At 45.2% G+C, this 253,083-nt stretch overlaps 4 protein-coding genes and 2 pseudogenes across 15 annotated transcripts; 3 read left to right on the forward strand and 3 right to left on the reverse strand.

The window, feature by feature from the left end:
• Positions 1 to 12,412: 12,412 nt before the first annotated feature.
• On the reverse strand, positions 12,413 to 39,957 carry ADAMTS15 (ADAM metallopeptidase with thrombospondin type 1 motif 15). The gene is made up of 8 exons (XM_010356521.2): positions 38,647 to 39,957; positions 27,092 to 27,224; positions 26,457 to 26,624; positions 25,962 to 26,245; positions 19,538 to 19,715; positions 17,956 to 18,137; positions 17,674 to 17,849; positions 12,413 to 16,007 (listed from the first exon to the last, which is right to left on the reverse strand). The coding sequence occupies exons 1-8, from the start codon at positions 39,601 to 39,603 to the stop codon at positions 15,233 to 15,235; spliced, it is 2,853 nt and encodes a 950-aa protein (XP_010354823.1). The 5' UTR covers positions 39,604 to 39,957; the 3' UTR covers positions 12,413 to 15,232.
• A 19,998-nt stretch (positions 39,958 to 59,955) lies between these two features.
• Positions 59,956 to 83,128, forward strand: ADAMTS8 (ADAM metallopeptidase with thrombospondin type 1 motif 8). Its single transcript, XM_030917699.1, has 9 exons — positions 59,956 to 61,376; positions 69,292 to 69,531; positions 71,475 to 71,610; positions 72,196 to 72,363; positions 73,796 to 74,097; positions 76,529 to 76,712; positions 79,133 to 79,305; positions 79,427 to 79,602; positions 81,933 to 83,128. The coding sequence occupies exons 1-9, from the start codon at positions 60,660 to 60,662 to the stop codon at positions 82,501 to 82,503; spliced, it is 2,667 nt and encodes an 888-aa protein (XP_030773559.1). The 5' UTR covers positions 59,956 to 60,659; the 3' UTR covers positions 82,504 to 83,128.
• On the reverse strand, positions 83,125 to 166,479 carry LOC104656835. The gene is made up of 6 exons (XM_030918634.1): positions 166,407 to 166,479; positions 165,982 to 166,304; positions 121,554 to 121,678; positions 87,367 to 87,444; positions 84,347 to 84,434; positions 83,125 to 83,489 (listed from the first exon to the last, which is right to left on the reverse strand). Exons 1-6 carry the CDS (start codon positions 166,477 to 166,479, stop codon positions 83,400 to 83,402), a joined length of 777 nt encoding a protein of 258 aa, XP_030774494.1. The 3' UTR covers positions 83,125 to 83,399.
• On the forward strand, positions 165,667 to 236,585 carry ZBTB44 (zinc finger and BTB domain containing 44). Of its 12 annotated transcripts, none has more exons than XM_030917707.1 (8): positions 165,667 to 166,220; positions 207,072 to 208,145; positions 221,022 to 221,106; positions 223,735 to 223,898; positions 225,604 to 225,904; positions 228,685 to 228,802; positions 229,571 to 229,645; positions 234,891 to 236,585. In XM_030917707.1, the coding sequence occupies exons 2-7, from the start codon at positions 207,128 to 207,130 to the stop codon at positions 229,595 to 229,597; spliced, it is 1,713 nt and encodes a 570-aa protein (XP_030773567.1). In that variant the 5' UTR covers positions 165,667 to 166,220; positions 207,072 to 207,127; the 3' UTR covers positions 229,598 to 229,645; positions 234,891 to 236,585. The 12 variants fall into 12 exon arrangements, 10 of the variants coding, with proteins under 10 accessions (XP_030773567.1, XP_030773566.1, XP_030773561.1 ...); XM_030917701.1 differs by having other exon boundaries at positions 165,712 to 166,220; positions 228,685 to 228,963; XM_030917706.1 differs by lacking the exon at positions 234,891 to 236,585 and having other exon boundaries at positions 229,571 to 230,849.
• Positions 175,829 to 175,906, forward strand: LOC115893817 (annotated as a pseudogene).
• Positions 184,601 to 186,609, reverse strand: LOC104656828 (annotated as a pseudogene).
• Positions 236,586 to 253,083: the final 16,498 nt, after the last annotated feature.

Here is a 253,083-nt window from a genome sequence, read left to right on the forward strand (position 1 = left end):
AAACACAATCGTGTTCATAGTTCTTATTGTTAGAAAAAGAGATTATACCAGTTATCAAAAAACACACACCCTACCCCGGAGCTGCCTTCCAGAAGGAATTATGGTGTCATTCCTGCAGAAAAGCCAGTGAATGTCACTTTGGGCAACATCCCCTGCTGCACCATCACAGAATCAGTGAGGCTTGAAGAGTTTCTCCTTTAGGGGAGCCCTGCTTCTGGTAGAGGGTCAGAGAGGACTTGCAGTAAAGAGCCAGGCCCCAGCCAACACCTGGCACAAAGCAGCTGCAGAACCTGGCCAGTCACATCATTATTTAATGTTGGCTGATTAGATGTAGGAACATGCCTGCCTAAAACAGCAATTTTCAATCTGGCATGAAGTGGGGCTGTTCTGAGAAGACTTCGCCATTGGACTGAGGTCTTTCCTAAAACAGATTGCGACTCCTGAGGGCAAAGCATAGGCCACGATAAAACATAACAGCATAAGTTTACTGTTTACTGTGGCAGAGGGCATGTGATACATTCACCTAAAAGGTCATCAACTGTCTTCAAGTTCAAAAAGGAGAGCATTATGCAGGGAAGGGGCATGACGCTGAGGAAACAGCAACAGCAGTAAGTGGGATGCGTGCCTGGGCCTTGGTTGTTCAATTCTCTCCGTTTTGCGTCTTTGAGTGTCATCATAAAAATGTTTTAAAACATTTCTCCTGCAGCTTCTGAGGAAAGTGATTTGGGCCCTGTGAAGCACGAGCCAGGGGTTACTGACTGCTCATGGCTGCCAGCGAGACTCCATGAGCCCCCACGTGGCTTTCCCGAGTTCACACATAGGCCTTGTCCTCCAGTCCTGGCTGAGGGCGCCCAGTGATCCATGGATTTTGAATGATCCCAGAAGCATCTCCAACAATAAGTCCATTGTTCCCATTCCAGTGCCTGGGCTTAGCTCCCTCCATGCCTGCACCAAGAAACCTTGACCCTCAGTGGAGGTGGGAGCTAGAGGAAGATCAGGAGCTCTGGCCCTCCCTGGAGTTGGGGAGGCAGAATGGGGTGCTGGCCCTAGGGACTGGTGGGTCTGGAATGGGAAGAAGGAAAGAGAAGGAGCAGGAACAGGAGGAAAGGAGGAAACCAGAGACCTAGGGAAGCCAAGGCCTCTCGCCTGCAGACAGGCAAGTTAGCTTTGCAGAGGGAGCTGCAGACACTATGGCATGAAGAGGTAGCCCAGCCAGAAGGAGCCTGCGGCTGCGGAGTCTGGGGAGGAGAAGGGGTTTCAGTGTGCTGGAGATGAAGGGTTGTGACCTGGGAGTAAGGGAGTCATGGGGCAGGGCGGGGGTGAACTCTCCCCCAAGATGCTGCCGGCTGCAGAGCCCTGAACTTGAGTATGCTTAATTCCATAGAGACCGGCCCAAGAAAGGGGTATGCCGGGATCAGAGGCTAAAGAGAGAGTGCAGACCTGACCCTGAGGTAGGCAGCCCCTGACCGGGGCAGCAGCCGGCTTTGCTCTTTCCTGCCTTGGAAGAAAGCAGAAAGAGAACATGCTTTGATTGTCCTCAAACAAACACTGTGTTGAGTAAAGAGATAAGCCCAGCGTGGGTTGGCTCAGGCGTCCCCCGGCAAGGGAAGTCACACTTCATATTTCTAACATGAAAGTCCCAGATGGGCCGGGCCTCCAACCTGGCAGAAGCTGAGAGGCTCGGGCCTGTGCCCTGCAGGGAGAGGCCCAGCACGCGAGGGGTGATCTGCTGTGACCCGTGACAGCTACAACTGAGGCCCTTTTCTCTGCCAGCTGGGCCTGCATGTCCAGAGCATATAAGATCCAACCCAGAAAGAGCCAGGTCCCCTCCGAAGGGACACTGGTGGCTGATGCTCAAGGAGGTGCCACCTCCCCAGCCAGGGGCGTTGGAAAAGTGACCTTGCTGGAAGGAACATTGTTCTCTAAGAAGCTGCCTGAGTAACACAAGACGTGAGAGGCAGGAAGGGAGAAGGCTTGGGAGGTGCAGGAGGACCTCCTTTCCCATGCCCACATGCCCTGTCTGCTGCTACCCTCACCTGCACTGCACGCCTGGGTAACAAAGACACCGGGAACTTGGTGCTCTGCATGCCCTCCGCAAGCCTGCCAGCCAGGTACTGCTATTACCTCCCTTTACAGATAAGGAGGCCAAAGCACCAGCAGCAGTGACTGTCACTGGAGGTCACGCATAGTTCACAGAGCCTGGAACTGGGGTTTGGACCCGGATCCTTGAGCTGGTTCTCTGTACCTCAACCTCTCTTCCCAGATGCCCACCACCCCCTGACCGCACACCCCTGCAAGTGGGACGCTGCCCTCGAGGCTCTCCCTGTGCTTGTTTGCCCCAGTGGGGTCCACCCCAGACCCAGGAGCCCCTCCCTCAGTCCCTACTCCTCGTGGCCCTTCTTGTGACCCTTTCCCCAGACTCCTCCCACCTCCCCACCTCTGGCACAAAGCCTGCAAGTATATATTCCTCTCTCCTCATCTCTCTCACTGAGAAAGTCAATCCCACAAGATATCCCCCAAAGGAAAGAATGAAAAGAAGAAATAAAATAGTCCCTCATGTCTAGCCCAAATATTCTTTTTAATTTTTTGTCAAGTTGGGCTTGCCAAGTCAGTTTCTTTCGATGAAGCAGAGGACTCGGGTGCAGCCACGGCCCACACAGGCTCTGAGGTGCAAGCCGCGAGCAGATGCCATCAGGGTGGACATGCACCATGGACACACAGACGGGGACCCGGCCCACGCATGAGACCAAGAGTGCAGAGCCCAGAACGGGCCAGCACCGTCACTACTCATGTAGTGGCCACAGTGTCCCTGACCAAGCGTCAATGTGGGTTACCAGGGACCCACAAAGAAAACTGTATTGCAAGACCCAGGGAAAAGGGACAAGAATCTACAGGTGCCTTTCAGAAATAATCCATGCCACAGGGAAGCAAGTGCCAAAAAGAAGCCAATCTCTTGGGTGGAGACAATAACCTAAGAAGCTGTCACTTGTCTCTGTGGTGAAGCTATAAAGAAGCTCTTGGTCACCAAAAGGGAATAGTGAGGACAAAACCTGTCAGATTCCCACCTGGTGTTGCAGACAACACCCAGCCATGACAGGTATTCCTGTCTGCTTCTAGAGACGTCTAGAATGAGCCAGTCTCTGCATTACTTGATGACACTTCCCTTAAGTAATTCTTCCTATATCTGTAGTTCCTGAGCTGCCTTCCAAATTTAATTTTCCAGGTAGGTTTTATTACAAAAGAGAGGCGACTATAACAACAAAACATTGCTGTGTGTTGAATTCTTACCAATATCTGCTTTACAGACATTTCTTCATTAAGCAGTCGAAACAGCCCTCTGAGTTAGGGTTATTTTATACATGAAGCTGTATCTGCCTATTGTTAAGTTATTTACAAGTAAACGTTGGTCTAACTACTCTTATTCCTCATTCCTCTCTGCACGTTTCAGTGCAGTGCCTTGCATAAATGGCAGACTCTCAATTATTCGTTCAATTAAATTGAACAAGATTTAACAATACACTCTAGGATTAAGAACACATACTTCTTAACATAAATTGCATGTAGGAACTTTTTTCCTTTTCTGTTACCTTTCCATGGTAATAAAAATAGCTAATATTCATCAGTCTTACTAGGTGCCAAGCACTGTGCCAATGAATGCATTCCATTCACTTTCTGATGTGACTATCATAAAAATCTTACTATTTTCTCCACTATGAATGCAGAAACAGAGATCTAGAGAAGCTGTTACAATGTGGCAAAGTCAGGATCTGAGCCTGTGCTCAAATTTAGAGTCAAACAATCTGACTCTAGGTGTGTGCTCTTCATCACTAAGCTAACACCAAAAATAAAGCATAAAACAAAAGAAATTCATACAATAAAGAAATGGAGGGAAATCACCAGAGTTCATTCCTATACCGCCACATCCGTATCACCAGCATGGCCCCCACTTTCTCAAAATTTTCACTGTTAAACATTCAGCATACAGCTTTCCACATGTTTTTTGGTATACCTATATACATATAGGTTACATATATACTCTTTGTTTTCAAAATGGTATCATACTTATTATACTGATCTGCAATTTATTTATCTTTAAAAATTCTAGGCATCTTTCTATATGAGTATATTTAGCTTGTTATGAGCTTAATTGTGACCTCCCCAAAATTCATATGTTGAAGTACTAACCCCCAACACCTTAGAATGTAACTGTATTGAGAGACAGGCTTTAAAGAGTTAATTAAGTTAAAATGAGATCATTACGGTGGACCCTAATCCAATATGACTGGTGTCCTTATAAGAAAAAGTGACTAAGACACAGACACACACAGAGGGAAGACCATGTGAAAACACAAGGGAATACAGCCATCTACAAGCCAAGGAGAGGCCTCAAGAGAAACCAACCCTGCTGACACCTTAATCTTAGACTTCCAGCCTGCGGAATTGAGAAAACCTATTTCTGCTATGTGAGCCCTCCAGTCTGTGACACTTGTTATGGCAGTCCTGGCCAACTAGTACATAGCTCTGCCACGTTTCTTTTTAACTGCTGCAGAGAATTCTATTTTATAAATGTACTATAACTGATTTAAATAGCTCTCTTTTTGGTAGCTTCCTAAATCCTTTCTCTCGTGCCTTCTCTCTTCCTTTCTTTCTACCTTCCTCTCTTCCTTCCTCCCTTTCGTTTTTCTTTCTTCTCTCATCCTTTTCCATTATAAACAATGCTGGGCTGAACATTCCTACAGGTTTAATCTTGCATATTTATGAATGAGTGTTTTCGGAGGTTAGATTCATCATAGAGCTCTCATGTCAAATACAAAGCATATCTTATAAGTCAGTATAAGTCATGTTGCCCGAGAGCTTTGAGTTTTCCAAGCATAGAGTTTGTTAAATAATTCATCATGGTTCTTTCCCTGTACTAAACTGGCTTCCTGCTCTCCCTTTTACGTTTCCTGTCTGTTTGTTTGTTTTTTTATTATTGAAGTTGACCTTTTTCAGAGCAAAAAAGAAAGAAGAAGAAGAAAGAAGAAGAAGAAGAAGAAGAAGAAGAAGAAGAAGAAGAAGAAGAAGAAGAAGAAGAAGAAGAAGAAGAAGAAGAAGAAGAGGAGGAGGAGGAGGAGGAGGAGGAGGAGGAGGAGGAGGAGGAGGAGGAGGAGGAGGAGGAGGAGGAGAAGAAGAAGAAGAAGAAAGAGTCATTCACATAGCTGACTCTAGAAAATGACATAACTCTCAACTCCAGAGAAGTCAAGGATCCTGTTTTGTCTCTACTTTCAGTTTAGGACTCATTATCTCTTGAGTTCCCTGATTCCTTAAACTTGTAGAGACCAACCTAGAAAGTCACATGGCTGTCATTGCTCCATATGTCATTGTTGTCATTGCTAAATCCCTCTAAGAATAGTTCTGGGTGGAGACGGGCAGTGGCATGGCAGTGTTGCAGAGTTCACCATAGTTAGCTTCAAAGAGCTCAACCCATTAATGCAGAGACGTGTTTCTGGCACTTGTGTATAAATCTATATTCCTCTCTCCTCTCCTCATTTCTCTTACCTAAAAAAGTCAATACCACAGAATTTCAGAATACTATTCCCTTGTTTAGAAACCAAACTCTCCATTGCCAAGGCTTAACATGAAGCCCCAACTTTCTGGGCAGAACTCAAGCTCCCTCACCAGTCTGATTCCACACCCTCTCCCCCACCACACCTCTCAGGCACCGTGCTGCTGCTCCAAGCTGGCTTCTTCCTCCCCTGCAGAGAGGCGTCAGTTGTCCCTGCCAAGTGCCTTTGTTCAAATCAGCTGTACCATGTCAACATGAGACTGTGACCTCTCAGAGTGCACATCCTTTGTCTCATATTCCATTATTTCTGGAATATACTGAGAAAATAATAATAAAATATCAAAAAGAAAGAAGGAAAAGAAAAAGAACAGGGAAAGACAGATTTGCATCAAGGGGAGGACTCCCCTGAGTTTCTCTGCACCATCTCATGGCTCTCTTCTCCACCCTCCAACTCTGCCCTGTGCTTTCCCTGCCTGTTTCAACTCCTCATCTTCCATAACTCCTCTTTTTGGACTACTCTATACTCTTTGTTTACCTCCCAAGTGCATGCACAGTCCCCTGACCTGGACTATAGGCCCTTCAAGGATATGGCTGATGCTTTGGGTTTCTTTCTTAGTACTCCAAGCACACACTGCAGTCAGTAGTTATTGGACCAAACTGAAAATACCATCCACCATCCAACCCGCTCTTCTCTGACAGTTGAGATAGAAACTTGGCTATTGAGAATCTCTGTGAGATCAGAGGCCCAGGAGTAACCATTCTTACCGTTTCTAGCACTAAACCTATCAAGCCACTTGTCAAGTACCAACTTCTATAAACATCAGTTTTCTAATCTGCAAAACAGGGATAATAATAGAATGTACTTCATCAAGTTCCTATGAGGACACATAACTTACATAAACACTTACAACCTATGCATACATATGACACACACAGCATACCATCCCTTCAGAGTGCCTGACTATTGAGAACTCTCCCTAAAAAGAACTCGCCAGCCTTCTTTTTATCCCACCTTCCACTAGGAACTGAGGTCTCTTTCCCTAAGACCCAGTACAAAGAAAATGCAGTGAATAGAGCTACCCACTGGGCAGCAGTGCAGAGTTCAAAACGGATTTTATTTGCTAGGTATAGGCATGACAAGTACAGGGAAGAAATAGAAATATTTAAGTATAAGTTTCCTGGTCGCTGACATCTAAAACTACTTTAAAAGTCAAGAGGAGCTAAGGAAATTTCAGAAGCTAATCTATATACTGAGATTTTGCAAACGTTTATTTCCCTTTGGAGGGCTCCCTACCAATGGAAGAGCAGGTAGACACGCCCTGGGTGAGGAACTTCCAAATATGAGAGGAGAAGCATGGAAATGTTTGAAGTATACAGCCAAAAGATACCTCTCCTTTTGTTTCACATAAAGTGGCAGACAAATTTTTTTTAATCCCCTTGGAGCTGAGGTTTTCAATTTATGGAATCGATGTGTCTTATAGCTTGAAAGGGAATGTGTAATTTACAATCAAGTTCAATGCCTCATCTAACAAACAGGGAAATGAATACCCAGAGGATGACCTTGTGCAAATGGCCCAGTGCTAGCAGAGTCTAGACAGAAGCTTGGTTCTCCTGTCTCCCCGGGCTGTCGTTGTCCAGGGCACCAGGGCCATGTCTAAATAGGTGACTTTTGAAGAAAGAAGACTAAAGTGAACTTACCAAGACATAGTGCCCTGGACTTATGGGAACTAGGAGAAACTTTCCCATTCAGCAGTTAGGTATTTATCTAATCATCTCAAAGGCAATCTATATGTGCAAACTTGCCTAGGATGTTAGGGAAAAAAAGAGCAGTGACCTAAACCATTCCAATCTCCATTTCAGATAGAGATTAGGCAACAAGGAGATTTAGCCAGATTGCTTCAGGAAGGTTTTTTGCCCAGATATAATACATAAAATAAACCTCTCATTCAGAAGATCTTCAATTTTTGTCAACCTAAGTCCAATCCACTTGCCAATCCAGTCCACAGTGTGTTACACATTAAAGCCACAGGCTTCCTTATGGGTAACATATGTTGCTGAGACATGTGGAGCCATAATATCTCGTAACCCAGTGATACTGTCCCTAGAGTTAATATAACTCCACTAACATATGTTTCTGCTATTCCCATCCTGAGATACCAGTATTGAAATATATTATGTACAATGTACATTTAATTGAAAGATACAGGGGGTATATTAAAAAATAAATCTGTTTCTACGACCTCTGCTAAAGCACATTTGAAATACCATATCGTTACTTTCACGCTAGTGCATGTGAACTATCTCTGTTGTTTCTTCTGGTCTCTATTTTTTCCTTTCACTCGCCCATGTCTTCTTGGTGCCATGCTAACCACACAACACTAAGGCCAGAGGTTGGGGGATGTGATGCCAGCAACTAAGGCAGTGAGTAAGGAGGCATGGTTGGAAGTGAGAGCAACAGGAGAACTCATCTGTCATCTCATCCCTCTGAATCCTGGCAGTACCATATTTTAGAAACTTAATCCTAAGAGGAAGTCAAGTATATCTGCCTTTCCCCTGCCCTTGTTGCATAGTCATATCCATGTGTCAAGGAACGGCCTAATTGTATACTCCTTTCGTAAAGCAGGAAGTCATTGAGATGGAAAACACGAATCTGCATTTCCTCTGACACTTCTTTTATTGTCATACCCTACACACGGTTAGCGCTCAAGACCAGCTCATGCTTCTCCTAGATATTTCTAGAATTTATGTCATCCTCTCCAATCCACTTACACTGCCAGGCTTTCATGGTCTTAAATCTGGATTATTGCAGGAGCCTCTTACTTGGTCTTCCTGCCAACAGTCTTTTCCTATCCCAGTCCATACTTACTACCAGCTCACTGGAGTGGTGAGCTAATTACAGTCTGATTTAAAATATTTCCATGGCTCTCTGCTGCCTGTCAAACAAAGCAAAAACTCCCTAATGCAACATAGAAGGCCCTCCATGATCAGACCCCAGCCCACTCCAGGCTTCAAGCTCACCACTCTCTCCCATGCATTCTACAGTCCAGCCATATCAAGTTGCTTTCATTCCTGACCTCCATGCCATTGTACGTGCTGGCCACACTTTCAGGAATCTCCTTATCTGCCCAACAAATTCTATTCATTCCTCAAAACCCAGCTCAAGAGCATCATTTCCTCTGACTCCTTCCCAGGTCCACTCAAAGTGATTCCCGCAGTTGCTTCTTGTATAATTCCCATAGATGTATAAGCATACTTCTGTCAGAGCACTTCTCATGTTCCATCATAATCATTTTCTCACATCCATCTCTCCCCAAAAAAGTGTGTCTCAAGGAGTAGACTAAGTGGTTCATTCTGCAACGTATTCAGTAAATACAGGGCTCAGAATCCTGATGCTGCCATTTACAAGTTGGGGGAACATCTAAAGGTCCCTAACATCTTTGATCCTCGGCTTCCTGATACACAAGGAGGGACAGTAATAGAATATAATTCATAATGTTGTTATGAACAATAAATACAATAAGAGAAGTAAAGCCCTTAACATAATGCTCATATATATGCTGGGTGATGGCTATTACCATTATATGATTACTGTGTGCCAAGCACTTAGTGCAAAGACAATTAAAGTCTGCCTTTGAGGTCTTTAGGGTATAGCTAAAGAGACAGACAAGCAATAAGCTCAACGTCAGAAGACGCAGAGGGTGCCATGAGAGCTCAAGATGGGGCACGTGTTGTCGCTAAATGTCACATCTGCTGGAAAGATTGAAAGCGGAAGAATCTGAAACAAAGGAAAACAGGTGCAGACTATGGACACACTCCAGTGAGACATGATGCTGGCCTGCACGACAGCAGCAGCAGTGGGCGGTAAGAAAGGAACCGAGTTTGAAGATATCCTGGAGGCGGATCAAGTCATGTGACTGGATGAATAATGAGACATGTGGGGTGGTCCGTGTGGGGTGGGTGGGGAGTCTGGGTGAACACAGGTGGGTGGGAGGGTTATGTATGCAGACACAGGATCCATTGATGTGTTGGTTTTAACTGAGCAGTGAGAGAGCATGTGAGCCCCAAGGAAAGGGTATGAAATGCACGAGCCAAGCAGAGGGCTGCAAGGCGCAGCAGCACTCGGGAGGTGGTGAGGATCAAACAGGACCATGTACACAGACAGACGGTGCCCGCACTGAGAAGTGTCCCCATAGTTCCACCAAAGACAGGCTCCTTCATCCCTCTTGGTTTGGTGCCTGCTCCCAAGGAAACCTCTGCATCACAAATACTCATTGACCACTGACTGTGTCCCAGGCCCTGGGCTCTGGGTGCTGTGTGTAACTACAGCTACGGAACCAGGTTCCCACGCACTGCAGACTCAGCCCAGGGAGGGTTCTTACAGAGGTCATGTCATCCTCCTAAACACATTTCCAGAGCACTCTCAAAGGCTCTTTTCTCAAAATCCTCAACAACAACGAAACCACATCAGGAGTATCTGCTCAACTCCCCATGGCAGAGGCCGGGGGTGCTCCCTGCTGAGGCCAGAATCCCAGTCCCCTGAGGTCATCTGAACTGTTGGTCAGAAGTCTGGGACAGCAGTGGCTTAAGCCCCTGGACACTGTCTGGGACTGTGGCCAGGTACAGGAACAGGGAATGATATGAAGGCGATTGCTCCTAACAGCCTAGGAGTGCAGCTAAAATCTCATCAAATTCCAGCCATTCCCCACGACAATATTTTCACCCTTTTCCCAAATTCAGTTTTTCACAAGGAGATTCCCTCCTCTCTTCATCTCCCTCTATCTTACCCTTTCTGCCAAAATTGTTCTCCTTTGGAAACAAATAGTTCTGTTTCTTCTTTGGAATGCCTCGGGAGGTCAGGAACTCTTATCTCCTCCTTCACAACATTCTGGTCACTGCTTGGAATGTGACTTACGTTACTGACCACAGCTTAGGAGAGCAAAACAAAGGCAGGGCTGCCCAGCTGAGCACGAACGGGTGGGCCTGGAGGGAGGGGAAGGTGAGGGCTGAGTTTCTGGCTGCCCTCTCCCTGCCCAGTTTCATGCTTCGGACTAGCAAACATTTCATTGCAGCCTTCTCACAGCGGCCCAGGGCTGAGGGGTGACACCGTGGCAGTGATGTCTGAAGAGCCTGAAGGGGGATGTTCTCCTTTTCTGGGATTTGTTGCTGGGATTGCAGGCTTCAGCGCTGACTCACCCACGAGGGCTGGACACAAGCCAAGGAGCAAAGGAACGACACTTGGGTCACACGCGCTGCCCTTGGCCACGCCAGCTCGGCCTGCTGGGGGCTGGCCAGGGTTCACTGGGCAGGCTGAGCACGACCCAGGGGTCGGCACCTTTTTGCAATTATCAAGGTTTTTTCCTCACTGGGGCAAGAACACATTCCTCTCCAGAGGATGGATTACAAAGCAAATCATTCCTGCCTCTCTTCAAAGGCCAGCAAATTTAGGAAACTGCTCCTTCCTTCTCCAGAAACTTTAAAATGCAGGCAGGTTTGTTGCCCTCCACACACCCCATTGCCTTACCTGGAGCTCTCCTGAACCTCCAGACCCCGCTGTAGTTGGGACCCAGCCTCCTCTGCTTCCTCTTTAATTGGCTGATCCCCAAAGCAGCCCAGAGGACCTTTTCCTTAGAAAGGTTTTACTGGCAATTGCTTCAATGGAAAACAGAAAGGATTACAAAAATAACCCCAGGAATATGACATTTTGAGCAGTTTTACAAAGGTCTTACAATTGCTGACTTTCGGCTCAGACATTAACCCAGACCCCTGCGGGTCCCTTCTGGGCTCTCTGCTAGCTCCTAGACTGATGCAGGATCTTCTGGCTAGTTCTTCTTTCTTCCAGAAACTTGTATCAAGCGCTGAAACTTTGTCCAACCTCCCCACATCCTTCACCCACATGCCTGAAGGGGCAGCTCTCCCAGTTCATGAGGAAGTCATTCCCCATGGCCTTGCCCTGCTGGAAAGTCAACAGGAGAAACTCCATCTCTGAACCCCAAACTGAACACAAACCATCAGCTAGCAAAATCTAAACCATAACTGCCTATAAACCCGGACTGCTAAAGCTGGAAGTGCCCTCACAGAACACTGGATCTACCCTTCTCACTTTGCAGGTAGGAAATGAGGATTCCAAGAGAGGATCTCAGACCTGCGACCGACACGAGTTTCTAGATGTTCCTTACAGTGCGTCACACCTCTCCCACGCCTGTATATTTGCCAGCATTTCCAGACCAAAACAAAACTAGGAAGAGAGAAACATTCTCCAGAGAATGAACCTTTCCCTCGGGACACTCGGGGTTTCCTCCTAAGGCAGGAGACTGGAAGCCCACAGGATGGGGCCCCTCTGGCCTCTCCCGTGCCTTGCGCCTCACCCACGCACAGCCCCAGAGCTTCTCTCAAGCCCTCCTCACACCCTGCCCCAGCGGCCCCCAGGACTGGGCCTTCTGTTTGTCTGCTACAAGGCCCCTGTCCCCTTCTAACAGGGCTGCTGTCTCATCCTTCAATCTTGTTTCATTATCCCTTCCTCTGAGGGGCTTTCCCTGATCACTCTCCCACACCCAAGCTCTTTTTTCTTCCTTTCTTGTTTTAGCTTCTTTTCTCTGAAAAAAGGTCAAATCCAATCAAACACCCACACCCAAGCTCCCACTCTCAGCATCAGTTGGTGTCGCCTTCACTTGTAGGATGATCTGTCACAACTCTGTGCTTGCTGACTTGAGCTCTGCCTCCTCCGCGAACCTGGGAGCCACGCAGGACCAGGACTATGCCTGTCAAGGTCACTGCTGTCTCCATAGCTCCTAGCACCGTGGCTGGGCGTTCCATGGATGTGAGGAATGCACGCATGAATGAGAAGCAATCACAGAGGCAGGACACAGGTTTTAAATACTTACAGCTTTATTAGGAGAAGGCTGTGGTCACCTCAGCAGCCAGCTCCCCTGTATACACAGTATACACAGCCCAGCCAGCCCCCAGGTCCTTCCAGCCTTCTGCAGTACACGGAATGCAAAAGAACCAAACAGAACGGCGGGGAGGGAGGGTCTACCAATGAGTGTCAGTGTCGAGTGCTTCCGGGAGCCAACTGCCAGGCCAGGGACACTCAAGTCCCTCAAACTGTCATCAGCTCCTGCCAGACCCCACTCCAGCATGACGAGGTCCATATGAGAGTGTCTGGGCCAGACTCCTCCAATCAGTGCATGCAATGGGCAGAGGAGGCTAGGGAATCCTGAGCCCAAAGCCATATTGGTCCATCCCCCTGAAGAAGTTGTTGGAGCTTTCAGAATGTTCTTCTTGTGTAGACATGAGACACCGCTGTAACTTTACTCCATCCCCAGAAACCTGTGCCTTCAGTCTAGTCTCTGCGCAGCCCTCGAGGGCATGGTTGGATTAAGGAAATAGTCAAAGGCAAGCAAGACAAACTCCCTAGGTTGTCTTGGTCATGCGTCTTTCAAAAGGGGAAAGAAGAAAAAAGAAAAAAACACCACAACAGATAAAAGCACTGAGGCCTGGCTTGTGTCAGGAGCCAGAGTGGTTGTCCTTCCTTGAAATGGTTTGTAAGTACTGATGGCAAAAGCTGCTCTGCTCTACTGGAGGCCAGCCTCCTACCGATGGCACCTCTCTTCCCACCCACCCACTCCCCCTGCCATCCCGCACAGCCCCCATGCCACCCTCTCCTCCTCAAGGAGGGAGTGCACCAAGCACAGGGCGCAGTGCTGTCGTCAGCTAGCAAGGATCTGCTTCTGCCTGGTACCCTGGTCCCTTTTGTCCCTGTAGCTCCACAGTGGTCACTGGCACAGAGGGTTTCCTCTTCACTTAGTCCTTCAGGGGTGACTGCAGCCCTGCCTCAGAGACTGGCACACCCTCTGCCCCTGCATGAACTCCGTCCAAGGGCTCCAGCCCAGCGTTAGACCCGGGTGAGAACATCATCACAGAGGCTTGGCTGGGAGTTGGTTTGTGGATTCTGACTATTAGGGAAACCCACAGAAAAGAACTGAACTCTTCTGTCCCAGGAAGACACATGCTTTGATCTTAGCTCAATACAATTCTCCACTGAGGTCCTGGATTCATCACCTACACTCAGAAGCAGAATATCCCGTGTACACAGTGGGGCATCTGAACCTTCAAGAAACACCCTGCTTAGCCAAAGAAGCTCTAACCCCAAAATACCTCCCCACTTGGAGCTATAGAAAATGCCTGTTTCTATTTTCCTGACCTGTCTATAAGACAGACAGGTCTCCAGCAGTTCCTACTAGTGGCTGCCAGGCCCCCTGGGTCAGTCATCGATTCTTGGTGCCTCCTGAAACCTACTCCCAAGGAGTCTGAAGAAAGAGGCCCTGTCTTTGGCTTTGGAGCCCAGCAGGGGGCTGGGCTGTGGGGAGCAGGAAGCCACACACCACACCCTCATTTCTGTGGCTGGAAGCTCAGTCTCCGAAGACTGAGTGTGGTGGTAGGATCAGGTCACCACTGTCCTAGGGGAGGGATACGGCTGGGTTCCTAGAGGGCATAATCTGAGGTAGCAAACAGTGGAGAAGGTAAGGCCTGGGATACAATGTGACGTACCCAGGGCAGACAGCAGTAGCTGTTGGAATGAAGACGAGTTTATAGGCACACAGATGTTCAGCACCTAGCCCTCATAGGCACGCCCCACCCCCTCACAATGGGTGCAGGCCCGTGGCCACTGTCAGGGCTGTCTGAGGTGACACAGACCCTCCGACATCAGCCTGCATATATGTGCCTCTCTGGAGGAGGAAGCCATCAGAACTGCAGCCTCCTCCTCCCTATCCCAGGGTGACATCCCCCAAAGCCAGGCCCAGAGCTCAGCACCAGCCCCAGTCCAGTGACAGCAGAACCCTCCAGAACTTTCAGAAAACTCCCTGCATCGGCCACAGACTCCATCGCCCCTAGCTAATGTCAACATCTTTCTGTAATGGCCGGTTCCATCTTGAAGAAGACAGCAGGCTCCCTACTGACTTTCCCCCCTCCCTGCAGAGCCTCAGAGAATGCTTCCATGGCAGCCCCCCCACCAGCCCTACACCCTGCACCTCAGAGGAAGGAGAGGCTGCTGCTTTAAGGGAGGGCCAAGAGTGCAGGACGAGAAACCTCAGGACTCCCTGTGCACATCCACGTCTTCCAAGGTGGAGTGCCAGGCTCCAGGGGCCCTAATCTCATTCTCCCCATGGCTTCTGCCCAGCCCCAGCCAGCTTGTATTGCTTAGTCCATGTCAGTTCAAAAAAGAAGGTGGGCTAAAAGCACCGTGAAAACCCTGCCTAATTCAGACACGGCTCAGAGCCCATGGGGCCACCTGAGGGTGCCAAGCTGCTGAGACATGGCTCTTCCAGCAGCCTGTGGCCTCCCTTCCGGGGGCCGGGGTCCCTGAAGTTCTGCCTGGAAGGTGCCCATCCTCCAAGTCCCTTGGAAACTGGGCCTCAGCACCTTCTGCCCTGCACCTCAAAGCCTCTTCCCGCAACCGCCCCAAGGAGCGGGGCCTGAGGTAGACTGTGCAGGAATTCCTGGACTTCCCTCTGCCCAGTCCAGGGAGGAGGAGGGAACCTCTCGCCCCAGCCCATGGTCCTTGTCCCTGGATGTGGGTGACATCGTGGCATGAGCCCCTGGCCACCGTCCTCTGCCCACTACTCCAGCTGGCAGAATGCTGGCACATCAGTGGGGTGGAGAGTGAGGGGGAGAAAGGGATGACCCCACTCAGCACGGCCTCAAGACGCAGAAGTCCAGCTCCTGGGGCTTGCGGCGCAGGTTGCACTGGTCCCGGGCCAGCAGCCGGCCTCCGTGGCCCACGCACTTGAGCTGGCGCCTCTTAAACCCCCGGCCGCAGCTCTTGGAGCAGGGTGACCAGGCGCTGAGCTCCCAGGTGGGGCAGGGCTCCCCACAGGCTTGTGTCTCCACGGGCCGATGGGCTGCATCACACGCAGGGACCGTGCGCTGCCCCGGGGAGCCCCGGCAGTCCACTACCCGCTTCTGCAGGCCGCTGCCGCAGCTCACAGAGCACGGCCCCCAGCTGCCTGCCACCCAGCGTGCAGCGGGCCTGTCGTCCGGCTGCTCCACCTGGTTGGAGAGGCTGAGGACGCTGTTGTGCAGGACAGAAGGGCCCCGGGGGTCCTTGGGATGGGAGGACTTGTCCTCCCGAGGCTCTTTGGGCAGATAGAAGGAGTAGCGGACCCGGGGCGGTGTCATCTTCCCCACGGAGAGGACCTCCACGGTCAGCGGCTCCAGGATGGGCCGGGAGGCCTGCAGGCTCTCCACCGCTGTGCCCGTGCCGCTGTACCGCAACAGGCTGCCCTTCACCACCAGGTCCCGCTCCACTGCCGACACCACGAAGTGCCCGTTGAGCAGGTACTCGCCTTGGCTGTTCTTCAGAGCCAGGTAGTTGTCATCCCCAATCAGCCCCTTGTAGCCGCGCTGGCGGATGTCGATGCTTGAGGCGCCTGCGGGGATGGCCACCACGAAATTGTAGCCATGCCTGGGGTGGGAAATGGGGGTTGTGCATTAGACAGAAGCCTGGACCTAAGGACCTCACCGCTCCAGAATCTGTTTCCTCAGTAAACCTAGCTTTTGGTGAATTCTGGCATGCGAGGGAAAGCACAGGTTTGGGAGTCAGAGAGGTCCCTGCCCCTTGGCGACTGGTGCTGGGTAAGGTGCTGAGTTTCTCTAAGCCTCCGTGTCCTCACCTGTAAAGTGGAGCTCAGAATTCCACACACCTCACTGAACTGCAGGGAGGACTGAGTCCACCAAAGCATATAAAGCATGTAGCATGCTGCCTGGCACACATCAAGGATGTGTAGACATCTGCCATGAGGACGAGGAGGAGGAGGATGACGAGGGTTGAGGCGGGGGAATAAGTCCACCATCCTGGAGCCTGAGCCTAGGATCTCAACGCAGTGAGAGGACACTGGCCCTAGAGGCAGGGACGCAGATCCAGCCTGGCTCACACGCCAACTCCTGGCAATTTTAAGCAAGCCAGTGTCTCTGGGTTCTGGTGTCCTCATCTGCATAATGAGTGGGTTAAGCTGAATGATTTCTAAGGCTCCTTCCAGCTCCAACAGGCTGTGAAAAGAACATCTGCCACTTAACCAGTGAAGCGAGCCTGGGGTATGTGCCTCCTCCTCCCCATGTGGCCTCCCCACCACAGGTCCCTGCGAAGCACAGCCTGGAATGCCATCTGTCCCTGGTGCCGAGCTCCCAGAGGCGGGGTTGGGCATCCTCCCTGCACATCCCCACCCAAGGGCTCAGGAGAGGGTGTTGTGTCCAGGAGCACAGTCAAGGCTCCAGGACAGCCATCTAGGCCTTTCCATCACCAGCACCTGGACTCCCAAATTTTCCGGGCCAACCATAGCCCCCACTCCCAACTGGGACCTCAGGTGCCCTGCCTGCCCTCTTTTCTTCCAGAACGTGGATCAGGACTTTCCAAGGAGCATGCGTTTGACCTCAGGAAGCTCAAGCTGGGGGCCCCAGATTCTGGAGCTAGGACTAGATGCCCAGGGTTGTCCAAGACGTGAAGCCTCCTTCAGTCCCAGCCACTCACTTGCTGTCTCTTGGCAGTTTATTGCCATTCTCACCTCAATCTGATCCCCAAGGTCAGGGCCTCAAGTCCAGGGAGAGGCTGGCAGCTGTCACATTCGGCCTCATCAAGGTGAAGGAGTATTGGGCATTTATTATGCACCAGGTACGATGCTAACTGTTACTTGGACTAACTCCCTTATTCCTCACAAGAGCACACATGAAATATATTAGTATTATACCCACTTTACAAGTGGGGACATCTAGAGACCTGGAGATTGAGTTCCCTTGCCCAGGGTCATCCAGAAAATGGGTAACTGTGATCTGAATCAGGTCGGTCTTACTCTAGAACATTATACAGACCCTAACAACTCTGCCCACCTTCCTGAATACCATCTCCTGTTAAGTGGGTCTTCCCCCAGCATTCATCTTTGTTTGTTGAAAGAATGAATGAATGAGTGAATGAATGAGTGAGTGAAGGACAAGCAGCCCTAGATGGGTGGCCTCTGCAGCAAGGGTACTGGCTGGATCTGACATTTACCCCAATCTAACCCAAGCTTCCAATGCCCTGGGGAATTCCACCTCCCTCCCTTTGCTCCCTGGCAGCACCTTCCAGGACCCCAACTCACATGGGCTTGGTGAAGAGTCCTGTCACCTTCTTGCAGCTCTTATTGTCTCCCCCACACACCCCACACTTGTCGAACCTCTTCTTGGAGCCCAGGTTCCCATCACAGCCAGCCTTGATGCACTTGCCTTGGACACAGACGGAGGTGGAGTCGGGAGAGCACAGCGTGCCGTCCACCACCTGCAGTGCCCCAGAAGGGGAAAAAGAAGGAAGAGCGGGGCAGCTCAGCCGATGCTCCCCCAAACACCTGGTCCCTGCTTTGTTCTCAGGCCCCAGGTTCACTCACCTTGGGTGCCAGCACATAGAAGTAGCCAGTGCCATTGGCTCGGCAGATGAGCTTGCACTTGTCCCGAGGAGACACGCCTGAGTACTTGGGCACCCATGCCACAGCCAGAGTGAGCCGGTTGGTGCTGTGGTTATAGCCATTGAAAGCCTCACACTGCTCCTCCCGGAAGCTCTTTCCGGAGGCTAGGGAGGGAGAAGCATAAGAAAGAAGTTGAAGGGAAGGGCTGAGGCCGGTGCAAAGGACAAGCCTCTCTCCCAGCCTGCCATGGCTCTCTTAGCCCTTCCCACCCTTGTCACCAAAGCTGCAACCTTCCCCCATCTCACAGCACTAAAGCAGGCTGGGCCCAAAGGACCCAGGGCGCAGATGAAAACACATCCCCTGAGCTATGCACCACCTTCTCCAGTAACCCAGCCTCAAACTCCCCCTAGGTTGCAAACTATTTTCAGAATAATGTAACTCAGTGCATAAAGTAAATTACACAGATTAACGACAACACCAGTTACATTTGCTACACAACTATCGATATATTTTGAAACAAGTCTGTGATATATGTGCTTTTTTGTTAATGCATTAAATATGATTCAGGGCCGAGCACAGTGGCTCACGCCTGTAATCCCAGCACTTTGGGAGGCCGAGGTGGGCAGATCTCCAGAGGTCAGGGGTTCAAGACCAGCTTCATGAACATGGTGAAACCCCATCTGTACTAAAAATACAAAAATTAGCCAAGCATGTTGGTAGGCGCCTGCAATCCCAGCTGCTCAAGAGGCTGAGGCGGGAGAATCGCTTGAACCTGGGAGGTGAAGGTTGCAGTGAGCCGAGATCACGCCACTGCACTCCAGCCTGGGCAACAGAGTGAGTGAGACTCTGTCTCAAAAAAATAAATATACATATATATGATTCAGTAATGAACCTGATAACTACTGTAATTTTGAAGTAAGGATGAGCTTAAACAGCATTTTGAAAATGCTGCAACAACCAAAATGTCATGTCATCAAATATCCATGATTCCTATTGGTGACAAAGTCACAGGTACTTCTACTACTATTATAGTTTTGTTGCCTAACTGAAAGAAATACTAAATTTCAGATAGAAAGGTAAATTAGTTTTAAAAAATACTAATTTCTCTCTGAAAGAAATACTAAATGTTAGATTGAGACATTAATAAAAATAGAGATGTCATTCTTTTTCCCCACCAAGTTATTGGGCTCTGGACTCCTGCTTACGAAGATGGGCTGGGCAGGCCTCAGGTAAGAGGACTTCTAGTGTCTCATTCCCATGATCCATTTAGTCTCCCAGGCTAAGCATCCAGAAGGAAACACCCTTGCCAAAGGTGAGTGGAAAGAGGAATGATCCCAAGAAGAATCTGCACCTCTCCACTTCCAGGCATTGTCCTGAAGGTTAGAATCTTGACTGCAGTCCCTTCGTCATCAGTAGGAATCCATGATAGAAATACTAGGCTACCTGAATTACCTGTATACCCAATTACCTGGAGGCCTTGCATTACACGGAGTAGGGGTGGGGTAGGGGTGACCTCCAGCCTCGCCTCCCCGGGCCCAGGCCACCACTGCTCTCCCCGCCTCACCTGAGCTGCGGCAGGGTTCCAGCTTGCAGGATCGGTATTTTACCCTCACTCCCTCGCAGTACTTGCCCCCGCTGGCAGGAGTGGGGTTGGTGCACTGCCTCCTGGCCAGCTGCACGCCCCCGCCACATGTGCGCGAGCAGGGGCCATAGGGCTCCCATTTGGCCCACGAACCGTCCACCTGTGAGGAAGAGCCTGTTATACTCCTTGGCAGACCCAGGTGTCACACCCAGCCCCTTAGCCCATAGAAAAGCTGCACTGTACAGCCTTCAAGTTCTCATCCCACCTTCCCGGAATGAAATTCATGTTGCATCATGAAGAAAAAGACAATAAGCAAATGGCCAGTGTACACCGATCCCACCTAACGTTCCAACCAACTAAATAGCAAACAGCAACTGCCCCCAGATGCACAGGAGGGTGCAAAAGAGAGGCCTCGCTGGGTGCTGGAGTGACACAGATGTGTTTCCTTTTTTTTTTTTTTTTTTTTGAGGCAGAGTCTCCTTCTTTTGCCGAGGCTGGAGTGCAATGGTGCAATATTGGCTCACTGCAACCTCCACCTCCCAGGTTCAAGTGATTCTCCAGCCTCAGCCTCCCGAGTAGCTGGGATTACAGCTGCCTGCTACCATGCCCAGCTAATTATTTTGTATTTTTAATAGAGACGGGGTTTCCCCATGTTGGCCAGGCTGGTCTCAAACTCCTGACCTCAAGTGATTCGCCCATCTCAGCCTCCCAAAGTGCTGGGATTACAGGCGTGAGCCACCGCACCCAGTCAGAGGTGTTTTCAATAGACTCCACCCATACCACACCACCCTAGTGGGCCTGAGCAGTGGCAAATCCTCCTTAGCCTTCCAGTGCTTCATTTGCAAAAATGGGGTGGATAATACTAATAATATCCGGGCCTGATATCAGGTGGATGATAGAAGTGACCTAATGCGCATGAAAATTCCCAGCACCACGCTGGCCCTGGCAGAAGTTCAGAGATTCCTCTAATCTCACAGCTTGCCGGGAATAAAAGAAAAAAACAAAAAACGTTCCCTTTATTTGTTGTCAGTGCATTCACAGGCATCTCTAAGGCATGGCCAGCCCCCAGCCTTGCGGATAAAAAATGTCACCATAGATATGTGAATGTTTTTATTCCTTAGTGTTCGATAATTCAGACTCGACGCCAGACCAAACTGATCTTAACCTCGATCAGGGGCTGTATTTGAGAAAGTTTCACCATGAACCATTCTAATGTTTCTTTTAAGAAGAGATAAAGATAAGACACTATTAAGCAATCCTAAAACTCGACTTGGCTTCGGGGTGAATTGTGCAGTGTTTTGGAGGGCTTTTTTTTTTTCTTTAAGTTTTTTTTAACAAGGTAGGAAGAGAATAAAATTTACAGTGTCCATGATGTTTTCCTTAGAATGACAGTGAAATGAGTGTGGATCCTCTGAACACACTCAGTTGAGCAATAGAGGAAGCAGCCCAGCTGCTGTACTCGCCTGGAATTAAAACTCTGCCACCGACCGTCCACACAGTGCCTAACTCACATGGAACTAAGCAGGAACTGGCTGCACGTAATAGAAACACTTTAACCTGTGTACATATCCAGCATATTTATTCAATCTACCCTTTTGTCAGATAGTTCTTGTTTCATTACGTCAACATCTGTTTGATCCTATAAAAAACAACCACCACCACCCTCCTTCAACCCTGCTTTGGCCTCAAACTACTCAAAACTAGTGCCTCACCTCATTCCATCCTTTCACTCCCTGAGAGTGTCACCCACATTGGCTCTTTCCTCATACTCACTCCCCAGAGCCTGGCACTGTGGGTTTTGTCCCCATCACACCCCGGAAGCTGCCCTCTCAAAAGCCACAATGGCCATGTGAAGACTAAAAGAGTGTGCCTAGGCCTCGTGATCTCCAATTCTTCTTCAGCATGTAGCACTGTTCCTGCAGCACTGTTCCTGCAGACAATGCTACCTGGTTTTTATTTGGTATCACTGCTTCCTATTCGTACAAAAAACATTCACTGCGCTCCCGCCCTGTGCCATTCACCCATTCCTTCACCAAACACTTGTGGAAGTCCCTGCCCTCAGAGCAATGACTCCCTGCTGGGGAGACAGACAATAAAAATGAATCCGTGAACGCAGAGTGAAGGGTGGGCTTCCCAGCAGGTGGGAGGGAGGAGTTGGGAAGGGCTGCTCTGGATTACGGGGGATTCTCTTGTGCCTGAAGGATGTACAGGTGGCATAAGCCATGCAGACATCAGAGAAAGGGCATTCCAAGCAGAGGGAGCAAGTGCACAGGCCCTGAGGGGCGGGGGATGAGCCTGAAGTGCGCCAGTGTCACTAGGGCCAATAAGGCAGCGAGAAATGGGACCCCTCATTCTGAGCCACGGCAAAGCCCCTAAACGGCGCCGAGCAGAGAAGTGGCATAACCTAAGGTGCATTTCAACAGAGCTGCCATGGCGGGAACCATCTGTAAAGAGTAAGAGCAGAAGCAGGGAGACCAGTTAGAGGTAACTGCATTAATCCAGGGGACAGGGGGTGGTGGCTGGGGCCAGGGTGAGAGCAGATGAAGTGGTGAGAAATGATCCTGGATCTGCCTTGAAGATAGCCCCACAGGGACATGGAGATACAGGGTGTGAAGCATATGAGAGAAATAGAGTTTCAGCTTGAGCAACCGGAACATGGAGTTGCCAGCGCAGCTTCAGGGGAGATGGCCAGGAGCTCAGTCTCACCGACGCATGCATAAGACGCTAATCAGGTGTCCAATGGACACGTCCAGATTCCCTTACAGATGCAAGTCTGCAGGTCAGGAGCGAGGCCTGGGCTGAAGATGCAAATTTGGGAGTCTTCAAGCTCTAGATGGTATTTAAAGCCATGGTCTGGATGAATCAGCGAAGAGACTGAGCATGGATGGTGAAGAGGGAAAGGACTGAGTGCCGAAGCACTCTACACTTTAGAAAAGGAGAGTACAGGCCGGGCGCGGTGGCTCACGCCTGTAATCCCAACACTTTTGGAGGCCAAGGCCGGCAGATCACCTGAGGTCAGGAGTTCAAGACCAGCCTGGCCAACATGGTGAAACCCCGTTTCTACCAAAAATACAAAAATTAGCCGGGAGTGGTGGCGGGCACCTGTAATCCCACCTACTCAGGTGGCTGAGGCAGGAGAATCGCTTGAACCCGGGAGGTGGAGGCTGCAGTAAGCCGAGATCACGCCACTGTACTCCAGCCTAGGCAACAAGAGCGAAACTCCATCTCAAAAAAAGAAAAGAAAACAAAATGAGAGCATAAGGAAGAAGCAGTAAAGGTAATGAGAAGGGGAGGAGGACAACCGAGAGGCAGTGGAGACCCTGTTCCAGGGGCCAGAGCTCTGGGCTGCCACAAATGCTGCTGGCCTGCTGGGCGATGGGAGGAAAGGTAACAGTCACAGCAGGCCATTTGGTAGCCTTAATAAGAGTTGTTTTGGAGAAATGATGGCAGTCAAAGCCTATTTGGAATGGGCAGCAGAGAAAAGTGGGGAGATGGAACTGGAGACAGCAAGCTTGTACAACTCCTTCCGGGAACTTGCTGTGAAGGGAGTCAGAGAAACAGACCACCAAGGAAGTGGGATCGTAAGAAGTTTTGCTTCAGATGGGAGAAATTGCAACAGATTTGTATTCTAAAAGGCATGATTCAGCTCAAGATTGGGAAATACTGGCACTGCAGGAGACGGAGAACTGATCAGCAATGTCCTTAACAAGCGAGAGGGGATGGGGTTCCTGCGCAAAGCACACAGCATGGCCTCAGATCAGAGCAGGGACAATTCAGCCACTGTAAAGGGGACAGTGAACAGGCGCAGAAGCAGGTCGGGGGGTGGGTGGAAGTTCCCTTCTGATTACTTGATTTTTTTTTCTCCTTTGGGAAATGAGAAGAAAGGTCATCGGTGAAAGTTGAAAAGGAGGAAGAAAGAGTTGGTAATGGGAGGAGACAGGTGATGGTGGGTGTGAACTAATGGTTCAGGAGGTTGGGAGAGTAACCAACTGGGGAAATGAAATAATGTGACTCCTGGAGAGGATTATGGGCCCACCTAAATTTCTGGGTCATCAATTTATTTTACTTTTTTCTTACTTTTTCTTTTTTTTTTTTTTTTCTTTGAGATGGGATCTCACTCTGTCACCTAGGCTGGAGTGCAGTGGTGTGATCATGGCTCAGTGCAACCTCTGCCTCCCATGTTCAAGCAATCCTTCTGCCTCAGCCTCCTGAGTAGCTGGAACCTACAAGCATCTGCCACTACGTCCCACTAATTTTTGTATTTTTTGTAGAGAGGGGGTTTTGCCATGTTGATCAGGCTAGACTCAAGGGATCCTCCTGCCTCAGCCTCCCAAAGTGCTGAGACTACAAGTGTGAGCCACTGTGCCCAGCTCAGATCACGAATTTAAACTGAGACCAGTGAGCACAACTGCATGTTTTTCTCCAACCACAGTCACCTGTGTAAGCACAATTGAATGGGTGAGTGAGTTGGAGTCAACCCAGATGGTGGCTTATCCAAGTGAGTTTGATGCAAACAGACAGGGGCAAGGGAGTCAAGAGTGTACGCAAGGGAGTGATCTCAAAAATGGACTGTGGAATTTCAGCTCACGAAGGAGGAGGTGAGGGCACAAGAAGGGTGAGGCATGATGGCAAGGTTGTTGCAGCAATGGATTGTAGGCCCAGATGGGATTGAGGAATTGTTGGAATCCAAATCCCAGAGGGAGTCATCTGGGAAGACAGGGCCTTGGTGGTCAGAATGGGATTCCTGAAACAGATCTGCGGGAGCTGCAGTGATTTGTAAGACATGCTTTACGATCTGACCTCGGCCAATGAGGGCAGTGACTTCCATGAAGGTTTCCTGGAAAGTTTCAGTTAAAACAGGGTGACCAAGGGATTTTAAGAGGTGGAGGAGATAGATCTTGCCTAATCATAGACTGAGAATTCCAGAAAGTGTGGAAAGATGGTGCTTCTCAGACCGCATTTTCTCTATCCAGTATTATCTTAACTTGTCTCTGCATCCTCCAGCCTCATCTTCCCAGAAGGAGGCACTGACCACATACTGCCTGTCCTCAGGACCTTCTAACGCCTGGCAATCAAGATGGCTGCCGTCTGGCCCCAAACAACCTTCCCGAAGGCAGTTCCCATAGAGCCTTCATCTACGAAGCCCTGCAGCTCACTCCGACTCGCCCAGGACCTCCCTGCCTTGCTCTATTTCTGCCTACAGGGACCTACTTATCCCTCAGGCTCTCTTCAAATCTAACCTCCTTCTCCAAGTTTTCTCCATCCCCTCTCATCATCATTAATCTCTTGACCCCTGTTCTCCTGTGACATGTTTTCATTCTTCTGTCCTTCTGCATAACACGTGCCTCTCTGCGTCTTGTATCACAGCTACACTTCAAGCTTCCCCACCTGACTATGAGCTCTCCGAGGCATGGCCTGTGTGTTCTTTTTCTGACCACCACAGTATCTCACCTAGTTCCCTGAACATAGTGGGTTGTTGCCTAGCAAACGGTTGAAGGTTTAATTAGATATGTATCCCCAGCACACAGAAAAATATTTTAAATAATTCTGTGCCATACTCATCTCAGGGCAATTGATAATGTGCTGGTGGATGCTTTTTTGTGACATTGACTCTGTGCCCAGAGGCAAGTCCTCCCTGAGCTGAGAACAGGGATGGGAAGGGACAGTCAGCTCCAGGATCCAGGAGGAGGACAGACCTCTTTTTCCTGCCCAGAAAAGTACAAATTCCTCTCCTACCCCCAAAACAAGACCTGAAGAAGATAGAGTTATTACATTCAGAGAATATTTGGGATTCTGAATGTTCTTGTTTGGTTGCTATTTCCGTTTATCAGGAGGGAAAACAAGGGTTGTTCAACTATGTTTCTGCTAAAGAAAAACAGCAATTGCAACAGAAATGGAAGCTTGGTTCAGAACACAGCCCGTTCCTGAGGCTTGCCCAGGGCTTTGCTTCACTGCAGTTCTAAGCCCCGTTCCTGCTGCATGGTCCCCAGCTCCCTGGGTGTGGAACACGCTGGGAAAGAGTGGATGTAGGAAGGAAGGGAGGAGCCAGCGAGTGAGCTGCTTCTAACACTAGGTGTTCAACTTTGAGCCCAGAGCTCCTCCCCAGGTAGGACGAGGCCCGGAGCTCAGGGCTGAGACCCCACCTCCTGTTGAAGGCTTTTCCCCATGTGTCTGAGGCCTCTCCAAGTCCTCTGACCTGCCATAGTTTCTCTCTCCAGTTTTAGAGTCAAGAAGGGGACAGGACTATATAGAGGGCAGTGCAGGCACAGCTCAGCAATGCAACAGTGATGGTCCCATGGCCAGTCTGTGCTAGGCAGCTTCCTGGTGAAGACCAAGGGCAGGGGAGGCCCCCAGGTCTCCGTCCCTCCTCCCAGCAGTCCCGAGCACAGCTCCAGAATTCACTCACCCTGTGCTTGTTGAGGTTGTGTCTCTCCACGCAGGCCCCTTTGAGGCAGAACTTGCCCTCGCCACAGCTGGTGCCATCGGCCCAGGGGAAGTGGCGGGTCTGGCACACCATCTGTCCCTTGGCCTTCCCAGTGCACCACAGCTTGGTGCAGTACTGCATGTAAGGACAGGGCTTGGAGCCCACGCCAAAGGCCAGCTCGCACTGCTGGCTCAGGGTGTAGCTGGCACCTGGCAGATCCTCGGGCAGGGAGATGGGCTTGCTGGGTTGGTCCAGGAGGCAGTCACCTGCAGAGAGCCGAGGGCGTTCGTTAGGATGAGCTGGGAAGATGAGGTTCGGCTAGCCCAGGGCAACAGGAATGCACTCATGTCAGAGCCCAGCTCCAAGGGGGCACACACACCTAATGTACAGAGGACGGAGAAGTGAGCACCTCCACCAGGGGCAGCAGCAAAGCCTCCTCCGAGGTGGCCTCACTGCCCTCCCGCCGTCCTGGCTTACCGTGCCCGCTGTCCAGGAAGTCGGTGATGATGGCAGCACTGCAGGCTGACCAGGGGTTGGCGCGGTCAATCTGGATGAGCGTCGGGGACATCATGTGGTTGGCTCGGAGCTTCCCAAACACCTCCTCACAGACTTTCACATTGTCATGGGGCATGTTGAACACGTGGCCTGTGGGGTGAGGCAAGAGGACTGAGAGGGCAGGAGAAGGACATGGGGGTTGGAGGGAGGAATGGGGCAGGGGAACTAGAAAGCATATGTCAGCGGTTTTCAGGCTGGTCATTGCCACCTATCAATAGACTGCTTTCAAATGTCCTCAAGATCATGTTCTTGTGTTTTCTGTCCCCTGCATCGGGCTGTGGGCTCCCCAACAACAGAATGCACGCCCTTGTCGTTAACATGGTGTCCCCACAGTGCCTAAGTGCTGAGACACTCTACTGAGGGGCTCAAACCCCGTCGCCGGCCAGTGGGGCTGGAGCGATCGGAAAAAGTACAACAAAGCTGCTGCTAAGGCTCACTGTGCCCTGAGAAGGGGTCCTAAGGCTTCAGAGCACAAGGGGCAAAGACACGTGTCTCCCACCCTCCAGGGTGTCCCAGGCAAACCTAGAAGACCCCAGGAGGAGCTTATCCAGCCTTACCCAGCTCGTGGGCAGTGGTGAAGGCGGATGGAAGCCCATCGTCCTCAATGACAGAGCAGCTTCTCTTGGGGTCGCACATGGTGCCCACATCAGCCATGCCCAGGGTGTCACAGGTGGTGGCTCCACACAGGTCCTGCCGGGTGGGGGAGAAGCAGAAGCCAGCCCAAAGTTAGAGACAGTGACAGAAGGGACCTGAAGGGAAGAAAGGGCATCCTATGGGACATTCCAGCTCATCTCATTCCAACCTCACCAGGCCCAGCACCTTCCAGCCGGGCCCTTCTTCCTAGGAGGTTGTGGGGCTGTTCACAGAATGAACCCAGGCTGAGGGAGGAAACTTAGGAAGGACTCTGTGGCTCACCAAAAGACTTTGCCTAAACCCTATGCAGGGAGGTCCTCTGGGAGGAAGTTAGGAGGTACCAAATTAACTACAAGGGCCACTACTTTACAGAGAGACAGCCCTCCAGATCAGAAAAGCGGTGACTCCCATAGCCAGGGGAGGCTCGCTGAGGCAACAGGGAGGAAGCCAGTCTCATTCCCACCCAGAGGCAGCTTCGAGCAGCCTCAGTCTTTGCTGGGCTGCCTTTTGGCCAACCACGAATTAAGTGCAGATTCCCAGCCAGAGGGCTGTTGGCCAAGGAACCACCCATGCCAGCAATTTGGCTGCCTTAGACTGGGAGGAAGCAGTGAGGTGAACCCAAGTCCCCATCCAGACACAGTTTCATTGGCTACAGAAGCACAAGGGGACACAGGCTCCGTGGCTGCTAGGAAGAAAGATACATGAAATAGAGGGATGGCCACCTAAGCAGGAAGGTCCCTCGTTTTGTACTGAAGCTTAACTTGGCTGCAGAACCTAGGGCCTCCAGCAGCAAACCCTGACAGGAAGTATTCCCAGGGGACACAGAAAGGCAGGATAGGGCCTCCGAGGTGAATCTCTCAAAGAACTTACTGAGTGTCGTTGGCCAGAAACACTGCCAGATACCTTAAAAACCCAAGAGTTGGAAATAGGATGAGACACTTGTGTACATTCTGCTCCTCTTAAGAAGACATGTGTTGGGTCAGGCACCGTGGCCCACACCTGTAACCCCAGCACTTTGGGAGGCCGAGGCAGGTGAATCACCTGAAGTCAGGAGTTCGAGACCAGCCTGGCCAACATGGTGAAACCCTGTCTCTACTAAAAATACAAAAATTAGCCAAGCATGGTGATGGGTGCCTGTAATACCAGCTACTAGGGAGTCTGAGGCAGGAGAATCACTTGAACCTGGGAGGCAGAGGTTGCAGTGAGCCAAGATCGCACCATTGCACTCCAGCCTGGGCGACAAGAGCAAAACTCCAACTCAAAACAAAAAGAAGAAGAAGAAGAAGACGTGTGTTGAATCAGTGATGCTGGTTCTCTCTTCATTACATCACTGCCTTCAATGCATAAGGCATTCTGCATTTCACAGGAAGCTACTACGTGTGTCACCTCATTTAATCCTCACAATAGGCTTATGATGCAGATATATTATTATATCTATTTGTCAGAGGTGGGAACTAGGTGCATGCCCATAGTTCATCATGGCCATGATGTGTTAAATGCTGACACTGTGTATGCACTTTGCACGAATGGCCCTATTTAATCCTCACAACATCCCGTTGAAATAACGACTATTACTACCACCTTCCACAGGCAAAGAAGCACACGTCTGCATGCATGTGCATGTATATGCGAGGTCGCATGTACATCTGTGTACGTGCTGGCAAGGGGCGAAGGTGGGCAGCAGCACAGCGCAGGGAGCCGGGAGCCAGGGGGCATGGGAGGAAGAGCGGTCAGAGTACAGAAAATCAGCAAAATTTAATCCAAAGCACTCAGAGGTTTACCACCTGAGCAGTCAAACTTGGCTTCCCACGGTCAGGTGATAGTCACGCCTCCTAATGAGTAACAGTTATTTCGAGGGTGACCAGCCTGAACCCGGGTGCACCAGAGGCAATGACGTGTGCCCTGCACACCCAGCCAGGTCTGCCGCCTGTGCTTGCTGGAAGCATTTCTTCCACTTCTAGGAGCCCCACGGAGGACTTCAAATGCCCTTCTCTTCCCATATTCTTTCGTCTTCAAAGACTCACTCTCCCAGAAAGCTTTCCTTCCCAAGAGCTCTGAAACCTAGAAAACAACCACTGTCAAAACTTGGGAGGGGCCTGGGCACAGTGGCTCATGCCTGTAATCCCAGCACTTTGGGAGGCCAAGGAGGCAGATCGCTTGAGTCCAGGAGTTCAAGCCCAGCCTGGGAAACATAGTGAGACTCCATCTCTACAAAATATAAACAAAATTAGCCAGGCATGATGGTGCATACCTGTAATCCCAGCTACTCAGGAGGCTGAGGTGGGAGGATCACTTGAGCCTGGGAGGGTAATGCTACAGTGACCCGTGATCACGCCACTGCATTTCCATCTGGGTGACAGAGCAAGACTCTGTCTCAAAAAACAAAAAACAAAAACAAAAAAAAATTGGGAAGAGACCTTCACCTGATCAGCAGTTTAGGGAATGTGACAGCTGAGGAACATGGATCAGCATGTGAACTACGGAGAAGGGAGCCAAGATGAGGAGGGCAGGGATGAAGGCTCTTGCAAGGGCATAGTGAAGGATGTAGGTGTAGGATGGGTGTAGTGTAACACCCAGCAAGGCTGGGGCTCTGGACATTCTAGCCCAGCAGTTGCAGCCTGTGGGGGCAGGCACCTACGCTTGCCTCTGGGCTGCCCTGCATGCTCAGTGCTCCCTGTGTAAGAGGGAGAGGGTGTGGAAATAAGAATCAAGAAGTCTAGATTCTGGTCCCGGCCCCATCACTAAGTAGATGTGTGACTTTATCCAAGTCCTCTCTCTCTCTCTCTCTGGGGCCTTGGTTTCCTGCTCTGGGGAAGGGCCAGCTTTCAACTAGAGCCTGAATCAACCAGCGCTTTCCGCCTCTGCTCCTTCCCCAGTCCTAGAGCATGCAGCCCCTTCTGGCCCTGTAGGCTATGAAAGGAACCCACAGAATGACATGTTTCAGAACCCCAAGGAACATCTTGTCTACTGACCCAAGTCATGTAGTTGACAGCACTCACTCTCAGAAAAGTGGAAGTCACCCACGTGGAGATTCAGAGTCCTGTTCCCCAGCCCCGCTCTTCACAAATGCCTAGACCAGGCAGGACACAGTGGCTGGGGCCTGGAATCCTAGCACGTTGGGAGGCCAAGGCGGGAGGAGGACTTGAGGCCAGGAGGTCAAGACCAGCCTGGGCAGCATAACAAGACCCCATCTCTAGAAAAAATAAAATGTTAAAAAGAAAGAAAGAAACTGCTAGACCAGATTGAATGCTCAGACTGGGATCTAGAGGGCGTCTGGAACTCAGCCACCCTGCAGCCGCCTCTGTGGCTGGGAAGTCCTTACGGCCAAAAGCCTCCTTCCTCCTAGGGAGGGTGGATTTTCTCTGGAGCAAAGACATGCAGCTGCAGGCCCTGCTTGGCCAGGCGCAACCTGTTCTTTCCATCAGGAAGTCCCGGTTTCCCTGGATCAAACAAGAGGAACAAGGAAAGAGCCGGCAAATTTCCTGAGGGTAAGAGTGGCTCTGGAAGCAGCCGTCTTGCAGTAACCAGCGTCTTCACTGTGGGAAGACACAGCTGTGTGGGGTCAGAAGCTCTGCCTGTCCTCCTGCCACCCCTGCAGGGGACTCAGTGAGGAACCCTGGGCCTTTGCACTTTGAACGCCTACATGTGCTTTTACGGGGGCCCAGCAGTGCCTCATCTGTGCCATCAAAAATCTCCACCCTTCTGGAATGAACTCAGAGGCACTAAAACTGCCTTAACCTCTTCAGCTCAAGTGCTTGCCTCCAAAAAACAGAAGCTGTTCTGCCTTCTTCCTCCTAGAAGGTGTAGGTATTCCTAACCCAGCCCCTACCTGACTTACGATTCCCAGCAATTGGCTGTTTCTCTTTGTAGCTGCAGCTGCTTTTCCAGATGATCCTGGAATCATCTTGGCCAGGAACCGAATCCTCCTGGACTGTTATTTTCTAACTGTCCCTTCTTATAAAATAATTTAGGATTGGAGCCACAACTTAAAAAAATAAACAAGGATAACACCTGGCAGTGGCTTGTTTACCAACGTCCCTGCATACACGCCTCCAGCGCGATTCCCACCAGCTGCCCCCTCTGAGAACCTCCTTCTTACCTCCTCTCATTTCCCAGGCATGTACCAAGATGCTCAATGTTTTCCAGCAACACAAAGAGAGAGGGATACACAAAAATCAAGCAAATTAACATTTTTTTGAGACTGGGTCTCGCTCTATTGCCCAAGCTGGAGTACAGTAGTGTGATCTTGACTCACTGCAACCTCTGCCTCCCGGGTTCAAGCATCTCGTGCCTCAGCCTCCCAAGCAGCTGGGATTACAGGCATGCGCCACCACGCCTGGCTAATTTTTGCATTTTTAGTAGAGACTGGGTTTCACCATGTTGGCCAGGCTGGTCTCAAACTCCTGGCCTCAAGTGATCCACCTGCCCCAGCCTCCCAAAGTGCTGGGATTACAGGTGCGAGCTACTGCACCTGGCTGCACATTAACATTTTTAATGTGGCAGAAGACTTCTGCATTCTCATGTAGCCAACTTCCTGCTTCCATTGAAGTTCTAGGCAGCAGAGCCAGAGCTCATCTTCATGGCTACATCACAGCACCCAGGTATTATACTCACGGGACTTTAGGGCTGTCCTCTCATGTTGCAGATGAGGAAACTGAGGCTCAGTGACTTGAGATTACACACCCCAGTCCCTATGGCTATTGAGCGAAGAATGAGATCCCAAATCCAAAGCTATGTTCTTTGGTCTAAATCATGCAGCACTAGTTAGGAGACCGTAATTACTGGTGAAAAGCACCCTGCGCTAGTATTACTACTGTGCCTTTAACTTGTTTCCCATCTGAACCTCTGCCATGCGTCACTGTATTTCCTTGTCCAGCCCAAAATCCATGTCTGTTTGTAATCCCCAAGGATGGGAGGGCCTTGCTTTGCTAGAAGAAATAAAATCTAGCAATTCAGTGCCTTGGCAATGTGACGAAGAATGTTAGTTACTTCTACTGGCAGATTCTATTTCACTGGCATATAAATCCCTCCAGATGTACAAAATGGTATTACTGCAAGAGAGTGAGGTAACCAAAACAACAACAATTACCTCAATGAAGAAGAAGAGGAACCCCAAGCTTGCAAGAAGACTAAATCTTCTATTTAAAAAAAAAAAATCGCCCCTGCAAGAGAGGGTGCCTACAAATACAGTGATAATAGCTAACATTTATTGACTGGCTACTGTGTGCCAGACTATCACGAGAGCTTTACCTGCCTTCATTCATTTAATCCTCACAGCTTTAGGAAGAAGACACCATTTTCAGCCTCCATCGCACAGAAGAGAACCAGAGAAGGTAAGTAACTAGCCCAGGGTCACACAGTAAGCCCAAGGTTAGACAGAGAGGAAGGGGGCAGAGTGAGGATTGAAGTCCAGGCAGCGCAGCAGCAGGGTTGAGCTCTCACCATGACTTCCTGCTGACTCTGGTGCATATCACCCCAAGAATGGAAGGCCCCACCCTATATCTCCAGCAACTGCTGATTGACACTGAGTGGGAAGAGTCCTGGGGAGAGGGAGAGGCAGGATTAAGTGCTAAGAGTTCTCTGAGAGCACTGTCTGCACCCCCTCGCTGGTTGAACAAGCCCCTGGCTCCTTGCCCCACACCTGCATTGACACACTGACCCCAGCCCTGCCCTGTCATGCACCCTGTCTGCTGACTCCAAGGTGGATTAAACACACACCTCACTGGAGCCCCTCCTTTCTTCAGGGCAAAACCTCGTGGCAAAGAGCCAAGATGAAATGCCAGAAGAATCTAAGACTCCCTCTCCCAACCCTGCAGCCTGACAGCCTCAAAAGCTGGATGAATGATCCCCAGGAAGGGAGGTGAGCTACCTAAGCACCCAGGGCTACAGGCAGCCCTTGCACTTCTGTCTGCACCTTCCTTCCAAAATCACCTACTGAACAGCCAACTTGCAGGGATCCAGGGATCCATGCAGGGGCCTATAAAGACTAAAGAGGTTCCTGCCTAAAAGGAGTTTACAGATCAGTGAGATTAGCAAATGCTGATGTCCATAGCTTCCATACAACAACAGGAACAAGTGTTAAGCATACTTGCAAGGGCAATGGGGCAGAATGCTTTAAATCAGGGCTATCCCAAACTTGAGTCTGGCAAGGGATCCATAGCTAGTCATTCAACAAGAAGCATGTACTAAGTGACTACTAAGGTAGTGATAATAACTACCATAACTGGGGGTCTATTCTGGACCACTCAGTAACACTTATCTTTGCAACAGCCCCGTAAGTGAGGTATCATGTCATCATCATTATCCTCATTCTAAGAATGAGGCAAGTAAAGTGCACATAGCTGACTCATGCAATGTCCATTGCTAGAGAGTTCAAGCCCCCTGATTCATACTCAGCTCTGCCTGACTCCAAACCTGTATTCTTTCCATCATGCCACGTGATCAAGTCAAGGTGTCAAGGAAAGGTTGGGAGGAAATTCCAGGGGTGAGAGGGGACGCAAACAACTACAGAGAAGTTCAAAGGCAGAAGGAGAGTGAGACCTAAAGAAAGAGAAAAACTCACTTGCCTTTCTGACTAGACCAGCAGTTAAAAATAAAAGAAAAAGATTCCCTCCAACCTTCCTCCCCCATCTGCTGACATTAATATCAGGCAAACTCATTTGATGTAACTAAAGAGAGAGAGCACTCATCCTGCAAGACAGGGAACCAACATATCCACTCCTCCCTCTCTCTTCCCACTCCTTCCCTCCTCCCTCCCAGAAGGCATGGTGTTGCATTTCCAGTTGGTGGCCAAGAATAACAAATTATTAAATACTAAATCTACCAATGACCTCTGTCTCCTAATATCTTCCAAAGCCCGACTTCAAGAAAGATCCTAATGAAATCATGATCCTTTTCTATTGTATAGGGAGATATGTATAACGTATGTATTATCACTTCATTATTAACTATTTTTATCTGAACAGTAAATCTCACTGCCCTATGACAAGTGCTTTATCACCAAAAGAACTGGCGTCTGTTTCACATGAGGTTCTAGAATGCTGCTGCAGCTCTGCGCAGTGTAGGGTATCCCCGGGGAAACACGGTACTGCTCAAGGTCAAAACAAGAAGACAGCACCAAGCTCGGGGTTGTGAGAGGGGAAAAGTCAGAGTACAAATAAAGAGAATAAGGGGGAAGAGAAAGACTGTAAAGATCCTGCCTGGAGAGTCCAAAAAGAGGAAGGTGAGAGCATGGAAGAAGAGCGAGAGGAGAGGGAACAGAGGTGGCGTCAAATGATACGAAGAAGCAACAGGAAAAAAACAAACAAAACAGACCAGGCGCAGTGGCTCAGGCCTGTAATCTCAGCACTTTGGGAGGCCAAGGTGAGCAAATTGCTTGAGCCCAGGAGTTTGAGACCAGCCTGGGCAATATAGCAAGACCTCAGTCTCCAAAAAAAGACATTTTTTTTATTTAGTCAGGCATAGTAGCACATGCCTGTAGTCCCAGCTACAGGCTGGGTGAGACTGAGAGACTGAGGTGGGAAAGATAGTAGACAATATTATAAGCAACTTTTTGTCAATGAATTCACAACTCAAATGATATGGAAAAATTTCTTGAAAAATATAAATGACCAAAGTTCACTCAAGAAAAACAACTTGAATATATATGTTTTTAAAATGAAATTTGTAGTTAAAAGTCTTCTCACAAAGAATATTACAGAGCCCAGACATGGTGGCTCACACCTGTAATCCCAAAATATTGGGAGGCTGAGGCAGGAGGATCTCTTGAGGCCAGGAGTTCAGGATCAGCCTGGTTAACATAGTGAGACCCTGTCTCTACAAAAATAAATTAGCTGGTCACGGTAGTGCAGGCCTGTAGTCCAGCTACTCAGGAAGCTGAGGTGGGAGGATCGCTTGAGCCCAGGAGTTAAAAGGCTGCAGTGAGTTGACAGCACCACTGCACCCCAGCCTGGGTGACAGAATGAGACCCTGTCTCTAAAAAATAAAGAAATAAATGAAGAAGCAGACAGAATAACCATAAAATACAAGTCCTAAAAAAAAGAAATAAATGAAGAAGCGGACAGAATAACCATAAAATACAAGTCCTTAAAAAAAAAAGAAAGAAATCAAGAAACAGACAGTAAAACCACAAACTACAAATTCTTAAAAAAAAAAAAAAAAAAAAAAAATCAGTCCAAAGGAGAAAAGGTCACAGATAGCAAAGCAGGCAGTGGAATGGAGGAGACGGCATCTGATGACACAGAAAACAAGCTCCCCTCCCCAGCCCCCACTCCACAGCCAGTACCCTTTCTGCTCCCATCCCTTGGAGCGCTTCCTTAGCTCCAGCATTCAGGAGAACGCCCCTCCTCCCCAGCGGGGCTGGTCTGGCACTTAGCACATCCTGTTGAAATTAGCTGTTGTCTTGTAAGCTCCTCATCACATTGTGAATTCCTGGGGACCTGAGACCACTTTTTTTTTTTTTTTTTTTGTGACAGAGTGTCACTCTGTCGCCAGGCTGGAGTGCAGTGGCACGATCTCGGCTCACTGCAACCTCTGCCTCCTGGGTTCAAGCGATTCTCCTGCCTCAGCCTCCTGAGTAGCTGGGACTACAGGCGCCCGCCACCATGCCCAGCTAATTTTTGTATATTTAGTAGAGACGAGGTTTCACCATGTTTGCCAGGATGGTCTCGATCTCTTGACCTCATGATCCGCCCGTCTTGGCCTCCCAAGAGGTGAGCCATTACGCCCGGCCAAGACCACATTTTATTACTACGTGTAGCTCCACAGCCCAGGGTAGTACCTAGAAATAATAATAAATAATGCTCAACAAGTATTAAAAGAGTGTACGAATAAATGAATGAAAGCCATTCTACCACAAAGGGTTACCCAAACGGCAGCGTTATTGGACCTAAAGACAGAGAGGTCTCAGGGAATAGGGGCCTACAAAGTCTCAGCATTAAATACCTGGCTCCTGCCGCCCACTGCAACAAGAAGCCAAAGAAACTTTTCTCCTCACAGAAATAAATGAGAAACACTCTGGCTCTAGTTCTTCGCAGATCCTGGTTCCAGTCCTGTGCTGACCTCACCCTGCTGTTATGAGCCTGGAGACCGATCACTTTGCAAAATCAAATGTGCACTTTTCTCCATGAACTTATTCTGAATCTTTAAGTAAACTCCTCAAATTGTCAAAATACTTGTTGTATAACCACTATATTCTCGTTTCCGGGCAGTTAAGGCTCCTGGAGACCGCATCTGCTTTAATCTCAGAAAGGGCAGCTACTCGTTCCTGTTCTCATGGAATACTGTACCTTCCCCCCAGAGAGGTCAGAAGTGAGAAGATCCTGAGACTCTCAGAATGCAGAAGGCCCTGAAGTCCGAGCTGGTGAGGAGGTGGGGGAGAGGTGTTTACTCTGAAGCATGAAGGTACATACCTTGATGGCAGCCCTGAAAACACAGAAGCCCCACTCTCTGGCTTTGCTCTCTGGGCACCTAAGGGGAAGGCAGCTTCTCAAAGTCACATCTTGCACATCACTGCTTCTGATCCAGTGGTCATGCATCTTGTACCCATTATGCATGGACAACACAGCCCCTGGGGGGTTGAACACACACTACTGAGGAATAGAAGCTGTCATGCTGTTTGATTGATTCTTCTTCAAAAGGGAGCCTCCTTCTGACGGCATGATCCTATGCCCAGCAGGAGTTCTCTTCCTAGGGCTGACTCCAGAAGCCAGCCTTCACCACCAGGCTGCAGAGGCTGAGGTCTTTTATTTTGGAGTCAGTGAGTGACCTTCAATGGGGCAGCCCAGGTAGCAAATGGGGCAACAGCTGCTTTGCCCATTAAGATATCCTGTTCTTGGCCTTTGCTTTTTTTCAAGCCCCAGCAATCTAACTGCCAAGCTGGTCTGTGTGCAGAGGTCAAAGCCACCTCCTTTGCAGCTTCCCCATGACTCAGGCAATGCTTGCAGAGGCTGGGCAGTGGCAGCTCAACAGACCTCAGTTGGAAGAATGAGCACAAGGAAACAGGACTCAGGCCAAAGACCTCCCTAGAGAAACCAGGTGGTGGGAGGAGAAGAAGGCTGGGAAAAGAGGAAGTTCGACTCTAGGAAGGGACTAGCTGTGCCAAATGGGTTACTGTGGAAGACTCCAGCTCCAGCCTGTGTGCGCCAGTCCAACTTTGAGTGACCATTTGGAAAGAGTGGAGAGTTAGAGCCCCAGTGGTAACCAAGGATTCCATACCATCCCCAGAATGCTGTGGTTATGATAATAACAAAAAAAAAGAGAGCACGGCACAGATTCAAGTCACAGTCCCCCAAATCGGAAGAAGGAGCTCACTTGGATGGCTCTTTTCCTCCCAGCCTCCTGTATCTGAGAAACTTCAAGAATCCAAATACTCCACAGTGCCCAATCACTCCAACACCTGTGAATCTAAATGTTCACAGATTCATAGCTTCTTTGACATAGAATATCAGGTAAGGCCTTGCAAAAGGCAGGGCTGCTTCCTGGGCTGGGTCCATCTTTCTAATCCCAATACTCAGTTTCCTTCTAACTCTACGACTGGAATGTCCAAATACTCTTGACTAAGCTCACACCACTTCCACCCCAGCAAGGGCAGAAGCTAGAGCCCTGAAGTCAAGTGTAGTCGTAGGAATTATAGTGACTTGGGAGCAGGAGCAAGCGTGCCAGCTCTGCTCTGTAGTATACATCTGGGCAAACGGGTCACCCTCTGACAGCAAGGATACAGGAAAATTGGAAAAGATTTTCCCAACTCAGCTCCAAGTGAAACTCCACTTGAAACTCCAAGTGAAACAGTCTCAGCTCCAAACAGGTGCCCTAACTACACTGCCTGCTCAGAATGGTCTAGAAGCCTCTTGGACCATGCCAGCAGAGAAGGCTGTAGGAGAAGCGGCAGTGAAGGAGGGATGCTCGCAGGACTTGAGTCTGGCCTGTCACTGCAACTCACAAAATCTCTCAATGATTCCCTCCACCCAAATCCAGGCTTTCCAGGCCCAGTACAGAGAGGGGACAACATGTTACCCGAGAGAAATGTAGCAGGCGCTGACCTTGGATCACCTTCAGTTCTACAACCCTTGAAAGGAGACCTCAGGAGGTGTCCGAGAAGTCTCAGCCGCCCATACAATAGGGGCGGGCCGTTCCCGCCCAATCCAACACCATCCTCATAGCGTCTCCTATCGGTCTTGGACACAAACTGCGGCTCCGGGGCGGCAACTTCCTGGGTTCCGGCCCCTCGGCGCCTGATCCAGGAGGCGCTGATTGGCCGCGCCAGGCCAACACCTTCGGAAAGCGCAGGCTCTCCTCCAATGGCCCAGATGCACGTGAGCCGCCGAGAGGGCTCTCCAGAGAACTACAGCTGGAGTCGGAAGAAGTTAACGAAGTTTAAACTCGGAGGCATTGCACGATACAAAGGGGATTTGGAGCGCTAGGGCAGGTGACCCTAAAGAACGGGACTCTATGGGTGCAAAATGACAGCAGATCAACTCACCTGCCTGGTGAAGAGGATGGCGGTGTCCCAGTACTCGGGGTGCTTGTCACTCACTTTGTTCAGCTTCTTCTGCCAGGCACAGAAGTTGCGCAGGGTCAGGGCCGCGTTGCCGGTGACCTTGGGCCCGGAGTCACGATCTCTAAGAAGCAGCACCTTGACCACAACGATGTTGATGGGGTTGAGGATGCTGGGATGGCGGTAGAGTCGCGCCGCCGTTGCCAGCAACGTCAGCAGATAATGCTCCAGGTCCGCGCCGTGGAACTTGACCATTGACTCGTCCGCGACCACCAGCGTCTCCACGTACCGCGGGATAGACACGAAACGCTTGGCGCGCCCGGACCTGCGCCGGCTGCGACTCTCCCCCAAGCCCGCCCGCCGCGGCCTGTAAGGGTCCAGGGCCCGCAGGATGGCGGGGTTCCAGCCCGAGGCCACCCCGCAGCGAGAGGTGGGGTCTCCGGAAGGCCCGCCCGGAACACCGCGGCGCTGGAGAAGGTGTGCGCCCTGGCTGTTGCGCTGCGCGGCCGGCGCGCTGGCGTTGGGCAACGGGCTGATGACATACTCGGCGCCTCGATAGCCAAAGGCTCCGCGGAGCCCCCCGCACAAGCTCACAGCTGCGAACGAGTCCGGCTCGGCGTTCACGTCCCCAGAGTAGAAGCAGCGTCGCAGGTCTGAAGAGCCCCCGGTGAACCCCTGGAGGGGGACGCCCAGATGCTCAGTGGCGAAGGCGGGCGCCAAGAACTGAGCATCCGGCGTCAGGTGTAGGTAAAAGTCTTCCTGAAATGCTGTGATCTGAAAAATGAGTCCCTGATCCCCGGAGTCCTCGGGACCCCGCCAGTAGTAGCGGCGGCCGTTGATGTCCGGGTCCAGTCGGATGGGAACGACTACCTCCCGCTCTGGCTCAGAGCCTCCAGCGGTTCGTCCGGCGAAAGCCAGGGTTAAGATGCCCAGCAGAAGCATGGCGCCGGGCAGCGCACCGCCGCGCTCTGGGAAGGGGCTGGGCCGGGCTCTCCGGCCGCGGACGCGGTCTCAGCGCAGCCCGCACTCCGGTGCCGCCAATGCTCCGGGACGGCCAGCAGCTCCCTGAGAGGAGAGCCAAGGGAGGGAGGCTCCTCCCAGAGCAGCGAGCGTGCACCCGGCAGCCGGCGCTTCCTACCTGTGCCTTTCCAAGCAAAGCGCGCCTGGGAGCTTAAGTACAATCGCTGTCAAGTGCAAGGACGAAGATTTGCAGCCGAGAACTAGCGGAAGGTGCCGGGCGGCTTCTCGCAACCGCAGCCACTCGCAGCGCAGCAAGCCAGGCGCTGGGCGAGCCTATTAAAGGCCCCCTCCTCTTTGGACTGCCCAGTCAGCGCCCCTCCCCTCACTCCCCTCCCAGCCTCCCAGAGCTCGCAGCCCGAGCCTCCAGGGGCCACCGGAGAACTCGGTCCCGCCTCCAGAGCAGAGAGCCACTTGGCGGGGAGGGAGTGGCGTTGAGCTGAGGCAGGAGGCGTGGGCTGGCGGGAGAAACCGGCGCTGAAGCCTAGGTTCACGTTTTGCTCTCGGTTATGCCCCACTGTCCCGACGCCTCAGTCGCTTCTGCCCCTGTGGACATCGTCCACTCTCAGGGTCTTAGCCTTTATCTCAAGGCAGACCAGGTCAGCAGCTAGGAATGAAGGCCCTTCACTGACCCCTCCTCAGGCCCACCTCATCCCTGCTGTTGCAACATCTCTGCTGTTTCTTAATCACAGAGTCCCCTAAAAGACCCAGAATCAAGAACTTCCCCCTTGTAAATGTCCTGTTGCCAGAAGGGCAGTAGGACAGCGGCATGGGAGCCCTCTGGAACCCAGGACTGCCTAGCCCCAAGGTCTGCCCTGGGCGGACGGTGTGCTGGATAGGCTGGGGCAAAACTGTTCAGTACTCAGGAATCTTGCCAGCCAGCTGTTAATCACAGACATTATTTAAAATTAAACTAAACACACTTACAATTAAACAAATTGTGTGTGTGTGTATATATATATATACGTATATATATATATACGTATATATATATATATATATATTTTTTTTTTTTTTTGAAACGTAGTTTTGCTCGTTGCCCAGGCTGGAGTGCAATGGCGCAATCTCGGCTCACTGCAACCTCCGCCTTCCAGGTTCAAGTCATTCTCCTGCCTCAGCCTCCCAGGTAGCTGGAATTACAGGCATGCACCACCACGCCCAGCTAATTTTGTATTTTTAGTAAAGACAGGGTTTCTCCATGTTGGTCAGGCTGGTCTCGAACTCCCGACCTCAGGTGATCCTCCTACCTGGGTCTCCTACCTCCAACCTCAGTCTCCTGAGAAACTGCAACCACAGACACACGACACCACGCCAGGGCAATTGTGTGTGTGTGTGTGTGTATTTTTGGTAGAGACTGGCTTTCGCCATGTTGCCCAGGCTGGTCTTGAACTCCTGAGCTCAAGCAATCCACCCACCTCACCCTCCCTGTGCTGGGACTATAGGCGTGAGCCACCATGCCTAGCCACAAAGTACATTTTTAAAAGGTAATAAATACTCAAAACCCATCACTTCCTAAGTATTTGATAATTACCTATGGTCTTGAGCCACCAGAACCACCAACCCTCTGAGACAGCCAGCAACTCCCAGAAAAGAGAGCAGAGTGGGGTGAAAATGTGAGGGAAATATTAAATGGCATGCTGCCCTGCATCTCCCCAGTCAGGGACATCACAGTGGCTCGAAATAGGTCCTGGTAGAAGTATTTACACCACCTGAATAAGCAAATCAGAGCTGGGGTTGGGGGCAGGGAGATGAGCCCTTGTTACACCTGCCTGGCAGGGATGTGGAGATCAGGTGCTGGGGCTGCAGGTACAAGAGGAAGAGGCTGTCTTCCAGCAGACAGTAGAAAAATTGGGCCAGGCTTCCTCCATGAAATTATTTCATTTGACCCTTGACCAAACCCTGGACTGGGGACAGGCATAGGAGGCCGAGTGGGTATCAGGTGAAGATACAATCACACCTTATGTTACCTTCCAGTTTGGAGAACAGCCCCAGAAGCCTTTCAGGCTCTAGACCTCAAGATCCTTCTTACCTCTCCGCAGAATCGACTTCTTTCTCTGACAAGGAAGAAAGGCAAGGAGAGGAGGGAGGCTTTGCTAGTCTCTCCTGATACCTAGAAAATCTTTCTGGAGCCAAAGGGCTCTGAGTTGAGTTTGCAAGAGGGGAGGACAAAGAAGGGAGTGTGTGATGATTTCAAGCATAAAGGGGATGATGTGGGAGAATTTTGGAATTTTTTTAGGGAAGTGGCTGTTCAAGTAAACAACTCTATTGTCCAAGGAGAGAAAAGGCTGGGACTAGTCCATCAGTGAAGAGCACTTTTTGCCCATTATCTTCTGCCCATAAAGGATCCACTCTTGGAAGCGCCCCCTGGGGCCTTGGAACATGAAGATGGCTCCGATGCCCATAATTCTAGTGAGGCCTCTCCTTGATTGGGACACAAGGAGCTGAAATTCATTATGTGAATGAGTGAGAGATGGGTGTTTACACTCTGTAAATGAAAGGGAGTGTATGTGTATGGGAGGAATGTGTGTGAGAGAGGGAGTTCAAGTTTACAAAGGCCCTGTGTGTTTGAGCGTTCAAAGAGGGCCTATAATTAAAGAGAAACGCAGACAACCAACAGCAAGGATAAGTCATTTATTTGGGGCAAGCAATTGTTTTACTATACCCAGCAGTTTTAATGGTGGATTGCAAGGTTTCCAACGACATTTTACTTTCATTCTGACCCATGGATTTTGGCAAGGGCTGCAGCATGTCAGTCAAGATGGCAGGCCTGGAGAGAGGAAGCCCCTCCTCACCTATTGCTCCTCCTGCCCCAATCACAGCCCAGCTGTTCTCACCCCTGAGCACAGAAACTGGCCATGTGGATTTGTTCAAAGGCATGAGCATGTATTGCAGGCTTAGTATGTGCTAAACATTGCACCAAGAGTTATATGTGCATTCTCGTATTTAATGCTTGACTGTCCCCTCTTGGAAGTCTGTGGTTCCATCCAATCACTTTTGCCAGGGAATTGAGGATCTAGGGATATGTTGAGCACTTGAGTAGAGGGGAGACTCAGGATTGGCACTCCACTTCTATCACTGATCTGATTCTCTGACTCATCTGTCAAAAGAGAAGTGGTTATCCTAGCTCAGAGGTCTTCAGCCAGAGGACTGCATCCGAAATCTGTGGTCTAGATAATACCTGAGATAACAACCAGGTCAAATATTACAGGACTGATTGAGGCCTGTGGAAGGGAACATAGCACAGTGGTTAAGAGCCCATGGTCAGAGGCCTTGTGTGCATGCCTCCACCAGATCTTAGCTGTGCAGTCTTGGGTCAATTGCTCTACCTCCCTAAGCCTCACTTTTCTCATTATTAAAATGGGGATATGAATTCTACCCACCTCCTGGACTAAATGAGTTAATATTATACTTCCAAAGTATTTGGCAATGGTTGGTATATTTTAAAAGTACCTTAAATATTATCTAATAGTACTGCTAATATTCTTATGTGCTATTATTATTACTCCTCCTAGCGCTACCAGTCTCTGCTAGGCCCCCAAGCTGATTGCTGTCATCACCTTCTGAAGTTTTCTGGGGCATGTCCTCTCCCGGTTCTGCTCGGGAATTTCCACATTGGCTCCAAGTCCCACTTCCATAGTAGGACTCCACAACTGGCATGGAGTTCTCACTTCTCCTGCCCTCCGTGATCTTAAGATCCTCAGGAAATAAAAAGCAACTGCCTGTCAAGGTATGAAAATGAAAAGAAAAAAAAAAAGCAGCTCTTCCCCCAGAGAACGACTGGGGGCCTGGCCCATCTGTCAGATCTAAGACCCTCAACTTGGCCTTTCTGTCCGTCACCAACTAGGCTGGCCTCTTCACAGCCTCCAGGTCTCAGCCCAAGTACAGACCCCTTCTTCATCTGAAAGCCTGGCCCTAGCTAAATTCATTAGCTTGAGTGCTCCTGATCAGAAGTTGTTCTTCCAGCATGCATATTTATGTGAGCCTTTCCTCCCATACAGAATGCCCTCTCAGCCTCATCCATGCCTGTCTATATAACCCTCACCTCCAATAGGAAGCCCCTTGATTTAACTCACACGGCTCTGGTTGCTCTTTTATTGTTAGTTCCTCTGGCATATACGCATTCCATTTCCAGCATAGGCAGAGTCCATTTGAACTTGCTTGCCCTTTGCTAATTGTGTGTTCATCCCTTTTCCCGAGACTGGGCTGCAGCCACACTTGCCTGGAAACTCATCAAAAGCAGGGCTTCCTTTCCTATTATACCAGTCTCCACGACAGTCCCCAGAGGAAGTGTTAACTTCCTGGTCGAGCCAGCTGGATGCAGCAGGTTCCAGGCAGAAGATCAGCCCAAAAAGGTAACTCACTGAGGCCAGAAGGAGGCAGCCACAAGGATTAGGTTTGGATTTCACTTCTTTTTTTTTTTTTTTTTTGAGATGGAGTCTTGCTCTGTGACCCAGGCTAGAGTGCAGTGGCGCGATCTCGGCTCACTGCAACCTCCGCCTCCCAGGTTCAAGCGATTCTTCTGCCTCAGCCTCTCAAGTAGCTGGGATTACAGGTGCCCATCACCATGCCCATCTAATTTCTGTATTTTTAGTAGAGACGGGGTTTTACCATCTTGGCCAGGCAGGTCTCGAACTCCTAACCTTGTGATCCACCCACCTTGGCCTCCCAAAGTGCTGGGATTACAGGCCTGAGCCATCATGCACGGTGGATTTCACTTCTTCCAGATCCTGATTATCCACCATCATCTGGACCAAGGATCACTTCTGCCTACCTGTGAAATTGGGCATCCTGGAGGATCTCTTCAAAACAGGAGAAAATAATTAAGGAGAAAAACGGGGTGGAAGGACAAGCACTATGATCTAGGCAAGATTTTACTGGGCAGGGAAATGACTTAGCAGAGTCTCCCAATTCTCCTGATTAGCTATTCTAAATCATTGGCCTACCATGTTAGGACTTAAATCGGGTTTTACACAGCAGCATGAAAACAGATGTACAAATTTATCATGTTTTGAGCTTTAGGACTTAATCATTCTTTACCAAAGATCCCTAAAAATCCCAGATGTGTTTAATCTGCTCCTCTTGGAATCTGTGCCACAGAGGTGGGCAAAGCAGGCAAAGTATAGAAAGGCACCGGCTTCAGGAAGCCCCCTGGAAGGCCCAGTGAGTGTTAAATGACTGAGCTGCCATCATCCACTGGCTCCCACAACTGCTGGAGCTCTTGGCTGGTCTTCTCCCAGATGCAGAGACGGCTGAAGCAGCTGGAGATTCATCTAAGGCCCCATGAATTATAGCTCTGGCCTGGGTTCATTCTTCATTACTCAGAGGAAATATTTAACTCTGTTTTTTCCCTCTCAGCCACCCACTCTGTTTTTGACTCTGGGGCTAAGCGTTTAAGTAGAAGTCTCTCTGGTGCTAACTCCTGTATTTGTTCCCTTAGATGCTAGGAAATTAGAGCAAAGAGTCTTGATTTGGCTTGGACAAACTCAACAAACAATAGTTCCAGGCTGCCTCCTTTCACCCTGAATCCCCCTTAGGCAGTCTTAAATAACAGCCACCGCCCCTCCTCAAATCTCAGGCTCCCTGATTCAATCATTTATTGTATCGATTTACACACACGCCCCAGTGCAAATTACTCGGGAACTCTTGGCTATTCTGTGTATAGCTGCACCTTTAGCCTTTAGGCTGGTTGAAGGAGAATGCCTAAAATGGAGATGAGATGGATGCTAAATCCTCAACTCCTGTCTAGGGATTTAGAAAGCAATTAGTTTTTCCTGCCAAAAAGCTTCTATCTCCTCTACTCTTCCTAGTATGCCCCTTTTCCCACCACCATCAACGAAGAGTAGCTTCAAGATTGAGCCTGACCTTGAGCCTCAGGCCCCCGCCCCATCTCCAGCAAAGGACCACCTCCAGGCTCCTGCATGCCAGACGAGGTCCCAATACGAAATTCATTGCTCTCCCAGGTAGCATGGTTTCTTCCATTAGCTCATCCTCCCTCCTAATAAAAATACTTGACATATACAAAATACCATATGATTAGTAAATAAGTTGATATATATTATCATTCCATCCTTACAAAACTACTTGCAGAGGGGAGCGATGGGACAGGAGTTATTAACATCTCCTTTTTGAGTAAGAAGAACTAAGACTCAGAGTTTGAGTGACTCGACAAAGATCACCTCATCACTGAGCAGCAGATGTATGACTGAAACACTCCTCCCCTGTTAAATTCCAGCCCTGTTGACTCCTCTGACCTCAGCTGCCTTTCTTCTGGTAAGACCATCCTTTTTCCATTTTCATTTTCCCATTCTGACTCATACCATGGGTGCACCCCAGTATCATACACTTCCAGCCACACTCAGCTCTTCCCCATTTTCCTCCCATACACATGCTCCTCACACTCTTCGAACACATGCTCATAAGCTAGTTGAAATAGAATTCATGAGAATCCAATGAATTGCCTTTAAGCTGAGCCTACTGTGGGTCAACAGTTAGCTTAATGGCCCTAAAGTGACTTGACCCACTGTCTTTGGAGCATCAATAAGAAGCCACAGAAAACACCAATGGAGCATTTTTCCCACTGCATTCATTTTTGCTTTGCTGCCTGTGCACTAGGGCATGGATATGGTTTGGATCTGTGTCCCCACCCAAATCTCACGTCAAATTGTAATTCCCAATGTTGCAGGTGGGGCCTGGCAGGAGGTGATTGAACCATGCGGGCGGATTTCCCAGGTGATGCTGATCTTGTGATAGTGAGTGAGTTCCTGTGAGATCTGGTTGTTTAAAAGTGCCTGGCACCTCCCTCTTCTCTCTCTCTTGCTCCTGCTCTGGCCACATGATGTATGTGCTTCCCTTTCACATTCCACCATGAGTGTAAGTTTTCTGAGGCCTCCCCAGAAGCGAAGCAGATGCCAGCATCATACTTCCTGTATGTTCTGTGGAGCCATGAGCCAATTAAACCTCTTTTTCTTTATAAATTACCCAGTCTCAGGTATTTCTTTATAGCAATGAGAGAACAGACTAATACAGACACTAAAGGAACTCAACTCACTGGATATCAACATAGATCACATGGGCTCTAATGCAGCAATCCTTAACCATCTGGGTCCTTGGAGAATGCCATAAACATTGTGAAACCTCATCCCTGACAAACACCCAGGCACATGTACATATGAAATTCTGCCCACAATTTTGGGAGATTTGCAGCCTCTCGGAATTTTGTTCTTTAACTCCTAGAAGCTTAGAAAGACCTGCCCATCAACAAAAGCCAAAATTGACAAATGGGATCTAATTAAACTGAAAGAGCTTCTACACAGCAAAAGAAACTACCATCAGAGTGAACAGGCAACCTACAGAATGGGAGAAAATTTTTGCAATCTACTCATCTGACAAAGGGCTAATATCCAGAACCTACAAAGAACTCAAACAAATTTACGAGAAAAAAACAAACAACCCCATCAGAAAGTGGGCAAAGGATATGAACAAACATTTCTCAAAAGAAGACATGCATACAGGAAAAACAGACACATGAAAAAATGCTCGTCATCACTGGCCATCAGAGAAATGCAAATCAAAACCACAATGAGATACCATCTCACACCAGTTAGAACGGCAATCATTAAAAAATCAGGAAACAACAGGTGTTGGAGAGGATGTGGAGAAATAGGAACACTTTTATACTGTTGGTGGGATTGTAAACTGGTTCAACCATTGTGGAAAACAGTATGGCAATTCCTCAAGGATCTAGAACTAGAAATACCATATGACCCAGCCATCCCATTACTGGGTATATACCCAAAGGATTATAAATCATGCTGCTATAAAGACACATGCACATGTATGTTTATTGTGGCACTATTCACAATAGCAAAGACTTGGAATCAACCCAAATGTCCATCAGTGACAGACTGGATTAAGAAAATGTGGCACATATACATCATGGAATACTATGCAGCCATAAAAAAGGATGAGTTCATGTTCTTTGTAGGGACATGGATGCAGCTGGAAACCATCATTCTCAGCAAACTATTGCAAACACCACATGTTCTCACTCATAGGTGGGAATTGAACAATGAGATCACTTGGACTCCAGAAGGGGAACATCACACACCGGGGCCCATTATGGGGAGGGATGGCATTGGGAGTTATACCTGATGTAAATGATGAGTCGATGGGTGCTGACGAGTTGATGAGTGCAGCACACCAACATGGCACAAGTATACATATGTAACAAATCTGCACGTTGGACACATGTACCCTAGAACTTAAAGTATAATATAAAAAAGAAAGAAAGAAAGACCTGCCCATGCCCAAAGAGGAGGAAAAGTTTATTCTCCCACTAGAAGTAAGTTGTGAAAATGCCTGAAAATGAAAAAGACCATGCCAGGACCTGAGCCTAACATACCAGCCCTTATATGACTGAGAGGTCAAGAGCAAGGATCAGTCTAACTCACTGCCAGAATTGCAGGTCAGCAAACCAGGGCCCAGTCCCAGCCCTATTTGAGGTTGCTTTATTTTGGGGTGCTGGTTAGAGTTCTGAATCCCCTACTCACAGAAGAGACAGAATAGTCTCATTATCATTAGTAATGACACATCAAGCCCACAGAGTGAATAACATTATTTAGGACTCTTGTAATCAGAAAGTATGATACAGTTCCTATTGCAGGAGCCTGCAATTTATTTGATTTGTTCCGCCAAGAAAAACTGAGGGGAGCTGCAGACTCTTACTTTCTTCATCTAGGTGAATTTAGGGGGTAGGCAAGTAGCCTGTGGAAACCCAGAGGCAGCAGCCCCTTGTGGTTTACACCCTACTGTCAATTCTCTCCCCCAGCACGCCCCTCTCCCCTGTACCCTCTCCAGTCCCTGTCTGGCCTCCCTGATGCCATGCTTTCTGCTGCTCTCTCTAATTCTTCTCATGCATCCTCACTCCCATCTCTCAAAATTTGCTACCAGTGTCTTCATTTATCCTAAGGTGAAAGAAGCTGATAAAAAGTGCATGCACAGCAATGGATTTCGTGTACTTACCCTGCTCTCATCCACCAGTCTTCTTTCTGAGCCCAACAGAGCCAGGATGGGAGAACTTCCATTTAGCAAGCTCTCAACCTCAAATGTTTCATCTGGCATCTCATTTAGAAATGTTGTGTGGGGCCGGGTGCGGTGGCTCACGCCTGTAATCCCAACACTTTGGGAGGCTGAGGCAGGCAGATCACAAGGTCAGGAGATCGAGACCATCCTGGCTAACACGGTGAAACCCTGTGTCTACTAAAAATACAAAAAATTAGCCAGACGTGGTGGTGGGCACCTGTAGTCCCAGCTACTCAAGAGGCTGAGGCAGGAAAATGGCATGAACCTGGGAGGCGGAGCTTGCAGTGAGCCAAGATCCGGCCACTGCACTCCAGCCTGGGCGACAGAGCGAGACTCCATCTCAAAAAAAAAAAAGTGTTGTGTGGAACGCTTAGCTCATCTGGTCCTCTCTTTTACTAATGGTCAATGCACATCATCTCACTTCAGATGGAATGTGTTTCACTCTAGAAGTGGGAGGTGAGTAGGCAATGGGAGTGAGCATCACGGACAGTCAACGAGACAGCATGGGCCCAAGAGGCAGGTACAATTTACAACTGAGCCTCCAGGAACCTGATATGCACGAGGCTTATAGATGTGAGTTTTCTCTGATCCTCAAGGACATTGGAAATTAAAGGGCAGACAACTCTGGTATTTAACTAAAGAAGAACATAAAACTAGTGTTTGAGCCTGGCCAGTCATAGAAGAAAAGCTGCTTCCGGCTGCCCTGGCTCAGGCCCACCTCCCACCTGCACACAGTTCCCAGAGCAGAGCCTGAGGCGCCCAGCAGACCCTACTGTTCTCCCACCATGGGTTCCCCAGTGCTCCACTGAGGAAACAGATATTGTCTCCTCCATAAAGGCCTTCCACATCATGCTTCCCCTCACTCTCTCCTCTCTGCACCTCTGTGCAGCCTCTCTTGTCATCGTTGAGAGCCAAGAGGTGATAGGATCCAGTAATGTCACTTCTTAGCCAAGCTGGCAAGAGCGGCCCAGCAACTTGCCCAATGCTTTCAAGCTGTGGTTGGTGAGACTCCAAAAGTCAAGTCACTCCAAGTGAAGATTCCCCCCTCCCTCTCCTTTTTCTCCCTGAACTAGCCAGGAACCGCCTCCTTCACATCGGTACCTCCCACCTTGACACTTTGAATCAGCCAGCAGGCCAACTGGAAGACACTTGACCACAGAACCCAACTGGGTAAAAGTCACTGCAATCAGCAAAGGAAAACCAGGAGTGCTTCCTGCTTCTGGAAAGGCCCCAGCTGTGGAGGGAGAGGAGACAGCAAGAAGGGTAACTGACAGGCAGATGTCACCTGTGCTCTAGGAAATGTGGAAAAGAAGAGAAATGGAGGAATGGGGGAAAATTCTGTTTCAGGCTAGGTAAGGACCCTCTGGATATCAAGGTGGCAATACATATGTGTGATGAAGCTCAGGCAGTGATGGGGGCCAGAAAGGCAGATTTGGGAGTCAGGTGCAGACGTGTGCAGTTGAAGTGGAAGTGAAAGCACATTGCTCGGCCAGATGTGGTGACTCACCCCTATAATCCCAGCACTTTGGGAGGCCAAGGCAGGTGGATCACTTGAGGTCAGGGATCCAAGACCAGCCTGGCCAACATGCTGAAACCCTGTAGCTACTAAAAATATAAAATTTAGCTGGGCGTGGTGGCACAGACCTGTAGTCCCAGTTACTCGGGAAGCTGAGGCAGGAGAATTGCTTGAACTCGGGAGGCAGAGGTTGCAGTGAGTCAAGATCACACCACTGCACTTCAGCCTGGCGACGGAGTGAGACTCCGTCAAAAAAAAGAAAGAAAAAGAAGGAAGGAAGGAAGGAAGGAAGGAAGGAAGGAAGGAAGGAAGGAAGGAAGGAAGGAAGGAAAGAAAGAAAGGGAAAGAAAGAGAAAGAAAAGAAAAAAAGAAAGGCAGGCACATAGCTGTATGAATATTTGTGAAATTTGGGATTGTCTTTGTTTCCCTCTTTCAAAATTGTACCCAGACTTCTTCCTCCCCCACACACACACCCAAAGCAATGCACATATCCACCTACACCTCTTCCCCGCTGTTTTCCCAGCTAGGCCAGTGGAATCTCTCTTCACCTCAGGCCTCCACTAGGCAGACTCACCTCTCTCTCCATGGCCCCCACGCTCCTCCCTGCCGCCACTTCTTAACTCAGGCTCCCACCATCTCCTGAAGTCATGTCCTGACAGGTCTCCATTATCCAATCTCTCCACTAATGCAATCCTCACTCTACATAATTGCTAGAGCTGTCTTTCCAAAGACAAATACAGTCAGGTCACTTCCCTGAGTACAAGGCTTCAGTGAATCTGCATTGCCCTCTGGGAGAAAGCCCGAAGTCCCCACGGTGATGAATACACTCCTTCACATACTGGCCCTGCTCACTGTTCCAGCTCCAAGTCCTGCCGTGCCTCAGCGGCCGCTTACACTGCAGACTCAGGGAACTCCTCACTTTCTCAAACATGGCAGACTCTTTAATGTCTTTGTGTGTGTTTGTGTGTCTGTGTGTGTGTGTCTGTGTGTGTGTGTCTGTGTGTGTGTGTGTGTGTGTATTTTCTCCCTCCAATGCCTGGTGAACTCCTACTCATTCATTAAAGTCCAACAAAAATGTCACTCAAATGGAATCTTTCCCAACTTGCTGCCTGCCCATCAAAACACAACTATCACTACTTTCTCTGGGTTTTCATAATGTATTACTTCCAACAATAGATGTCTACTGAACTACTACTCTGTGTACCACGTTTTGTGGCCATAGCTTTATTCTTGTGCTTGCAGCATTGCATTATATTTATTTGGCTATTTAACTTTTTCTTTTGCCAGACAGGGAGCTGTCTTGATGAAAGAGGTGATCAGAACACGGGAACTACCTTTTGCATTTCTTTGCCTCTGGTGTGTAGCACCATTTGTGGCATAGAGTAGGTTAATGGAATTACTTACTGAAAGTGAAGATACAGGGAATGGGGAGCTGAGGAAGGAAAGGAGGAAAGAAGAAAATCTGGTAAAGTCCAAGGAGAAGAGTAGGATGGGAGCCCAGAGATGGCAGCAAAAGAGGAAAAATGAGAAAGAGGAGAAACAGAAAGGTGTACCACTTCTCCCAGCACCACCAAAATACGTGTGTGTGCACATGTGTGTAGGTGGGTGGGCAGGTTTGGATGTGAGTTGGTGTCCATACATACACACGAGGCAAGCTGTGAAAAAAAAAGCTTTCAACATCTGAAGCTTCAATGCTCATTAAAATGCTTTCCATGTAAGTGCACAAGGCAACATCTATCCCCACCCTCTCCCTCTTCCTCTCCCATCACGTGGCTGCTCTAAACCTCACTCTCTTCCTAAGTCCTCAGGCCTTCTTACTTTCAACATCATCTTTTGAGGGAATCAGAGGATACCTTCACATGCTTAAATAGTTTTACACAGGGTAAAACACTCCTTTGTAAGTCACTAAATATGGCTAAATTATAGACATTTTGAATTCCTCCAGAATAGAAGGCTGTTTTCGTGAAGAAAAAAAAAACCAAACATCCCAAAAGAGAGCAGTCTGAATGAAGATAACATGGTCCACTGGGTTAGGGAGGATGCTGAACTGTATCAGCACGTCCCACCCCGCTCCATGGACCCAGATTGAACTGTCAGCCCTGCCTCCAGACAACCCCAGGACTTGGTCATGTCGTGCCCAGATCCTGCTCTTCAGGAGACAGTGGCATTCGATGTGACATAAAGAGAACAGTACATTCTGCCCCTGAATCTCCTGCCAACCAGCTGTGTGACTTTGGTCAAATGACATTTGACCAAATAGGTCTCAGTTTCCCCATCAGAAAAGAAAGAGGTTAGAGACAGGGATCTCCTAAGTTCCATTCCCTTCTACTAGTCTATGTCTCTCTTTAAAGTTCTCCAATGCCAATGAGCATGAGGAGACTCCAGACAGAGCGGCCTGCCAGAGAGAATGTTCTGACAAAAAGAAAGAACTCCTATAACTTCAGGAAGTGGGATCAACAGCTGCACAATTTGCACTGGGCGTAGATATCTAAAAGTCAAAACAAAAACAAAACTCTGTGTTTCTTACCCAGAATCCAAATAATCTTCCATTGCTCAAGACTATTTGAAAATTAGGCCCAGCAAGGTGGCATGTGCCTGTAGTCCCAGCTACTCCCAGTGTCTGTAGGCTGAGGCAGGAGGATCACTTGAGCCCAGGAAGTCAAGACCAGCCAGAGCAACACAGCAAGACCTTTTCTTTAAATCAAGAAAAAATTTTAATATATTTTTAAATTTTAAAGAATATTTTTAAATTAGAAGGGATGGGTCCTTCAAGGTCCTATAACCTCCTGCCCAGTCCAGGAATTCTCTTTTATCACCCTGCAGGCACGCATGTCATTGCTTCAACACTTCCAGGAATGGGAAATACCTCCCTGTGCAAAGTTCTGCAGCCATGCAAGCAGGGACGGGTAGCATAGTTACTTTGGGGCCCTGGCATGTGTCACTGGCCCCCATATTGCTCCCTCAGGCTAGAGCCACAGTGTCTGAAATTCTACTATTAGTCGTTTATTTATTTTGCTTCCCTTTCCTCGGGTCTCTTAAAATTCAAACTTTTCTAGTAGTATTTGCTATCAAAACAAAGTGTTCATGGCTTATTGGCTCCCCCCTGTTCATGAGAACAGAAGGTCAGAGGAGAGCCCTAGGTGATTTTAAAACAAGAGACCCTGAGGATGAGGGGAAAGGTGACAAGATACATTTTAAATATTTTACCACTATTCCGCCAGACCAGATGGGAATATATATGATGAGGATAGGATGATGATGACAGAAAAAAATAAACATGCCTACTGCCTGCCAAGTAGGCTTCTCAGCACTTCAACTCTAAAGCATTGTAAGCACATTTATAAGAACTGGGTGGTTTTTCCAAGTCCCTCGTAAAAGGGACTTGTTACAATGGGACTTATATTGGGACTTGTTACAATGACTTTCAATAAGCAGCTTAGCTGCTCGGAGAAATCACCGCAGATCCTGAAGATCCTGGCTTCTTTCCTGCATTTCTCTTTCCTTTCCTTCTGAAACAAAGATAAACGGGTGTAGTTTTGCAAGTTTGCATAATACATTTACACATATTACATATATATATATATAAACTGAGAAGCGGTGAAGTAGCTAGTGAGATCCATTGTTGAGGGAGTTTTCAGACCCTCTTCTTATGGGACTTATAAAAGGTAAATATGCCAAGACTCCCACCTGGTGGCTAGAATCAATAGTGAGGATTTGGGAGAAATGTACGTTTGCATTAATTAATTGGGGTGTACAGAAACCAAGCAGTCCTTATGATTAAGGTGGTCCCCGGCCCTGGAGACATCTCAGCTTTGTCAGCTCTCCCAGCCTGTGAAATAATTAGAGTCACTGGTGTCATGAAGAGCAGAAATCAAAGTGAAGAAAGAAGAATAGGAAGGAAAGACGCACGACTCACGGTCAACAAAGGAACAGGACAGCGCCTCCTTCAACTGGCTCCGGTGACTGGCTATGAGAAATTGCTGTGTGCTTAGATTTTCTGAACAATGTTGAAGGACTGTTGTTCTAGACTGGCATGACACCGTAGTGATGCCTAATTTTTTAGAAAGTTGCGAGACAGAGACCGAGCGAGCGAGCGAGCGACAGAAAGTTCCAACAGTGCCACCTTCTGGCCGTAATGTGGTGAGACAGGCATGACCTATGTCTCGGTTCTCACGGTGGCAATTGTTACTGCATATAATATTAAAATGTGCAAGTAACTCTTACTGGCCAGGTACTATAGTAACCACAGATTATAATCATGGACGCATCACACATGGAATCTTTGGCAACCTTTTACGAGTGTCTTGCTAGACTCCTCCACAAGACTGTATCTTGGGAGAACAGGGACTATCTCTTCTGCAACTTTGGGAACCCAGTACTTGGCAGTTAGTCACTAAAAATACAAATGGCAGGAACAGAAAGGATTGTTTGTGAATTTGTTTCTCGGTGTATTAAAATCAATTAAAATCTTATTAGCAAGCAAGACAATGTCAATATTGCAGTAGAGTTTCTGCTAGATCTGGTTTACCCTGATATAGATCACAGAATCGGGAGCATGTCCATTGAGGCTGTGAACACCAGATGATGGCAGGAAAAATAATCAGAGTGGCTAGCACTTTACAGGAGACTGAACTTAAAGTGGCCTCAGGGATATGATTTAATGATTTCCAGCCAGGCATGGTGGCTGACTCACATCTGTAATCCTAGCACTTTGGGAGGCCGAGGGCAGGAGTTCAAGACCAGCCTGGTCAACATGGTGAAACTCCATCTCAACTAAAATTACAAAAATTAGCCAGGCATAGTGGTGGGTGCCTATAATCCCAGCTACTCAGGAGGCTGAGGCAGGAGAACTGCTTGAACCTGGGAGGCGGAGATTGCAGTGAGCCAAGACCATGCCATTGCACTCCAGCCTCGGTGACAGAGTGAGACTCTGTCTCAAAAAAAAGAAAAAAATTATAAATACTGAAAAACTTTAAAGTTTCCAAAAAGAGAGACTATCTAGGACTAAGGAAGAATTAAGAGCACAGAACGCTTCCATACATGCAGGTGGCAATCACAGAAACCTGAATGCCAAAGGGAATACAAGGCAACTGTCAGCACAAAAGTGATGCCAAGAATCAGACATTGCCTGCCTGGGACGTGTGCTCAGTGATATGATGGATGAGGACAAGGAAATCCTTTATTACAGGCAATGTGGAGTCACAGCCATTGCACAATAGCCAAACTTACAGAAAATTGACATGAATTGTAGCAAAAATGGTATTACTTGATTTAGAAAGAAAGAACTCTGTTTTTATTTAAGTGCTAGCACAGGCTTTTGAGAGAAGCTGTTTATTCCCTTCTTTGAGATTTTTAAAGCAGTGCCATTCTCCCAAGATCTCCAACAACAGGCCCAATGAACACCTGGAGTCTCTTCCAGCTTTGTAATATAACGATTCAATCTTTGGTTCTACTCAAAGGAACACTAATTCGGTGCACCGCAGTCTCACCAGAAAACTGTTATATTTAATTCCCAGTTTATGAATTCCACCTTGGTTAAGAATCCTGTCTCTGCTGCTTATTAGCATAAGCAAGTTCTCTAACCTCTCAAACCTATTTCTTTACCTGTCTGTAAGATGTCTTTTTCAGAGGATTGGCATGATGATTAAATGAGCTGCTCAGCACAGTGCCTAGTGCACGGCAAGCACTCAAAAGATGGAAGCTATTATTACTGAGGATTGAATGAAAAGTAAATTAAATTAAAATAAGTGCGGCCAGGTGCAGTGGCTCACGCCTGTAACCCCAGCACTTTGGGAGGCTGAGGTGGGCAGATCACAAGGTCAAGAGATTGAGACCATCCTGGCCAATATGGTGAAACCCCGTCTTTACTAAAAATACAAAAATTAGCTGGCCATGGTGATGCATGCCTGTAGTCCCAGCTACTCGGGAGGCTGAGGCAGGAGAATCACTTGAACCCGGGAGGCAGAGGTTGCAGTGAACCGAGATCGCACCATTGCACTCCAGCCTGGCAACAGAGGGAGACTCCGTCTCAAAAAAAAAAAAAAAAATCCTCAGAACAATGCCCAGGCCCATAGTAAACACTAAACTTTAATGAAAATGTACGAATTGCAAATGAAGTTCTAAAGCAAAACAATTTTTTAATCTTCATGTAGGGGATACGAGAGTAATTTGGAAAAAACAATTCATCACTAGTTATGTCATTTTGGGTAAGTCACTGAAACTTCTGAATTTCTGTTTCTTCTCTGCAAAATGTGAGTGGCAGTGGATTAGATGATCACCAATGTTTCTTCCCATTTTAAGGAGTCTGGAATTCTAAAGAATACTGGAACTTATATACACTAAAAATGTATCATATATACCATATAAAACTCTAGTTATAAACTAAGAAATAACCAGTCACTAATAATGTAAGTTGACTGAAAACATGAGAACCACAATAGGCCTACAGTATAAGACTCCATAAACATAAAAATATTTTAATTATTTAAGGATGAATTAAATAACAAGTAACTACTAGATACAGAATTAAAGACAAAACAAAGATGTTTTCATTTTTTATATAATTTCCTTTTCATATCCAGAGCAAGAAATTATTTTGAGCTTCTTATTCCGTAAGAATGGTATATAGTGAGCTTAAGTAATCCCAGATTCCAAATTTGAGGAATCCAAATTGATGCTATTTTACATTCAGGAGTCAGCAAACTTTTCTGCAAAGAGCCAGATAGTAAATATTTTAGGCTTACTCAACCCTTCCCTCGCAGCTCGAGAGCAAAGAATGCGTACATGAACGGCTGTGGCTGGCTGTGGCTGCATTCCAATAAACTTTATGGACACAAATTTGAACTTCATACCATTTTCAAGTGTCAAGAAATTTTAATATTCTTTCTAATTTTTTTAATTTACCACTTAAAAATATAAAAACTATTCTTAGCTTGTAGAGTACAAAAAAAAACAAGCAGTGTGCAGCAATTAGCCCACGGGCCGTAGTTTGGCAACCCTGCTGTAATTATATATTTTGGGAAATAAAGTAGTAATGTAAGAAATCCGGAATTGGCAGAATGCCGTTGTGGGATTTTCACGGGTTGATTTGTGGATGTTTGTTTTGCTGTACTGTTTTCATCTGCCATTCCTCTAAGAGCTTCCACTACAAACTCCCCACCCTTTCTCTCCCTGTGGCAAGGGTCCTGGGTTTAACATAGCCAAGGTAAGCCTGACACCTTGTGGTTGCATTGCGAACGGCAGGAGCTACCTTGGAAGTCAGCAGCACTGCACATCTGCGGAAGGGGAAATTCAGGAGGGAGAGCGGGCTGCCCAGCCAGTCAATCAACCAGTCAGCAGGGGGTGGTGGTGGTGGTGGCGGTGGTGGCGGTGGTGGTGGTGATGGTGGTGGTGGCGGCGGCGGCGGGTGGTGGCGGTGTTGGTGATGTCGTTGTTGTTAAAATGAGGAAGGATAAAATCCAGAACTCACTGACTTCTCTCTCCATAGAGAACTTCCAAAATGCTACCCATGGGGGCACTTCATCCTATTTAAAAAAATGAAGCAGCAGTGGCTGGGCTCGGTGACTCACGCCTGTAATCCCAGTACTTTGGGAGGCCGAGGTGGGCAAATCACCTGCGGTCAGGAGTTCAAGACCAGCCTGACCAACATGGTGAAACCCCGTCTCTACCAAAAAAACAAACATCAGCAGGGCATGGTGGTGGGAGCCTGTAATCCCAGCTACTTGGGAGGCTGAGGCAAAAGAATCACTTGAACCCGGGAGGCGGAGGTTCCAGTGAGCCAAGATCTCGCCATTGCACTCCAGCCTGGGCAACAAGAGTGAAACGCCATCTCAAGAAAATTTAAAAATAAAATAAAAATTAAGCAGCAACTTCCAGAGCCTTCACAACTGAAGGCTCCATGGATACTCAGGACTTTCCTTGGTCCAGTTAAATCTCCCACTTCTGGCCCTTAGCATCCAGGCAGGAGAAAGGGAAACGGGGCATGCTCCTCAATCCCACTCCTCCCAGGTGCTTACACTCGAGAAAGAAGGAAAACCTACAGGACCTAACTGCTACTGAAAATCAGGAGTTAGCTGGCGCAGTAGCTCACACCTATAATCCCAGCACTTTGGGAGGCTGAGGCGGGCAGATCACCTGAGGTCAGGAGTTGGAGACTAGCCTGTCCAAAATGGCGAAACCCTGTCTCTACTAATAATACAAAAGTTAGCCAGGTGTGGTGGTGCCCGCCTGTAGTCTCAGCTACTTGGGAGGCTGAGGCAGGATAATCTCTTGAACCTGAGAGGCAGAAGTTGCTATGAGCCAAGATCGCACCATTGCACTCCAGCCTGGGCAACAAAGTGAGACTCAAAAAAAAAAAATCAGGAGTTGTACTCTGGCAAATAGCAAATAAGGGGCTTCAAGGAGGTAAAAACTAGTCCTTGAACTGTTACAACAGCCCTGAGGCAACACAGAATTGTATTCATTGCTTGCCCAGGTCAGACTGTCCCAAGCACTGTACAGGATGTCCCGAGCACTGTGCACTGTGCTAGGATGAAGCGTTTTGCTTGTTTTGAGAAAAGGGTTGACGAGACCATTCTTTCCATTCTCCTGCACCTAGAAGTGTTTCCCCAAAACATTCTAGACTCAAGTCCTTCCTATCCTATATGTTATGCAGGAAAGGAGGTTCTGCACATGCTAGGGTGGGAAGTTCATCATTTCATCTAATTCACAGCTGTCCCTCTGTGTTTCTGAGAAAGCAAAGAGAGGGGGGATACTTAGAGGGAACTTGGCAGCACTTTCCCCAGGGCAAGAGCCTCCTCTTTGGAGGTAACAAGCCCTGAGAGTCTCAGATGCATGCTGAACCACCACAGCTGCAGAAAGGGGTCAGATGGGCTGAAAACAAGCAGCGATAACCTCGACTGTCAACATCCCCAGCATAAGCACAGAGCTGGGTACCTGGGGGCAGGTGAATTGGCAAAGGATTTAAAGACCCTGATCCCAGTGGTTCCTGATGCATCACCCACATTGACAACTCAGAGAAAGACACAGTTGGTGGTTGAGTCTAGAGTTTGTGGGCAGAGAACAGGACCCTCCACCCAATCCAGACCTGTGTCATTGAGACTGGGGTTGGATGGAGTTTTGTGGTCTTGAGACCAGGTCATCCCTCTCTTCCTGAGTACTACCCCCTTCCCCAGGGGGCAGCGGTGACATGTGACAGAATGAATTCACCTCTTACACATTTGTACCTGGGGCTGTGGGCAATGCAGTGAAAGGACCTTACATGAAGTCCCGGGCAACTAGCAGTATCCAGTAGAGAAGACCGTTTTCAGGGACTGGAGGTCTGTTTCCCGCCTGGGGAAATGCTGACTTCCCAACCTCACTGCTGGTAACCTACCACTGTGCTGGCCTCTGCCCCACTTGCCCTCTAACATGGCGTGAGAGTCCCTCTTAGGGTAACCCAGGTGGGTTGTTTTTTGCTTCGTGTTTGTTTTCCCGATCTTTAGTTTGGAGTAAAAGTTAGGAAGGCTGTGCAGTAGTGATGAGAGGAGGACATGATTTTAGCATGAACTTTTCCCCCTCTCTCTGTTGTGCTTTACAATGAAAAGGTCTGGAACCTTCTCCCCACACAGTCGGATCTCCGGAGGGATCTTCAGGGATCCGAACAGAGTGGGGCTCTGCAGTCGGACTCTGCAGGGATCCGAACAGGGTCGCTGAGACCAGTGCACGAGCCTCTTCGGAGGATGCATCCCGGACTCTTGGCCGCAGAGGAGGAAGCGGTTGGGGTCTCCCAAGGACTCTTTCTAAAGGGTCAGTCCAGCACGGTAGGGGTTAACGTGGGTCGGCGCGTAAAGGGAAGGAAAGAAGTTGGAGTTGACACTTCAAGGGGGAGGGTGGCGGACGGGTCTCGCTGCCTGATTGGTTTTGCATTTCATCCCAATTTTTTTTTCTCCGCTCTCTCCCTCTTTTCAGTTTCTCTCTCTGATCCCAGGGGAGGGGAAACGGGAATAGTGAGAGATCAAAAATAAACCTCTTATGTCAAGCCGGGAAGGAAGTATAAATAAGAAGGGCTCGGCAGCCCACTCGGTGCTTCCCGGGGCGGGGAGGAGGCAGGAGGCGGCTGCGCGGGGCTGGCGCGGGCAGGGGCGGAGGACGGGCGCACGCGGGCCGGGGCCAGCTGCTCGCGCTCGGCTCGGGGGCGGCGGCTCGGGAGGAGCGGGCTGCGCCAGCCAGAGGGGCCGCCGGGGGAGCGCTCCCGCCGCCGGGCCCTGCGGGCCGAGTCGGCCTTGCATCTGACTGATTCCGCTTTTCCTGGAGAGAGCGGCCGGGCCGCGCTCGGCCAGCCAGCACCTGCCCGCGCCGGGCGGGCTTCTTCCCTCTCCTGCGCGCAGTCACCGCCGCAGCCCCCATGCTCCCCGCCCCCGCCGCCCCCCGGTGGCCTCCGCTCCTGCTGCTGCTGCTGCTGCCGCCGCTGGCCCGCGGCGCCCCGGCCCGGCCCGCAGCTGGGGGGCAGGCCTCGGAGCTGGTGGTGCCCACGCGGTTGCCCGGCAGCGCGGGCGAGCTCGCGCTCCACCTGTCCGCCTTCGGCAAGGGCTTCGTGCTGCGCCTGGCGCCCGACGACAGCTTCCTGGCGCCCGAGTTCAAGATCGAGCGCCTCGGGGGCTCGGGCCGGTCTACCGGGGGCGAGCGGGGGCTGCGCGGCTGCTTCTTCTCCGGCACCGTGAATGGGGAGCCCGAGTCGCTGGCGGCGGTCAGCCTGTGCCGCGGGCTGAGCGGCTCCTTCCTGCTGGACGGCGAGGAGTTCACCATCCAGCCGCAGGGCGCGGGGGGCTCCCTGGGTCAGCCGCACCGCCTGCAGCGCTGGGGTCCCGCCGGAGCCCGCCCCCTCCCGCGAGGACCCGAGTGGGCGGTGGAGACGGGAGCGGGTCAGAGGCAGGAGAGAGGAGACAACGAGGAGCACAGCGAGGAGGAGAGCCAAGAAGAGGAGGCAGAAGGCGCTAGCGAGCTGCCACCGCCCCTGGGGGCCACGAGTAGGACCAAGCGGTTTGTGTCGGAGGCGCGCTTCGTGGAGACGCTGCTGGTGGCCGATGCGTCCATGGCTGCCTTCTACGGGGCCGACCTGCAGGTAGGACTGAGAGCCTCCTCCAGCCGCAGTGCCCGGAGGCCCCCCAGACGCCTCCCAGCGTCTCTAAAATCTCCCCTTCCAAAAAACCCTTCCCGCTCATCATTTCCAGCCTGACCCCAAACGAGACTCTCTCCTTTCTGAGAAAGAGCAGTAACTCTTTTCTGAACTTCTGCCACCCTAGCTCCCTGCGCCCCCACCCCCGGGTCCCTTCCAGTTTAGAGGGGGCTGCAGACGCTCATCCCTCTCATCCGAATCTCCCGCGGCACGTGGCACACTGACCCGAAAGTGGGTATCAACGCACTCCCCTGCACCTGCCTCTCCCAGCAGACGAAAATTGAGCGTTTAGGAATAGCTCCCACTCCCACCTCTCAGTCCTCTACTGCCTCAGATCTGAGAGGCTCCCAGGGAAAGGCAGATGGGATGGAAAGAGATGGCTGTCCGATTCCCTTGGGTATGGAGGTCGCCATAAGCAAAAGACATTGTTTGAAAGGAGCTGAACCTGGAGAGGGGCTGCCCAACTTCTGTGCAGCCAGCTGGTTGTGATCAATGGGGCATGAACTACCTTGCCAACCTGGCACTCAGCCTCAGCAGAACTTGGCAGTGCCAGCAGCCAGCACAAGAGGGAGGGGCAGAGAACTCCTGCCCAGGGGCTCAGCCCAGGAACTGAAGCTTTGGTGGAAACGCGAGGGGAGCAGGGGCTGGGAGGAGCTCGTTGGGTGAGTGTCTCTGGTAAAGCCAGACCCACACTTGGTCCACCCAGCTGCCCTTTGCCCAGACACAGCTCTTACCTAAACAGGGGAGAAAAACAGAGTCCAGGGAAGGGATACCTAACCAGACCCTTTCTAACTAGATGCAAAGATGGTGCTGACTCAGCAAGAGGTGTCTATGTTGTCCTAAACCCCAGTTTCTCCCCTAAAGACCAAGTGAAGGCTTTTTCAAGAGGAAAGGAGGGTAAGGTTTCCAGGAGAGGGGTGCTCTTGGCCCCTAAGGAGCACAAAACCAGAGATGTGCCAGGGAAGGAAGAACTGACCTGCCTAGGTCATAGTTCCCTGAAACAGGGATCCTGGCAATGCGGCAGCTAAGCTGACACTTTGTGGTGATGGCTTTCTTGGCCTGGACCCCATACTAGGCTCAGCCTGTGCCTGACTGCTGGGGGCCCCAAGGGCATAGGCATCGCCTGTACAGAATAGTCCAGACAAGGAGGCCTTCTGTTTCTCACCCCCATCTTTCCCACCCTCTATCACTGGGAAAGGCAGGGTAGGAAAGACCCAGGGAGAAACAGACGCATAGGATGGGAAGGGCTGTGGGTGAGAGTCCACATGGCTGCTCCTCTGGCTACTGCAGGTGCTGATTACACCCCAGACAGGCGCCCATGCAAGCCCTTGTGGTATTTGCTTCCCGCAAAGCACAGCAGAGCAGCTCCGGCCCGCCAAGGCAGTCTGCCTCATGAGCTTTGGGTCACGCTGATTTAATATCTGTTTCCCTGCCTGCCCTGAGAGCAGGGAGCAGTGGGAGCACCAGCCCTCTCCTCTGACTCCTTTCTTTAAGCAAGTACTAGAGAGTGTGGCAGGAGAGGGGCAAGAAGAGGGCTTCTTCCATCTCTTTAGGACCCCCACACCTGACTCCTAGCGGGCTCCACCAGAAAGAAGCTAAGATGCACCCACTGCAAACCCAGAGTGGGGTGCTGTGCCCCTCTATTTCCACACACGGAACAGATTCTGACATTTGCCTGAGAACCAAAACATAGGAAAGCCAACAAGAACTCTGCCAGCAGAGAAAGTCCATTTTTCAGCCTTCAGGGCCAGACTGTCTCACTCTCTGAGCTGATCACCTGGATGCTGGAGATAACTGAGTATTTGCCTCAGGGACATACTCACATCTCCAGACATTCTAGCTATCTAGAGGCAGACATGGTCTGAGGCCCGGCCCCAGGATGCCCCGGCTGCTGAAGCAGGACACTCTGCTGGGGTTTGCACCCGGTTTTGTTCCCTTCATCTTAAAGTCCAGGTTTGCTGCCCCAGACAAGTCGGCTTTCCCTGTGTCGGAGACACCCAGGCATTGCCATCCTCATGAGACTCCTGACCGGGCGATCTGGCCCCTGCTTGACCCGCTCCCCATGCCCCACAAACATACATTTCTGGACCTTTCCCAGCTGCACATTGGCACCTGCACACCCAGCCAGCCCACCTGGACCAGGACAGCACAGCAAACCAGGCATCAGGTGCCTCTGAAGACCAAACTCCTCTCCGTAGGGGGTTGACTTCTGAGTCCCACCTGGAAGGAAAGTCTTCCCTCAGGGAGACCAGCCCCGCCACCTCCACCTTGGGTCTCATGTCCCAGCCCACCTGCACTCCTGCTGCCACCGTGGCGGGTGGGGGAGGGACTGAGGTACAGCTGTGTCCAGGACCACCCTCGGGCCCCTCCGCTGTGATGAGCTGAGCAGCCTCGGAGATGCTGCAGGACAGGTGTGCCTGTCTCAGCTCAGTCCCCTGGGCTTCTGAAAACAGGTCCATGAGCCCAGCTGAGAGAAAGAATGAAAATCAAGTTCCCGTGCCTCAAGACCTTGCCTGCCCACACCCACCTACTGCAAATGGAAGCCAGTCCTTTATGTAGAGACCTCATTCACACAGAGGGAAGGCACTCTGGGGTATCTTGGTAATCAGGGGTGTGTGAGGATGAGAAGAGCCTTTACCCCTCTAGGGCTTAGAGTTCCTCATCTGTGAAGCAAGACACCTGGACTAGGTGACCAATCCCGGTCTCAGCGCCTGTGTGGCTGCTTCATGATGAGCTAGTCTTCTGGAAGGTTTAGCCACTCTCTGAGCATGTTCAATTCACAGTGTGACTGCACACACGTCACCTCCATGAAAATACCTGTGACCGGGGCAGAGGGAGACTGCACGGCCCACAGGGGACATGTGGCTTCCTCAGGATCAGACAGCACTGATCAGGATCAGGAGGTGGCAGGGCTGGGCCTGCAGCCCATCTCCCAAAGCTGATTCCTGAGCACTCTTATCCCACCAGGCAGCCTCTTTCTCAGGACGAGGGTGTTGTGGGAGTGGGTCCTTAAATCCAGCAGTTCAAAGCCGTCCAGGCCCGCTGTGAGGTCCTATCCCGCGGAGAAACCACCATGGAGGCTGAGAGAAAGAATGCACCATTGCCGAGGCTGGTCTCACTGTTAAGCGACAATGAAGTTTTCCAGAACTCTGTCAATTGAGTTCACTTAATCCCAGGACAAAAGGGGCCCCGGCCTCCCACCTTCTTATCTGGTTTCAGAGTTAAGGAGCTCAGACAGAGGGGCCTTTCTGAAAGGAGGGACCACCTGGGAAGACTCCATTAGCTCCGTCTACATCCGGCTGCTGCTCACTGTCCCCTGTGTGAACCCGGGGTGGGATGGAGGGGCAGCGTGGCAGTACCCACTCTCACCAGCCTGGAACGACTGTCCCGTCAGTGCTTCTGTAGTGAGCAGAGTTTTTGAGCCCTCTTCTTAGCAGAGAGGGTCTGAAAAGTGGCGCTCATCTTCCCAAAGGCCCAGCAGAACACTCGCAGGAGGTCAGATTCTGGGAACTGACTTCAGGGTCCCCAGAATGTCACAGCCATCTCCATGCCCCCTTATCTGCGTGCTCTGGGGAAAATGTCTTCCACAAGACACTAGATACTAAAGTGGGCATGGAGCCCAGGTTGTCCAGCAGCGTCCCAGTTTCTACCTGTTCTGGCATCATTACTAATCCTACCGTCTTTCCCTCTCAAGGGTATCCTGGTTTGGATGACAACAGAGACAGATTCATGTCCCCACACCCTCCGCTCTGTAGCTACCAGGGAGAAAGACAAGTGTTACATGTGCGTTTTCCTTTCCCATTGGCAAAAGAATGCATCTTTTCCATCCCTTATGTCTGCTGTAGTCAGAATGATCAAAGATATGGAGTATTTCCCAAAGAAAATGTTTCAGTGTCCAAAGATCGCCCCTCCCCATCCCCCAGGAGGTGGGGTGTGCATAGGCAATGACAGGCGGACTTGCTGCTTGCAAGCCTTGGGTTTGCTTTGGCTAGGCTGCAGTTTTCCTTACAGCAGCAAAGATGGGTGGCAGTCAGTGCAGAGACTAAGAACATAGACTTTGGAACGAAATAGAAATAACGTAGTGTCCTTGAGCAAGTCACCTATTTCTCTGTACCTCGATTATTTCAGGTAGGAGCAGTTATACCAACATCCTAGCCTTGTCTTGGGGATGAAACAAAATATGGACTGCACCTGACCTGCTGCCTGGTTTAGAGGAGATACTCAGCAAGGTGTGGCTATTGCTAGCGTTGCCTTCAGTGATGGAAACCATTTGTTAAAGTGGGGAGGATGGGCTAACCCATGACATCAGAGTGCCGGCCACCACTGTTTCAGCTTTGCTGTTCCACATGGCAGAGGAATCTTCTCTTTCAGTTTGCCCAGGCTCAGCAGTGAAGGCTGACTTATAGTTCAGCATGTGTGCTTTGAAGAGGCGACATTGCCCTTTGCTGTTTGGAGAACAAGAGGAGATGAAGGATATGGTGCAGGTCATTCTTTTCTCCTCTCACTTCTTTCCTCTCCCTTTGCTTCTTCATCTCCATACCCCCAGCTCAGTCTCAGGCCCTAGAGACGTCAGGAAGGAAGAGGCATTGCACCAGATGCTGACGCAAGGGCTTCCCAGGGCCACTTTTCCTCTCCTGGCCTCCCACTGGGCGTGCCACAAGAGAAAGCAGTGGAGCTGCAGGTGAAGCGCAAACCGGCTCGGTGTAATGACAACATCGGGCGAGAGGAGGCCGGCCTGTCCCCATCACCCACCGCAGCTGGCCTCGGCTACCATGGGAGCTCTGAGGAAGGAATCTCCTTGTTCGTATCTCAAATAACCAAAAGGTGCTCTGGCCCACCCAACAGGCCAGGGTGTTATTACTATTATTTTTTTAAATCCATTTTTTTTTTTTTTAACAGAGACAGGATCTCACTGTGTTTCCCAGGCTGGTCTCAAGTGATTCTCCCACTTTGGCCTTCCAAAGTACTGGGGTTACAGACATGAGCCACCCTGACTGGCCTGATGTTCATCTCTATTCCAGGCCCTGGGGTCACTCATGCAGGAGCAGACTCCCTAAAAAACGCCGCCTCTCCTTAACAAAAGTTAAGAGTATGGGATCCCCAAGTCATTCAAGCGCAGATCATTTGACACCCTGGCCGGGCTGACTGTGGGCTCCCACCGACCTGTCATGGTTTTGGGGCGTTGTATGCTGTGCTGAGGCCTCTCCTCCTCAGGGGGGCCAGGACCCCGTTCACATTTTTCACACGCAGCCTGCACTGGTGTGGGGAGCAGGGAGGTATAAATCGGCACCAGGAGGTGGAGCAAGGCATCTGACTTCCTCCTTGACCAGCCGCAGGCCTGATCCCCACGGGACTCTAAGTCAGGCCTGTCCTTTGAGCCTAGGGGATCGGGGCAGAACCAAAGGCTCACAGCCCTGAGGTCACCCACCTCACCCAGCCTCAGTGGTCCTTCTCCCTAGGGAACTGTGAGACGCACCGCATATGTGAGGCGTTCCTGTGGTCATTTATCAGAAGAGCGGACTGGGAGGGGAAAATCAAAAAGTCAGTAGAACAAGAGATAAGGAGAGGTCGGTGGGATCGGGAGCTGGGATTTGGAAGGGAACCCTGGGTCATGGAATCCTCCTAGCCTTCTTGAAAATGAAAAGTATCTTCTGAGACAACGGCCAGAAGGACCTTCAGACGTCCTCAAGTCCAGCCCACCCCTTGAAGCTAAATGGCTCTGAAGCCGGCCCTGCCTGACAGCTAGGCACCGTCTGGAGAAGACAATGATATGAGCAACCTGAGCTGCAGAGAAGGAGCTCTCTGGGGACCTGAGGGCCAGGAAGCTCCTTGTGCTGTCTGGCCCTGATCTTCAAGCAGTGGTTTATCCTGCAGGAAGATCAGGGGTTAACCCTTGCCTTCCTCCGGTCTTCACTGAGGACGTGAGCACTGCCTCGTCTCTCACTCAGCCTCCCTCCAATCTGCTCAACGTGGGCACACAGACTTGCCCCAACCTCCCATCTTTAGCTCCTGGTACTGAGCTGTCTCAGTCCCAAAGCTTAGCAGCTGGTGTTCCTTAGCTTCACACCTTCCTTGTACGACCTCATCTCCCCCAATTTGAGATTGTGAAACTGGACTCAATGGGAAGAAATCTTGTGATGATGGTCGCAGTTTGCCTCAGAAGAAATTCCAGGGGTTGGTCCCTGGCCCATCAGACCCTGGTCCTTCTTCGAGAGATCAGGATACTGTTGGCCTCCTGGAAACAGCAAAGACCCAGCCAGGAGTTCGTCTCGGCAAGCTACCATTCCTCAGTGCTCACCCCCAGTTGCATAATGATGTGATTGCTTTTTTTCCCTCCAGAATCCAACTCCAGGAGCAAGTGCCAAGTTTCAGCCTTGTTGATAAGATGTTTACATCAGCCTAAACACTGCTGGAGTGCTTGACACACCAAGTAACCTGCCAACCCCTGCTTGTAGGGCTAACAAAATACCTGGCTCATTGCCTGCGAGGTGAACAGACAGATCCCATTCACAAATAATGGGATTCATCAGGAACGCCCACACATGGCCTCACCCAATGGAATGTCCCTCTCTACCCTTTCCTTCCTCCTCCTTCCACTCCCACCTTCCAGACCACAGGAGAAGCGGAAGAGGGGCTCCCGAGAGGTGGTGATCTAGGGATCAGAGAGGCAGGGCAAGCAGGTGCTGCCCAGCTGACCACACTCCAGGCTCAAGGAACACCCACCTCTGCCCCTGTGTCTCCCCTTCCACAAAATGCTCAAAGAGGGCCACTTCAAGGGGTCACCGAGGCAGGAGAGCGAGTTCCCATCTGGCCTCTTCTCCAAGCCTTGGAATCCAGTGGGGGAGCAGTTGGCAGCCCAGGGACAAGACAGAGGCCAAGCAGTGATGTACGTTCTGTTGGCCAGCCTGGGTGGAAGGGAGAGCAGGTGAGATCCTAAGCACGTGGGTCCGCTGAGGCCCACGGGAGCCTCTCAAGCCCCAGTCAGGAGGGAATGAACCCTTCGGGGCTGTCCAGGCAGACACCAGGAAGCCAAGCCCTGGGAAACCTGATGAGAGTGCGGTGGACCTCAGAGACAGGCACACCTGGGCTGGCCTCCTGGTTTCAATAGCTGTGCGACCTTCGACGAGCTAATTTGCATGACTTTCCTCATTCGGGAAATGGAATTGCAGCACCTTCTTCATGAAGTGACTGTGAGAATTCTTTGAGGTAATGTGGCAGAGTAACTGTTGTTAGGAGTGATTATCACAACAAAGTTTTCAGTGTTAACAATTCCCACCCTGAAGAGTAGAGTTACCCCAACGGCAGCATGAAAATGCTCAGCTGGATTCTAAGAGGGAACTCTACTAAGCTTGAGCGCTCAGAACTTTGTTTCTGGGCTGAGGCCAGGGATGGGTGGGGGTGGTTGGCAGGGAGACAGTGTCAGGATTCAGGCAGAATAAGCCATGCCGTCCAGTAGAACTTTCTATCTGCACATTCCAGTACAGTAGCCACGAGCCATATATGACTATTGACGCACTTGAAATGCACTATAAATTTCGGGTTTTGGGTTTTAATGAATTTGGATGTAGGTCATCCCATGAAGCTGGTCTGAATGTTAGACGCACAGGTTCGGAGCGAGGCAGGTCTGGGGTTCAAAGGCTGCTGTTCATGCATCAGCTTTGTGACCTTGGGCAGGTTCTTGAGCCTGTTTTCTCACATGCAAAATGAAGGGAGTAACGCGGAGGCCTCGGGGGTATTGTGAGGCTTTGGTAAGAATCTGATGCTCAGCCGCATAAAAAGAGGTGATGGCAGCGGACAGGCCAGGCCGAGGGCCCTGAGACTTAACCCTTCACTCTGCCTCTTGTCTCCTCCCTCCTGACAGAACCACATCCTCACATTAATGTCTGTGGCAGCCCGAATCTACAAGCACCCCAGCATCAAGAATTCCATCAACCTGATGGTGGTAAAAGTGCTGATTGTAGAAGATGAAAAAGGGGGCCCAGAGGTGTCCGACAACGGGGGGCTTACACTGCGCAACTTCTGCAACTGGCAGCGGCGTTTCAACCAGCCCAGCGACCGCCACCCGGAGCACTACGACACGGCCATCCTGCTCACCAGACAGGTCCGTGCCTGGCTCCGGAAGCCCTGGGGAGGAAGGGAGACGGGATGGGCAGATCAAAGGGAGGACCACGAGGCCTGCCCAAACATGGGAAACGTCTCCCTGCTGGCCCCAGCTGGACGCCAGAGCCTCATGCCCGGAATGATGAGGAGGAGGTCATGAGGACAAGTGTGAGGTATTTGCAAGGGAAGGAGAAGAATCTTGTAAGGGCTGTCTTCCAAAAGTTTGTGACCAGCTGTCTCCTGAGGTCACACATAACAAGAAGAAATGGGCTCGAGCTGCCGAGTGAGAGATCTGGGTTTAGAATGAAGGGAGTAGTTCTAGCTGCAGTGGTTGTAAAACATGGGGCAGGTAGCCAGGGGGTCCCCTCAAGATTTGCCCACAGCGGGAGGGCTGCCCACCTACATGGCATGATTTAAACAGACAGCTTCCTGAAAGCAAGAGAGTGATCATGTGTGCCAGGCCCCGTCTGCTCCTTCAGTCTCATAATGGTCCCACCGGGCCGGTCCTGGTGTTATCCCCATTTTGTAACAGAAGAAACTGAGGTGCAGAGTGGCCACACACCTCTCTTGCCACATAGTGGCAGTGCCCATAGGCCAGCCAAGACAGTGCTGCTATAGGGTCATGTTCTGAACGACTATGCTGTCCTGTCACCACAAAAAGCCTCTGAAGTCCCAGCCAGCCTCAGGATGCAGCCAGCTTAGAACACAGAACAGGCTCCCTTACATGAGTGGCTGATGTGAAGACAGATGGAGATTTCCTGATCTTGTCACTCAGAAATCCATCTTGATAGCCTCTGTATTTCATATTCTTTTTTGTTTTTAATTTTGTTTTGTTTTGTTTTGTTTGAGACGAGGTCTCGCTCTGTCACGCAGGCTGGAGTGCAGTGGCACAATCACAGCTCGCTGCAGCCTCTGCCTGCTAGGTCCAAATGATCCTTCCACCTCAGCCTCCTGAGTAGCTGGGACCACAAGCACAAGCCACCTCACCCAACTAATTTTTTTTTTTTTTTTTTTTTTTTTTTTTTACTTTTTGTAGAGACAGGTTCTCACTATATTGCCCAGGCTTGTCTCCAACTCCTGGACTCAAGCAATCCACCTGCCTTGGCCTCTCAAAATGCAAAGATTATAGGCTGTTTTTATTTTTTAACAAAACAAAATTTCACAGGTTACTCTCCAATTTAGAAAGATGGGGGGGTGAACTGTCTTGACCATAAACACAAAAAGAACCAATAAAGCAAGGCCACTAGGTGGGATATCCAGACACGTTGAACCTGCTGTTGCTTCGCCCTCCTTAAAAAAGTTCAGCCGGGCACATGGCAAGCACCTGTAGTCCCAGCTACTTGGGAGGCTGAGGTGAGAGAATCACTGGTGCCCAGGAGTTTGAGGCTAAGTGAGCTACAATTACTCCTGTGAATAGCCACTGCATTCCAGCCTGGGCAACATAGCCAGACCTCGTCTCTAAAATTTAATTTAGGCTGGGCGTGGTGGCTCACGCCTATAATCCCAGCACTTTGGGAGGCCAGAGGCCAGATTGCCTGAGGTCAGGAGTTTGAGACTAGCCTGGACAACATGGTGAAACCCCATCACTACTAAAAATACAAAAATTAGCCAGGTGTGATGGTGCACGCCTGTAGTCCCAGCTACTCGGGAGGCTAAGGTAAGAGAATAGCCTCAACCCTGGAAGCAGAGGTTGCAGTGAGCTGAGATCATGCCACTGCACTTCAGCCTGGGCAACAGAGCAAGACTCCATCTCAAAAAATAATAATAATAATTTCATTAATTTAAAAGCTCAATAAACACAGGTGATGCACAGGCCAGCAAGCATGTTATGGGATGCTCGGTGGTCCACTCCCACGTGCACACTGGCCACCCCTGTCCCCGGAGGCCTGCAGCACACCACACACACACACTGATGCACTCTCTTGCTCTCTCCCCACCAAGCAGAACTTCTGTGGGCAGGAGGGGCTGTGTGACACCCTGGGTGTGGCAGACATCGGGACCATTTGTGACCCCAACAAAAGCTGCTCCGTGATCGAGGATGAGGGGCTCCAGGCAGCCCACACCCTGGCCCATGAACTAGGTAAGAGTTGCCTTGCCAAAGCCCACTTCACCACATCAGCAGGAACTGTACTTCCAGAGCCAAGGTCGCGTAGCTCCTAAGGAGTATGTGGCCCTCGCTTAGGAATGGCTCCTCGTGATTTTGACAGGGTGGCTGTATACAAACAGATACCGCGCTTGACGGTGCTGAACAAACTCCACTCCCACCCCGAGCACATGGCCAAAATACATGATGATCACAGGTCACCCGATGAATGCCAGGACACCAGACGGGTGCTGGGGTGGAGGCGCGGCGCTGTGCACAAGCTAAGCCATAGGATCTGGGGGAAGAACAATGGTCCAGGGACTGTCATGTAAGAGAGCAAATAATAGAGCTAGATCCAAATTTAGGACAGGCTGAGGCAGAAAATAAAGGGGTATCCGTGTTTCTCAGTCATCTGAGAAGGCGTCCTGGAAGAGCAAAGCGCAGGGGAAAGCCCAACGCAGAAATCTTCTGAGGGTGAGGGGGTGGCTACTACCCTGAGGAGCTCCATCTCTGTCCCTAACTGGGCCGGGTGAGGCGCCCTCAGACAGGACAGGGCAGAGTGGACCAGGCCTCTCTTCCCAGGGCACGTCCTCAGCATGCCGCACGACGACTCCAAGCCCTGCACGCGGCTCTTCGGGCCCATGGGCAAGCACCACATGATGGCGCCGCTGTTCGTCCACCTGAACCAGACGCTGCCCTGGTCCCCCTGCAGCGCCATGTACCTCACGGAGCTCCTGGACGGCGGGCACGGTAGGCACTGGCAACCCCGCCCCGCTTGTCCCCGTGGGCCTCCTTCCACTGCTGCTGGCGCAGGGACCCCTCCAGCAGTGCTTCCTCACAGGGCCCTTGGAGCTGAGTCCCAGCCAGCCTCCCATGCTGGGGCATTCACACCACCCCCGAAGTCTGCTCTTCCCGGCCATGCCATCTTCCAGCAGCAGTTCTGGGCTAATTTAGATGAGTCACAAAGCAGGGGGAAGTCATCTGAGAAGGTTGTCTGAAGGAGGAGGGTTTGAGCAGCGCTTGAAGGAATAGAAGCACATAGCACAGAGGAGAGACGAACCTACAACAGCTCAGGCATGGCAGAGGCAATGACTGCGTCCTGTGAGAGCAAGAGGGCGGGGGGCTGGTTCAAAGGATTGGAGCCAGGCGTGGGGCGTGCACTTGTGGTCCCAGATACTCGGGAGGCTGAGGCTGAGGCAGGAGGATCACTTGAGCCTAGGAGATCAAGGCTGCCAGTAAGCCGTGATCACGCCACTGACTCCAGCCTGGGTGACCAAAAGAGACGACGGAAGGAAGGAAGGAAGGAAGGGAGGGAGGGAGGGAGGGAGGGAGGGAGGGAGGGAGGGAGGAAGGAAGGAAGGAAGGAAGGAAGGAAGGAAGGAAGGAAGGAAGGAAGGAAGGAAGGAAGGAAGCCGGGTGCAGTGGCTCACGCCTGTAATCCCAGCACTTTGGGAGGCTGAGGCAGGTGAATCACAAGGTCAGGAGTTCAAGACCAGCCTGCCCAACATGGTGAAACCCCGTCTCTACCAAAAATACAAAAAATTAGCCAGGCGTGGTGGCACATGCCTGTAGTCTCAGCTACTCAGAAGGCTGAGGCAGAAGAATCACTTGAACCCAGGAGGCGGAGGGTGCAGTGAGCCAAGGTCGAGCCACTGCACTCCAGCCTGGGCAACAGAGCTAGACTTTGTCTCAAAAAAAAAAAAAAAATTGCTTCTCAGAAGAGGGGATTAAAGAAAAAACAATTTTAATTGGTTGGAGTTGTTGGTAAAGCCATGAAATATTCTAAATTCTTCTTACTAAGGGAGACAGGGACATGTATGATGCAAAAATAAGATTATCCAGGCAGCATTAGTTGGTCTTCATTTGCATATTGTGACTTTGAGGAGCACGGTTAGATTGTGATGTGGGTGAATATTGCGTTAGCTGGTATTCACTGGATATACACTGAATGTCGGGAGCAATGCTTCCTACATGTTCAGGACAGCAAAAGAAAGTCGGTCCTGAAAAACCTTTGCAACCGATAGGCATGCTCTCACGAGATCATCGAGTGGTGACAGCTTTTAGTGGCAGGTCAAGAAGTCGTGACGCCTAGACCTTCAGTGCCATCCATCGCAGGCCATGAAGAGCTGAGAGAGTGGCGCCCCTGCGTGCGTTCTTATGCCCCTGCTTCCTCTTTTCCCAGGAGACTGTCTCCTGGACGCCCCTGCCGCGGCCCTGCCCCTCCCCACAGGCCTTCCGGGCCGCATGGCCCTGTACCAGCTGGACCAGCAGTGCAGGCAGATCTTTGGGCCGGATTTCCACCACTGCCCCAACACTTCTGCTCAGGACGTCTGCGCCCAGCTTTGGTGCCACACTGATGGGGCCGAGCCCCTGTGCCACACGAAGAATGGCAGCCTGCCCTGGGCTGACGGCACGCCGTGCGGGCCTGGGCACCTCTGCTCAGAAGGCAGCTGTCTACCTGAGGAGGAAGTGGAGAGGCCCAAGGTGAGGGACAGCCCCTGAGGATACTGGGAAGGAGAAAGGAGAAACAAAAGGAAATGGGGAGGACTGAGGGCTGTTCTCGAGGGGGGACCACACTTGAGAGTCATGAACCGAGAGACAGCCAGGCAGAGCGGCTCACACCAGAATCCCAGCACTTTGGGAAGTTGAGGCAGAAGGATCACTTGAACCGAGACCAGCCTGGGCAACATAGTGAGATCCTGTCTCTACAAAAAATTAAAAAATAAGCCAGGCCTGGTGACTCACACTTGTAGTCCCAGCTACTCGGGAGACTGAGGCAGGGGATCACTTGATCTCAGGAGTTTGAGGCTGCAGTGAGCCATGATCATGCCACTGCACTCTAGCCTGGGCAGCAGAGGGAGACCCTGTCTCCAAAAAAACAAACTTTGGGCCAGGCTGCAACACAGGACTTCTAGGTAAAATCACTCATTTTTTAACAAACAAACCAAGTATATTTATCCTCACAGTGAGGAGCCCGTGGAGGCTCACCCTCACTCAGTGGGTTGACACTGCCATGGCTCCAGACATTAGGGAGCTGCTTTGGGACTGACTCAGGGCTGGTGCAGATGCAGATTGGTGAGAGGTGTGGAAACAGGAAGGTGGGCACACAACAGACTGGAGCCACTGTCGATTCCATCATGAACACAGAGAGACACGTGGAATAAATTCCATCAAGAATTGAGTGAAAAGTGTTCACAGCCTGCCTGTGCTTGAACTGAATGCATAATTAGAGGTTGGGAGAATGAGAGCAGTTGTGGGAATTCCGTACTCAAAGAGGAGGAGAGGAGAGAGAATCAGAGCTGCCTCTGGCCAGGCAGAAAAAAAACTTGGCCCAGGATAGAGTAAACTCACAAGAAAAACCAAGGCAGTGCCAGTGAGGGTTTTTAAATGATTCACTTCTTTGCCCTGCTCTTAATACATCCAAACCGTGAGGCTGATCACATTTCTCTTACGGTGAGTCATGGAGCCATCACTATGAAACAGCATCCACTGGGTTTCACAGCCCGGTCCCTGCCAGCGCTGAATTGCCGGGGTAGTCCAAGCACTCCTCAGTACATGTCTTTTGCACCGAGCCTTCTGAGGCTTCTGAGCCTTCTGAGCCTGCCTGCACCAGGTAAGCTCCATACTCTTGTCCTAAGCCTCAACTGGCACAGGATTCATGGATTGATCCTCAGCCACGTCCCATTCACCCTGTTCCTTCTCATCACATGTTATTGAGGAGAAGGATCTGCCACCGACCCCCAGAGGCAGAGCCGAACTAAGTGCAGGGAGAGGTTGACGTGAAATGATCATGGAATGATGTGCGGCCTCTATTTTTAAGAACAGTCAGATCAGAACATACATATTCATAGAATCAGCCCTGGCACAGTGGCTCATGCCTGTAATCCCAGCACTTTGGGAGGCTGAGATGGGTCGATCACCTGAGGTCAGGAGTTCGAGACCAGCTTCACCAACATAGTGAAACCCTGTCTCTACTAAAAGCACAAAAATTAGCCAAGTGTGGTGGTGGGCGCCTGTAATCCCAGCTACTCAGAAGGCTGAGGCAGGAGAATCACTTGAACCCAGGAGGCAGCAGTTGCAGTGAGCCAAGATCACACCACTGCACTCCGGCCTACTAAAAATACAAAATTTACCCAGGCATGGTGGTGTGTGCCTGTAATCCCAGCTATTCAAGAGGCCGAGGCACAAGAATCACTTGAACCCGGGAGGCAGAGGTTGCACTGAGCCGAATTCACACCATTGCACTCCAGCCTGGGTGACAGAGCAAAACTCTGTCTCAAAAAAACAAACAAAAAAAAAGCAATTCTGTTTCTTTCCCAGGCATTATCCTATCACTGGAACCAGTGGCTGGTAGACTCTGGCAACACCTCCCAGGGCTGCTTCCTTTAGACCAGAGTTCCTCTACCTTGGCACTAGGGACACTTGGGGCAGGATAATTGTTACTGTGGGGCCTGTGCATTGCTGGATGTTGAGCAGCATCCCTGGCCTCTACCTACTAAATGCGGTAACATACACCTTCCCCAGCTGTAGCCACCGGAATATCTCCAGACATTGCCAAATGTCCTCTGGAGGGCAAAATTCGCCCCAATGGAGAACCACTGCATTATATGCAACCTTATTCCCATAAAAGAGTGTCATTCATTCATTCAGCAGTCTACTGAGCACCTTACTAAACATAAAGCACTGTTTAAGACACTGGGGAGTCAGTAGTGAATGAGTCCAGCCTCGTCTCTGTGCTCACAAAGCCATGAAGGCCACACAGTCCTTAAACAAATGATTGAGGCAGTTTACAGTGCTCCATACACCAAGATGAGAATGACTAGATGAGGAAGCCAGGGCTTTGGCCACCCGGTGGCACAGACACTGAAGCCTCCTGGCCTTTGCTCCTCATTCAGTGTGCCATTGTATGTTGCAGCCCGTGGTAGATGGAGGCTGGGCACCGTGGGGACCCTGGGGAGAATGTTCTCGGACCTGTGGAGGAGGAGTGCAGTTTTCACACCGTGAGTGCGAGGACCCCGAGCCTCAGAATGGAGGAAGATACTGCCTGGGTCGGAGAGCCAAGTACCAGTCATGCCACACGGAGGAATGCCCCCCTGACGGTAATTGCCACTCAGGGCCGCCCCTGCCAGAGCAGCTACTATCATCGCTGTGACACATCCCCAGAGGATGTGTAAAGTGGGAGTAAAGTGGGTGTCCTGGAATATAGAGTTTTGCCTGTGATCTGCACCTAAATGGGCTCTGCAAGGCTCCAAGCCCAGGGGCAGCTCTCAGGGACCCGGGACAGCTCTCATAGTGTTTAGAGAGCCTGGCAAAGTCAACGAGAGAAATTACCCTCATCTTCCAAGATGTGGAGAGGAGGACATCACTCCCAACCAAACTTATTGGGGAGGAGCCTCTGGAGAGGGGCTGGTGTCTAGGAAACTAATCCTCCTGGAGGCATCAGAACCCTCATCTGTGTGCAGAATGGAAGCATTTTCCAAAGCAAGTGTCACAGCCAAACCTCCAAGGTCTTTCTAGCCAAAATTCAGCCCAGGGCAGAGGGAGGATTTCTGAATCTGATTCCCGCTCACATTCCATCTTCCCTTGGGGCCATGGCAACTGTTTGACAGAACCTTCCCAGGAAGCAATACTACCTCTCCCTCCCCTTGGCATATTCCTATCCCCAGTACCTGCTAGAAACCACACACATTAACTCAGAGGCAGTAAAGGGGCAGCAGCAAACTCATGAGAGGGAAATCATTACGAGGTTTTTCCCCACCATCCCATCCAGCTGCCCAGTGTGCGGCTCCAGGAAGGACTGGCAGGCATGAAAAATCAGGCAGAGCCTTAGGAGAGATCCAGCCACGGGAAAGGGCACTGGCACCGGGTTGATGTCTCATAGGAGAATCTGTAGGCTTTGCAGTTTCACAAGACAAGAAGGATCCCCAATGGCTTGAGGCTCTAGAAACTTTGTGCTGGAATTGTGTGAGAGTTTGCCTGGCATACGGGTGAGACATTGCCGGGAAAGGGGGAGGACAGGAATGAATATAGGGTGCAAGGTAGGCATGGATGAAAAATGATGTCATGATTTCAGACGCACCAAAGTCTGCCATTACTGTCGAGTATTTTTTAGTACTTTTTGTGTGTCTAGGACTATAAAAATGTATGAAAATGTAAAAGGCATGGTCTCCGTCCTTAAGGAGCTTGCAGTCCAATTAGAGACCCAAATCCCTTTAACACAGCCATTAAGTTTCAATGGATGAGTCACAGACCCTAGGTTGGTGAGAGGCTCAGAGAAAGGAAAGGCTGGGTGAGCAGAAGCTTTGAAGGGAGTTAGGACTGAGCAGAGTCTGGAGGACTGAGATGGGGTGAGGTGTGAGGGGACCTGCCAGGATGGGGAAAGGTGTGAGAAGGGCCCTCATTCGCTTAGGTGGAATCAAGCAAAGCACACCACTATGTCAAGGCCAGACCACAGAGGTCCTCGAAGGCTGACACAGTATCTGGGGGTTATCTGTGCCACCTGTCCCATCAAGTCACCTGGAAGCTCCTGCAGACACAGCCCAGACCCCCTCAGCTGTACTGACTCAGAGTCTCAGGCGTGCAGTGTGGCATCTGCCTTGGCAAAGTCTCCCCAGGCATTCAGATGCACAGTTTGGGCGGGGAACCTTGGCAGGAAAAACAGCTTTAATTTTAGGATTTGGGGGTGGAAAGCAACCCACGTCTAACTTCAGATGGATTGGTCCGGCAGCGGCGCACGGCAGGACGGAGAGGAGGCAGGCACAGGTCCCCATGAAGCCAGCAGCCCTGGGCTTGCAGTGGTGAGGGTGGGATGCCATTGTTTGAAATCACAGACTGTCCTGAATATAGTGTAGGTCTCTGTGACCGTTTGGAAATAGCAAATAGAGATGCTCAAATGTTCGGGAGATACCAGGATGCCAGTCTCAGACTTGAGCGTGGTAAGACCAGCAAATGAAAATCAAACAGTTTGTGGAAGGACCCTCGGGAGCTTGGCCATGCTGAGTTGAAGGTAATCATAGTACATATAAACAGAGCTCCCCAGAGACAGCCAGCATTGCAGAATATGGGTGTAGGGGCAAGATCGGAGCTAGACGTGTAGATTTAGGAGTCTTTGGAGTCATGTCCAGTGTCACTGAGGAAATCGACACTGCACAATTAGCAGTGTCCTGAGAATATAGCTCCACGTGCCATTCTGTGCCTTCCAGGCTTACTGAATTGTTCCCTGTTGCTCCCTGAGTTCATTCATCTGTAAAGTACAATGAATCTCTTTCCCTAATGGAAAGGGCATTTATCCTAGAAAGCCCAGCATGAGGCTGGAGGGCTCCTTTCCTTGCCCTTTTGAGTAAGGGTCACACATGGGTCTAGGAATGCTGTGCCCAGAAGACACTGGCCCTGCCTGGGTCCCTGGGTTGAGTCCAAAACCAAAAGAAAGAAGAAAAATGCTGTGAATTCGGGATTTCTCCACCGGGACCTCCTGCTTGCGCATGGGTGTCACCTCCATGCCGTTTCTTCCTCTTTCTAGGGAAAAGCTTCAGGGAACAGCAGTGTGAGAAGTATAATGCCTACAATTACACTGACATGGATGGGAATCTCCTGCAGTGGGTCCCCAAGTATGCCGGGGTGTCCCCCCGGGACCGCTGCAAGTTGTTCTGCCGAGCCCGGGGGAGGAGTGAGTTCAAAGTGTTCGAGGCCAAGGTGAGAATCACCCTGGGACTCAGATCCAGAGATGGGGAGGAAGGTCGCCTGTCCCCACCCCTCCCACAGGCTGCTTCTGTGCTCAACACGCCCTCCCGCACCTTCCCTTTCCCTGTTGCAGGTGATTGATGGCACCCTGTGTGGGCCAGAGACGCTGGCCATCTGTGTCCGTGGCCAGTGTGTCAAGGCCGGCTGTGACCATGTGGTGGACTCGCCCCGGAAGCTGGACAAATGCGGGGTGTGTGGGGGCAAAGGCAACTCCTGCAGGAAGGTCTCCGGGTCCCTCACCCCCACCAGGTGAGTCTCCCCAGGAGTTCTGGACCTTGCCTGGGAGACGAGCATAACGGGCTTTGCGCTCTGATAGGCCCAAATTTGAATTGTGGCTGCTACTTAATAGCTATGAGGGTTGGCCGAGTTATTTAAACTCTCCGAGCTTCAGTTTCTTTACAAAATGTCAGCAGTATCTCTATCTCAGAGTCGCCGTAAGGATTTCCTGGGATGGGATGTGCACTTGGCAGTGTCAAGCTCATAGAAAAGACAGAACACAGGACAGCCGTGACTTTTACAAGGGCTGGAGGCCATGTGGATAGGGAGCTGTCATCTCTGAGTCAGTCGAGCCACACTGAGTAACCTGGACCTCTGCCAGAAAGCAGCTCTCCCAGGCCTGTTTTGGGAAGGACGTCTCACCCTAAGCCTGGCAAGCCCTGCCTTTTCTGCAGAGGGATCTTCAGAGAAGGGGGTTACCAAAAAGGGGCCCTGGCAGCCCCAGGGCTTTCATGAATCTGGGAACTCAAGACACTTTGTTCACATCCTAATGCCCCACATTCATAAAACTCCAAGGATTTTCCAAAGCGCTTTCATTTCCATGGTCTTGTTTGATTTGTAAAATAAATCCATGAGGTGAGCAAGGCCAATACTATTCTTCGTTTTGCAGAGGAAGAAATTAAGACACAAAAAGATTAAATGACTTTTTAAGGTCACATTGATAGTTAATGACAGCCAGAAGAGAATGTAGTTTTCCTAAGTCCTGGATGACTTTTGTCTCCCATTCCATGTACTTCCTGGAGAGTAAGGGCAAGGTCAGGTGTTTTATATGGACCACACTCTGCCTCTCTGCCTCCAGTACATCAATGTATCCTTCTGGGGGTTACGTGAGCATCCTCTGTCCAACCACTTCCCCCACTCACGGTCTCAGAATTTTTGAGAAGTGTTCACTGTATTGTATTCTACTTAGTGAAGCTTGCAAACCCTGTCCCATTCTGTGTGTGTGTGTGTGTGTGTATCTATCTCTACATCTCTCATCTCATCAGTCTGAGAGAACAGAATCAGCCTATAGCAGGCAACTTGGGACTGTTTTCATTTTTTTAAATTTATTTTTATTTTTTTGAGACAGAGTCTCACTCTGTCGCCCAGGCTGGAGTGCAGTGGCACGACCTTGGCTCACTGCAACCTCTGCTTCCCAGGTTCAAGCAATTCTCCTGCCTCAGCTTCCCAAGTATCTGGAATTACAGGCGTGCACCACCACACCCAGCTAATTTTTGTATTTTTAGTAGAGACGGGCTTTTATCACGTTGGCCAGGCTGGTCTTGAACTGTTGGCCTCAAGTGATCCACCCGCCTTGGCCTCCCAAAGTGCTGTGATTATGGGTATGAGCCACTGCGCCCTGCCTTGGAACTCTTTTTACATTTAAGCTCAAAGGACGTAGAAAAAAAGAAGCAGACGCTATTCAGATACTGGGGCCCTTGGCCACTTTCCCTCAGGCTTTAGACAGATGGGCCTGTGGACACTCTCAGAGTCTGAGACTAAGCAGCTAGCCCCAGCTGGACATATGGCAAGAAGAGCAAAGAGCCCGCCTGACCATTTGCCTCACTTTCTCCCCAGCCTATGGAACTCAGATTTCCAGAAAAGAACAAACAACTAATCTTTCTTCATCCTACCTAAAGCCCTAAGCCTATAACGGACTGGAAACAGTTTCCCAAAACAGCATTCTGTCATTCCAGAAGCACAGTGCTCATGGTGCCTGGGCACTCCCAGAAGGTGGCTTCAAAGAAGCAGGCTTGAACCCCCAACTCCCAACCCCACCCTGATCCCACCCTAGGGCCATATTCATCAAATACTAGGAGCCGACTGACTCAAAGAGGCGGTGTGAAATTTCCTCCTGTTCACGTCCTGGAAGGGGTGTGCAGAACAGTTTTTTTCCATGTGGGTTTGAGCTCTGGGTATGGAGGTGGCCAAGCAAAGTTGTATACCAGTGCAAGGAACTAGAGGTATTCGAGATCTCATTTGACAGGTGCCAGGTTTGGCTACACCAGTGCAGCTTTCCAAATCCTTCTGGGTTCACCTCCTCTCTATGCTGTTCTCAAGACCCACATACCTCAACTCCTCAACCACGCATTTGAAATAGAGTTGCCAGATGAAGCAAAAACCCTTGAAAAATCCCAATGTACAAGACATTTCTGTCTGCCTGAACAGCTAATTTATTGAGAACTTTGAGGCAACTTGCTTAATACTTGCTTTGGTTTTTCTTGTCTGCCACCTGGGGTGCCCACACTTCAGTCTCCAAGGCATCATTGTGACCAGGGCTGGGCAGCCACTGGTCTGAGGGTGTCTTTCTGTTTCTATCATAGTTATGGCTACAATGACATTGTCACCATCCCAGCTGGTGCCACTAATATTGACGTGAAGCAGCGGAGCCACCCAGGTGTGCAAAACGATGGGAACTACCTGGCGCTGAAGACGGCTGACGGGCAGTACCTGTTAAATGGCCACCTGGCCATCTCTGCCGTAGAGCAGGACATCTTGGTGAAGGGGACCATCCTGAAGTACAGTGGCTCCATCGCCACCCTGGAGCGCCTGCAGAGCTTCCGGCCCTTGCCAGAGCCTCTGACAGTGCAGCTCCTTACAGTCCCTGGCGAGGTCTTCCCCCCGAAAGTCAAATACACCTTCTTTGTTCCTAATGACGTGGACTTCAGCATGCAGAGCAGCAAAGAGAGAGCAACAACCAACATCATCCAGCCACTGCTCCATGCACAGTGGGTGCTGGGGGACTGGTCTGAGTGCTCCAGCACCTGCGGGCCCGGCTGGCAGCGGCGAACTGTAGAGTGCAGGGACCCCTCCGGCCAGGCCTCTGCCACCTGCAACAAGGCTCTGAAACCCGAGGATGCCAAGCCCTGTGAAAGCCAGCTGTGCCCCCTGTGATTCGGGGGGAAGGCGTCAGTCTCATGCTCCTAGACTTGGGGTACTGAGGTGCAGACAAGGATCTCCACTGTGGTGACTCTATATATCAAGGCAGCATGGCCCACCCAGGCCTCCCATTGCTGCAACCCCTCCAGTACTGCACGAATTCCTAAGGGGGAAGAGGAGAGGGGATGGGGCAACAGACCCTATCATCAACTGTCCAGTGGACTGGACCTTGCTCGGGTTCAAGTAGAGGGCATAGGTTAAAAAGTAAAAGTGCACTTATTGACTCAGACAGGACACTCAGCGTCAGTCTGTTTGCAAAGGACTAGCAAAGTTAAATGAAAAAAAAATTCTATCTGGTTTCCCCGATAAATAATCTACCTCAGAGGGGAAACCATTAGTACAAGAGAGGCGTGGGGCAGGGAGTCAATGGTGAATGTCAAAGCAGGCTCCAAAGCTGCACCCCAGGCTGTCTTCAAGAATGACCACGACTGTCTTCAGTGTTAAAATCCATCACCTAAAGGGCCGCAGTGTCACAGGGTTGTGGAGAGCCACATGTTCTCAGGCTGCCACCTGCAGGGGTGGATCCATTTCAAGTATTTATGCAAATGTGTCTCTGAACTAAAGTGTGATCTTATGCCAATGCAGTGGTCTGGTCTGGTTCATTGTTTCTTTGGAAAGGGCAGGGACCTAGAACCCAGGGATGGAGGCTGAAACCAGGTCAGCTCATCTTGAACTCGTGCTGGGCAGCTGGCTCCCTGCCTGCTCTGGGTCCTCACAAGACTGCAGAATCCAACTCATTCAGGCAACTTTCATTTGCACGATCTAGACCAGTGGTTCTCAAGCTTTCATTATGATCATCTAGAGGGCTGGTAAAAACAGACTGTGAGGTTGGGCACGGTGGCTCACACCTGTCATCCCAGCATTTTGGGAGGCCGAGGCAGGAGGATTGCTTGAGCCCAGGAGTTCAAGACGAGCCGCGACAACATGGCAAGACCCTGTTTCTACAAAAAATAAAAAAAATAGAATCAGTCGGACATGGTAATGCAGGCCTATAGTCCCAGCTACTCAGGAGGCTGAGGTGGGAGGGTCACTTGAGCCCAGGAGGTTGAGGCTGCAGTGAGCCATTTTTGTGCCACTGCACTCCAGCCTGGATGACAGAGTGAGACCCTGTCGAAAAAAAGAGAGAGAGAGAGAAGAAAGAAAAAGAGAGAGAGAGAGAAAAAAAGAGAGAGAGAGAGAGAAAGAAAGAGGAAGGAAGGAAGGAAGGAAGGAAGGAAGGAAGGAAGGAAGGAAGGAAGGAAGGAAGGGAGGAGGGAGGGAGGGAGGGAGGGAGGGAGGGAGGGAGAGAGGGAGGGAGAGAGAGAGAGAGAAGGAAAGACAAGACAGACTGTGGGGCCCCATCCCTAGAGTTTCTGATCTCATGGTTGGGATGGCCTGAGAATCTGCGTTTCTAACAAGTTCCCAGTGACTGACATGGAGGCTGCTGGTTTGGGAACCACACTGTGGACGCCTGTGCTAGAGGAAACTTCCAGCTGGGAGATCACAATTGTTATGCGATGCCTTTGGGCTCATCATTCTTGAGAAAGAATATCCCCTTCCTCTCTGAGCCACCCCATCATCCTCTTACACGCTGCCTGCCCCCTTTTAGTTTACCTGGGGCACCAGATTCTCTTAGGCTCGCAGGAATTCTAAACCTGCATCTAAGTACCATCGTCCCAATGACCTCAGCACCTGTCTCCACCCCCACCCACACCAAATCTCATCCGCATCTCACAATTCCTTTGGCCGGAGCAACTTGCAACTGTCCCAGTGAACCCTTTTATCCACAGTATCATTCCTGCCAAGCATCTGAAATCACCTGAGAGCTGCCAAAAGCCCCTACTCCGCTCCATGGCTCATCATCTCTCCCGTGGCTCAGAGGACTCTGGCTCGGTCTTCCACCTGGTCTGGTGCAGAGGGAACTTACTCAGTCCTTGATCACAAATGAGTGACAAGAAACGGACATCAAGAAATGACATTCTAGCAAAAGAAGGAAAATACCCAAATGTGCATCTTGGTTTTTTTCACCACCTGTGCCCCCTTTGTCCTCCCATTCAGATATCTGGCACCATGGGCAGAGAGGATGCTGTAGCGGCACTAGGCGAGGCCATGGGATTCCAGCCCCACTGTTCCCCTTAGCTGCTCTCTACACGATGATGGCTGACACAGAGTTGGTCACGCCTTCCTGTCTGCCTACTCTTTTCAGCGAGTGGGAGGCTGGGCTTACCTAAGCATAAACAGGCACACACACAGGCATGTTGTTGATGACTAGCAAAACCAGATTGTTTCCCTGCTGTGCACCAGTTTTGTGGAGGCTGATGTATGTTTCCACATCTCTTCATGGCCTTCCATTTCTCGCTCTCCCCCAAATAAGGCCAAGTGTGTCCCCCTTAATGGCCTAGGCCAGGCCAGCTGTGCCATCCCTGCTGCCTGCATCATTACCAGGCACAGCTTTTGCCCTGGAGTTCAGCTGGCAGCAGAGCTGCTGATGTGCAAAGCAGAATGGAATCCAGCTTGGCTCTCCCGGCTGTGTGGGCTCGGCGAGGCTCTCAGAATGCATACTTGTTTGTGTCTGGAAATTCAACAGCTGCAGCCCAGGGACTCAGAAAACAGATCCGCAGAGGAAGACCACACCATTATCTGCCCCAGCCAACCACGACCACTCTGTTAACCCAGAGAAGGAAAGAAGACTGTATGTCCTCTGCTGAAAGATTGTATTTTCCGGCTAGTGCTCCTAATGGAAACTGGTACTCCCTTCTAATGGGAGGCCCTGACTCGGCAGGTAATTTGGTGATTAATCTGAATCCTTCAGGCACCTGCCAGAAATACTTCAAAGGTGGTACAGTATCATAAAGTTAATTTCCAACCTTTCATTTTTAAGATAAGTGAATCTTTGTCTGGGGTTTATTCTCTGCCCTTTATTCCTCTGTTGCTGACCAGAGGGTTTTGTGAATTTACGAAAGTATACAGTATTACCATTCCCAGCCCACTGTAGCAGACCAGCCCCTCTCCCAGGAACATATTCCAGGGGTGGCAGGACCCCTCTCACTAGATCTGCATCTTGTTCTCTGATTATATCCACCTGGTTCTATATCCTTTGTGCTTGAACTTTTTAACCAAGTGACCGTCTTCATGAGGACTCTTCCTCTTTTCAGGTGTCCAAACATGTCACCCTTCCTGCTTTCCTCTGGAGTGCACTTCGGAGTTGTTTCAAACCACCCCTCCCTCCCCACACCCCCCAAAACACAAAACTACAAATGACAAGAACAATTGGAAAGTTCTTAAGGGATGTTGGCTTTTGCTTTGTCTTGATCTTTTCCACTTGTGGTCCAGGGCAGATAAAGAGGGAGGCCTTGTCAGCCCTGCACTGTGGAGTCTGCAGTGGTGAGCAGCTGTATGTACTGGGCTTTCCCGCATGGTGCAGACTCCCCTGCCCAGGTGCCCCTGGTCCCGGGAGGGGAGGCCCGTGAACCCCGCAGCAATCTTGACTCCGTGTGCTCTGCCCCAGATCACCAGGTCCCTCCAGGAACCTGCAGCATTTCCTTTGCTGTTTGGGAATTCAAAATGGTTTCTCGAAAAGTGTGAACAGGAAGGCAGAATTTACCAAAGAGGACTAGATGTAGCATGACCCTTGGATTCCCAGATTTCTGCTGCCACAGACTCATCACTTCCTTTTGCCCCTATGATGAGTTGAAGATACATTTCGGAATACATGGCCCCCAAAAACAGGAGACAGGGTGAACATCATGAGGACAGTGATGACGTCTTCTGTAAGCCTAGAAATGTCCTGGCCCTGAGACATGTCCTCTGCCCTCCTCCACTCCCACTCTGCCCTGTGCGATATGGGAGGGAATTCCCCAGGGGAAGACAGGCTCGTCCCTGCCCAGAATTTCCCATCCGTAGCTGCACTGTCGGTTAGGTACCCAGCTTCCCCAGGCCCCACGTATGCACCATCAGTAAGTACCGGAGCAGGAAGCAGAGGAAGGGAAGGATGCAGCCGCATTCAGTCCCGGAGAACAGCAGGCCCAGGTTGCTCCTCTTTGGTGGCCGGGGCTGAAGGACAGTCTGTCTTATGGGGAAAACTCTCCTCCCGCATAGCATGTTTTTCTGGGGGCCTCCGCTGAGCTCACCGTCTTGGGAGAGCTGCATGTGGAATGTGCAAAAGAAGTCACCCATCTAAGCCGATGTCTTCATTGGCTCAATGTCGTTGATCACTAATGCAACAATACTGTGGTTGTACTGACTGTATGTATGACAACATTCTCAACAGTACAGGATAACACAAAGAGCAACAGTAAAAGCTGGAGTGTCCCGCGAACGGAGTGGGTGGGCTGTGACTCCCACACTTTCCCTGCCCCTCACCAGCCCCTCCTTAGCCCCTGTGTGCTCTCCAGGTTAACACTGCAGAATGACCTGGCCAGACGTAGCCAATAGGTGTGCTCCTAAACAGCTGGTACCACACCTCCCTGGCTCGTTCTTCTTCAGGTGAGGAGCTTCTCTGACCTTCCACTTTGGAAAGAGCAGGCCTTGCTTGAAACTGAGTGCCGGCCAGCCCACATCCCCCGAAATAGATCAAGGGACTCGTCACAGCCACTGCTCAAGTATTGGGAAGAGACATGACACCAGTGCACAAGTGCATTCTGAACCATAATGACAAGCAGGGAGCAAGAAAGCCACCTGTCTCTTTAGAACATACTTTCCCTCAGGCCTAGGGCTCAGTGGAAAGAGACAGGAAGGTTCCGGCTGTCCTTCTAGCCCCTGGAGCTGCCCAGCCCAGCCCTGGCAGATGTGAATCGCCCCAGGAAAGGAGAGAGGAAAGAAGCCTTCCCCAGACCTCACCGTTCCTCATTCCAAACATCTTGTAAGTCCCAGGGGCACTGAAATAGTTTGTCCGTAGCCAAACACAACTTCCTGTTTCTAAGAAAGGGAAGAAAAAAAAAATAGTTGAAAGCGTTTTTGGACACTGGAGATTTCAAGTTTCTGTAAACGAGAATGAATCAGACACATGTGGAATGAATTTCTCCGGAAGTAAGAAAAGATGCTGTGAGTTCCTCTTGCTGGACCAGAAAATAGGAAAAGCGTAGCTAGGAGGGGAGGTGCCTCAGAGGCTGCAAGGAGAGAGGCTGTGTGGACATGGGATGGAAGAGAGGGTCCCATTGGTGACAAGGCTCAATGAGGTTGCCCTGAGGCCACATCCTGAAGCTGCTCATTACTGAGAACTGCTCCACCTCTGAAGACCTGCATCAAATCTCCTCCTCCCCAACCACAACCTCCCATCTTCCCAGATCTTTCCCATAAGAGCATCCTTCCCCATGCCCTGACCCCCCCCCCACACATGTCCTTCCCCATCGTCTTTCCTGCTCCTCTGTCTCCAGCTTTTTCCCTGAGCTGCTTGGACTCCACGCTCAGCGCCTCCACCTCAATCTTGCCAGCGTTCTCAGTGCCCTTGCCCCACCGATTCTCTGTGCTGCTCAGCAGGCAGAGCTTCACATGGCACCCATTCCCCTCTCCACACCTCTCATGTCATCCTGCTAGCAAGCAGATCCACACCCCAGGGGAATCCCAGCCCTGAGCACACTGGTGCCACCATAAAGTTACAGCGCTTGATGGAAACTGTCCAGCAACCCAAGCAGACTCCCTTCTCAGCTTTACCACTGGTCGCCCACAGAACTATTCTGTGCTTCCCACGCTCCTCCAGGTCGTCACCCTGCTACACTTCACTGTGAGTAAACAAATTCACCTCCACTGCTAAGTGGAGCCCAGTACCGTATCCCTTATCATGGAAGGGAGAGGGGACACCAGCTCACTGTTAACAGGCCACGTATAGACACGAATCTAGAGGAATATAACTCTCCCTCATTTTGGATTCAACAGGCATGTTCCAATCTCTGCCAAATCCATAGGAGAGTGAAGACTCAGAAGATAACCCCTCCCCCTGATTAAATTAATCCTCCAGCTCTCTGAAGGGTACAGTGCATCATCAGGTTTAAACACCTAGGTCTAAAAAAAAAAAAAAATGCCAGGCGCAGTGACTCATGCCTGGAATCCCAGCATTTGGGGAGGCTGAGGCAGGCAAATAACTTAAGGCCAAGAGTTCGAGACCAGCCTGGACAACATGGTGAGACCTCGTTTCTACAAAAAATATAAAAAACTTAGCCAGGGCTGTTCCAGCTACCCAGGAGGCTGAGGTAGGTGGATCACCTGAGCCTGGGGAGGCCGAGGCTGCAGTGAGCCGTGATCCTACCACTGCACTTCAGCCTGGGCGACAGAGCCAGACCCCTTCTCAAAAGTAAATAAATAAATAAATACGTGCCCAGGCTCCCTCATGGCCCGGCTTCTCTACCTCATCCTCCTTGTCGGCCCCTCAGTTTCCACTACTGCTCGGAGTCCTGCGCATGGCCCTGACATGGTCTGTCATTCCCTCAGTTCTTTCTAGCTCCACTGTTAGATGGAGATGGCTCTTCAGATCCCAAAGGTGGGTGAGGGGAAGAGGGGAAAGCCCTCACAGGGACAGGACCAAGGACAGTATACCTAAGAGAGTAGGCTTTGCACAGTGCTAACTGTGGCCTGCTAGCCTGTCTCTGGTGTGTAAGGATGTGAAAAAATGTCTCCCTCTTCTCCATCTGGAGTTACATTACCAAAAGCCTAGCCTACAAATGTGCCAGATCTCAGGAAGCAGGACAGGGTGAGGAAAAAAAAAAAACCCACAAGAAAATGAAATCATCATTTAAAAAACCCTGTTCATTTCTCATCACCAATCCTGAAGTCTTGCTTGTAGCTACAGATGCGCCTTAATTTGTGCAGAATTACATCCCCGATAAACCCATCGTACGTCGAAAATATCATAAGAATAAAATGCGTTTAATATCCCAATAAATCCATTGTAAAGTCAAAAATGTGTAAGTTGAATCGTCCTGAGCCCAGACACTCCTCCACTTACAATCAGGTTACATTGGGATAAACCCATCAAACAGTCAAACAATTGATTGTAAACTGAACCATCATAAATTGAGAACCATCTGTATATCCATCCTTTTTAAAATCTATCCTTTCTCCTTCTGTTTCTGTTACATAATGAGGTATTTTCCCACTGTCAAAACTAATCCCTTCTCAATACTGCAGCCCTCCACCCTCTCAAGGCACTCAGCCCCTCCACAATCCCTCCCTTCCCAAAGACTCAGCCCCTCCCTCTCTGCTGACAGCTCCCCATCAGTGTTCGCAGGTGCTGCGTCTTCTCACTCCCGCATTTCACAGCCATGTCTCTCCGCTCTCCCCTCGCTCCCTGAGTTCCTGCTGCTCTTCCAAAGCACACAGCTTCTCTCTCCAAACATCACATATACTCTTTCCTCTTCTGAAAATGTTCCTTTTCCTCTTTCTTCTCTCCCCACTTTAACACACTCCTACTTATTCTTCAGGTCACAGATTAAAGGTCATGCCCTCAAAGAAACCCTCAAAGTCCAACAGACCTGCCTCAATCCTGTGCCTGCATCCCGGCCTCCTCTGCATGCCCTCTCCCTCTGGTTATCCCTACCTAAGTTGTTGAGTTCCTCTGGGTTCTGTTCACTCTTCCTGGCTGATCCCATCCACCCCCATGGTTTCCATTTTTTCCTATCTGCTGATTACTCCCAAATTTAAATCCGGAGGCTGTGTGTCAGGGGCCCCCATGCCCACCTCATGTTTGGAGGTTCTCTGGAAGGGCTCCTGGGACTCAGCACATAGCTGGGCCCATGGTGAGGCTTTATCCTTTTGCTGTGGTGGGGACACATGGCTGGATCATAAGGGGTCAAGGCACAGGCAGGGTCTAGAGGAACCCATGTGAGACTTTCCTTATGCTCTTTCCGTCCCACCAGGGTCCCACAGAGCCCACTGTCCCTCCACAAAAATGCAGCAACACACGTGTGACATTTCTGTGCGGGGAAGCCCAGTAGAGACTTAGTGCCCAAAGGTCTTAACTGGGGGCTGGTCACATTGGTACTCTCTGCCTAGCAAAATTCTAGACTCTCAGATAAAAAGTAGGTGTTTGGCATAAATTATGTTGTCTGCACAGACAGTCTAGCCATGGGGAACCACCTGATCAGTTAACTGTTAACTAGGGATGCTCTGAGAGCCAAGTTCCCAGACGCCAGCCAAGGGCCAACCTTGCAGACAGGTGTTTCTATGAACAACAGTGTCAGGCCTGCTGTGATAACTCCTTTCTGCACAGGCTATGTTTCCAACTTCCCACCTGACTCAATTTGCTCAAAGTCAAACTCACTCTCTTCCTCCCAGCTGTTACACCTATAACCTATCTTTTTGTTGTTGTTGTTGTTGTTGTTGTTTTTAGAGACAGAGTCTTTGCTCTGTCACCTAGGCTGAAGTGTGGTGGTGCAATCATAGCTCACTGCAACTCCTAGGCTCAAGTGATGCTCCTGCCTCAGCCTTCCAAAGTGCTAGGATTTCAGCCATGAGCCACTGTGCCTGGCCAGGACCTGTCTTCTGTTTCCCCCTCTTCTCCACCCCTCCTATCCACTGGCCCTCAAATGCAAACTCCTCCCTCCATCTCCATTGCTGCTGTTTCCGTGGGGACCCTCCATCCCCTTACCTAGCATGGCTTCAACAGCCCTCTCCCATTTCACTTCACATTCCCTCTAATCCCATCCTCATATTACTCAGTGATCTTTTAAACATGAAAATTGGGGCCAGGCGTGGTGGCTCACGCCTGTAATCCCAGCACTTTGGGAAGCCGAGGCAGGCAGATTACCTGAGGTCGGGAGTTCGAGACCAGACTGGCCAACATGGTAAAACCCCATCTCTACTAAAAATACAAAAATTAGCCAGGCATGGTGGCGCACGCCTGTAATCACAGCTACTTGGGAGGCTGAGGCAGGAGAATTGCTAGAGCCAGGGAGGCGGAGGTTGCGGTGAGCTGGGATCATGCCACTGCACTCCAGCCTGGCTGACAGAGTGAGACTCTGTCTCAAAAAAAAAAAAAGAAAAGAAAATTGGATCATTTCACTTCTCCATTGAAAACCCTTTGAAACCCTTTAATGGTTTCCAAATGCACTAAGAATTTTTTTAAAAACTCCAAACCTCTAAACAAGTCCTACAAGTTCCTCTGTGGACTGCCACCTACTAGCTCCCAGTCATTTTACGTCACTCTATCCCTCTGGTGACACTTTTTCTTTTGTCACTTGCTCACCAAGCCCCTTCTCACTTAGCAGATTCCCACATGCCAGTCCCAAGCCTATGATGCTCTCTCCCCTGCTTCCCCCAGTTTTCCCAACTCATCCTTAGGGTCTCAGGTTGACGGTCTCAGGCTAAGAAAGTCCTCTCCTATCTCCTCCAATCTAAATGAGGTCCCTTTAACTCTCATAATTAACAATTCTATGTATCTCACGTCGACTGTTCTGTTTGTTTGTTTGTTTGTTTGTTTGTTTGTTTGTTTGTTTTGAGATAGAGTTTTGTTCTTGTTACCCAGGCTAGAGTGCAATGATGCAGCCTTGGCTCACTACAACCTGTGTCTCCCGGGTTCAAGTGATTCTCCTGCCTCAGCCTCCCGTGTAGCTGGGATTACAGGCATGTGCCAGCACCCCTGGCTAATTTTTGTATTTTTAGTAGGGACAGGGTTTCGCCATGTTGGCCAAGCTGGTCTCAAACTCCTGACCTCAGATGATGCGCCCGCCTCGTCCTCCCAGAGTGTTGGGATTACTACTGTTCATTTAATGCTTCCCCCTGCACCCCACCAGACTGCTAGCTCCATAAGGGCAAGGACTCTTTGTTCACTGCTGGATATTTGGAGCCAACCTAGTGTTGGCCATGTGGTAATGCATTGTCTCAGTTAGCTTGGGCTGCTGTAACAAAATGCCACCGACTGCATGGCCTAAACAACAGAAATGTATTTTCACAGTTCTGGGGGCTGGAAGTTTGAGCTCAGGGAGTCTGTATGGCTGAGTTCTGGTGAGCGCTCTCTTCCTGGACTGCCGATGGCCACCTTCTCACCGTGTGCTCACACGGCCTTTCCTCCATGCATGTGTGTGGACAAGAGATAGGGAGCTCTCTATAGTTTCTTCTTATAAGGGCACTAATCCCATCCCAAGGGCCCCACCCTCAGGATCTCATTAAACCTAATTATCTCCCAAAGGCCCCAGCTGCAAATACTGTCACATTGGGAGTCAGGGCTTCAACATATGAATTTTGAGGAGACACAAATCAGTCCATAGCTAATGATCTCAGTGTTCCAAGAAAAAAATGAGTGAATCACTGACAAAGAAGTGTTTCTAAAATGTATGTCTAAACTTGTCACTTCTTTCCTCAAGGGTTTTCAATAATTCCCACTGCCTGTAGAAGAAGTTCTAAAGTCCTCAGCTCAGCATCTGGGCCTGTGATAACCCAGCCCCGGGCTACCCTGGGGTTACTCAGCAGTGCCCCTGGAAAGGATGGCTTTCTCTTTCAGGAGCGTGCCCAGAGTTCATGCCTGTTCAATAGCCTCTGCCTCCCAGGGGTCTGCTCTGCTGTCTGCAGCACTGGCACCACTGAACCTCGTCCACAGCTCCCTCGAAGCACGCTCTCTGCAGCCTGAGTAGTACATCCAAGCATCAGAGTGAACAGATGCAGAAAACTGCCAGAAACATGTGCTCCCAGAGCTGAGAAGCTGCAGAAAAGAAACCTCGTTCTGACAAAGGGCAGAGCCACACACACACGGAGCTAGACCTGAGTCTCTGGAGAGAAGAGGCTGCTCTGAGATGAGCCCGGAACCTATCCCTCAGCACTGGGCATCACCACTTACGAAGCCCCTTGCCCACCCTCGAGAATGTCCCCCATCTGCTGAGCAGAGCAGCACAAGACCTGTTGTGAACCGGCACAGCCTTGGCCTACCTCTGTGAGTGTCCTTCCCAAGTTCTGGGAGTGATTAATGGGTCAGCACGGCCCATAGTGGACTCTGTAAATGTGCATTCCTTTCCTCTCTCCCTGTTGCCCGGCTTGTAAACCTATGCCTTGGCCTCCACATCAAGCATGTGCTTTTGGGTCAGAGGCTTCCAGTCCTGGCCCTCCTCTCCCGCACACTTTCTCCTGCTCCCTGGACAACTGGCATTGCCCTGATTAGGTTGTGCACTATCCCAGTGGCTCGCTGTGGATATATGGGTCCATAATTCCCAATAGCCTCATTCTGTCTGGTGATGAAAATAAAATCTGGAGGGGAATTTGCTAGAACTTCAGCCTCCCACCACATTGCAAATTGAGAGCTGACTTTGATGTCATATGTGTGCTAAAGGGTCAGCACATATTAGAAAAGCAGCAGGCAGAGAGTTAGATGGACTGATTTTGAGTTTTGTCTTTGCCATTCACCAATTCGGTGACCTTGGGCAAGTCAGTTCCTCTGAGCCTCAGTTTCTTCATCTAGAAGATGTCCTACCAACCTCAAAAATGTGTGCAAAAATCAAGTGAAAGAATGCTATGTGATGGTGGTTTGCAAATTACAACACACTACATGAATGTAGGAAATTCAATACCTTATATCCTTAGGAGATTAGGGGCATCACTTGCTGGAATAGCATTTTGCTTACCACCAGATCCCCGGGTTGGAAGAGGGTCTAGGCAGAGAAAGAGAAAGAAAAGCATAAAATTACCTAATTTAGTGAACACCAAAATTGGTAGCATAAATTCTGTGTATGCTGGCAAGTTGGAGGGAATTAAGGGGAACAAAAAAGCAGACCTGGATGTGTTTGGCTCAGTGGTGTGGAACTTCAAATCCAGTGCCAGGCTTGGCAGAGATGTGAAGTGTAGACCACACTCCTCTCTCCTCTGAGTCCTGAGCCTTTGGGAAATAAACACAAGATGTGAGGATCAAAATATCAGGTTTATTTTTTATAATAGCAAAAGACTGGAAACAACCTGATGCCCATCTGTACGGGACTAGTTAGATAAATTACGGAAATTCACTCAACAAAACACTATGCAGCCATGGCTGGGCGCAGTGGCTCACGCCTCTAATCCCAGCACTTTGGGAGGCCAAGGTGGGTGGATCATCTGAGGTCAGGAGTTCAAGACCAGCCAGGCCAACATGGTGAAACCCCAACTCTACTAAAACTACAAAAAAAATTAGCTGGGCATGGTGGCGTGTGCCTGTAATCTCAGCTACTGGGAAGGCTGAGGCAGGAGAATCTCTTGATTTTCCTGAACCCGGAGGCAGAGGTTGCAGTGAGCCAAGAATGCACCATTGCACTTCAACATGGGCAACAAGAGCAAAACTCCATCTCAAAAAAAGAAAAAAAATACTATGCAGCCATTTTAAAAAGTGAAAAACAGCAAGGTGTTGAACCATAGCTATGGTACGCTACCGATTGTGGATGAAATATGTGAGTGTAAGTACATATTTGTCTGAATGTGTATAAAACACGCCCAGAAGGAGAGATGCTTAAACACAGGTGCCTCTGCTGAGGAGAACTAAGAAGCTAGGGAAAAACAAAGGGGAGACCATTCACTCTCTGCCTCTGTGCACCTTTTGAATTTTGAACTGTGTGACCATAAGACTGTTATTGTGTGCATGCATGTGCCTGTGCATGTGTGCGTGAATCCACTTTATTGAACTCGATAAACATCTTGGACTTAAAGCCAGTGGGCTCCCTGCTTCCTGATACTCAGGTATCTACTGGAAGCTCAGACTGTGTGACCTGCTCGTGGGGAAGTTAAATCCAGACAGCAAGATGAAGGACCAGAGTAACAGAACGCGTGCTGTCAGCTCCTGCAAAAGAGAACCAAGGGGCCGTGACAGCAGCATCCTTCTCCCACTCCTTACAGTGGAAGGGAGGAACTGGCAGTTTCTCCAACTGGACCTCCTCGCCCTGCTGTGGCAGTGTAAGGAGAGGGAGGATGAGGACCCTCCAGAACAGTACAGGAAATGTTAGCATCAAGTGGACAAGGGAAAGATGGGGCAGGTGTGGAACAGTGCAGCTGGGGAGGGGGATGCCAAGAAGGAAACTGACAAGAGACTGCGAGGACGAGCTGATGGATAATGAGAAGGAAGAGAGGTGTCAGGGCCTTGAGGATCATACACTTTCACGACCAGGAAATGGGTGCAACCCAAATATTGTGTTCATTAGTGAGACTAGAGAGCGAAAGGATGCAACCTTTGATCTTGCACAATGAGTGAGGATGCGGACATGACGGGGCCGTGACAGACTTTCACCAGGGCATAATTCAGCCCGATTCTAAGGAGGTCCCTCCCTTTCCTGATCCTTCACTGTCCTCTGCCCATTCCCAGCCCCCACATTTAGCAAAACCACTCCGCTTGGCGTTCCAATGTTCTGTTTTACATTTGGCTTTGTTCAGCAGCAGCCTCTGTTTAGCCAGTTTCTGCTTGGGAGCCAAAGCGTCAAGAAACTACATAAGAAGAGCAGAGCCTGGACAGGATCAGAAAATGCCAGAGATTTTGCCACCAAGCCTGCTCCGCTGAGACTGCCAGGAGAGTTTTGCAAATGGAATCAATCTGAACGTAACTGATGAGAAACATCTGAATGGAGGAAGCCAGGACAAACAGAAATCACTAAGTTTCCCACTGCAGTGGGCTGGAGTGGCTTCCCCAAGACTTCTACTTGTGTGCATTTACCTTTCTATCACAAAGAGGACTCGTGCTGCTTCTTGGAAACCTATCCAGTTCACGATGATGGACCCTGGCCTCACGAACTCCGCTTTCCCTCCAGTCCCCAAGCCCTTCCACGCCCCAGTCTGCAGGTGGTTCTTTGGCTTTGTTGCTGTGGTTGATACATTTTGATAGCAGATGGGTCAGAGGTAGATTCTGGTCACAGTATGGTGTCTCCTTTTCCCCAGAATGTGAAAACATCAGGAAGCCTCACCCACCGCCCAGGTATCTCCTTACCACCCCCAATTAAAAGCCCAAGATACCTCCCAAATGTAGTCAAGGAATTTGGGGTGTGCTCCTGCAGTTTCCACAGGGACACATCCTCGAGGCCAAGCAAGTGGTGGCATCATTCATTGTAACATGTCTCAGATGACGTTATAATAATGGAGTGTGCTTGGCTGCCTAGAGCTGAGAAGGAAAGGAGTTCAATCCTAAAACCGGGACAGTGGTTATCTAGCACATTTCGAGGGAAAGAACACTCCAATTCTGACTTGCACGTGCTTTTGGATCCTAGACCACTTTGTCTTCAGAGTGGAAAATCAGAATACCCTCATGAGATACTAACTTTAGGCCAGGTGCAGTGGCTCATGCACTTTGGGAGGCTGAGGTGGGAGGATGGCTTGAGCCCAGGAATTCGAGACCAGCCTGGGCAACATGGCAAAACCACATCTCCACAAAAATTCAAAAAACTTAGCTAGATGTGGTGGCATGCACTGTAGGCCCAGCTACTCGAGAGGCTGAGGCAAGAGGATTGCTTGAGCCCAGGAGGTGGAGGCTGCAGTGAGCCAGTATTGTGCCACTGCACAATCCTGGGTGAAAGAGTAAGACCCTGTCTCAAAAATTATAAAAAAGAGAGATATCAACCAATAGATAAATACTGATTCAGCAGTGTCCAGCTTCCTTCCCCTGCCTGCATATCCACCACACAGCCTTCTCAATGTTAACACAGAGCAGCTGGCCAGCTGCAATCACCTGAGCAGACAGAGGCATTCAACACATGGACATGGTGCTTTATCAGCCAGACACTCGACGTTTAGCTGGCACAAATCTGGGTAAATGCCAAACTGAGATCTGGCATCTGCAAAGCTTTGGCCCAGGCCTGGGACTGAAGGTGACTGATGGTTCTGTGATTGGATAGTTAGGAACCCCTGAGTTTAGGAACACGAGTGATGCGTCCAGAAACAATTAAACCATTGGTCAGGGAGTTGCCCTGCTTCTTGCGTTCTTTGAAGAATAACTTAGCTATGTGTAACGCTAAGCATAAACATTATGCTGACCTTGATCCAGGAATTTAAACAGTGTCATGTAATGTAAACACTACAAATACCTTCTTGCTGAAATGGTCTGTTTTCAGGATGGGTTAGGGTTTCTTCCCTACAAATGTACTTTGGGGCATTGGATTTTAAATTCACAGTCAGATCCGCATTTTTCTCGCGTTTACATTGCGTGGCCTTCAAGCGTTCTCACCAGCTTCTAAGGTTGAGGGAGCCCTCTACTGATGGCATGGCTATAATTTCACAGCACATAGCAAGGAAAACTGGGTGAAGTCTAAAGAACTCCTGGATCTGACAGCTGTAACCAGTCTCGAAACCTAGAGCAGACACAGCTCTGTTTCTAAAGCCTATGAAAAACCAGGCTCTAGAAACATCCTTGATTTCCTCAAACCATCCACATTATTTCAGGTTTTATACTTTCAGGCAATAGAAGAAAAAAAGGTCTGAAAGGAAAGTCATGTTCTATGCATTGAAAGCTTACATATTTTTGTGTGCACATGCACACGCATGCCCTTGTACAAATGCATATGCACACGCACACACACACGTATGCATGCACTTCTGTTTTTACAAATATACACACACCTACACCTACACATACATATACATACTTTGCAATTGCAGCATCCTGGCCCACTACAGGAAGGCTTTGCTCTGTGTGTGCGTGTCCTGGAGGAAAGGCGTGGGAGGTACATAGTATACATAGAATTCCAGAATCGTGGGACTGGATGGAACATTCACCCTTTGTGGCGTGTTCAGAGGACAACTCTGACAAGGCCACAGCTTGAGAAAGGAATTCTTCCCAGCGACTGTGACCTTGATGCTGGAGGTTAACAGCTTAACACCAGGATGTGGTGCCCAATTCTGAACTCAGGAAATTAATGACGATAAGGGTGGGCTGCCTGCCAAGGCGCGTGGTGTGAATCCCAAGAGAAGCACTTTCTATTCTGAGACCTCCTCCGACCACGGTGAGCTGTCCTCTGCTCCGATGCACGTCCCACCTCTCTGTCTGTGTGCTGCTTTCTTCGACTCTGTTATTCCTAAACTTTCCTGGGTTTCCAACCCATGGACAGTGAGAGCAACTTATTCCCTCGCCCATTGATTCATCAAAAAGAATAATCACGTGGTGTTAGGAATCAAATACCTGACACAGATGTCAATAGGAAGATGTCAATGGGAAGATGTCAATGGGAAGATATCAATGGGAAGATATCAATGGCATAACTCTTCCTTGCCAAGAACATCAAAGGGAAGAGAGGGGAAATGGCAAACAGACGATCAAACTACGACTGGACAAAAGGGGATAAAAGCACAATAAGGTTCTTTTCCTTGAGAGGGCTCCCCTGGAAAGGAAAAATAAAAGCACAGTCTTGCACCACATAATATGGCCGACGCTGCCAAATAACCACACACACCAAAGGAGCCATTCCTGGAAAATCAAAAGATCGAAAGATGCCACTCCTCTGCTCGAAAACCTTCAGTGACTCCCATTGCCCATAGAAAATCTACAGTCTTTAAGAGGTCATTCAAGGTTCTTTGCTTTTCCTGCCACAGTTCCTACCCACCCCAACACGTGTAGCTCACTCTCAGGTTAGGCCGTAGACCACCGTCACCTCATGGCTTTCCTGCTACTGTTCCTTTCTTCTCTGTTTGTCTGGGGCCTACTACCCATCCTTCAAGAGTTAGCTCAGATGTTACATTCTGTATGAAGTCTTCTCCACCTCTTCCAGACAGAATTTATTTCTCTCTCTGCTGTGTACCCAGAGGATTTTGTTTATGCCTTCCTCCCCCACCATTACAACACTTATGGACAGCCTTCATAGTTGGGTCTCCTCCACGGTTTACACATTGAGGTCAAGCCCACGTCTTACTCATGTTTGCATCTCTCTTGAGCTCCCACCACCACCTTGTCACTCCATGCCTACCCCTGATCCTTCTCATTCCCCATCCTCATTCCTCCTGCCGGGGGCCTACCACAGCATCTCCCATACAATCGATTATTAATACTGTACATTGCTTGTTCCGTGAAACTAAATTAACATCTAAGATTAGGGGAAAATATAGTTCACTCTAAAGACAGAAAGAAGGCAAGTGAGATATTGTGTCAGATCCTAAGTAATACAAAGTCTCCAGCCTGGGCAACATAGGGAGATCCCATCTCTACAAAATAAAAACATTTTTTTAAAACCTAGCCAGGTGTGATGGTGAGCACCTGTGGTTCCAGCTACTCAGGAGGCTGAGGTAGGAGGATTGCTTGAGCCCCAGGAGATTGAGGTTGCAGTGAGCTGTGATGGTGCCACTGTGCTCCAGCCTAGGTAACAGTGGGAGACCCTGTCTTAAAAACAAAAAAAAACAGAAAAGACCGAGTGAGGTGACTCACTCCTGTAATCCCAGCCCTTTGGAAGGCCAAGGTGGGCGGATCACCTGAGGTCAGGAGTTCAAGAGCAGTCTGACCAACGTGGTGAAACCCCGTCTCTACTAAAAATACAAAAAATTAGCCGGGCATGGTGGCAGGTGTCTGTAATCCCAGCTACTTGGGAGGCTGAGGCAGGAGAATCGCGTGAATGCGGAAGGCAGAGGTTGCAGCGAGCGGAGATCGCACAACTGCACTCTAGCCCAAGCAACAGAGAGAGACTCCATCTCAAGAGAAAAAAAAAAAGAAAAAAAAAAGAACTCTCATTTGTCAGTTCCTTGGCTCACGTGGCTCATCTAAAAGCTTCTCAAGGCTGGGTGAGGTCGCTCACGCCTCTAATCCCAGCACTTTGGGAGGCTGGGGTGGACGGATCACCTGAGGTCAGAAGTTCATGACCAGCCTGACCAACATGGTGAGACCCCGTCTCTACTAAAAATACAAAAATTAGCCAGGCGTGGTGACACACCTGTAGTCCCAGCTACTGGGGAGGCTGAGGCAAGAGAATCACTTGAACCCAGGAGGCAAAATTTGCAGTGAGCCGAGATCATGCCACTCCACGCCAGCCTAGGCAACACGAGCGAAACTCCATGTCAGAAAAATAAATCAATAAAATAAAAGCTCCTCGAGGTTTTGAATCCCTCCAGTTTCAGGGCTCTGCCTTCTACATGTGACCGTGGCACACTGAGACCAACCTTCAACTTTTGAGCAACTGTGAATTAAAGACTTCCCCGTCCTCAAGACACTTCACTGTCATCTGCTAGAAATTTGTCATAAAAACTATCCAAATATGCTACGAGCAGGAGATGAGTGACACCTCCTGGGGTCGTACAATGAACAGCCCTAAGTGGCCTTAACGATAGTAAGTTGAACACAACCAGTTGGTGTTTATCTTTCAAGATGGGCGTCACAGTGGTGCATGGACCTTGGAGTGTGAGAAATCTGAGTTCACATCTTGGATAACCATCCTAACCATTAGCTTCCAGGCATCGAAAATGTAGCTCGTCAAAAAACCTCTTCACAGAGTTACTTTTAGGATTACGTGAGATTTTAAATATCGAGTGCTTAAGGACTCACGACAAATGTTCAGTCAGTGAAAGCCACTATTATTAGAGTAACGCTTCTAAAATTCAATACATTTCTGAAAGCTATCTTTTGAAATTACCGTCAAACCCTTTTATAAGCCACATGCAAAAATCATGAGTTTTGTGTGTGTACATGTGTTTCTTGCTTTTTTTAAGACAGAGTGTCACTCTGTCACCTAGGCTGGAGTGCAGTGGCACCATCTCAGCTCACTGCAAAATCAGCCTCCCAGGTTCCAGAGATTCTCCCGTCTCAGCCTTCAGAGTGGCTGGGATTACAGGCACGTGCCACCACATCTGGCTAATTTTGTATTTTTAGTAGAGATGGGGTTTCACCATGTTGGTCAGGCTGGTCTCGAACTCCTGACCTCAAGTGATCTGCCCGCCTCACCCTCCCAAAGTGCTGGGATTACAGGTGTGAGCCGCTGCACCTGGCCTGTTTCTTGCTTTTGCTAAAATGATATTATTGTATTGTATCTGAATCTCAATTTTATTAATCAGATATAGCTAAAATGATATTTAGATGTCTATAAAAGTCAAATTCATTGTTGTCTTTTTTTAAAAAAAAAGGTTTGCAGCCACTGACTATATGTTCCAGTTACTTAGAGAATTCCAAAGGCATTGTTCAAAACCAAAATTTTGTATAAAAAGCATTTACATCTTATACAAATATCCCAGGTATGCCAGGCATGGTGGCTCATGCCTGTAATCCCAACACTTTGGGTGGCCAAGTGGGGTGGATTGCTTGAGCCCAGGAGTTCAAGACCAGCCTGGGCAACACAGCAAAACTCAGTCTCTGCAAAAAATACAAAAAAATAGCCAGGCATGGTGGCAAATGCCTGTAGTCCCAGCTACATGGCAGGCTTAGGTGGGAGGATCTCTTGAGCATGGGAGGTCAAGGCTGCAGTGAGCTGAGATCACACCACTGTACTCCAGCCTGGGTGACAGAGTAAGACTCTGTTTAAAAGAAAATAAAAAAATCCCAGGCATTCTCCACAATATCTAGCAGAAAGTTGGACACAGTTGTTCCTTCCTTAATATAAATTATCAACTACTTATTGAGGGATGATAATTGTAAAAATCAGGTCTTCTAAGTCCGTAGCATAGAATCCCAAGAAACCTAAAGTTTTGGAAGTAACCCAACCTGTAAGATCAGTTAAACTGACATTCTGGATGGCTCCAGGGGATGTCAGGAGATTAATATTCCCTTCTAGACCTGAGAAGTTTAATTACTACTTCACAGTCATTTTTCCAGTGCTTAGTCAGAGAATGTCCTTGAAAGGTCACTTGTTTCACTAATAAATACTGCCAACTCTGCTTTTTCAAGAGTGGATTATGATTAATTCAATCAGCAAGCACTTTCCAACCCCTCTCATGTGTAGAACATAACACTTGACACTGTAGGAGTTACCAAGCGCATAGCACATGCATGACCCCTGATTTCATGGGGTTTCCAATCTAGGGGAGACTAGAATCTAGAATTCCGATCTAAAATCTTTCAGTTGTAGTCAGTATACACAACAATAAAGTATGGATTATGATACAATTCCTTGTTGACTGAGTAGTAGAAATAATGCATGCTATAGAAAGACACCTGTGGATGAGCGTCATTGTGGAGGCCCTAGAATCAAACTCAGCCCTAACAGACAGACAGGCTTTCACTAGGCAGAGAGAATGGGAGCCAGTCTAGGGGAAGAGACCATTACAATAATGACAAATAGGTACAAGGGGCATTGGAAAACGGACAGTAGGCCAATCCACTTACATAGAAGTTGAAGTAGGGGTATAGTGGTTATAAGATCAAAAAGTCTGGAGGCTGGGCGTGGTGGCTCTCATCTGTAACCTCAACACTTTGGAGGGTCAAGGCGGGTGGATGCCTTGAGCCTAAGAGTTTGAGAACACCCTGGGCAACATGGTGAAACCCAATCTCTACAAAAAAATACAAAAGTAGCTGGGTGTGATAGCGTGCACCTGTAGTCCCAGCTACTTGGAAGGCTGAGGTGGGAGGATCACCTGAGCCTAGGGAGGTGGAGGCTGCCATAAGCCATGATTGCACCACTGCACTCCAGCCTGAGCAACAGAGCAAGATCCTGTCTCAAAAAAAAAGAAAAAGAAAGGTAGTTTGGGACTACAGTGTGACCAATCTGAATAGCAGAAGCAGGAATTCATACTTTATCTAGTATAGACTAGGAAGTGACGCTCTCACATGGCACATTGTAGGAAGCTGGGCAAAGATACAGAAATGCTGAACAACTGATTGTTTTTTGTTTGTTTGTTTGTTTGTCTCTTTTTAATCGAGTCTTGCTCTGTTGCCCTGGCTGGAGTGCAGTGGTCCGATCATAGTTCACTGCAGCTTCAACTAACCAGGCTCAAGTGATCCTAAGGCCTCAGCCTCTGGCGTAGCTGGGACTGCAGGTACATGCCACCACGCCCAGCTAATTTTTGTACTTTTTGTAGAGGTGGAGTTTTACCATGTTGCACAGGCTGGTCTCAAAGTCCTGGGCTCAAGCAATCTGCCTGCCTTGGCCTCCCAAAATGCTGGGAGTACAGGCATGAGCCATTGAGCCTGGCTGAAATGCTGAACTTTTAACGGCCCTTCTTGGTTCATGGCCAAGAACAAAAAAAAAAGAAAAAAGAAAACAGAAAAAAAAAATCAACCAGCTCTTCTGACATCAGGTCTGTAGTCAAAAGTATTCACAGGGTAATGAATCTAAATATTCTGGCTTTAAAAAAAAAAAAAGACTACAACTTGGGGATTAGCTGTCCACTTCAGTCTTCCATGTTCACTCTGGCCTGTCTGACCCAGAGTCATCAGCATGAGCAGCTGAAGCAGGAAAAGCAGCAGAAAACTCAGAGCTGCTGGTGGCTGGAAAGAAATTGTTCCTGGCAATGAAATCTGCCCCATCTATGCCTGGGATCAAGCAGTGGGATTAGGTGGTTTGCTGGGCCCCACAGCTTGGTCTCTGGTGCTGTCAGCAGCCTTTAATCAAAACATGACTGTGTAGCACGCAGTGGTGGCTGGTTTATGTTCTAGATATTAAATGCAGGCTTACGCATCCCTCTATTTATACATGCACCCAGACCTGCTGGATAACTGCCATTCCATTCAAGGGAGGTGAAATAAAACCCTCCTGTGTAGCACACTGAGACACACACCACACATTCCTGGAAGCAGCAGGCAAGAAAGGGTTTGACCTCCAACCACAAAAAGGAATCCCGTAGGGGAAACCGCACAGTGGCCTAACAGACCACAGAGAGAAATCCATTTCAGAGGGTGGAAAGCTGGTCTTGGTGAAGTAGTAGGAGGGATTTTGAACAAGTCACACCAAGTGAGAAGCACAGGAAGGCAACACAAAGGGCACAGGGGGCACCACCTGTCTGCATTTGCATCAGCTTCATTGTCAAACTTCAGTCTTGTCAAAATCCTGCCCTTGGGAGACTACCTAGGTCTAGCTTCATTCCCTGACTCATCGAGCTCATCTGCCAACAGTCCTTCCCCAGAAACTGATGGTTTCTACCCAAGTAGAAAAGCAGACTGCAGAGGCCAACAAGGTGGGTTGTGTGGGAACTTGCTAAACTGAGTTTGACAGCCCCTACCAAGACAACTGGCTGGCAGCTTATGCTGACAAAATTCACTGCTACAAAGACCTTTAGCTCCAAACCACCCACCTCCTGTTGCTTTCTGGTTCCCTACCTGTGAGCATCCATAGACAGACTGTATTTTATTTTCTTGGTCACCTCTTTCCTAATGCTTTCCCAGATTACTGGAACTGAATGTTTTCTTCCTTTCTTTTTTTTTTTTTTTTTTTGAGACAGGGTCTCACTCTATTTCTCAAGCTGGAGTGCAGCAGCGCCATCTTGGCTCACTGCAACCTTGACCTCCCATGCTCAAGAAATCCTCCCACCTCAGCCTCCTGAACAGTGGAGACTACAAGTGTGTGACACCATGGCCAGCTAATTTTTGTATTTTTTGTGCCAATCAGAAAATCTTTGAATCCACCTATGACCTATAAGCCCCACCCCACTTCAAGTTGTCCTGCTTTTCCAGACCAAACCAATATATACCTCACATGTATTGATTGATGTCTCATGTCTCCCTAAAATGTATAAAACCAAGCTGTGCCCAACCACCTTGGGCACATGTTCTCAGGACCTCTTGAAACTGTGTCTCAGGGCCCGGTCACTCATAGTTGGCTCAGAATAAATCTCGTCAAATATTTTACAGAGTTTGGCTCTTTTCATAGAAAATGCAATATGCCCTCAACGAAAACTTGTTGAGTGAACGAATGTACAAATCAATGAGTACATAAAGCAATAGTGAGTGAGTGAATGGATGGTTCGATTGTCAGTATTGCCCAGATTTAAAGAAAAGGAAAGTCACTCCAGATGTTGATCAGGTTGAACCTCTTGCCTTTACTTCAGTTAGTCATTATTTAGTCTTATTTTACAGAGGAGCCAACCAAGGCTAATGTGGATGAACATCTTGAAAAGGCCACAGTGCTCATCTCCTAATGTAGAGCTCTTTATTCTATACCATTCTGCATGATACTGATATCTGGTTTGGTTGGTTTCAGTATCCGGTACACATATCATGGGATTACCTTCAAGAAGACCAGGAAAAATACCCTACTTTGTTTTATCCTCTTCTTATTAACCCCTTCTTAATTTCTTGTCTTTATAGAGAGTAGAGATGAACGTATACTTATGATAGGAAGATGCCCTACTCTGTTGTTGTTTGTTGTTGTTGTTGTTGTTGTTGTTGCTGCTGTTGAGGTGGAGTCTCGCTCTGTCACCCAGGCTGGAGTGCCGTGAGTGGCTGGATCCCGGTTCACTGCAACCTTTGCCTCCTAGGTTCAAGCAATTCTCCTGCCTCAGCCTCCCAAGTAGCTGGGATTACAGGCGCCTGTCACCAGCCTGGCTAATTTTCGTATTTTTAGTAGAGACAGCATTTCATCATGTTGGCCAGGCTTGTCTCAAACTCCTGACCTCAAGTGATCAACCCACCTCAGCCTCCCAAAGTCCTGGGAGTTTGGCGCGTGAGCCACTGCGCCAAACCAGAAGATGCCCCACTCTATAAACAAGGCAGACATGGTCTAAACAAGTCTAAAATGCAAAAGTCTTTCAACATCAAACATAATTGCCAGATTTGAGTCCATGGACGTGGCAAGGAGGAAACTTTTATCAAAAGAAATTGCCAAATCGTGGGAATGTGAGAAACAAATCCATCACAGGTGCTTCGTCAGTTCAGCTGGCAGGGCCAGCAAAATAGCTGCCTGCAAGTATACCTGTCTCCTCTAGCCAAACCACCACCAGGATTTCCATGGCAAGTAGCTCCCTGGACTTGATTCACAGCCTACAAATGGAAATTCCAGGGCAAGCCTAGCCTTCCTGCCGCTGGCAAAGTGCCACAGAAACGTTGCCACCCTCTCCTCTCCTGGGCTCCATCAGAGACATGGCCATCAAATGGAAACAGCAGAGCTTCTAAGGACAGAATGGACTCAGGCTTGGTAGTGGCCACAGGCCTCAAGCAATGCAATCGCCACTACTAAACATGCCCGTTCTGATGCTGCAGGAAGAGTGAAGCCTGGGCTCCAGGGAAATTCCTGGCAAATGTTCTCACAGTTTGATTTGTGAGAACAGCAGTTCCTGATAAACGCTTCAGAAAGAAGATAGTAGCTATTAACACCTCTTGGACCGAACCCTGCAAGTCCTTCGACAGTCTTTCAGCATGTTAGACAAAGGTGTGCAGAAAATCAGAAAGATTTACTGGATGGTGGGGGTGAGAGAGCAGCCTGGAGGCATGAGATAGTTCTCGCCCACCCTTTGGAAGAGGTCAAAAGCTAAATGGTTTTCTGCCTTTATTTCCCTAACTGTAAAATAGGGGTGACCCAGGGTTTGGATTGTTGTGCTTGTATGTAAAATGCCCAATGTACACTCTGTGAGTGTAGGCCTGATGTCCTCAAGCCGCATCAGCCTGGGGTGGTGACCCTAACAGAAAAGTCCCAGGGCTCAGCCCTCATCGGTAGAAGCCTTCTTCATACCCTGCCTTTCTGGTTCCAGGAGCCCCTGGCCACCCCACGGGTGCTCTGGAAGGTTGCTGGAGCCTGTCTCCAAGGGTCCCCAGGATACTGCCCTTCACACGGCTGCACCCATTGGTGCCCTCCTCTAAGCCCCACAAACACTGGTGTGCTCCAGTGCGCTGCCCCAGTGCGCTGCGCCAGCACCCACCTCACTGAAAGTAGGGAATCTGCTCCTCCTAGTTTGTATTACATTCTTAGGCTGTGGCGCCCAGCAGGACCAACTGAGATGCTCATATTATAGACCCTTGAGTGAAGCATCTGGACAGTTTATGTAGTTCATGAAAACTGAAGAATGATAAGGTTCATAAACTTGGGGAAGGAGAGCTGCATTTCTCATAAAAGGTTGTGGTCTGCAGGGTGACCATTCGAACGGGCCGGGAAGCACAGCCTCCATCCAGAGGCCAGAAACAGGCACTGTCCTGGGCATGATGGCTCACACCTGTAATCCCAGCACTTTGGGAGGCCAAGGTGGGCAAATCACTTGAGGTCAAGAGTTTGAGATCAGCCTGGCCAACATGATGAAACCCAGTTTCTACTAAAAATACAAAAAATTGGCTGGGCGTGGTGGTGGGCACCTGTAATCCCTGCTACTCGGGAGGCTGAAGTGGAAGAATCACTGGAACCTGGGAGACAGAGGTTGCAGTGAGCCGAGATGGTGCCACTGCACTCCAGCCTGGGAGACAGAGCAAGACTCCGTCTCAAAAAAGAAACAGGAACTTCAAGGGTCAGAAATACAAAACACGGATTTATGCTGAATGGCCACATATACATATTCAATAAGCTATAGGAATATTCATGAAAGGAGAAACATGCACATGCACAGTTGAGCTTCATGCCTCTCCACAGGACCCATGTTCAAAACATGGTGGCATTACCATGATCCACTGATGGAGTATTCAGCCCCCTGATCAAAGGTGAAGCAGAGGACATGAAGACCCTCACTGTACAACCTCCATAGACCGGCCGGAACCACTCTGTGGTTGCTGGTCTCTGATCAGTAAGAAAGTTCAGGCAGTTGTATTGAAACTGCAAAAGGGAGGGTCAGAAGTCAGTGGTTGGTGGAAATCAGTAGTGTTCTTCTGAAAGGGCCGGTTTCTGTTTAGCCCTTAGGGAAGAAAGCCTAATGGTAGTTAGTCAGGGATGGGATACAATGAGGCATTTCTGAGCTTCCATCCCATCATGGTCAGGAACTTAGCTTCCAAGGTCTGTCTGGGGTCCCCTTGGCCAAGACGGGGTCTGTTCAGTCAGTTGGGGAGCTTATATTTTCATTTTTACTTCTCATTCTTTAAGGATCCTTGAAGGGTTGGGGTAAAAGACCATTTGAAAGGCATTTCGCCATGCATGTTGCAGATAGCCCTGACAGCATTAACTTCACTGAAGCATGACTTTGTGAATGACTCTGCGGTCTAAGAAGAATGTATGTTCAGAGTGCCAAGCTAAGGAATCCAGGAGCAGCCAACCAGGAGATCCACTCCTAATCTACGAAGGACATCTGAATCTTTGGCCCATCACTTGGAACACAGGTAATACAGGGGATCAAGTCCCTTTTGGGGGATTAAATGGAGGTTGGTAGGTGAAGGTTGCTAGGTGGAGGATGCTATGTGAAAATGCTATATAAACTGCATGCTTTTTTACCAATAGTAGCGGTTCTCCTGTCCTGCCCACTGCGACTAAGCCATCCCTGTATGTAAGTTTCCCCAAATAAACCCTGTGTCTCATTTGCTGTTGCTAGGTCATTTCTTTGGCCTCTTGAACATGGTGCCGTCTCTATTGGAGTCAATACGGGTCTAGTATGACACTATGTTACTGCAGTGAAGTTCAAACTTTCCCGTGATGGTTCACGTTTAAGTCTGTTGAAATGAATTGATAATACACAGATTGGCCAGGTGTGGTGGCTCATGCCTGTAATACCAGCACTTTGGGAAGCCAAGGCAGGTGGATCACCTGAGGTCGGGAGTTCAAGACCAACCTGACAGATATGGCAAAACCCCACCTCTACAAAAAATAAAAATTACCTGGGCTTGGTGGCGGGCGCCTGTAATCCCAGCTACTCGGGAGGCTGAGGTGGGAGAATTGCTTGATCCTGGGAGACGGAGGTTACAGTGAGAGCGGAGATCGCGCTATTGCACTCCAACCTGGGTGACAGAGCGAGACTCCATCTAAAAATAAATAAATAAATACACAGATTAACAGAGGAAAAAAAGGCATACAATTTTTTGTTGTTGTTGTTATTTTCCTTTGCTTCTGTAAGGCATACAATTTTATTAACATGCATAAACACTGGGGGATTGCAGGAGAATGGTTACACAATAACCCAGTGAGGTACAGACGCTTCTGCACCCTTCTTCATAGGTGGAGGGAGATGCAGAATGCAGGCCATGCGTCTGAGGGGTAGTAAACAATGGTTAGGGAGAACGAATGGACCCCAGAGACAGAGATTAACTTGTAAATGATTCTTTTTGGAATTCAAATGAGCCACAGAGGCAGACATCTTGTGAAAAAGTTAACCAGGTGTGGTTGCATTCCTCAGTCTTCTTTTCTGCCATAGATAATGAGATTTCAGCGAGGGGATGGAAGGCAATCGTGTTTTCTTTGGATGGTCCAGTCCTTTTTCTTTTTCCTTTTTTAATATATGTAGAAATGTGGTCTCACTATGTTGCCCAGGTTAGTGTCAAACACCTGACCTCAAGTGATCCTCCCACCTCAGCCTCCCAAAGGGCTGGGATTTCAGGCGTGAGCCACTGCACCTAGCCAAGGGTCCAATCTTAAAGTAGATAAGAGAATATCAGAGCATAACATCTTTCAGTATCTGCTTACTTTCAAGGAGCTCTAATTTAAAATAATCAGCATGCAAGAGTGCCATGTTTGGAGGCAAAGTTTCCCAGGCTCTTCATTACACTCTCATGTGTCCTTATATAGATGATAAGGACATTTTTTAAACATAATCACTATACTTTCATCATACTTAACAAAAATAATAATTCCTTAATGTTTTCTAATACCAATCCATACACAGATTTCCTTGATTTTCTCAAATTGTCTTTTTATTGTTGATTTTTTCAAACTGGGATGCAAAAAAGGGTGTCATGTCGCATTCGTTATCTCTTCTCAGTCTATTTGATCCCAAAAATCCACCCTCCCTTTTTTTCTAATGCCATCTTGGTTGGAGAATAATGCATAATTACTGGAGAAAAACTGGGTCATCTTTCCAGTGGAATGTCCCACCGTTTTGATTTAGCTAGCTGTATTCTTGTCATTTAAGTCATTCTTCGGTCCCTAATATTTCCTGCAAAGTAGTAGCAAATTCTAAAGATGGTACAATCAGGTTCAATTGTTTAGGCAAGAAAGTACAAATGATGCTTCCTGTTGCATTACACCATGAGGCACATAGTGTTTGAGCTGCCGTACTCGTAGGGAGGCTAAAATTGATCCTAGGTTGATCATAGGTAGGTGAAGTCAGCCTGGCCCTTCCATTATAATGTTCCCCACCAATACTCCAGCCAATTAGCCCCATTAATGAATGTTGCCTTGTTGCCTAAATCAAGTCTTTCTTTTTTTTTGAGACAGGTCTGACTCTGTTGCCCAGGCTGAAGTGCAATGGCAAAATCTTGGTCCACTGCAACCTCCACCTCTCAGGCTCAAACCATCCTCCTATCTCAGCCTCCCTAGTAAGGACTTCAGGCATGTGCAACCATACCCCACTAATTTTCATATTTTGCATAGAGACGAGGTTTTGCCTGTTTGGACGAACGGAGGCAAGATGGTGCACTTCCGGGTTCTTCTTCACCAACTTTTCCCGTACGCGCAAAAATGCAGCCAGCGCCCGGGAAGGTGCAGACCAACTGGCATGCGCCAGGTGACGTCAATCCGAAGAGACCAAGATTTACCTGGTCGCACCTGCGGAACGCCCCCTGACACGCCCATGCCCCGCCTATTGCCCTCCCACTCCTAGAAAAGCCTCTCCGGAGGGACGCCACGCGTGGCCTTCCTCAGTCCTCCACTCCTGTCGGGATGTCAGGACTGCAGGAACTCCGTCCGAGAGCCCCACCGGGGGACTCTGTCAGCCTTCTTTGCCAGGAGGCCGACAGACCTCTTCCCCACACCTTAGGTGACCAAAATAAACTTGCAGTTTTGCTCCTACACTTGCCTACTCGCTGGTTCTTTTGTGCCCGCTCTGGTGGTCTTAGAAAAACAAATCATTGCCATGTTGCTCAGGCTGGTCTTAAACTCCTGACCTCAAGCGATCCTCCCTTCTCGGCCTCCCAAAGTGCTAGGATTACAGGCATGAGCTACTGCATCCAGCCCTAGATCAATTATTTCACTGGAGGTAATTTTTTAAGAATCTATAATTTCTCCTGCATTGATAAGTTGGAATTATACATAGGCAGGAACTACTTTTATCAACTACTTAGTTATCCTAAAATATAGTTGGCATAGGAAAGGTAAAATAAATGCTTTCTCATGATGTATTCATTTTTCAGAATAATAAACTATTACCCTAACCTCCAAAGACAAGCCATCGGGTTGCTTGAGTTTATTATCATTTTTAGGTATCATTGTGAACTCATGATTTTTATGTATTTGATAGGTTTTAATCCATTGTATTACTATCCTTTTTGATGCACAAATTGCCCCACTTCAGCCAGTGGGAACCCGTTCAAAGTGGTTCCTCTGCTGTTTTGACATGATCCCAAGTAGTCTTGGAGTGCTTCTTCACTTCCTGGCAAAACACATTCTCCAACCCTCATCATGTGCATATCTTGCCCCAAACCTGGAACCAGCCATTTCACCAAGGGAAATGGTATTTAGAGATCTACTTCAGGATTTTTGTTTTTTTAATTAAGCATTGCAAACATAATTGAGACTTCCTGTGCAGACATCTCCCAGATTTTACTGCCCTCCCTTTTTCTTTTTATTTCTTTTATTTTTTGAGATGGAGTCTCAGTCCTTCACCCAGGCTAGAGTGCAATGGCACCATCTCAGCTCACTGTAACCTCCAGCTCCCGGGTTCAAGTGATTCTTCTGCCTCAGCCTCCCGAGTAGCTGGGATTACAGGTGCCCGTCACCATGCCTGGCAAATTATTTTGTATTTTTAGTAGAGACGTGGTTTCACCATCTTGGCCAGGCTGGTCTTGAACTCCTGACCTCGTGTTCCACCAGCCTCAGCCTCCCAAAGTGCTGGGATTACAAGCATAAGCTACCATGCCTGGTCGATTTTTAATTCTATCTTTATCATATAGTGAGTCCGGATATGTGTGAGGATGTTCTGGGCTCCTATCCTATTCCACTGACTTATTTTCCAATTCTTGCACCATCCCACTATGTTCTTATTTCTATAGTTTAAATAAGTCTTATGACGTCATAGAACAAGTCCCACCATCTTCTTTTTAAAGATGAAATTTAGTCTTCTTGGCCTCTTGCTCTTCCTCAGAGTCTCCCAGAGCATGAAGGACAGAGAAAACAGTATCTAACATTTGAGAACTCTAAAGGATGGAGGACTGGCTGGCAGTTGCTCTGAGGGCAGAGCAAAGAGAGGCACTGGGGAAATTCCACATTCCCAGAGTTTATCTGAGCAAAGTATGAAGATATCTTCCATGGGCCAGTTGTGAGCCATAAGAGACTGTTTGCCTTTGTAAAGTTTCCTCGATTCAGCTAAGAGGACCAGCTTCTAGAAAACTAGAGCTATGCTGAGGCAGGAGGATTGCTTGAGGCCAAGAGTTTGAGATCAGCCTGGGCAACATGGCAAAACCTCGTCTCTACCCAAAATACAAAAATTAGTCAGGTATGGTGGCCTGTGCCTGAAGTCCCTACTAGGGAGGCTGAGATAGGAGGATGGTTTAAGCCTAGGAGGTGGAGGTTGCAGCAAACCAAGACTGTGCCATTGCACTTCAGCCTGGGCAACAGAGCCAGACCCTATCTAAAAAAAAAAAAAAAATATATATATATATATATATATATATATATATATATACACACACACACACATACTGGAACTAGAATGAGAGTTAAACACTGAGCTGCTAAGGAAAGACTTAAAAAGAATGCATTCTCCTGCAAGAATGAAATGACAGGTGACAGATTCCCAAAAAGGGAGGGGCCAGGTGGTGGGTGGAGGAACATGATCTCGAAAAAAGTTCACAAAGTGCTCCATGCTACAAAAAGTTAACTTTAAACTTCTATCCACCTCAGGGAGTTCTAATGCCAGCTCATGTCAGTGCTGTGCAAGTAGGACCTTCCCTGTTGCTCCCTTTCCTTTCCCCCCTTCCCTGTTTCTTTTTTTCCTTTCTTTCTTTTTTTTTTTTTTTTTTTGAGGCAGTCTCACTCTGTCGCCAGGGCTGGAGTGCAGTGGCCGGATCTCAGCTCACTGCAAGCTCCGCCTCCCGGGTTTATGCCATTCTCCTGCCTCGGCCTCCTGAGTAGCTGGGACTACAGGCGCCCGCCACTTCGCCCGGCTAGTTTTTGTATTTTTAGTAGAGACGGGGTTTCACCGTGTTAGCCAGGATGGTCTTGATCTCCTGACCTCGTGATCCACCCGTCTCGGCCTCCCAAAGTGCTAGGATTACAGGCTTGAGCCACCACGCCGGCCTTTCTTTCTTTTTTTTTAAGACAGAATCTCCCTCTGTCGCCCAAGCTGGAGTGCAGTGGTGTGATTTCAGCTCCCTGAAACCTCCACCTCCTGGTTAAAGCGATTCTCCAGCCTCAGCCTCCCAAGTAGCGGGGACTACAGGCACATGCCAGCACGCCCGGCTAATTTTTTGTATTTTTAGTAGAGACAGGGTTTCACCGTGTTAGCCAGGATGGTCTCGATCTCCTGACCTCGTGATCCACCCGCCTCGGCCTCCCAAAGTGCTGGGATTACTGGCGTGACCCTGTTTCAACCTACAGGTGTCAGAGGCCACCTAAAGAGTGCATGGGTAGGAGGAGAAAACACCACTGAGGAAGACAGATGAGACACGTACCACACCCTCCATTCCCATTGCGGGCTCTCCACCCACTGCAGGCTCAGGTAGGGGCCAAGATAACTTATGCTTTGTGATGTTGGAAGTTTTGACTACTACCTGGGACATACATCTTTTTTTTTTTTTTTTTTTTTTTTTTTTTTTTTTGAGACGGAGTCTTGCTCTGTTGCCCAGGATAGAGTGCAATGGTGCCATCTCAGCTCACTGCAAGCTCCGCCTCCCAGGTTCAAGCGATTCTCCTGTCTCAGCCTCCCAAGTAGCTGGGATTACAGGTGTGCACCACCATGCCCAGCTAATTTTTGTATTTTTAGTAGAGACGGGGTTTCACCATGTTGGCCAGGCTGGTCTCAGACTCCTGACCTCAAGTAATTCACCCACCTCAGCCTCCCAAAGTGCTGGGATTACAGGCGTGAGCCACCGTGCCTGGCCTAGATATCTTAATCCATGAACTGAGGCCAGTTTTCATGGTTAAGGGACTTTTTATTTGGAGTGGCCAGAAAAATCAGTGACACCTGGCAGAGATTTCATTCAGAGACAAGAAAGAACTCGCCCCACATTCGGTTTACAAGTACGGCAGGCATGGTGGTTCACGCCTGTAATTGTACTAAAAATACAAAAATTAGTCGTGGCCTGTAGTCCCAGCAACTCGGGAGCAATTCTCTGAGGCATGAGAATTGCTTGAACATGGGAAGCAGAAGTTGTAGCAAGCCGAGATGGCGCCACTGCACTCCAGGCTGAGCAACAGAGCAAGACTCTATCTGAAAACAAAAAACAAAAAAAACCCAAGTGCAATCACAGGAGAAAAATAATACTATCTCATGATTATACCCCATAAATCCTATTTATTTATGTAAAGTACTGGCTACCCACTAAGGGAGGAGACCACCCCTCATATTGTCTTATGCCCAATTTCTGCCTCCAAAGAAAGAGGAAGTAAAAACTAAAAGGCAGAAATGAAATCCACAGGCAGACAGCCCGGTGCCACACCCTGGGCCCTGTAGTTAAAGATCAATCCCTGACCTAATCGGTTGTGTTATCAATAGAGTACAGACATTGTATGGAAAAGCACTGTGAAAATCCCTGTCCTGTTCTGTTCCATTCTAATTACCAGTGCATGCAGCCCCCAGTCACGTACCTCCTGCTTGCTCAATCGATCACGACCCTCTCACCTGCACCCCCTTAGAGTTGTGAGCCCTTAAGAGGGACAGGAATTGCTCACTCGGGGAGCTCGGTTTTTGAGATGTGAGTGTTGCCGATGCTTCCAGCCGAATAAAGCCCGTCCCTCTTTAACTCCGTGTCTGAGGGGTTTTGTCTGCTGCTCGTCCTGCTACACCACTATTTTTAATATACTGCTTAACTAAATTTGCTAATATTTTATTTAGGATTTTTGCATCTACATTCAAAATGTAGATGTGATTAATAGATTATTTTCTCGTTCTTGTCAGCTTTAGAATCAGTTACACTAATTTCGTAAAAAGATCTGGGTAGGTTTTCCCCTTTTCTATGCTCTGAAACAGTTTATATAAGGACTGTATGTTTGCTGATGATTTTGTGAAACGTGTCTCTGAAACCATACTTGTCTCTATGACTGGCAACTTCAGGGGACAGGAGAGTGGATAACCTGTCATTTCATTTCCATACAGATAAATTATCAATTGCCGGGAAGCTAGCAAATGAGTAGGCGCACCATTATCCCCCGTATTGTGGGATTCTCTTCTCTTAGGACACCTCAGGCACCATATATGGCCCTGGGCTCATGGTTGAGTAAGAACACTAGTGTTGGCCGGGGCGGTGACTCACACCAGTAATCCCAGCACTTTGGGAGGCCGAGGCGAGTGGATCATGAAGTCAGGAGATCAAGACCATCCTGGCTAAAAAAATCAGCCTGGCATGGTGGTGCACACCTGTAGTCCCAGCTACTCGGGAGGCTGAGACAACAGAATTGCTTGAACCCAGGAGGCGGAGGTTGCAGTGAGCCAAGATTGCACCACTGCACTCCAGCCTGAGTGAGAAAGCAAGACTCCATCTCAGAAAGAAAGAATACTAGTGTTAGTTTGGATATTAAAATTTTTGTAAAAGTAAAAGCTGAATTTTTCTTTCTTTTATGGTAAAAATTATAGAAATTGACAAAAAAGAAACATTGCCTCCCATACACTGGTTGGACCTCTTATGCACCCCATCTTTGCAGAGCACTGCTCTAGAGAGTGGAGTGAACATGATGGGCAGCTGTAGCAATGCTAGCAATCCTCTCAGGTCTTCTGTGGGGTAAGGAAGAGCAGAGAAAGGGGGATAGGTTTGTGCAATAGCCGTGTCAGGTATTTTTTAACCTGTGGGAGGCAGCATATTATGCATTTTCAACCTTGTCTAATTATAAGGATTACTGGGCACACCTGTTAAAAGAGATTCCCAGACTTCTGCCCAGACTTTCTGAATCAGAATCTCCCAGGAGGAGTGCCTGAGACCCTGCGTTTTTCACAAACATCCCCGAGACAGTCTTGTGAATAGGCAAGTTTGGGAAATACACAAAAGGAGAATAAACATGGGCTCTGCAGTCAGACCAGGGTTAAATAACGACTCAGTCTTTAGCAGTTGTGTGGCTTCACGCATGCCATTTAATCTCCTTATGCCTCCTTCCCTTATTTAGAAAAGGGAGCCCATCCTAGGGCGGGGCAGGTGCAAGGATTAAATGAAAGGATGTACCACACTGGGCACAGGGCCCGGCACTCAGTAGATGGTGCGCTTTATTCTGGACAGGGTTCTGGGAGAAGACATTAACTTACATTACCAACCTACAACACATTTGACCTTCAGTCCCGAAGCTGAGATGAAGGGACAGTACCTCTGTTCTTCTTGCTTGTTCGGCATCTGTTCCCCATTTTTCTGGTAACAGCCCATGGATTTTCCTGGAGAACCGCCACCACCTCTCTTTTCAGTTTTCGTGGTTTGGGTGGATGGATTGAAGCCCGTCCACGTCTAGGGGCAAGAGTGACTTAGGTCTGGCCAATTTTCAGGCTCCGTTCCCCGTGGGCAATGTGATTGGTTCAGAATGAGAACCATGACCCAAACTAGTCCAATGAGACTCAGTCTTGGGACTTCCACTAGAGCTCAGAGCCTGCTGCTGACCTGCCGGCCACAATCTTGCCACAAGATGGGCAAGAAAGAGAATAAAGCTCCCCTGACCAGAGGTTTATGCAGCAACAGAAGAACAAACATGTGGCAAGGATGGGACCAAGTCTTGAAGATATTTTCAAGCCCTGAATGGAGATAGACTGAAACAGTACTATCCCGGGTCTTTTCACGTATTTGAGTGAATAAAAATTTTTGCCTAAGACAATTTGCTTTAGATTTTTCTGTTACTTGCATTGAATCGGGTCTTGACAATGATTTTTAAGGCATTTCTTTTATTTTAGTCTCCAGCTTACTGTGAGGTCATGGGAGCCCTTTTCTTGTATGATACATTTCCTGACTTCACTAGAAGCAGCAATCCCATAGCTAGCACTTAGACTTGATGGGTACTGGAAATCGCTGAAGCATTGTCAGTCTCTGGGAATGAGAAAACCCAAATCTTTTCCATCTAAATGGATTCTTTTTTTTCTCAGAGTGGGAAGGAGCTGATATTTAGGTAGGACTCTGGTTTTGCTCTCCACACTCCGAGAAAGGTTGCCATGAAAGGCAACACAACAATTAAAAGCTGTTGGGTATGAGAATGACAAGTCTGGCTGGCATGCAGCACAGTGCAGCTGAGATGAGTACCCTCGATTAATGGGCAGACATGACACAATTGTCTCTTTCAAGCCCAGAGTGCTAATATATAATACACAATCAGAGGGCATTGTACATTGGAATAGAACTCATTAGCCAGTGCCAGTTCTTTGCCCCCAAGAAATAAAGTAGTACGTTGTCTATAAAAGCCATAATTTGAGTCTTTTCAGTTTGCAGCTATAGACCAGGTGAGGGATTTCAATTTGGGAAGAATCCAAATGGAACCGGGAATAGGAATTCCTGTTGGAATTCATCAAGGCAAAACCAGTGGTTGGTAGAATGAGGAATTGGTCGGGGGTGGGGGAGAAGTGAATAGGATGGGAAAGTGGAAGGAGTTTGACCTCCCATGCCTCCCACCAGGAGTCCCAGTCAAAGAACTTAGGCGAATCTGGCTGAGGCAGTATCTGGCCTTTGTGAGGGACATCCTAGAATGGACATGTCCCTGTGTGACTGCCCAGTGAATACCAAATGCGTTGGGTCATTTTATTCAAACCTGGAGGACTTGGCTGCCCAAGCACATGCTCTGTGGATGAACTCACTTTTGCTTTAGTCCATATGGCTGCTGAAGTCTGAGCAGCTCAGACAGCAAGGGACAGGAGAGAGGAGAACACAGGGCGGGTGATCAGAGAAATCCAAGGAAAGGATTGAATTACTGTCAGATGAGAGGGTGTGGGAGCTTCTGGGACAGATTGATGGGACAGTCTAACTGGCTGGCAGGGAGCTGTGAACTGTCACAGTCCACTGTGGTGAGCCAGCTGCCTTGTGTATGGCATGCATGCAGAATGCAGGCTAACTAGGCAGGAGGAAATCTTCACATTTACCAAAAACACCCAGCAGTACACCAGCCCACCCAACCGGAAAACAAAGCATGCCCTTTAGACTCCAATTCCACCAAACCAAAGAAATATTTACAATGTTATCCAGTTTCTTGTTTCATAGGGCATTTCTCTATCAATCTTTCACAAACACTTATTAAGAGCCCTCTCAACGTCAGACACTGTGTTGGGTACTGGAGACATGGAGGAAATATGTACAGTACTTCCCTCTAAGGAGCTCACCATCTAGTAAGCAATTACAAAAAAGGAAAAAATACAGTAAGAACTGGAATGGAAGAGAGTACAAGAGTAGACAAAACAGACAAAAATTCAGGCAAGTTACTTTCTAGTGGTGGTCAGGGAAAGGCTTTCTGAGAAGATGGTATATGAGCGCAGACATGAAAGATGTGAGCAAATGTGCTTTGTCAATTTCTGGGATTTATGCTTGTAGGTTTCATCATTGTTTCTGCTGCCCTCAAGGAGATTGCAAAACATTACACATGCACACACAAGTGCACCCACACAGACACATATTTACTTTTATTTACGAATATAATACCTCTGCCAAACTGTCTAACAGTTGTGTTCTACTGATGACATTCCTGGTAATGATAATAGGTTTGAAGGGAGCAAACCATCTATGATCTCCTGCTCTGACCTCCAGTGATCAAGGACATGCCGACATCTGCTAAGCCTCTGGCTCAGATTGATGGGTAAATCTCTGGTCATGGGAGCTTTATTCTCATTCCAAATGAAGCTAAATGGTCCATAAAATTAAAGTCCTGACCTTTTCATATCATATTCTACCAACCAGATGGAACAACATGCTCAAAAAGAGAAAGACAATCAAGATGTAAAAATATACACACAAAACATACACAGAAAAGACAAACATTAAATTATTACTAGATGTGAATGGCCATGGGGGATATTGTTACCATGGTGAGGTCATGGATAAGAGACTGGATGGGATGGGAGGAAACTATTGGATGGGCATAATGGAATCTGTGGCATTCAAAGGGTGTGATTAAAGACACTAACTCTTGAGCTGTATGTTGATCACAACTTGCATAATCTGGTGCCTATCTTCTGGGCACAGTTCCTGGAACAGCGCCTGCTACATGGTAGATGCTCAATAACTGTGTATTGAGTGACTAGTGAACTGAACAATCAAATGGTCGCTAATGAAGTTTCTTTTATTTCAATTAATTTTATAAAAAGATAATATGTTGACACAGCTCAACATTTGAGTCCAAAATGATGTTGCCAAGTCTTGATCTTATCTCATTACCTACCCATCCAGTTCCTACATCGTACACATCAGACTCCTCCCTTAACCATTTTCATTAGTAGTTTCTTGTTTATCCTTCCAGATTTTGTTTATGCAAATCAAATACAAATATATTTTTATTTTGTTATGCAAAAGATAACACAACACTTTGATATCAACCTTGCTTTTTCACTTAATAATGTCACTTAGAAATTTTTCCACCCTCAACTTGGAGAGTGCCTTCCATTATTTTATTTTATTTATTTATTTATTTATTTATTTATTTATTTTGAGACGGAGTTTCGCTCTTGTTGCCCAGGCTGGAATGCAACGGAGCGATCTCAGCTCACTGCAACCTCCACCTCCGAGGTACAAGCTATTTTCCTGCCTCAGCCTCCTGAGTAGCTGGGCTTACAGGCATGCGCCACCATGCCCAGATAATTTTGTATTTTTAGTAGAGCCGGGGTTTCTCCATGTGGGTCAGGTTGGTCCCGAACTCCTGACCTCAAGTGATCCGCCCACCTTGACCTCCCAAAGTGCTGGGATTACAGGCGTAAGCCACCGCGCCCTGTCTTCCATTATTTTTACAGTTCTCATTATTTCCATTTGCATGGGCATTCCAAAATTTATTAAACCAGCCAATATGGATGGACATCTCTCCTGTTTCCAATTCTATCAAAAAAACAAAGGTCTAGGCCGGGCACAGTAGCTCATGCCGGTAATCCCAACAATTTGGGAGTCTGAGGTGGGCGAATCATTTGAGGTCAGGAGTTCAAGACCAGCCTGACCAACACGGTGAAACACCGTCTCTACTAAAAATACAAAAATTAGCTGGGCGTGGTGGCAGGTGCCTCTAATCCCAGCTACTAGGGAGGCTAAGGCAGGAGAATCGCTTGAATCCAGGAGGCAGAGGTTGCAGTGAAGCCAAGAGCATACCACTGCACTCCAGCCTGGGCAACAGAGTAAGACTACGTCTCAAAAAGAAAAAAAAAAGAAAAAAAATAGATAGTATAAGTTCTCAAAAACAGAATTGCTGGGTCAAAGAGTCCACGGACTGGTAACTCCCCAACTCCCACCATACACAAGGATACGATCCAAATGGAAAAAAGATCTAAATGTAAAAATGAAACCATGAAAGTATTAGAAGAAAACATGGGAGGATTCTTATAATCTTGGAATGGGGAAGGTCTTCCTAATCATTATTCGAAATTCTGAAAGGCTAGGTGTGGTGGCTCATGCCTGTAATCCCAACACTTTGGGAGGCCGAGGTGGGAGGACTACTTGAGGCTGGGAGTTCGAGACCAGCCTGGGCAATAGAGCAAGACTACATCTCTATTAAAGAAAAAGGGTTCTAACTGTCTTCAGTAGATAGTGTTGTTCCCACACTACAGATGAAGGAACAGAGGCTGGGAAAGGGTTAAATCAATCATGGTGATATGTATTTCCCACTCTTAGCTCTTATTGCTCTTATTTTCTGGTACCCATTCTTCTAGCATTGGCACCTCCCCACTTGGTACACTGTTTCCCAAAGAGGATTTTCTGATAATGAGTAGGAAGAAAGACCGTATAAACATATGGAGGCTGCTTATTATCCTCTAAATAGCCAAGATCCTAAATTAGATCTGTTCTACTCCTGCTCATCAGCCTTTCTTTTTCTGTAGCAAGGTGAGAATCCCCCTGGCCTAACTTCTCAATATGGCAAGGTCTTGGTTTTATCCCTGGTGTCTTTGGCCAGAAAGGTGTAAAAGGTCCTTACCCAGTGATGTCACAGCTCAAATCAGCCCCAGATCTTCTTTCCATATTGGGAGGAAAATGTTGGTTTTCTAAAGTTCTTTTTTGATTTAGAATTTCCTCATCTTGACCTTTTGGATTAGATTGTACCTGGAAAACAGAAAAAATATTCTGAGTTGGGACCAGGTCCTCTAAAAAGTCTCTTTCCTATGAAACAGCTAACACATGGAGTTTCATAATTAGAACTTTTTGTTCTTTTTTCTTGAAATGTAAGCTTCTGTTAAAATGCAAGTAGCCCCTGGGAAGGTTTATACTCAAGTTTTATTGACTATGTCCACCTTAGTGTGAATTCATTTAGCAGATTATTTATTTGGAGCATATTTCCTCAGAGGAAGTAGGAGGCAAAGGAGGATAAGTAGAAGAAGAAGAAAACTAAGAGGAGAAGCAGGGGATATACTGACGGGGAAAACAGTGCAGTAATGGAGAAATGGAGACATTACCAGAGGTTTACCTCCCCTAGTCACTTCTGAGATACGACTGGGAAGCACAGGCAGGGTGAAACAAGCTGATATGAAAGGTGCCATAAGGAATGAAGTAAATTAGACAGGTTCTCTGAACCCTGAGGGGAGGCTCTAGTTTAACACCAGAACCAGTCATCTCATTCTTTTCACATATTCTTCTACTTGGTCACTTTTGGCACTGCTCAGGACCCTTCATAAGCTAGAATTAATTTGCAACCAGAAATCAGACCCAACCATTCATAGCATGTAATTGCAGCTGTCCCCTACTGTCAGCAAGCACAAGCTCCCCGAGCAATTTACTACCTGGACAAAACTGCATTTTATAAGCTTCTCTGTTCTCAACTGTCATTCAATATCCTCCTAGATTCCTCGTCTATAAAATCCTAATTCTCCAAGTTAGGATTCCAAGTTTCTTTACAGTGGCCAAGAGTGTCTCTGTTCCCACCGTTATATTGTTATTGCACACACCTTCATTTAGGTTACATGCCGAGTCCTCTGCTGCCCTTTGGTGAAAGTCCAAGTTAAGGCAAAACTATGTTGAAAAGGATATCAGCAAAATGGCAGGCTAGGAAGGGTGAAGCTTTTATTTCCCCACAGACACATATGAGGGGAAAACAAGCAGAAACTGTTTGAACCAACTTTATCAGAACTCTGGAAAACAAAGTTGACAACCACTAAGCAAATGTCCAATCAAGAAAAAGCCATCTTCAAAATGGTAGGAGAGTTTTGTGACATTATTTATTACTCACTCTTACCCCACCCTTCTCCATTATGTGGTTTTGGTCTTGAACTGGCAACAGCCTAGTTCCCAGTACCCTTTCTGGAACCAGAAGGAGCATAGCAGACCTTGTTCACAAATTATTATGTATGTCTGTTCTGGCAGATACTTGAAAAACTGAAACAAAGAGATAGTCTCTGTTTTGCCTAACTCAGAACTCAGGTGAAAAAAGTAGTAGGCACTACTCATAAAACCAGCAAGGCGACTGCAGATCCACAGACTCCTGGGACAAAAAATTACGGGTGAAGATATATAACAGACCATTTAAACCCCAGAGGAGAAGTTGCAGTACAACTAAGTAATTCAGATGCTCAAAAGCAGCCATATATATGAGAGAATTTAGGAAGCCATGTGCATGTCCATGCAAGATGCATGCTCAGAAAAGACCTGAGAAGACCTTAAGCTTCCACCTTGAGCTGATCCCTAGGCACAAAACAAGCTCAGCTAAGTGTTAAAAGAATGCCCTAGGACCAGCCGGGCATGGCGGCTCACGCCTGTAATCCCAGCACTTTGGGAGGCCGAGGTGGGCAGATCACAAGGTCAGGAGATCAAGAACATCCTGGCTAACATGGTGAAACCCTGTCTCTACTAAAAATACAAAAAATTAGTCGGGCATGGTAGCATGTGCCTGTGGTCCCAGCTACTTGGGAGGCTGAGGCAGAAGAATTGCTTGAACCTGGGAGGCAGAAGTTGCAGTGAACCAAGGTCGCACCACTGCACTCCAGCCTGGGCAACAGAGTGAGACTCTGTCTCAAATTAAAAAAAAAAGAATGCCCTTGGATAAGGCCAATCTACAAACACTGACAAAACTGCTGGCATTTAAACAACATCATTGTTTAATCTTTGTTAAAGCATTAACTGAACATGAGCTAATGGAACAGAGATTTCAGTGATCCAACACAATAGCCTCTGCAAAAATAGTTAAGAAAACTCTCAAAACTAACAGACTATTACAGCCTTCAACAACCAAAAAACAAAAAGAAAAAGAAAACAGCAAACCCTGGACAAAGGGAAGAATGTCCTTTCCAGTCACCATATTATAATGATTGGGCATTTGCCCAATTTAAAAAATCACAAAGTATACAAAGAAACAGGAAAATACGACTCATTCAAAACAACAAAATAAATTGACAGGAGCCATTCCTGAGGAAGCCCAGGCTTCAGGCTTAGACAAAACTCTATATGATTTTTTTAAAAAAAAACCTGAAGGAAAAAGAAGTAAAGGAAATCAGGAAAAGAATGCTTTGGTTTGAATATTTGTGTCTACCCAAAATTCACATGTTGAAATCCTAACCTCCAAGATCTTAGGAAGGGAGGCCTTTGGGAGGTAATTCAGTAATTATGACAAATTTCCTCATAAAAGTGGCCTCTTGGCCAGGCATGGTGGCTCATGCCTGTAACCCCAGCACTGTGGGAGGCCGAGGTGGGCAGATCACCTGACGTCAGGAATTTGAGACTAGCCTAACCAACATGGAGAAACCCCATCTCTACTAAAAATACAAAATTAGCTGGGCATGGTGGTACATGCCTGTAATCCTAGCTACTTGGGAGGCTGAGGCAGGAGAATTGTTTGAACCTGGGAGGCAGAGGTTGTGGTGAGCCAAGATTGCACCATTGTACTCCAGCCTGGGCAACAAGAGCAAAACTCCATCTCAAAAAAAAAAAAAAAAAAAAAAAAAAAAGACCTCTTAGCCATGCTGTCCTATGAAAACACAGTAAAAAGATGGCTGTGAAGGAACCAGGAAATAGGTCCTCACCAGGCAGCAAATCTCCTACCTCCTTGATCTTGAACTTCCCAGAACTATGAAAAATAAATTTCTGTTGTTGTTGTTTATAAGCTATGCAGTTCATGGTATTTTGTTAAACTAGCCCAAACAGACTAAGACAAATGACATATAAACAAAATGAGAATATCAACAAAAATAAGAAATTATAAAAAGAAACCAAACAGAAATTCTGGACAGGGACAGTGACTCATGGCTGTAATCCCAGCAATTTGGAAGGCCAGGGTGGGCAGATCACTTGAGGTCAGGAGTTCAAGACCAGCCTGGCCAACATGGTGAAATCCCATCTCTACTAAAAATTAAAAAATTAGCTGGGCATGGTGGTACACACCTGTAGTCCCAGCTACTTGGGAGGCTGAGGCAGGAGAATTGCTTGAACCCAGGAGGCAGAAGTTGCAGTGAGCCAAGATTGTGCCACTGCACTCCAGTCTGGGTAACAGAGCAAGACTCCATCTCAAAAAAAAAAAAAAGAAAAAAGAAAGAAATTCTGTAGTTGAAAACTATGATAATTGAAATAAATATTCACCAGAGATTCAACAGCTAATTTGAACAAGCAGAAGAAAGAATTAGCAAACTTGAGACAAGGACAATTAGAATTATAAAGTCTGAAGAACAGAAAGAAAAAAGAATGAAGGAAAATGAATACAGTCTGAGGGAACTATGTGTTACCATTAACCAGCCTAATATATGTATTATGGAGATCTCAGAAAGAGAAGAGAGAGAAAAAGGGGAAGAAAGGTATTAAAGAAACCTTGGCGAAAACACCTCAAATTTCATAAAAGACACACATCAACAACTCCAAAAAGCCAAATAAACTTCAAGTATGATAAGCTCAAAAAGATCCACACCAAGACACTTTATAATCAATCCATCAAAAGACAAAGAAAGACTCTTGAAAACAGCAAGAGAGATGCAACTCAGTCAGGAATCTTCAATGAAAACACCACAATTGTAAGATTTTTACTAGCACAAAAAGAAAAAAAGAGAATATCACTGAATTTTTCATCAGAAATGCTGGAGATAGGAAGGATGTGGGATGACATTTAAAATGGTGAAAGACAACTATCAACCAAGAATTATATATCTGGCAAAACTTTCCTTCAAAATGAGGAAGAAGTCAAGACATTTCCAGATAAACAAAAGCCAACAGAATTTATTACCTAAAGGACACCAGTGATATTGGATTAGGGACCACCCTACTTTATTATTACCTCATCTTAACTAATTGTATCTGCAATGGCTTTATTTCCAAATAAGGTCACATTCTGAGGTACTGAGAGTTAGGACTTTAACATATGAATTTTGAAGGGACATAAATCAACTCACAGCATTGTTTAATGAAACAGCTTTATAATAATTTTTAAATGTATTTTTCTTTTAAATCCTTTAGGAGAACTCTTTATTTCTTCATAAAGCTTTGAGTTACGTCTAACATTCTTTAATTTTGACCCAAAAGGACTTCCCTTTTCATTTCTTGTGGGGCAGGTCTAAATGGTAATAAATTCAGGAGATCGAGACCATCCTGGCTAACATGGTGAAACCCCATCTCTACTAAAAATACAAAAAATTAGCTGGGCGTGGTGGTGGGCGCCTGTAGTCCCAGCTTCTCAGGAGGCTGAGGCAGGAGAATGGTATGAACCCGGAAGGCGGAGCTTGCAGTGAACCAAGATTGCACCACTGCACTCCAGCCTGGGTGACAGAGCAAGACTCCATCTCAGGCCGGGCGCGGTGGCTCAAGCCTGTAATCCCAGCGCTTTGGGAGGCCGAGACGGGCGGATCACGAGGTCAGAAGATCGAGACCATCCTGGCTAACATGGTGAAACCCCGTCTCTACTAAAAAATACAAAAAACTAGCCGGGTGAGGTGGCGGTCGCCTGTAGTCCCAGCTACTCGGGAGGCTGAGGCAGGAGAATGGCGTAAACCCGGGAGGCGGAGCTTGCAGTGAGCTGAGATCCGGCCACTGCACTTCAGCCCGGGCGACAGAGCGAGACTCCGTCTCAAAAAAAAAAAAAAAAAAAAAGAATAGCTATTATTTAAAACAAAAGGGAAATAACAAGTGTTGGCAAGACAGTGGAGAAATTGGAACCCTTGTGCATTGACTGGTAGAAATGTAAAACAGTGCAGCCAGTATGGAAAACAGTATGGTGGTTCCTCAAAAAGGGAAACTTAGCATTATCACATGACCCAGCAATTTCATTTCTGGGTATATACACAAAAGAACTAAATGCAGAAACTCAAACAGGTAACTTGTACATCAGTGTTCATAGCAGCATTCTTTGCAATAGCCAAGAGGTAGAAAAAAAACCTGTGTCCATCAATAAATGAATAGATAAATAGAATGTAATATATACATACAATAGAATATTACTCATCCTTAAACAGGAATGAAATTCTGGTATATGCTACAACCTGGATGAACCAAAATACTATGCTAAGTGAAGTAAACCAGACCCAAAAAAAACCACATAACCAGACCCAATCCAAATATTGTATGATTACATGTGTATATTACTAAGAATAGGCAAATTCATAGAAACAGAAAATAGAATAGAGATTACTAGGAGCTGAAGTAAGGGTGCACTGGAGAGTCATCGTTTAACAGATATGAGTTTCTGTTTGGGATTGCGAAGTTCTGGAAAGGATTAGTGGTAATGGTTGGACAACGATTTGAATGTATTTGGTGCCACTAAACTTACACTTAAAAATGGTTAATGAGGTAAATTTTATGTTATGCATATTTTTCCAAAAAATGTTTAAATTATGTTGAAGACAAAATGTGTTATTTTCTTTTTCTTTTTTTGCAGGAAGGGGATTCAGGGTGTTAAACATTTTTTTAAGAGATGGGGTCTCACTCTGTTGCCAAGACTGGCCTCTAACTCCTAGGCTCAAGGGATCCTCCCACTTCAGCCTACCAAGTAGCTGAGACTAAAGTCACGCACCACCTTGTCAGACTTAAAATATGTTTTCATGACCCTCTCAGACTATCCACTAAGTGTCATTTAACTTTCTTTTCTTAACCAAATTTTATTGAACACTAACCAAATGTCAGCTCTCTGGTGGGTCCCCAGCTTTCAAAGATACATAAAGGATTCTTCATAAAGGACATTATAATCTACTTAGAAAGGCATGGAGGTAAATTAGCAGACAATACCATATGGATAAGTACCATGATATTGGTAAGGATAGGGACCTTGGGAAGCACATTGCTGGAAACATTTAGCTTAGATGAGAAACGTCTGGGAACACTTTTGAAAGAATGTAAGTGACTGAGCTGAGTCTCAAAGAACGTGTATTAGTTGGCCAGGTGAAATGGGGAAAGGGCTTCTCAAACAAGAGGAGTAACTTGTAATAAGATAAAGAGAATATGAGGAGATCGAAAAAAAACATGGAAACTTATGAAGTCAGTAGAAATGGGGTGGGAAGAAGATGAATATTGGAGAGCTGGATGAGGCTCAGAAAATTAATACCTTGTATGATATGGGAGTGTACACTTTATCCTACAGGCAATGAGTAGCCATTCTATAAGAGTTCAGAAAGAGGAGTCGGCTGTATCTTTGAAAGAGACTTCCTGGCTGCATTGTGGAAAAGGGACAGAGGAGAGGTTCAACTCTTCATTTAAAGTGAGGACTGATGAAGGACCTGAAGCAAGATGGTGGCAACAGTCACAGAGGCCAGTGGACAAGAGTCAAGAAACGTTCACGATAAAGACACAGAAGGCCAGGCATGGCGACACATGACTGTAATCCCAGCTACTCAGGAGGCTGAGGCAGGAGGATCACTTGAGCCTAGAAGGTCGAGGCTGCAGTGAGCTGTGATCACACCACTGCACTTCAGCCTGGACAACAGAGTGAGACCCAGTCAGTTCAACAACAACAACAAAAGTTTAATTAGCCAGGCATGGTGGCCTGTGGTCTTTTTTTTGAGATGGAGTCTTGCTGTGTCACCAGGCTGGAGTGCAGTGGCACGATCTTGGCTCACTGCAACCTCTGCCTCTCGGGTTCAAGCAATTCTCCTGCCTCAGCTTCCCGAGTAACTGGGAATACAGGTGCCCGCCACCATGCCCGGCTAATTTTTGTATTTTTAGTAGAGATGGGGTTTCACCATGTTGGCCAGGATGGTGTGGTCTTAACTACTCAGAAGGCTGAGGTGGGAGGATCGCTTGAGCCTAAGAGGTCTAGGCTGCAGTGAGCTATGATCATACCACTGTACTCCAGCCTGGACAATGGAGTTGGTCCCTGTCTCTAAAGAAAAAAGAAAATGACTCCAAAGGCCAGTGGTCAGCTGGATGTGGGTGACAGGAAGACTCTTACTCAGGTTCCTAGCTTGAGAAACTTGGCAAGTGGTGGTATAATTCATAAAATGTAGAAACCTAGAAGAAGAAATAGTTTTGATACAAGGGAGATAATAAGTTCCGGGATTTTTTGTTTTGTTGTTTATCTTTGTTTTGTGTTGTTTTGTTTTTGAGATGGAGTCTTGCTCTGTCACCCAGGCTGGAATGCAGTGGCACAGTCTCAGCTCACTGAAGGCTCCACCTCTGGGGTTCAAGCGATTCTCCTACCTCAGCCTCCTGAGAAGCTGGGATTACAGGCACGTGCCACCACGCCTGGCTAATTTCTGTATTTTTAGTAGAGATGGAGTTTCGCCACGTTGGCCAGGCTGGTCTCGAACTCCTGACCTCAAGTGATCTGCCTGCCTCAGCCTCCCAAAGTGCTGGGATTACGGGTGTGATGCACCATGTCTGGCCTTTAGGTTCTGTTTGGAAATGTTGTATTAGAGGTGATTGTAGGGCAGGAACAGATGGCTATTTAGGTGTGGAGTTAGGAAAAAAGCCTGACATACAGATATAGATTGGAGGGTGCACTAGACAGAAAGGAGGATCTGCCTTAAGTGAAAGGAATTAATGTCTAAATGTAGAATCCCATTATTAGAAGTAAGTTTACCCCTTCCACAGCAGGGGAGATTAAGGAATGGAGCAGCTCCCCTATATGACATCGAAATCAAATCACATGGGCAGATGCGCACTCAACATTGTGTGTAATAAAGCTTATTAGAATAAACCGAGCATGGGTAAGCCTGGAAGCTTTCCGGACTGGGTTTCATTCTGAAACAAGAAGGACTTCTAATACATATCTTGTCTGTGGCAAAGCAAAATGCTAAATACCTTCTTATATTTTAGATGAATTCTTTGAGAATCTTGTTGGCAACCAGAAAAGCACAGCTAACCAAAAAAAAGAAACAAAATAAAATAAAAATAAAACAAGTGTTGGTGTGTTATATTCTTTTTTAAATGGGCGTTCATTATCAATTTCCCCACATCTGTTGTTTCCTTCTACTGCGGACAGAAATTCTTCTTCATAAAAGGTGGATTCTATATGCAGAATTTCTAAGGAACTGGATCACATCATATATGGAAGAAGACTGGGCTTTGGAGTAAGAAAATCCTAGCTGAATCCTGTTCCAACCATGTACACGGTCATTGTCAAATTCATTTATTCACTCACCCATTCATTTATGCATTCATGCAGCAAACATGTGAAGAGTACATTTTATATGTCTTATCCTATATACATATAATACTGAGTAAAGAGTCACAGTTCTTGCTCACGGACCAGTGAGAAGGAAGACATAGAAACACAATTACAGCATAGTGTCTGTGCTGGAAGAGTGAGGAAGATGGTGCACCTGACTGCTTTAATGAGACTGGAGAGAAGGAAGAAAAGGTAGGGAAGGAGGTAAGAAGTATGAGAGAGTAAAGGGCCCTGGGGACATAGGAAATACAGAAAGAGAGATTGACAGGGAATTCCTAGTAGAAGGAACTACAAGAACAAAGTCAAGGAGATATAAGATAGTATGGAGTTGGGTTCCAGGAGCAGCAAGATATTTTTGATAGTTGGACAATAGGGTAGGTCATGAGTGACAGGGATGGGTGACAAGGCTCGATGCACAGTCAGGGGCAAGATCATGTGCACTCTGCCTATTTTGTTGCCCGAAGGTATCATTGAGGCGTGTTCCTCATGCTCCTCTTAGACTCTATAAATCCTACTATCTTCAGTAAATAGCTCTTTTTCATTCTATTGCTGTCTCCTACTCTCCGCCTAAGAAACTCCCACTCATTATTTGGGGACCTTGACACTGTGTGCACAGGTTTCTCACTAAATTTTGTGGCATCCTATGTTAATCAGGGTTCTCCAGGGAAACAGAACCCATAGGATATATATGTACAGAGAGAGATATTTATGTTAAGGAATTGGCTCACACAACTGTGGAGACTGTCAAGTCTGAAATCTGTAGGCCAGCAGGCAGGAAACTCAGGCAGGGTTTTTATATTGCAGTCTTTTTTTCTATCATTCTTTATATAGAGACAGGGTCTCACTCTGTCACCCAGGGCTGGAACGCAGTCATATAATCATAGCTCTCTACAGCCTCGAACTCCTGGGCTCAGTTGATCTTCCCAACATTCCTGAGTAGCTGGGACTACAAGCGTGCACCACCACACCTAGCTAATTTTAAAAAAATTTTTTGTAGAGTTGGAGTCTTTCTATGTTGCCCAAGCTCGTCTTGAATTCTTGGCCTCAAGTGATCCTCCCACCCTGGACTTACGGGTATTAGCTGGAACTTAGCTGGGATTATGGGTATACTGCAGTCTTGAGGCAGAATTTCTTCTTCTTTGAGCAACCTCAGTCTTTGGTCTTCATGCTTTCAACTAGGTGGATAAGGCCCTCCCACATTATTGGGGGCAAGCTAGTTAATAAAGCCGGAAAAAAAAAGATTATAGGCCAATGGTTCACACCTGTAATCCCAGCAATTTGGGAGGCTGAGATGGGAGGATCACCTGAGCCCCGGAGTTTAAGGTTATGGTGAGCCATGATTGTGCTACTGTACTCCAGTCTGGACAACAGAATGAGATCTTGTCTAAAAAATAAAATAAAATCACATCTTTAAAAAAAACTTTACAGCGACATCTAGACTAATGTTTGACCAAAAAAATGGGCACCATAACCTAGCCAACTTGACATACAAAATTAACCATCACACATTCCCTTGAGATTTCAAACTCTCTAGATATATCAGGGAGGGGCATAGCAGGAAACAGAATTCACTGAAATGAATTTTATGGAAGAACTATTTTTAAAGGTATCATCAGATTTTTTTTGAGACAGGGTCTCACTCAGATTTAAAGGAACAAACAAGAGGTGCCAAGTTACCTGTCAAGAACTGTAAAAAATCTGAGATTGTACCTTATTTGAAAGTTAACAAGATAGCCTGTTAGTTTCACAGGCGCTGGTAGAAGACACGACACTCCTGGGTCAACATGAAGGACAGTTTATTGCTCATAATAACAGCAGTAGCCAAAGCATCAGCATTTTTTTTTTTTTTAGACAGATTCTCACTCTGTCACCCAGGCTGGAGTGCAGTGGTGTGATCTCCACTCACTGCAACCTCCACCTCCCAGGTTCAAGCACTTCTTCTGCCTCAGATTCCTGAGCAGCTGGGATTATAGGCATGCACCACCACACCTGGCTAATTTTTGTATTTTTAGTAGAGACGAGGTTTCACCATGTTGGCCAGGCTGGTCTTGAACTCCTGACCTCAGGTAGGTGATCCACCTGCCTCGGCCTCCCAAAGTGCTGGGATTACACGTTAGAGCCACTGCTCCCCACCAGCATCAGTACTTTTATTCTAGTTTCCCAGGCCCTAATTTCCATGAAGAGAGTGACATGAAAAGAGCCAGATAACAACTATACATGCAGTGGGGTAGGTTGAGTTACAGGAGAGGGAATTCTGAGCTTAGGAAACCCAATCTTTTGTAATAGGCTCTAAATAGGTCCGCCCCTTTCTCTAGAGGAAGACAGTATCTTTCTTGTACTAGATAGTAAATATGACTGCCTTTTGCTCCAGAGACTCTATCTTTATTTTCCAAGGCTACTTAGTATACAAACCTCCTTGAAAAGGCATTAGTATCTTGCATGTAAGATGTGCAGAAACACGAGAGACCCATGGAGAATTATCTCTCAATAGTACCTAGAAACCAGTGGTGGTAAAAATCTGTTACCGTTCATAGGGCCAAAATCCAAGAAAAAATACAGTTATCTAAGCCCAGTAAGAGCTGGAGGCATGGAAAAGAGGCCACTCATTAGGAAATTCAGTCACAGAGAGACACAGGCACCAGAGAAGCAATGCTTAAGCAGGGAAATAATAGAAAAGAAACATTTCAATCTCTATCTTCCATTTTGATTTTTGGCCAGTGACACCAATTGGTCAAATCCAACATGAAGCCAGCTAGCAAGAAAGCCTCAATAATACAGTTCATAGGGGTCAGTATTCTAGTGTTCAAAGCAGCACTGGGAGAAAATTGGAGAATGTATCTGCAATAATGGAGGAGAATGGTACAATTGATGATCCCTTTAATATCTCAGCTTGAAAGTTTCTTGATTTTCTGGGATTAAATCAGCCTCACTCCACTCATTCTATTTAAATCATCCTCTCTCAAGGTTAAATGGAATTTATCAACATACAGGACTCTTCCACCTCCAAAATATGAAGCCTTAATCTGTCAGTCTCTGACCACAACTAAAATACCAGCTGGCTGACTCTGTTTTTCTCAGTAGACCTGCTCTGTTTTGAACACCACTGTTTCTTGCATTCCATTTGTTTTTCTCTGATTCCAACTTCCTTCTTGTTGAATTACTCCATTTGTTAATGATTTCAGAAAGAGTCTCTGCATGATGAACATTCAGTCTTTTGACTGTCTGAAAAGGTTTCTATCCTAGCTGCCATCTTATATGATAGTTTAGCTAGGTATATGTTAGTATCCTGCGTATTTCCTCTCAGAACTTTAAAGATATTATTCCAGGTTTTTGTGGGGTTTTTTGGCCTCTGTTCTTTTTTTCTGTATTTGTAACCCTTACCTTTGATGTCCTTGAGTTTTTCTGTAATGTGTTTAAATAAGGATTGCTAGAATTTATTCCCTCGTAAGTCAGCTTTCTTCAGTTTGACCAATCAAGTTGTTTTGTTTTTTTTTTTTTGAGACGTCGTTTCACTCTTGTTGAACAGGCTACAGTGCAATGGTGCAATCTCAGCTGACTGCAACTTCTGCCTCCTGGGTTCAAGCGATTCTTCTCCCTCAGCCTCCTGAGTAGCTGGGATTATAGGTGCCTGCCACCATGCCCAGCTAATTTTTGTATTTTTAGTAGAGATGGGGTTTCACTATGTTGGTCAGGCTGGTCTCGAACTCCCGACCTCAGGTGATCCACTCCCCTCAGCCTCCCAAAGTGCTGGGATTACAGGCATGAGCCACCGTGCCCAGACGGAGCAATCAAGTTTTTTATAATCCTTGGAAATTTGTCTTTTTAAATATTCTTTCCTCCATTTTTTTCTACTTTCTGCTTCTGGAGACTCCTATTAGACGTGTGTTGAATACTAACTCCATGATTCAACTTTTCTTTTATATTCTTTATCTCTTCTTTTTGTGCAATCCTTTGGATAGTTACCTTACAGCTGTGTTCCAGTTCACTAATCAATCATTAAGCTATATTTTTCTATTATTTAACCCACCTATTCGGTTTTAATTTCAATACAAAAGTTTTTCATTTCTCTAAGTTATATTTGATTCCTTTTCAATCTACCTGGTCTGTCTTTACAGAGTCTTACTCTTTCCATATGATTCCTGTATCTTATCTTCTTTCATTCTTTTAATCATTTTTCAAAACTATTTACTTTATAATCTTTTAAAGATCACTCTATAAAAATCAAAGTTTTAGAAATGCAATTATACTATGCCTGATAAATCTTTGCATAGTGGATTATTTCTCTATGCGGTTTGAAATTTAACTATGAGCTCATCTTCAATAGGGATTCTTTTCCCTTGCGAGTTTACTGAGTTATGGAAGTGTGTTACATAGTGGATTTATATCTGCATCTGCCAGGCACAAGCAGGATTTCATTGTTCTGGCTCAGCTTTTATACTAATATCTCCTCTTCAAATTAAAACAATAAGTATGGGATAAATTCAGATTAAAACGTCTGAACATGGAGGAGACATACATTCCCTTACAACTTCCCTGAGGATTTTTTAGTTTCCCCTTTCACTGAGGAGTAGCTCCACCAGAGCCCTGGCTTGATTTAGGTATCTCAGTTCAGTTTCCTGACTAACGCTACCTCAAGGCCATATCTTCTTCTTTTTTTTTGAAACAGAGTTTCACTCTTGTTGCCCAGGCTGGAGTGCAGTGGTGCAATCACAGCTCACTGCAACGTCCACCTCCCAGGTTCAAGCAATTCTTCTGCCTCAGCCTCCCAAGTAGCTGGGATTACAGGCACCTACCACCATGCCTGGCTAGTTTTTAGTAGAGATGGGGTTTCATCATATTGGCCAGACTGGTCTCGAACTCCTGACCTCAGGTGATCCACCCGCCTTGGCCTCCCAAAGTGCTGGGATTACAGGCGTGAGCCACCGCGAGTGGCCATATCTTCTATTCTTACACAGGTGTTAAAAGCCAGGAAACCAGCCATAGAGTATATATCCTGCTTTGGTATTTCCTTGGCGAAGGCAGCAGGTTTACAGATCCAGACTTTAGTTCCTCGTTCAGTTTTGGCACCCAAGAACACCATTTCTATGTCTTTGCAGTAGAAAAGGAGTGGCAGAGATCTTCACTAGTTCATTCTGCCATGATGCTAAATTTGTCAGTTGCCCTGCATTACTGCTTCATTCATGTGTCTAATTCCTTCATTTCTCCATTTGCTTCCAGGAACCTTACTCCATTCGTGGCTATGGTGCCATCTCTGTCCAGCCTAGAATCACAGTACACCATTCAACCACTCTACTTCCTATGAACTAACGTTGTAGACCTCTTTCATTCTGCCTTGTCCACTTTCAAACCATTCCAGATTGGATCTATCCAAACATCCTCTTCCTTACACCATACCCACGAGAAGCACAGCACATGGTGCAAGCATAATGGACTTTGGAGTAAAACAGAGCTGATTTTGAATCTCACCTCTGCCATTTTCTTCCTTTTTTTTTCTTCTTCCTCTTTTTTTTTTTTTTTTTTTTTTTTTTTGAGACAGTCTTGCTCTGTCGCCCAGGCTGGAGTGCAGTGGCACAATCTCGGCTCACAGCAAGCTCTGCCTCCCGGGTTGATGCCATTCTCCTGCCTCAGCCTCCCTAGTAGCTGGGACTACAGGCGCCTGCCACCACCAAGCCCGGCTACGTTTTTGTATTTTTATAGAAATGGGGTTTCACCATGTTAGCCAGGATAGTGTCCATCTCCTGACCTCATGATCCTCTAGGCCTCGGCCTCCCAAAGAGCTGAGATTACAGGCATGAGCCACCATGCCCAGCCAGTTCTGCCATTTTCTAGTTGGGTAACCAGGGACAAGTTATTCAACTGATCTAAGCCTCCATTTTCCCTCCAGTAAATGTAAATGATAATATTTATCTCAGTGTTACTGTGAGAATAAAATAAAATAGTGAAGGTAATGCATTTACTATGCTCCCATCACAGTTAATAAATGGTAGCTATGATAAGATTCTGTAGAATATCTCCAGACTGGTCCTTCACAAATAGATTTTTTTAACCTCAGCAAGACCCTCTGTGAGGTTTGGGAACCTTTCATGTGCTGCCTTTACCATTCCCCACAACTGCTCTTGCAAATGTGCAACATTTTCTTCAAGCCATGGCCAACCAGCAGCTAACTTTGCTTCCTGTTTCAATACTGAGAGTATCAGGTGACTTCGCCATTAATTTACTGCTCCCATGTGTGACTTGACTAGAACTTGGTCTTTTATCTCACACAAAAATGTTGGAGTATATGCCATGTGCCAGGCAGTGTACTAGGACCTGGGGCTACATCAGTGAACAAAAGAAACACATTTCTGCCCTAGATAGTTTACATTCTACTAGGAAGAGAAACACAACAAAAAGCATAACTGAGTAAATTGTATCCTACAAAGTAGTAAGTGCAATAAAGAAAAGTAAAGTGCTGCCAGGCATGGTGGCTCATGCCTGTAACCTCAGCACATTAGGAGGCCAAGGTGGGTGGATCACCTGAAGTCAGGAGTTCAAGACCAGCCTGACCAACATGGCAAAACCCTGTCTCTACTAAAAATACAAAAAATTAGCCAGGCATGGTGGTAGGCGCCTGTAATCCCAGCTACTTAGGAGGCTGAGGCAGGGAGAATTGCTTGAACCCGGGAGGTGGAGGTTGCAGTGAGCCGAGATTGCGCAAATGCACTCCAGCCTGGATGACAGAGTGAGACTCCATCTCAAAAAAAAGAACAAAGAAGGAAAGAAGGAAGGAAAGAAAGAAAGAAGGAAGGAAGGAAGGAAGGAAGGAAGGAAGGAAGGAAGGAAGGAAGGAAGGAAGGAAGGAAGGAAGGAAGGAGAGAAAGAAAGAAAGAAAGAAAGAAAGAAAGAAAGAAGGAAGGAAGGAAGGAAGGAAGGAAGGAAGGAAGGAAGGAAGGAAGGAAGGAAAAAGAAAAGAAGAAAAGTAAAGTTCTGGCAGGATTATAATTTTAATAGGGTCATCAGGAAAGATCTCAGTGAAAAGGTAGCCTCTGAATAAAGAAGGTGAGGGAGTAAGGAAACAGTAATTGCATGGCCCTTGTGAGAAAGTGCTTGGAATGTTTGATAAAAGCAACAAGGCCAGAATGGCTGAGAAAATATGAGTGAGGTAGAGAGCTACAGGAGGTAAGGTCAGAGAACCAATGAAGGACCTGTTTGTATAGGGCCTTGCAGTCCATTTCCAGGATGTTGACTTTCACTATGAGTGAGATGAAGAGCCTTTGGAGGGTTTTCAGTAGAGGAATATGAAATGTGATATGTCAAATAGCATTACTCTGGTTCACAGCTCTAAAACGGAGCAGGGAAGCCATTCTAAGGATGACCTGCATGACCTGCAACCTTGAAAAACAAAAAACAGGGCCTTGCCTTGAAACTTTCAACTAGGCCAAACCTCCATGACCACAACATCCTGGAAAGCAGCTGAAGTCTTCTAGCACTATGACTCCTACACAACCACAACCAATGACTATAGACTCAGGTACTAAGCCAGCCACCTCCACCCATGATAATTCTTTCAAAGACAACTAGTGTAACCACCCTCAGCATCCTTTTTAAAATCCTTACTCTCCTTCCTCTCTTCAGAACATGATTTGGCCTTTAGCTGAATCTGTGTCTCATGAATTACAATTCCTACAACCCCAATAAATGCTTATTTCCTTGCTTTGCAGTAAGGTCTTTCACCTCTTCTTGGTTGACATTAAATGGTGTCATAAGTGGGATACAAGTGACTCTCTTCCTCTGTGTCCCAGTGCTCCTGTGGATTCAAGCATGATACTTGCAGGAACCCCTTGCGTCCCATTGCCTTCCTGACAGCCTCAAACCCTACTGGGGAGTCCTCTCATTTTCTGGAACCTCCCACCTTGGTTGAGGTTGAAGCCTTTATTGGGTAGCCTTTGTTGCCAGCTGTCAACAAAGAAAATTTTCCCTTTTTGGTGAGCATTCACCAGCCCTTTTGCTTCTAATGGTATAAGTGCTAAGTTACCCTTCTTCTTAAACACCTGTTTGTTGTTTAGACAAAGATTATGGTCATTCATCTTGTAAATTTCATTCTCAGTGGACCAATAGCACTGAAAGTGATTTGGAATTACAATTGCCAACCTGAGGCTTTTTTAATCTCCCAAACTTGTTTTCCTTCTCTATTACAGGGCTAAAATGAAAGAATAAACAGCCTGAGTGGGATACCTACTTTAGTTGGTTTCTTGAGGCATCTAAAAGACTCCAGAGATCTAAACTAGTGTCCCTAAGAGATAGCAATGCAAAAATAGCTTTAAAAAATCTCTAAAATTGGCCGGGCATGGTGGCTCAAGCCTGTAATCCCAGCACTTTGGGAGGCCGAGACGGGCGGATCACGAGGTCAGGAGATCGAGACCATCCTGGCTAACGTGGTGAAACCCCGTCTCTACTAAAAAAAATACAAAAAGCTAGCCGGGCGAGGTGGCCGACGTCTGTAGTCCCAGCTACTCGGGAGGCTGAGCCAGGAGAATGGCGTAAACCCGGGAGGCGGAGCTTGCAGTGAGCTGAGATCCGGCCACTGCACTACAGCCCGGGCGACAGAGCGAGACTCCGTCTCAAAAAAAAAAAAAGAAAATCTCTAAAATTAAAAAAAAAAACTCAAGTTTCTAGAATTTCTCACCTTCAGTGACCAACAGATGCATCCTTTAAATTAGAAAGACTATATTTGAAAGTTTTTTAGAGGTCTCTCTTTCTAAATGATTGCATTATTTGTATTTATGGGAGGATCAAATTAAAAAAAAAAAGACACATGATCGTGTTATGGCTAGCCTTAGAAATTGTCTTGACAAAATTAAAGAGCTAAAATTCTGACCTAAAACTAAGTTAAAATCCTTGTATGCTTTCAGAACAGGGTTATATGAAGAAAAAAATTCTTGTATGCTCAGACTGCCTGCTTTGTTAGCCAGGTGTGATGACACATGCCTGTAGTCCCAGCTACTCGGGAGGCTGAGGTGGGAGGATCAACTGAACCCAGGAGGGTGAGGCTGCAATGAGCTGAGATCACACCACTGCACTCCAGGCAGGGTGTGAGATCCTGTCTCTAAAGTTTAAAAACAAAAACAAACAAACAAAGAAAAAACATTGTCTGCTTTGGATTTCCTGCAGGATTTATTTACAAAAAAAAAAAAAAAGGCTGGGCATGGTGGCTCACGCCTGTAATCCCAACACTTTGGGAGGCTGAGGCAGGTGGATCACTTGAGGTCAGGAGTTCGAGACCAGCCTGGCCAACATGGTGAAACCCCACCTCTACTAAAACTACAAAAATTATCCAAGCATAGTGGTGCATGCCTGTAATCCCAGCTACTCGGGAGGCTGAGGCAGGAGAATCGCTTGAACCCGGGAGGTGGAGGTTGCAGTGAGCCAAGATCGCACCACTGCACTCCAGCCTGGTGACACAGCGAGACTCTGTCTCAAAACAAAAAAAAGGCGCCCACTTTGTGGTCTATGGTTAGGATTTGGTGCTTTCACTGCCATGGCCCAGTTATGGTTTAATATTCATGTGACTCATTACTTTTTGGGATCCTCATTTGTTGTTGACGCTTTTCCTTTTCGTAGATAGCTTTTGATTTCCTGTCTTACTGACTCTTTTAATCTTTCATCTGAGATGCACATAGACAAACTTTCCTTTTTTTAAGCTGTCTTTGGGGGGTAGTTCTGGGTCTTGTAATGACTGCTTTGTAGCTCTTTGGAAATACCTCATGCATCCTTGTTTAAGTTATAACCTTGGCTAAGGCTTTTGCTTTTGGTAAGTCACTTGGGAGGGACCTTTGTTAAAAACAACAACAAGAGCAAAAACAATTGGCTGCATACAGTGGCTCATTCCTGTAATCTCAGCACTTTGGGAGGTCAAGGCAGGAGGACAGCTTAAGCCCAGGAGTTTGAGACCAGACTAGGCAACATGACAAACCCTGTCTCTATAAATTAAAAAGAAAAAATTAAAAAAAAAATTAGCCAGGCGTAGCGGTGCACACCTATGTCCCAGCTACTCAGGAAGCTGAGGCAGGGGGATTGCTTGAGCCCAAAAGGTCGAGGCTGCGGTGAGCTATGTTTGTGCCACTGCGCTCCAGCTTAGGCAAACAGAGTTAGACTCTTGTCTCCAAAAAAAAAAAAGAAAGAAAGAAAGAAAGAAAAAACAGGTCAAAAGCCAGGAATACTGGCTACTTATCCTGGCTGAAATCTGAAAACAAGAGATATGAAAAGATTTTTTTTTAAAGAACTCTACAGTCAGAAATCAACCTAATTAAAAGCTGATATTCAGTCTGTAAGTTTTTGTGTTTTTTTTTCAAGGCCTTTCTGTTTTTCTCTTTTGGATTCTGTTTCTGGGAATTTTTTTCAGCAACTGAAATCCCTTTTTAATTGTGTTTGGTCCCTCTGTTGGCTTCCTTTCTTGTTGGCATGATTTTTGCTTCAAAAAAAAAAAAAAAAAAAAAGTAAAATTTCACTGGCCTTTCTGGAAAGCTTTAAATCTCCAAATTGGCTCCTCTAAGATTTGTTCTTCCATTTCCTTCCACTTCTGGTCCTTCTTTTTTGCTATTTCTGATTCCACATGAAGAGATCTAGGAGGAACTTCTAGTGTCCCTGAAACCCCTTGAGTCACACAGAAAAAGGCACCACATCTCCCTTTTGGGATTCTCAGTTTTCCTTATGGAGCCCCAGAGTTGTGGCAAGACCCTCTCAGGGCTAAAGCTCTGCTCTCTTTTGCATTGACCTCTCTAATCTCTCTGGCTTTTGACGGTACCAGGAATTCCTTTGTACTGTGAGAGAAAGCCTGATCTTTGTGCAAGGTTCAAGCGATTCTCCTGCCTCAGCCTCCTGAGTAGCTGGGTTTACAGGCACCTGCCACCATGCCTGGCTAATTTTTGCATTTTTAGTAGAGATGGAGTTTTGCCATGTTGGCCAGGCTGGTCTCGAACTCTTTATCTCAGGCGATCCACCTGCGTCGGCCTCCCAAAGTGCTGGGATTACAGGCATGAGCCACCGCATCCAGCCCCAGATGCTTTTCAAATTCACATGACTTTAGTAATCTTTGGTAAATAAAGCTGGTTTTAAAATTAGGTTTCGAGCCTTTAGATTCTGGGGTCTAGACAATGCCTACGGTGAGGTCTGGAGACATATGTATCTACAGCACCTGGACCACCAGCTTCAGGGCAGAGCCAAGGTCAATACATCCTCCCTGGCCCAGCTGTGCCTCCTGGCCATGCTAGGAGAGGTTAGCTCCTACAGGCATTGTCTTCACAGCCCTGTCCTCAGGCCTGGGCTCTGCATCTGGTACATAATAATTAAAACTACTTACTTCCTAGGTTGTTCACTAGAATTTAGGATCACTGAAAATTGTAGTTAGTATGTATAATTAAAACTACTAGATATAAGAGAAATAATTATGTATATAGACTGGACAAGGACAATAGAATGTATTTTTTGTTAGAAGGTTATTTTTAAAAACGTAAATATGTGGGTTTTGTTAAATGAAAAGTAATTTTGTCTAGTTTAGAGGTGAATTCAAGGTTGTTTAAATGGAATGAATAAAAAAGAATGATATTGAATAGACATTTCTCAAAAGAAGACATACAAATGGCAAATAGGTATATGAAAAGGTGTTCAACATCACTGATCATCAGATAAATGAAAATCAAAACTACAACGAATGCTGGGGGTAGTGGCTCATGGCTATAATCCCAGCACTCTGGAAGGCCAAGGAGGGAGGATCTTGAGCCCAGGAGTTTGAGACCAGCCTGGGCAACACAGGGAAACCCCATCTCTACAAAAAAAAATTTTTTAAATAGCTGGGCGTGGTGGTGCCACGCTTGTAGTCCCAGGTACTCAGGAGGCTGAGGCAGGAGGATCACTTGAACCTGGGAAGTCAAGACTGCAGTGAGCCATGATTGCACCACTGCACTCCAGCCTGGGTAACAGAGTGGCACCCTGATTAAAATAAATAAATAAATAAATAAATAAATAAACAACAACAAAAAAAAAACAGAAAAAACACTACAGTGAGATATCATCTCACCCTAGTTAAAATGGCTTTTATTCAAAAGACAGGACAATAACAATGAACACTGGTGAGGATGTAGAGAAAGGGGAAACCTCATATACTGTCAGTGGAAGTGTCAATTAGTACAGCTACTATGAGGAATAGTATGGAGTTTCCTCAAAAACTAAAAATAAAACTAGCATATGATCTAGTAATCCCACTGTTAGGTAGATACCCCAGGGAAAGGAAATCAGTATATTGACAAGATATCGGCACTCCCATGTTGACTGCAGCATTATGCACAGCAGCCAAGATCCGGAATTAACCTAAGTGTCTATCAACAGGTAAATGGATCAAGAAAATATGGTACATATACACAATACAGTACTAGTAAGCCATAAAATAGAATGAGATACTGTCATCTGCAACAACATAGGTGGAACTGAGGGACATTATGTTAAGTGGAATAAACCAGGGACAGAAAGACAAACTTCTCATGTTAGCATTCATTCATGGGAGCTAGTAACTAAAAAAATTGAACATATGAAGACAGAGATAGAATGATGGTTACTGGAGGCTGGGTAGGGTAGTGGGGGTATAGAATAGGTATGGTTAATAGATATAAAAATATAGTTAGATACCATTAGTAAGATATAGTATTTGATAGCACAACAGGGTGACTACATTCAGCAATAATTTATTGTACATTTAGAATAATTGAGGGAATATTATTGGAATGTTCATACATTCCAATACAAAGAAATGATGAATGCTTGAGGTGATGGATACTCCATTTACCCTGATGTGATTATTAAACATTGTACACCTGCATCAAAATACACCCCATAAACATATATATCTCTAGGTACCCATGCAAATTAAACATTTAAAAGTTTTTAAAAAGAATAATAGTGTGGCCGGGCGCGGTGGCTCAAGCCTGTAATCCCAGCACTTTGGGAGGCCGAGACGGGCGGATCATGAGGTCAGGAGATCGAGACCATCCTGGCTAATACGGTGAAACCCCGTCTCTACTAAAAAATACAAAAAACTAGCCGGGCGACGAGGCGGGCGCCTGTAGTCCCAGCTACTCCGGAGGCTGAGACAGGAGAATGGCGTGAACCCGGGAGGCGGAGCTTGCAGTGAGCTGAGAGCCGGCCACTGCACTCCAGCCTGGGCAGCAGAGCAAGACTCCGTCTCAAAAAAAAAAAAAAAAAAAAAGATAAAACTGAATGGGGCCGGGTACAGTGGTTCATGCCTGTAATCCCAGCACTTTGGGAGTCCGAGACCAGCCTAACCAACACGGTGAAACCCTGTCTCTACTAAAAATACAAAAATTAGCCGGGCCTGATGGCGGACACCTGTAATCCCAGCTACTCGGGAGGCTGAGGCAGGAGAATCAATCACTTGAACCCAGGAGGTGGAGGTTGCAGTGAGCTGAGATCCCACCATTGTGCCCAGCCTGGGCGACAGAGCGAAACTCTGTCTCAAACAAACAAACAAAAAAAAATTGAATGGATGTAGAGAGATGTGGGGGGAAAGAGAATGGAAAAAAAATCTGTAAGAAGTTATAAAAGGGTTGTGCAACTATTATCTTGTGTGGTCAAGGCTGACTGAGATTGGATAGATCTGTATAAGATTTTATTAAAATTAGCTTTAATCAAGTGTTTTAAACCATTGACATCTGACAAACTACCCAAAAGCAGATTTTGAATTCTAAATTATTTTTGACTTCAAACTAACTTTTGGACATTCCAAAAAGAGCCCCTGGAACTCCAAGAGAGACATATTGGGCTTATCTGGTATGTTAAAATCATATAGAAAGCATTGTCAAATTTAGAAATGGTGTTTAATTTTCTTTGAGTTATATTTGTATAAATGTGTTAATATACGTTCCAAAATTGCATGAAAGTCCTAAAACTCTGATATGTCTTGGTAAATTGCTTCATTCTGATGCTTTCGTTCTAAGAGCTCTTTGCAAATCTTAAGGTGGTGTATTTTCAAGGAGGTTCATGAAAAAGCCTCTGAAAGGTACTTTTAAATACAGACCACTGCTTATAACCTCAAGATTGTTCAACTGGACTGGGTTAAAAAAAAAAAAAAAAAAAAAAAAAACTCCAGTGAAAAACATTGGACCCATAAAATTGCCAATCTGACATCATGCAGAACAACAGTTAAGCAGATGGGACTAACCTGATAAAGGACTGAAATGATGTTTTTGACTTTTTTGCTTGAAACATTCTTTTATTTATTTATTTTGAGACAGGGCCACGCCATGTTGTCCAAGCTGGCTACAAACTCCTGAGTTCAAGCAATCGTCCTGCCTCAGCCTCCTAAGCTGCTGGGATTATAGGCATGCTGCTGATTGCTTTGTTTTGTTTTTCAGAGTTTAAAAAAAAATCTATTTTTCCTCTTAAGCTATTTATAGCTTATGGTAATTGGGAAAGTATACTTTTATGAGTAAAATGGAAACATTTACTTTTCTCCCTAACTGATATCTTCAAAATTTGGAAACTGAATGAATATTTTTATTTTATGGCAATATGGGTATTTGAATAAAGTCAGTAAGAATCTGTTTTCTTCTGTGATAGGACACAATTAGAGACACTGGTTATTTTACCAAGGCTTTGGCTGGAATGTCATATTTTCATATGTGATCAGGCTGCTTTAAGGAATTGAGACTGACTTTAAAGCCAATAGACTTGGAAAAAGACTGTCCTGGTTCCTTGTCTACACAGTTTCTTTAAAGGATTTTTGATCCTATGGTAAGCAAAGAATATCACTTTCTAACAGGCCCAGGAACCTCAAGATATTTTGGGGACCTTTAGAAGACAAGAATTCATCCAATTTGTATAGTTATTACAGGTATAATCTGATGGAAAGTCCTTGGCTTGGCTTCCTACCCTTGAGAGGCTTTTTTTTTGTTTTTTTTTTTTTCTTTTTGAGACAGAGTTTCGTTCTTGTTGCCCAGGCTAGAGTGCAATGGCGCGATCTCAGCTCACTGCAACCTCCACCTCCCAGTTCAAGCAATTCTCCTGCCTCGGCCTCCAGACTAGCTGGGATTACATGTATGTGCCACCACGCTCGGCTAATTTTGTGCTTTTAGTAGAGATGGGTTTCTCCATGTTAGCCAGGCTGGTCTCAAATTCCCAACCTCAGGTCATCTGCCCGCCTTGGCCTCCCAAAGTGCTGGGATTACAGGCATGAGCCACCATGCCCGGCCAGCTTTTAAAAATATAATCTGAGATTCTTACGAAAAAGCCCCTGCAAAGTCAATTTATAAAGCACCTATATAGCCAATCGCTATTGCTGCTTTACTTTATGCAAATAATCAAGCCATGTATAATAGGACTAAAATTATTCAGCAAATAAATTGGTTCTGTTATGATTTATCTTTGGTAGAAATGGGAAACTAGAGATTGAAAAATTATGTTTCAGAAAAGAACTGTATTACACCTGTTACTAGATTCTACCACTGGCCATTGTTTCTATGATTTGCCTACAGTTCAGACTGAATTTTGAATTATTTCCTGGTTACAAGTCTCCAAACCAATGTTTCCAAAATTTTATTCCATTTTTCTGACTTGGACTCACTGAAATTGCTACTACCTTTTTCCGGAGGGCCTGCAAGCTGAAGCTCATGAATAAACAACCTTGTGATATGCAAATTACAGACCAGAAAAGCTGTCAGATTGCTACCGCCTATTTCTACTTTAGAAATAGAATGCTTTGAGTTTAACATCAAGACACCTCAACTGACTGCCCTCCAAACTCTAAAGAAACTGGTTTATATTGTTCCAAACATTAACCTCTGTGTTTCTTCTGTGTGAAAGCCTGTCTGCAACACCATCTCCTGAAATCAGATACAGCTGTTTAATGGGGTTGGCCTATTTCTAGAAATGGGAGACTGGGTTAATGGGATCCTTTGCCACTCAGCTATTAACTCAAATATTCTCTCCACAGCCACCAACTCAGCTTTCAGTGTGTGAAACACCTAGGGAAGTTTCATGTGGAAATGTTGTGTGCGGAGAATGTTTCCCCAAAAATATGGTACTTTGGCATGTTACGTGCTTTTGAAAATGGAAAGGCCTCAGAATCAAGGTCCCTCTAATTTTGTCTTTTTCCTCTCTCTCCAAGGGCACAGAGAATCTCCCTCTGGAATTCCTTTATCTGACCAAGAAAGCTTCTCACCAAAAGAAACACAACCGCCTTCTATCTCCTTCCTGAAATCTCATCATCTATTTCAGGAAAGAAGGCTGAAGAATGACCTTTACACGTGGTTAATCAAATGTATGCCTTTTCTGATGTACAGCTAATTGCCATAGACTAATGCAGGCCTCCTTATGAAAATGGCTCCCCTGTTACTCAAACTTGGCCAATTTCTGCATGTTATCTTTTGACAACTCACCTCTGTGGCACAAGCCACTCTAAAAACAGACATTTCTAGCTCCAAAGAAAATATATAACAAATCTATGGCCAACCAATAATAATTGATCAACAATGCTGCCTCCTGTCAGATATTGATCAAAACAGGGGAATGTGAAATGTGATATACAAAATGGCATCACTCTGGTTCAGAGCTCTAAAATTAAATCAGGGCTGGGTGCATTGACTCACACCTGTAATCTCAGCACTTTGGGAGGCCAAGGCAGGAGGACTGCTTGAGCTCAGGAGTTCAAGGGCAACATAGTGAGAACTCGTCTCAACTAAAAACAACAAAAATCAATTTGGTGTGATGGCATGTGACTGTAGCTCCAGTTATTCAGGAGGTTGAAGTGGGAGGATCACTTGAGCTTGGGAGGTTGACGCTTGCAGGAGCTGCAATCATACCACTATACACTAGCCTGGGTGACAGAGTGAGATCCTGTCTCAAAAATAAATAAATAAATAATGAAATCAAATTAAATTGGGAAGCCATTCTAAGAAGTACTAATTCTACAAAACCTGCAACCTTGGAAATAAAAAACCCCAGAAACTTGCCTTAAACCTTTGAACTGGGCCAAATCCCCATGACCAAAACATCTTGGAAAATAGATAAATTTTGCCAGCACTATAACTTCTAAACAGCTACAACCAGTGAACTATGGATTCATGTACTAAGCCAGCCTCCTCTACCAACAATAATTCTTTCAAAACAACTAGTGTAATCACCCTCGGCATCTTTTAAAAAATTACTACTCTCCTTTCTTTTTCAGAACACAATTTGGCCTTTGACCACATCTGTTTCTCCTGAATCACAATTCCTAAGACCCCAATAAGTGTCTCACTGCTTTGCAGTCGGCCTTTCACCACTTCTTGAATCACAACAACAACATGAAAAACTTACATTTTAATGGCAAGATTTTGCTGATGTATTGAGTATTAACTGGAGAGAGGCAAAAGAAGACTCAGGGAGACTAGTTAGGAGATTATGGAAAAAATCCAGGCAAGAGATGTTGATGACTTGCATCAAGGCAGTAGTGGTAAAGACGGAGAAAAATGATCAAAGTGTGTGTGTGTGTGTGCACGTGTGTGTGTGTGTGTGTGTGTGTTTTCAAGATAGGGTCTTGCTATGTTGTCCAGGCTGGGCTCAAACTCCTGGACTCAAGCGACTCTCCCACCTCTGCTTCCTGAGTAGATGGAAGCTGGGACTATAGGTGTGTACCGCCCCACATGGCAGATTCTGTAAATATTTTAAAGAAGGTGCCAACAGCATTTGTTAATAGACTGAACATGAGATGGGAGAGAAATCGAGGAATAAAAGATGATTCCAGGACTTGTGCCTAAGCATCTAGAAGGATCGCATTGAATTAGTTCAGAAAGACTGAAAGCATATTTTGATGGGGAGGATACAGATGATCAGGAATTTAGTCTGGGACATGTTAAAGGTAAGATGCTCACTTGCTATCCAATGGACATGCCAGGTAAATAGTCGGCGTCACCTTAAGATCGGAAGATATTACTAAGGGAGAAAGTGCAGATAGAAAAGAGAATAGTTCCAAAGACTGTAGAGGGGGGCAGTAAGCATGATTAACAAAGGAGGCTAAGGAATAGTGGCGAGTGAGGTGGAAAGGTAATTGGAAGTGTGTGGTGGTGTCCTGGAGGTCAACTGAAGAAAAGACTTCAAGGAGGAGGCAGCGATCAATGCAAATGGCACTGTTACACAAGATGAGAATGAAGAATTGATAATTGGCTGCAGCCACTCAGAGGTCACTGATGACCTTGACAAGAACAATTTGTGTTGACCAGTGAGAGTGAAAGCCTGACTGTAGTGAACTTAAGAGAAATGACTCAACAGATACTTGTATGCACATGTTCATGGCAGCAGTATTCACAATAGCCCCAAAATGGAAACAACTCAAGTGTCCATCAACAAGAAAACGGGGCCGGGCGCGGGGACTCACGCCTGTAGTCCCAGCACTGTGGGAGGCCAAGGCGGGCGGGTCACGAGGTTGAGATCGAGACCATCCTGGCCAGCATGGTGAAACCCCGTCTCTACAGAAATATAAAAATCAGTTGGGTGTGGTGGCACATGCCTGTAGTCCCAGCTACTCGGGAGGCTGAGGCAAGAGAATCGCTTGAACCCAGGAGGCGGAGGTTGCAGTGAGCCGAGATGGTGCCACTGCACTCCAGCCTGGTGACAGAGCAAGACTCCGTCTTAAAAAAAAAAAAAAAAAAAGAAGGAAAATGGATAAATACAATGTGCTATATGCATACAATGGAATATTATTCAGCCATGAAAAGGAATGAAATGCTGCCTCATACTACCATATAGAGAAACCTTTAAAACATTATGCTGTGTGAAAGAAGCTAGACACAAAAGAATAAATATTGCATGATTCCACTTATAGAGGTACCCAGCATAGTCGAATTCAGAGACAGAAAGTAGAATGGTGCCACTAGGGGCTGGGGGGCAGGGGAGAATGGAAGCTATTGGTTAAGGGGTATGCAGTTTCTGTTTGGAATGATGAAAAATTCTAGAAGTGGACAGTGTTGACGGTTGAACAACATTGTGAAAGCAATTTGTGCCCCTGGATTGTATACTTGAAAACAGTTAAAACGGTAAATTATATTATATATACTTAATCACAATAAATTGGCTGGGCATGGTAGCCCACTCCTGTAATTCCAGCACTTTGCAAGGCCAGGGCAGAAGGATTGCTTGAGCCCAAGAGTTCGAGACCACAAGGGGCAGTATAGTGAGACCCCCCCCGACCCCCACAGCAAAAAAAAAAAAAAACAGAATTGAAGAAAAAAAAATTTTTTTTAGTGACTCTCTAACCAAAAAAAACCATAATTGAAAAAGAAAAATTGAAAACAACATAGACAAATCTTTCATGAAGTTTTGTTGTAAAGAGTTGGGGGAACAAAGAAATGAGGCACTAGTAGAAGAGGGAAATGGGTCAAAAAAGGATTTTGTTTTCAGAAGGGTGAAATTACAAGTTGTTTTATGCCGATTGAAATGATCCAAGAGAAAAGTAAGAAATGATAATGCAGGAGAGGGGAGGGTAGCTCCAACAGTGCCACTGAGGAAGTGAGAGGAGAAGGGGTCCGACACTGAGTGGCAGCGTGGCCTCTGCTAGCAGGACAGAAAGGGGAAGTCTGTGGTAACAAATGCTGGGAATATGAGATTCTGCACCATCTTGATGGGGGGAAGGCAGAGTCCGTGGCTCCACATGCTGGGGAACAGGGGAAAGGCAGTGGAGATAAAGAGTTTTCAAAATTCTTCTCTGACTGCTTTTATTTTCTCTCTGAAATAGGAAGGCTATTCATTGCAGTAGACTGAGTAATGGCCCCCCAACGATGTCCATGTCCTAAATCCCGATATCTGTGACTGTGTTACCTTACACGGCCAAAGGGACTTGGTAGATGTGATTAAGGGTAAGGACTGCGGGCCAGACACAGTGTCTCACACCTGTAATCCCAGCACTTTGGGAGGCTGAGGCGGGTGGATCTTGAGGTCAGGAGTTCGAGATCAGCGTGACCAACATAGTGAGCCCCCATCTCTACTAAAAATACAAAAATTAGCTGGGCGTGGTGGCGCATGCCTGTAATCCTAGCTACTCAGGAGGCTGTGGCAGGAGAAGCACTTGAACCTGGGAGGCAGAGGTTTCAGTGAGACGAGATCACGCCACTGCACTCCAACCTGGGCACCAGAGCGAGACTCCGTTTCAAAAAGAAAAACAAACCAAAAAACAGTAAGGACCATGAGATGGGCAGCTTTTGCTGGATTACCGGGTTGGCCCAATCTAATCACATGAGTCCCTAAAAGCGGAAGAGGAGAATGAAGTACTGAGATATGCTACAGCATGGATGAACCTTGAAAGCATGCCAAGTGAAAAAAGCCAGTGACAAAAGAGCATATGCTGTATGATTCCATTTATAGGAAAAGGCCAGAAGAGGAAAATCCATAAAGGCAGAAAGCAGATTAGTGATTACCAAGGGTTAGGAATGAGTGACGGGCAAGAATAAAAGATAACTGCTAAAGGGCACAGGGTTTCTTGGGGATAATGAAAATGTTCCAAACTTGGTTCTGGTAATGGATGGATGTACAACTCCATGAATATACTAACAGCTATCAAATTGTACACTTTAAATGCATGAAGTATATGGTATGCGAATTATATCTTCACTATGGCTATTACTAAAAACAGTGGAAGGAGGCTGGGTGCGGTGGCTCACGCCTGTAATCCCAGCACTTTGGGAGGCCGACGTTGGGAGTTCAAGACCAGCCTGGCCAGCATGGTGAAAACCCGTCTCTACAAAAAGTACAAAAAATTAGGTGGGTGTTGTGGTGAATGCCTGTAGTCCCAGCTACTTGGGAGGCTGAGGCAGGAGAATTGCTTGAACCTGGCAGGCGGAGGTTGCAGTGAGCTGAGACTGCACCACTACTGCACTCTAGCCTGGGCAACAGAGTGAGACTCCATCTCAAAAAAAATAAAATAAAATAAAATAACAGTGGAAGAAAGGAGGCAGAAGAATATGGTTGAGAGAAACATGTGACGATGGGGAAAGGGGCAGAGAGTTGCCGGCTTTCAAGATGGAATAAGGAGACCATGAGCCAAGGAATACAAGTGGCCTCTAGAAAGGAGAAAAGGCAAAAAGGGCTTCTCCATATGGCTTTCAGAAACAGGCATAGTCCTGCCTATACCTTGATTTTAACCCAGGGAGATTTCCATCCAACTTCTGACTTCTAGATTGTGAGATAAAAAACATGTGTTGTTTTAAGCCACCACATTTGTAGGAGTTTTTGTTTTTGTTTTTGTTTTTTTGAGAGTCTCACCCTGTCATCCAGGCTGGAGTGCAATTGTGCAATCTCAGCTCACTACAATCTCTGCCTCCCAAGTTCAAGCAATTCTCCTGCCTCAGCCTCCCAAGTAGCTGGGACTACAGGTGCCTACCACCATGCCCAGCTAAGTTTTTGTATTTTTAGTAGAGAATGGGTTTCGTCATGTTGGCCAGGCTGGTCTCAAACTCCTGACCTCAGGTGATCCACCCACCTCACCCTCCCAAAGTGATGGAATTACAGGTGTGAGCCATTGCACCCGGCCTATAGTAGTTTTTTATGATGGGCATCAACTGAGAGAGAGTGGTAAGGGAAGTATTGGAGGACTGACAGAAGAGATGATAGAAAATAGTCATCTAAGTGCAAAAGAATGAATGAGCCAGAAAAATGTAATATAACTGCCAAACAGAATTAAAAACACATAACAGAATTGAGAACACCTTCTCCCCCATCTAGACGGCTACTATGAGAGTTCCACTTTTTTATTATAAAATATTAATTATCCCACTGTTCTGCAATTTTTTTGTGACCAAGTGAAGATCATCTGTTATAAGTTTGGTGAATGATTAGATCATAATCCTAACCACAAATGATTTCTGCGTTGGGTTATTAGCAAACACTATCCTCAAAAATGAATGCAATGGGCTGCTTCAGTCTTAAGCCATGCAAAATAAAATAAAATAGAACTCAATCCTTGCAAAATCACCTGTGATTATTGCTCAACCTGTAAGATAAGACCCAGCTCAAATGTATTCACCAACATAGAGTATACTGCTAAAATAGTAGAGTCCCCTTCAGAGGAATCCTCCCCAAGCTCTTTCTTAGTGTATTAGCCAGGGTTCTCCAGAGCAGCAGAACCAATAAGAGATTAGATATATATTTATTTAATAGGAGACATACTGTGGGCATTGTTTCATGTGATTACAGAGGCCAAGAAGTCCCACGATCTGCCATCATCAAGCTGGATCCAGGAGAGCCCATGGTGAGTCAGAAGTCAGAAGGCCTGCGAGCCAGGGGAGCTGATGGAAATCCTGGTCTAGGTCCCGAGGCCTGAGAATCAGGAGCACAGCTGTCTGAGGGTAGAAGAAGATGGATGTCCCACTTCAAGCAGAGAGAACAAATTCATCCTTCCTTCACCTTTTTGTTCTATCCAGGTCCTCAATGGATTGAATGACACTCACCCATGCTGGTGAGGGTGATCTCTACCCAATCTACTGATTCAAATGCTAATCTCTTCCAGGAACATCCTCACATCTGGGTGTACCACAGACACACCCAAAAATAATGTGTTACCAGTTATTTGAGTATCCCTTAGCCTAGTCAAGTTGACACATAATATTAATCATTATACTCAAGGATGGCCCTGTTGGATACAAATAAGGAAAACTCTCTTAGCAGAATCCTGGGGCAGCCATACTGAACTTAATCCACTCTTAAGGAAGTAAGTTAACAAACCCGGAGCACATTACGTTTTCCGGCCCTATGATCTACTTTATTGTCTTCCTCCAGCAAGATGTGCTAGAAGATCTGGGCAAGTGACCTCTGTAGGTTGCTCTTTTTTTTTCTTCTTTTCTAAAGAGGTTTTTTTTTTTTTTTAATTGTGGATATTCTAGTTGTCTTTCATCATTTAATACTTTTTGTACCCTAGAAATAGAACATACACATATTTAATTCATATGAACTGAAGTGGGCTTGAGAGAGGGAAGTATAAGCATCATTTGACTAAGCAAATTAATGCCCAGAGTAAGCAGAAGACAGAAGACACAAACGTGTCATTCTCTCAGTTGGTCTGTTTCCAGGTGCCTCTCATAGTGTGGGCATCTAGTAGTCTGAGTCCAAGCCTAGAGGTCCTACATGCAAGCCAATGACTTCCTCTGGGGGTCAACAGAAGGATGAGCCATCTGTTCCAATGCTGCAAGGTAAATTCTCTAGGTTGGACTTACTGAGAGACAGAACATCAGCCTCCAAGGTGGCTCATAAATGCAATATATTGTGCCTTATGGGCAATTTAAGAGATCTTCAACGGTAATCTTGACTATACATGATCTTTGATTTGTAATGCACATTTTAAATTTTTAGAGAATTTTCAATTTTACTAATAGAGCAGAAAACAAAAAATAAAAAGGCTAAATGAACCCAAGTATGGAAGCAAATGGCACGTAAAAAGTAAAGTAGAGGTTCCTCTTCAAAAAGACTTTCCTCTCTGTCTAATTAGGAATAAATAGTAACTTCTCTTAGAAGCAAAATTTATTCAAAGACATGTGCTAACATTCTCAGACATCTGCTAGCCATAATAAAGAAATTAACGTACTTTGTGTTCTTAGCTCCTACAACGTAGCCTAAATATTTGCCCTGGCATGCTTATACTGGTCCAAGCAAGCATTAGGTCATAGTCTGTTCCTCTTCCTTATTTGGAAGTATTTTTACCTTTCTCAGCATCCCACAATTTACTGCCTCCTTCCTTTATTATCCTCTGCCTTTGCCTCTTTTAGAAAGTTCTAAGCTGCTAGCCAATCGGGACAAATAGAGAATGTGGGGTCCCATTCCAGGCAATGGAAACCGTACATGGCAGTAGGGTAGATGTGTCAGGTTATAAATAACCCTGTCTCCTTTGTTCGGTGTACTCTCATGGCAAAACTGCTGGTGAGTGTGCCCTTTCTGCAGAAAGTAAAAATGGCCTTGCTGAGAAAATTAAATTTATGTTCAAGTGGTATTTATTTGTGGCACTGGGGAACAAGCATTTCTAACAGGCATGTGAGACATGTTAGAACATACATTTTCTAAAGTTGATAGAAAGGGAAGGAAGGACCAAGGCATAGCAAATATTCATGATTCACTAAATATACATGAGAGACATTAAGCCCTTGACATTGTTGAAGCCTTACATCAGCCACTCATAGTTGCTATCATTCTAACCCCGCTTGTCCTTTGCCCCCAAAATGCAAATGAAATTGAGACCTACTCATCAGGCTGATTGATGAGATACAGCTACTGTCATGCATACGTGTCCCTGCGTCTTTCCAATAGGCAAGTCCCTGTGTACACTGGTCCATACACCTTTCATCTGTTGGATCCCTTGCTCAAACATCACCTCTGATCCTCATAACCACACTGTCAGAAAGAAAAGCTGCCACAGCAAGGGGAAAGACAGGAATATGAACATTGTGTAATCCAGATTCAGGTAGTATGGTCCTTCTACCCTGCTTGTACCTTATCCAAAGAGTGTTAATCTACCTCACTCTTTCCTCTTACTTCTCAGTGAGTGTTTCAAATTTTTTAATAAATTGTGGGATTCTAAATACTTAGTTTGGCCCAGTGGGTCTTACCCTGAGATAGCTTTGCCTAAGGCCTAGGAGGCTACCATTGCCCCAAGGTAATTTCTCATACAACAGGAGCTGACCTTAGAACCTTTGCAAAAGATATGATTGTTTTCTTTTGAGGGCTGTTACATTTGTCATTTAGCCCATAGATTGCAAAATTATATACAACTACATCCAGACCTGATCAATTGAGATTCTCGAAATGAAAGATGGATATAGTAGCTGGTCATGTCTTTTACTTGTTTCTCATTGAGTAGGCAAGGTGTCTACGTGGGAAAACTGCACTATGCTAGACAAGAGAATTTATGAAATTAGACTATGGAAAGAAATATGCATATGCTCTACTGTGAGATTGTCTGCCTGGTATATCTCCTTCTCCTGGAAACTGCCCCATAGCATCAACATATCTGGCATGAAAGCTGCATTTTCTTATAATAGTCCCATTGCCTTGATTTTAATTGATTGGTTTAGGGATGAGTATTCAAACTAAGCTAAACCAGTAAGTCTCTTTCCTGGGATTTACAAATTTAGAACCCCCCAAAATTGAGGTTAATTCCTCTTCAATATACAGATTTTTATGGTGTATTCCTACAGATTGGGGTATAAAGGCATACTTTGTTTCATTGTGCCTCACCTTATTGCACTCTGCAGCTTCTGCATTTTTCACAAATTGAAGATATGTGTGGCAACCCTGCATCAAACAAGTCTATTGGAGCCATTTTCCCAACAGCATGCGCTTACTTTATGTCTCTATCACATTTTGATAATTCTCACAATATTTCAAACTTTTTCATTAATTATTATAACTGTTATGGTGATCTGTGATCTGTGAACTTTGATTACTATTGTAATTGTTTAGGGGCACCACAAACCATACCCATATGAGATGGTAAATTTAATAAACATGTGTGTTCCTACTGATCCACTGACCAGTTGTTTCTAGTCTCTCTGCCTCTCCTCAGACCTCTCTATTCCCTGAGACACAACAATATTGGAATTAGGCCAATTAATAACCCTAGAATGGCCTCCAAGTGATCAAGTGAAAGGAAAAGTCACACGTCTCTCACTTTAAATCAAACCTAAAATTGATTAAGCTTAGTGAGGAAGACATATCAAAAGCTGAGATAAGCTGAAAGCTATGCTTCTTGTGACAAAACAGCCTTAGATTGGAAGAAGATACATTTAGGACTTTCATAGCTAGAGAGAAGAAGGCAGTGGCTAGTGTCAAAAGACAGGCTGACTCTCTTGTTAGGGGCTAAAGCAGCTGGTGACTTTAAGTGGAAGCCAATGTTCATTTACCATTCTGAAAATCCTAGAGCCCTTAACAATTATGCTCAATCTATTCTGCCTGTGCTCTATAGATGAAACATCACAGCCTGAAGGAGAAAGCACATCTGTTTACAGCATAGTTTACTGAATATTTTAAGTGCACTGTTGAGACCCACTGCTCAGAAAAAATTCCTTTCAAAGTATTACTGCTCTCCAGCAGTGCAACTGGTCACCCAAGAGCTCTGATGAAGATGTACAAGATTAATGTTGTTTCCATGCCTGCTAACACATTGTCTATTCTTGCTGTCCATGGATTACAGAGTTATTTCTACTTTCAGGTCTTATTTAAGAAATACATTTCAAAAGGCCTTAGCTACCATGTATAGTGAGTCCTCTGATGGATCTGGGCAAAGTGAAAACCTTCTGGAAAGGATTCACCATTCTAGATGTCATTAAAAACATCCATGATTTGTGGGAGGAGGTCAAAATATCAACATTAACAGGACTTTGGAAGAAGTTGACTCCACCCCTCATGACTTTGAAGGGTTCAAGACTCCAGTAGAGGAAGTAACTATAGATGTGCCAGAAATAGCAAGAAAACTAGAATTTGAAGTGGAGAACTAGAATTTGAAGATATGATTGAATTGTTGCAATCTCATAATGAAACTTGAACAATAAGGAGTTGTTTCTGATGGATGGGAAAAGGAAGTGTTTTGTTTTTTGAAACGGGGTCTTGTTCTGTCACCTAGGCTGAAGTGCAGTGGTGCAATCATAGCTCACTGTAACCTCAAACTCCTCGGCTCAAACAATCTTCCTACCTCAGCCTCCCAATTAGCTAGGACTACAGGTGCATGCCACCACATCTGGCTAATTAAAAAAAAATTTTTTTGTGGAGATAGCATCTCGCTATGTTGTCTAGGTTGGTCTTGAACTCCTGGTCTTAAGTGAGTCCCTTACCTTGGTCTTAAGTGAGTTCCTTACCTTGACTTCGCAAAATACTGGGATTATAGGCATATACCTCACCCGGTCGAAAATAGTTTCTTGAGATGGAATCTACTCAAGATAAACATAAAGGTGAAGATGCTGGGAACTTTGTTGAAATGACAACCAAGAACTCAGAATATGACATAAAGTTAGTTGATAAAGCAGCAGCAGGGTTCGAGAGGACTGACTCCAATTTTGAAAGACATTCTACTGTGGGTAAAATGCTATCAAAGAGCATTGTATGCTACAGAGAAATCTTTTGTGAAATAAAGAGTCAATTGATGCATCAAACTTCATTGTTGTCTCATTTTTTAAGAAATTGCTGTAGCCGGCCGGGCGCGGTGGCTCAAGCCTGTAATCCCAGCACTTTGGGAGGCTGAGACGGGCGGATCACGAGGTCAGGAGATCGAAACCATCCTGGCTAACACAGTGAAACCCCGTCTCTACTAAAAAATACAAAAAACTTGCCGGACGAGGTGGCGGGCGCCTGTAGTCCCAGCTACTCGGGAGGCTGAGGCAGGAGAATGGCGTGAACCCGGGAGGTGGAGTTTGCAGTGAGCCGAGATCCGGCCACTGCACTCCAGCCTGGGCGACAGAGCGAGACTCCGCCTCAAAAAAAAAAAAAAAAAAGAAATTGCTGTAGCCACCCCAACCTTCAGCAACCATTTTGCTCAGTCAGCAGCCATCAACATTGAGGCAAGGCCCTCCACCAGCAAAAAGACTATGACTCGCTGAAGGTTCAGATAATCATTAGCACTTTTTAGCAATACAGTATTTTTAATTTTTATTTTTTTAGATATAACGCTCTTGTACACTTAATTGACTATAGCAGGGGTGTCCAATCTTCTGGCTTCCCTGTGCCACATTAGAAGACGAAGAATTGTCTTGGGCCACACATAAGATACACTAACACTAGCAATAGCTGATGTGCTAAAAAAAATTACAAAAACATTTAATAATGCTTTAGGAAAGTTTACAAATTTGTGTTTGGCCACACTCAAAGCTGTTCTGGGTTGTGTGTAGCTTGCGGGCAATGGGTTGGACAATCTTGGACCATAGTATAGTGTAAACTTAACTTTTATATGTACTGAGAAACCATAAAATGTGTGTGACCCACTTTATTGTGATGGTCTGGAACTGATCCCACAATATACCACATACTCTGAGGTATACCTATATTGGGATTTCAACCTGATACCTTAGGTTCTGGAGCCAGATTACTCAGATTTGAGTATCAGAAGAACTCAGTAAATCTTAGCTATCTTTACTCTTTACAAGTTGGGATAAAGAATTTTTTTGTTTTATTTTTTTGAGATGGAGTCTCGCTCCATCACCCAGGCTGGAATGCAGTGGCATGATCTTGGCTCATGCAACCTCCGCCTCCCGGGTTCAAGCAATTCTCCTGTCACAGCCTCCTGGATAGCTGGGACTACAGGTGCCTGCCACCATACCCAGCTAATTTTTGCATTTTTAGTAGAGACAGGGTTTCACCCTGTTGGTCAGGCTAGTCTCACATTCCTGACCTCAGGTTATCCACCCACCACTGCCTCCCAAAGTGCTGGGATTCCAGGCGTGAGCAACGGTACCTGGCTAAGATAAGTATTTTATTTTTCCCAAATATGACTTCAACATTTATTTTTTGAGCATATACTATATTCCAATCATTAACTTAATCTTAGAAGAAAAATAGTAGATATGATTGCTGCCTTCATGGAACTTATGGTTTAGCAAGGAGGCAGACATTATATAAATTATCAGACATATGCTTATCACAAATAAGCATAAATATGAACTGCAGACAGTCCCCAACTTGAGATTTGTTTACTTTACAACAGTGTAAAGTGATAAATACACAAAAGAAACTATACTTTACATATCTATACAACCATTCTATTTTCCACTTTCACAACAAATTACATGAGATATTCAATACTTTACTGTAAAATAGGTTTTGTGTTGGATGATCTTGCCCAACTGTAGGCAAATGTAAATGTTCTGAGCACATTTAAGGTAGGCCAGTATGATGTTTGGTAGGTTAGATGTATTAAATGCTTTTTTGGCTGGGTGTGGTGGCTCATGCCTTTAATCCCAGCACTTTAGGAAGCCGAGGAGGGCGGTTAACTTGCAGTCAGAAGTTTCAGACAAGTCTGGGCAATGTGGTGAAACCCCATCTCTACTAAAAATACAAAAATTAGGTGGGCATGGTGGTGCACGCCTGTAATCCCAGCTACTAGGGAGGCCGAGGCAGGAAAATCGCTTGAACCCAGGAGGCGGAGGTTGCAGTGAGCTGAGATTGCGCCACTGCACTCCAGCCTGGGAGACAGAGTGAGACTCCATCTCAAATAAATAAATAAATAAATAAATAAATGCATTTTTGACTTATGATATTTTCAACTTACGATGGATTTATTGCAATATAACCCCATCATAAGTTGAGGAGAATCTGTATAAGAAGTGCCATGAAGGTCAAACAGAAGGTGGTATGAGAGGATATAATCAGAAGTCCAACCTAGTACTTCCTTAAGAAAGCAATGATTAAAAGATAAGTAAGAGTTAGGGGAAGTTGGAGAAAGCTTTTCAGGTGATGGGATATATGCAAAGGCCCTGAAATGGGAAAAACTCTGGTGACTTAGGAAATGAAAATAAGTCAGTTGGCTTGGATATAGTGAGAGAGGAGGAAAGTGGCCTGAAAGGAGGCTGTAGAGATGGGGACCAAATCATGTAGGACCTTACAAAAGGAGTAGGATCCCAAAGACTCAAGGTCTTGGGGGTCAGGTTAAGGACTTTGGATCAGGATGGTAGTGGTTGAAAAGGAGAAAAGTGGCAACAATTAAGATATTATTTGGTAAAAGGGAAAGAATCAAGCATTTATCCTGCTTTCCTATATAAACAATATTACTAGGTAATCAAATAACCAAAAAGGGGCAATTTCCCTTGGTAGAAACATTGTACAATAGCTCGTAAATGAAGAATGATAGCATTATATCACCACTTAAAAACTCCTAATGAATGAATTGATCTAGGCTTTTCTCATCAATGGCTGCCAACGTCACAAAAAGAAGGACACACATACACTGTGTATCTCTCAGTGGAAAAGTACACTGCCACCTATAAAGTAACATTGCCAAAAATTAAACTTGAATTTGATAAAACATTTAGATCCTACTGCCAAATTACACAAAATGCAGATAAGGGAACATAAATACACCACAGGGATGCAGCTGACAAAATCCAGATTGTTGCAAACACTATAGGGCAAACAACCCAGTCCCTTTTTAGAAATGCTGGGGAAAAAAAGAGAGAGGGAAAACAATGCAGAGGACTTAACCGCTATACCAGCCAAACATGGCACAGCTCCTCATTGAAACTGCAAAAAAGAAATAAATGGCAGATCTGTACAGACAGAAAGTAGCTACGTTAGTGGTTCCTAGGGCCGAGGAGTTGGGGGAAAATGGGAGTGACTGCTAACAGGTATGTTTCTTTCTGGGTAATGAGAACGTTATAAAATTGATTATGGTAATGGTTGCATAGCTCTGTGAATATGCCAAAGCCGTTTAATTGCATACCTTACATGGGTGAATTGTATGGTATGTGAATTATCTCTCAAGGAAGCTGACATATGTATATGCATGTGTCTATATATGTGCATCTACGTGTAAAAGAAGAGACCTGAGGATTGAAAGGATATCAGCTAAGGAATGGAGTACAGGGCCGGGCGCGGTGGCTCAAGCCTGTAATCCCAGCACTTTGGGAGGCCAAGACGGGCGGATCATGAGGTCAGGAGATCGAGACCATCCTGGCTAACACGGTGAAACCCCGTCTCTACTAAAAAATACAAAAAACTTGCCGGACGAGGTGGTGGGAGCCTGTAGTCCCAGCTACTCGGGAGGCTGAGGCAGGAGAATGGCATGAACCTGGGAGGCAGAGCTTGCAGTGAGCTGAGATCCGGCCACTGCACTCCAGCCTGGGCGACAGAGCGAGACTCCGTCTCAAAAAAAAAAAAAAAAGGAATGGAGTACAGTATTTCCACACAGAAGAAATAATATACATAGTGGAGAAAGAGCATAGCATTTTACAAGATCTTAAAAAAAAAAAAACTGCCAGTAGCGGTAGCTCATGCCTGTAATCCCAGCACTTTGAGAGGCCAAGGCGGGCAGATCACAAGGTCAGGAGTTTGAGACCAGCCTGGTCTCAAATGTGCGAAACCCCCGTCTTTACTAAAAATACAAAAATTAGCTGGGTGTGGTGGCGTGCGCCTATAGTCCCAGCCACTCGGGAGGCTGAGGCAGGAGAATCGCTTGAACCTGGGAGGCAGAGGTTGCAGTGAGCCGAGATCCCACCACTGCACTCCAGCCTGGCGACAGAGTGAGACTCTGTCTCAAAAAAAAAAAAAAAAAAAAAAAAACACAAGAAAAGAAAAAACAAAACCGCCTCTGCAACTGGCATGTTTCCTGAAAAAGCATAGTCAAGAGATGAAGCTCAAGACACTGAAAGGTCCCAGATTGCATAGTGGTGTGAAAGCCATGCTAAAGGTTTGGGACTTTATCCTGGGAGCAATAGGAAGCCATTGTTGGCTGACATGACTGCTATGCAATACAACTCTGGCGACCATGTAGAGAATGAGGAAAAGGGAGAGTGCATTTGGGAAACCACATGAGTGGTATTATAATTCTCCAGGCATAAGCTAGTATCATTTTATTTTAGGATGGTGGCAGTGGAGAGGGACAGCTTCAACAGGACTTGTTGATGGATTGGAATTGAGATACAATAGTGAAGTAGCGAAGTCAATCTGCTCCACTGTGTGAATGGTAAAATGTGAACACTAGAAGAGGTATAAATTTTAGGGTGAGAGAGTGAGTTTAATTTTTTATATATTTAGTTGTATAATCCTATAAGGAAGCAAGGGCAGGTAGAAAGCATTCATGCCTTAATGCTAATGCTTTTGGACTAAATAACGAAGTTTCCATTAGTTTCCATTCAGTTCTAATGGTCTTCCACAAGGAAGTGCCATCTTTTGCAGAATTTAGTCCCCCAGACAGCTCGTGGCTGAAATATAACTCCTGGAATTTGCCTGGAATTTGCATTCCTCAGAATCATCCACACCGGGTTAATAATTAAAGGTTCCTCATACTGTCTACATTCGTTTGTTTCACCTGTGTACAGGATTCTGATTTCACAAAATCCTCCCAGCAGTATTATTTAACCTAATGTCAAAGAAAGGTGTGTATATTCCAGCAACCCAGAGGCAAGTCTCTACCAGCTCAAGAAGGAAAAAGGTGGGAGGCTGCAGAAGCCACAGAAACTGACCCTGCCCAGAGCCAAAACAGACAAGAGGGCTCCTGCAAAGTTAATCTTCTTTGAATTTTTTCTCACACCCTCTCCAAGCATCTAGCATTGAACTCTTAAGGGCCTCACAGTCACTTGTTCGTTAATAAATTCTTCAGACCTGAGGTGGGGGTGGAGTGGAAGGATGATAAAATATTTAAATGTTAAATGAGAAAGAAAAGCAGGAAAATGCTCAGCCTGTAATCCCAGCACTTCGGGAGGATCGCTTGAGCCCGAGTTCACATAGCAAGACCCATCTCTACAAAAAAGTTTTAAAATTAGCCAGGCATGGTGGCACGCTTGTAGTCCTAGCTATTTGGGAAGCTGAGGCCACAGGATGCTTGCGCCCAGGAGTTTGAGGCTGTATTCAGCTATGATTGCACCACTGCACTCCTGGATGACACAATGAGAGCCTGTCTCCCCCAAAAAATTTTTTAAGTGGGAAAAGCAGAGGAAACAAGGGAATAATCTAAGGGAAAAAAAGTTTTTAAATGATAAAAGCCATATATGACAAACCCGCAGCTAATATCACACTAGACAGGAAAATATTGAAAGCCTTTCCACTAAGATCTGGAACAAGACAAAGATACACATTTTCACCACTCCTATTCAACATAGTTCTGGAAGTCTTCACCAGAGCAGTTAGGCAAGGCAAAGAAATAAAGGGCAACTGAATTGGAAAGGAAGAAGTCAAATTATCCTTGCTTGCAGATGACTTGTTCTTATATTTAGAAAAACCTAAAGACTCCATCTCTCAGAACTTTGATGAACGAATTCAGTTAAGTTGCAGGATACAAAAATCAATTGATTTTCTTTTCTTTTTTTTTTTTTTTTGGAGACGGAGTCTTGCTCTGTCACCAGGCTGGAGCGGCACCATCTCGGCTCACTGTAACCTCCGCCTCCTGGGTTCAAGCAATTTCTCACCTCAGCCTCCCGAGTAGCTGAGACTACAGGCGCATGCCACCATACTCAGCTAATTTTTGTGTATTTTTAGTAGAGACGGGGTTTCACTATGTTGGCCAGGCCACTCTTGAACTCCTGACCTGGTGATGCACCTGCCTCGGCCTCCCAAAGTGTTGGGATTACAGGCGTGAGCCACCGTGCCCAGCCTAGTTGATTTTCTATATACTAACAGCCATCAATCTGAAAAAGAAATCAAGAAAACAATCTCATTTACAATAGCTACAAAAAAGCAAAATAAAATACCTAGAATAAATGTAAGCAAAGAAGTGAAAAATCTCTACCCGGAAAAGTATAAATATTGATGAAAGAAGATGAAGAGAACAAAAAAAAAAAAAAAAAAGAAAGAAAGAAAGAAATCTATCTCATCTATCTCATTGAAAGAATTAATATTGTTAAAATATCCATACTACCCAAAGCCACCTACAGGTACAGTGCAATCCCTACCAAAATACCAGTGACACTCATCACAGAATTAGAAAAAACAATCCTACCGTTTGTATGGAACCACAAAAGACCCTGAAAAGCTAGGGCAATTCTGGGCAAAAATAACAAAGCTAGAGGCATTCCTCTACCTGACTTCAAGTTGTACTACAAAGGAAAGCAAATTTTTGTGTCAGTGTAGTTGTTGAAGAGCTGCCACCGCAGCCCCTGGAGAAACACTTAGAAAAGACTTGCCTCATGCTCTTTTATTGACTGACTATCGTATTAAAGGCACTAGAAGAGGTAGATAGGATTTGACTACTTCATTTCCACCCTGATTCTCGTCCAGTTGCTTACCACCTACATACATTCTCACACATTCTTTACCAGGGCCCCAGCTCCTGCCCTTTCCTGAGTCCTGCTCTGTGGCCGCCAGTCCTCTCCCAGGTAAGCATTCCGCCTTCTATCCCTTCCCCTCTTCAAATCTTAGTGCAAAAGTTTCTGGGCCTAATTCGCATCTTTCTGATTTTTCTCATCTCTGAAATGGGAATAATAAAAATGATAGTGGGAATAATAATAGAAACCTGTGATAAAACCTGTGAATTACAGTTGCTGTGAGGATTAGATAATATTATACACACCTGAAAACTTGTTGGAAACTGCGAAGGACTATAAAAACAGAAGTTGTTTTTATTGCCTTTATTTCTAAAGAAGATTTCAAGTGTCAGGGTGTTCAGGTGCTTGGCTGCTTGTCTCTCAAAGAGTGAATTAATGTGAGATGTTGCCAAGTGTTTCAAAAGGAAAATCCACCCTACTTCAGCGGGACGTCCACCCACCTTGCACAAAACCCTCTGGAAAGAAGTCTTTCGGTTTGCAAGCTGGAGGTGTGGGAAAACACAAAGCGCCCAAGGTGCACCTGCCCGCACCCCGCCCGCCCCCAGGCACCTGGGGCGCTGCCTCCTGCAGTCCCGGGCGCCCGTATGACCTCCGGGGGCGGTGCGGAGAGCGCTCGCCCGCCCGGCCAGGGGAAACCAAGACTTAGGGCCCTAGGAGTTCTAACTCCGAGGTTGATTGATTTTGCAGTTGACCAAGAACTTCAAAACCCCCTGGGCGGTACCGGTTACTTCGCGATGGCCCGCACACTTCCTCCGGGAAGGCCAGGGAAGTAAGTGATGGTGTAGTAAAAAGGACAGATTCACGGTTGTGGAAGAAGTTAGGTATACTTTTGGAGCAGCTCTAGGTGTCCCTGTGTTGGAGGAAGGAGAGGGACCTGGGAGTCCATTTCTCCACTCATCTCAAGAGCCGCACGTCCTGCCAGGTCACCGAGGCAAGTGCTAGAATGGCAGACAGCAAGCAGTGCGAGGAGGCCCGAAGAGCCACGCACTCCAGACACCCGCCGCAGGTCGCAGTCCGCCCACGACGGGGGCGCGGGCTCACCTGTCTGCGGGGCGGCCCTTGGCAGGCCTGTTTCCATGGGTGAACAATGGGCACCTTACCAACTAACCTCTCTCGCCGAAGAGGGGCTGAAGTGTTTCGATTTCGACCTTGCTACAAAAACTACCCGAGAAAATAGGAGTTATGTTTTTAGTTCGAAGAAAAAAAAATGCTGTGTGACTCCTGTGGAGAAATGCTTCTCAGGTGTGATTGGGGAACTGGGTAAGAGGACGGCTTAGAGGAAGGACAAATGGGACAGGGCTTATGGGGGATATGAATGTAAATCTGCACCTGTGAACACATATACAAAAATACAGTGTCAAAACTCACGGCCTCTCTGGGTCACGCTGGCTCTACCGTCTAAGGAGACGGAGTCACCCACAGTGCAAGTCCCGACGGCCAGGAGGGCCCATTTTCTGCGCTTGCGCAATCATCACGTTTTCCCCTCCCCGCCCCGAGCCCCGCCCCCGAGCTCGCTCCGCCCCGCCCCCTGCTCCTCCCCTTCCCCAGTCAGGCCGCCCGCGCAGAGCATTGTGGGACACAAACAAAGTGCCCCCAAACAGGCTGGAGTGAGCGGAGCGGCAACGGTGGCGGCGCCGGCCCGCACGCGCGCGGCGGCGGCTCCCTCCCAACCTCCCCCTCCCCTCCCCTCAGTCCCCTTCCCCTTCCCCACCCCGCCCCGCTGGGAACACGCGAGCCGTCGCCGCGCTCCCCCAACAGCCGCCTGCCCTCGGCCAACCGTCCCCAACGGCCGCCCGCGCGCGGCTCCCGGGCCCCCTGGCTCCTCCCCTCTGGCCCCTCCGAGCGCTGGGGGTGCTTCCCTCCCCGCCTCGTCGCACTCCCACCTCGCGGGCACGCCGGTGGGCTGTGCCGCCATGCCCCAACCACAGGCTGCTCACGGGCCTAGGCGCGGCGGCCCGAGATAGGGGCCCCTGAGCCTCCCGGGGGAGGAGAGAGGCAGCGAGCCGCGCGCTCCGCCCCCTCCCCCCGGGCCGCCGCCGCCGCCTCGCCGCCTCGCCGCCCCAGCCTGGCGGGAGAAGGAGGAGGAGCAGCAGGCCTCCGGGCCCGGCGCCGCCGCCCGCAGGTAACGGGGAGGGGAGGGCGGGCTCCGGTAGTGCGGGGGGCGGCCCCTGCACGCTGCCCGGGTTTGACACCGCGTGGCCCCCACCTGGCGCCGGAGGGAGTGGAGAGCGGGTCTGTCACCCTGGTCCGCGCCGGGAGACACCCCACGGGATCCCCTCGGTGGCATTTAATCCTTCTGGGAGGAGACCGGCCTTGAGCCCCACGGTCCCGGAGCAGTTACCCCGACCTTCCGGGGAGCTGCCCGTCCTTTGCACGCCCATTTGCCCAACACCCTAACCCGGAGCGGCCGGAGGTGTTGCCACCTCTCACCTGGTCGAACCCGGGAGGCTCAGACCTGTTTTTTTTTCTCCTCCTTTCCCGTTTTGCTTTTTCTCTGGTACAGGAAAGAAAAAGATGGCACTTCTTTAAAAAAAAAAAATATATATATATATATATATATATGTATATGTGTATATACACACACACACACAAACACCTTTTTTTCTTTCCTTCCTGAGGATCACTCTGCATCTAGTCGTTTTATTGCTGGTCTAATCAGAAAAAGGGGTTACCTCGAGAAATGACAGGTACGTTAGAACTGATTAAAGGAAATTGCGTCCATGTGAGTTGTGTGAATCCAAGCAGAATTTAGAATAAAACCCCGTAATTGTGTGCTTTTTTTGGAACTTACAGAAATGAAGACAAAAACTTAATTTCTTTTTTAGCATGTAAGTAGATAATGTCTTGAAGTCAGGAAGAAATTCTCTGTAACTTCCACTTATTTTCTTAGTGTTTTATTTGGAGATCGGCTAATACCGGAAGCAAGCTGCACAATTTTGATTTCCTTTTCTCTAGGTGTTCAGTTGGAATTCTTGGGTTTAAAAAATACTGTATAAATCTTCATTTCCCCCATTACTTCACTGGGACTGTCAGTGGATTAATAATAATTTTACCTAATGTAGTTTCCCCTTCTCATAGAATGTGAATATAATGAACGTTGTACTGTAGTTTTGTATTTTGGGATTATTAGTAATATATTATGAAAACCAGATTTATTTATTTTGTGCAGTACTGCTTGGCATTTTTGCATTTGTAATTAATTCTCAGAACAACCTAATGATGCAGATATTATTACTTGAATTTTATAGAAGTGACAAACTCAGTGATATGAAGAATTATAACTTGCCTTAAGGACACACAACTAGTAAGATTGTTTAGATTTCATCCCAGATATAATTCCGGTGTAGGTGTACTTTCGTGTACTTTCTACCGTACTTCTCAATGGAAGTACAATTTTATTAACTTTGTTATGAAAAATTTTAGTCTTACAGAGGTTGGTTCTATACAGTTGTGATCGGTTATTCATGCAATGAATAAAAATGCTAATCAATGCAATGAATAACCAATTTAGTGATTCGCATTTTTGCCATATTGTTTCCCATCTTTCTCTGTATGTGTGTAATTATTTGAAAGTAAGCTGCAAACACCGTAATCCTTAAATGTTTCAGCAGGTGTTTCCTCAAAATGGGGACATTCTCCTACTAACCCCAGTATCATTATTAATGCCTATTAAAATTAACAACTCCATCTTCAAAATTCCTCAGTTGTTCCAAAGTGTCTTTGAGGGTTCCGCCCCCAGCTGTAGTCAGTCAAGATTCATGCATTCATTCCATTTGGTGATTAAGTCTTTAGTCTTTTTTGTAAAATGAAGAATATCCATCCCCTCTCCTTTTTGCAGGGGAAATTGAATAGGATGAATGTTCCCTCCCTCCTTTTTTTCTGACACCTAATTGACCAAACCAGTTGTCTTGTAAAATATACCCACATTCTGGATTTGTGCCCTCCTAATGTCATTTCATTTATTCCTCTTTCTCCCTAAATTTCCTATTAACTGGAAGTTAGGTGTAAAGGAAGGCTTGATTAGCTTAAAGTAAAACTTCGTTTGGCAAAAATATTTAATGGGTGATGCTATGTACCTCTTATTGCATAATATAGGAGGCACATAACGTCAGATTCCCACACTATTAATGATGCTAAATGTGACCATTTGATGAAAGTCCTGACTGCTGATCTGTTGTAAAGGTGTGGTTTGCCAGCTTGTGATTAACATGTAATCTTGGGGTAATACTGGGACACTAAGCAAGTACCCAGGTTCTGACAACCTTTTGCTTAGCACCCATGATGACTTTTGCTTAAATCAGTTGTTTTATTGGAGGTTCTCTCTAAGGAAGAGGTTTTCTTCATCAAGTGCAGGTAAATAAACTATTGTTCTTCCCCAAAATGCAAATTAAATGCTACATTTAATCTCTTTACTTTTCAATATTCAGAGTAAAGAGCCTGAGAAATAGCCACCCCCAATGATGGCATATTAAGATGTTTTTTGGGGGAAGGGTGAATGATACCACTTCGTTCTCTGATGGATTTTAATTTATTCCTTGTTTTATAACCAGTTACAGTCGTTTTTCTTTTTAATGACCAAATTGTCCCAGATTTGGTCAGTAGGATCCATTTCAAGCAGACTCTGGTGTGTTTGACACCCCTGCGCCCCGTTAACCTTGGAGTGCTTTCTGACACAAGTTACTCCAGGGTTTATCTTATCCTTTCTTTGCTCACCTCTGGAAAGGACTGTTTATCCAAGGAGTCTTGGTTCTTTTTAGTGAGAAATCATATATAGAAACCAAGTTTTGGATGTTTTTCATATTCATTGCTGCTGCAGTATCTTTGCTTCTAGGTGCTTTGAGAGGAGAGAACTAAGAAAAAGTTTTTTGCTTGTTTAATCATGAGTTCAGAGTGATATTCCAGTTCCTATTTAGCAAGCAGACTTTTTCTTCCTTGACTCTATGTTTGTCTCGTCTTAAATGAAATCTTGGTATTTAATTCAGTTAATAAGCTGGCCAAGCATGATGGCTCATGCCTATAATCCCAGGACTTTGAAAGGCCGAGGCGGAAGGATTGCTTGAGCCCAGGAGTTCAAGGCCAGTCTGGGCAACATGATGAGACCCCATCTCTATAAAAAATAAAACAATGAGCCGGGCATGGTGGTGTGCGCCTTTGTTCCCAGTTGTTCAGGAGGCTGAAGCAGGTGGATTGCTTGAGCCCAGGAGGTTGAGGCTGCAGTGAGCCATGTTCATGCCCCACTGTACTTCAGCCTAGATGACAAGTGAGACCCTGTCTCAAAAAAAAAAAAATTAATAAATCTATTTGCTTTCTCCCACTGTATGCGTAAAATCATTTTAAAATTATAGTGCTGGTATTGCTAATATCAATAAGCTTCATAAAGTTTAAGATTTCTTTGCATTTATTTTCATATTTAGACTATATTGCGTGAAGAATGTATAATGAGTACTGTGTCACTTGAAATACTTTTCTTTGGTTATGCTACCAATTTGATATGGTTCATAGGTTTCAGTTTTTACTTAGGATTTTATTTTTGAATATGTAAAGTATATAAATAGTGTAGATGTCAAAATAATGGTTTAAAACTATATTTGGATTAGGCCGGGCACGGTGGCTCACGCCTGTAATCCCAGCACTTTGGGAGGCCGAGGCGGGCGGATCACGAGGTCAGGAGATCGAAACCATCCTGGCTAACACGGTGAAACCCCGTCTCTACTAAAAATACAAAAAATTAGCCGGGTGTGGTGCTGGGCACCTGTAGTCCCAGCTACTCGGGAGGCTGAGGCAGGAGAATGGTGTGAACCTGGGAGGCGGAGCTGGCAGTGAGCTGGGACCACGCCACTGCACTCCAGCCTGGGTGACAGAGCAAGACTCCATCTCAAAAAAAATAACAACAACAACAACAAAAAAACGATAGTTGGATTAGCCGGACATGGTGTGGCACATGCCTGTAGTCTCAGCTACTTGGGAGACTGAGGCAGGAGAATTGCTTGAACCAGGGAGGCAGAGGTTGCAGTGAGCCGAAATTGCACCACTGCACTCCAGCCTGGGTGACAAAGCAGGACTCTGTCTCAAAAGCAAAACAAAACAAAAAAAACTGTACTTGGATAAACCTCATTAAAATTACTTTTTAAAGATGAAGTATTGTTTACCTTTACCGTCCTCCTTTTAATATCTACTACATTCTCATATCAAGCTCAGAAGAATTAACAGTAAGACAAAGTATGTTATGTGAAGCCACATAGAAGTACTTTTAAATTTTAAAATTAGATCCTGCTTCCTCTGGCAAAGAGAAATAACTAAGACTAAGTTTTAGAAGTTAGCAGAGAAGTGGATTCCATGCTTACTTTTTTTTTTTTTTTTTTTTTTAAGAAACAGGGGTCTCACTGTGTTGCCCAAGTTGGAGTGCGGTGGCTATTCACAGACTCAGTGCTACTACTGATAACCATGGGAGTTTTGACCTGCTCTGTTTCTGACCTGGGCCAGTTCTCTCCTCATTAGGCAACCTGGTGGTCCCTCACTTCCAGGAGGTCACCATGTTGATTTCTAATTTAGTGCAGACACCCAATCGGCATAGGATACTACAGCCCAGAACTTCTGGGCTCAAGCGATCTTTCTGCCTCAGCCCCTTGGGTAGCTGGGACTACAGACACGCACCACTGTGTCCGGCTCTTTTTGTTTTTTAAATAGAGATGTTTTCTCACTATATTGTCCAGGCTGATGTCTCAAACTCCTGAGCTCAAGTGATCCTGCTGCCTTGGCCTCCCAAAGCGCTAAGATTACATGCATAAGCTTATAGCCATAGGCCTAGATACCATATTGTTAAATAAAAATTTCATAAAAGTAGAACTGTAGCTTTTACTTAAATCATGTCTTTAAAGAGGCATGTAGTTGGTAGAGGTTTTATGAGTCCATCTACTTTTCTAACGTTTTTTGTTTGTTTGTTTGTTTTTGAGATGCAGTCTCCCTTTGTTGCCCAGGCTGGAATGCAGTGGCTCGATCTCGGCTCACTGCAGTGCACCGCTGTCCCCTGGGTTCAAGCGATTCTCCTGCCTCAGCCTCCCTAGTAGCTGGGATTACAGGTGTGTACCACCATGCCCAGCTAATTTTTGTATTAGTAGAGATGGGGTTTCACCATGTTGCCCAGGTTGATCTCGAGCTCCTGACCTCAATGATTCACCTGCCTTGGCCTCCTGAAGTGCTGGGATTACAGACGTGAGCCACCGCATCCAGCTGACTCCATCTATGACAAAACTGGAATAAATATGCTTTGTACAGATAAAAAGGCATTTGGATGTGTGATCAGTGGAGATAACACATTTTGTTTGGGTTGGACCTGAATTTGATAGAAATTCATAATTACATGATCTCAAATGAAGTTTTAAGAGGGAGCAGTGTTCTGCTTACTTTAGATGTAAAGTAAGCAGAGCACAATTAGGCAATTTATCAGCCTCCTGTCAACCAAGTGCTGAAAAGCAAAACTGTGCCTGTAGTGTGTTTTCCTGTGTTCATCCTCACTGTCATAGGTCACACTAGCTGGGACTGGTGTTACAGGCGGTAAAGGAATTTACCAAGGCAATTGTAGGTAAAGAAGGGCAGATTTATTAAAGAAAGTATGAAAGTAGGTTGGTTGCAAGGGTGCAACGGGCAGATCAGCAAGAGGGAAGCTGACTGCCAGGAGACAATGGCTTGCTGGGGCTTTTATAGGATGATGCTTCTGCTATGTGCTGCAGAGAGGGCTATGTGCAGTACTGATAAGGCCAAGGTTGCAGTGAGCTAACTTGCATTTTTCTGTCAGCCAAGAGTCTGGTGATAAGTTGAGTGCAGAAAACTTGTGAGTTATTTGTGCAGGAGGGCTGTGTGTCTTGGACCATGAAGAAAGGCAGACTTATACCTTATCTGCTTTTTCTTTTTGCTGTGCCCTTTTCCCACCAGCCTGACTCCTTTTCCCTTATTAGGACTCCACAATCACTGCTTTCAATAATAGAGTGAACATCTAGTTCCATTAGGGAGTGGAGTGGGAAGATGGAGAATGCTTGCACTTGGACCCATTCACCCTCATTCTGTCTTTAATCTCAGTAAAATACATACACTACCCAAGGTTCTTAGAACACATAAGGTGATGAAAAAGAATACTACAAACAGTTGCATGGGTATGTGTAGCCATGTAGCAGCTAGAACCTGTTGTGTAAGCTGAATGAACTAATACAGTGTTGATGATAATGCTAACATTTGTTATGCCCTTTCTGTGTGCCAGCTGTGCTGAACATTTTATACGTTATCTTATTTAAATCTCACATTAACCCTTTGACATTGCTACTAGTATCTTATTTTGCAGTAAGGAAACTGATACCTAGAAGCATTAAATGACTTGCCTAGAGTGTCACAATAAGTGGCCGGCCCAGGTTTCAAACTCAAGGCTGTTTAGAGTTAGCACTTAGCTGCTTTGCTTCACCTCACAACTAAATGTAACAAGTCATAAAAATTGAATATATTTTCCATCACCATGAATAGGGAACTACAGGACAGATGCTGTAACAACCTCAAAGATTACAATGGAGGTATGTTCTGAAAAATGTGTCATTAGGCGATTGTGTCATTGTATGAACTTCATAAAGTATACTTAGACAAAACTTGATGGTATGGCCTACTCTATATCTAGGTTATATGGTATAGCCTATTGCTCCTAGGCCACATATCTGTACAGCATGTTACTGTACTGAATGCTGTAGGCTTTTGTAACACAGTGGAAAGTATACGTATATCTAAGCATATCTAAATCTAGAAAAGGTGCAGTAAAAAAATGGTATTACAGGGTTGGGCGCGGTGGCTCATGCCTGTAATCCCAGCACTTGGGGAGGCTGAGGCGAGTGGATCACCTAAGGTCAGGAGCTCAAGACCAGCCTGACCAATACAGTGAAACCCCGTCTCTACTAAAAATACGAAAATTAGCCAAGTGTGGTGGCATGCACCTGTAGTCCCAGCTACTCAGGAGGCCAAGACAGGAGAATTGCTTGAACCTGGGAGGCGGAGGTTGCAGTCAGCCGAGATCACACAGCTGCACTCCAGCCTGGGTGACAGAACGAGACTCTGTCTCAAAAAAAAAAAAATAATATGATATTATAATATGGGACTCTTGTGGTATTTGTGGTCTATCATTGAGGGACACATGCCACGCATGATTGTATATCATTTTCCTTTCTAATAGATGTGGGAGTTTCTGACCCCTTGCTTCAGAAACTGCATTTAGATACCACTTTAAAAGGCATTTTAAAAGTAGAGTATCAAAAATCAAGATGGATTGATGAATGGATAGGTATGTGATAAAACAGTTACAGTAGAATGTTAATGGTAGGATCTAGATATGGCTATTCAGGTATTCAACTGTAATTTTTTTTTTTTTGCTTGAGTTTTTTTTTTTTTAATTTTGATAGTTTTGGGGGAACAGGTGGTTTTTGGCTATATGGATAAGTTGTTTAGTGGTGATTTCTGAGATTTTGGTGCACCCGTCACCTGAGCAGTGTACACTGTGCACGATGTGTAGTCTTTAATCCCTCACCCCACTTCCACCCTTCCCTCCAAGTCCCCAGAGTGCATATGCTTTTGCATCCTTGTAGCTTAGCTTCCACTTATAAGTGAGAAGATACAGCATTTGGTTTTCCATTCCTGCGTTACTTCACTTAGAATAATGGCCTACAACTCTATCCAAGTTGCTGCAAAGGCCACTATTTCATTCCGTTTTCATGCTGTAAACCACATTTTCTTTATCTGCTCATTGGTTGATGGGCCATATTTTTGCAATTGTGAATTGTGCTGCTATAAACCTGTGTACATATGTCTTTTTCATATGACTTCTTTTCTTTTGAGTAGATACCCAGTAGTGGGATTGCTGGATCAAATGGTGGTTCTACTTTCACTTCTTTTTTTTTTTTTTTTTTTTTTTTTTTGAGGTAGAGTTTCATTCTTGTTGCCCAGGCTGAAGTGCAGTGGCGCAATCTCGGCTCACTGCAACCTCTGCCTCCTGGGTTCAAGCAATTATCTGCCTCAGCCTCCCAAGTAGCTGGGATTACAGGCATGCACCACCACGCCGGCTAATTTTGTATTTTTAAGAGAAATGGGGTTTTTTCCATGTTGATCAGGCTGGTCTCGAACTCCCAACCTCAGGTGATCCTCCCACCTCAGCCTCCCAAAGTATTAGGATTACAGGTGTGAGCCATCGCACCCAGCCTACTTTTGTTCTTAAAGGAATCTCCATACTGTTTTTCATAGTGGCTATACTAGTTCACATTTCCACCAGCAGTGTGTAAGTGTTCCCTTTTCACTGCAGTCATGCCAATATTTATTATTTTTTTATTTTTAAATTATAGCCATTCTTACAGGAGTAAGGTAGTATCTATCTCATTGTGGTTTTAATTTGCATTTTTCTGATAGAGATGTTAAACATTTTTTCAGTATTTGTTGGCTGTTTTTATATCATTTGAGTATTGTCTATTCATGGTTTTTTTTACACACTTTTTGATGGGATTGGTGGGGTTTTTTTGTTTGTTTTGTTGTTGTTGTTTTGCTGGTTTGTTTGTATTCCTTGTAGATTCTGGATATTAGTCCTTTGTTGGATGCATCGTTTGCAAAAATTTTCTACCACTTTGGGTTGTCTGTTTGCTGATTATTTCTTTTGCTGTTTAGAAACTTTTTAGTTTAATTAGGTCCCATTTATTTATTTTTGTTGCATTCACTTTTGGTTTCTTGGTCATGAATTCTTTGCCTAAGCTAATGTCTAGAAGAGTTTTTCTATTGTTATCTTTAAGAATTTTTAGGATTTCAGGCCTTAGATTTAAGTCTTTGATCCACCTTGGGTTGATTTTTATGTAAGCTGAGAGATGAAGATCTAGTTTCATTCTTCTACATGTGGCTTGCCAATTATCCCAGTACTATTTGTTGAATGGGGTGTCCTTTCTCCACTTTATGTTTTTGTTTGCTTTGTCAAAGACCAGTTGGCTGTAAGCATTGGGCTTTATTTTTGGGTTCTCTATTCTGTTCCATCAGTCTACATGCCTGTTTTTATACCAGTACTGTGCTGTTTTGGTAACTATAGCCTTGTAGTGTAGTTTGAAGTCAGGTAATGTCACTCCTCCAGATTTGTTCTTTTTGCTTAGTCTTGCTTTGACTATGTAGGCTCATTTTTGGTTCCATATGAATTTTAGAATTTTTTTTCTGGTTGTGTAAAATGATGATGGTATTTTGATGTGAATTGCTTTAAATCTGTAGATTGTGTTTAGCAGTAAGGTCATTGTCACCATATTGATTCTACCCATCCATGAGTTTCCATTTGTTTGCGTCATTGATGATTTGTTTCAACAGTGTTTTGTAGTCTTCCTTGTAGAGCTCTTTCACCTCCTTGGTTAGATATATTCCTAAGTATTTTAATTTTTCTTTGGCAGCTGTTGTAAAAGGGATTGAGTTCTTGATTTGATTCTCAGCTTGGTCATCATTGGTGTATAGCAGTGCCACTGATTTGTGTACATTAATTTTGTATCCTGAAACTTTACTGAATTCATTTATCAGATCTAGGAGCTTTTCATATGAGTCTTTAGGGTTTTCTAGGTGTATGTTCATATAATTAGCAAACAGCAACAGTTTTGACTTCTTCCTTTGCAGCTTGGTATAAAATTCTTTAAATTTTTCTGAATCTGAAAGTTTTCATAATAAAATGTTACTGATTAAAAATATGTTCTTAGGACTATACTTTCAGGGATCATTTCTGTAGTTTGTTACTAGAGAAGTTTCTCTGAATGTGTAGAGCACTGGAAAAATCAATATTTTTTTTAAAAAAGGAAAAAATATATGTATATTCTTATTATAAAGCAGTATTGGCAGCTGTATAAAAACCAGTAGCATGCGGTATCCTCCATGTCTGGGTACAACGATCCTCTGAAAAATTTATTAATTCTTCCTAGTCTTTTATCACTGAAAATGGTCAAGCATTAAAGACTGTTGTAAAGAGGGTTCCCTCTTTACTTAGGAGGCTTCTAATTAAGCTCCTTCCAATATGATTTTTTAATACTCTTATAAATATTTCATATATCAAATTTCCGCCTGTGGTTTCCTGACATTTTGTAACTCCTATTGAATATACTCTTTATATAGGCGTTATGGGGTGTTTTTGCTTTTTAAGTGCTACCACATTCACAACTGTAACAGATAGTTCTTGGTACTTCAGAATAATTGTTTAAAATTTATCTCCTGTTAAGCTTAAAGTTACATTAGTTTTTCTTTGTTCTTTATATTAGAAATACTTCACCCCATTTTAATCAATGAGCTAGAAATATTCCAAGCCATAGGATTTAAAATAGTGATTGTATGTGTGTCTTTAAAAAATACATTGGATTTGTATTATACTTCTTGAAGGCCACATTGAGTGTTAATTTTTTCACTAATATTATTAGTTACAACGTTGATATCGGCTGGCACATTGTTACATAACTTACCCCGGAGTAAATCACTGACTTGTATTATCATGTTATTTCATGTTGATTACTCTGTCTTGCAAGAGTGAAATGGGTGGGTGAAGCTTATTAATGTCTCACTCTTACAGAATAACATCCTTCGTGTCTCCACATTGAACATTCTTCCCTTTTAATACTTTTCTTATATAGCTTAAAAAAAAAAAAACTTAAAATTACAGATGTTTGATACCTGGTCTTTTTACAATTTTGGTATTCTGTTACTTCAGGATATTGCTACCCTTCTACAGGTATTAAATGATATGTTTTGTTTTGTTTTGTTTGGTTTTGTTTTGAGACGGAGTATTGCTCTTGTTGCCCAGGCTGGAGTGCAGTGGCGCCATCTTGGCTCACCACAACCTCCACCTCCCGGCTTCAAGCGATTCTCCTGCCTCAGCCTCCTGAGTAGCTGGGATTATAGGCATGCACCACCACGCCTGGCTAATTTTGTATTTTTAATAGAGACGGGGTTTCTCCATATTGGTCAGACTGGTCTCGAACTCCCAACCTCAGGTGATCCTCCCGTCTCGGCTTCCCAAAGTGCTGGGATTACATGCGTGAGCCACTGTGCCCAGCCTTGGTGTGTATTTTTTAATGCTGAAGTGATTGGCTGTTGATTTGGTTTTGATAGTTTTTCACGCACTCAGCATAACTACAAACATCTTGGCAACATGTAACTAAGACTGTGAGTCTCTGGAATCTAGTTTTTGTGGAACTACTACCCTCTAGCTTCTGAAACAACTTTAGATGATTCCTTTTAAAAATTATTTTCTTTTATTCAGATCTTAACCTGTTGGGTATCTGATCCTTGTCTTTTCTTGGCAGGCAAGCATATCCAGTAGTATATTTTATTAAATAATCATGCTCGTTGATAAGAAAATAAAGAATAAGTTTTTCAGGGACTTAGATTTACTTATTTTGCTTTAATTTCACTTTGTGTGTATGTGGGTGTGTGTGGTGGAATTTCACTCTGATCGCCCAGGCTGGAGTGCAACAGTGCAATCTTGGCTCCCTGCAACCTGCACTGTCCTGGTTCAAGAGATTCTCCTGCCTCAGCCTCCTGAGTAGCTGGGATTACAGGCGTGCACCACCACGCCCAGCAAATTTTTGTATTTTTTAAGTAGAGACGGGATTTCACCATTTTAGGCAGGCTGATCTCGAACTTCTGACCTCAGGTGATCTACCTACCTTGACCTCCCAAAGTGTTGGGATTACAGGCATGAGCCATCACCCCGGCCCTCGTTTCACTTTTTTACTGGTGATGGTTACTGATGTGTGTATGTGTTTCTTCTACTTACAGCTTTTTCTCCTTCTTCCATTTTTCCTGAGTTTTACTTTTTCTTTGGCTCTTTGCTTTTCTTACTTTCTGCTTTGGACCTTCCCACTGCTCATTGCCTTTTTGTGGCTTTCCATTACTGAATCAAGATGGTTTCTTTTATCTTTGGTGCACTTCACATGCTGTATAAAACTAAGCCATTCTTCCAAGAGAATTATTTTTATTTACAGGAATCACTGCTTCTCCTTGTCTTTGGGTCCACTTGGTATTGTTCTTTCCTTCTTTCTACTTTCCGCCACTAGTTTTACCTAGCTTTACTTTGAGAGGCAGTATAGCATAGTGTAAGGAGCACCAATTAGCATGCTAGTTGGGTTCAAATCTTGACTCTGTTACCTGTTGTGTGGCTAATTCCTTAACTTGTCTATGCTGCCTTTTCTTCATTGGTAAAATGAAGATACCTGGTGATAGCTATCACAAAAGGTTATGTGAGAATTGTTACATAATATGTAAAAGGTACTTAGAACAAGACTTAGCACGTACTGGGTACCATGTAAGTATTAACTATAAGCTAATGATTATTGTTACTTTTTTTTTTTTTTTTTTGAGACAGGGTCTCCCTCTGTCACCTAAGCTGCAGTGCAGTGGTGTGATCGTGGCTCATTATGGCCTCCATCTCCTGGGCTCACCGGGTTCAAGAGATCCTCCCAACTTAGCCTCCTGAGTAGCTGAGACTACAGGTGCACTCCACCACTCCTATCTAATTTTTGTACTAGAGATGGGGTTTTGCCATGTTGCCTTGGCTGGTCTCAAACTCCTGGGCTCAAGCAGCCTGCCCAACTCAGTGCTGAAATCACAGGCATGAGCCCCCGCACCTTACCTATTGTTATTACTTTTAATACAAAATGGTTCAAAGCAGTTGGATCTTCAGTGCCTCTTATCAGACATGCTTCTGGTTTATTTTTTTTCTCCACATTTATTTATTTATTTATTTGAGACAGAATCTGGCTCCATTGCCCAGGCTGGAGTGCAGTGGCACATTCTCTGCTCCCTGCAGCCTCTGCCTCCTGGGCTCAAGCCACCTTCCCACCTCAGCCTCCCAAGTAGCTGGGACGACAGATGCACACCACCATACGCAGCGGATTATTATATTTTTTGTGGATACGGAGTCTCACCATGTTGCCCAGGCTGGTCTTGAACTCCTAAGCTCACATGATGTGCTTGCCTTGGCCTCCCAAAGTGGGATTAAAGGCATGAGCCAGGATACCTGGCCTCCACATGTTATTTTTTATGTTTCATTGTCTTAACAATTCTACCTCATCATCTCTTCTCTCAGGAGTCCACCTCTTCTTATAACTTGAAAGAGGAGTAAAACCAAAGCCAGACAAGAACTCTAGCTACTTCTCACCACCCACCAGTAAACTTAACTATAACTGTACTCTTTCTTTCCTCTCCCCATGTCCCCAGCCTGGGCCTCCTCCTGTTTAAGACCAGTCCTTTCACTCATCCTCTGAATCCCATTTCCTTCTACCTATCTAGGGACCTCACACCATCTGTTATCACCTGTTTCCTGTATCTTTAACCTTTCCCTCTTTTCTGTGTCTTTTCCGACAAAAATCAAAACATTCTCTTTGTATTTTACTGTAATAAAAAAAAAAATCTGAGAGAAAAACAAAGGAAAAAAACATGTTCTAGCTTGTCCATTCTGTAAAAAATCAGTATACTCTCTTGACCCCTTATTTCTGTCCAGCTAACCCCCTTGCTGTATTTTTAGAACCTAGCTACTTTATGATGAATTGTCTTTACTCACGGTTTTCACTTCCTCATGTCTGTATATTCTTTCCTTTTCTATGGCAATTTTCTAACTCTTCTACTTTTTTCTTATGTGCTATTATAAGGTCATCAGTGACTCCTTTGTGGCTAAATCCAATAGACTTTGGTTTCTATCTTATTTGACCAGTCAGCAGCATTTGACACTGTCAATCACTACTCCTTGAAATACCTTGTACCCTTGGTTTCTGAAGTAACTCCTGCCATGCTGGTTATTCTGTATATCTATCTCTTTCACAGGTTTCCCTTCTGCTACCCCACCTTCACTTTTTTCCTCTTCATTTTTTTCTTGATTGGTCTAGCTAAAGATTTATCAATTTTGCTTATTTTTTTCAGAGAACCAAGTTTTGGCTTTAATTTTTCCTATGGCTTGTCTTTTTAATTTATGTCTGTGCTTTGTTTTGTCTATTTATTTTGGGTTTTCTTTGCTCTCCTTCTAGCTAAGGTAGACATATAGACCACTGATATGTGTGTGGGGGGCAGGGGGGTGAAATACATGTAACCTAAAATTTGCCATCATAACCATTTTTAAGGGTACAGTTCAGTGGCATTAAGTACATTCACATTATTACACAACCATCACCCCCACCCATCTTTCAGAACTCTCTTCATCTTTCAGCAGTGTAACTCCGTATTCATTAAACAGTAGCTCCCCATCCCTTTCTACCCACATCCCCAGGCAACCACCCTTCTATTTTTCTGTCTCTGAATTTGAGTGTCCTGTAACTACATCATGTAATTGGAATCATATGGCATTTGTTCCTTAATTATTGGTTTATTTCACTTGCATAATGTCTTCAGGGTTCATTTGTGTTGCAGCATATATCTGAATTTCCTTCCTTTTTAAGGCTGAATAATATTCCATTGTGTATTTATGCCACATTTCATTAGTTCATTCATCTCTCGTGGACTTTTGGGTTGCTTCTACCTTTTGGCTATTGTGAATAATGCTGCTTTGAATGTTAATGTACAAATACTGGTGTGTGCTTGCTTTCACTTCTTTTGAGTATCTACCCAGAAGTGGAATTGCTGGATCATATGATGATTTCTATTTTTTATTTTTTGAGGAACCACTATACTGTTTTCTACAGTGGCGACGCCATTTTACATTCCCACCAGCTGTGCACAGGGATTTTAATTTCTCCACATCCTTGCCAAGACTTGTTATTTTGTTTTTGTTTTCTTTTACTATTAGACATTTGAATGGTTATGACGTGGGAAGTCATGGTATTTAGAGACCATCATTTCTTTTTTTTTTTTTTTCCCCAAGACAAAGTCTCGCTCTGTCACCCAGGCTGGAGTACAATGGCACCATCTCGGCTCACTGCAACCTCTGCCTCCTGGGTTCAAGTGATTCTCCTGCCCCAACCTCCCAAGTAGTTGGGATTACAGGTGTGCGCCACCATGACCTTCTAAATTTTGTATTTTTAGTAGAGACGGGGTTTCGCCATGTTGGTCAGGCTGGTCTCGAACTCCTGACCTTGTGATCCGCCCACCTTGGCCTCCCAAAGTGCTGGGATTACAGGCGTGAGCCACCGCGCCTGGCCTGGAGACCGTCATTTCTAACATATCCTTTAAAGCTACAGATTTTCCTCTAAGTGCTGCTTTTGCATCCCACAAATTTTGATATTGTCATATTTTTAATATCAGTTAAAAATATCCAGTTTCCTTTGTTGATTCCTTATTTGACCAGCCCATGGGTTATTATTTAGAAGTGTGTTGTTTAATTTCCAGATATTTAGGGCTTTCTTGATATTTTATTACTTTTTCTGTTTCGGTGAGAGAACATGCTCTGTGCATTCATTCCTTTAAAATTTATTAAGATTTGTCTTATGGCCCAGCATATGATCTTTCTTGGTGAACATACCACTTTGCACTTGAAAAGACTGTATATTCTGTGCTGTAAATGTCAGTTTGGTTAAGATGATTTCCCTTTACATCTTTTTTTTATTTTTCGAGACAGGGAGTGCAGTGGATTGATCTTGGCTCACTGTAACCTCCACCTCCCAGGCTCAAGAAATCCTCTCACCACAGCCTCCCAAGTAGCTGGCACTACAGGTGCATGCCACTATGTCTGGCTAATTTTTGTATTTTTTGTAGAGACGGGTTCCACCATATTTCCCAAGCTGCAGATTTTTTATATCTTTACTGATGGTTTGTGTGTGTGTGTGTGTGTGTGGTTCAGTTCTAAATTGCAGAGAGGGGTTATTAATCTTCAACTATTGCTGGGCGTGGTGGCTCACACCTGTAATCCCAGCACTTTGGGAGACTGAAGCAAGCGGATAACCTGAGGTCAGGAGTTCGAGACCAGACTTGCCAACATGGTGAAACTCCATCTCTACTAAAAATACAAAAAGTAGCCAGGTGTGGTGGTGCATACCTGTAGTCCCAGCCACTTGGGAGGCTGAGGCAGGAGAATTGCTTGAACCCGGGAGGTGAAGGTTGCAGTGAGCCAAGATCGTGCCATTGAGCCAAGATCGTGCCATTGCATTCCAGCCTGGGCGACAGAGCGGGACTTTGTCTCGGAAGGAAAAAGAAAAAAGAGAAAAATGATGGTCTCTAAGTATCAGTGACTTACCACCTCGTACCCATTCAAATGTCTAGTGTAAATGACATTAGAGATCACGCCACTGCATTCCAGCCTGGGCGACAGAGCGGGACTTTGTCTCGGAAGGAAAAAGAAAAAAGAGAAATGATGGTCTCTAAGTATCAGTGACTTACCACCTCGTACCCATTCGAATGTCTAATGTCTAGTGTAGTAGTAAATGACATTAGAGATCACGCCACTGCACTCCAGCCTGGGCGACAGAGTGAGACTCAGTGTTTAAAAAAAACAACTTCAACTTTTGGCCAGGCATGGTGGCTCACACCTGTAATCTCAGCACTTTGGAAAGCTAAGGTGGGTGGATCCATTGAGCCCCAGGAGTTTGAGACCAGCCTGGGCAACATGAAACCCTTGTCTCCGCAAAAAAAAAATACAAAAATCAGCTAGGTGAGGTGGTGCACACCTGTAGTCCCAGCTATTCAGGAGGCTAAGGTGAGAGGATTGCTTGAGTCCCGGAGGTCCAGGCTGTGTGTGTTGTGATTGTGCCTCCTCTCTCTAATCTAGACAACAGAGTAAGACCCTGTCTCAAAAAAAAAATCGTCAATTATTATTGTGGAATTAACTTTCCCTTTAATTTTGTCAGTGTTTTATTTTGAAGCATACTCTTTTTTTTTTTTTTTTTGAGACGGAGTCTCGCTCTGTCGCCCAGGCTGGAGTGCAGTGGCCGGATCTCAGCTCACTGCAAGCTCCGCCTCCCGGGTTTACGCCATTCTCCTGCCTCAGCCTCCCGAGTAGCTGGGACCACAGGCGCCCGCCACCTCGCCCAGCTAGTTTTTTGTATTTTTTAGTAGAGACGGGGTTTCACCTTGTTAGCCAGGATAGTCTCGATCTCCTGACCTTGTGATCCGCCCGTCTCAGCCTCCCAAAGTGCTGGGATTACAGGCTTGAGCCACCGCGCCCGGCCTTTTTTTTTTTTTTTTTTTTTGAGGCAGAGTCTCACTCTGTCGCCCAGGCTAGAGTGCAGTGGTGTGATCTCGGCTCACTGCAACCTCTGACTCCCAGGTTCGAGCAATTCTTCTGCCTCAGCCTCTTGAATAGCTGGGATTACAGGCGAGCGCCACTACGCCTGGCTAATTTTTTTTTTGTTTCTTTTTTAGTAGAGACGCGGTTTCACCATGTTGGCCAGGCGGGTCTTGAATGCCTGACCTTGTGATCTGCCCACCTCGGCCTCCCAAAGTGCTGGGATTACAGGCTTGAGCCACCGCGCCCGGCCAGCATACTCATTTTTTATTACTCACCTCTATCTTTGATAATACTTTGTCTTAAGTCTGCTTTGTCTGGTGTTAAAGTAAGCCAACTCCAGCTTTCTTGTACATACTGTTTGCATGATATATATTCTTCCATATCTATCTGTCTTTTTATTTAAAGTGGGTTTCTTATTTAAAAAAACATATTTGAGAATGCTTTTATCTCTTCTGACAATCTGTGCCTTTTAGTCAAAACATTTAGTTTATTAAAATGTTTTTAATTTTTACATTACTTTGAAAAGCAACATGTATTAGTTTGCTAGGGTACCATAACAAACTATGACAAAGTAGGTGGCTGTTAACAGAAATTTTTGTCTCATAGTTGTGGAGGCTAGAAGTTCGAAATCAGGCATAGGTGGGGTTGCTTCCTCCTGAGGACCATGAGGAAAGCATCTCTTGTTCCATGTCTCTCTTTTAGCTTCTGGTAGTGCCTTGGCTTGTGGCAGCACAACTCCAGTCTTCATGGGGCGTCCTCCCTATATGCATGTCTGTCTACAAATGTCCCCTTTATACAAGGACACCTCAATGATCTCCCTTTAACTTGATTACCTCTAAAGACTCTATTTCCCTGATTAGGTCCCATTCTGAGGCACTGGGGTTCAAGATCTCAACATATCTTTTTAGGGAACCCAATTCAACCCATACCAAGACATACATAAAGTTAACTGCTTGTGCAGAGGTAAGTTGGAGAAAGCCACTGTGCTTGTGTACATATTTTTTTAAAAGGTACAAAAATTTAATTATGTTAAAACAGTAACATACATTTGTGTGTATGAGGGAGGGATATTTAAAATTAAAATATTATATAATCACAAGAAAGACCAGATATTCTTGCTCTGTCCTTGGGCAACCAAGAAAATTAAGGCCTGTTTTATATCCCAAAAATACAAAGAGACTTGATAGAAGTTACAGTACTCAGTGCTTGCAACCCAAGTCAATTTATACTCTTGTTAGATAAGTTTAAATTCTAAAGGCTACAAAAATCTTGTTAAATCGAGGGGGAAAAATTCATTTTAGAACAGTTATTCAAGATAAAAGAAAGGCATGTGTTCAGTGAGGGAACTGCCTGCTGTCAGATGATTTCTTGCTAATGTGTGTAAAGATTTTGGACTTCTCAACTTTCTTGAAGATTTTGGACTTCTCAACTTTCTTGGTTTTCTGGTAGCCAAATCCACCACCACCTCCTCGCTTTTTCTGCTTGCCTTCATTGTCGTTGACGTTCAGATCAACAAAGGGAGGCACCTTGAAACCAAATGACAGAGCAACTTGAAGCAAATTTAAGTTATTTACATTAAAGATCTGTTTCAGAGAATGGGAATCATAGGCTCGTATGTATGACTTAAATGCTTCCTGGGCTGACTTACAAAGAAAGTAATTCTTTTCAATCAGTTTCTCAAGCTGAGACTGAATGTCAGAAATTTTAGACCAGGAAAAGTCAAATTCACTTAATGGAACCTTGGATTGTTTCAAGTAGCGAAGAAAACCGAATTCTTCTGGGCCCAAAATGGTCAAGGCATGCATTCTTCCATTTAGGCCTCTGGCTGTTCTACCCACATGATGAATATATTCCTTAGTGTCATCCAGATGGTCGTAGTGAACAATCCATTCGACTTCAGGAATGTCCAGTCTTCTTGCTGCCACATCCGTACACAATAGTGTTCCCAAATCTGCATTGCAGAACTGGAAGAATGTGGTTGTACATTTATTTTGCTTTTACTTTCCATGAATGGCCAAGACGGGCAAATCAATGTAGTTCAGCAAGTCTTAGTGGTATTTCACGCACATACAAGATGGAAAGAAGACCATGAGCTGCTGCTTTCAGTTCTTCTTAAGGAGTGTAAAGAGCAGAAGGGATCTCTTTCCAGAAGGACAAACAACATCTCTCTGCTCCAGACCATCCACTGTTGCATTAGCTTTATCATCATCAACACTAACGTAAAATGGTCCTTTTTCAGAGAAATCCTTGCCAGGCCTTCAACTTTTCAAGTTTGAGTGGCAGAAAAGAGCATAGTGTGTCTATGTGTTGGCAAAAGTTTAAATATTTGCTTTAATTCCTCTTCAGACCCAACATCCAAGATACAATCGGCTTCATCAATAACCAGACACTGCAGATTTTATACATAAACCCTGGGATATTCTGCATATGGTACAGCAGACGGCGTGGTGTGGCCACAATGATGTTAATCTCATTAGCAAGTTTCTGTGCTTCAGCACATCCGTTACTGCCACCCATTATCAACCCATAGGTATGCACGTGGTGAGTCATTAGCTCCTTAAGAACACCAAAAGTTTACATGGCTAGCTCTCTAGTAGATGAGAGAACAAGGACTTCCGATGCATTCCTGGGCATGAATTGTAACAATGGGTTCAACTGCAGGGATGAGAAAAGCCAGGGTTTTACCACTGCCTGTTTTTGCAGCTGCTAGAAGATCCCTGCCTTCCAGAAGTGGTCTGATACTTTTATGCTGAATTTCAGTCATGTATGTAAACCCCCCCTTTTTTTTTTTTAAACTTCAGAGTGTTTTCATTGACAAGATTACATAGAGAGGCAAATGAAGTATCCTCAAACGTTCCTGTCAGTCCCAGGGGTAGGCTGGGCACCTCAATGTCGTCATCATTATCTGGCTTCTCCACATTATTTTCTGTTTCTTTAGGAGTCTCAGCACTTTCTTCTTCAGATTCTTCTGTTTTCAGTTTTTGCTTTTTTTGTATCAGTCCCAGCATCATTCTCTTTTTCTCTTTTGATTCTGAATTGGGAGACTGCATTGCTGCTTCTCCATTGGTTAATATGGTGGATTTCTGGGGAGATTTTTTAGCTTTTGTATTTTCCACTGCTTCTTGAGACACATCTCCATTTTGAGCTTCTGATAAGCCCACATTCATAGAGTGTTTTGATTTTTTAACCTTTCTCCCTCTCATTCTTTCTTCAGACACATCTCCATTTTGAGTTTCTGACGGTCAGATTTGAGGCCCCTGCAACTTTAGGTTCTGGTGCCGCAATTTGAGTTTCTGCTGCTTGATCTTCTTGCGCAGGAGTGTTTCATCGGCAGGTGAGACATTGCTGTCCAAGAAGTGCCTAGACCACGACGCCACACAGTACAGCTACTCAGTTCTCGAGGCTGATGTTACTTCCACTTGTGTACATATTTTAAAGCATATATGCAGTTGAACTCTTGAGTGCTTGATGTGGACAATTGAAAACTCTTTAGGGAAAACAAGGAGTTCTTTAAATGCTAGTTGACTAAAACCGACTTGAATTTTACTTGCTCATGTAAGGAGCCACATAGATGAATAAGATAGGCCTTCTATTCAGTCTTTCTTTCTAGATACAGTAGTATGATGTGAATAGCAGATATCCCTTAAGTACTGTAATTAACCCATTTATGCCTACCGTTCCATTATTGGAACTCTAAGCATGTGGGAGTTATTTCTATCCTGCTGAAGGTCACCGCTAAGGTCTGATTGCAAAAATTCAAATAATTGCAACCTCTGGCATAAATGGGTTAAATTATTATAAATGACAGCATAATGGGGTGGGGAGAAATAACTGGGAAATGAAGATTTTTGGGGGGGGGGGGGTCATACAGACCTTTGTGTAAATCCTGGTTTTGTTACTTAGTCAAAGGGATATGGACAATTTAACCTGATTTTATCTCCTCCTTTAAAACTGGATTTATTTTTATTTTTATTTTTTTAAGACAGAGTCTCTCTCTGTTGCCCAGACTGGAGTGCAGTGGCGTGATCTCAGCTCACTGCAACCTCTGCCCCCCAGGTTCAAGCAATTCTTGTGCCTCAGCCTCCTGAGTAATAGCTGGGGTTACAGGCGTACACCACCACACCCAGCTAATTTTTGTATTTTTAGTAGAGACAGGGTCTCAAACTCCTGGCCTCAAGACATCCATCCATCGGCCCCACAAAGTGCTGGGATTACAGGCGTGAGTTACCGTGCCTGGCCTATAACTGGATTTAAAATATCCTTTTACCAGGTTTGTGAATTTGTGAGTCCAGAGTGAGATAATGACACTTGGTGGGAGTTACTCAATATATATTAATTTATCTTCCCTTGATGTAGAAAGTAACAATCGGCATGACTTGGTGACTATCAGCAAGGAGAGGAAATTCTAATCATTTAATGTTTCTGAATTAATTGATTTATTGATAACTCTCCATTACTTTTTCAAATCTCTGAACTAGAAAGGGCTTATTCATAGAGTAAAATGATTAGAATCTTTGTTTCATTGAAAAACAACTAGTTATAAAATGTTTGTTTGTTTTTTATTTTTTTTATTTTTTGAGATGGAATTTCGCTCTTGTTGCTTAGGCTGGAGTGCAGTGATGCAGTCTCGGCCCACTGCAACCTCTGCCTCCCGTGTTCAACCAATTCTCCTGCCTCTGCCTCCCAAGTAGCTGAGATTACAGGCATGCACCACCATCCCCAGCTAATTATTTTAGTAGTAGTAGTAGTAGTAGTAGTAGTAGTAGTAGTAGAGATGGAGTTTCATCATGTTGGCCAGGCTGGTCTCAAACTCCTGACCTCAGGTGATCCACCTGCCTTGGCCTTCCAAAGTGCTGGGATTACAGGCGTGAACCACCATGCCCGGCCAAATGGTCTTTTTTTTGATACAAGATCTTGCTGTCATCCAGGCTGGAGTGCAGTGGTGAAATCGCAGCTCACTGTAGTCTTGACCTTCCAGGCTCAAGTGATCCTCCTGCCTCACTCAGCCTCCTGTCTAGCTGGTACTACAGGCGCACGGCACCACACTTAGCTAATTTTTAAAAAAAATTTTTTAGTAGAGACAAGGTCTCTCTGTGTTGCCTCAGCTGGTCTTGAACTCCTAGGCTCAAAGGAGCTTCCTCCCTTGACCTCCCAAAGTGTTGGGATTATAGGCATGAGCCACTGTTCCAGGCCTAAGATTATCTTTTTAAATTCAGATGAAGTAGTCCATTTGAAATTCTCCCTGAAAACGTAAAAACACTTAAGGGAAGTAAACTAATGTGAAATAAAGATCACAAAACATTTTCATTACTGTTCAGAAAAAGAAAAAGCATGTTCCCAAATATGAGTTCTCATGTAAATCCAATCTAAAAACTTGGTTCGTATCATGGGAAAAAATAGACATTTACTTAGATTGATAAGAGTGACAAGTTTAGAGCAAAATATAAAATATGAGGTACTGCTATATTTGTAAAGAAAAAAAGACTCTTAATAGTGAGAAACATCTTATTAATAACTTTTGGTGGGGTGGTTGAGTTGTAATTTGCACTAGTTCGAGTACACATGTATACATTTTCCATGTAAGTTTAACATGAAGTTTCTACGTTGTGCTGTGATTCTTCCATTCTTAAATCAATTGTTTTAACAGGTTTCCTACAAAACATTTGTATGTTGTGTGTGTTGCACTCTTAAAATACTAATTTATATATTTTGTTTGCCATTTGCAGTTAAGCTTTTAATCATAATGTGACTGAACCTAAAAGAACAATATGCTTCTCCCAAACATAAGCACCATAAATCAAGAACATTTACTCAGTGATTTTTCAGTGCACACTCTTATTTCTATTTTTTTAATTTTTAATTTTTTTCTTATGATCCTGTTGCATACCAGTGTATGCACTCTTTTAGGCGGTTATAGAATATAGACAGGACTCAGCTTTGTCTGTCAAGTCGTATTAGGCCCATGGGTGAGCAAAATCTGTAAACTACTTACTGATCACTTGTATGTAAAATATTATACTGGTGAATAGAGTAGTGACTTTTTTTTATGGAATCACTGCAATATAATAAGCAATATTAAGAGTATAACACATAAATGTTATAGAAACAGAAATAAGAACATCTGCTGCTGGTTTGTCCACACAAATCTTGTACACAAATGTGCACAGCAGCTTTATTTGTAATAGCCCAACTTCAAACAACTTAAGTCTATCAGCAATTAAATGATAAAACAGATTGTTACATCCATGCGATGGAATAGTATTCAACAATAAAAAGAACAAAAATCCTTACGCTCCACAGCATGAATGAATCTCAGAATAATTATGTCCATGAAAGAAGCCTGAAAAAAAGAGTACGTGCTATATAATCCCATTTATATAAAATTCTAGAAAATGGAACTACTAAAGTGAAAAGCACATTGATAATTCCTGGCAAGGACAGGAAGGCAAGATTGCAAAGAAACTTACAGAAATTGTGCAATATTCCTTATCTTGATGGTGGTGATATATATGTCATAACTCATCAAATTATACACTATGCAGTTTATTATACATGAATTATATCAGAAAGGCACTCATAAAGTGATTTTTTAAGAACTTGTGGGAGTACAGATGTGATTGATTGTATAAATATATTGGAATAATCCTTGGAGAGACAGAGCAAATACCCTGGTAAACCTAAATTGATATGATATGAAACACAGGATCAGTGGGTCCAAATAGAACTACCACCAGAGTTCAGTGTAGAGAAAGACAGCTTGGTTTAATAATAAAATGAGAATAGGATTTAATTAAAGTCAGAGGCTTTGAATTTGAGTCCCTGTTAGCCCATATTTTCTGTAATCTTTATTTTTCTCATCTTTAGTTTCGTTAAGATTTTAAGATCCAAAGAATATATTTGAAAGTACATCTGAAAGTGACATCAAAATGGAAGGCTGGCTGGGCACAGTGGCTCACACCTGTAATCCCAGCACTTTGGGAGGTCGAGGTGGGCGGATCACGAGGTCAGGAGTTCGAGACCAGCCTGGCCAACATGGTGAAACCCTGTCTGTACTAAAAATACAAAAATAAGCTGGGCGTGGTGGTGCACGCCTATAATCCTAGCTCTCAGGAAGCTGAGGCACGAGAATCACTTGAACCCGGGAGGTGGAGGTTGCACTGAACCAAGTTTGTGCCACTGCACTCCAGCCTGGGTGACAAAATGAGACTCTGTCTCAAAAAGGAAAAAAAAAAAAAAAAAAGGCTTTGCTGACATTTAGGTTAAAAGGGAAAACAAAATAAAACAGAATTTGACCTGTGGAGATCAGTGAGGAGGGAATTCCGAAAAGGGACCAGAGCTGGGGAAGTGGGATTATGTATGATATATACGGAAAATGAAGAGTCAAAACCAGTTGAGGGCAGAGAGTTCATTTTGCAGAGTAGGGAGGGAGAGACAGCAGCATAAAGTTATCTAACAGCATAATAGATTGTAAAATAGCGAGAAAGTTTACCATCAGGATGTAAGTTGCTGTTACTAGCCCTGTAACCTTAGCCAAGTCATTTAATTCTCTGAACCTCAATTTCCCCATCAATGTAATGGGAGATAATAATGGTTCTGCCAGATCTCAAGGATTTTATATATTTAAATCAGTCCATATCAGATGTGATAGGGTGTAGGATAGTGCTGAAAAGTACCAAGTACTGTTGATAGTTCAGCGTGATCATCAAGCTGTGAGCTAATAAGTGTCTGGACTCAGATAATTGTATTTTAGAGACAGTTTAAATAATGGTAAAGATTAATATAAGGCCAGTGAGACTGAAGGCAAGGAGATCGATCAGGATGCTGTTTCAGTAGTCCAAGGCAGTGATAGTGGAGAAAGGAAGGGATGGATTTGTGAAATAGGTCTTGGTGACCAGGTCTGTGTTAGAAGGAAAAGGGGAAGAGAAATTGTATTAGTTTTCTGTGGCTGTTGTAATTAATTATGACAAATTAGAGAGCTTAAAACAATACATTAATTTTCTCACAGAAGCTTGAAATTATCATAACTGGGTTGAGATCAAGATGTTGGCAAGTACTCCTTCCCTCCAAAGGATCTAGGGGAGAAACCATTCCTTTCCTCTTCCAGCTTAAGTGGGCTGCAGGCATTCATCTTGTGACCATATCATTCATCACTGCAGTCTTTACATTGCCACGCCACCTTCTCTTCCCCAACTTTCACCTTCTGTGTGTGCCAAGTCTCCATCTGCCTTCCTTATATAAGGAGACTTGTGACTGTATTTAGGGCCCACCTGGGTAATCTGGGATCATCTCCCCATTCCAGGATATTTCATCACATCTGCAAAGCCATAAAGTTATCTTTCACAAATTCGAGGGATTAGAACATGGACATTTGGGGGTTTTAGCTTTTTGGAGTTGTACTGTCATTAGTACTTGAAAAAGAAGAATACATTTTTGAGAGATGATAATGAATTCACTTGGGACCTGCTGAAATACCTATGGGACATGTGTATGAAAGTATTCAATTTATGTTATCGGAAAACCTTGAATCAGGTGACTGAAACAATACAGACATTTATTTAAAACAAAAAACAGCCTCAAAGTTGGTTAAATTAGCAATTCAGTGATATCCTTGAGGACCTAAGTTCTTGCTTTGCCATCCGTAGGCTGGCTCTCCTATGGTAACAAAATGACCCCCATAATTCTAGGCCTTCATTCCAGATATGAAAACTTAGTTGGCTTGTTTTGTATGCCCCCCTCCCTCTGCGCCACTTTTTTTTTTTTTTTTTTTTTGTCTGCAAGGAAACCTAACTTCTGAAGCTACCCAGCAGGTTCTATTTTTCGTGGCCAGATAAACATTCTCTTGACCATCATCTTTTACCTAAAAGAATTTTTTTTTTTTTTTTTTTTTTTTGGTCGAGCCGGAGTCTTGCTCTGTCGCCCTGGAGCTGGAGTGTAGTGGCACGATCTCGGCTCACTGCAACCTCTGCCTCCATGTTCAAGCAGTTCTCCTGCCTCAGCCTCCTGAGTAGCTGGAATTACAGGCACGCGTCACTGTGCCTAATTTTTGTATTTTTAGTAGAGACGGGGTTTCACCATGTTGGCCAGGCTATTGTTGAACTCCTGACCTCAGGTGACACACCTGCCTCGGCCTCCCAGAGTGCTGGGATTACAGGCATGAGCCACCATGCCCAGCCACCTAAATTTTTTATATCTACATTGCAGATTTGTTCAGGTAGGGACCCCTGCCTTAAATACACAAGTATTAAACTCATCCACCTTCAGTGACAAATGGCAAAACAGACCTCTTGAACATTTCCCATATCACATTGTTTTACTACTTTTTGGGATGCAGATTTGGTAGAATCTTGCAGATGTGGAGCTATCTTTCTGTGGTTTATTTAAATAGCAGTCCATTCACCTTGCTTAGTCTTAAGTTCTTGTCTACAAATTCCTAACCATGTCCTTTTTTTTTTTTTTTTTTTTTTTTGAGACAGAGTCTCACTCTGTCGCCCAGGCTGGAGTGCAGTGGTGTGATCTCAGTTCTCTGCAACCTCCGCCTCCCAGGTTCAAGCAATTCTCATGCCTCAGCCTCCCGAGTAGCTGGGATTACAGGTGTGTGTCACCATGCCCAGCTAATTTTTGTATTTTTAGTAGAGACAGGGTTTTGCCATGTTGACTGGGCTGATCTCGAACACCTGACCTCAGGTAATCTGCCCGCCTCGGTCTCCCAAAGTCCTGGGATTACAGGCATGAGCCACCGCACACAGGCCCAGTCCTGATTTTTAACATTAAACTTGAAAGCAGTGGTTAATGTAGTCTGGGCACTCTCCTTGGGGATTCCCAGAACCTTTTAGAGAGTACATGAGATCAAAACAATCTTCTAGCAGTGTTTTAAGACATTACTTGCCATTTTTCATTCTTATTCTTAGATATACAGTGGAGGTTTCCAGAGGCTACCTACTTGAAATGTGATTTTTTTTTTTTTTTAATTTTGTTTGAGACAGAGTCTTGCTGTGTTGCCCAGGCTGGAGTACAGTGGCATGATCTCAGCTCACTGCAACCTCTACCTCCCAGGTTCAAGTGATTCTCCTGCCTCAGCCTCCCAAGTAGCTGGGACTACAGGTGTGTGCCACCACGCTGGACTAATATTTGTGTTTTTGGTAGAGACGAGGGTTTTACCATGTTGGCCAGGCTAATCTCAAACTCCTGAACTCAGGTTATCTGCCTGCCTCGGCCTCCCAAAGTGCTGGGATTACAGGCATGAGCCACTGCGCTCAGCTGAAATGTGATACTGTAACAGACTTAACACACATGAGAATTCAGCTGATTTCCAGTAAGCCACACTCTGCTACTCTTGCCTTTTTCTTTGTTTTTTTTTTTTTTTTTGGCCTGAGAAAATTTAGTTTTTTGAAAACTATGTTGTCTTAAAAGGTAACAGACTTACTGTTATTTTTAGATGAATAATTTTTAAAATTTCTAAGTTTTAATTTATAATATAAATATTTTTAGATATAGTTCATATAAAGCAAAAGCTCTTTTGGGTTCTCAATAAATTTTAAGAGTGTAAAGAGGCCTGAGATTCAAGTTTAAAATCCGCTGTCTAGTGTTAATGCCACTCTAACCACATACTCCAAAATTTTTACATTTCTCCTATCATTTTTTCCCGTCTTTTATTATCAGTTATCATATAGGTATATCATCTTCATATGTTGCAGAATTTGTTATAAGTACTTCAGAGTCATTCATTCTGTTTAATATTGATCCCATTTATGGGAGCAGCAGCTTTCTCATTCTTTATTAATATATCTCTGCATTTTATTTCCAACACCTCTGTTTGTTAATACTTTCACCATTCTTACTGTTTTTGTGCTTATCGAACATGCTGGATTTAATAATATTCATACCTCAAAACTAAGCACAGAGAAAAAACTAATGAAGACTAGAGAGCTAAGACTTACATTACCACACAAGACCATTATTATCATCTCTTGGTAATGAGCATAATTAACACTGTTGCTCTGGGAAATGACTTTGATTTATGATAAATATTTATCAGTGGGGAGTATCTGTAATTTTTATAAACTTGGCTGTGAAGGGAGAGTGCCTGAGGGATGATACCCAGTTTTGATGGGAGGTGAGGGATTGGGTGTGGAGAATCAAAAATTAGTACTAGATTTTTTTTTTTTTTTTTTTTTTTTTTTTTTGAGATGGAGTCTTGCTCTATCACCCAGGCTGGAGTGCAGTGGCCGGATCTCAGCTCACGGCAAGCTCCACCGCCCGGGTTTACGCCATTCTCCTGGCTCAGCCTCCCGAGTAGCTGGGACTACAGGCGCCCGCCACCTCGCCCGGCTAGTTTTTTGTATTTTTTAGTAGAGACGGGGTTTCACGGTGTTAGCCAGGATGGTCTCGATCTCCTGACCTCATGATCTTAAGCTATGGATGCCTGAGCAATTGAAGGTATCCATGATTAACAGATTAAGAAATTCTGTAGTGGTATGTTAGTTGGGAAATAATTTGAGTTTGTTTTCAGACATTGAATTTGCAAAATGGCGAACACGTTCAGATGGAATTGTCTGGCACTCTAGCTGGACAGTAGAAGCCCAGAAGTGACATTCAGAAGGATATTGCTGAGATTTTAGTCAAAGGTGATAGAGTCAGAGATCTGTCAATAATGATAGCTTATCTGTTAATCACTGCTGCACCGTATTCTTATATAAACAGTCTGTGCTAGGCACTGGGCACTTTACACAGACTCGTCTCATTTAATCTGTATCATGGCCCTCAGAAAGCTCCCTTGTTTAAGGTCATCCAGCCACTACAGTTGTATAACCATGATTAATGTGCAGGTCTGTCTGAACTAAAAAGCTGTTGCTCTACCTAGTGTACGTGCTGTCTCCAGGCAATATTAATATATTCATTGATAATTGAATTGAATGTGAAATACTTGAATAAAGCCTAATTATGCATGAGGTGAAGAAATCTGTTACTGAGTTTTGGGTAATTTGAAAAGACTGTAATTCTTTTAATTAATGCTTAGTAATGTGTCAAAAGATTCAAATGTATTTATCGTTGTAGCAATCTTCTGTAGGGACAGGGATACCGAGAGTGTCTGTGGCAGATCTAGAATTAGAAACCTTAATAGGAATTGAGTAATTACCGTGTGAGGTATACTTTATTGGGAAATTTTCAGGTAGTAAGTTTCAGAGAATATTCAAATTAATAGATTTTTTAAAGTTTATTGTAATTTTAAAAATATATTTACAGGTCAACAAGTGTGTATTTTTCTGGGATATTCAGATAATCAGAATAGGCTAATGTCTGTCATTCTCACAGTCACTTTTTTCTCTTTAGGTTGTTAGGCAGCAAATAACTACAGCTAAGGACTCAGCTTTTAATATTCTGGCCCATTGGTAATTTTTTCATTGTTTTAAAGATCATTTTGTTACAGAATTTGCCTGATTTCTTCTTAGTCTGATAATTTAGAAAGGAATTTACTGTAATGAGTCATAACATTTTTCCACATCAATCTTTTTAGTTGTATAGTTTGTCACTTTTGGGATAGTTGATTTACTGGTTTGAACAGATCGAATATGAGTTTTAGAAGTAGTAAGATTTTCATTCTAATAAGAACAGTTGTTCTTTTATAGAAACAATTATTCTTATGTTATTATCAAATCACTAAAAAGAATACTTATAGGGGAGCTGGATCAGTGGCTGGAGCATTACCCCTGCTGCAGACTGGCTGCTAGCAATGCTGAGAGCAGGGTGGACAGCATGGGTTGGTCTCAGGATTTGTTCTGTGCCTTGTGGAGATCACTGTCAAAAGAAGTGAAGGAGCATGTGGGCATGAACTGGTTTGGGAACAAATACTAGTCTATGTAATCCCAGCACTTTGGGAGGCCGAGATGGGCGGATCACGAGGTCAGGAGATCAAGACCATCCTGGCTAACACGGTGAAACCCCGACTCCACTAAAAATACAAAAAAAAAATTAGCCGGGCGCAGTGGCGGGCGCCTGTAGTCCAGCTACTCAGGAGAGTGAGGCAGGAGAATGGCGTGAACTTGGGAGGCGGAGCTTGCAGTGAGCCGAGACTGTGCCACTGCACTCCAGCCTGGGGCACAGAGTGAGACTCCGTCTCAAAAAAAAAAAAAAAGAATACTAGTCTATCCCAGATTACAAGAACTGGAGAGGTGAGGACAAACTATTCAAGAGAAAAGAACTGTAGAAGCAACAAATAAAAGAGACTGTGAAGTAGGGGATAGTCCAACAAAATGGGAAGCTTGGATCAAAAGAACAAGAAACAGGTTGGGTGTAGTACCTCATGCCTGTAATCCCAGCACTTTGAGAGGCCGAGGCAGGCAGATCACCTGAGGTCAGGAGTTCGAGACCAACCTGGCCAACATGGTGAAACCCTGTCTCTAGTAAAGATAGAAAAATTAGCCAGTCATGGTGGTACATGCTTGTAGTCCCAACTACTCAGGAGGCTGAGGCAAGAGAATCACTTGAACCTGGGAAGCGGAGGTTGCAGTGAGCCGAGATTGCACCACAGCACTCCAGCCTGGCCAACAAGAGTGAAACTCCGTCTCACACACACAAAAAAAAGAGCAAGAATGACTCCACCTACTATGGAGGAAATACTAAAGAATGAAAAATACAGAGAAGAAATTGAAAAGCAAAGATTTTTATGAAAACCAAAAACTACTTAGTAAAGAGACTAGTGAGGAACTCTTGGCTCCACCAGTTCAGACTCAAAGGACATGGCTTTGCTTCATACTTCGGAAAGGAAGAACCCTCATTGGCTCCCACCAGCGCTTGTTGAGCTAAACTACATTTCCTAAGCCATAAAATAATCTATTTGCCCTTTAAGCTCTAAAATTCAAATTTTTTCATTCTATTTGAGTGTTTTAAAATATTGCCTCTTTTTCAATGTGTTCATTCATTATTTTTTTTAGTCTCTAACATAAGAGTTAAGCCATTAGTAGTAATAGTTGTAGTATAAGATAATACCAGTCCCAGAGTCACACTCCATAGTCTGGCATGTGGTTCCCCTAGAGACACTTCATATAATACTGACTATATCAGAGCAGAAATTTTCTATAACTCTCTGTGTCTCCAAAAACTGATAATTTATAGAGCTGCTATCTGAAGCCTTATTCTTATGATTTCATTATTATTATTATTATTATTTTGAGACAGGGTCTCACTCTTTGACCTAGGCTGGAATGCAGTGACTCAATCTGGGCTCACTGCAGCCTCGACCTCCCAGGCTCAAGCAATCCTTCTGCCTCAGTCCCCCAAGTAGCTGAGACTACGGGCACACACTACCACACCTGGCTAATTTTTGTATTTCTTTGTAGAGATGGGTTTTTACCATATTGCCCAGGCTGGTCTTAAATTCCTGAGCTCAAGCCATCTGCCCGCTTTAGCTTCCCAAAGTGCTAGCATTGCAAGCATAAGCCACTGCACTCGGGCTGAAGCCCTGTTCTTGACTGGCTTCATTCAGGGTCCTTAAAAGAGATCTTAGCAGAGGTTTGGTAATTACTATCACTTGATCAGTTGTGAAGTAAAATAAGAGCTTTAGGAGCTTTATAGCTTAATTGCCACATACTTTTGTAAAGTACCACACCTGGCCCCCAAGCATTTTGGATAAGGGATATACAACCTGTTTATAGAAAATCATAAGGAATTCATTTAAGAAGCATAGGACTGCCGGGCGCGGTGGCTCACGCCTGTAATCCCAGCACTTTGGGGAGGCTGAGGTGGGTGGATCGCGAGGTCAGAAGATAGAGATCATCCTGGCTAACACGATGAAACCCTGTCCGTACTAAAAATACAAAAAAATTAGCTGGATGTGGTGGCGGGCACCTGTTCCAGCTACTCGGGAGGCTGAGGCAGGAGAATGGCGTGAACCTGGGAGGCGGAGCTTGCAGTGAGCCGAGATCGCACCACTGCACTCCAGCCTGGGCAACAGAGCGACCGAGACTCCGTCTCAAAAAAAAAAGACTGTAGGACTAATAAACAAGTTGAGCAAGGTTGCACAATATAAAACCAGTATACAAACATAAGTTGTCTTGTTATACATTTGCAGTGAAGCATTAAATTAAGAAAACAGGCTGGATTCAGTGGCTCATGCCTGTAATCCTAGTAGTTTGGGAGGCCAAGGTGGGTGGATTGCTTGAGCCCAGGAGTTTGAGACCAGCCTGAGCAATGTGTCAAAACCCCGTCTGTACAAAATATACAAAAATTAGCCAGGCTTGTTGGTGGCCCATGCCGGTAGTCCCAGCTACTCAGGAGACTGAGGGGCAGGGATCAGGTGAGCCCAGCAGATCAAGGCTTCAGTGAGCCGTGATCATACCAGTGCAGTCCAGCCTGGGCAGCAGAGTGAGATTCTTGTCTCAAAAAAAAAAAAAGTTAAGAAAATAATTTTATTCATGGTGACATCAAAAGAATAAATTTAACAAAGAAAAACTCATACTCTGAAAACTTACAACATTGCTGAAAGAAATTAAAGACTAAATAAGTGGAAAAACACCCCATGTTCACGGATCAGAAGATTCAACATTGTAAAGATAGCAGTATTCTCCAAACTAATCTATAAATTCAATGCAGTTCCTATCAGAATCCTAGCTGACTTTGTAAAGATTGACAGTCTGATTCTGAAATTAATACGGAGTTGCAGGGGACCCAGAATAGCCAAAATAGTACTGAAAAAGGACAAAATAGGAGGACTCAGCTTCTTGACTTCAAAATTTACTGCAAAACAACAGTAATTAAAGCATTGTGGTACTGGCACAAGGACATATAAATCAGTGGAATAGAGAGTCCAGATAAAAACCCTTTTGTATTCAACTGATTTCCAACAAGGATGCCAAGATCTTTCAGTGGTAAAAGAATACACTTTTTAACAGATGGTGCTGGGACAACTGGATAGCTACATGCAAAAGAACGAGGTGGGACCATATACAAAAAATAACTCAAAATGGATTAAAGACCTGAAACTTTAAAACTCCTTGAAAAAAAAAAACATATTAGTAAATCTTCATGACTTTGTATTTGGAAAGGAATTTGTAGATATGATACCAAAAGCGTGAACAGCAAAAGAAAAACACTGAACTTCATAAAAATTAAAAACTTCTGTGCTTCAAAGGACACCATCATAAAAGACGACCCACAGAATGAGAGAAAATATTTGCAAACCATTTCTCTGATAAGCAACTCACATCTAGAATATGTAAAGAACTCTGACAACTCAGTAACAAAAAGACAACCCAATAGGCAGAGCTCCAAGTGGACCCCAAGGAAGATGTACGAATGTCCAGTAAGCACATGAAGATGCTCAATATTGTTAGTTATCAGGGAAATGTAAATTAAAACTACAATGACATACCACTTCACATCCACTAGGATGGCTAGAATCAAAGTTGGATAATAACAAGTGTTGGTGAGGATGTGGAGAAATCAGAATCCTCATACACTTTTTTTTTTTTTTTTTTTGAAACGGAGTCTCACTCTGACACTAGGCTGGAGTACAGTAGCGTGATCTTGGCTCACTGCAACCTCTGCCTCGCAGGTTCAAGCTATTCTCCTGCCTCAGCCTCCCAAGCAGCTGGGATTACAGGCACCCACCCCTACACCCAGCTAATTTTTTTGTATTTTTAGTAGAGTTGGGGTTTCACCATGTTGGCCAGGCTGGTCTCGAACTCCTGACCTCAGGTGATCCACCTGCTTTGGCCTCCCAAAGTGCTGGGATTACAGGCATGAGCCACCGTGCCTGGCGAGATTTTTTTTTTTAAAGAGACTTATCTAACTTATAAAAACTTCAGGTTCTATGTTGTGGTTTCTGAACTGTCTAGTACGATGTATGACTTTTTCTTTTTTATTCTCTGTTTTTTAAAATTTGAGGCCGGGAGTGGTGGCTCACACCTGTAATCCCAGCGCTTTGGGAGGCTGAGTCAGGTGGATCACTTGAGGTCAGGAGTTCGAGACCAGCCTGGCCAACATGGTGAAACCGCATCTCTACTAAAAGTACAAAATATTAGCCAGGCGTAGTGTCTGGTGCCTGTATTCCCAACTACTCGGGAGGCTGAAGCAGGAGAATTGCTTGAACCCATGAGGCAGAGGTTGCAGTGAGCCAAGATTGTGCCACCATACTCCAGCCTGGGTGACAGAGTGAGACTCTGTCTCAAAATAAAATAAAATTTGAGACAGGGTCTTGCTGTGTTGCCTAGGTTGGAGTCAAGGGATCTTCCCACCTTAACCTCCTGAGTAGCTGGGATTACAGCTGCATGCCACTATACTTGACAAATTTTTCAAATATTTAAAAAATACTTTATTGCTAAAAAATTCTAGCAATTATCTGAGCTTTCAGCAAGTCATAATCTTTTTGTTGGTGGAAGGTCTTGCCTTGATGTTGACGGCTGCCACTGATCTGGATGGTGGTCACTGAAGATTGGAGATGTGGCAGTTTGTTTAATAAGACAGTGATGAAGTTTGACACATGGGTTGAATCTTTCTTCCACTACCCTGCTCCACCCCCTGCTTTTTTTTTTTTTTTTTTTTTTTTTTTTTTTTTTTTTTTTTTTTTTTTTTTTTTTTTTTTATTAAATTAGAGGTGGGTCTCACTCCATTGCATTGAGCTCCTGGGGCTCAAATAGTCTTCCTGCCTCAGCCTACCAAAGTGCTGGGTTTACAGTCATGAACCCGTGCACCCAACCTCCTGGATCTTTCTTTCATGAGGATTTCTTTTTTTGTTTGTTTTTTTAAGACAGAGTCTCACTCTGTCACCCAGACTGGAGTGCATGGCATGATCTTGGCCCACTGCAGCCTCCACCTCCCGGGTTCAAGCAATTCTGCCTCAGCCTCCCAAGTAACTGGGGTTACAGGTGCCTGCCACCACACCCGGCTAATTTTTTGTATTTTTGGTAGAAACGGGGTTTCACCATGTTGTCCAGGTTGGTATCGAACTCCTGACCTCAGGCAGTCCCCCTGCCTGGGCCTCCCAGAGTGCCAAAGTGCTGGGATTACAGGCGTGAGCCACTGCGCCCAGCCTTCACGAGGATTTCTCTATAGCGTGTGATGCTGTTTGATAGCATGTTACTTACAGAATAACTTCTTTCAAAATTAGAGTTGATTGCTGGGTGTAGTGGTTCAAACCTGTAATCTCAGCACTTTGGGATGCTGAAACCAGGAGTTCAAGATTAGCCTGGGCAACATAGGGACACCCCCATCTCTACCAAAAAAAAAAAAAAAAAATGTAAAAATTAGCCAGGCGTGGTGGTACACCCCGTAGTCCTAGATACTTGGGTGGCTGAGACAGGAGGATTGCTTGACCCTAGGAGTTCAAGGCTACAGTGAGCCATGATCATGCCACTGTACTCCAGCCTGGGTGACAGAGTGAGACCCTGCCTCTAAAAAAAAATTGTGATCTTACCTAGCTCTTCTGGATAATTTGCAGATTTGACATTAGCACTTGCAGCTTTACCTTGCACTTTTGTGTTATGAAGATGGCTTCTTTTCTTCAACCTCATGAACCAGCCAACCTCTGCCAGCTTTTCTGAATTTGTTTTAGAGGCAGGGTCTCACTCTGTCACACAGGCTGGTGTACAGTGGCTTGATATCAGCTCACTGTAACCTCTGCTTCCCAAGCTCATGCAATCCTCCAGCCTCAGCCTCCCGAGTAGCTGGAACTACAGGCATGTGACACCACACCAAGCTAATTTTTGTATTTTTTGTATAGATGGTGTTGCACCCTGTCACCAGGCTGGTCTTGAACTCTTGAGCTCAAGCCATCCACCCACCTCAGCCTCCTAAAGTACTGGGATTATAGGGTGTGGCACTGCGCCCATCTAAAAAGAAGTTTTAATTAAAATTTTTTTAATTGGAGTTGATCCTCTCAAACCCTGCCACTGCTTTATCAACAAGGTTTATATAGTTTTCTAAATCCTTTATTGTCATTTCAACAGTGTTCCTAGTTTCTTCACCAGGAGTAGACTCCATCTCAAGAAACCACTGTCTTTGCTTATCCACAAGGAGCAACTCCTTATCTGTTCAAGTTTTATCATGAGATTGCAGCAATTCAGGCTCGATTTTGAATTCTAGTTCTCTTGCAGTTTCCAACACATCTGTAGTTACTTCCTCCAAGAAAGTCTTGAAGTCATCATGAAGGCTGGAATCAGTTTCGTCCAAACTCCTGTTAATGTTGATATTTTGACCTCCTCCCATGAATCTCAGTCTTAATGGCATCTAGAATGATGAATCTTTTCCAGAAAGTTTTCACTTTGCTTTGCGCAGATCCATCAGCAGAATCTGTGGCAGCTATAGCCTTTTGAAATGTATTTCTTAAATAATAAGACTTGAAAATCAAAATGACTCCCTGATCTATAGGCTGCAGAATGGATGTTATATTAGCAGCCATGAAAGCAACATCAGTCATGTAACTCCTCATCAGAGCTCCTCAATGACGAGATGCACTGTTGGAAAGCATTAATGTACGGAACACAGTCTTGTAAGCAGTAGGTCTCAACAGTGGGCTTTTAAAACATGCAGTAAACCATGCTGTAAATAGATGTGCTGCCGTCAGGCTGTGTTGTTTCACTTACAGAGCATGGCAGAATAGATTGAGCCTAATCTTTAAGGGGTCTAGGATTTTCAGAATAGTAAATGAATATTGGCTTCCAGTTAAGTTACCAGCTGCATTAGCCACTTACAAGGGAGCTATCCTGTCCTTTGAAGCTTTGAAGCCAGGCATTGACTTCTCTCTAGCCGTGAAAGTCTCTTTCCTGTGTAAAGCTGTGTTGTCTACGTTGAAAACCTGTTGTTTAGTGTAGCCACCTTCATCAGTGATCTTAGCTAGCTCTTCTGGATAACTTGTTGCAGCTTCAGCATTAGCACTTGCGGCTTCACCTTGCACTGTTATGTTACGGAGATGGCTTCTTTCCTTCAACCTCATGAATCTGCTAGCTTCCAACTTTTCTTCTGCAGCTTCCTCATCCCTGTCAGCCTTCATAGAATTGAGGAGAGTTAATGGCCTTGCCCTGGATTAGGCTTTGATTTAAAGGAATATTGTGGTTGGTATCGTCTTCTGTCCACACCAGGCAAACTTTCGCCATGTCAGCAATAAGGCTGTTTTACTTTCTCATCATTTATGTGTGCACTGGAGTAGCACTTTTAATTTCCTTTAAGAATATGTACTTTGCTGTCACAGCTTGGCTAGCTGTGTGGTATAAAAGGTCTAGCTTTCAGGCGCTCTCTGAGCTCTCGACATGCCTTCCTCACTAAACTTAATAATTTCTAGCATTTCATTTAAAGTGAAAAACGTGAGATGGGTGGATCACTTGAGGTCAGGAGTTCGAGACCAGGCTGGCCAACATGGTGAAACCCCCTCTCTACTAAAACTACAAAAATTAACCGGGGTTTGTGGTGCACACCTGTAATTCAAGCTGCTCTGGAAGCTGAAAGGAGAATTGCTTGAATCTGGGAGGTGGAGGTTGCAGTGAGCCAAGATTGTGTCACTGCACTCTAGCCTGGGTGACAGAGCAAAATTCTGTCTCAAAACATAAAAAAAAACAAAGTGAGAAATGTGCAACTCTTCCTTTCACATATTTAGAGGCTATTGTAGGGTTATTAATTGGTCTAATTTCAGTATCCTTGTTTTTCATGGAATAGGGATACCTGAGGAGGAGGAGAGAGATGGGGGACTGACTAGTGGGTAAATCAGTCATAACGCACACAACATTAAGTTCACTGTCTTATATGGGTGCAGTTTGTGGCACCCCAAAACAATTACAGTAGTAACATCAAAGATTCCTGATCACAGATCACCATAACAGATATAATTATAATGAAAAAGTTTGAAATACTGCAAGAATTACCAAAATGTGACACAAACGTGAAGTGAGCACAAGCTGGTGGAAACTGGCACCAGTAGACTTGCTGACGGCAGGGATGCCACAAATTTCCAACTTGTAAAAAAGACAATATCTCCAACATTTAATAAAGCAAAGTGCAAGAAGATGAAGTGTGTCTGTTTATCCAAAAAATATTTGTCCATATAAGTTTGTGTTGTGGAGCATATCTTGGGCCTGAGTTTCTGCAGACATATTGGGAAATGCATGTGATAAATATATGGTATGGAATGTATTTCCTCCTCATCACCTTCTTCTCATCCCGTACTTCTAAGTAGATCAGAATTCGTACCGTATATGTGAACAGGCATGACTTATAGGAGGTATTCTTGAGCCATTTTATTTATTCTATGGAGTTAGTTCTCCCTCCAGCTTCCTGGAGAGTAAGTCTTAATAACTGTTCTGATCACTTTCAGGAAATACCAACAATCTTTTCAAGAACTAATAAACTTAGAGGGAAAGCTTTCCCTCGTTTCCCACCTCAGGCCTACTACAGGCCTGCAGTTGAAGAGTTGGGTGTGGTTTGCCTCCTTTTTCTTTCTTTCTCTCCTCCCCAACGTTCTTCTTTCACTCTTCTTCATTTGCTGGCTGTGGTTTCTGGCCCGTCCAGACAGAAAAGGTCTTTGATGGTAATGTTAGTAGCAGCAGCAACTAATATTTCTGTAGCATTGATTACGTTGCTGGTTACTATTCTAAATGCTTAACATGTTAGATCATTTAATCCTCAGAACTCTATGAGGTGTGTTGTATTATATTTATTTCACTGCTGAATATATTAAGATACAGAGGGTTTGTTTAATGACTTGCCTAAGGTCACACAGGTAAAAATAGCACCGGCATGCAAAGCCAGCATTCTGGTTCCGGAGTCTGTGCTTTCAACCACTCCACTGTGTTGCCTTTATATACTGTTGGGAGATGGTAGGCGTATTTCTTGGCCTTGGCTATTGTTTAAATCAGACTTATGTGCCCTTCAGAGTCTTCAGTTGTAACATATTTTCCATAGACCTGAGAGAAAGGATCAGCATGTCTTGAAGCCCCTTTCCCTGCAGGGAAGTAAGCAAAGAAGTAGAATGGGGTTTGCAACTCACAACAAACTGATTACTCTCAGCAAAAATCCTTTTCATATCTACACTTTGAACATGGAAGATGATTGAAGGTGGATGTAACTCAAGGTTGAAAATAGTTTTCCACTACCCCCTTGTATAAGGTGCCCTTGTGCCTCACTGGAGAATGTAGTACATTATCTATTGTTTGGGGCCTATTCAAGATTGAAATGGTTTCATTTTAATACTCTGATGCACATGTCTTCCAAATATGCTGTTTAATTTCTTCACACCTTTGTTCATGCAGATGGTCCCTGGATTATAACTAATTCACTTGCTCTGAAAGCATGTTTCTTCCCTCAACCACATGATCCCAAAGTAAGCACTCTTGAAGGCCATGCTTTAAAAGCTAGTTTCTTGGGATGCAATAAATGAACAAAACACTTTATATATAGCCCTCCCATTTTCTTCCTCTTCATCTCATTTTTGTGAGACCTAAATCAGCAAATATGTTAAATGATGGTTTGCATACACCAGTCCCTGGCTATCTAGTGCCTCATTGTGGTCACTTGACTTCAGGAAGGGTATGTAGAGCACTCAGTTTACATTTGAACTTCTGTCACTAATTATGATCAAGATAATTATTTCAGTAGCTTTACCTGACTGCTTTGGAACAGAGATTCATACCTTATCCTTTTGTGAAGTCTGACATGGAACAGTCCCAAATTGATCATTTTGTCTTCTCAAGTTATAATAGTCTGTGACTTTTATTTTTTTAGATAGAGTCTTGCTCTGTCACTAAGGCTGGAGTGCAGTGGTGCAATCTCGGCTCACTGCAACCTCCACCTCCCAGGCTCAAGTGATCCTTCCACATCAGCGTTCCGAATAGCTGGGACTACAGGCCCATGCCATCACACCCCACTAATTTTTATGTGCTTTTAATAGGGACGGGGCTTTGTTGGCCAGGCTGGTCTCAGACTCCTGAACTCAAGCGATCCGCCTGCCTTGGCCTCCCTAAGTGCTGGGATTACAGGTGTGAGCCACCACACCTGGCAACCTTTTAAAATTCATCTTGAAATCTTTTGGGTTTTTTTTTCTTTCCTTTTCCTTTTTCCCATCTTTCTTTTCCTCTATACATTTACCTGCATAAAACATTAACAGGGATGATTATGTAATGGATTGTTTAGTGTTTACACTGGCATTGCCTGCTGCATGCTCACATTTAGAAACAGGAATAATATGCCTACTGACAGAGATACAATGATGATCAATTATTAAATGTGAAGCATTTCAAATACTGTTTGGTACATAGAAGACACTCTACAATTGTCACTATTTACAAACTGTTGCAGCCTGCAGCTCATTAAAACATTGGTTCACAGGTCGGACGTAGTGGCTCACGCCTGTAATCCCAGCATTTTGAGAGGCCGAGGCGGGCCTATCACCTGAAGTCAGGAGTTCAAGACCAGCCTGGCCAACATGGTGAAACCCCATCTCTACAAAAATACAAAAATTAGCCAGGCATGATGGCGAGTGCCTGTAATCCCAGCTACTCGGGAGGCTGAGGCAGGAGAATTGCTTGAACCCGGAAGGCGGAGGTTGCAGTGATCCAAGACCTCCCTGCTGCACTCCAGCCTGGGCGTCAGAGCAAGACTCTGTCTCAAAAAAAAAAAACATTGGTTCACAGACTTCATTGGTTGGACAGTTCGGAAGGCAGATAAGGAGAATATATTTCTATACAGTTCCCTACCTTGAAGTTTCTCTCTCACTACCACCATCTTTCAGCTTTTTAATTTAGTGCAGTGGCCACATGAAAATGATCTAAATCAGATTTAAACTACTAAAATATCAATTAATGCTTTATTTTATGTATTTTTTAGGACATTTCTGATTCATTTGCCTCCTTGAAGAGCATCTGTAGAAGAGGAAGTAAAAGATGGGTGTGAAAACGTTTACTCATAGCTCCTCTTCCCACAGCCAGGAAATGCTTGGAAAGCTAAATATGCTGCGAAATGATGGACATTTTTGTGATATCACTATTCGTGTCCAGGACAAAATCTTCCGGGCACATAAGGTGGTACTAGCAGCTTGCAGTGATTTCTTTCGCACCAAACTTGTAGGCCAAGCCGAGGATGAGAACAAGAATGTGTTGGATCTGCATCATGTTACAGTGACTGGCTTTATACCTCTTTTAGAATATGCTTACACAGCCACTCTATCAATTAACACAGAAAATATTATTGATGTTCTAGCAGCAGCCAGCTATATGCAAATGTTCAGTGTTGCCAGCACTTGCTCAGAGTTCATGAAATCAAGCATTTTATGGAATACACCTAACAGCCAACCCGAAAAAGGTCTAGATGCTGGACAAGAAAATAATTCTAACTGCAATTTTACTTCTCGAGATGGGAGCATTTCTCCCGTGTCCTCAGAGTGCAGTGTGGTAGAAAGAACGATTCCTGTCTGCCGAGAATCCCGGAGAAAGCGCAAAAGCTACATTGTTATGTCTCCTGAAAGTCCTGTAAAGTGTAGCACACAAACAAGTTCACCCCAGGTATTGAATTCTTCAGCTTCCTACTCAGAAAATAGAAACCAACCAGTTGACTCTTCCTTAGCTTTTCCCTGGACTTTTCCTTTTGGAATTGATCGAAGGATTCAGCCTGAGAAAGTTAAGCAAGCAGAAAATCCCCGGACTTTAGAATTACCTGGCCCATCTGAGGCCGCTAGAAGAATGGCTGATTATGTGACTTGTGAGAGCACAAAAACGACCTTGCCTTTAGGTACCGAAGAAGATGTCCGGGTCAAAGTCGAAAGGTTAAGTGACGAGGAGGTCCACGAGGAGGTGTCCCAGCCTGTGAGTGCATCTCAGAGTTCCCTGAGTGATCAGCAGACAGTTCCAGGAAGTGAACAAGTCCAAGAGGACCTTCTGATTAGTCCACAGTCTTCCTCTCTAGGTATAATGTCTTCTGTGTTTTTCTTGGTGCTCTAAAGTCAATTCAAACATTTTTAAGTTACTGTTAGATAAAAAGTTTTGTGTTCGGTCATACAGGAAATACAAAGAAGAGTAAAACATGATAACTGGATTTGCTTGAAATGCTATTAGTACTATCGTTTATTTTTTACAAGTTGCACATTAGGGAAAATAAAAATAATGGAATAATATCTGGTGGGACAAAGGCAGATACACACAAAAAAACCCAGTTAAATCCAGTTTGTGTTTTATTCTTTATTAAAATATGTATTGCAAACTTACCATGTGCCAAGCAAACATTGGTGATACATAAAGAAAAACACGTAGTCCCTGCAATGAAGAGGTTAATCATCTAATTGGAGAAGCAGATATGTAAGTAAATTATTACAGTGAACTATGAAAAGTGCTCATCTGGAGGTGTGAACAAAGTAGTATGGTTGTAACAGAGGAAAGAGTAAGTTAACACTATATATTTGAGTTGGGTCTTATGCAGTAATTAAGAGTGTACCCAAGCATGGGAATGTCATTTCTGTGAAAACATAAAAACGCAGCGCATATATGCAAACACAGGTATGGAAGAGCATTGTGTGTTTGGTAAACAGTGATTTCAGTGCAAAATGATGTAAATAAGCCCAGATACCTGAAAGTGTAGGCAGTAGCAGGAGATAAGATAAAAAGGAGTGCTTGAGCACAGGCTGTGAAGAGCCTTGAATCCTGGTTTCAGTAGGGGTTGCATTTAAGTGCAGGTAAAGGAATCCCTTCTGCAGTAACTTAACTGTAGCAGAGTTTTATTTTTTCTTTATTATTTATTTATTTTATCTTTTTAGATTGAAAATAAAATGACTTATAGTTGTTTTCTCTGGCAGTATTTTTTTCTTTTTTTTAATTCAAGTTCTGGGGTATGCGTGCAGAACGTTCAGTTTTCTTACATAGGTATACACATGCCATGGTGGTTTGCTGCACCCATCAACCCTTCGTCTGTATTAGGTATTTACCCTAATGCTATCTCTCACCTAGCCCCCCACCCCCTCAACAGGCCCCGTTGTGTGATATTCCCCTCCCCGTGTCCATGGATTCTCATTGTTCAACTCCCACTTATGAGTGAGAACATGTGGTGTTTGGTTTTCTGTTCTTGTGTTAGTTTGCTGAGAAAGATGGTTTCCAGCTTCATCCGTGTCCCTGCAAAGGACATGAACTCATTTTTTATGGTTGCATAGTATTTCATGGTGTATATGTGCCACAGTTTCTTTATCCAGTCTATCATTAAAAGACATTTGGGTTGGTTCAAAGTCTTTGCTATTGTGAATCGTGTCGCAGTAAACATACATGCACATGTGTCTTTATAGTAGAATGATTTATAATCCTTTGGGTGTATACCCAGTATTTGGATTACTGGGTCAAATGATATTTCTAGTTCCAGATCCTTGAGGAATCACCACACTGTCTTCCACAATGGTTGAACTAATTTACACTCCCAACAGTGTAAAAGTGTTCCTGTTTCTCCACATCCTCACCAGCATCTGTTGTTTCCAGACTTTTTAATGATCGCCATTCTAACTGGTGTGAGATGGTATCTCATTGTGGTTTTGATTTGCATTTCTCCGATAACCAGTGATGATGAGCTTTTTTCATATGTTTGTTGGCTGCATAAATGTCTTCTTTTGAGAAGTGTCTGTTCATATCCTTCGCCCACTTTTTGATGGGATTGTTTGTTTTTTTCTTGTAAATTTGTTTAAATTCTTTGTAGATTCTGGATATTAGACTTCTGTCAGATGGATAGATTGCAAAAATTTTCTCCCATTCTGTAGGTTGCCTGGTCACTCTGATGATAGTTTCTTTTGCTATGCAGAACCTCTTTCGTTTAATTGGATTCCATTTGTCAGTTTTGGCTTTTGTTGCAATTGCTTTTGGTGCTTTAGTCATAAAGTCTTTGCCCATGCCTATGTCCTGAATGGTATTGCCTATGTTTTCTTCTAGGGTTTTTATAGTTTTAGGTCTTACGTTTAAGTATTTAATCCATCTTGAGTTAATTTTTGTGTAAGGTGTAAGGAAGGGGTCCAGTTTCAGTTTTCTGCATATGGCTGGCCAGTTTTCCCAGCACCATTTATTAAGTAGGGAATCCTTTCCCCATTGATTGTTTTTGTCAGGTTTGTCGAAGATCAGATGGTTGTAGATGTGTGGTGTTATTTCTGAGGCCTCTGTTCTGTTCCATCGGTCTGTATCTCTGTTTTGGTACCAGTACCATGCTGTTTTGGTTACTGTAGCCTTGTAGTATAAAGTCAGGTAGCGTGATGCCTCCAGCCTTGTTCTTTTTTCTTAGGGTTGTCTTGGCTATGTGGGCTCTCTTTTGTTTCCATATGAAATTTAAAGTAGTGTTTTCTAGTTCTGTGTAGAAAGTCAGTGGTAGCTTGATGGGAACAGCATTGGATCTATAAATTACTTTGGGCAGTATGGCCAGTTTCACAATATAGATTCTTCCTGTCCATGAGCATGAATGTTTTTCCATTTGTTTGTGTCCTCTCTTATTTCCTTGAGCAGTGGTTTGTAGTTCTCCTTGAAGAGGTCCTTCACATCCCTTGTAAGTTGTGGTTTTGGGTATTTTATTTTCTTTGTAGCAATTGTGAATGGGAGTTCACTCATAATTTGGCTCTCTGCTTGTCTATTATTGGTGTATAGGAATGCTTGTGATTTTTGCACATTGATTTTGTATCCTGAGATTTTGCTGAAATTGTTTATCAGCTTAAGGAGTTTTGGAGCTGAGACAGTGGGGTTTTCTAAATATACAATCATGTCATCTGCAAACAGAGACAATTTGACTTTCTCTCTTCTTATTTGAATACCCTTGACTTCCTGTCTTCCTATTTGAATACTCTTTCTTTCTCTTGGCTGATTGCTCTGGCCAGAACTTCAGTACTGTGTTGAATAGGGGTGGTGAGAGAGGGCATCCTTGTCTTGTGCCAGTTTTCAAAGGGAACGCTTTCTCCTTTTACTCATTCAGTATGATACTGGCTATGGGTTTGTCATAAATAGCTCTTTTATTATTTTGAGATATGTTCCATCAATACCTAGTTTATTGAGAGTTTTTGGCATGAAGGGGTGTTGAATTTTTTACATTTATTTTTAATTTATTTTTATTTTTTATTTTATTTATTTATTTATTTTTTTTTTTTTTAGACAGAATCTCACTCTGTCACCAGGCTGGAGTGCAGTGGCACGCACTGCAATGTCCCCTTCCCGGGTTCAAGCAGTTCCCCTACCTCAGCCTCCCGAGTAGCTGGGACTACAGAGGTGTGCCACCACACCCAGCTAATTTTTGTTTTTTTAGTAGAGATGGGATTTCACCATGTTGGCCAGGATTGTGATCCTCCTGCCTCGGCTCCCCAGAGTGCTGGGGTTACAGGTGTGAGCCACTGCACCCAGCCAGGGGTGTTGAATTTTATCGGAGACCTTTTCTTTGTCTATTGAGATAATTGTGGGTTTTGTCATTGGTTCTGTTTTATGTGATGGATTATGTTTATTGATTTGCATATGTTGAACCAGCCTTGCGTTCCAGGCATGAAGCCGACTCGATCCTGGTGGATAAGCTTTTTGATGTTCTGCTGGATTCAGTTTGCCAGTATTTTATTGAGGATTTTCACATCGATGTTCATCAGGGACATCGCCCTGAAATTTTCTTTTTTGTTGTTGTGCCTCTGCCAGGTTTTGGTATCAGGATGTGGCTGGCCTCATAAAATGAGTTAGGGAGGAGTCCCTCTTTTTCTGTTGTTGGGAATGGTTTCAGAAGGAATGGTACCAGGTTCTCTTCGTACCTCTGGTAGAATTCGGCTGTGAGTCTGTCTGGTCCTAGGGTTTTTTTGGTTGGTAGGCTATTTCAGGAGAGTTTTTAGCATGAAGGAATGTTGAAATTTTTTTTTTTTTGAGGTTCTGCTTCAATTTCAGAACTTGTTATTAGTCTATTCAGTGATTCGACTTCTTCCTAGTTTAGTCTTGGGAGGGTGTATGGTCCAGGAATGTATCCATTTCTTCTTGATTTTCTAGTTTATTTGCATACAGGTGTTTATAGTATTCTCTGATGATAGTCTGTATTTCTGTGGGATCAGTGATTATATCCCTTTTATCATTTTTTATTGTGTCTATTTGATTATTCTCTCTCTTTTTATTAATCTGGCTATCAGTCTATATATTTTGTTAATCTTTTCAAAACACCAGTTCCTGCATTCATTAATTTTTTGAAGGCGTGAGCCACCATGCCTGACTCCGATGTGATTATTTTTCCTTGCCTTCATGGCACATGTACTAATCACTCTCAACAAACTTATCTTAACTCCAAACTTGCATACTAAAAGCCATACAGAAAAAAAAGTAAATTCCTTGGGGGATTGAAAGCAGTCAATAAATTTGAGAAGGAGAAAAGCAAGATGCGCATGGTACTTTTTCCACTGTAAGTTCCATAAGAGGACTTAATTTTACTTACTAATTTGTTAAAGAACATCTCTTAGAGGTATCTTGTCTTTCTAGTGATGGGAGAATATAATGTTTAGTATATTATTTTCAAATTTTGAAAATAATAATTTGATTATCCGTGAAATTAGTTCAGATAGGATTTTACCTGCTGTTTTAGGTTCCCTTTGTTGCCCCTTGCCCATGGAAAGGGTGTAAAATTCAGTATCCTTAACTTGCAGCAAATAAAAGCAATAAATACAACACATTTAAAGGAGAAAAAGAGTGCTGGTTTTAGGTTGTGCCTTGTTACTTAAAAACATGACTCGCTAGTCTTTCCTAACCCCATCCCCACTCCTAGGCAAACCACTGTGAATATTAATAATTGCCTATTCTGGATATTTTGTCTCAGTGGTATTATGAAATACGTGGGGTTTTTTTGTTTTTTGTTTCCCCCCCACCAGCTTCTGTCGTTTTACCATAATGTTTTCACAGTTCATCTGTGTTATACCTTGTAAAGTTTTGAAATGGTTTTGCCAGTCAAAGATCTGAACTTGGCCTCTAGGGCCAGTTCAGATGAACTAATCCAACCTATGTTCATCCCCTCATTATAGTTTCTCTTGTAGACTGTAAACACAGTAGGCAGGCAGGCAGATGATCTTCAGAGCAGGTGTTAGTCTAGAAAACAGTTTCACCAAAGAGCAACACAATCTGAATAACCAAAATATTTCCGAAAAACTGTTCCTAGGAAAACAAAGCAAACCTGACGGTGAAGGGCTTCATTGAACTATTTGAGCTTAATTTAGCATGAATTTACATCCCCGCAAGGGCAAGTGGCACCTCAGAAGGGATTTTATATCTGCCTTCTCATCAAGGATCCCAGGACGAAGCAACAAGGGCTTTTAGTTGAATCGCTGTGGATCTTCATTTCTGCCAGGGCCCTATAGCCAAAGACCACCTATGATTGAACGAGTTGAGTTTGTTGCTCATTTGCACAAGGGTGATTATCCACCATGGGTTTTTTAGGGCTGGTTCTCAGTAAGAAGGTGTTAAAAAGGCCTTAGCACAGGATTTGGCCTTGTATTGGGTGATTTCAGGGATGCTTACTCTCTGTCAGGGAGGGTTCAAGGAAGTGAGGTTTGCTCAGGACTGGTGATGTCAGAAAGGAAAGAGATTTCTATTACTGAATATCTTTATAAATATTACCTAGGAATGCAGACTAAAGTGAATCTATAGCAGTAGCGACTCTTTAGCTGGAGATAGATGGGGGTGACTGGCATGTTTGTGATTGCACAAATAAAAGTATTTTTTAGTCTCACTGTAATAAGGATCACAGAGTGACTTGATCTTATGTTATTTCCTGAGACTGTTTATGTTCCCCAGGAGAATACTATGGCTGTAAGGACCAGGCCCCACCCCTAAGTGAGTGCCAAGCCTGTTTCTGAATGTTAGAAGATGCTTCTCTTTTTCAAGTATGAAGTGAGATCTTGTATTGAAAAACCTTTTAGAACAATGCCTGGCACATGGTAAATACTCAGTAGGAGATGACCACTGTAATTACTTTTCCAGAGGGATCTTTGTAAGTGTCTTGAATACCTAAGCAGTGGCAGCAGCAACTTGAGTTTGATGCAACAGAAGCTGTCATACAGCACTTGCAATTGGGGAGAGAGTGGACTCAGTCTTGATAAGCTAGCCCTTAACCGTACAAAGCTGATTGTCTCTATGAATCAGTTTTACTGTTTCACAAGGTGAAAACCATCTGACCAGAATTCTTAGCCTCTCACTACCACTGAGAACAGAATCTCTATAGGGTAGAAAGAAAACTTCATTTTAAGAATTTAAGAAACATCACTGTCACCTCAGGAAAGTAATATTGTGCACATATGTGTGTATATATATGTGTATGTGTATATATACGTGTGTGTATATATTCTGCTGTTAAATCAGTTTAAGTGAAATTCCAATTCATAGGATTACTTGTGTTGTTTGCAAAAACCATCATTTCAAGAAAAAGAGTTACACAAAATTTATTTTTTGCTGATAGTTGCATAAGTGATATAACACTATGTGTTTACCTCCACAGTATACATAGAATTCTAAGAGTCTGTTTTAACTCATTTAGCTTGGAATGGCTTTCATTTTTAGCTGTTGGTGCATTCAGTAGCCATGAGTGAGGGAAAGTAGTTTTGCTTTGCTTTGCGTGCTCACTGTCACATTGAATTAGGGGATCTAGACATTTTAGAATGCAGAGATGGGTTTGTTTTAAGAAGGATCGTGTACTTAGATGTATCTTGTACTGCATTTTAGTTCTTTTAGACCAGGTTTTTAAACAAACCTTTGAAGGTACTAGAATCAGTCCCAGACAGTGTGGTTTTTATTCTCACCTCACCAAGAGTCCACTCCCTCCTAGAAAGAGTATGGCCTGCCTGATAGTGCGAAGCAAATGTCAGTGAGATCAGTCTCTTGGCCTAACCTTGTCATAACTCCAGGCATTTTTTTGCCAAGGCTTTGCCTATAAGCTTTAACATTGTCTGTGCTCTGGATAAGTTCAGAATACTGTCAAATAGATCTTTATGTCCATGGGACCAAGTCTGATTACTGGCGTTTTTCCAGTTTTTTATCCCAGGACAGATTGAAATGTTAATGTTTATTTCTCTTTCCTTTAAGGGAAAAACTGAGAATGGGAAGATACTGACAAGTAAACAGTTCTTTCTTAAAATGTAGCATTATCTGGTTCTCTATCCTACATGTGGATTAAAAACGAGTCAGAAGAACCCGGGAATAAGTTGCATAAGTAGACACGGGAAAAGCGGAAATGCCGTTTGATAGTAAGGGAAAGAAAAAGAAAAGACACACACAGAAATGATATACACACACCAGAAGGGATGGAATGGGGAGACCAGAAAGAATGGGGGTGCGATTGCGGATGAATGTAAACACACATAGTCCTGCGTATTTTCAGAAGCCTTAGAGTATATGCACATATTAGAACACAGTATAATAATGAGCATTAGGATTGTGGTGAGTCATCAAGAAACAAAAAATAATTCATATTTGGTAGCCTTCATTTAGGAAGTCAAGGCAAAATGTAACCCTGTCACAAATTTTCCAGTACAAGTGATTAAATAAAGTAAGTTTGGATGCCTTAAAATGTAGGTTTTTAAAAAACTTTATACTTAAGTGGATAATTTGCCTGTCTCCTAATGACAGCAATTCAAGTGTTCCAAAGAGGGAAACTTAAGTATTAGATTCCAAATTTTCATCAGAAGGTAATTTCATCCCATATGTTCATTAGCAGATGATATTTATTAAATGTTCACATGTATATGGTGGTGTGCAAACTGTTACAGTTAGTGCATTTTCATTTTCATTAAAATATTATAACCAAAAGCTTGTTTGCTATTAAAAGACCAAAATTCTCAGAGGCTCAGATTTGTTCATTTGGTGCAACACAGCTAATTTGCGTTCAGTAAAGAAATTGGCAGAGTTCATTACCTAATGAGAATAAGCTAGGTGGTTTGAGCCTGCTGTCCCACAGCAAAGAACAAATTTTAAGTTTTTAAAAATTCACCTTTAAACTGTTTGAAAAGCTGAAAAGATGGCGAAGGAACTGCAAGGTTAAATTGGGGGAGAAAGCCTGGCCCAAGGAGGCAAGTAGATCATCAGAGCACTAAAATCAGTTTTGCCTTTAAGATATTTGCCAGAACACAAATGGGCTTTGGTTGATCAACTCAAAGAGCAGGAGAAATGAAACAAAGCTCAGAGTGTGTAAAGTTGTAAAGTCTTGAAAAGCTGCCCCACACATTAAGCAGGGAGCAGGTTTACATTAGAACTAAACCTGCTCCCTGCTTAATATGTGTGTTGTAGCACATAGCTGATTGGTAATAATTTAAAAATCCAGTAATACCAAGTGTTGGTAAGGATATGGAGCAACACAACTCTGATATACTGCTAGCAGTGATGCAAATTTAGTACAATCATTTTGGAAAAGAATTTAGTGTTTTCTAATAAGGTTGAAGATAAATGTATTCAGTGATCTAGCAGCTCCATTCCTGCATATATACCACTTCCATTCCTGAGTATATACCACGGAGAAAGCATGCTCGTTTGCATTGTCCTTTGGGATAGTACTGTCAGAACTAAACCTGCTCCCTGTCCTCCAAACTCCAGGGGACTGTAGAAAAACCTGCCTTGGCAGTGAGCAGACTAGAAAAGGAAAAAGGAAAACACATCCCTGAGAAGCTACTGCTAGCCCACTTACAGACTGGTACAACACGGACTTTGAGTGGGCAGACCAAGGAATCGCAAACAGTGAATCTCATGTAGATAATGCTACCCAGGAACCTAGCAGAAGCAAAGGTAAAACTTCTCTGGAAAAGGGCATATGTATCCTTACCTCAGCAACTCAATTTCCTACAAATAATTTTCAAGGGCAATAACCAGTTGAAAAATTACCAGAGCACTCAAGAAAACAAGGCAGAGAGAGAACTAACAGGAAAAAAAAATGTGTTTTTTAAATGCAGCAGAAATATATTAACATAGCCAATTGGCATAGTTTTCAAGCGCAGATATAAAATAAATAAGCTTACTATATTTAACTAAATAAATAAACAATAATTGCAGAGAACAGTAAACTGTAAAAAGTGACATAGCAGATTTAAGGAAACCAAATGGGACTTTTAGAAAAGAAAAATGATAGCCGAAATTAAAATCTCCGTGAACATTTTGGCAGCACATTGCACTCAACAGAAGAGAGAATTAGGAAATTAAAAGATAAACTAGAAGAAATTACTTCACTGCTACACAGAGAGAGACACAGTGGTGGAAACTGCAGTAGCAAAGTGGAGAAGGGAGTGGAAAACAGCAAATGTAGGTTTGATGGAAGCTCTAAAGAGAGAGGAGAGAATGGCTGAGAATTTTCCAGATTTGGTGAAAGACATCAGTCCCAAACAGGAATAGTAAAAAGAAACACAGACCTAGACACATTGTAGAGAAAATTCAGGGGGAAAAAAAAATTTTAAAGACATTACTTTCAAAAGAATATGACTTTTTAATACCACCAGAAGCCAGTGGGATGATATCCTCAGTATACTGAAAGAAAATAACTCCCAGTCTAGATTTCTTTTTTTTTTTTTTTTTTGAGACAGAGTCTAGCTCTGTCCCCCAGGCTGGAGTGCAGTGGCACAATCTCGGCTCACTGCCAGCTCCGCCTCCCGGGTTCAGGCTATTCTCCTGCCTCAGCCTCCCGAGTAGCTGGGACCACAGGCGCCTGCTACCACCTAATCTTTTTGTATTTTTTGTAGAGACGGGGTTTTACCATGTTAGCCAGGATGGTCTCCATCTCCTGACTTCGTGATCCGCCCACCTTGGCCTCCCAAAGTGCTGGGATTACAGGCGTGAGCCACTGTGCCCAGCTCCCACTCTAGATTTCTACACAGAGTAAAAATATATTTCAAGAATGAATTATATTTGAAAAATATATAAATGAAATATGAGAATTATCTTTGAAAATATATAAATGAAATATATTTTCAAACAAAAAGAATTGATCATCAGCAAATCATTGCCAAAAAAGTTCTAAAGAATGGACTTTTGGCAGAAGTAAGGTGAGCATGGATGGGAGGTTTCATTTGCAAGAATGAACAGCAAAGGAAGAGGTAAATATGAGAACATGTATATATGATAATGTCTATGGGGCTTAATCAGAACAAAGAAGTAAAATATCAGACAGTTTGTAAATGGCAGGACAGAAGTGGTGGGAAATGGAGTTAAAGCTTCTAGGATCTTTGTATTATCCAGAAGGAAGTAAACTTTAGACTTGGAAAAACAAGGTATATCTCTAATTTCTAAGGCAACCAATAAAAAGAAATAGGAAAATATGTGAAACTTCTAAATGAATAGAAGGGGAGAAATGGAAGATTTCTTTCCACTTATATTCAACAAGCTGATTCTCAAATGTATATAGGAATGCAGAAGGCAAAAAATAGCCAGAATGTTCAGAAAGCAAATGAACAAGGTCAGAGGACTTTCTGTACTTGATAGCAAGATCTATTATAAAGCTACAGTAACTAAAGATTGGCATTAATACAAGGACAGATAAGCAGATGGAACTAGTATAAAACCCAAAAACAGACCTATGTATTTATGTATAGATGACATACGACAGAGGTGGCACTGCAGAGCAGAGGGCAGACCTTTCGTGACATGTTCAGTCACAAAGGCAACTCCAGATGGGTTAAAGAAAAAGCATCAGGCAAAACATGAACTTTTTTCGTAAGATAATTTCACATAGGGAAATGTTTTTTTAAAACAAGACCAAAGGCTGGGCGCCGTGGCTCACACCTGTAATCCCAGCACTTTGGGAGGCTGAAGTGGGCGGATCACGAGGTCAGGAGATGGAGACCATCCTGGCTAACACGGTGAAATCCCGTCTCTACTAAAAATACAAAAACTTAGCCGGGTGTGGTGGCGGGCGCCTGTGGTCCCAGCTACTCGGGAGGCTGAGCTTGCAGTGAGCCAGCGTCGCGCCACGGCACTCCAGCCTGGGCAACAGAGTGAGGCTCCGTCTCAAAAAAAAAAAAAAAACCGAAAAGCCATAACAATGAGAAAAAAATTAAATTAAAATGTTAAACTTTGGGTCATCAGAAGAAGCCTTTAGAAAGGGTAAGAAAAAAAAGCCATGGGACGGGGAAAGATTTGTAGTATGTATCACTGACCAAGGGCTTATATACAAATTGTGAAAAGAACTCTTTAAAAAGGCAGACAACTCCAGCATTTCACAAAAGAGGGAGGAAGGGAGATTCAATAAATATGTGAAACTAGATTCACCTCAGTAGTAATAAGGGAAATGGAAATACAATTCAAACCACAATGAAATATTGTAACACATACACCAGATTGGTAAAAACCAGTGGTAATAACTTAAAAATCCAGCAATATTAAGTGTTGGTAAGGATGTAGAACAACATAACTTTGATATACTAGCAGTGATGTGAATTTAGTACAGTTACTCTGGAAAGAGTTTAGTATTTTCTTTTTTCTTTCTTTTTTTTTTTTTTTTTTTGAGGTAGAGTCTCGCTCTGTCGCCCAGGCTGGAGTGCAGTGGCGCTATCTCAGCTCACTGCAAGCTCCGCCTCCCAGGTTCACACCATTTTCCTGCCTCAGCCTCCCCAGCAACTGGGACTACAGGCGCCCGCCACCATGTCCAGCTAGTTTTTTTGTATTTTTAGTAGAGACAGGGTTTCACTGTGTTAGCCAGGATGGTCTCTATCTCCTGACCTTGTGATCCACCCGCCTTGGCCTCCCAAAGTGCTGGGATTACAGGCGTGAGCCACCGCGCCCGGCCTGAGTTTAGTATTTTCTAATAAGGTTGAAGATAAATGTATTCAGTGACCTAGCAATTCCATTCCTACTTATATACCACTTCCATTCCTAAGTCTGTACCGTGGAGAAAAGCATGCTCAAGTGCATTAAGAATATTCATAGCAGCATTGTTCTTAATAGCCAAAAATCCGTCCATAAAGAGTAAAATGGAAAATGGTGACTATTATAAACGATGAAAATAAACTTTGGTTACATGTAACAACGATGAGTCCACAATGTTGGAGGAAAGAAGCAAGAAAAAAGAAAATATATAGTATGACCCAGTTTCTATAAAACAGACAACACTAAAAAGTATTGTTTATGGCAAGCCTTGGCAAACTTTCCTTTAAAGGCAAGATGATAACTATTTTAGACTTAACTGCCACATGGTCTCTGTCACAACCAAAAGCTACTAAACTCTGCCACTGTAGGGCAGAAGCAGCCCTAGTCCAACCAAAGCTGTGTTCAGCAAGAACGAACACCTACTTTATGGATACTTGTATTCAAGATAAAATTACTTTTAAAAGTGAGGGAATGGGAGGAGGAAAATGATAACCATAAGCTTTTGGAGAAGGGAGGGATGTATGATCAGGGAAGGATGAATGTGGACTTCCAGGATGCTGCTGGCGGTGCTTTCGTGTGGCTTGCGTGTGGAGGTTGCCCGGGTGTTCACTGTATCTTAAATTCTGTATAGAAATTGCACCACAAGTTGTATGTCTTAAGTTTTAAAAAATAAAAATGTCAGTGTTTCCTTAAATGGTTAATTATTCAGTTTTATGTGGATTTTTGTTTGCTTTTGAATTGCCCTGCTTACGTGCTGAAATGTGTCAAAGAAATATTTCTAAAAGAACTTAAATAATATAAGACTATTATCTTCCATGTGATTTTTTTTTAATCACAAACATTTAAAAATATAGAACACTACTTTGGATTAATAATTCAGGATATGACCACTAGATAATATATGTCAGAAGCTTAGACATAATACAGCTTTCAGTGACAGTCTTGGCTTGTTCACACCGAAGGATTACAGCTGTCGTCTTTCTCCTATTCCCAGGCTCAGTAGATGAAGGCGTTTCGGAGGGGTTGCCTACACTTCAAAGCTCGTCTAGCACTGCCGCTCCTCCGGATGATGACGACCGGTCAGTACTGAGAGCATTTCGTTACCTCGTAGGGGTTGTGTTTACAACTCCAAATTCAAGCATTTCATCTCAGAGTTGTAGAAGTGTATTACAACTTCACTTCAGTATACTTTTCAGAGTAATGAAGTAGCATCATCACATTATAAATTAGAGCACCTGTACAAGGCTTTTTTTCCCCAGCATTTCCAAAACTGCCTAGTCCCGTTGCTTTAAATCATATCTGTATCAAGTGTTGGCAAACTATGAACCGCAGGCCAATTCCAGCCCACCACCTTTATTTGTAAATCAAGTATTATTGGAACACAACCACACTCATTTGTTGACATATTGTTTGTGGATGGCAGAGTTGAGTGGTTGAAACAGACTGTATGGTGTGCAAAGTCAGAATGTGTGCTGTATGGACTGCTGTGAAAAACGTCTGCCAAAGTCTGATCTGTATACCCATAACTCCCTCCCTGCTTGGTATTTCCACATAAACGTACAAAGGGCGTTTCACATTTAACAAGGCCAAGACAGAACTCTTGATTTCTGACTCCCTGTCTGAATCCTGCTTCTCCAGCCTTTCTCCCATTTCAGTGGGCATCATCATCCCCTAATTTCTCAAGCAAAATCTCTGAGGATTATTCTTAATCTTTTTTCCTTACCACTCTTCATCTCCCTCCTTGCTTAGTTAATCCTTAAGTGAGTCCTGTTAACTCTGCCTATAAAACATATCCTTGTCTACTTTTCCAATCTGTACGGTAGCCACCCTACTCTTAAGTCACCCACCATCTTTTGCCTTGACTACTGCAATAGCCTTCAAACTAGCCTCTGATTGCATTCTTCCCCAGTTCGAATCCGTTTTCCACGTAGCAGCCAAAATCATCTTTTCTTTTTTAATTAGTCAGATTATATCACTGTTTTAAGCTATAGATTCTTAACATTCTTTATTCATACGTAAAATCTATAGGCCTTGCTGTGCCTTCTAAAGCCCTACATGATATGACTTCTGCCTAACTCCTTTCAGACCAGTCTCCCTCTTACACTACATTCTAGCCTCATAGACCTTCTTTCACAGTTCCTGGAGTACTCCGTATTTGTTCCTGCCTTTGGGCCATTCTGTCACTAGGACCTTTGCCTGAAAAGCTTGCTCTCTCAGTTTTCGCAGTGTTGGCTCCAGATTCTTGACCTTCAGATCACTGTCTTGGTATCAGTTCTCAAGGAGGCTTTTCCTGACCACCAGTCTCAAGCAGCGCCCAATCACTATTAGATCCTTCTAATTTAATTCTCTGCTCTGACAATTTCCTTGATTATTTATTATCTGTGTCTCACCCACTGAATGTAGACTCCACTGAATGATTGCATTCTTCCTCAGAGAAGGTCCAGGACAATCTTAAAAACTGTATTTGTTGAAAACTTGAAAGATTCAAGGGACTCAAATTAGGTTTATTTTTCTTGAATAGCTAAACCTGGTAGGGGAGGTTATCAACCGGAATCACTTGTGGATTAATGAAAGCATAAACAAACAACAGTGTGCCTAGACTCCTTATTTTCACGTATTAATCAGGTTGTTTGTTCTGTGTTAGATACTGTTCTGCATGGTAGTAATATAGAGATAAGATATGCAGCCCCTTGCCTCAAGGAGCTCAATCAGTTTTGGAGGAAGTATAAGGATTGAAGATAGACAGACAGATTACCATGAGTGATCTGCAGAGCTCTGTTGCCCTGCATAGGAGGATGCCTACCGCAACCACTGATAAATCAAAGATGGCTTCCCTGAGGAGCATGTGGCTTCCTAGCTGCATTTCGTAAAATGGTATAGGCATGTGGTATAGGATATGTTTGGGGAGTATGACAAAAAATGAGGCTAGAAAGGTACAGAGAGCTCAGATCGTGAGGAATCTTGTATGCCTTGCAAAGGGGTTTGATTTTATTCTGAAGATAACAGCCATTGCAGAATTTTAGACAGGGAACTGATTTGATCAGATCACTATGATGCAGTGAGAGGGATGGATTAGAGGAGTGTGGAGCTAAATGGAGAGAGTTATTAATTCAGGCTTGTATTAATGAAGGCCTAAATTTAAGAAGTGGTTAGAAGGAAAGAATTGGCGAGATTAAGGACATCAAAGGTAAAATAGTTCATGATATGTCCTGTGGTTGTATGTCATTCTGGGCTGGGTGCGGTGGCTCATGCCCGTAATCCCAGCACTTTGGGAGGCCAAGGCAGGCAGATCACCTGAGGTCAGGAGTTCAAGACCAGCCTGGTCAATATGGTGAGACCCCATCTCTACTAAAATACAAAAATTAGCCAGGCGTGGTGGCAGGCGCCTGTCATCCCAACTACTTGGGAAACTGAGGCTGGAGAATCACTTGAACCCGGGAGGCGGAGGTTTCAGTGAGCCGAGATCACGCCACTGTACTCCAATCCAGCCTGGGTGACAGAGCGAGACTATCTCAAAAAAAAGAAAAGGCATTCTGGACAGTGACATTGTTTTTCATATTGTTAGTGAAACTTGAAATCTAACAGTTAAACTGTTTGAAAAAGTCTTTAAGTGTTTTATCTTTTTTCGTTTAAAATTGACCTGTAGCAGTGTTTATTCAGTTTAAAAATCAGAGCCTGGTTGCCTTCTTTGGTTTGTTTTTTTTTAGATTGGAAAATGTTCAGTATCCCTACCAACTCTACATTGCTCCTTCTACCAGCAGTACAGAACGACCAAGTCCAAATGGTCCCGACAGACCTTTTCAGTGTCCAACCTGCGGGGTGCGTTTCACCCGTATTCAGAACCTAAAGCAGCACATGCTCATCCACTCAGGTAATGTCACCTTCCCTGTTGTTGCATAAGTGAACACTCTAAAAATAAACATTTTATTTTGGAATCCCAGTTAAAATAGAAAACAGGGGCTTCTGAGTTTTAAAAAAACTCTGAGAAGTCAAATGAAAACAGATTAGCTAAGGTTTATTGCCAAAATGGTGCAGTGTCAGAAAGCTGTTTGCCGTGAGTGTTAAGTATTCTGATTAAAAGAACATAAGGTGATATGGAGTGAGTACTTTGTAAATAAAAAGACATATTAGGTGTGCACATAGAGGTGAGATAAATAAGCACAACCACAGATGGTAAAGCAATTAGGGTTAAAAGGGTCTGTATGGGTGTTCTTTGTGCTGTTCTTCTTATTAAGGTTTCTGTAAGTTTGAAATTATTCCCAAATAAAAGTGTGTTTAAAAATGTAATGTTTTCTTGCAATTTACTTTCAATTCTACAGTCCTAAATCTCTGTATGCCCTGATGAGTCAGCTTTGTAGTTTGTATTTTTTTAAAACATAAGAGAGATTTTGGATAAATGTATAGAAGGGATTTGAAACTTTAGTTCAGTAATCACATGTGAAGGCAACAGGATTCTTGTGGGTAAAATACTGACCTCTGATGAATAAGAGATCTTTGCTGCTGTTTCAGCTGCGTGAGTTACTATCTCACTTTCCCCTTCTGTAGATAGGTCTTACAGTCCCTGTCCTAGCACCAGTTCTCTGTGACTTTGTTCAGTCATCAGATTGTGTTTTGAAAGGTTTTAGAATTTTTTCCCCAAAACACTGTGATAATGCATTTGAGGAGACTATTAATACACTTTATAACTCATTTATTTCTATCAATATTACATCATATTACCCAAAAAAACCCATTTTATCAAATGATGGTTCTGTCATGCTCATTACATTCAGAGATGTTAAAATTGTTCTTTCTTCTTCTCATTTCTCTGTGAGATAGGGAACAGAGAGTGGGTACTGATGATTTTCACATCTTTTCAATATAAGCCTTTCTAATGAAATGAAATAACACATGCTGTTACATGGGGATTTGGGTTCTGTCTACATACTGTAGTTAAATTGTGTTTTGAAGTTAGTAAAATAGATGATTTAGAAAAGTATTCAAAAATCAACTTCAGTAGACATTACCTAGTTTGCCTCCCCTACTGCCTTTTTCTTTTCCTTTTTAAGCACTTGTGACTTTTCACATATTCTTTTTTTTTTTTTTTTTTTTTTTTTTTTTTTTTTTTTTTTTGAGACGGACTCTGGCTCTGTTGCCCGGGCTGGAGTGCAGTGGCCAGATCTCAGCTCACTGCAAGCTCCACCTCCCGGGTTCACGCCATTCTCCTGCCTCAGCCTCCCGAGTAGCTGGGACTACAGGCACCTGCCACCTTGCCTGGCTAGTTTTTTGTATTTTTTTTGGTAGAGACGGGGTTTTTCACCATGGTAGCCAGGATGGTCTGGATCTCCTGACCTCGTGATCCGCCCATCTCAGCCTCCCAAAGTGCTGGGATTACAGGCTTGAGCCACCGCGCCCGGCCATGACTTTTCACATATTCTGCACATTTTCTGAGATACTGAATTAGAGTATGTTTTTACTGGTAATTTTTGTCTTTTCAGATGATCTATTGCTACAGAAATATAGTTCAGAAATTTGTAGAGTTTATGACTTTTCAGTTTATTTTTGTTTTTAGATATTTTGTTTTGCTTTATTTATAGGAATTAAACCATTTCAGTGTGACCGCTGTGGGAAAAAGTTCACCAGGGCTTACTCGCTAAAGATGCATCGCCTAAAGCATGAAGGTAAACGCTGTTTCCGGTGCCAGATATGTAGTGCCACTTTCACTTCCTTCGGGGAATATAAACACCACATGAGGGTTTCCCGGCACATTATCCGCAAGCCTCGGATTTACGAGTGCAAAACATGTGGCGCCATGTTCACCAACTCTGGAAATTTAATCGTGCACCTGAGGAGTCTGAACCATGAAGCATCAGAGCTAGCAAACTACTTCCAGAGCAGGTGAGGTGCACAACAAAAACCCAACCAGGAAAACTGCTTTCTAAACTCTCTTTTCCTGCTTTTAGGGCAGCCTTCTGTGTTTTTACATTAGGTTGCCAGCTAGTCAGTCCCTGATCTGATAAAATTTTGCTGAGTCTTCTAAGCATATAAAATTATAAACATTTTATAGTTGGTATTAAAAATATCTTCCTGCAGAAGTAGACTATTTGTCCTCTTGAGATATTTTTTAATAATACAAGGTTTAAGTAATTCTGTAATGGACCTTAAATAGATCTTATCGGAAATTTTTTTTTTTTTTTTGAGGTGGGGTCTCGCCCTGTCTCCCAGGCTGGAGTGCAGTGGCGTGATCTCAGCTCACTGCAAGCTCCGCCTCCCGGATTCATGCCATTCTGCTGCCTCAGCCTCCCGAGCAGCTGGGACCACAGGCGCCCACCACCACGCCTGGCTAATTTTTTGTATTTTTAGTGGAGACAGGGTTTCACCGTGTTAGCCGGGATAGTCTCAATCTCCTGACCTCGTGATTCGCCTGCCTTGACCTCCCAGAGTGCTGGGATTACAGGCATGAGCCACTCCGCCTGGCCTTATTGGAAATTTTACCATGTCAGATGATACTTAGTGGTAGTGGATTACTTCAGACTCTGGATGTTAATAAAATTCTTGACCACTTCTCTCTATTTAAAAAAATTCTATATAAAGGAATATCCATTGGCCAGTAAGAAAAATTTTCAGTAGCAACTATAATGGGTGTGATGGTTTAGATCATGAAGTCATTCCTATTTTCATTCAGTTTAGAGCTCTATTATTTTAATATTAATTTATAATAGAATTACCTTTCTGATTTGTAGGGCATCCAAGGAAATCAGGTTCTAGTTCTAGCTCTGCCACTAACTGCTGTTGATTAAACGTGTCACTTTACTGATGAAAAAGCTTGAAACTTAGAGAAAGATAAAATGTAAACTTTAAATGATGGTTTCTAAGGCCTCCTCTAGATATAAAACTGTTGTTTTAAATTGTTTATAAGAATTGTACTTCTGCAGGAATCCTTAGTTTCTAATTAAATGAAATTTTTACAAATCTTTTTTTTTTTTTTTTGAGACAGAGTCTTACTCTGTCACCCAGGCTGGAATGCAGTGGCACAATTTTGGCTTACTGCAATCTAAGCCTCCTGAGTAGGTGGGATTACAGGCGCCCACCATTACACTCAGCTAATATTTGTATTTTTCGTAGAGATGGTGTTTCACCATGTTGGCCAGTCTGATCTTGAACCCCTGACCTAAAGTGATCCGCCTGCCTTGGCCTCCCAAAGTGCTGTGGGATTACAGGTGTGAGCCACCATGCCCAGCCCAAATCTTTACATTTAAATCACCTTTATTTTTAAAACCTTTTTATTTTTTAATTGAATAGACGGGGTCTTGCAGTGTTGCCCAGGCTGAAGTGCAGTGGCTATTCATAGACACAATTGTAGCGCACTACAGTCTCAAACTCCTGGGGTCAAGCAATTCTCCTGCTGGGGCTACAAGTGTGGGCCGCCACGCCTGACTTAAAACCTTATTTTTAAACAAATTCCAAATTATTCCTGCATAGATTTTGTTTTTCCCCTCAACCAGACATTCATTTTGTTTAATGCAGTCATCTCTAATTCTGAATGTGTGGTTGCCATATCACTAAACCTTAGATTATACATATCATATTAAACACAGTTTGTTCAGGACTAAAATAGTGTTCCTGTTAACTACTCATGTTATCTTTATCTTCCCTGTACAGAGCCCTGCATTCTCCACTCTTCTTCTCTAACACCTGAAGACTTTTTAGAAAACACAGCATAGGGCGTTCTAAATTGCTTTGCAGATGAGCAGATTTTAATTTTTTATTAATACTGAACAGTAAAATTATAACTATCAAGTCTAATTACATATATTATTGACAATTCTGGTATAATGAAATTTTTAGTTCAGTAATAAAGATTTAAATAAAGCCTCTAAGATAAGACTTATTTCACATACTTAGTTTCAATTACCAAAAAATGCTTATAAGTTGAAAATTTAGGAAATACAGAAAAGTATAAAGAAATTTAAAATGTTTTCTGATCTCAACACTTAAGGAAATTAGCCACTGTTTTAGTATATTTTACTGTCTGTGTTTCCTGTGGGGACCGATAATTACTTTTTAAGGATTAACACATAACCAAATCTCAAGGCATTCATTTACACATGCTGATTCAAAGATAATTTATTAGTATTTTCATATGTCAAATGTAATAGCAGGATACACATAAATTACTTTCTACATTTCCCAGCTGTATAGTAGATTTCATATCAGGTCATTTATGCATAAGGACTTAGTTTCTTAACTAACCCGTGTCAAGTTTAGTAATACAAAGCTAGGTTTATGTATCTCTTACTCAATGTATAATCAAGAAAAGTTAAGCATTAAAGGTACTCAGATGATCTTTTTTTAAGTGAGCATGCTACATTTGTTTTGTATATAGAAACTCCTCTACATAGAACAAGAGAGGCTGTTAAGGTGTCCAAAGTTATAATGAAAGTGATAACCTGATGTATTGGTGGTAGGGAAGATTGATACATTTTGGTTTTAATGGATGTTTTGGTTCATATTTAGCAAAGTTTGTAAGTGGAAAGTTCCTGAGTTTTAATCTTCACCGAACAATTAGTGAAATGAAAAGTCCCAATTTTGTTGTATAAATCAGAGCTTTTTATTGTTGCTTATCTATTACTGGCTTGAAAATTAATTCCATATTTCGTCCTTTGCCTCTTATCTAGTGATTTCCTAGTACCGGACTACTTAAACCAAGAACAAGAAGAGACCCTTGTTCAATACGATCTTGGAGAACACGGTTTTGAAAGCAACTCCTCTGTTCAAATGCCTGTAATTTCACAGGTCTCCTCAACCCAGAATTGTGAAAGCACTTTTCCCTTGGGGTCTCTTGGTGGGCTGGCAGAAAAAGAGGAAGAAGTGCCAGAGCAGCCAAAGACCAGTGCTTGTGCTGAGGCAACCAGAGATGACCCCCCAAAATCAGAGCTGTCTTCTATAACTATTGAGTAATTTTGTGATTTGGCTTCAGTTTTGTTTTTTGGAAAGTGCCTGTGCTTGGTCTTGTACATTTAAATTTAATTTAATTTTTTAAACAAAAAAAGCCGGGAGGGAGGGAGAGATTGGGAAAGCATTTCCCTTTTCACTTGCTGAGCCCTGAAACTGATTTTATTTTTCATAACCGAGAGATTGCTTCTGTAAGTACACAATAACATGATGTTGAAACAGAAACTATGAGACTTCAGGAGATCTGGTTGACTTAAAACTTACACCAGTTTCTTCTTCCATTGTTAAAAGTAGGCTAACAACAGACCATTAGCTAGAGAGGAAATCAGATGATTATTGACCTTCCTGAGTTGAGAGGGTACATGAGAAACTAATTACTAAACAGCTTGTCGGCCTGAGTAGATACTTACTGCTGTACACAGGACATTGTATAATATTTTGTAAAGCCTGTTGTTTTTGGAAGTATTTATGGTAAGCTTTCTTAAAAATTATTAGGGTAAATACTTCTGAAATCTGGCATACTTTTTTTATTTTAAGCTTTGTCATTTCTGTTGTGATTTTTCATGTGAAAGTTTGGTACTGAGATGGGCATTCTCTGTACCTTTATAGTACCACTCCAAAGGCAAAGAACCATGATTGACAACAGTCAAGCTGCGGATGAAATGACCAGGAACGGAGAATGAAGTATGTAAATCTCAGCTTCGTAGGAATTCTTATATTGCTTTTCTGATTAAAATTGCTGTTTACCTGGTCTCTGAATGTTAATGCCTGACCATGTCATTGCCTGAATCAGTTTTCCCCTTGCCCGGTCAATATGTTCTCTTGCATATATTGGCGTGCTGCCATATACAGTAAAAATATTGGAGATATTCTATGTTTTATATATAGGTTTATGTATTGTTGGGGATGTTTTCATTGTGCTCTTTTGGACATAATGAAGAATTCTCGATTGAGGCTACATCTTTTTTTTTTTTTTTTTTTTAAGAGGATGGCATGTGTTGCCCAGGCCGGAGTATAGTGGCCAAGTCATAGCTCACCGCAGCTTTGAACTCCTGGGCTCAGGCCATTCTGTCTCAGCCTCTTGAGTATCTAGGATTATAGGCATGCTCCACCACACCTGGCTGACTTCATTTTTATTTTTTGTGGAGACGAGGTTTCACTATGGTGCCCAGGCTGGTCTTGAACTCCTCGGCCAAGTGATCCTCCTCCTCTGGACTCCCAAACTGCCGGGATCACTGCACCAGCCAAGGCTACATTCTTAACCCAACTAGATTGTTTACTAAATCCCATATGACAGCGATACATTGTCCTTACGTATTTTTAGACATTGCAAAGTTATTAAAAATAGTTACTATTGTTTTTACACAATGTAGGCAACAATGTAAAAGATGAATATAGACTGTAAGATTTTCATCTATGACTCATAGATCTGGGAGAAAAAAGAAAATTGTTAAGACTAATGAGAAACTGAAAACCTTAAACTAATGAATATTACCACTTGTGCTGCCGAAAGTGTGAAACTTTTCTGGTCTGTAGTTGAAATTTATATGATCCTCTAGACTTGGGTATACTTCTCATCTGGTGCCATTAAAGCGTCTCTAATACTGATCCTAAATATTTGTAAGTCCATGAACAGTGAACTTTGGAATAAGTTTCTGTGTAGATACCCAAAGTTTAATAATTATGAGAGCACCTGATTTGATTAGAAAAGAGACAGAAAATAGTTCTTTAGTCAAAACACAAGATCTGAATTTTGTTCAGATGCTAGACCATACTAAATGTATATATTTTTAATTATAGTGATTTGTTTCATTTTTTTAGATTGGCTAATTCTGTAATTTTTTCCCCAAAAACATGAAGAAAGGAAAAGTAAATTCCTTAGAACTGTTTTAGGTTAGGATTCTGTCTCTGCCTATATTCTGCAGTCCTTAACTTGTTTTCAGTTCTTTACCTCACTCATGAACTTGTTTTTACCCATGTGCTCCCAAACAGAAGTGTGTTCTCTTCAGGAGAATCAGCATATACAGGTTATGATAGGCTCCCACTATTTATGCTTCTTCACTGATAGGGTTGAATTACTTTCTGCAGCAGACTATAATACTTCATATAGTAATGCTGTGTCTCAACTGGAGAGGTCAGGAATTTTAATGTCACATTGTGGTCTTTGAAAACTGTTAGGCCTGGCCGGGCGCGGTGGCTCAAGCCTGTAATCCCAGCACTTTGGGAGGCCGAGACGGGCGGATCACGAGGTCAGGAGATCGAGACCATCCTGGCTAACACGGTGAAACCCCGTCTCTACTAAAAATACAAAAACTAGCCGGGCGAAGTGGCGGGCGCCTGTAGTCCCAGCTACTCGGGAGGCTGAGGCAGGAGAATGGCGTAAACTCGGGAGGCGGAGCTTGCAGTGAGCTGAGATCTGGCCACTGCACTCCAGACCGGGCGACAGAGCGAGACTCCGCCTCAAAAAAAAAAAAAAAAAAAAAAAAAAAAAAGAAAACTGTTAGGCCTACCAATAGATAAATCTCAAAATTAATTCTAAAATCTGTATTGACAAGAATAGGTAAAATTATCACCAGGAATCATTGTTACCCTTAGTTCCAAGAGGTTTTTTTTTTTTTTTTTTTTTTTGAAAGAGCAAGAGGAAAGAAATAAGAATAAAGAAATGTGTAAGAATGGTTTGCAGATTTATTGGTTAAGTGTTTTTTAGTACATCCCCGATCCTAAAAACTTCACATTAAGAGATGCAAGCACAGTTTTGGTAGCTCTAAGATACTCTGTTCTCAGAATGAAGGATTACCCATCACTGGGTATTCCTTCCCAAGTAGAAACTTTAGATTTTCACTGGTAATTACAAATTGCCAAGTTTTATGGGAAATCTGAATATACTGTGAAAATTCATATCTGGTTAGTTGTCTGCTGCCCAGATCTTACCAATACCAGTAACTAACCAGAATTTAACATAAAATGATACAAACAAAGGCCTTTTTCTATTTCAGTGAGGGTACATTTTTCTTGATACATGTACTTCAAGGATATTGGATCTGTTTATGGATCTGTTTTAGGAAACAGATTTGCAAGGGATAATTGTATATATAGTAGTATTTAGATTTATTTCAAATTCATCTTAGGGATGCCTAGATGCATAATTTTTACCAGGACATATTGAAAATATTGCAAAGAGATAGCCAGTTATATTATCCCATTCATTAGAAATTACCAGTATAACTAAACAAATATTCCAGTTTTAGAACTTAAACGTAGCTATCTTTCTTAAAGCCAGGAGGGTAACTTTGTGGTATCTAAAGGGCTTAAATTTCAGAATGCAGAATAAATTGCCTTTTTAAAACCAAACATTTTATACAAGAAAAGATTTTATTTTCAGTTTTTTAACTACCAAATAGGTGTGATGTACTTTAGAAGTAAGCAAAAAAGATGTTCACCCATGATAATGGATGTTAAATCTCCTACAATTGTTCTTCTCATGTTTAAAGGGTATATTCTAATAGTGGAAGCATCTAGCATGTCAGTGATTTCATCTAATTCAGAAACAAAGGGATTAATATTGGTCTTTATTTTTTGGCATTTTAAGTTTTATATAAATGGATGCAGATGGAGATTATCACCCACAAATATATTTAAGTGGATTTTTCTCAATTTGAATTTCAAGTAATTTTTTTTATTTCAAGTAATTATACTTTTGGTTACATTGCCGGTTTTTTTAAGTTCTCAATTTCAGTAAGACAAAATATACTAAAATGTTTAAATAGCTTCATTCAATCTTACATTTTGACATTTCAGCAACTGTTCTGGCTTACAGTAATTAGGTCCCCTGTTATGAGACATGCCCTTTGTTATTAATAACTAGCAAAAGAAAAAAAAAACCTTTCATCATGTTAAAATACTTTACCAAATGAAATAGACTAGTTAACACATCTAATGTCGTCCATAGTTATTGGTAACTCAGTTACCTTCTAACTAAGGCCAGTTCAGGAGACTCTCCCAGTTTATAAATGGTTCCCTTGGGAGCCTTTGGAAGCTGTATTAAATATTTCTTTTATTTCTTCTTTTATTCTCTTAATCTAAATAGAGGCCAGTTATCTATTTTATGCATTTTTATCTTGAAGATTCTCAGATTATGTTTTAGTCCCTTTTAGCTTTAATAGTCCTTGAAAAATACATTACTGTATAATGTAGTGGCAATTCTGTAACACACAGAGAATTATTCTTATTACTTGAATGAATCCTAAAATTTTAATATTTTAGCTGAAAAGTGTGAGATTTGTGGAATTGATGAACAAAAGAATTAGAAACTTTCGTATGGTACTTTGTTTCACTCATCTGCAAAGTGTGAAGCTGTAATTCTGAAATAGACATCCAAGTGAATGAGAATTAAAAATTTTCTGAATATTAATACTAACTGGGAAAGAAAAACACTAGTGTGAAGTTTACAGTTAGAAGAAACAGACCCAAAGTTGCCAAAAGGTAATAAATAAATGTAGTTTTCACTGTAAGTTATTGAAGTAAGATGCTTTATTTGTAATATATTTAGATTTTGAAAGTTATTGAGAGATGAATGTATAAAAGCTAAATTTTCTTTTCTGAAGCAGCGAAACAAAATTGGGGTAACAAGGAAGCTCTATGGTGGCAAACATGTCTGTGAGGAATATTAAGCACAGTCCCACAGGCTTTAAACTCAAATCATGAACATTTAAATTAAGTCGTTCCTTATTTTGCCTATACTCATTTTTATCTTTCAGTGTCGTTTTTGCTTGACAGAGTATAGTGACAGAGTGTTTTTATTTGGAAAGTCCTCAGCAAGATGAATTAGCCAAAAGCAATAATGGTTCAGATTAAACAATGAAGTGGAATTGATTCAGTCCCAGGCCCAACTAAGGAACAGTTGTTCTCTGGGTGTCTCATTTTAGACGATCGATAAGTTGAGATGTTGTAATATTTATGGGGGGTTAAGCCTATATCAGTTATGGGATGAAGACTGGTAGTACCAGTACCATCAGTAGTCATACTTTTTTTTTACTTTTTACTAAACTAATACTAGACATTTCCACTCTGTCATGATTATATTTTTATGACAGGAAAATAAAAACAGTTCCATGTTTTTATAAATAGTCTCTGCAAAGATTTCAGATGTTATTGGTATCTCGGTTTGGCAGTATCTGAAAAATTGAGATTGCCTTTAAAGTGTTCATGCTACTTTTACTTAAGTAAACCCCCACTGTATAAGACCCAGGCCGGTTCCATCTAATACCAAGGTTTCTATGTGCATAATAGTTTACAAAGACTATGGATTAAAAATAAAAATTTTTTTAACTTTAAAATTTTTAATTTTTGTTCAAAGTATCTGGTTTATAAAGTCAAATTCTTTTATTATTTCCTTTCTCTTTTAAATTGACTGATTTTGCTGATTAAGCGTAAAGTCCCAGGCACAGTTGTGATGACATACTGATAAAATGGGTGCCTAGTGGGTTGAGGAGCTCCAGTGTCATGACTTTTGTTAAATTGCCCTTGTTTTCCCAAATGCCAATCTAGCCGTATTTAGATTTCATTATTCAATAAAACAGATTAAAAATCATCCCATAAATGAATGTTGAGGTTACCAAAGTACATCACCTGCTGAGGAAGGAGAAATCTTCCTGCTTTAAGGGAGCCCTGCCGTCTCTCCTTTACACGTTGTTTCCCTTGGTATTAGTGGAAGCTCTGTTCAAGATGGGAAGCCTTTCCTGCAGTTCTTAGAAGCACCTGCTTTCTAAAGAGAGCCTTTTCTAGGATTAGGTTATGTGTGTTTTCTCTAGGAGATTTTTTTGTTTCAGTTACCAATTTAATTTTCAAGTTGACAGATGCTATGTGAAGTCTCTCATACTGAGAGTAGTCCATTAAAGTTTTGAAAGTTGCACTGCTTTTCATCTTTCAGGTACCTGAAATGAATGACATCAGGTGTTTGGAAGGAGTAAGATCATAAACTTTATTCATTTTCTTCCTTGTACAAAGTGATGACTTCTAATGCTTATATCTCAAGGTATTTTTTAAAAAAGCAACAGTCCCTAATAGAGCAAAATTTGGTTTTGGTTCAAGTTCCCGATAATATATTTGATGTTTCTGTTGTTACTGGTGCCTCCTGTTGCATCAGATAGAGATTGCCTGCCTCTTTGTAGGGCACCCTTGTGGCACCTTATGTCCAACTTGGAGGATAGTATAGGGCTTCTTTGTGCCTCTACTATCTTTTCAAAAGCCATTTTATAAAAATCCTAGGTAGCCTATTTTAATATTTAAATATATATATTTGTGAAAGAACTTTTACAACAGACTTTTTTTTTTTACTTTAAAATTCCTGTATTTCCATTTTTAAGAGTAAATTTAATCTCCAGGATATAGAAGTGTCTTTTTTCCAGAGAAGCATAATGAGAAAGTCAGATTGAGGTAATAGACCAGAATTAAGTGATAGAAGAAGCTGTTGTTTGGTTAAAGGACACAGGTTTGAAGGAAAAAAATTTTGATGTAACAAATTTTTAAATAAAATTTTGTTTTTGTTCTGTAATTTCATATTTGCTGCTACAGTAGCTCAGTCTTTTACAGGGCTAACATAAATCTGGCTCCATTTAAAAACTGGAGTACTTCCTAGTGCAGCCAGCCTAGGCAGAAACTGTACACCATGGTCTTCCAGCTGGGTGACTGATGGCTTTGTGTAGCTGATGCATGCTTTAATATTTGCCTGTAGCCCTGCAGCAAGGAAGTTGGGGTAGGGGGACTTTTTTACCCTGCCAGTTAGACCATTATGATTCTTTCTGGGCACTGGCATTTTGTGAAACTCTCAAGGGAAGGTGATGCAGGGGAGAAAATGTGAATTAAATTACATAGATGGGTGTTTTTATGTCTTCTACCCCTTTCCTAGAATTAGTACAACTCTTAACTGTGCCAGTCCCCAGTTCACCAGCTTTGTATCCAGTCGTCATCTCATTCAAGTATGGCTTTACTTGGTGACACTGGCCATAGCTAAGTTACTTGGCATGTTTGACTTTTGACAATAACAGAAATGGTTTTGGATTTTGTTTTATTTCCAAAAAATGTATACAATGTCAGAACTTCACATTTTATATACTAGTATCTGGCTATTAGTATTTTACAGGAACCATAGTTCTTGGTGACTACATATATATATATATATATATTTTTGTGACCTTTTTTGTAAACTAAGTGCCGTTTCAACGTTACAATCATTTTTAGAGTTATTGTAATCAATGTGAATATCATGTTTTTTCAAATCTGTTCTGAGCCTATAGTGTTTGCTTTGTGAACATAAGTGTATTGTATATATTCTGTATAGTTATATTGTACTGAAATTAGCTTGTTTGATATAAGGAAAATATGTATTGAGTACCTTTTTGCTAGCCTGATTGTTTAATCTTTTTAAAAAAGGTTTAAACTTTTTTTAAAAAAAAAAAATTCTTTAAACTGGCCTTTATTTACATGGTCACACATAAAGTTGCAGTTAGGAAAGGGATGGGCAGGGAAAAACTAGTTTTGAGTGTCTTTAGATAGAAACATGAGACTAAGGTTTGGTTTTGTTTTCGTTTTCTCATTAAAATATCTTATGCTTTATGGAATAAAACTTCCTGCTGTTGTTATTTATTGTTTGCTGGGCGGTGGTGTTGGCTGAGGTCATGTGAGTGAGAAAAGGCATCAGAGTAATTCATTACTTAAATAATTATCTACTTAGAGTACACAGAGTAGAGAGGGTTACATTAGACAGCACATGTCAATTTTTGGTGAAGTAGAGCTTAAGTGCAAAGAACTCAAAAACACCATACCCCAACTTGGAAGGAGAGTATAAAGGCAGCTAGTTAGACAAAGTCATCCAATCCTAGAGCTATTGAATCAGGTTCTCCTATAAAGCTGGGTACTAATGGGTGGGTTGCATCTTTCAGAGTTGCTCTGATTCTTTCTGAAGTCGTATTTTATTGACTAGAGACCAACTGGTGCCATTTTGATGATATCTTACAACCAGGGAGTGAAAAGCAGGTACCTAACAGGGGAAAACAGCTCATTACATAGGTAATGAGTCCATGAGATCCTGAGGAAGGAAAAGTTTTCTAACTTTAGATTCATTGATGTGGATTTTGACAATACTGGTCTTTAGAATGACAGTAACAGGCAAAGAAAATTATTTTATTGACCTCAAGCTACCTGGATCATTTTAGAATTAAGTTCAGAGAGGAAGAGGGTAAATTTTAAGAAGCATACTCTTTCATTCCAGTGTGTTGAGCATTTTTAACAATTTGCCAAATCATTCAAGGTTAGAAAATGTTGAGTTCTTCAGTAGCCTTGACTACAGATGATGTATATAAGTACAGAATGAAGAATTCAAAACAGATATATCCTTGCCAGCCATGGTGGCCCACATCTGTAATCCCAGCACTTTGGAAGGCTGAGGGAGGAGAATCACTTGAGCCCAGGAGTTCAAGACCAGCCTGGACAACATAGGGAGACATTGTCTCTACAAAAAAAAAAAAAAAAAAAAGCTAGGCCTGTGGCATGCACCTGTAGTCCCAGCTACTCAGGAGGCTAAGGCGGGAGAATTGCTTGAACCTGGAAGGTCAAGACTGCAGTGAGCTGAGATTGCACCACTGCACTCAAGCCTGGGTGACAGAGTGAGAACCTGTCAGTTGACTTTGCATACTTGCGTATGAATTGTGTACCAGAAAGATTCCTTTCAGAGAATGATACTAAAAGTAATGACCAAAGATGTGTATCTCCTCTACTGATAGAGCAGAAATTAATAGTTTGGGCTTTTTCTCTTTTGAACGGGAATTTTGGTTCTGAGAACTAAACTTGAGAAAATTAACAAAATCTACAGACATACCAAAGGTTTAAAGGGGGAGAACTTGCTTGTAACATCAAACCCCAAAATTTAATGTAATTCTTTTTTGGGGGAGTAAATTTCTATACAGATAGAAAAACTAACACAGGGCATATTCAATCCTAGAAAGTCAGTCCTCTTGAGCAAATAGATTTATAACTAGGGTTTGAACACTTTTAGGGACAAAGGGAAAGCTGTTTTGTTGTTTTCTTAAATTCTAATTCATTTACTTGAATTTTTCTGCAAAATTAAAAATTTTATACCTATCTTTTGTAGATAAGAGAGTGGAGCTGGCATTAGCATCATTTTGCAAGGCTTCCTCGCTTAATCTAACCATGCCCTTTCTTCCACACCTGCCTAATTTTTTCCATGACTAACATTTCTGGCTGCCTTTGGCTGGAAGTCATTTAGTGAGTGAGTGTCTCATTTACCAGAGATCCTGAAAATTAGGCTCAGTACCCCACACACACCCCTAGTAAAGGGCCAGCTCAAATGACTTGGCCTTTGACCATCTTGACATCTAGAGACCCTCTGTTGAGAAAGTTGCCTTAGGACATAGCAAGAAAATATTATACCAAATAAATGTTCTGTAGCCTGTTTTAAATGGGGGCTCAGACAGAAATGCTCTCTTTGACAGTTCAACAACAGTACACATAGTAGGACCTGTGTACATAACTTTCATCCAGGAACAGAATTCTTTGTTGAGTGCAAATGACTCACAAAATTAGTAAACAATCCTTTTCTTTCTTGTTTTTTGAGACAGTCTCGCTGTCGCCGAAGCTGGAGTGCAGTGTTGTGATCTCAGCTCACTGCAACCTCTGCCTCCTGGGTTCAAGCGATTCTCCTGCCTCAGCCTCCCGGGTAGCTGGGACTACAGGCACGTGCAACCACACCTGACTAAGTTTTTGTATTTTTAGTGGAGATAGTGTTTCACCATGTTAGCCAGGATGGTCTCTGTCTCCTGACCTCGTGATCCACTCACCTCGGCCTCCCAAAGTGCTGGGACTACAGGCGTGAGCCACCACGCCCAGCCTAACAGTCCTTTTCATTTTGATTTACAGTTTATAAAATGCTAGCACTTTTTAGCTATGTGATCTTCAGAAACCCAGTAAGATAAACAGGAAAAGTACTAACAGATGTGTGGTCCACGTAACTGGTGCCCTTCCTGCCCATTACAGGGGAAAGATCCGCTGAGAAATCAGGCCGTGAACAGGGCTGGAGTCTCTGTGGACTCCGCTCTCTCCCAGACACAGTTCCTGGAAGAACAGGAATTGGGGCTCTTTTGTGCATTGGCACTTTGTGAAACCTTTGAGGGAGGGTAATGCTGGAGAGACATGGGAATTCTCCAGGTGGCTGTTTGTATCTCAGTTATCTTAAAGGAGAGCCATTGTAACTTTTTCTTACGGTGTGAGAATTGCTCGTGACCATTTTCTAAAGATGTGCACTGGTTGATGTTTTCTCATGTGGTCGTATCTATTTAATACCTCCACAAGGGTTATCCTTCCCAGCCCTGTTGATAACATTTTCCATTATTCATCCCTGCTGCTACTAGCTTAATTCCAGCCTGTGTTGTTTCTGGCCTAATAACAGCACCAGCCTCCTTGCTGCCATTCCTTCCCTTCAGCTGGGCTTCCTTCCAGTCCATCCTTGGCATTGCTACTGGAGTCATCTTTCTCATCAGGCCACTGCCCTGCCTAAAGCCTCCCGGCCCCCCCTTCCCCGGAACCTGCCCCTCAGTCCTCACACTCCCGTTCTACCTACCTCCGGTGTGAGGTTGACTCACTCCTGTAGATTCCCATGGCAGATTTTGTTTGGCTTTACCAAACCACTTCTCAGCCACACAGCCTTGCAAAATCTACCTCAGAGTAGTTGTGAGAATTGAGTGAGTTCTATGTAAAATGCTTAAAACCATGCCTCGTGTATTGTGACTACTCAGAAGCCTTGTCTGTTATTACAAGACGGGCATCACAGTCGTGTGTCTCCCTCACCTGATGACATTCTTGATGTCAGGGAATATGCCTTCTATGTGTGTGTCCTCTGTAGTACCTGGTACAGAGAACTCAAAAACTGTCCAATGAATGATTAGACGTTGCCAAGAAGTGGCCATCATCTCCGTGGACGACGGTGCTTAGAGGTGTTCACCCGGAAACTTGAGGACGGAAGACCTAGAACCGTTTCCATCAGACCGCCAGATGATGATACTCAACTCACTTCAGCAAATGTCTCAGGGTCTCACTCGTTTGTAAATGAGGGTCTGAAATAGAAGGCTGTAGGAGCCATGAATTAATACTAACTTTAATCCTCGGAACAACTGCTATCAGCCTGGCTAGAATTTCCCCAAACTGTTCTTTAGGACACTGGCATCTGCCGTTTTTCTCCCCTTCACCTGGTTTCCTCATCCATTAAGTTCATGTTAAGTATCACTTCTTAAGGAAGCTTTCCCAGAGCCTTTGCTGCTAGGTTGAGACTTTGTATTACGTTCACATAACGTCCTGCGCTTCTGTTGCTATGGTTACTAACAACTGGACTTTCTGTTACTATGGTTACTGACTGACAACAGCTGGACTAACCCCCATTACGTGGAGTTCCACTAGGACAGTGACCCTGTTTCTTGTACCAGGGGGTCCCCGGGCCCAAGATGGTTTGAATGAATAACGTCTCTGCCCTTACGGAGCTTATGGAAGTAAGCAGAAGTAAAGAATTCCAGAAATACAACTGATGGAAATAACTGTTTGCTGTGAGAGAAACACCAAAACGTATACTTTGGAAATTTGAAGAAGAGGGAGACCTGGCTGCAGGGATGAGGGAAGGTAGCATGGCAGAGGCACCACTTGAGCTGGGTCTTCCTTGGGAAGAGATGTGGGATTTGTACAGACAAGTGACGGAGAAGGAGATGACTCCAGGAAGGAATATGCAGCCTCAGAGGTTGAGGGAACAGAAGGAGTGTAGCTTGCTGAGCCTTGCAGGATCCCTGAAGGGGAAGAGTGGAAGAAAACCTTATAAACTAGCCTAGCTAGCAGCAGGTCAGAGAAGGTCTTAAGAGCTACAGCTATATTTAGTAGGAAATCAAGATCATCTCACATTTTTGAGCACAGAAACATCAGAGCCCTCTCTAGAAAGATGAAAAGCAGATTAAAGGGATGCACATGGACTGAACTGAGACCCCTGAGTTACAACAGAACTACGGGTAAGAACCCAGAAGAAGGGGATGGGAGTGGGGCTGGAGAGGAAGGCGTGTTGTGTTCGTGACATCGGGGCCGAAAGAGATACGGTAGTTGGGGAGAGTGGAGAGAGGTGGGGCTGATCTTCAGTCCAGGTGTCACCTCTGCACAGTAGAGAATAGCTGCTGTATTCTAAGCTGTAGCAACACGAAGTATGTGGCCTCCTTAAATGCTTAGGCAAACTCCCTTTTTTGTTGTTGGTTTTTTGAGAGGGAACTGCCCAAGAAAATGGAGCAAGAATTAGGCCAAGTTCAAGAGTTGGGCTTCAGAATTAGGCTAATGGAGAGATTTCCCCCTCCCCACACTGCCCTCCACCCCACCCCCCACCTGCCCCGCTAATCCCAGCACTTTGGGAGGCTGAGGTGCACATAGATCACCTGAGGTCAGGAGTTTGAGACCAGCCTGGCCAACATGGTAAAACCCCAACTCTACTAAAAGTACAAAAAATAGGCGTGGTGGCGGGCACCTATAATCCCACCTAGTGGGGAGGCTGAGGCAGGAGAATCGCATGAACCTGGAAGACGGAGGTTCCAGTGATCTGAGATCGCGCCACTGCACTCCAGCCTGGGCAACAAGAGCGAAACTCTGGCTTGAATAAGGATGGCTTTTCTTGGACAAAGTCAAAGGAAGCCTGTTCCCCTAACACAAGCCAAGGACCCTGTGGCTCTGAGCTAGAAGCAGGTGCTTGCAGCACTTGTAAATTTTAATTTTTAAAAGAGCTCATTCTCCATATCCAAATTGTTGGCATCTGTGGGAATTTAAAATACCATTTAAAAGACCTCTACCTGTCAGGTCCCCAGACACATCTTTCCCACAGAGGGTCTGGCTGACTACACAGCTACCCCTGCGTGTAGGATGCAGAATGCCTACGCGTGCAGATGTGCTTCACAGGTATGCACTGTGTTCTTTCAATAGATATGAAATGGCTTTCATAAGAATGTTTAACTGCCCTGAAGAAGGCCTGGGAAGGGGATGAGATCTGAACAGGGGCATTGTGCAGTTCAGGGCACTGATTCATCCACTAGTACCCAATATGTGCCAGTGCGACCCGCCCCCCACCCCGGCCACTTGCCTGTGAGCATTCCAGGCCACTACATAGATACAGGCTGCCAGACACGGCAGGGATTTCCTTGTGGTCTCAAGAGAAAGACTGGCACAGATGAGCTTTGGAGGAAGAGTTCTAACTTTACGTTGCGCTTTATAAGTACATGCACATATATCTACACAGACGCATAGACATGTATATAACTTATCTCCCCATGTCATCGGAATGCTCTGTAACCACCAGTCATTCCCGCCCAAGTGCCCACTCCCAGAACTTCTCCCAGACCCTGATGGGGTTGGACAATAGGACCCTGTGCCTCCACCTGTGAGGCACACAGGAACAAGAGCCCTTCCACACAGAGAAGTAGCTGTGCTCCACATGGAGCCTGCTGGGGCAGCCAACCCCTAACTGGCCGCTGTTGACAGGCATCAAGTGTGGAAGGAATTTCCCCAATTTGCTGATTGTCTCTCCGCCTGGACCCTTCCAGGCACAGTCATTGGTTTGCCCCAGCTGTCCTGTGCATCAGTGGACTTTCCAGTTCCTCTTCCAGCGGAAAGCATAGGCAGGGAGTGGGGCAGAGGGATGAGCAGAGCCAAGAGCAGGGAAACCACCAAGCAACTCGACTCTGCCCAGCAGCCCCCAGTCTCCAGGAGAACCAGCTGCCACCCACACAGCATGCAGTGCCCAAGCTCCAGAACCTTGGGGTGTGGGCCTTGTCCCTGGTTCTCCCCACATGGCATCCCAAGAGGCCACCTGTAGGTGCGGGAAGTGAGCAACTGTAACCTGTGCTCAGTGAGACACTAAGGTTCAATGCTTGCTTTCCAGAAGTTGTCCACAGTACCGTTCCAAGAATAGCCAGTGTCCATAACAGAGGAGGCTGGCTCATCTTCAGAAGGAGGAAAAGCATCTGGGTGGCCATGGCAGGTACCAGGTCATGTGGATCCAGAGTGACAGGAATATGTGGTAAGAAACGTGCTTACCTTTCCAGAGCCAAGAACTCTTCCTTCAGTGGCTGAGTGCTGATGAAATGTTTACAAACCATTCAGCCGTACCCTCTGCCTCTGGAAGGTTCCCTCCTTCCCCCTGTGGTAGACGTGCAGGCAGGAGGGCTCTCGGTGCGTGGGGATGCAAAGCAGGAGCCTGGCATGCCTGTCGCTTCCCCTCCCTGTGCCTTGCTGCCCTCCAGGCATTATTTGGAGGATCCCAGCTGTACTCCTGGTTCCTAGAACAAGGCCTGGCAAAGAGACGCCAGTGAGTACCCTTTAGATGAGCACATGGGGAGACAGAAGTATGAAGCTACTGGCCAGGCACGGTGGCTCACGCCTGTAATCCCAGCACTTTGGGAGGCCAAGGTGGGTGGATCACGAGGTCAGGAGATTGAGACCATCCTGGCTAACATGGTGAAACCCCGTCTCTACTAAAAACACAAAAAACTAGCCGGGCGAGGTGGCAGGTGCCTGTAGTCCCAGCTACTCGGGAGGCTGAGGCAGGAGAATGGCGTGAACCTGGGAGGCGGAGCTTGCAGTGAGCCGTGATTGTGCCACTGCACTCCAGCCTGGGCCACAGAGTGAGGCTCCGTCTCAAAAAAAAAAAAGTGGGAAGCTACTGAAAACGGGTCCACAGGAACGCAGGTCTGGTAACCAGGTTACAGTTAAACACCCCAAGTGCGATATGAGCCTCAATATACTTCCTCCCTCGGGCATTTTCAGGAATGAAGGAGCACCAATTATGAGCAGTACACAGAGAAGTCCAGCCCTTCACGGCTTGGGGTGCTCCTTGGTGCCCCTGTACTGGAAGTGGTGCGTGCCAGCTCTGCAGGACTTTAGCAACCCCCACCCCAAGTCTTCATCCGCTTCCCTAGGCCTTCCTATGAACATAGCTGGTTAGCATTTAACCGTGGAGAAGAAGAGCGTTAGAGATGTGAAGGCTTCCAGGTACGTTAAGCAGAAATCCAAGCTCTGGCAGAGGTGATGTGAGGAGCATCTCTATACCCATGAGAAGAGAGCAAAGACAGGACTTGGTTCCCCATAGTAGTCACCATGTTCCCAAATTCCCTTGGCCTCCCATCAACCTGCTCCAGCCTGGGAACGTGCCAGGGACTCCTATGTGATCCAGCCCTTACCACTCTCCAGGGTCACAGAAGTGAGGCCTGCTCCATGTGTGCAGAGATGGACTGTTTTGGTCAAGTGCTCAGGAAACACTTGCAGGACTTTGTCTACCAGCCGCTCCAAGGCACAGTGAGTTCCCCACTGTATGCCCAGAACACCCGGGGTGAGGGTCAGGGCACAGGAAGGCAACTCGGCCAGCCCCTGGAACACCACCTTCACAGCGGTGTCCAAATCTGAGGTCTCCAGGCCTGATGTTTCTACTCATAGGAGCACTGGTGTTTGACGTCTATGCTTCACCAAGACGCACCATAAACCGTGCGGGCAGGGGCGTGTAGAGAGAGGTGCGCTGCCCAAAGCTGCCTTCTGAACCACACATCCATCCTGCCCTGCTGGCCCCACTGGAACACAGTGTGCGTGCCCTGCTGCCCTCACCGCAGTGAGTCCCAGGGCAGACACTCAACCAGGCCCAAATCATCTTTCTTTACTCGACCCAAACTTACAAAATATTCTTTTAAAAACTAAATCGGGCTGGGCTCGGTGGCTCACCCCTGTAATCCCAGCACTTTGGGAGGCCAAGGTGGGTGGATCCCCTGAGGTCAGGAGTTTGAGACCAGCCTGGCCAACATGGTGAAAACCCATCTCTAATAAAAATACAAAAATTACCCAGGCATGGTGACAGGCGCCTGTAATCCAAGCTACTCGAGAGGCTGAGGTGAGAGAATCACTTGAACTGGGGAGGCGGGGCTTGCAGTGAGCCAAGATCACTTCATTGCACTCCAGCCTGGGCAACAGAGCAAGACTCCATCTCAAAAAAGAAAAAAAAAATTAAATGCCTTTTGTTTAAAATACCCAACAAAATAGTTCACGCTGTTAACCACTCATTCGTTTTTTCAGAAGTCTTTGAATTAGAGCAAAATGGAATTAGATTTTCAGTCTGGGTCTTGCTACATGTCCTGAGGTCCCAGTGAAAATCCTTGTTACTGATGATGTAGAAATATTTCTGTCCCCCCACACAGGTTCAGTCTGTGGGTCTTCTTTGGGACTGGAAAATCTGGGCACAGGGGCCGGCCCTGCAGAATCTCTCTCCAGCCCTTCCCCCTCGAGGCTCCTGTCCAAGGCCCCCCATCACCCCTGGCATCTGTTCCCTTCGCTTAAGCTTTCCTCAAGGCCAACAGCCTTCAGCAGAGTTGAACTGCTCAGGGAGGAAGACGAGGGTCACAGGCTGATCCTCTTGAATCAGAGGACAGAACATGTCGTTCTAGTGCCCACAGCCAAGACCTCAAGGAAACATGTTCTCCCTCCAGGCCACACTGCCCCAGGCGGAGGAGTAAGAGGAAGCAGATGGTTTGACCCCTTAAGAGAGGGAAATGCCCAGGGCTGCTGGGGGTGGCCAAGGAAAGAAAGGGCGTGGGGAAGATTTTGAAATGCTGATGGAGCCAGTTTGGAGTCCTGCTAGCGAAATTTCCACGTGTGCCTAAGCCAGTGAGCTTATGACCTGGCAAGAGAGGTCCTGGCTCTAGCGCCTAAAGCCGCAGGTGGAGCATGCATTGGCTGTGCAGCGGCCCGGGTGCACCCTTCTCTTCCCCTACTGAGGAACCCTGAGCAGGAGGCTCTCCATCCGCACAGCCACAGCGTCCTCTCCTGTAACTGGGAATGACGGAACCCACTCCTGAGGACTGTGTGATGGTGAAGTGAGAGGATGCATCCACGCAGAGGCCCTGACACTTCTTTGGCATACAGATTGGAGCAGCCACTCTTCCAGCACCCGGCGCAGGGGACAGGAGGAGGTGGCTTAGCATCCCACTTGGCAAGGTCAGTGGTACAAAGACAGGGTGGAGGTGCAGGCTGGACAGGATTAAAATGCCTCGTGGGCATTTGGCGTAGGTCACCTTGAATTTCAGGTTCTTTCCAACCGTGAGGTTCCAGTTCTGAAAGGATATCCCTTAGGCAGCTGCTTTCCCGGGAAGCAGGAACTCCACTGAGCCTTGAAGGGTCACAGAGGTCCTCACACACACCCCAGAAGGCCCCAGGCAGAGGCACCTTTCCTGTACTCGGCTCAGGCTGCTCAGCCAGACCCCGTGACCTGACCCTGCCAGGAATGTGACCTGTCTCCCCACCCAGACGTGCCCAGGACCTTGTTTCCCAAGTATCTGCCTCACCTGGGGCCTGATGCCCCCCAGCCTACACCGGGTGCCCTTTCCCCAGTCACAGATGGCTGATTGTTGAATTAATGAGTGGCTTCTTCTCTCATCCTTTCCCTCGGCTCATTCAAATAAGCTTGTTACCCATTCTTTTGCACCAGAGTCACATGTTTCAAACAAATTTCATTTTTTTCCTAGTTTATACCTGTACGTTTCTTGTGTCCTATTCGTCTTCATTGGGATTTGGACGGGAATTGGATTATGAGCTGCAAAGAGGTGTCCGATACTCGGTGTATTCTGGGAGCTGGTCTCCGAATGTCCTTCTGCGTGGAGACCGAGATCTCCACCCTTTCTGGGTGGGCCTGGTTCCTCGACCCCCTGCCTCACACGGTGTCCTCAGAGCTCTGTGGAAAAAGCACACAGGCTGAGGATGGAAGAATTTCCCTGTTGAGCTCTTTCCCTATTGAGTTAAACGAGACCATATGAAGTTCCAGAGGGTCTGGCGCAGAGGCCGGGTTATTCTTGATCCAGGGGTGTGGGCAGGGGAAACAGCGATAACCTCCAAGGTAAAAGCAGCGTGTGAGGGAGGGAGTCTGCAGCCAAGCCAAGGGCAAGGGAGCGCTAAGTTCCCATCCCAGGAAAACACATCCCTCCTGCTGGAAGGTGCTGAGACTATGGAATAAACAGACAGTGGAGCCGAGTCCCACCCATGCCCTTAACCAGCTCTGGACAGTGGCTTTTTAGGAAACAATGGGAGTGAGTGGAAAGGGTAGAATGAACACATGGTCTCCGAGTTGTAGGCGCAGGACAGTGGAACTTGGGAGGAGACATTCCTCTGGAGGAGGAAAGGAGAGAAATAGAAAGAGGATAGTCAACCCCATTGAAATCCTAAGAGGATCTCTTTATCAAAATACGGTGTCCTCGCTCTAGGCATATCAGGTCACAGAAGCACTTAGTGTCATATGCGCATCAGCTTGCGGGGCAGGGAATGGCCTGCATGGGAAGGCTTCTCCTTGGTGGCCAGCCAAGTCCTGGAGTAGAGCCAGCTAGCCCCTGTGCTGGCACCTCCTGGCTGTAGGTTGCACCTGTGCCCCCTACACCCCTAAAGGGATGCCCACCCTGACGTCTTCCCCCATTGTCAACGCTGTGCTGGTCATCTCATGGGACAGCAGCTTGAACCGTCTTCTAGGCAGTCCCAAGATATGAAACCAGGGGAGAAATACTCCCATTCCTTCTTTGGGGTTTGGTCTCATCATTCTTAGTGGCATTTGGGGCCTTTCCAAGCTCCCTTCCTGATGGTCACCCTGAGGAACAGCCCGGTGGCCTGGCCTGAGATAGCTGTTGTCCTCACCTCCTTCAACCAACACTCTGCTCCCTTTCCCATCCCCATCAACCATCCTCACCGAGCAAATTGAGGTGGCATCGTGGCTAATGACAATCGTCTTCCGTCTGGCTGAGTGGACTCCAGGAACCTAAGAAGCAGTGCCATCGAGGATGTCAATGCAGATGGAAGACAAGTGCATGACCAGCCTAGAGCAAAGCCCTAGCCTGGGCAGTGGGTCTTCTGGCAGGAGCATCTCACAGCCTGGAGGTCTCTGGAAGGTTTGTCAGAGTTCCCAAAAGAAAGAGGACACATTGGAGGACCATTCCCAAATGCTGATCCACACATATTTGCTGCTGAGACAGTTTTGAGTGTTTGCACAAAAATTAAAGCATTTAAAATACTTTTTTTTTCTTTTTTGAGACAAGGTCTCACTGTTTGCCCAGGCTGGAGTGCAGCAGTGGCACAATCTCCACTCCCTGCAGCCTCAACCTCCTGGGTTCTGGTGATTCTCCCACCTCAGTCTCCCAAGTGACTGGGATTACAGGTGCCCGCCACCGTGCCTGGCTAATTTTTTGCATTTTTACCAGACAGGTAAAAATGTCTATGTTGCCCAGGCCTGGTCCTGACTTCTGGACTCAAACAGTCCAAACCCACCTCAGCCTCGCAGAGTGCTGGTATTACAGGCATGAGCCACCGCGCCTGGCAATACAAGACTGTCTTTTATACCAAGAGTATGAGCTACCTTAGGTTAGCATGTTAAAATCTCCTTTCTTTATGAAATGCTGGTGATAATATGTGACTGATACATAGCACATGGTGTGGATGTGTGTGATGGAGCACAGTGCTGACATGCATATGATGATGTATGTATGTATGATATATATGGATATGATGGAGCACAGTGCTGACATGCATATGATGGATAGATGTATGTATGTATGATACATATGGATATGATGGAGCACAGTGCTGACATGCATATGATGGATAGATGTATGTATGCATGATACATATGGATATGATGGAGCACAGTGCTGACATGCATATGATGGATAGATGTATGCATGCATGATACATATGGATGTGATGGAGCACAGTGCTGACATGCATATGATGGATAGATGTATGTATGCATGATACATATGGATATGATGGAGCACAGTGCTGACATGCATATGATGGATAGATGTATGTATGCATGATACATATGGATATGATGGAGCACAGTGCTGACATGCATATGATGGATAGATGTATGTATGTATGATACATATGGATATGATGGAGCACAGTGCTGACATGCATATGATGGATAGATGTATGTATGTATGATACATATGGATATGATGGAGCACAGTGCTGACATGCATATGATGGATAGATGTATGTATGCATGATACATATGGATATGATGGAGCACAGTGCTGACATGCATATGATGGATAGATGTATGTATGCATGATACATATGGATATGATGGAGCACAGTGCTGACATGCATATGATGGATAGATGTATGTATGCATGATATATATGGATATGATGGAGCACAGTGCTGGCTCTGGAGACAGATCACTGGCATCCAGTGCCAGATTTCCTGAGTGTGGGGCCTTTGGGCAGGTTATTCGGATTTTTGGTGCCTTGGTGTTCTGTCTATAAAGTGGGAAAGACCACGGGGCTGCTGTGAGGTTGAAATGAAATACGACTCAGAAAGCACATAGAGCACTCGGGAGGATCTTCACAAACACTGGGTGTGCTGGGCCGCGTGTCTCCTTTCAGCTCACTGCTCCAAGGAATTCAAGTATTTGAGAATCACTGGCTGAAGATCCAATTTTCCTCACCTGTGGTTGCAGGTGGGCAACACACAGAAATACATGCACGCGCACACACACCACACATGCACATACACTATGCACACACACACCCCCAACGTGCAGTTGCAGGTTGTGTGTATGTGGTGTGCATGCATATATGTGCGTGCTTGTATGTGTGGTGTGCGTGTGCATGCATATATGTGCGTGCTTGTGTGTGGTGTGTGTGCATGCATATATGTGCGTGCTTGTGTGGTGTGTGTGCATGCATATATGTGCGTGCTTGTGTGTGCTGTGTGTGCATGCATATATGTGCGTGCTTGTGTGTGGTGTGTGTGCATGCATATATGTGCGTGCTTGTGTGTGGTGTGTGTGCATGCATATATGTGCGTGCTTTGTGCTGTGTGTGCATGCATATATGTGCGTGCTTGTGTGTGGTGCGTGTGCATGCATATATGTGCGTGCTTGTATGCTGTGTGTGCATGCATATATGTGCGTGCTTGTGTGTGGTGCGTGTGCATGCATATATGTGCGTGCTTGTGTGTATGTGTGGTGTGTGGCCAGGAAAGGCTTCAGGCTGGGGACCTCTTCGATGCTCACCCTGACCAGGCACCGATTTCACCACCTCAAAGGTGACTGGGAAGCGGCAGAAGGCAGCCGCAAGAACAACAGACGGCCCCAGCCACCCCGCCCAACCCGTGAGCGCCCACGCCCTGGAACAGCGCAACGTCGCCACCGTGCGGCCGCCGGCCTGAACAACAGCCTCTCAGCCCCTGGGGTCCGTAGCTCTAGGTCTCTGGAGACCTCCCAACTGGGCCCAGGATTTTAAACCTTACCTTTTCCATAAAGTCCTTCCTAATCCAAATTTCACTGTGATTCCTGCAGACTCTAGGTCTGAGTGGGACTCGCCATGGCTGCAATAAGGAGGACTCGGGTTAAACTTTCATTAAATTTACATGGTTATGATTCGTAGCTAAAACAATGGCGATACAAGGTAGTTTAGGGGGATCAGAGAGTTGGATCTTGAGATCTCAGCAACGAAAACAGCTGGTCAGTAGGGGAAAGCCTCTGCGGGGCTGCATGGAGCTTGTGGAGGCACAGCAGCAGCCCTGCGCTCTTCCCCTGTGAGGCCAGCCTGCTGTGCAGGGGACCTGTGCACGGGGGGGCCTTGGCCTGGCCCTCCCACCTCCTCCTCTAACCCTTCAGACCTCAGCTGTGGCCTTCACCTGGGTGAAGGAAAGGCTGGTCAGCACAGACCTACACAGGCCTCTGGCCTCTCCCAGCCTCTGCAGGGCTGGACTGCCATCCTCAGCAAGGAGCAGTGACTACAGCCTGCTGGCATTCCCACCCTGTCAGCTCAGGCTCTTGGACCAGAGACTTCTGTCTTCGTGAGAGCTGTCAGCACAGGGCCTGAGTGATGTGTCTGGCCTCTGGAGAGTTAGGGAGTCTCAGCCTGATCTTCTGATCTCCAGCCAGAAGGAACACAGGATTTGGTCCCATAATCTTTTTAAAGGCATTGACACTTGATTGATTTTCCAGGGAACAAATGCTTCTCTACCTTCAGGCAGGCTTCCAGCATCCCCCGAGGACCAAGGGCGTCCTGCAAACCACGGCTCTGGGCATCTGCTGGAGCACTTGGAATGGCATGACCCGCTGCCAAAACGGTGCTCTCCAACCTCACGGGAACGCTAATGGCATGACCCGCTGCCAAAACGGTGCTCTCCAACCTCACGGGAACGCTTCCTAGCACACAGGCCACTGGCCCCATCCAGCAGCCCCCCAGTTTCTGTTCAGGAGGTCTGGATGAAGCATGAGACTCTGCACCTATGAGTCCCAGGAAACGACACGCCTTGTCCCACTCAGACCTCCCGCACAGAGTCCTGGAAAGGGTGGGATGACCCTGAAGGCTAGCCATCTGTGTTTTCACCCTGCTCCCCGGGTGGGAATCTGACCTGGGGGAGAGAGCAGTTCAGAAGACTGTCAAGCCACAGTGGAGCCGAGGGCGGTGCCATGGCACGGGCTGGGCTGGCCTCCCTGAATCCCACGGCATGGGTGACCATGTCTACACCTGGGCCAAGCCCCAGCCGCCAAGGCTCATGCACACTTAGGAACCAGACCACCCACAGGCCCTGTGAAACCTCTACATTTAACATAGACCATTCCCTCAGCACCTGCACTGGGCACTTCTGTCTGACGTGATCAGGAGGGAATGACCACGTCAGGGCAGAAAAGGAATGACATTTACAACACACAGGCGTCCTTCAGTGTCGTCTTCACTCTACTTCCCATGCCTTGGTAAGAACAGATGTTCTTTCCCTCCCTGGGGAGGAAAATGCGACAGAGATTCTCGAACAGGTTCCAGGCAACACTCCCTCCCTCAAAAGGGTAAAACATTCAGGCTAAAATGAAAGAGACACTGCAGGCCGGGCGCAGTGGCTCGCGCCTGTAATCCCAGCACTTTGGGAGGGCAACACCTGAGGTCAGGAGTTCAAGACCAACCTGACCAAAATGGAGAAACCCCCATCTCTACTAAAAATACAAAATTAGCCGGGCATGGTGGTGCATGCCTGTAACCCCAGCTACTCGGGAGGCTGAGACAGGAGGACAGTTTGAACCCAGAAAGCGGAGGTTGCGGTGAGCCGAGATTGGGCCATTGCACTCCAGCCTGGGCAACAAGAGCGAAACTCCATCTCCAAAAAAAAGAAAAGAAAGAAGAGAAAGAAGCACTGCAAACCCCACCTGCCCTGAGAAGCCTTGCAGCATTGCTCTAATCAGACTATATTTCCTCCCTTTTGTTTCCATAACTCATGGCAGGCAAAAAAAAAAAAAAAAAAATCATTGAACAAACACATATCAGCAATGTTCTAGGACAGGCCTGAGCTGGGGACATAGTGGTGAGCCAAGGCTACCCTCTGCCCTGCCGACACTGGCCATGTCATTTCTCTCCGCGGGTCCTCTTCCCTGCCCAAAGCTCCTGCAGTACATCTCATACAAGAAGCCGTCAAATGTCCCCCCAAAAGCTCCCTAACCCTGCCCCAGAGCTTAGACATTGTCCCTTCAGGCCACCAAGCAAGGAGACAGGGAACATTTTCAATTAATAAGTAAAAATCGAGGGAGGCTGGGGGTGGTGGCTCAGCACGCGCCCAAGGCGGGAAGATGACAAGCCCAGGAGTTCGAGACCAGCCTGGGAAACATAGTGAGACCCTGTCTCTACAAAAAGAATACAAAACTTAGCCGGGTGTGGTGGTGGGCACCTCTAGTCTTAGTTACTCGGGAGGTTGAGGCAGGAGGAGAGCTTGAGCCCAAGAGCCTGAGGCTGCAATGAACTGTGATGATGTCGCTGTATTCCAGCCTGAGTGACAAAGCAAGACCCTGACAAAAAAAAAAAAAAAAAAAATCAAGGGGGATGGCATGGGAGGTGTGGGTGCCCTTGAGCCAGGCAGTACCCTTCCTCCAAGGCCTTGGGACCCATCTGCTTAGCCTTCACTGGACAGCCAGCCAGGTATTCATGCACTGCCTCACATCTGTCCCTGTGTGTGCGCTCACATGACCACCTCTCCACCAAACAGGAAGCCACATTTCCGCCCATCTTCCTCTGACA

The sequence above is a fragment of the Rhinopithecus roxellana genome, chromosome 15, assembly GCF_007565055.1.
Source record: "Rhinopithecus roxellana isolate Shanxi Qingling chromosome 15, ASM756505v1, whole genome shotgun sequence".
NCBI lineage: Eukaryota > Metazoa > Chordata > Mammalia > Primates > Cercopithecidae > Rhinopithecus > Rhinopithecus roxellana.

Bases quoted from the DNA above. Each gene is read 5' to 3' on its own strand.
- ADAMTS8 (XM_030917699.1), top strand. From the start codon at position 60,660: ATGCTCCCCGCCCCCGCCGCCCCCCGGTGGCCTCCGCTCCTGCTGCTG. The intron at 61,377-69,291 runs GTAGGACTGAGA...CCCTCCTGACAG, and splicing joins TCTACGGGGCCGACCTGCAG to AACCACATCCTCACATTAAT. The intron at 71,611-72,195 runs GTAAGAGTTGCC...CTCTCTTCCCAG, and splicing joins CACCCTGGCCCATGAACTAG to GGCACGTCCTCAGCATGCCG.
- LOC104656835 (XM_030918634.1), bottom strand. From the start codon at position 166,479: ATGGGCGTGCAAAGGACGGGCAGCTCCCCGGAAGGTCGGGGTAACTGC. The intron at 166,305-166,406 runs GTCTCCTCCCAG...CTCCGGCGCCAG, and splicing joins GACCGTGGGGCTCAAGGCCG to GTGGGGGCCACGCGGTGTCA. The intron at 83,490-84,346 runs GTGATTTCAGAT...TATTTTTTGTAG, and splicing joins GGGCTTTTGGCAGCTCTCAG to AAACAGGGTCTTGCCATGTT.
- ADAMTS15 (XM_010356521.2), bottom strand. From the start codon at position 39,603: ATGCTTCTGCTGGGCATCTTAACCCTGGCTTTCGCCGGACGAACCGCT. The intron at 27,225-38,646 runs GTGAGTTGATCT...CCCACCCGGCAG, and splicing joins CCATCCTCTTCACCAGGCAG to GACCTGTGTGGAGCCACCAC. The intron at 16,008-17,673 runs GTGAGTTGGGGT...TTCCCACCCCAG, and splicing joins GGACTCTTCACCAAGCCCAT to GCATGGCTACAATTTCGTGG.
- ZBTB44 (XM_030917701.1), top strand. From the start codon at position 207,128: ATGGGTGTGAAAACGTTTACTCATAGCTCCTCTTCCCACAGCCAGGAA. The intron at 225,905-228,684 runs GTGAGGTGCACA...CCTCTTATCTAG, and splicing joins GCAAACTACTTCCAGAGCAG to TGATTTCCTAGTACCGGACT. The intron at 228,964-229,570 runs GTAATTTTGTGA...GTACCTTTATAG, and splicing joins CTGTCTTCTATAACTATTGA to TACCACTCCAAAGGCAAAGA.